The 267,695-nt window shown below is 37.7% G+C and overlaps 15 protein-coding genes, 2 long non-coding RNA genes and 1 other non-coding gene across 22 annotated transcripts; 6 read left to right on the top strand and 12 right to left on the bottom strand.

Annotated features, from left to right (window-relative positions):
• Positions 1–3,889: 3,889 nt before the first annotated feature.
• Positions 3,890–13,498, bottom strand: LOC101159002 (C-type lectin domain family 18 member A-like; the record flags this gene model as incomplete). Its single annotated transcript, XM_023951101.1, is given in 12 exon segments — positions 3,890–7,458; positions 7,461–7,486; positions 7,935–8,032; positions 8,158–8,229; positions 8,231–8,287; positions 8,410–8,429; positions 8,432–8,480; positions 8,483–8,523; positions 9,387–9,479; positions 9,554–9,661; positions 9,739–9,925; positions 13,295–13,498. Coding segments are annotated over 12 exon segments (1,089 nt in total), but the record flags the coding sequence as incomplete, so codon positions are not given.
• On the top strand, positions 13,498–27,118 carry LOC101169526 (fibulin-7). 2 transcript variants are annotated; one of them, XM_004067207.3, is made up of 8 exons: positions 13,498–16,202; positions 19,293–19,452; positions 19,526–19,696; positions 20,715–20,840; positions 23,860–24,039; positions 24,144–24,281; positions 26,276–26,411; positions 26,536–27,118. In XM_004067207.3, the coding sequence occupies exons 1-8, from the start codon at positions 16,134–16,136 to the stop codon at positions 26,897–26,899; spliced, it is 1,344 nt and encodes a 447-aa protein (XP_004067255.1). In that variant the 5' UTR covers positions 13,498–16,133; the 3' UTR covers positions 26,900–27,118. The 2 variants fall into 2 exon arrangements, with proteins under 2 accessions (XP_004067255.1, XP_011490005.1); XM_011491703.2 differs by lacking the exon at positions 20,715–20,840.
• On the bottom strand, positions 26,606–30,988 carry LOC110017690. Its single transcript, XR_002293171.1, has 3 exons — positions 30,904–30,988; positions 27,222–27,548; positions 26,606–26,798 (listed from the first exon to the last, which is right to left on the bottom strand). It is a non-coding gene; the product is annotated as an uncharacterized LOC110017690 (long non-coding RNA).
• kif7 (kinesin family member 7) lies at positions 30,968–42,609 on the top strand. Its single transcript, XM_004067339.4, has 20 exons — positions 30,968–31,042; positions 33,110–33,501; positions 33,583–33,780; positions 33,887–34,286; positions 34,374–34,721; positions 35,669–35,861; positions 35,948–36,103; positions 36,224–36,382; positions 37,425–37,561; positions 37,649–37,770; positions 37,888–38,028; positions 38,102–38,307; positions 38,511–38,708; positions 39,107–39,232; positions 39,410–39,586; positions 39,655–39,870; positions 39,960–40,166; positions 41,158–41,356; positions 41,477–41,638; positions 41,841–42,609. Exons 2-20 carry the CDS (start codon positions 33,171–33,173, stop codon positions 42,227–42,229), a joined length of 4,065 nt encoding a protein of 1,354 aa, XP_004067387.1. The 5' UTR covers positions 30,968–31,042; positions 33,110–33,170; the 3' UTR covers positions 42,230–42,609.
• Positions 42,610–45,799: 3,190 nt separating this feature from the next.
• On the top strand, positions 45,800–45,901 carry mir9a-2 (microRNA 9a-2). Its single transcript, NR_107085.1, has one exon. It is a non-coding gene; the product is annotated as a microRNA 9a-2 (primary transcript).
• Positions 45,902–64,461: 18,560 nt separating this feature from the next.
• rh50 (50 kD glycoprotein) lies at positions 64,462–67,791 on the bottom strand. The gene is given in 11 exon segments (NM_001122902.1): positions 64,462–64,495; positions 64,586–64,662; positions 64,746–64,819; positions 64,992–65,116; positions 65,372–65,508; positions 65,867–66,004; positions 66,085–66,251; positions 66,346–66,493; positions 66,597–66,747; positions 66,846–67,038; positions 67,569–67,791. Coding segments are annotated over 11 exon segments (1,467 nt in total).
• An 8,376-nt stretch (positions 67,792–76,167) lies between these two features.
• On the bottom strand, positions 76,168–97,787 carry fes (FES proto-oncogene, tyrosine kinase). The gene is made up of 18 exons (XM_023953501.1): positions 97,476–97,787; positions 96,244–96,417; positions 94,737–94,833; positions 94,428–94,611; positions 91,129–91,266; positions 90,916–91,035; positions 90,606–90,728; positions 88,634–88,823; positions 87,807–87,881; positions 87,035–87,241; positions 86,511–86,633; positions 86,185–86,238; positions 84,663–84,781; positions 84,485–84,579; positions 84,272–84,395; positions 77,530–77,687; positions 77,295–77,417; positions 76,168–77,228 (listed from the first exon to the last, which is right to left on the bottom strand). Exons 1-18 carry the CDS (start codon positions 97,692–97,694, stop codon positions 77,086–77,088), a joined length of 2,466 nt encoding a protein of 821 aa, XP_023809269.1. The 5' UTR covers positions 97,695–97,787; the 3' UTR covers positions 76,168–77,085.
• A 4,268-nt stretch (positions 97,788–102,055) lies between these two features.
• On the bottom strand, positions 102,056–163,001 carry LOC100049240 (furin-1). 3 transcript variants are annotated; one of them, XM_004067205.4, is made up of 16 exons: positions 162,784–163,001; positions 157,038–157,359; positions 134,998–135,096; positions 129,704–129,799; positions 128,234–128,362; positions 128,031–128,107; positions 121,801–121,889; positions 117,199–117,371; positions 115,924–116,136; positions 114,478–114,578; positions 113,449–113,552; positions 113,196–113,313; positions 108,339–108,518; positions 108,123–108,247; positions 107,232–107,354; positions 102,056–106,435 (listed from the first exon to the last, which is right to left on the bottom strand). In XM_004067205.4, exons 2-16 carry the CDS (start codon positions 157,245–157,247, stop codon positions 105,828–105,830), a joined length of 2,445 nt encoding a protein of 814 aa, XP_004067253.1. In that variant the 5' UTR covers positions 157,248–157,359; positions 162,784–163,001; the 3' UTR covers positions 102,056–105,827. The 3 variants fall into 3 exon arrangements, with proteins under 3 accessions (XP_004067253.1, XP_004067254.1, XP_020570162.1); XM_004067206.4 differs by lacking the exon at positions 162,784–163,001 and adding an exon at positions 162,284–162,645; XM_020714503.2 differs by lacking the exon at positions 162,784–163,001 and adding an exon at positions 159,510–159,570.
• A 2,577-nt stretch (positions 163,002–165,578) lies between these two features.
• Positions 165,579–177,974, bottom strand: strc (stereocilin). The gene is made up of 24 exons (XM_023953500.1): positions 177,849–177,974; positions 177,645–177,770; positions 176,956–177,122; positions 176,685–176,871; positions 176,140–176,255; positions 175,787–175,919; positions 175,523–175,705; positions 175,261–175,299; positions 175,009–175,185; positions 174,656–174,805; positions 173,634–173,692; positions 173,352–173,475; positions 173,153–173,235; positions 172,919–173,054; positions 172,284–172,486; positions 169,979–170,069; positions 169,721–169,892; positions 169,461–169,630; positions 168,899–169,054; positions 168,666–168,808; positions 168,144–168,292; positions 167,796–167,893; positions 165,878–166,025; positions 165,579–165,752 (listed from the first exon to the last, which is right to left on the bottom strand). Exons 1-24 carry the CDS (start codon positions 177,954–177,956, stop codon positions 165,664–165,666), a joined length of 3,207 nt encoding a protein of 1,068 aa, XP_023809268.1. The 5' UTR covers positions 177,957–177,974; the 3' UTR covers positions 165,579–165,663.
• Positions 177,975–183,519: 5,545 nt separating this feature from the next.
• Positions 183,520–190,611, bottom strand: LOC101168854 (growth arrest-specific protein 8). 2 transcript variants are annotated; one of them, XM_011491652.3, is made up of 11 exons: positions 190,522–190,611; positions 189,380–189,475; positions 188,744–188,941; positions 187,874–188,074; positions 185,578–185,629; positions 185,284–185,486; positions 185,080–185,178; positions 184,873–184,953; positions 184,562–184,771; positions 184,404–184,469; positions 183,520–184,319 (listed from the first exon to the last, which is right to left on the bottom strand). In XM_011491652.3, exons 2-11 carry the CDS (start codon positions 189,428–189,430, stop codon positions 184,260–184,262), a joined length of 1,221 nt encoding a protein of 406 aa, XP_011489954.1. In that variant the 5' UTR covers positions 189,431–189,475; positions 190,522–190,611; the 3' UTR covers positions 183,520–184,259. The 2 variants fall into 2 exon arrangements, with proteins under 2 accessions (XP_011489954.1, XP_004067252.1); XM_004067204.4 differs by lacking the exon at positions 190,522–190,611 and adding an exon at positions 189,651–189,872 and having other exon boundaries at positions 183,717–184,319.
• LOC111947149 (transcription factor E2F4-like) lies at positions 190,426–193,886 on the bottom strand. The gene is made up of 8 exons (XM_023953499.1): positions 193,661–193,886; positions 193,293–193,402; positions 193,003–193,158; positions 192,703–192,746; positions 191,583–191,647; positions 191,206–191,497; positions 190,819–190,866; positions 190,426–190,615 (listed from the first exon to the last, which is right to left on the bottom strand). The coding sequence occupies exons 1-8, from the start codon at positions 193,790–193,792 to the stop codon at positions 190,587–190,589; spliced, it is 876 nt and encodes a 291-aa protein (XP_023809267.1). The 5' UTR covers positions 193,793–193,886; the 3' UTR covers positions 190,426–190,586.
• Positions 193,887–194,504: 618 nt separating this feature from the next.
• Positions 194,505–198,960, top strand: LOC101168356 (lysosomal protective protein). The gene is made up of 11 exons (XM_004067202.4): positions 194,505–194,820; positions 195,374–195,485; positions 195,567–195,701; positions 195,785–195,943; positions 196,184–196,275; positions 196,950–197,034; positions 197,122–197,274; positions 197,361–197,506; positions 197,769–197,931; positions 198,330–198,419; positions 198,488–198,960. Exons 1-11 carry the CDS (start codon positions 194,660–194,662, stop codon positions 198,569–198,571), a joined length of 1,380 nt encoding a protein of 459 aa, XP_004067250.1. The 5' UTR covers positions 194,505–194,659; the 3' UTR covers positions 198,572–198,960.
• Positions 198,961–199,275: 315 nt separating this feature from the next.
• slc38a7 (solute carrier family 38 member 7) lies at positions 199,276–207,856 on the bottom strand. Its single transcript, XM_004067201.4, has 12 exons — positions 207,742–207,856; positions 206,753–207,016; positions 206,394–206,447; positions 205,735–205,879; positions 205,214–205,358; positions 204,997–205,095; positions 204,816–204,873; positions 204,599–204,713; positions 204,137–204,284; positions 202,891–203,090; positions 202,760–202,811; positions 199,276–201,012 (listed from the first exon to the last, which is right to left on the bottom strand). Exons 2-12 carry the CDS (start codon positions 207,002–207,004, stop codon positions 200,910–200,912), a joined length of 1,371 nt encoding a protein of 456 aa, XP_004067249.1. The 5' UTR covers positions 207,005–207,016; positions 207,742–207,856; the 3' UTR covers positions 199,276–200,909.
• Positions 207,857–208,737: 881 nt separating this feature from the next.
• On the bottom strand, positions 208,738–215,709 carry got2 (glutamic-oxaloacetic transaminase 2). The gene is made up of 10 exons (XM_004067200.4): positions 215,543–215,709; positions 212,880–213,036; positions 212,256–212,384; positions 212,108–212,167; positions 211,837–211,998; positions 210,921–211,025; positions 210,675–210,825; positions 210,199–210,364; positions 209,921–210,071; positions 208,738–209,763 (listed from the first exon to the last, which is right to left on the bottom strand). Exons 1-10 carry the CDS (start codon positions 215,623–215,625, stop codon positions 209,641–209,643), a joined length of 1,287 nt encoding a protein of 428 aa, XP_004067248.1. The 5' UTR covers positions 215,626–215,709; the 3' UTR covers positions 208,738–209,640.
• Positions 215,710–216,109: 400 nt separating this feature from the next.
• Positions 216,110–216,825, top strand: LOC105357155. The gene is made up of 2 exons (XR_911181.3): positions 216,110–216,266; positions 216,332–216,825. It is a non-coding gene; the product is annotated as an uncharacterized LOC105357155 (long non-coding RNA).
• A 6,449-nt stretch (positions 216,826–223,274) lies between these two features.
• Positions 223,275–236,871, bottom strand: LOC101167606 (calretinin). The gene is made up of 11 exons (XM_004067199.3): positions 236,704–236,871; positions 233,625–233,701; positions 228,498–228,587; positions 228,315–228,395; positions 227,285–227,341; positions 226,714–226,791; positions 225,892–225,947; positions 225,745–225,784; positions 224,691–224,744; positions 223,944–224,015; positions 223,275–223,830 (listed from the first exon to the last, which is right to left on the bottom strand). Exons 1-11 carry the CDS (start codon positions 236,795–236,797, stop codon positions 223,714–223,716), a joined length of 816 nt encoding a protein of 271 aa, XP_004067247.1. The 5' UTR covers positions 236,798–236,871; the 3' UTR covers positions 223,275–223,713.
• Positions 236,872–245,027: 8,156 nt separating this feature from the next.
• cmtr2 (cap methyltransferase 2) lies at positions 245,028–254,118 on the top strand. Its single transcript, XM_011491610.2, has 3 exons — positions 245,028–245,100; positions 248,794–250,053; positions 251,854–254,118. The coding sequence occupies exons 2-3, from the start codon at positions 248,803–248,805 to the stop codon at positions 253,009–253,011; spliced, it is 2,409 nt and encodes an 802-aa protein (XP_011489912.1). The 5' UTR covers positions 245,028–245,100; positions 248,794–248,802; the 3' UTR covers positions 253,012–254,118.
• A 5,913-nt stretch (positions 254,119–260,031) lies between these two features.
• Positions 260,032–265,707, bottom strand: LOC101167354 (putative sodium-coupled neutral amino acid transporter 8). The gene is made up of 10 exons (XM_004067198.4): positions 265,412–265,707; positions 264,233–264,431; positions 262,731–262,887; positions 262,548–262,652; positions 262,404–262,461; positions 261,511–261,625; positions 261,278–261,425; positions 261,002–261,204; positions 260,614–260,665; positions 260,032–260,290 (listed from the first exon to the last, which is right to left on the bottom strand). Exons 1-10 carry the CDS (start codon positions 265,598–265,600, stop codon positions 260,188–260,190), a joined length of 1,329 nt encoding a protein of 442 aa, XP_004067246.1. The 5' UTR covers positions 265,601–265,707; the 3' UTR covers positions 260,032–260,187.
• Between the last annotated feature and the right edge of the window lie 1,988 nt (positions 265,708–267,695).

The raw sequence follows: 267,695 nt of genomic DNA, 5'->3' as shown, positions 1-267,695 counted from the left end.
TTTCAAATGTGTTATTTTAGAGAAGTAATGAAGGAAGATTATTGTTTTATTAGGTTAATCTATAGTGTAAGACACTATATTGTGTTAAATTCAATTACACAGCATTATTTTAGTTTTTTTTAGAACATTAAACATTACAGTTTATGTAGGAATATATATCAAAAATCAAAAGGCTTCATGTTTTGAAAGATTACAGAAGTTTATAAAGACCCTCTCCAATGAAAATTGTGTTTTCTGTATTTTTAACATGCATTTTTCTGATGATGGAGGACATAAATAAATAAAAATGTTAGGTTAGGGTTGTGAGAGGCTGGAAGTCAGCCAGACATAATGTACACAAAGTGATGATGGGAATTTAGGACAGGCTCACTCTGCACCAACAGTTTTGCCCACAACTCAGAAGTGAATTTCTAATGAACTACTGTCACTCTGCAGAAACTATGTCCTAGAAAGCGGCACAGGTTTTTATTTTTTGTATTTTGGCTAAAACCTGCATAATCATAACTAAAAGACCACTGGGAACGCTTTTAAAACAGATCAAAAGATGATCAAAGTGGGATTTTTTAGAAACAGGACACTGTGTGTTTTAACAAGTTTTGTTTTAGGACATTTGTCAGCAAAGCATCAAATAATTATTGTTTCAATTGATTTATAAAATGTGATATCCTTCACATGCAAAGCCTTACAAAAGATGTTCTCTTTACGCAGAGCTCGGTAAAGCCAACTCTTTTGTTGTTTCACCCTCCAGCATGACTTCAAATCCATCCAAGGTAAAAAAGCAGAGGATACTATTTGAAACCATTAAAGCCACAGACAGGCCTGGAATACTTGTAGTTTAACACTAAACCTATTTTCAAACAGGTACCTTGTGTTCCTCTGTCTGCATGCAGACTATGCAAAATAAACCTTTACAGTTATTTGGTCCCAACTGCCCGTTATCTCATGGGATTCTGGTCAATTAGCCAAAAAAAGTTTAGAAAATGTATTGTATTTAGTCAAAAAAGAAATACATCAACTCTGGCGTTTAAATTTGTAAATGTTACTGATGGCTAATGTGTGTATTTAGAGACAGTCCAGGTCTAAAGAATAGCTCTATGCCGCTGCTCCCTCTTTAATTGGCTTCTGGCCTTTCAGCCCTACATGAATGGAGAGTCATTTAAGGACCTTTCACTCTCTTGGAGGATTGTCGGCTGCAGCTGAAGAAGAAATTGCATTCCTGTTTCCATACAATGGCTGCTTTTACTTGGAAGGGGCAAAAGTATCACTGTCATTATCATGACAATGGAAGCTAATTCCACTGCCACAAGCATCATTCTGAAACCCTCTGCAGGAGCAGCTTATCAGAGGGCACCATGAGACCAGCAGGAAGCTGCATATGAGGCAAAGACCAGCTCAGAGCGTGAACACTCAGACGCATGCACTTTCTCTTTTAGACGGGCGGATATTTGAACAAATCAGTACGTCAGCAAAAAGTTTATTATTGCAACAACATACGGTGGTCAGTATTATGTGTGTGCCTAAAAGAAGCTTTCATGTGTCCACAGGAAGGAATGGACACATACAGGATAAAAATCCACATTAACTATAAATTAAAAACCTTTTTTCATAACAGGACAGTGGTGCTGATATTTGGGTTTTCTGCAGAGATGCAATTCAATTCAATTAAATTTTATTTATACAGCCCAATATTACAACACAGTTGTTTCAACAGGCTTCACTAATTGTCCAAACAAAATAAACTAAACTAAACTAAACTAAACTAAACTAAACTAAACTGAACTAAACTAAACTAAACTAAACTAAACTAAACTAAACTAAACTAAACTAAACTAAACTAAACTAAACTAAACTAAACTAAACTAAACTAAACTAAAGATACATGGATGTCTTGACAGAGGACATGAAGTTGGCTAATGTTAGGGTAGAAGATGTTCATGATAGAGTGAGGTGGAAAAGGATGATTCGCTGTGGCGACCCCTGATGGGAAAAGCCGAAAGAGAAAGAAGAAGAAGAAACTAAACTAAACTAAACTAAATTGGGCATCCCTGCCCTTAGACCCTCCTTCTTGGTAAGGAAAAACTCCAAAAAAAAAGCAGAATCCTGAGACAAAAACGAAGAAACCTCAGGAATGTCCACATGAAAGAGAGGTCCTCTCCCAGGACGGACAAGCAATGTACCAGAACTCTTAGAGAAGAATTAGCTTATCTAATTCTACAACTACATGTTTGAATACCATAGCAGATAGGCTTCATCCAGATGGAACTGGGGGACAGCTGGGCGCAGGATGAGGTTGTTGCCATCACAAGGTCCACGGCCAAGGAAATAAAGATCACTTCCTTCCCTCCATCTTTTCCCAGTAGATAAAGAGAATTGATTTATCTTCTTTTTGTTACAACAGGTATCTATTGCAGATTCAAAGCTCTTGACAAGAATCTATTTTCAGAGCAAAGTCTAGACATCAAAATATCTGTAATACCAGCTTTAAGAAAATGGAAGATTAATGGAGTGTCAAACCGTTTTATAGTTTAAAGAAAGTGGGATGGAATATGGGAGAGATCTTTGCCTTCTCTCGTAAAGTTCACTCTCTAGTCTTGACTGCAGACAGAGCAGGATTCACACAAAAATGTTACCTCTTAACCAACTGGTTATTAAGAGGATCTAAAGGTCTATTTTTGGTTCAGACTGACCCATGAGCTGGAAGAAGGTGTCATTTATTGAAAAACACGTGTTTGAACTTTAAAGTTAGTTGAGAGCAAACATTTTTAAACATGTTTATGCAAGGGTGTAGAGAGACTTCATTTTTTTTAATGTAGAAGTAACTAGAACATCTCCTTTGCCTCAAATTGGACTTCTTTATAGACCCACTCTAATGAAAATTGTTTTTTTAGTGTTTTAAACATGTTCGTGTGGCACTTTTCTGATGATGGAGGACATAAGAATTTTATGAATTGGGATTTTATAACAAGAAGGAACAGAGCTATTTACACAAAAAGCTGACTTGCACGAAACAGCCTTGATTAGAAAAGTTACAAAGCCATTGAGCACGGTTACAGATTTGTATCACAAAATCCCTTAGTCATTATGAACAGAACCAAACAAAACAAAACCAAAAAAAAAAAAAAATGGTGGGAGGACTCAGACTGCGCTCCTCCTCATAGTCACTTCATTCATCTTTTGTTCGGTCTATGCAAAGGCACATCACTGACGTATCGCTCCAGACATAACATGCTCTCCAAAAAAAAGGCAACCCTTTTCCCTCCTCACCTACACAACATTTAAACACCAGTATTTTGTTACACAACACTGTTTTCTATCAAGGTTTGACCAAACCTTTGCACCTGTGCAGATTCTGACAGGAGCGAGTAACTTTATCTGCAGAGCGTGTCGTAAGCTACCGGTTAAGTTTGTGTTCATGTCGCAAGTCTGTTTCACACAGACACAGAAACTTACATAGATCCTGTACACATATATGTTTTGAGGAATATATGCATGTGGTAAACCACAGTGAAGTAATGAAACCATTTACCGGAACAGGAAAACTTATTTCTTTGATAAAGTTGGGATGTTTTTATATTGGAATGAGAAGAAGCTTCCTTGTGTGCTCAGCTAATGGTTACTTAGTGAGCTGACCTGGCTCCAATTATTTTTGTTTACAACAACCTAAAAGAGCTTTGTGTTGTTTATGGTTCGGTGGGTCTTCTGTACAATCAGAGAGAATGGTATAAAGGATATCACAAACAGGTGCTTAATAAAGTTTTCTAAATCAAAACACAGATATCCTTTAAACCTTTTAACGCAGCACCTTCAACCATTTTTAGTAACATTTCTTGTTATTATTTTACACCTGAGGTCTACCATCAGGACTGCAGCTGCTCTGTTTAAATGTACCTCTACACAGTCAAATATTTTTTTAATGACTAGTTATGTTTTTGTTCACCGCAGATTTTATGTTCTGTGGAATTTCAGTATATTCATACAGTGTGCTAAAGTCCTCACCTTCAAAGCGGACATTTGCAAAATGATCTATCAAAAACAAATAGCCATTTGCTGCTGTGTCGCTCATCCCACTCCTCCTGAAGACCCTGAGGGCTTTGGAGAATATGCCCTTGGAGGTCGTAACATACATATGGTCGAGTCTCGATTTCTGTAAAGTGAAAGATACTTGAATCTATTTTTGGAGCTAACTCTACAAAAAGCAAGGTCAGACAAGGTTCTGACACAACAAAGACCCCTACGTCTTTCTACTCTAATGTACAATATTTGAAAGGCCCTCTCAGCTAATAATTTTAGATGACTCTGAAAAAAGTATTTAGCTTTTTGTTCTTTTTAATCTTTTTTTCCTCTGGTCTTAACTTTAAGAGTTATAAAAATAGTAAAACTGGGATAGCCAAATATCTGCATTTGCCCAACCATTTATAACACAACTTGTACAAGTGAGGAAATGTGCAAAAATAAATGAGTGATAAATATGTAAATATATATATTTTTAATTATTATTTTATAATGGTTTATGCATATAAACCATTGTCTCATGCATATGAAGCTTTTTCAAATGATAAATGTGTACATTTCTGTCAAATAATAGACAAAGTGAATGAAATTAATTTTTCATCAACGTACATTGAAGTGACTTAAGAGAGTTGCTCAGAGCTAAATATTATATCTTAAATGCTTCATAAGGTTTTTTTCTCAGCACATTGAAAACAAGAGTATAAACAGATACACAGCACTATTTCACAAGAAATTAATTTTAAATAATCTCCATTCATCATGGTGCGCTTTTTGTTTTTTACTTATCAAGAGTATGCAGAAAGTCTGAGCTTGAATTATTTAGTTTCTCCGTCTATTTCTTTTTGTGTTGGATTTATTTGTTGTCGTCTAATCAAAAAGCGGATCCTCAAGCAGCCCCCTAACTCAGTCGGAAGTGGGTCATTCATTTTTTCTTGCTTTACTTTCGCTAGCTGCCTAAAATATCCTTTGATTCTGACAGACATAACAGATTTTTAGGTGCATGAGGAGACAGGCGACATAAGAAAAGTCCACTTAAACTGCCTTTTCAAAGTGCTCACGCAGAAGGATCAAAATAAACTATTTATTGATGAAATAATTTCATATACACTCGTAGTAAATACTTTAGTGATTGAAGTCGTGGGGCATCCGTCTGATCTCAGTTCATCAGACGTTCCCCCACAGGTCAATGTGCTCTGCAGCTGCATAAAAAACACAGAAAAGCACACATGCAGGTTATGGAAGCATGAGAACATAGGTGGCGCTCAGAATGCTGAACAGAAGTGCTCCAGCTTTACAGTGAGAAAAAAAAATGCATTGAGCTGTTTGGTTCAATAATCCCCAGTTATCTTGTGAGTCTACTCACAGATAAATGTGAAGAGACTGCTAATTAAACACTAAACTCCATTCAGATGGAAATACACATGACATGCAAAGCACCGTGTCTGTCTCAGTCTGTGTGATACCACTTATCATTTTATTACTAATTAACAAAAAAAAAGCGCAGACAGCTGGGAACCACTGAAGAGGTGCAGCACACATTTCTTACCCTTTATTGTTGAAATAAAATGCACTTTATTTTGAAAAAACAAACTAATTGGATGGATATGTTCACAAGGGTTTACCACTATTTATGACTTTGGCAGTGTGACACACAAATGTGGAGTAAGCCTCAAGTTTAGATAAAGATCTACCCAATCACAAACTGCGGAGGCAGACAATGGGGTCTTAGCAGCGCGGACCACAGTCGCAGCAGATTTATCTATGAATAATGAAACCAGATGACACTCCAGACCTGTCCAAAGAAACAGTCAAGAGGGCAAAACAAAACATCTTCCTCCGGCTCATTCCGCTCGATCAATACAAGAGCTACATGTGTCTAAACAGTGCCGGCCTCCGTGGTGCTGTATTGACGTTCAATGCTTCTTGATGGTGATTACCAAGTGCCATTGATTTGGACTGACAGACATGTGAAATGTGTAAACACGATCACCCGTAGATTTCACTGATGTTTCCACTTTGTTATTGAACACAGTAGATCTGCGGTTTACATCTACGCTGCCCTGCAGTGACTGATGGAGGCTTTGAGAAAAGTAACACTAAACATCTGAGTAATGTGGAGCACAGCAGGAGAAATTTGTCCTGCAAAAAAAGAAAAAAACAGCCAAAATGAGGCTCAAATAACGTATTTACAAAAAAAAAACAATTCTTTGTGAAATTCTGAGACGAAGGAATCTCTCTGTGACATCTCCAGAAATGAAACCAGGATGAGAAGTTTTCAGCATCAAAGCATTCTTTTCACCATCTTCTCAAATTTTCAACTTAGTATCAATTTCATTAAAGATGTTGGCACTGATTTGTTATTTTTCAGCGCTACGGCCATGAAGTCTGAGGAGAGAAATATCTGTTTCACCATTGAAAGCTGGAGCCTGCTGTTTTCTACTTTAAAGAAGCACAACACACAGCACAATGCATCATTCTAAGGGAAATATGAGAGAATGAGTGTTTCTCCTACAAAACAACTGTAGATGGGGTACTGACTGAAAACTCCTTAAATGGGCTACTGTGCCTCCTAGCTACAACGGTCACAAATGCAACTTTCCAAATAACCCTTTTGGTTCAGTATTCTGGAAACAAGCCCTGGCATTTGATAAAGGCAAACAAAACGTACTTGCCCTCACAAGCAAAGTAGTTGCATGTTTAGGTGGGTGCTAGATTTCATCATGGGGCCGCTTATCATAAGTTTCAGCCATGGACATGTCCAACATTGAAGTGATGACGAACAAACCTTCTTCAGGCAGAAACATGTTGATAAAGAGAGGAGAGGCTGACTGGTTCAACAGGCTACTGATCCTTAACATCTGAAACATTAAGGAAAAGGCATTTGCTGTTTCCCAACCTAAACACCATAATATATTTTAAAAAAAGACAGAAAGAAAATAGGGTCCAGAATTTCTCAAACATGTTATTATTCAAACCATTTTTGCTTCAGGTTGTTTTGAACATGTTTGTTGTGATGGCATCACCTTTAATCATCTTTGTTATTTTTTAATCAATGTTTTACTTGATATCTGAAATGGGTTTAATATATCTGTGTTTTGTGTTTTTTTTTACGATAGTATTTCATTATTTTTGAAATAAATCAAATTGTAATCAACATAAAAAAACATAATATGGGACATTTAAAATATTTAAAGGAACAGCAGATTACTTTCTGTTTCTGGAAGAAAAAGGTTGAGTCCTTGAGTCAGTAATTTTTCACAGAACACAACAATACAGTGACATTAGACGATCATTGACCCGCTGTATGAGATTTTTAGTTACTTCTGCCAAAGACACTTCCATCCCTCCATACACACTTTCTTCCAGTTTCCCCTGGACAAGTTTTACCATGCTGACAAATGTATCTGTTCTGTGTTTTGCAGCGTTGATCATTCCAGTTGAATGCACAGCTTGCAACTCTGCACAATTCCCAAAACTGAAGAAAAAAAAACTGAAATATGCAGCTTAAAGTACATTTAGACCTAAACTCCATAAAATAAGTATTTTTAAAATACTGTTAAGTTTTTATGTTATGAGTTAAAATGTTAACGTTTTTTAAGGACAAAAATGAAAAGTAGTATTTAATACAGGCAGTTTTGATTGTGACTGAATGGTTACTAAAGCCCTGGAAAGAAAAAATGAGGCCCCTGTGGGCCAATATAAAAATGACAAGTGCCACACTGATGTTTGTGATGCAGACATTTGATGCTTTCTCATTTTGCATTTGAAGCAGAAAAAAATCTGAAATTCTCACAGAGAAAGTTTATTTTTTTTTTCTTTTGAAAGATGATTATTGTTTAAACATCTACATCCAAATGCGTTTAGCTATCCCAATCATGATACATTCTGCAGAAGTCCATATAAGTTCCAAATATGCCTCATACCCTTGGCTGTCGGGCTGCCCAAAGGCAAAGCTGCTGAACTGCAGCATTTTTCCTGAGTCCCAGCGAAATGAGTCTTTAGGAGGTTTATATGTTAAACCCGTGAGATAAAAATATTTAGACATACACCATTTTTACTGCTATACTGATTTTTTTTCTGCCAAACTAAAATAAACATCTCAGTGCCATCCTGTATCTAATTTTAACCAAGGAAAAAGGTTCTACCAATCCAGAAGTTTCCAGTTTCAGAGTCTGTGTGGGTGACTTCATTGCTTTTCTCAAGCTCACTGAGATAAAAAAGCCAGGATGTCCTGAACCTTCTGACTGTGGATTTCTGCCAGAATTCCCCCAAGACTCTGTTCAGCACACAGTTGGAGCAAGAGAATCCTCTTTAATGGTCAAATCTACAATAGAGAATTCATTATTAAGTTATCGAATATGCCCCGCACTCTAACAGGATAACACACCTGTCTCTTACCTGACAGTGACTATGGGCTCCTGATAGGAGTCAGCCTCTGAAGAGATAGTGTAGCACGTTCCATCATCATCATCATTATCAAATCACAGCTGTGGAGGGGAAAAGACACCTTCTCTATCAATAAAACAAGCAAATAGATTATCCTGACGTTAAACTCATTTCAATGTATCCAATCTGATACGGATTCAAAGGTATAAAGTATAAAGCAGTCCTAAAATCATACTTTTGTTATTGTGATTCACATTCCTTGACTTGCAGTTGGTGTTTGCAGCAAATAAATTATACTATACAAGTTATTGAAAAAGCTGCTAAAAAATCCTTTTAAGAAATGGACAGACATACAAAAGCCTTTAAGCAAGGCCTGAAACCAGGTTTGTGTGAGAAATGAAGTTTGACTTTCAACAAAAAGTACAGGTACAGCCACTAATGAGCTTGAAAGCTAAATGTGTAGAAAAAAAGTTAAAAGGAATAAAACAGAAAAAAAACACAAAAGAATAACCAAAAAGTCCAAAAAAGAAAAAAATGCAAAAAAAACTCAAAACAATTAAAAGAAAATACAAATTGCCTAAACAAAAAACAGCAACAAGGAACCAATCAGTGAAACGTATCTGTTTAAAATTTATAAAAAGAAGAGCAACAAAATTATCAATGTCAGAGAAATAAACTACAAAAAATAAAAATAAAACAAAAATACAACTACAAAAAGATCAATGACTCAAATCTTACACAAAAAGCAACTACCAAGATAACCAAATGGTGACACCAACAGCCTGAAAACATCTGCTTGATCATCAAGCCTTGATGAAATGAGATGACCTCATAAATAGGAACTTGAGAGTTCTACATGTGCCTGCTGGAAAATTCTGGGCTTTTTAATTTTTCTGTCATTTTTTACAGTTAGATGGTCAGTAGAAATATCTGACATGCTGGGACTTCCCATTCAAAATCAAATAACTGTAGTGTAAAATTGCCCCCACCTGCACATTCTGCACCACCAAAGCCAACATGACATAAGCAGGAGCATTGCTCTTCTTTGAAACGGCCGTGAACACACTGCACACTGCATCGAACTGGAAGAAGCCAAATCCGTGAAAGCCTGTGTCAGCCTTTTCCTTTTGAATGGAGACAGTTTAATGAGCCATACCCTGACAGAAGCGTCCAGTGAACCCAGGATCACACTTGCACTTGCAGAACGAAACATTGAGATGACCGTGTTGACCACAGCTCATCCAAAATGGGTTCTTTGGAATCTCTAGTAAAATGATACGGGCATGTTCATTGCTAATTACACCACTTGATGTAGCAATAAAACAGAGAATGGATTCTTACCACATAATCCACCTACGTGGTCCCACAGTCTAAAGCAGCCAGACATGGAAGAGGTGCAGAGGGAGCAGGACAGACCCAGTTTTTAGGGCCTCACCAGTTTACCATTAACCTCCCAGTTCCCCCTGAAAACCACACACATGTTTTGCATAATAAAGGACGTGAAAAAGAAACTGTTTTCAAAGAAAAACATTCACTCGTATATTCAGCTTGTTTTCTTTTTTCCAAATTCTTGTAACGTATATAGAAAAAAAACATGTTCTTTTTACCCAGGGTAATATGCACAAACAAATATTTCCCAGATATCTCCATCTCTTAGACACAGCTGGCTGGCACAGCCAACGTGACTTGAAGTAGCCCAAACAAGCTGCATGACATAGGTGTTCACACCACATCAGCATTTTCAAAATAAAACCTATTGTGTCATGTGTAATTACAGCACAGCATCGGGCAGATAGGGCTGTATATTTTTAATAGGCACCTGAGTGTAGTGCTGACACGCTGCATTCTCTCTGCATTTCCCACTCAAGAAGAAAAAATCATTTCCTTCTTCAAACCAGGCATGAATGATATCTGAAAACGAGGCGATACGATGGGTGGAGAGATGCGTGTTCCAGCCAATGTGACGGGAAAATGGACCGTTTTGAGGGGACAGGTCTGCGCCGCACCGCATAGCCTGCTTCTCTGCAAGAATAGCCATCCTTCCATCCCACTCCTTAAGAAAAAGACACTATTTTCAGACATGTCACTTCATAAGCGTTGCAACACTGCAAAGCGTCTCACTTTTCCCTGTTTCAGAAGCTCACAAAAGGTTTAACAAGCAAAACAGTCAGAGAGGAGAAGATTTTACATACATATTTTACAGATATTTCCTATCAAACGTCTATACATTAGACTTTTAAGTGCTGATTGAAGCCATTTCATCTGTTTTTGTGCCATCAGTTTTACTCATGTTTCCCTCTGTGTGTGTTGTTATGCTTCTTGTTTACTTTGGTTCTCACCCACTCTGCTCCTAATCCTAATGATTACACAATTATTATTATAACTTATGGCTGCAGATGCTTCTTATTTATCGATTGGTCCTTGGTGAATGTTGTTCACATATTAATTGACTCATCACACTTTTCTACCACTCTATTTGTCATTTCGGTTCTGTTTGGTTATTCTAATTAAAGGTTTCGCCTTATTCAATAAATAGTAACATTTCTTTTACCATTCATCACACCTCCTCATAACCCTCTAAAGCCCACTACATCAGAGAATTAACAGAAAATTATTTTATTTAAAAAAAAATGTAAGCTCTGAAAAAATCCGAAAAAAAGTAATATCCTTTTTTTTATGAGATATACAACAGAAGGTATCAGTTATGATATGTTGGGTGATTTGGTAAGTTTTTGCTCACAAAATGTTAGTTTAAGAAGCAAAGGTATTGATGAGTTTTCAGGAAAGAAAAAGAGGACTGTCTCAAATTTGATCCACACATTTTTAACTGTATTATAAACAATGAATTCTAAACAAATTTTGCCTTGTTGACGGCACTGGTTAACTTAGAAATAACAGGTCATATTGAAGTTCTTACTTCCTTGTTGTGTAATTAGCTTTGGGAAGCTTTGACCTTTTGATGTTTTTCAGGTAGAGAAGTTCAAAGCAATCCCAGAAAGAGGGGACTGGGCTGAAAAAGACGAGTTCCTGAAGTGTTGGCATGTTATTGTATCCTACAGCAAAGCATTAATGAATGCACGATAATCACTTGAACACATTTTAATCATGCTCACTGGTTAATTCCTGAATGTGTGTGCGTGTGTGTGGGTCAGCCGAAGCCTTGAGCCTTTAACGTTTATCAGCAAAGCTCTTTAATAGGCCTCTTCAGCTCGGCAAATCTCACACTAAGGGTTTTCACAAGGAAATTACCTGTAATACCAGAGTTATGAATACAGGATGATTATCCACATCCTCTCTTTCTCATTACTGCCTTATCAGGCGAGAACAGTTCTCTGGGGCTAGAGAGCAGCTGAAAAAGGGGGCTCACAGTCTGGGTGGCAGTGAGAATGTAATTCTGACAAAGTGACAGTATGCCCCAACACAAATTTCACACGTGTTACGTGTTTAATGCCTTGTGAGTTTTACTGTCAGTCTCTAGTTCTTGGTTATTATCACATTAAATACAAGTTATAGCCTTCTCTTAGAGATAGGAAAGGTATTTATTGGTCATTTAACTGTGTTGACTTTGAGTATTTATTTTTACATCTAATTTTTTTGGGGCTATGTTGGCACATTTGTTTCACATTACTGAGACTGCCTATGTTTCAGTGGAAAACAACAAAACCTGAAACACTGTGCCAAGGTATTTCCTTCTTAAAAAAATAAATACATAAAAATACAAAATAAATCTACCATCCAAAACTATACTTAAGGGTTTATTTAATCTTGATGGTAAGGACAATATTTTCTAAACTAAGACAGATCCTAAATTATTTTGATTTAAGACAGAATTTTAAAATTACAGGAAGCCTACTAACCTTTACTTTTTTTCCACACTTGCCATGACCAGCAGCTGAGCAAACAGATGAGAGCTGAAGGCTTTTTGTGTTGGACAGATTTTACTGTTACAGTAGGGGGCTATGCATCTTCTGACACAGGAGGTGTATATTTGTATAAACCCGTTGTTTGAGGCTAAACAAAATTCATATTAATTATGTTTGCATACATTTATTGTTAGACTGGACAGAAAAGAGAAGGAGTGAGTGGGATGTTAAAGATGGGGGATAGGGGAATAAAAATAGGTTTAAGAAGTAGGCGGCTGATTGAAAAGCAGGAGGAGGTAGAATTACAGAACAGGTAACAAGTTGGTCGAGGTTTTTTATTACTGTCAAACATAGATGTTAGTCAAAAGGGCGGGGCCTGTCCACCGACATATTACAAACATACATACCTGCTGGCTCCAAAAACCTTCACATACATACATGTCAACACGTAGACAATAAAAATACAGCCAACTGGCAAGTACATATGCATACATAAAAACATGTGTCAATCATGTATCATTCCTGATGCATAGTATTTGTGCAAAGGCGGCGTGGCACTTGTGCTAGTTCCCACAACACTCCTGCTTATTTCTCTTAAAATAACATAGTTTTAAAGACTTTAGCCAAACACCATCATACAGTTCTGTGCTTTTGATCAGTGAAACTATCATATATTTGGCAGCACAATCTTAAGGCTGTAAACAGTGTGTAAATTGAACAGGGTAATCAGGTTCTGGTATCTCTCTCCCTTTGTTAATATAGAATAGCTCATGATTACACCGGTAAAGTTGAAGCGTAGCTGACACGTCTTATTTATTTTACTGTGTTTACCTTTTTTTATGGATTTAAGTCTTTAAGGCTTCTTGAACCTGTGAATGTTTCAAATGTGAAATTGCTTTTCCAAAAACTAGAGATCAGATTTGTAATTTTTAGGCAAATGAAACCCTGAGCCCTACTGGTAAAGTTTAGGACAATAATACTGAACCTCTCAGTTAGATGAAAAAACAAACACACTGTTCAAATGGACATCAGACACAAGAGTCACCACAAACCATCTTTTGCATGTTAGCTGCCATAGGTCTGACCCGGCTGCGCAGTCTATTGTGCAGAGCAACAATCACAGAGCGCTGCTTTATCCCAAGTTCTGAAAGAAAACACAATTGCTTATATCCAATACCTCTGCAGCTGTTGCCATGACAACAAAATGCAAATGTGCAGACGAGAGGTTTGAGTTCACATCAGATATAGAGACTTTAGAGCATAGCTGTATCAGTCAGCGTTTACTCATCTAGAGCCAAAACCCAATTGTAAATTACAAACACCCGATTTAGAAAAGAAATCCGTCTGGCAAAGGGGTCGCGACATAAACTTTTTGATTTTAAACATACATCTCTCACAAATATTGGCCTTCAATACAACAATTTGTTTTGCAGATAAAATGGTAAAGGTGACTTTGATCCCTCTGTCATTCATTTCAAGTCATTTACTAAGTTGAGTCTACCAATTACTTTTTGCAGATATGGATTTGAAAATATGGGAGGTGGTGTGACTCAGCCCATAAGTTGTAGGTTAATTTTTCTGCCATGTGTTTGTCAAAATGCCATCAACATGGAAATGAGTTCAGATAATGCCACATTTCAGCAGAACAGCAGGGAATCACGTTAGCATTGGTGCCGGATAAATCCAGTCCCCAACAGTCGGCATATGATTTTCACCTGCCTGCCAACACGAAGATAAAAGTTTGAAGCGCTCGAAAACCGTACTTAAGCAGACGAAAAGGAAAAAAACATATACACACACACATCAAAATTCTGCAAGAAGATAAATAAAAATAGATAAATAAAAGCTTGAATTAAAATACTGAGTGTGGATACCGGTGTCAGGAGGAGTTTGTGCGGCTGATGAATCTGTGGTGAAGAAGGCCGGGAGAAACAAAACAACAAACGAATCCAAACCCAGAAGAGCTGCTGCTGCAGTTGACCCCATTGTGAAGATCTGAAACAGCATGACCCCCTTGTTTCACTTAGTCTTATAACTTAACCCCTCCCCAAGTCACTCCACCCCTGCTGCTCTCCACCTACCTGTTCTGACCCACTCAGCTTAGGGTGACAGTAGGGGACTATGGTCTTGCTGTGAGTCTAAAAGAATGTATGTTTAAAACCCCCATTTGTTGCATTTTTCCCAGACAAATGTCCATTTGAAACATTATTTGTGAAGCCAATGGGTGAATCAAATTAATCTAATCCATAATTTCTATAGAAAATACAAAGAAATTTAACTTCATCAATAAATTTGCATTATTTTTATTAATAAAAATACATCTTTGCAGGATTTAAGCCCATTTGACGAGTTTTCAATTTTACCTGATTTGCTAAATGCGGCAAACCAAAATGAGAGAACATTCAAATTAATTGACCTCATTTTTAATTAAATGTTTTTAACAACTAATGTCAAGAAACAAATACCAGATGACATGGATGAATGTTGTTCAGCTTATGTCTTTTTTTAAAAGAAAAATAATTTATCCAACATTCCCATTTTTAACAAACCAACTACTAGATTATGTTTTAATTATTTTTCTAAGTACATATTGTCGTAATGATAAGTGTCACAAATTTGCACATGTTTTGAAAAAATCATGTTCATCACAATTGCATATTAATGGGAAAAATAGCACATCAGCATAATAGAAGCAACATTCACATGGCTTGATTAAGATGCACTTCGTTTCTTATTCCAACCAAATATGGAGTTTAGCTTAAAGTTTTCATTTAAAGCAACAGAAATGATGAAGATTGATGTTTTAGATCTTGAGGAAAGTAACGTGGCTTCATCTAAAAATGATCCAGAAGAATGCAGGCCAGTTTGAGAGCATTTGATGGACCTAAAAGTGTTTGTTAAAATGGAGACAAAGTTGTTTTTTCTTCTTTTCTTTGACTTTTTTATGGGAAGCCTGAATCATGACATGTCAACCATTTGATGATTCAGTGCCTGGGATGGCTGCAGGGTGTTGCAGCAGACTCATCTTTTCTCTGTGAGCTGTGTGTGTTTTTACAGGAACAATTTAGCCCCCCAGGCAGTGCTGCTCTTTTATCTCTTGATGGTTTTGTTGCATCAGTGCGTTCCTCTCTGACCCTGTTGGCCACACAGTCTGCTCTGAAGACACACCTTCACAGTAACAAGTTTATTTCAGTTAATCCAGAGAATAAATGTGGAGAATACACACGCATCTGCATGATTATTTGTGTAGTTGGATTTATTGAATAGAACTTAAATCTATTTGGTCATTTCTTTTTTAATCCACACAATTTTAAAAACATAAGGTTGATTGTATGAACTCATCTTCAGTTCATAACAGTCATCATTTTTATTTTTTCCTTTTATTCCAATGTTCTGAGCTTTGTTTAGGTCCTCCAATTAACGTGAAAACACAGTAACTGTTGCATTTTAAGTTAACTTGTGTCTTTAACTATATGAACTATCCTGTTCCTTTGGGTTAGTGTCAACTTAAGAGGAGCTCCAGTTGTTTCCGACAACAGAAACATGCCTTCAGTATGCATAAACACCTGCAGAGGGCACAGCTTCCCTATGGATTGTATCCTTATCAAGCTGCCTGAGAGGAAGTGCACTCCAAATAAAGTAAAGGGATAAAGTGTGGTGGTGATTTTCTTTTTTTTTTGCAGTCTCTTATCTGATTGGTTCCTGAAGTATAAACCCATGCATTCCACACCATTAAGCTGAAGCAGCTTTTTACTCCAGACTGTGGTGTTTTTCTCACCTGGAGTTGATGCTCGGTGTAAAGGCAGCCTCTCTGCTCGCAGCAGCCAATATCTGAAGACTGCTCATCCACACTACTCTCAAATCAGCGCAAACATGTTTATATGTGCAGTGAATGTAATCTTCCTGGTGTGTTTCTGTTCACTTCATCAAACATTTGGACAGGTAAGAATCAATGCAACTCAACATTGTTACTAAAAGAATGAGTGCGTTCATTTTAAAGTCCCAGCAAGAAGTCTTAGCTCATTTTAGTTTAATGATGTTTAATGATTTAAAATTAGATTTCAAATGTTTGTTATAATTAGCTACAAAATGTTGCATGAGTTAATAATCAGGTACCAATTATTTAATTGCAACAACTTTATTTTCTGAGAGTTAATCAGTGTTAACAGAGCAAACCTTCAGTCGGCAGTTCTTTGCATGCAATCCTCAGAAACATCTCACAAGCTTCAGTGACTGAATTTGCCCATTATGTCTATGGGCCATTTGCTGTTAGCTATTTCCAGGAAGCTGCTTGTGTCTCTGAATGACTCACTTCAAGCCTTTGCGTGCTGTTCTGAATCTGTGCATGTACAGAATTTGTTTGTATATTTGCCGAGATTTGGCCAACATGAAAGTGTGTTTGCCCTGAAGGGCGTCAGGACCACGTGCTGTGTGTGTCTCGCTTCTACACACTACATTCAGGTGCAATGTTGTTTTTTCAAGCCTGTTCCATGATTTAATGTGAGGCCACGATAAATGTTGTCAAGTCTGAGTAGAAGGAGGCCTTTGAAAGATACACTGTAAAAAAAAAAAAGAAACGGCCACCATACGACTGAACTTGTTCCAAACCACAGCCAAGGCTAAGTAGGAATGTGTCTTTGACAAATATTGACTTATCTTACATAACTGAAGCAAGAAGAAAACACTAATTGCTGATGTGAAAACATAAAAAGGGGACAGTTTGGTTGGAATAAGAAGCACATGAAAGAGTCATATTAATAAGGTATCACTGTATGACAAAAAGTGTCTGCTACTTAGACCCTTCAGCCAATGGTAAGAGAGGGTGTAGCTCAAGATGAAGGTGTTCTAACCCACTGCTTGACCCCGAACTGAGCAAAGACACTGCCCACAAAGCAAACAAACCACTCTGGCATTCAACACCACTTTCTAAAGATAGCATATTTTCATGTAGTCCAGCTTTTTAACTTCTGCAGAGGCTAACACCTGAAAACACATCAGCATGTCACACAGACTGTTTCTCAGTTTATGACTGCAGTGAAGTATCCAGGTATTTAACCAGGAGGTTTCAGATCCTTTTGCAATTACCACACAGTGAACTTCTGCCTCAGTCTAGCAAATTTTTACTATTTAGGGCATTTAGAGATTCATGCAGAAGTTTTAATGCAGTGGAGGAAATATACCTTTTAAGCATCTTTGCCTACCAGTTAGGAAGAAAAACAGATGTTTCTTTGAGTCCAGTGAAGGTCCAGATTTATGGATAGCATCTTAAAACGTAGAAGCTGCTATTTCTTTCTTGAAAATTTAAGTTAAAGAGCACTAAGTAAGATGACTTTCCCATTCAGACTGTTTCTTCTGCACCAGAGCTTGTTTTCCCACAAACTCTGCTTTGTTAACCTCAACTCTGATGTTGACCAACAAGGAGAACTTCAGTTCACCTGGAAAAAAGGATCTTGATTAAAAAAGAAAGAATAATGTTTTTTTTAAAGTGCATTTTCAAATAAAAAGTTTTACAAATATCTTGTCAGAAATCTGCTGGAGATATAGGTGCTAATTAATATTTAATTGTCCGAGGACTAAACTTACATTTAGTTTAACTTAAAAAATGTTTTTACCATTTTTGGCAATACACACCCTAGAAAAAAGCATGGTGTTGCATCTTCTAGGTCTAGCGCAATATTAAAACAAAACAGAACTTGCTTTCCAGGTATGAATTTCATTAAGCATCTTAAAACATCTGCAAGTTCACATTAATACATAATCATGTTCAGGACATTTGGAGCCTAATTAATGTAATCTAATTTGACTGCACATCGCTTTAAATGCATTTATGGTATACTATAATTTCAAACACATGATCCAGAATCTATTACATCAAAGAGAAATCAATCAAGATCTTTCTGCTATAATCACTGAGAAACATCAGGAAAAGAAGCTGTGGAACCTTACAAGTCTTCTTTATCTCAGAAACAGAACTCTAATCAAGATTCCAGTTGCCTGAAGGCCCCACATAGGTCCCACACAGCCACATAATTCCATACGAAGACAGATTCTCTGTTGCATCAATAAACATCCTTTAGTGTAAGACGTACAGAGGATCCCCAGATCAACATCTAAGTAATGATGTTTACTGAGAGTGGTGAGGCTTTAGTACAGACTGAACTGAAGGGCTGCACAGCAAAGAAGACACTGCTCTAAAATCATCACCAAAATCCACAATGTGGTTTGCAGCTGCTCACTTCTGGAGACATGTAACTAAGTTTAAACAGCTTGGGCATACAGTATTTATCATCATTATGGTTTAGGACAGGAAAAGCTGAAACACCGTAAAAAATATGAAACATGCTAGCAGGGACAAAAAATGACTACAGGAGGAACACATGTTAAGAAAATTATATGCATCAAAAATAAGTGAATTACACCAAAAACTACAATAATACAAGTAATCCTGAACAAGCCAGCAGAGGCATTTTGGTAAAACTTTATGATGAGTCTTTTTTTTTTAAGTTAAAAAATTGCTTTAGATTTGACTGTTGCTTCATGGCAGGTTTATTTCGTGGGACTTAGTATGGTTGATAGAAAACATGCAGGGGTCATTTAAGAAGGGAAATCTAAGATATTAAAAAGTCACTCTTTTTAATTGAGTTTATAAACACACTGACGCGTTAGAAGGACTTGCAATTATCATAATTAGGCGGGTTTATTGGCTTTCAGCCATGTGGTCTCAGTTTTGGAGAGTTTCTGTGCTCAAATAATTATGTTTAGCTTTCTATAGCCTGAGGGAAGCTACATTACTCTGTGCTCTGTAATTTTCCAACCCTGGACAGTTTAACAGAGGTCCTCAACATTTGGCAACAACTATCATAACTGCTGTATTTACAAACATCCTACAGATTTTGCTTTTATTATATATTTTGAAACTTTTTAGCGGAGTCGCTCTAGTGTGTCTGTTTTGATAGAACTTACGTTGATGTGGCAAATAAATGAGAAGAAATAGTCATATGTTACAATATTTTCATTTCTGTTTTACTCTAGGACTGTCCCAGCAGAAATGAAATACAAGGTTCTCTGAGGCAGGTCCAGAAGCTTCTGTCAGCTCATGAAGCGTCCTACATGCAAAGTCTACGGAACTTAAAGAAGAAAATTAGCGCGCTGCAGAGCAGTGCAGGGAAGCAGACTTCTAAAACCATAAACAGTAAGTGGATCACCTTAAAAGACTGTTTATTTCAAGGTGTCATTAACCTTGGGTTGTTTTTATTTTTGATCAGGTACATGCCCAAAGCTGGATGCACTCATCAATGGGAGAAAACTTGGCAAGTCCCATCTTGTTGGTCATGAGGTTTACTTTCTGTGCGACCCTGGTTATGAGCTTGTGGGATCAGAGACGAGAGTTTGTCAGGAAACCCTGACCTGGAGCGGCCAGCAGCCCATCTGCCAAGGTGAAAAGACCAGTCCTCATCCTGCTTCACACTTCTTCTGTGCAACCAAATGTTTCCCTCTTTTCCCTGAGTAACTTGTTAGTCTTTTCATTAAATATCACTCTTGCCACACTACTTGAAGACCCACTCCAATGAAAATTGTGCTTTTGGCATTTTTAACATGTTGTTGTAGGACTTTTCTCTTGATGGAGGAAATATATAAAGAAAATTAGAAATCAAAATGGTGTTTCTGATTATTTTTTATTTAAATCGTAGTAAATCAGGAGCAGTGGAAAAAATATCACTTGAAAAGCATGTAGGAAAATCACAGGCAGCAAGCTCCCTGCTATGCTCCATTTCAATGTATCCACTTGTGGACAAATAGATCCATGTACGTCTTCATTTACATCATCTGAGCTGGCATCTGGCTCAAAACTGTAAAGCTGGATGGCTGTGATATTACTCACCATTTTTGTTGCTCCCATTAAGTTATGTTAGGATTGTGAGGGGCTGTAAGCTAGCGGGAGAAAGTGTAAACAAAGGGATGACAGAAACTGAGCGCAGAACTGCGTTTCTGCCTACAATTCGGAGGAAGAATTTTCGATTAACTACTGTTGCTCAGCAGAAACTATGTCCTAGAAAATGACAGTTTTTTTTTTTTTTTAATTTTGGCTAAAAGCAGCATAATCATAAATAAAAGACAACTATGAATACTTCAAAAATAGATCAAAAGATGGTTGGAGTGGGTCTTAAAAACGTTAACCAAAATTCAAGTATATTCCAACGTTTGTGTACTTTAGCTGTAATCCAGAGATTTTTCTGGTTTCTTGATTTTATTCACCTAAGATAACAACTGAAGAGCTGTGTGACAAATGCACTCATCCCATTTTATTATTTACCAAATCACTTCTGTTAGAAATATGTTTTTTAGGACTTTATCAACTCAATGCTTTAAGCACCAAGTTCCTAGGTTGTGTAACACAGCAGATCTAAAGAAGTTCAAAGACGGTGCAAACTCTTCTCTGTCTGCTTCCTCCAGACATCAATGAGTGTGCGTCCTCTCCCTGCCTGAATGCTGGCACATGTGTGGATGAGGTAAACCAGTTTTCTTGTGTCTGTGCCAAAGGCTGGACTGGAGCTACCTGTCAAAGCCCCGTGCCAACCTGTGAGTAGAGCAAAGAGTATCAGATTCAGACCACAGCTTAGGCTGGATGTGGAATTTTACTAACAACAGTAACACTTTTGATACTTTGTTCTAAATTAAAATTTTAAAAAGTAAATAATTACAGCATCTATATAAAAAAAACAAGAGATTCAAACACTTTTTTTTATAGGCAGCTATCCAAATCCCTTCTGCCTGCTGAACGAGATTATAGTAGCCAATGCTTTAGTTTGCCAATACAGGCCAGTGATAAATACCACAGAATGGGTTTAAGCCTGAAGCTCCAGAAGGCGCCGGCTGAGTGACAGCAAACTACTCCCTGGTGTACGGTCGGGTTAATCTCTGGAGCTAACTTTTTGTTTTTTTCCCCATTAAGAACCTCAGTGAAATCCCAAACCTAAAAGGTTAGAAACCATTTCAGAGGGAAGCAAACAGTCAGGCTTTCATAGCATTAACATTTTTTTAAACATTTCACAATTATTTGCCTGTTTTAGAGCTTTATCTGCAGTAAGAAAAGGTTAAATGTTAAATCACATCAGTGTTTATCGTATGATTACAGTTTAAGGGGGAATGAAAGCAAATAAGTACTATCTGAATTTCTGTGCGCTCAGTGTACTCTGGGGTTTGGCTCTTTATAATATCTCATTATCTTCTTCTAACCTAAATGACATTTCGTTTCCTTTTTTCAACATCATTATGGGAACATTGTTTGGGCAAAAATTTGCATTTTTCGATGGTTTGCATAAGTTCAAGACACACAGATGAATGGAAACAGGTGAATAAAATGCCTTCAGCTGTAACTGTCATCAGCAGAGACAAAAAACATCCACATAAATTTAAATTAGCAAGCAAATGTTCCCAGCTTAAAACATAATAAATTCAACTTAAGCACATGTTTACTTAAAGTCCCACTCTAATTTTCTTTTGATCTATTATAAAAGCGTTTCCATTGGTCTTTTAAATATGTACGACGGAGTATTAGGGCCACCAAAAAAAAAAAAAAAGTAAAATTACGAGATTTTATCTCGTAAATTTAGGAGATAAAAACTCGTAAATTTAGGAGAAAAAATTCGTAAATTTACAAGATTTTAAGTCGTAAATTTATGAGAAAAAACTCGTAAATTTAAAAGATTTTAAGTTGTAAATTTATGAGAAAAAAATTCGTAAATTTACGATATTAAGTGGAAGTGAGCATGCAGAGCAGCAGGTGAACGCCGCGCAGCAACAGAGCAGACCGACTAAACAGTTGAACAGGTGATCTGAATGAGCTTGAACGTTCCAAATATCTGGATGCTCATTTGTTTGATTTACAATTTATTAAAGTTTTATTTATTGATGGTTGGTTTGGAGGATCCCTGCAGCCCGATGAAGCCATCGGTGTCCATGCAGCTTTCCACTTCAATCCTTTCTTCCTCCACCAAAAACAAGATCTCTACGTCTGTGTGACGCTTCCGTTTGAGGAGGAGGATCACTTTTTTTGGCATTTTCAATGTTCTAATGCTAATATAATAGACTATTTTCATTCATCTTTGTTGTTTAATGATATAACGGGACGTTAACTTCCGCATTGGTGTTCGGATCTGATGACATGTTCATGACGCAAGGTGACAGATGAACTTCAGGGTTTGTGAATGAAAAGGAGAATAAAGTCTGCAGCGATCCTCTGCACCAAAACATGTTTCTGAGCTCCTTATTTTACATATGAAAGTCCGCTTTACTGACACTGAACCCCGGAAAGCCGCCTCTACTGACAATAATCTGATTTTGAGTCGCCAAAGGTTCAGAATCTCTTTGTTTTAAACCTATAATAATCCGGAAATAAAGCTTCACAAAAGGCTCCACATATTTCATCTTCAAGCTAGGCTCCGATAAACGGACAACTTCGGTGTTTTCTCCTTATTAATCTACGACTCGTAAATTTACGAGATAAAATGTCGTAAATTTACTTTTTTTTTTTGGTGGCCCTAAAACTCCGTCGTAAATATGACACTGCCATTTTTAGCCAAAATCCATAAACCTGTGTCGTTTTTCCAGGACATAGTTTCTGCAGAGCAGCAGAAGTTCATCAGAAATTCCCCTCTGAATTGTGGGCAGGACTGTTGGCACAGAAGAAGTCTCCCCTCATTTCCCATCATTCTTTTGTTTACACTCTCAACTACTTTACAGACCTTCACAGCCCCAAGCTAGCATTAGCGGTGTAACAAAAATGTTGAACAATATTGGAGCTATCCAGACGTACAGTTTTGAGCCAGATGCCAGTTCAGACGTAGAAATTGAGGGCGTACTTGGATCTATTTGTCTGCCAGTGGATGCATTAGTATGGAGCGGAGCAGGGAGCTTGGGTCCAGCTGATTGTTTCACCTACGTCACTACTACAGGCTTTTTCAAATGGCATTTTTTTTTATCTCCTCCTGATTCAGAGTGATTTAACCCTTGTGCTATCCTAGGCACTTTAACATTGGAACTTGGGTCATCTAGACCCACTAGACAGTGCGCTAAACCTTTTTTCTTCAATGATATGTGATCTTCACTGGTGTCCATGGAGCACATGAAATCCTCTTCACCTTTATCCACCTGTCTCATGCTAGGGATAAACATGATAAACATGTCAATGTAAGGATCGGGTCATCTGGACCCCATAGGATAGCACAAGGGTTAAATAAAGAAACACTCAGAAACACAGCTTACACATCTAATTTTTTTTTTATATATACACATCTCATCCATCATGACAAAAGTGCTACAAGAACATGTTAAAAACACTCAAAACATGTTTTTTTTGGAGTGAGTCTTTTAGGAATTAAATATTTCTGCTTTCTAATATATTGTCTAAAGTAAGTGAAACTCAGAGCTGAAAAATTTTGTCTCAAACATTTCTTTAAGTCCTCTGTTAACCTTATAGAGACTCTTTAAGTGTTTGAACATAGCAACATTGGCTCAATCTTTCCTGCAGCACAGCAATGATAGGAACATTTCTCTCCTCTGACCAAGTCATTTTTTCTCTTGTGTATTTCTGATTCAGTTCTCATCACCATAACAAACACTTCAGCCACTGCTGCTGCTGCTGCTGCGACTACTTTTCCAGCTGCCACCACCGGACCCTTTGTTCGTCCTTCACGTTGCACGACTGTGCAGGGGACCACTCACTGCACCTGCGAGCCGGGATACACCATCTCTGGCAGAGACAGCTACACCTGTGCTGGTATTCCTTCAGCATTACACCAAACCAGCCCCTATGCACATGTGACGATTACTACAATGTTTCTGTATGGAATATGAACTCGTTGTTTGTGCCATGCGTTTCAGATATTGATGAATGCGAGCTGTTCCATAATGGACAAGCTGGGAGATTGTGTTTGCATGCGTGTGTTAACACGCCTGGAGGGTATCGCTGCTCCTGTCCTGCTGGCTATGATGTGACCCGTGACGGACGCAGCTGTAAAGGTCCGTTCATTATTTTTGCTTTCATAAAGCCTGGTAGCAAAACTACTCCATGAGTAGAGCGGGTTACTAAAAAAGGCATATCCAACCAATGACATCATTGATGCTTGATGAGGTCCTGCCATGGTTGTAAAAACAATAGAAATCTCTTTATTGTTGTTTATTCATAGATAAGCTGTTGCTTCTCTGCTGCACAACAAACAGTATTCTGCAGTAAATTGATACTCAGATGTCAACAGGGAAACGGTTAAGATCTAACAAAAACAGGAATTAAGAAATAAAAAGAACACTAATCAAAATCATATATATATATATATATATATATATATAACATTTTTTTTTTTTTATGTTTTTGCTAAATACAGTGATCCCTCGCTATAACGCGGTTTACTTTTCACGGTTTCGCTACTTCACGGATTTGCATCGTGCATTGTGTTCTGCATTTTGATTGGCTGAAAAGTCACTCTGCTTCTTCCTGTGCGTCAATAACGTTGCAGTTTAATATGTACATTACGTACGTGCAAATCATCTTGCAATTTGGAGTTTCTCTAAAACCCATAGAAAAAAGAGCGACAACAACTGTCAATCACTATGTTCTTGTCCTGAACAAACACAGCTGCACCGCGGGCTTCAAAAGAAGAAAACACTGCAGAGCGGAGTCATGATGCAGCGGCTTAGTCTGTAGAGCAGTAAATACAGCTGAGTCACTATTTGTCTAATTGTACTTTGTGTGTTTTTCATAATTGTTTTTTAAATTTTCTCCCGTTTAATCCAATACTCGGGTGGCGGTGGGCGGGGCTAATCTCCGCGATTTGAAGCCTTCATATTGATGATTCAAATTATTATTTGACAGTACAGAAGTTATTTGTTGAAAAAAACGTTTCTAAAGTACTTTTATTTGTGAAACAAATGCTTGAGCCTGTAAAATGGTTTGTTCTTTCTTTTCAATGTATAAAGAGTATTTAATAGGATTATTATTGTAAAAAAAAAAATAGAGGTTTCTACTTCACGGATTTTGCCTATCACGGGTTCTTTTTGGAACGCAACCCCCGCGAAAAACAAGGGATTACTGTATTTCAAGCTTTTGATAGTTTTGCTAAAATTGTTCAAATCTTCTTTTAGGAAACTTCTAGTTACATTTTTAAATGACTCCTTTAGTTATTTCAGTTCAATTTCTTTTTTAATCACATTTATGTTTTTGTTACAATGATACCAGAATCACAAATGTCATTTCACACAGTAAAGAATCTTTGAATCCTTTAACCCTTACTTCTGGCTTTGATGTTTTTGGTTTTGTTGAATTTGGGACAAAAACTGCTTTTTAATGCATATTTTAGATTATAGCTTTTTTTTAGCATTTTTGTAAGTATTTTAATAATGGACTTCTATTAAACATAATATTAAACATAAGTCTATCAACAGGCAGTGTGGTTCAACAAAAAAAGAAAGTAAAGTAAATGCATTATAAACTTTATGAAAATGTATTTATCTTCTATTTCTTTTTATATGTTTATTCTGCAAATCTGTTGTCAGTGCTGACGTTAAATTTAGAAAATGGAAATTATTTATAAACAGTTGCCCTTTTTGTCTAAAATGAGTTGTGAAATGGTCGTTTTAAATGTGTATTTTCATGAAACATGTTTATAACAACCTAGTCTGAAACTTTTTAGTGGTCATGACTTAAGAACTGTTAGTTTTTTTTCTAAATCTTTTCAAAAGGCTAATTATTTATTTAAAATAAAATCACACCAAGTTTTTGCTTTGTTTTGCTGGCTTTCACTGTGGACAACAAAGTACACAATGTACGTATAGAAACACTTGAACTAAAATGACTCAACAATTAATTAGAAATCATCCTTCAAAAGGTTTTTACTTATCAGAAATATATGCATCGCAGGAAAAAAAAGGTGGAAGGACCAGTGTTTAAAAAAAAACAACTCTTTTTTACTGTATGTACATGTCCCAGATTTTGTTGTTTATGCTTCATTTTCTCTCAGATATTGACGAGTGCGCCACCAGGCAAAACAACTGCTCAAAAGACCAGATGTGCATAAACACATTTGGCGGATTCCAGTGTGTTCGCGTGGACTGTCCCAAAATCCGTAATGCTACTTATGTCAAGACGTCACCAATGTGAGTGGTTCATTTAACAGATTTTTTCCACCTATACGTTTCAATTGATTTCCTGTTCAAGCAGTAAGAAAATAAGCAGAACATTTCAGAGTTCACTCTTACTTGATCTGGATTATCTTTTCAGGCGCTGTGAACGCAACCCCTGCCCTGTGGAGAACAAAGCTTGTTCTCAAACCCCTAACTCCTTCTCCTACCATTACATGGCTGTGGTGTCCAACCTGTCGGCGCCTCGAGTCATGTTCAGAGTCTCAGCACTGCGCCAAATAGGTGACACCCTCCGCTTCTCTTTGCTGGGCGGAAAGCAAGCCCGTCGCCACTTCACCGTCCAGCGCTCCGACCGACTCACAGGTCAGCTGATGCTGGTGACCCCGGTGCAGGGTCCTGCCACTGTGGAGGCAGAAGTGGAGATGAGTGAGCTCGAGAGACGAGTCCAGGTTGGGAGATACATAACTAAAGTCACCCTGTTTGTTTCTCAATATGATTTCTAGAAAAAAAATGTAGAAAACTAAAGGGCTAAGCAGTAAAACAATGTGAAGAAAGGACCTGTCATAAGCTGAATGAGACAAAAAGAGCATAATGTATATTTTTGAAGGGCAATGTAATGTGGAAATATCCTCATAGAAGTTATATTCTATTTACATTCTTGTGTCAGTACTAATAAATGTAAACTTATATTTCCCCAATAAATATCGAGTAAAACAGTACAAGTGCGTCTCAGAGTCCACTGTCTGCTTGTCCTACTATCCTGCAGGAACAGTCTGACACTATTAAAAAGTTGTGTACTGCATGTGAACAGTGGTGTGCAAATACCTTGGTTCCTGCAGTACAGTACAACGCTGTTCTGCAGGGAGAAAGCTAAACGAGGTTGATGAAAAGGGCCTCTGTGCAACCAAATCTCTCGCATAACGTTCACCTCAGAAAAAGCAAAACAAGGAAACGGGGAAATCCACAGGCTATGCACAGCTAAAGTAAATTTTGTGTGGTCATTTTCCTGTGAGAAGAAATGTGTTTTCTTTGTGATGCACCAACTGTGAACTCCTTGGTCTCACAGGAGTGAAAAAATGCGCCATGAGCCAGTGCCCATGTGAGAAAGGCTGCAGTCTCACAGTAAAACACGAGGTCCAAAAACCAGACTTTCTGCAGAAATAAAGAAATGGAAAGGAAGTCACTGATTAGTGCAGGACAGTTGTTGAGTCAGTAAAATGCAGGCTGACTTAAAAGCTCATGTCTTCTTTATTACCACAAAACCACTAATTTTAATTATTCCTTTTAACTCTTGATGGATAAGTAATCTAAGTTTGATTAATGAGGCAATTACATGAATTGACAAAAGAATGATAGTAAAGCTGACCAAAAATTATTGATTAAGTGAATTCCTTTTCTGTTGCTCCTATTCCAAACCACAAAGAAAAAAGCCCTGTTAGCCATCCAGAGCAGAGTCTGCTTTCCATCTGTGTGGCTCATGCTTGGTAACTTCTATACATTAACACCAGCCTTACAAAACTCACTCACAGTTTGCTTAAACTCAATGCAATCTATTCTTCTATACTAGTCTTCTTGGTAGTCTGGGTTTAAGTGAGAGCATGAATAAGCATAAGATATTTGTTTTCAAGTGTTTAATGGAAACTAAACATATAACAAACCGCAGTGATAGCCAAATTGTTTCCTATTGCTGTATTAATCAGAAAAAGTGTGTGGGGGGTGGGGGTCAATGACTCATAAAATAGCTAAATATGGTACAACAGTGACCCCTGCTGGTGTGTTGGAAATATTACATCACATTAACTTTACACTACTCTTAGATTATGAAATGTGCAGTACAATAAACGCATCCTGAAAACACTACTTAGACATTTTTTTCTATTTTAGTTCTTTTAATCTCATAAAAGGGTCGACATCTCTGTTTTTAACAGTTTAAATAAATCATTTTTACTTTAAGCTTTTATCTAACATTTTTTGTTAACCCTTTTCTTAATCCATGTGCAGACACTCAAAAAGTACTTCAAGTATTTCGATAAACTATACGACCGTTCATTCACATCCAGAAATATGTCTAGAGTAAATAACATAGTTGCTAGATGTTGTAGTCTACCTGTTAGTTTGATTATGTGTTTGTGTGTTGGCTTACACATTTAATCTATTAATCCAAGTGTGTAAAGCTCTCACTAATTTAGCATTTTAAGGAAAGTTCTGTTACACAAGAAAGTACTATAACGAAGATGAATAAAACCCAAGAGATGCAAGAGTTTTATGTTCAAAATGCGTGATTAAAAAACCCAATAGCACAGAAAGATTCTAGCAAGTTTTTACTAAAACAATAAAAGGTAACAAGTAATACGACCACAAAATAATAAAAAATATAGTTTGGACACATTTAAAATTATCTTAAGGCAAAGAAAAATCGTGAGCTGTATAAGGACCTATAGTACAAGAAAGATGAAATATTTCTGCAAGGACAAAGTCAGAGGAGTCTCTACAAATATTTGTAAAAGTAATATATAAAAAAACAAATAAATAAATGGGTTAGAGCAAAAGTTTCAACTTTAGTAAAGAAATACATACGAGTGCGAGAATGACGATAATGCATAATCGACGTAATCGATTTGTATTCCTACGATTCAGCAGGTCAATCTGTTAATAATCAAACTGACCTATACCAATATAAACTTGTTTCTAAATGCAATAAAACAGTTACAATTGATATTGGAAAAGATTATTTGGATTGAGGCAGAGTTGGTTTATACGGAGCCCGTGTCCTGACATTAAGATATAAAAATATTTCTTGTTCCCACAGATTAATATCTTGTTCCCACAGGTTATTATGTCGTTCGCACGAAATACTATTCCGTTCCCACAAGATACTATTCCGTTCCCACAAGATACTATTCCATTCCCTCGAAATGATTAACTCGTGCGAACGCAATAATTATGACGTTCGAACGCAATAATTAATCCGTTCGAACGCAGTAATTATTCACGTCATAAGTCATTCACGCGGATATGCTCTCTGTACGCCGGCAAAACTAAGCCGCTTTCAGCTGTAACTTCCGTGTCTCTGTGACCCATATTCGTTCAAAAGAGGAACATGAAAAACAAAAATGATTACTTTAATACTGTCTCAATGAATATAAGAAAAATATCAAAAGATTTATGATAACTAGGCTGCTTTGTCATTCGATAGCTCCTGCTAGGCTACTACTAGCGCCGCCGCAGAGCTCTTTGATGTATGCCGGCATTTGGGCAAATATTCATTGAGACAGTATTAAAGTGATCATTTTTGTTTTTCATGTTCCTTTTTTGAACGAATATGGGTCACAGAGACACGGAAGTTACCGCTGAAAGCGGCTTAGTTTTGCCGGCGTACAGAGAGCATATCCGCGTGAATGACATGACGTGAATAATTATTGCGTTCGAACGGATTAATTATTTCGTTCGAACGACATAATTATTGCGTTCGCACGAGTTAATCATTTCGAGGGAACGGAATAGTATTTTGAGGGAACGCAATAGTATCTTGTGGGAACGGAATAGTATTTCGTGCGAACGAGATATTAATCTGTGGGAACAAGATATATTTTTATATCTTAACGTCAGGACACGGGCTCCGTAGGTTTATTTGACTGTATGTAAAAATGATCGAGTGCCGTCACAAGGACACATGTGATGACAGCAAAAATTCCAGTCAAATGTGTGAGAAAAAAAACAGAATTGTCCAAGAGACATGTGACCATGTGTAGTAGAATGTTTTAACAATGTTCCCTTTGGATTATTTTTGATGTGGAAAAAACAACATAGGGCTGAACCTATCAAATCAAAATGTGAATGGATTTACCATTAATTTTAGTTTACTTGTTTGTTTGTACACAAATTTAATTCATACTTGAAATACAAGGACTGTGGAAAACTATGGGGTTCCGCTTCTGCCAAAAATATGTTTTTGTGTCCACTGTCTATGTCTTTTTTCCATTGTGTATGTCTACCGAAAACGTTTATTGAACATTGGTTCATGTCTATATATTACTAAGCAATATTTTCTGCAGAATGCATCTTTACCTTGTATTTGCTTTGTTATGTTTCATTTGCTTTACATTTAAAACTTTACATTTGTTCTTGTCGTTGATTGGTCTCGTCTCCCAACGCGAAGCAAGCTGAAACATCCCAAGGCAAATCCAGAGTAATCATCAAAGAAGCATGGGCACGCAGAGGATATTGCTTAGTACATAGACATTAACAACAATAAACTTGCTCAGAAGACATAGACAATGGACCAAAGTCATAGATAGTGAACACAAAAACATGTTTTTGGCACAAAACGGAACCTCATATAAAACAATCTGGTGAAACTGCAGAGAGGGTGACGCACCAGATGATTTCCATAACCTGTGGCGACTAATAAGGTCCTGTCAATCAAACAACTCTCAATTCGGTTTTTTATTTTCCTCTTCAATCATCAATGGATGCAGATAACATTTTAAAGCAGCGTGTTACTCACGTTTCTAACTATATAGACCACTCCAGCCCCCAGGAAACGGACTTTTCAAACTCCTCCCCCACATCCTATTCTCCAGTAAGAAGGAAAAAAAAGGAATACTTTCAACGCAGGGATCATGATTAACTTCACCCGCAGTCATGTAAGTCTTGTTAGAGGTCAGGAGAAGTCGCCAAATTGATGCACGCGGCGTACCGTTACTCTTCTTTACTAACATAAAAACACAAAAAACTAACTATTGTGAGTCCACCGTGTCTCATCCTCTTATATTGTTTTCAGACGCGGCTAACTTTAGCTTAGCTACAGTCCGAAGCACAAGTATCAATTAAAAAAAAGGGGATTCTGGGAAGTTGCTTTTACACGACAGGAAAAACTGTGCTTTCGCTGCTTAAAGAACCGTTTGCTCTCAAAGTTAGGTTTTCTCGCGTGAACTTAAAAAACCTTAACTCCAGCGAGCTAACACTGCCCCCGCTAAGTTTATCCAGCTCGAGCCCGAGTCTGCGCAGTCACCGCCCGCGGTTCCGATGATGAGGACTCGGTCCAATTCCACCCAGAAAGTAAATGTTTGACGTATTATGACAATTTTTGATGTACTCAACACCTTACGGAGTCCGGGCTTACCTGGAGCAAAACCCCACAGCATCCTGCCCGAACCGTTAACATGTGAAGCGCGTCTCTTTTGCTGTGTTGTATCCACATAATCATGACATATCAGTGTTTTGCTCCTCCAGTAAATCAGGATTTGGGTTTAATCAAGTTGCCTACTTGCAACTGATATTTAGAAAATATATTTTAATAAGTTCAGTTTTATTGCAATCATGTTTAAATTATATGATGTCAGATATTAATATTGGATAATAATGCATGGGGTCGTGAACCTTTAACGCTAAAAGAGCCATCTGGACCCGTCTCTCACTGACCCTAAAAAGCCTCACCTCAACGTTGAGATATTAGATAAATGCACTTTATTTGTGTTTTTGTGGTCATTTATTTACAAAACGTAGGTATAAAATATTTATAATTATTGAATTATAACAGTGGTAAGTTTATATATAGTTAATCATTTAACTTCCTTTACTTTTGACAGCAGCAAATACAATAAAAAAAAAAATACACGTTTGTGTCAAATGAGAAACTCCTGCTGAACTAAAAATGCAAGTGTGCCGAGTCAGTCTATCACTAGAACTTCATCCTTTTACTCTTTTTCACTATCGCTGATTTGACGATATGGTGAAGAATCCAAATGAAATAAAAACGTTATAAAAGTAATGCAGAAATGTTAAAAGAAACAACAATGAACCACAGAATTTTAACATTTTACTACAGTTGCCTGACATGTTAAAAATCTAAACATAAATGAGAAACCAAATTAACTAAAACAAAACAACCTAAACTAACCGTTTTTAATGTAAACCGTTTGCATTTTCTTCAAAACAAAAAACACAGTTGGAGGGTTAAAAGAGGCTTCCTGATCTATTGGTTTCTCATGCTTCAATTTATGAAAGTGAAAAAAATTAAATGAGGTCTTAAGTAACACACCTTAATCTGACAGCGTATTTTAAAACCTACTAAATTTCTAGACATCCACTTACAAATGATCTTCTTAGCCTATGAATCAAAACCTGAAACAACCAATATATTCTACTTTTTAAATGTAAAACTTTTATAACAACTTACTTTAGACTATAAACTAAGTTTAGAGTATGATATATGTTATAATTTTGCTGTGTTATTTAACTTGGGATAAATCAATCTTAGACATTGGTTTGCATACTGTCTAACTTTGAAAATGATTACTAATCTGAAAATATTAACAATTCATTTATCATGAAAAAAAATAGCTGTTTGAATTAAATACCAATCCTAGAACCGCTTCCATCACCCCCGCGAAGGGGGGTCTAAGGGCAGGGATGCCAGTTTAGTTAGTCTGTTTAGTTAAAGTTTTAGCATTATACTATTGAATTCTACGCATTTATGATCCTTTTTGATTGTATGTTTACCTTACAATTACCGGTATGAGGCCCATTGAGACGACTGTTGTTGTGAATTTGGGCTATATAAATAAAGTTGAATTGAATGTCTTTTAAACTGCCTTTGCTGAATAATATCCTTTATTTCTGTGTTCTTAAATTATTTTTTATCATTCGAGAACACAGTTTAAACTTGGAGACGCAATGAACTTCATTGAATTATCCTTTATTTCTTCTAGTGACCCACAGATGATCACCACATAACTGTGTTGCACAGAGAACCGGACCAGTGAACATAAAATGTCTCCTAAAGTGCCTGGCGGTCAAGGCAGGTTGGACTACTCTGCAGTCCAGGTGGCTGTTCGAGTGCGTCCCCTGCTGCCCAAAGAACTCCTGCACTGCCACGAGAGCTGCATCACCGTGGACCCTGACCTGCGGCGGGTCACTCTGGGCCACGACCGGCACTTTGTCTGTGACTTCTTGTTTGAAGAAACTGCCTGTCAGGAGGACGTTTATTCTGCGTCCGTCCAGCCGCTCATCGACGCCTTCTTCCAAGGCTTTAATGCCACCGTCTTTGCCTATGGACAGACTGGTTCTGGCAAGACGTACACCATTGGAGAAGCAAATATTAGTAAGTTATTTGGTTTCATTTTTAAGTTCAGAAGAAGCAAGAGAGCATCAATATTGTACTTCTTTAAAACTTTATATTTAGGTTCCTTCAGGGATGAGGAGCAAGGGATCATTCCCAGAGCTGTTGCAGATGTTTTTAAGCTGCTGGATGAAAACGACCTCACAGACTTCTCTGTGCGAGTCTCCTATTTGGAGATTTATAAAGAGGAATTTAAAGATTTACTGGAAATTGAGACTGCCAGTAAGGATATCCTCATCCGAGAAGATAAAGGCAACATTGGTATGGAAGAACGCATGCTGTCTTTAATGTGTAATGAGGCATATTTGTGCCATTTTATTCTGTCAATCATTTTGTGTGTTTGTCATTTTTTAAATTTGGACTTTAGTTCTGTGCGGTGTAAAGGAGTGTGAGGTGGAAGCTCTGGATGAGGTGCTTAGTTTTCTTGAGTCAGGAAACACAGCCAGACACACCGGAGCGACACAAATGAATCCCAACTCCAGCCGGTCACACACTATTTTCACGTTGTACTTGGATCAGCGCCGTGGAAGCTCGCGCCCTAATGGGACCACTGCAAGCTCTGGACCACAAATGTTATCTTCCAAGTTCCATTTTGTCGACTTAGCAGGGTCTGAGCGCATCTTAAGGACAGGTAACACTGGAGAGAGACTGAAGGAGAGCATTCAAATTAACAGTGGACTTCTGGCTTTGGGAAACGTTATCGGGGCACTGGGAGACCCAAAGAGGAAAGGTTCCCATATACCATACAGGGATTCTAAAATCACAAGGTGAGTACCTGTAAGGCAGTCACTTGTGCAGATTACAAATTTTTGTTTCCTTTCAATGAAAAACATCTTCCATCTTTGTTTTACTAGGATACTTAAAGACTCTTTGGGAGGAAACTCAAACACTCTAATGATCGCCTGCATCAGCCCGTCTTCCTCGGACTTCGATGAAAGTCTGAATACCCTAAATTATGCGATGAGGGCCAGGAACATTCAGAACCGAGTGACAGTCAACTGCAAGCGAGAGCTGGATCGCGTGGAGGGGCTTGAGCAGCAGATCAAGGCTCTTCGTAGAGCCCTGGAAAACCGTCAGCGCTCAGAGACCCGGATCATAGCTCACGCTGATCCAAACAAGAGACCTCGATTTGGAGAGGGGGAGATGAGCAGGCTGCAGGCGCAGAGCGCCCACTACAGGACATGCACTGACACCGCATACAGGTTGTGTTGTGCTCACTGACTTTGTTTAACAATATTTTTGAACAATAGCTGAAAGTACTGCATGTTTTCTTAATGCACTAGTGGTGCTGGTCTCTGTCTAAAGCATTGAAGGTCACATTTACTAATGAGCTCATGCTAGAAAAAGTGGTTTCCTCATAGTCTTTGCACAAGATGGGTACAGAAAAAACAAACTATGGTTTTAAATATTCCGTTTATTTTTATCAAAAGTAGATGTAAATGTTAGAAATGCCAAAAATAACTGTTGCTGATATTGCAGTTTTTCTAAAAATCCTCCATGATGCCAAAACTAGCAATGAAGTTACATTACTAATACAAGTAAAGTAAAATATTGTAGGGTTAAAGTCCCACTCCAATCACCTTTTGATCTATTTTAAAAGCATTTCCGGTGGTCTTTTAACTATGATTATACTGTTTTAGGCAAAAGCAAATAAATCATTGTTGTTTTTTTAGGACATAGTTTCTGCAAAGCAGCAGGAGTTCATTACAAATTTGCATCTTGATGTGTGGGCGGGACCATTGGCACAGAGCAACCCCGCCCCTTGCCCCTCCCCATTGCAGAGAAGAACAGGGAGCTTGTGGCCCACCCAGCGTATTTTCTACATCATAAATATGAACAGTATCTTTTCGTCTGCTTCTGATTCACAACGATTTGAATAAAGAAACACTCAGAAATTCAATTTTAAACATAATTTTCTTTATCCATGCCCTCCATCATAAGATAAATACCACAAGCATATTTGAAGAACAGCAGAAACACAAATTTCTTTGGAGTGGGTCTTTAAGCTCTTTGTTTCATGTCCTCTCTAATTACAGGCTTAACCTTTCTTCGTGAAGTATAAACACAGACAGAAATGATCGACACATTTAGTCGTTCTTGTGCCTATAGTGATAAAATGCCGCTTCAGTGGTTTTCTGTGCTGTTACAGGTTACTGCGGGAGTTACAGAGTGAAGGCGCTCTGACTGCAGAACAGAGTCTGAGAGTGAAGGAGTGGCTGTGCTCCGTAGAGGAGGAACGGAGCGGCCTCACCACAGCCTCTGGACCAGACAGCGGCATCGAGAACAGCTACACAGAGGAAAGTGTTGCTCTGCGGAGAAGCAGGCCTTCCATTAAGAATCAGGTTTGCCTCTGAGACATAAGCTTTAAGCATTCTGGTGAAGACTTGGTATCAACGTTTTGTTAACAAACTGTTGATTTCCGTCCAAGGACACGGAGGCTGTGGAGGGGAGGTTCACCCATCTGAATGAAAGTGAAAAAGAAGACACTCTTGCTCATCTTCAGACGGAAATTCAACGGCTGGAGAAAGAAAATACAGACTTTTTAGCAGCTCTGGAGGATGCAATGGAACAATACAAGCAGCAGGTTGCACATTTGTGTTGTCACCACAAAGTTAATTAAATCTATCTGCAGCTTTTTCATTTATGTAGATTCTTCACGGTAGTTGCTATCCCAGATTGCTGATGATGTAACTTTCTGTGTCAGAGTGACAAGCTGCAGGAGCAACAGGACCTGATAGCAGCTCTACAGTGTCAGCTCTCTTCTCTTGGACTGATGGGACTTGGCTTAAACTTGAGGCTGCGGCCACACACTGCGCCGATGGGCTCCATGCTGCATGGTCAGAATGGAGGCACGTATAGACAGGTAAGCACCCACCAGAGTATTTTAAAGACCCACTCCTATCCTTTTTTGATCCATTTAAAAGCATTTTAAATATTAATTATATTAATTATATTAATTCGCCTTTTGAGGTGTGGGCAGGAGCATTGGCGCGGAGCAACCCTGTCCCCCACTTTCTCTCCTTGTTGCAGAGCAGAGAAGTCCACCCATTTTTAAAAAAAAAATTCATCTGCTCCTGTTTCACAAAAATTTGAATAAAGACATATTCAATCCAATTTTTAGCTTAATTTTCTTTAAATATGCCCTTCAGTATGAGACAAATGTCACAGAACATGTTAGTAACCCCAAAAACATGATTTTCATCAGAGTGGATCTTTAAAATCCTTTTAATCTGATAGAAATTAGAAACATCTGTCTCAATGCCTCTGCTTCATTGGAAATGTTCCCTTCCAGATTTAGGATGAGGCTCCATCACACCGTCAGCAATGATCTTTGCAGAAACGTGTTGAGTTGGACGAGGGAGAGCATTTATAACAAAGCACTTTGAGATTTTTACCATTAACCCTTACACTTTTAGTCAAAAGAAGCTTTGAAAACAAGCCTGGTTGTAAAAAAAAAAAAAATTATATAAAATTTCAGCAAATCTCCACAGAAAATGTAGCTCATTTTTTTTTTCATTTTCTATTTTATCTCTGAATTCAGACTGAAAGCTTTGTTGCAGGAGGAAATCGCCTGTGATCCGTTTGTACTGAGAAAGGCTTAGAGGAAAGAGTAACATGCTTTTATCGTCTTCATCCTTTAAATTCCTTCATGAAACAACGCAGAATTGAACAACAGGGAAGCTCTGGGTTTAATGAGCCTGTCCGTCACCTCTGCATTGTCAGGATGGCACTGTAGGGATAGAAAATTGTAATATTTTTTTCACAGGCACCAAGAAAATGTGGGGCAAACACATTTCAAAAGAGGCTTGCTGCCAAATTTAAAGACACATTTAAAAAAGGTTTTATTGCACTGTGTGCTGCAAATTCTTTATCTGATGATTGATTCTTTGTTTGTGGGATAACAGGGCAGTCCAGTGGATCTCTCTGGGTATGCAACCTGTTCCAATGGAAAATATTTTGGGGACCAAGATGTCTCAGAAGTTGCAGAGATGATGCACTGTGCAGAAAAAGAGGGCAATCATTCTGACCATGATAGATGCAGGTATCTTGCAGAGAAGATTATAAGATCTCTACCCAATGCTTGCACATGCTCCATGCTGCAAACCGTTTGCATTTGGTGCCGTTTCAGACAGATGAACCTGACGTGGACTAAACGGGACATGCTGTCAGGAGGCAGCGTGGCTGTGGATAAAGGCCTAACATCTCAGCTGCCAGACCACGAAACACACCCATGTCTAACCAGAAAAGCCTGTAGGTCGCAGTTTCACTAGCTTTTTATTTAGAATGGAATTCATTTGAAAAATGATGGTGTGTTTCGCTTCAAAGCTCTGTCGCTGCCTAACTGTGCTGTTTCACATCTGTGTGTAGCCAACTCCAGTGCAGGGGACAGTCTGAAAAGTTTTGAAAGCATTTCCGAATGGGGACTTCTCCAGGCACAGCAGAAGATCAGGGAGCTGTCTGTCACCATCCGCATGAAGGAGGAACTCATCAAAGAGCTGATTAAAACCGGTAATGATAAAGAAGCAACACTTTTCCAGAAATACTATTGCTTATCTGTGAGTGACACTTGTCTTTTGTAAAGGAAAAGACGCTCAGGCCTTGAATAAGCAGTACAGCCATAAGATCACAGCTCTGGAGAGTGAAGCTGTCCAGGCCCGACAGGAGCTGCTGGAGGCGCAGAGGCAGCTGCAGGACCTGGAGAAACAAGAGAGAGAGATCAGTGCAACAGACAAAACCAGAGCGCAGGAGTGTCGCAGGAAGATCGCCGCAGCTCAAAGCAAAGTCCAGGTTTGATGTCACTATTCATTTTTATTCACAAAGCTGTTCAAATGAACAAACTTAGTCAAATTCAATGGCATGTTGATAAAATGGGGTGATTTTCTTTTTCTACCTAATCACCATAACCAGAACACGCTTTATGGTTTCTTTAATGTGGATCATAACTTTTTAGATTGTTTGCGTGAAAGACTGCATTTGGGGTCAAATATCAGGTTCTGAGTCAGCGTCAGAGGGATACTGCTCGTCTGGCTAACCTCCCTGTTCAAAGCGAGCGCCGCGTGCTGGAGCTGGAGAGGAGTGTGCAGTCCATGAAGCAGCAGCAGGAGCAGCTGCAGAAGCGATTGCGGGAGGAAAGTCAGCAGAAGAGACGTCTGGAGACAGAAATGCAAAGAAGAACTCACAGAGTCAAGGTAAGCTCAAACAACGTCTCTTTCAGTTTCTGCTTGCATCATGAAATGCTTTGCATCATAACTTTTTGGGCTCGCTGTTTGTTCAGGATCCTCCTTTTTTAACTAATATTCAGGCTTAAAAGTCTTTGAGTTGTGTTTAATCAATGCTGCAGAAACCTTTATGCACTTCAGTAACATGTTAACGTAAAGATTTGATAGACAAAAGTCAGAACATGGACAATTTAGGCAGCCAAAAATGTCTTTTTTTATCTTTGATGTGACCTTAAATATTTGTAATACTTTGACATTTTACATTAAAGAGCTAATCTCTGTAAAACTAATAAAAAAAGAAGATAAGATGCATTGCTTTGCTCTGAACCATAACCTGCGCTTATCTTCTCTCTATTTCACTCTTTAAGGAACTGGAGATAAAAAATGAGCAGCAGCAGAAGATCCTGAGGATAAAGACTGAGGAGATCGCTGCCTTCCAGAGGCAAAGGCGCAGTGGAAGCAATGGCTCTGTTATTTCATTAGAAGAGCAACAGGTTTGATGAGAACTGATCCTAAATACGTTTTTTATGATGCTCTTTATTCATGCACCTTGAGTTTGAGAAGTCACATTCAGTTTGACTATTTTTATTTTGTTTTTGCAAAAATCTTTACAGGCTAATCAGCATTGTATTTCACCTGATAAATGTCTGTGTCTTGACATTTGCTCTTAGAAAATTGAAGAGCAAAAACGCTGGCTGGATGAGGAAATGGAGCGCGTTCTCGAGCAGAGGAGAGGACTGGAAGATCTGGAAGGGGAGCTGACCAAACGAGAGGAGATCCTGGCCAAGAAGGAGGCTCTGCTGCAAGAACGCAGCGGGCTGGAGACCAAGAGGCTCCTCTCCAGTCAGGTAATAATCCATGCTAGCAAGTCAGTGAGCCACAAATCGGCAACAGTTGATCATTATTTATTGTCCAGGCTCTCAGTAAAGATCTGGTGACGCTTACTGGACGCATTGAGTCTCTCGAGCGAGAGCTGAGTGAGAGAAATGGCCTCCTTCGCAGTGGCAGCGCTCAAGACTCCCAACAGATTCGCCAAGAGATCTCCAACCTGCGTCAGGAGAAAGACTCGCTGCTTAAGCAAAGAGTTGAGCTGGACGATAAACTGCGGCAGGGTAACCTGCTCTCACCTGAGGTCAGAACGGTGATTTTGTTCAGTGACGTAGCTGAAAATATGGGATTTCAAATCATCTCGAGACATTTATTTCAATACGGTGTCCGCAGGAGGAGAGAACCCTTTTCCAGCTGGATGAAGCTATCGAGGCTCTCGACGCGGCGATTGAATACAAAAATGAAGCCATCACTCAGAGGCAGAGACAGCTGCGTGCTTCTGCCAGCATGCTCTCACAGTGGGAGATGAACCTGATGGCTAAGCTCAGCTACCTGTCTGCTTCTGAGACCAGAGCCCTGCTGTGCAAGTACTTTGACAAGGTGCTTTGTCTCTTTGAAACCTTATTGGATCTTGTTATCAGTGCTGTGTGGCGGTTCACATTGTGCTCTCGCAGCAGGGAAGTCCTGGGTCAGATCCTGGTTTGCATGGGATTCTTTTTTTCTGGGCACTTTGGCTTTCTCTCACAGCAGTGACATCACATGCACTGCAGTCCTAAACCATCATTTAAAGAGCTATTGTCCATTCAAAATAAAGCTGCTTGAGACAACAGCACAGATTCAAATACTGATCATCACAAAGCTTTCTATAGCCTTAACGGCTACATACAATGACACACATTGTTGCACATGTGCCAATAATCACTATAATACTGCTTGAAATTCTAACAAAGCTGACATTTTAATGGCGTGCCTTCAAAGTTTAAAAAAGGATTTTAGTTTGGAGAAAGGGGGTGTGAATACAAGACATTAATTGGCTTTAATTTCTAACATACTACTAAAACAAATTTTGATTGTTTACAACCTAAAATTTCCTCTTTATATGTAATAAAAATAGAAAAATTTACTCTGAAAAATGTTTTATTTACTGCTGCTACAACAGTTTGCTCGGAAAAGCTAGAAAGTTTAAGAAGTCTGAAATTTTGACAGAGAAGACTTGTTAAAAAACAGTTTAATTTTCTCTTTTATGGTCAGATTTAATATACTGTACAAACAAAAAGTACCTGTGAATCATGAATTAGTTAATATTTAAGTTTGTTTATTTATTTTTTGCTGGATTTGATTCCCTTTAATATGACATATCTGAGGGCGGATGTAGAGCCTTTAGGATTTTTGAAGTGCTGTGGTTTCCCAGATATAACTTTGCAAACTTCCGCTGTTGTTGCTTTTTTATAGGTCATATAATATCATTTCCGCTTTCACCGAGCCACACTTTTTTTCTGATTGCACTGTCATGAATTTGAGCATTTTACAGAGTCGGTGTCTGAGATTGATGTGAACATTTAGTAAATGTGCTGTGGTTGTGATCGTGGAGGTGGTGTCTCTGCGTGAGGAGGAGCGTAAGCTGCAGCTGGCCCTGGCTGAGCTGGAGATGCAGCTGGATGAGCAGCAGAGGTTGGTGCAGTGGCTGGAGAATGCTCTTGATCGTGCTCAGCTGGACACAGATCGGCGGCTCACACAGCAGCAGAAGGAGCATGAGAGGAGTGTCCAGCTCTTACTGCAGCAGTGTCGAGGTAAGAGGGCAGCCTTTTCCCAAAGTCACCTTTTTGGTTAATGTATTATGTGTCTCTCAATATGTTCGGAAAGGTATGTATCAGTATTGAAGCTGTTTGCATCTCCTGGTGTCCTGACAGAACAAATGGATGAGGGCTTGGCAGGACGACAGCGGCACTACGAGGGATGCATAAATAACATCAGCAAGGAGCTCAGTCAGTACAAAGCAGCCAATCTGGAACTGAGCTGCAAACTAAGAGAGCTCTGTGGATCAACCAGCCAGCCTAAAGAACACCATAAAGGTCAGGTTATTTTCCTAAGAGATTTATGTCCTTCATCTTAATGCCCTTAAGCAAAAAATAATATCAAAAAGGGATTTATCTACAGTGACACTGCTTGTTGTCTGACTAGTTTTATCTATTTATTTTTTGTTAGTATTTTTCAGGCTTGATGTCATGAATCTGTCAGTTAGAAGTAATGCATTCTGGCTTCTCTGTCTTGCAGTCTTGCTGTCTGATGGTAAACCCAATAATACTGGCAGCCTGGAAAAGTTAAGCCACCAGGACAGTCCTTCAGGCAGAGGGGCGGGGCAATCCGATCGACCTGTCCGGTCTCGGGATGAAATGAGGGAGCTGGTGAAGGCACCCCTTCCTTCCACATGGAGACGCTCCTCTCTCCCCACAGAGGAGCCTGCTGTCATGGAGGAGCTCCTACTGCAAGTGTCTGGGGAAGTTCCTGTAAATCGTGTAGTTCAGCCTGGTTTGGGTTCCTGGGGGGGGCCGCTGTCTCTCCCTGTGGTTAAACCTCGCCGGGAGTTTCGGCGTTCCAGCCTCAACATTGGACCTTTGACTTCAAGCAATGCATTCATTGATGTACGGAAGAACCCTGTCTGAATGTAATGCTTTCACAGAGGCTTTTATTTTGTAGTCCATCATTATTTTGTTGTTTTTTTGTTTGTTTCTAAAACCTACAGATTTTTCTGCCAAGCACTTTTCTCCTTGTTTTTGTAAAGAGAAGTATATGGTCTGTCTTATAAATCATTCCTGTTGCTTAAATCATGTACAGTTTTTTTTTTGTTGTTGTTTTTGATGTTAAATCCTTTTTAGGTTGTTTATTCACGTATGTTGAAGCTATTACTTCTTTCATTTGGTGCATATTTCTCAGTTTTTCTCCCACAACTTGTCCTCACAGATTGAAGTATTATAGAGTACTGTTTCCAAAAATAATACTTTTATTCATAGCTGATTAGTTAAATAAAATCATATTTATTCTGGTTTGGTATTTTTGTATTTTTTTAGACTAAAAAGCTACAAAACTAAATCCACTTGATTCTTTATGAGTAAACTCTTTTAAAAGTTTGAAGCAATTTCCGTGAGAAAATGTTGCAAAAACAGAAAAAAAGTCCAACTTAAGGGACAAAAGAGCCCCAAATGCTTAGATTGGACCCTAGGGGGCAGTAGTGTTCAACACGTACCAGCTTTACATGAATTTATCCTCAAATTTACCATTTAACAAATGGCTGTAAAAGAATTTAGACAAGACGATGCTTATATAGATGTGTTTTGTGCATTGAAACCCATTTCTTTGAAATGAAAATGTTTCCATTTTTCAAATATGTATGGACATGGTGGTATTTGGCAATTCTGCAAAAAAAAAATAACAATCCTCATGAATGTACTTAATGGCTCAAACTGGTGAATTAAATGCTGAACTTGTTACTGCAATGATGTATGATGTTGCTATAGAACAATAGATCTGCCCCTTTTATTTCAAAATTCTAAACCTATTACAAATGGATAAAAATGTCAGTAACTGCCGTCATTCAGAGGTTTATCACATTAAAAATAGAATGGGAGAAGAGAACAAGAACATTTTTATATGAGCCATTTCTTCAACTACATTTTTGGTTTTTAAACTACATTTTAACACATAAACCGATTAAAAGCTTTAGCGACTTGAAAAAGGTTCCTGCATTGTCTGTTGAGTTGTTAAAGCAGTTAAATACCAAAGGACGTTTATTCCGCATCTAATAGTCTCCGTCGCTGAAAGTTTGGATGAATAAAGTGGGGGGATTTTTTTCTGATTCAAAACCATAAAAATCAACGTTGCACTCATTAAACATAAAAAGTATGAGGTTATGAGATTCTTCCAATCAGACCTTTATTTTTTACAGCAAACAGCGATTTTTGTCTGACCCCTGCAAATGTGTCTTCTGTCATAGTATTTTAAATAATATCAATCTTTCTGACCATGTTTTCAACAACTAATGAAAAGCAAAAAACAAATAAATAATCTTATTTTCAAGGGTTAACCCTTGTGCTGTCTTAGATGACCCCACCCTTACATTGACGTGTTCTCCCTACCATGACAAAGGTGGATAAAGGTGGAAAGATTTCATGTAATCCATGGACACCAGTGAAGATTACAAATCATTGAAGAAAAAAGGTTCAGCGCACTGTCTAGTGGGTCTAGATGACCCAACTCCCAATGTTAAGGTGCCTAGGATAGCACGAGGGTGACGTTTTCAAGATGAGCCTTGAAAGGCCAGCTTTGTTGATTTCATTTACAGTTTTCCCTCATCAAAAATACACCCAATCTGCCCTGCTCAGTCACAGATCTGAGAGCTACTTTTTCACTACACCTACTTTAGTTTTCTCCAAAAACCAATATTAAGGATTTTTAGACGCTGGATTATTCTATTACCTCCATCAAAATTCCAAAATTGTTGAAAAATTATTATTGTTATTTATTCATTTTTTCTTTTGCAAAACAAAGACGCGAAAAATGCATTTATCAAAAACAAATTATAAAAAAGGAAGAAACACCATCCAGGTTTTATTTCTGTACCTTTCTACCGCTGAGTGGCGCCAAAACCAGACATTTTCCTGATGGGTTTACTGAGTGGGGGGCAGAATCCAAGATAATCCAGTGTCTGATCATTAAAAACAACAAAAACAACAAAGCAGCACATTTAGAATTGATTTTCAGACAATTAAATATCGTCTGCTTGTTCCTTGGATTTCTGATGTATTTGTTACTTCAAGAATGTTTGTTTGAAATGGTTAACTTCCATCGGCCTCTTCCAAACACGCACAGAGCAGGTTGTTTCCTATTGGTCCTCAGCGTTTTGATGGCTGCGTGACGTCACCAACGGGAGGTGGAAGCGTTGAGCTCATTGACTGTATAAGAGACTCTTATACAGTCAATGGTTGGGCAAAAGGAGGCAGCGAGGAGATGAGAAGAAATGACTTGGGGGGGGGGGGGGGGGGTCTGTCCGCGCGCGGCAGCCTCAGGACCGCGGGCTCTGGCGCGCGCGTTTTTTGGACGCGGTGCGGGGATAAGATCGCGTGCGTCGCAGAGCATCTTCTCTCCCAACGGAAGTCAGAAACCCTGGAACCTCCCGATCCATACCAGCCATGCTTCATCTTCAGACCGATGTGCTGCTGCTGCTGCTGCACGAACGCTGTACGGGAATATCAGCTGAATGCACGCGGCCGCTCACCTGTTCGCCACAAAACTTGCGCACACCTGGAGGACGCATGATGGCGCACATAGAGACCCGCGCCTTCACGCCTGGATGCTATGATCTCATGGGTGGAAGAACGCACCTATCACGATCAGAAGTGAGGATTTGGTCTTGGTTAGTTTTCACAACCTGCTTTTCATCCTCGGCCTGCAGCGTTGGGGATCCTCTCGTTAAGATGGTTTCTCTTATGATTGGTTGCTGAAAAAAAGCACTGATATTCAGTTTGCAATGGAGAAAGTCTTTGCTTTAAGCTTTGAAAGTGCCGAAAAGTGAATATTTTTGTGTCTTATTTGACAAAGGACCCATTAGGCCAGTTCTGCATTAAACCAAAAGTAAACACAAACCAATTTTTTCAGGATACCCGTTTGTTTATAATACAAATTACTCTTTGCAACAGGCTCTGCTTTAGGTTTGATATATTTCAACAAGCATTGGCTCAATGACGTTTGTCAGCGTTTCCATAAGAAATGTAGTTTCCCTGTCAGCGCGTCTGTTCCCTAATTAAACCAGTGACAAACGTCAAACACGCCGAATGAAGAAAGGCGTCAGGTCATCATCGCGAGATCATCCAAAATAAGCTGTTTTCATTTTTATTTAGCACATGTATAAATAACCGTAAACTGACTGACAGGTCATGATCATCTGAAAAAAGCATCATCATTTGGAGGCATGAACTTCTGCAGAAAACTACAATGACAGTATTATATTATTAATATTTTTTTAGGTTTGACAAAAAAAAATGTATGGCTTTGACTTTGAGATTGTATTTGCAGCCAGACCTAAAACAAATGTGCTTTTGAGTCATCAGCAATCATGTTGATTTAGTAAAATATGTCAATGAAGCTGACAATATTTCGTTTTTAAAAAACAAAGGTGCATCAAACATGTTACATGTGTTAAAACTGTCTTCTTTCCCCATAGCTTTACATGGAGAAAATCAGTGGAGCCTGTTCCTGTCTTTGGTTATCTAGCTGTATGAGTGTGATTTACCCATCATAAAGCTAGATAACCGAAAGTAGGAATGACCTCTGACACCTCAGCTTTCATCATGGATGAGGAGATGCAGGAGATAAAAATGAACAAAAAGAAGAGCACTTTGCTGTTCAGGTAGGTGACTGCCAACATTTCCTGAATTCATTTAACTGAAATATTTCATCTCTTTGACCTCCTTGTATGAAACTATTTTTTCCCACTTCAGTGTAAAGGTTCACCGAAGATTATGTTTAGATCTTTCTCACAAAATAACAGATCACAAGTTTTGTAAAGGGCCGTTGATATTTCCGTTTTTTAAAGTTGGAGCTATCAAACTCATTTGTTTTCTGATAATATCCTGCTGCCATCACCTGTATTCCACAAAAAATAAATTAGATTTGATTTAATAAACTTGAGCTTGTGCTGTTCTTCTTTCTCACAAACATTCTTATATGGCAAGATTTCCTTAACTCATATTAGAAATTTGATTCTTCAATTTCACCATCTAAATTTAACGGAGTTTTATTTTTTTATTTATTTTATTAAAAGTCTTAATCACAATATTATAACCCACATGTTGCACCACATACATCTGCTATATCAGCACTCATTGCAAAGCCTTTTGCTTGTAATCTTTAACAAAGACAAGATTGTTTCAGTTATTTGTTTACTGTCACCTTCACAGGATGTAGTTGATGTTACTGTTTTTATTGTGCTCAGTTTGTTTCTTTAGACACTTTGGTAGCGGTCCATTAGACTGAAATCAGCACTATAAATATAAATCCACTTAAAGTCACACACCAGTACTTCTGTGGTGATCTGATTTCAAAAGCTCTTCAAAAAATTATCCAACTTTTTGTAAATCAGTTATTGATCACCAAAATCTGTTATGAGGAAGCTAGAAAGCCACTTACTTGACATCTCTGCTGGCAGAAAATCTCTTTTAGGAAGTAAAAGTTTAAAAAGGGGCTTAAAAACAGATGTCTCATATAAGGAAAGAAAAACGAATAATATTGGAAGATTTATAACATTTTCTGACTAGATTATCAATTAGCCTGGACTTTTAGTTTAATGCAACTCACCATTTTCTATATTTTCTTTTTGTTAAAATGAAGCATAAAAAATATGTAAAAACACTCACTTCGAGAGCTTCACAAAATTTCAAATTAAACAAAAAAATCGAATAATTTTTACACTTTTTAAAAATGTTCATAGTCCTATAGGATTATATTATTTTTATAATAATAATAATAATATTAATAATAATAATGACTGTTTTTAGATGTAAAATTAGATAGGTAAAGGTAAAAAATACACAATTCGAGGAAAACAACCATTGAATTGTTTGTTGCAAATTGATCATGAAACGATTTTTTTCGTTCGTTCTTTTATTTTTTTACTTGTTACTTTTTACCTGTTTTCCATTTATCTGTGAAGTCTTTCGATTTGTGTTTGCAAACAGATAATTGGTCCTTGAACAGGCTGTGGGGTCAGAGAAAAACCTTCACCAGCTGTTACAGAAAACTGTCCTTTAGAAGCTACAGGGCCCGTCTGATCGTCTTTATTAAAGCATTCTCGCTCACATCCAGCACAAGCGGCATTTAATTAACTAAAAAAAAAAACACAAGACAACGATCGGCCGTGGAGTACAATACAGGAAGCGGGCGCGCGACTGCAAGCGGTTAGGAGAGGAAGGCACGTGAGCACACCTGCACAGAAGGTGGAAGCGGAGCGGAAGGCCTGCTTAAAGGAGCAGCAGACTTCTGATGAGACCTGCAGCTCCACATTCACTCTGACTCAAAATGAAAACAGAAAAACACATACAGACACATTTTTGTATGAAATAAAAAAAAAAAATCACATTTGGGTGGAAAACAGTTTTAGCAGGTGCAGAGATTTTATGATTCTGAAAGAGTCTCTTTCATAGAGGTTTTTTTTTAACGTCATACATTTTGAATGATGATTATAAAATTACTGTCATTCAAAAGAAAAAAAGAACAGTTGAAAAATTCAGTGAACGCCTAAATTGCCACTAAAAATTGCGTTAATTCTGTTCACGTGGACCAATAGGAGCAGAGTCACTACAAGCAACCCCAAAGCAGGAACTGTTCAGTTCTCATCAATGCAGGCTGTAATTAGCCCCACAGTCTGGGGGAAGCTTCAACCACCAAGCAGTCTGGGATCAACTCCGTTTTTCTAACAATATCATAATAATTAGCGTGACTGCTTAATTCAGCTCCAAGAGAATGGCGTGCTGTATTCAATCATCTACAGTGGAGCACATTGAACAAAGATGCTACAGCTTTCAGAAAGGCTGCAGGTTGGGTTTTGTGCTGTACAGCTGCAGGAGACCTGTTGGCCTGTTAGTAAACACTGCCCCACATTATCATTCTGATCCTGCTTCCTTTCTACAATGGCTGCTTTGTGAAAGGAACACTTGACAAAGGTCTGCCACTGCTCGTTCCCAACATTGGATGTGTGGGAGGCTGCTGCAGTAAATGTTGGGCAGTGAGGTGGGAACGACAGTCCAGACAGTGGCAGATGCCTCCATTAGTGGCTGCGAGAAGCGCTCCTCCTGAAAACGCCGTCCCTTTGTCTTCTTGCCTGTTCATGTCTGCCCCTGACTCACAATGAGTTTGAGGGAATGTGCTAATGTGCGGGTCTGTGCCAAGGGGAACGTTAATGACAGCAAATGTAAAGAAACTATAAATTTTCCGCCTCCTCATCAATTACTTTACTATTTTTACTGATGCATTGTTTTCACATTTTTTCAAATATCTGCATTGAAAAAAAAAACTATGACATTTCAGAAACAGATTTGCTTCTGCATCACTCATCATCATTATGAGCATCAATCCATTAAAAGGCTTTTTCTGACGACAATGAAAGCTAAAAATATCCCTGACACTTTAGCAGCTGAAGTGACAGAACCTTTTTATGAGTTGAAGCCACAAAGTTTGTATGAATTTAAACAAATACAATTGAAACACAAAGTGGCCTCTTTGAAATAGGTGTGACCCGGTCCATATAGAAAAACCACAACAATACAATGACGTTGGAGCTTAAATAATGTCTGTTTGCATTTGCTTGGGCATTTATTGGAAGGCTTTCCTGACTGCCAAGTTGAAGGATTTAGTAAAAAACAGTGTAGAAATATGTATATGCATGTAAATGTTTATTAAATACCTTAAAATCCTCTTGTTGGTATTTGCCCCAAACTGACCTGATCTTGTCATACATTCAAATGTATGACGGAGAACTTGCATGTGTCATTAGTTTAGTTGGGGTGTGCTTGATTTATCCAAAAGGGAATTCTGATGACAGCTGTCAGAGGGATGGTGCAGACCTCACTTTTATTTCTACACAAAAATGAATCTGTATCAAAACTAGATCTTTCTTTTAGTGGAACCTGTGATGATCCTACTGTTGGTTTTCCTGAGACCAGGACTATCCTTTTCTCCCCCATCCCTGTTCCCTCCAGCAAAGATTCGGCAGCTGCTATCCTGTCTTAATCTGGGGATAAACATGATTATCTTGCAATGGCTTGTTCTTGGCTTTGTACCAGTGACAGGGGACCTTTCACAGCTCCTTTTTTCCCATGGTCGAGTGGGTCTGAGCAGCTAAGACCCCTGATGTGGAGCGGCCACCATTCATCAGCTTTAGGCAAAAGCAAACAAGCACATCACACGAGCCCACGGCTGCAAAATAAGTTGAATCTCATGGCTGTGTATGTGTCTGACAGACTTGTCTCCCATGCTATCTTTTGTTTTTTATCTTGTTTTTTTGTGCATGCCAATAAAGTTTTTTATGTTTTCAGAAACCTTTTTCTGCAGCAATTTTTCAAGATTGACAAAAAAAATGTATCTAATGCACAACACATGAAGTGTTAATTGTTTCAGCTTTTACTTTGTTGACATTATTACTTATAGCATAGTCTTTAAAGATCCAACTGTGGGTATAAACCAAATATTAATATGCTGTTATTTTCTTCAATTTAACTGTTTGTCTGGTAAAGAATAAGCTTCCATAAAATACAATAGATTAGATAGAAATACAATAGATAGAAATAGATTTTGGTATGTTTCAAATACCTGGCCCCTCCGTGGCCGTCAATCCGTACATTTGTTTAAACCAAATATTTAAATCAAAAACATAAGAAGATGTTCATTTCATATCACAGAACAAACTCTCTCAGGGTTGATTTCCATCGCCGCTCGCCAGTCCCTCCGTCTGTCTGTCAAGTTCAAGTTCATGGGTGTGAAAGTGTCTGGACTCTTCATTCAACGCCTTCCCCTGCCCCTTTTTTGCATGGGGTTACCATGACAGAGTGGTTGTGGGGTTGTTATGGCAGCAAGCTGGATGGCCTGGCTATGTGCTGTGAAAAGGACAGCCTGTGAGGAAGACCATGAGACTCAGGGCCTCCCCTCTCTACAGCTGGGTACACCCCCTCACCTTACAGCCCAAGCTTTTCAGACATCTCTCAGGTCCTGGGAACAGCCATGATTTTTACATTTATGGTGCACATGTACCCTTGTCAGCACACTCCCACACTAAATTAACATCATCAGATTCATCTTCCATCCACTCCAACTTTAAACTCTGCAGCTTAAGTTTTTTCAAGGAAACATTAACTAAGTGATTTTTTTATACACCAAAGAAACTAATCAATGCTTTTGAAATGTCTAAAAAAATAAAGTTGAATTTATTGCGAATATTTCAAAAGTCAGTCATTCCATACGTGTCTGTTTGTGCATGCATGTAGGTTTTTTTATGTTGCAGAAAAAGGAACATATTGATAATATTTTGAGGTCTCATTCCATCTTGAGTATAAAAGGCAGATCATTTGCATAAACTGCATGCTGTTTGAAGGGTTTGGGGGAGGCAGTCGCCCTGAGAAAAGATTTAAGAGGGCATTAAAAAAGAAAGCACAGTCCTGCATTGTTTGACCCATAGAAGAAAGGGGAGTTTTGAATCAGAGAGAGGGTGAAAATTGGCGGAGAAAGGGCCCTACCATGTCTCCCAATGGGATTAAATTGTCCAGGAACTCCTTTATATATAGTTTGTGACAGTGTGGCTGCATGATTGCTGGGCTAGACTCAGACTGCTCACAGTCCCAGCTCCCACCGAACCTTTGTGAGACAAGGGAGTTAGAATATTATCATGCAGCCAATTAAAGAGGAGATTATAAGACCAAGGTGCTTAACTTTGAATTGAACTGAATCTACAAATAGCATGAACATGTGTTAAATTTACTTTGTTTGTTTTTTACTTCTTTTTAGTACTTTTTTATTAAGTTAATCTCTTTCATTCAAAGTCTACATTAAAACATAGAATAGTTTAAGAGACCGAACTTGAACTTTAACTAAAGTTCCCTAATTGTTTATATGTATACAGTGGTGGACAAAATTGTTGGTACCCCTCAGTTAAAGATGGAAAGTCCACAATGCTCACTGAAATGACTTGAAACGTTCAAAAGTAACAATAAATTAAAATTTATTGAAAATTAAATAATCAAAATCAGCTATTACTTTTGATTAACAGAATTATTTTTTTCAAAACTAATAAAATAGGGCTGGACAAAAATGATGGTACCCATAACTTAATATTTTGTTGCACAACCTTCTGAGGCAATCACAATTAAACGGTTTCTGTATTTGTCAATGAGCCTTCTGCACCTGTCCACAGGTATTTTGGCCCACTCCTCATGAGCAAACTGCTCCAGTTGTCTCAGGTTTGCTCCTTCCACAGATGTTCAATGGGATCCAGATCTGGGCTCATAGAAGGCCACTTAAGAATCGTCCAACGCTTTTCTCTTAGCCATTCTTGGGGTTTTTTTGGCAGTGTGTTTTGGATCGTTGTCCTGTTGGAAGACCCATGACCTGCCACTGAGACCAAGCTTTCTGACCCTAGGCAGCACATTTCTATCCAGAATGCCTTGATGATCTTGAGATTTCATTTTACCTTGTACAACTTCAAGACACCCTGTGCCAGATGCAGCAAAGCAGCCCAAGAACAGAACTGAGCCTCCTCCATGTTTCACAGTAGGGACAGTGTTCTTTTCCTTGTATGCTTCATTTTTGAGTCTATGAACATAGAGCTGATGTTTCTTACCAAAAAGCTCCAGGTCTGTCTCATCTGTCCAAATGACATTTTCCCAGAAGCTTTGTGGCTTGTCAACATGCATTTTTGCAAATTCCAGTCTGGCTTTTTAATGATTTCCTTTCAACAGTGGTGTCCTCCTTGGTCGTCTCCCATGAAGTCCACTCTGGCTCAAACAACGACGAATGGTGTGATCTGACACTGATGTACCTTGATCTAGGAGTTCACCTTTAATGTCTTTGGAGGTTTTTCTGGGCTCTTTGGATACAGTTCCAACTATCTGTCTCCTCAATTTGTCATCAATTTTCCTCTTCCGGTCACGTCCAGGGAGGTTGGCTGCTGTCCTGTGGGTCTTAAACTTCTGAATAATATGTGCCACTGTCTTCACAGGAACTTCAAGCTGCTTAGAGATGGTTTTATAGCCTTTACCTTTACGATGTTTGTCTATAATTTTGTTTCTAATGTCCTGGGACAATTCTCTCCTTCTCTTTCTGTTGTCCATGTTCAGTGTGGTTCACACCTTTTCACCAAACAGCAACGTGACTATTTGTCTCCCTTTAAATAGGCAGACTGACTGATTATGGGTTTGAAAACAGCTGTGATGTCAATGAAAGGACATACCTGAGTTCATCATGACCCCCTGGGCAATTAGTCTTTTATGGAGGTACCATCATTTTTGTCCAGCCCTATTTCATTAGTTTTGAAAAAAAATAATTCTGTTAATCAAAAACTCAAAAGTAATGGCTGATTTTGATTATTCAATTTTCAATAAATTTTAATTTATTGTTACTTTTGAACATTTCAAGTCATTTCAGTGAGCATTGTGGACTTTCCATCTTTAACTGAGGGCTACCAACAATTTTGTCCACCACTGTATGTTATCTTCTTCACAATGAATTATAAGCAGAAAAATGTTCAACTTTTATTGGCTAAAGAATGTTTATTTACTATTTAATTCCAAGTGCTTTTAGGTTAAAAGACAAGAATATATTTATGAATATATATATATATATATGAATCCATGTAAACTCTTTCAAAAAGCAGCTTGTTGTATGCGTGTGTGAACATTATTCGTATTGTGAACATGTTGACATGTGGACATTTTTTGGAGCCAACAGGTGTGTTATAACATCTGAGTGTATTACATCTGAACCTCACTGTAATGAGTATAACCATCCAGAAACTTGTTGCTTTATGCTGCTTCATGGTTTTACCCCCCTTCTATAATCACCCTCCTATCCCCTCCTCTCTAATATTCCTCTCTCTTCCTTCCTCCTTTCCTTTTCTGTCCGGTCCAACACAAAAGATTTTCAAATATGATTGAAATGAATAAAGTTTGACCTCGATTACAAAAGGGGTTTATTCAGACATTTGTCAGAAGATTCATGACCTCCTGTTGTTAAAATAAAATATGTCCAACACAAGAGACCTTCAGCTCTCATCTGTTTGCCCAGCTGTTGGACAGGACAAGTTAAAAAAAAAAAAAAGGCAGCTTGTTTGTTATTTTCACGTTTTCACGCAGCTTTGTCACAATTTACCTTCAGCTGAAAAGTTCATTCAGTGACTATAGTGTCTTCACTTTGCGGTTACAGTCTCCACAGTTACCTAACGGGCTTTTCTCCCCTTCCATAGCTCCACAGTATTTAACAACATATGTTTTACTCCCTCATATCTTCATATGTTATTGCTTGGATACTGAAACACCAGTTTTTTGTTGTGTATAATTCAATTATTAATTGTTTGCAAGAGAAAATAAGTATTTTATTATATTGCACATAAAATAAGAGGAAGTGCTTTACAGCAAGTAAAGGTTAACAAATAATCTAAGAAAGGAAAAATAAAACTTGCACAGAAAAAAAAACAACCTAAACAGCATAAATGTTTCAGTATATTTATTTTAGACAGAACAGCTGACTGTCCAGAGTTTTGTGAGCAGAAATAAAACCTAAACCTGTTTCACATCGGATCAAATCATAATTAGCTTAAAGTAAACAAAAAACTAGATTGCAAATTTGAAAAAATAAAATAAAATAAAAGTTGAGAACAGTCTTAAACTCAAAAGAACACAATGCAAACTTGAAGGAATCATTGAAATGCGAAAAGTAAAATAGTTAATTTGAAATAAAAAAATACATATTTTAAACTAAAAGAAATAAATGAAATAAAAAAAACAACAACTCATAAAATCAATACAAAATTCTAAACCATTTAATTTTTAGTATAATAAAAACCCCAAAATCTTTTTTCAATTTTCATTGCATTACAATACACGAGTTCTGTCAGCACCTTGGACAGAGGCAGTTGATTGATAAGAAACACAGCAAAACAACGTGACTGATACTTTTTGCTGAAAGGAGGTTGCAGACAAGCACTTGTTGCTGCAGGGCCCAAGGGTCATGACCTCTGACCCTCTCTGGACACAAATTGACCCGACACAAGTCGTTTTCTTCCCAACAGGTTTTGTGATCATCAACATCTTTACAATTTCCCTCCACTGGTGTGACACCTGACCCCAGATGAACTTAACACGCTCAATAATAATTTGTGAATGTGTTCACACAAACGACTGTCTCTTTTGGGATTTCCAAGTCAGGTCCCTTTTTTTTACCTTTCAGATTAAATCATAGCTCAAGTTTACAATTTACTTTAAAAAAAATAAAAGAGATTCAAGTTAATCATCTGCAGATTTAAGCATGATCTAATTGTTTTTTGTCCTCTTGAATGTAAGCTGTATGCTGCATATTCCATATTTTATCTGTGACTTACATGGGGATGCAAATGCACATTTCTTTAAGGAAATAGTTTAAGTTTGTGTTGCAGCTGTCTCAGAGCTGCCCTGTATTACAACACCCATTCCAAGCAGTGGTGAGCAAGAAGGGGTGAGACATTTTGAATGAACTCAGACGCGGCTCATGAATGAAGAGCAGGCTGCTGCAGAGCAGGCTTGTGTCTGTGGATGACTGTGGATGATGGTCTAGTCATTTATATCTTCCAATTCAGTGAGCTTTAGGTCTTGTTCTCTGCATTTGCATGAGAATGGGAACAGGTCCTGTGAACTTCCCCAACCTATTGACCCAGTTCGCCAGACATGAATAGCACTGCTTTAGGGCTCCCCAGTATCTCAAACAGGCTTTAACCATGCCTTAAGTACCAATCATGGTAATTTAATACATCTTAACCACCGGACAGTTTGCTGGAGCCCTAACTGCAGTTTGTTTTACGCACTGAGTGATTCTCATGTCATCAAGAAGAAATTTGCTTCAACCCCACAAGTTCTTTCTCAAGATTAAATAAACCACAGATTGATATAGTAATTTTATTAGGAAGCATTTTGGTCAAGAAAAGAAAAGAAATGATAAAGGCTTGATTTAGATAGATTCAGAAAAACTGTCTGCAAACTAATAGGTGAAGACATCCAAGTTTACTGTATCACAGCACAAAGAGGGAGTTTAAAGACGTTTCTTAGAGACAGCATTGAATTATATTTGCGTAACCCTTGTGCTATCCTAGGCACTTTAACATTGGGAGTTGGGTCATCTAGACCCACTAGACAGTGCTCTGAATCCTTTTTCTTCAATGATTTGTGATCTTCACTGGTGTCCATGGATTACATGAAATCTTTCCACCTTTATCCACCTTTGTTATGGTAGGGAAAAAATGTCAAAGTAAGGGTGGGGTCATCTAAGAAAGCACAAGGGTTAACCCTTGTGCTATCTTAGATGACATTCAAAATTAGCATTCAAAATTATAAAGAAAATACTTCCTTGTGAATCATGTGTTCAGCTAAGATTAATATAGAAAAAAGATGTAAAACTGGAAAAAAAGATAGTTTAAACAAATATTCAGTCAGTCAATTGTGATTTATTTATGAAAACAGTGGGAGGTTTATTAGTCTTACCATGTGTCTGTGTGTGGAGTGCACATGTGTGTTTGTGTGAATGGATGTGTAACAAAAGAAGTTTAAAATGAGCCAATTTAAAAATGAGCAAGCATAAACGGCTTAAACAAAGTGAAGGTCTTCACAATGTACCATTTATTCCAGGACTCCACTTAATTTAGCGAACAGAAAAAACACTGAACAGTATTATTGATATAATAAAGAGGTCAAAGCTAAGTGTTCTGTGACAGAATAAATTCTGTCCAGGGTGTGGCCTGCACTTTTAAGACAGAAGCAGCCTAAAAGTAGCACAAAATAATGTTTTTGGTTGAGTAATTAATAAAAACAAGAAAAACAAAGAACAACAACATCTGAATTTTATGGCCTTTTAAAAAAAAGAAAGGAAGTGTCTTAAAAAAATGAAACACTTCCTTCTGCAGTCTAATTATATGTAAGCATGCTTTGACACTACTTAAAAAAATTAATTCTAATAATAAAACCCAAAGGAGACTCTGTTTGAGCTTAAATTTCAGTTTCATTGAGAAAAATAATGAATTAAACATAAAAGGCTTTTGTAAAAATTAGTCGACAAATTAAGTGCTCAATTTTTATTGAATTTTAAAATAAGAAACTAATTCTTTCTTCTGTTCTTTTGGTTACCTGGAGTTTTTCATGAGTGGGATCAGTGAAACAAGGTTTAGCTAAAGTGAAAATTGCATCCATTTCTCCTTTTATTTCCTTTAAGTAAAATGTCGTGTATTTTGTTAAATGAGCCTTTAACTGTTTTATAATAAACTCAAATGTATTTAAATCAAGAAAAAATCAAACATATGTTTTAAAAAAACTTGTAAAGAATCAAACAGATTATTTTTTCCAATATGTATTCAAAAAAATAAAGAAAGAACAGTAGACATGTTTTAAAATAAATAAATCTCAAAGATAACTTGTTGGTTAATTTGACAGATATTTGCACAGAGGAACAGTGGTTTTCATTGTCGGAAGGTCATCATTGCGGTTTAGCTCCACCTGCTGGAAAAACTAAAACAGAAAAGTCTTCAGACAAACTGCCTTTAAGCACAAAATCAAACAGATTTAAACCTGGTTTGGTGTTGAGACTTACTTCTCATGTAGTTGCAAGTGTTTGCATTCAATCCATGATTTAAAAAAAAAAAACTTTGTAACCCTTAGCAAGAAGTAGTATAACTTCGTAAAAAACTAGTGATGATCCCTAAAACACAGATACAGAACCTCTTGTTATGTTTTTTATTCTATCCTCTTTGAACTTCTTTTATGTGTCCTGTTTTTCCGTTAAAATTAAAAAGGTTTTTTAAACCCGTTCTTCTAACTTTTCTCATGTCTCTGTTCATCTTTCGTGTTCTTGTTTCCTATACTTTTTCTTTCAAAATGAAAAATAAGATAATAAGACTCTGTACACACTGGCTGTGATGAAAATAAGCCCCTTTCTCAACATATGGGACACAAAAAGTTCCTCGCCAATGGAGATAATGTCCATATATGCATGATTTTCTAAGAGGAGATGTTTGAACAGGCAGGAAAAAGTCTGCTGTCCTCAAAACCCAAATCAATGCTTCCAATCAACGCCGTTTCTCTGTAGATAGAAGTGATCAAATTGTACCAATTATCTGAGAAAATGCTGACAAGGCCAAATCCCATGCATCAATTATGGTTTGCTGGACAATTATCTTTGGCCTCGCTGATTCAACAGTGTATGGCCTTGTGCGGCTCACGGTGCCAAAAATCTAAATGATCTTTAATGAAGCTCCATACAAAGCGGGTCCAAGAAAAAGGCACACAAACTCAGAACTCTCACATTCTCACGTAGGGTTTTGTTTCCATAAACTTTCTAAGATCTTTTGGCTTTCTGCATCTCTTACCCATCGTTTAGTCTTCCTTACCAGGTTACATCACAGAGGCTAAGACTGATCTCTGTTAGTTAGATTTTCAAATTTTACAAACAGTTTTAAATTAAGCTGGAATCAAGCCTGGAAAGTGAAGACAAATAAGTCCATGTGTGGTTAATCTTGAGCTTTGACAATACTTTGGTAAAATATTTAAATATGCAAATAATGTTTGTGAAAACAAGGTCCCAGAGTGCACAGGACTGATGGAGGGGAAGGATTTGGACAGCAAAGCACACAACTGCAAGGCAACAGTGTGCCTCTTTAGCCAGGCAAGCCAGTGTGTGCACATCAGGTTTTGTGAGGTTCTGACGAGATGTGACAACCCAGCTTTCACTGGAAGATCCCAGAATTTGGTCCATTTTCTGCCTTTTCCATTTACAATGCTTGAGTGGAGATTTCTTTATTTCGTAATGAACAATGGTCTCTTTCTTTCTCGAAGCCCACAACACATCCAAACACACACACACATGCACACGGCCTCGCTGCACATGCACGCACACTTGCTTGCTGTCATGCTCATTTTGATGGTAATTAATGACATCACCACTGCGTGCTGGAGCACGGTGGTGTGTGTGTACGCGTTTGTTGGTTGAGCAAACCGTGGGAACGGGGAGCTCTCCAGGGTGGCGAGTCAGGGCCCCCAACAATACATATGCTGTTGCTTTTCACCCAAACACCCTTCCTTCCCAAGAGAATCATTGGTCTCCCCATCTCCTGCCCCTTCTTTCCCTCCTTTTTTCAGTGACTTTCCCTCTTTGTTTGCATTTGTTACTTCATGTACTGTGAGATTGCTGCCCCCTCTCTGCCACTGTAGTCAGATTTATTTCTTAAATAAATAAATACAACCTCTCATTTTTTCTGCTATTTCTTTTCCATGCAGAACTTTCGGCAATTAAAATGTGGATCAGTGATAAAACCTTAGTGGAAAACATGCTTGGAAATGCATAGATTGATGTTTGCATGTTTTCATTCTACTTGCAGATCATTCATTTCCTGATCACCACACACACACAGAAAATAAGCACTCAATATTATTATTAATATTTACTCTTTCCAAAAGAAACATTTCTATTGTTGTCTAATATTTGTTATCAGAACGGTGCCTCAGTAGCCATATATAGGAGGTATAAATGTGGCCATATCAGGTTTTCATTCCAAAATTTTAGGCAACAATTTACCAATGCTTGAGTTCCATCAAATACCACTTGAGACTACAGTCAGAGGGAGCAATTCTCCATTGACTTCCTGGTCAAAAGGTTCATTGTAACACATCATACAACCCATTTGATTGGGTTAACCCAGGGGTCTGCAACCTTCAGCACTTCCAAAATAAATAAACAAATAAAAAAATAAACACTTAAAAAGCCATTTGGCTTTATTTCTCACCGAACACAGCACAAAGTCATACTTTACGCTTTAGAAAAATATTACACTGTTATATGTAACTGTTTATTACAAAAATAAAACAAAGAAAAAATAGAAAAATTTGAAAGGTTTTTACTTTTGTCAAATGTTTCACATGACTTCCTTTCAAATTAAAGGACACCCTGTGTCACATAGGAAATCTGTTAAATAGTTTTAGTTTAACTTGTGATACCGTCCTTCTACTGTTTATGAATATATTGAATAAAGTTTGAGTTAGTTTATTAAATCTTTTTATTTTTTCACTACTTACTTTTTTACTTTACAGTTACTTTTTAAAACTAAAGACTATTTTTTTTAAACCAGAGTCACAATAGAGTGGTAAAAGAGCCACATGTGCCCCTGAAGCTGCAGGTTGCAGGTCCAAGGGTCAACTAATGTGTGGACCTAATACCCCTTAACACTTTCCTTTTCCCCCACTTTCAGAACTTCATTGCAACACACTTTTGGGTCAATTTTTGTCCTGTACTTATAGCTATGGGTCAAATGAATATACTTTCATTGATCAAATGTTTTATTGTTATATGTTGTTTTAGTTTTATTGCTTTTAATTGACATTACATCACGCTGTTTTTGAGTCAAGTAAAAAGATAGATTTATCTTGGATATTTGAAGCCAATCTTGCTTGTTTACTTTAGTAGTGATATTGGGAGTATCATGACGCTCTCAAGGACGCCATTCTTTAAATACAATGAAATACGTCACATAAAAAGCTCTTTACAGAAGGAAAGATAAAGAAATTTCAGATCAAATTTTTACATCCAGTTGTTTAGTGAGTAAAAAGAGAAAACGCTATTGAACTTTTACTTCCCTCTTTCTGTTTGCAGATTGTATCCCTCATATGTATGACTTTCACCACTTTTGATCCAAGCAAAAAAAAAAAAGCTGTGTTCAAAGCTCAACCTTCTGCCCTGAACAGTGATTTCTCTGGTTGTCCTCCATTGTGACTAAAAAGGTCTGTCCCCCCAGAGACCTTCCCCTTTGACCTCAACAAATGGACTCTGTTGGAGTGAATAAAAAGTGGTGATTAGTCTTTAGAGATGCCTAGTGTTTGCAGACTTTTAATAGGAAATAACAACGACCGAAATGATCTGGCAGATAATGGTGGAGGTGAGCTCAGCGTGATACAGGAAAACACTAAGCTAATCAGCAAGGAGAGGCTCAGGAAAGAAGAATTGATTTTTTTTTTACTGTTTATAATAGGAAAATATTATGTAACGTCATCATAGAAGAGTTGTCACCACATAACAGCTTGTGAGTGATGTTCTTTTGAGTTAGACCTCAAAAACCAGCCATATTTTTGCTCTGCAGCCCGATGAGATGATTTTAAAATGTTTCACACCCAGAAGGACTCTGCACCCTGCTCCAATCAGGTCAGAAAGGTGATATAATTGCTCAGGCAAGAAGGCTCCTACAGATTGCACCTCCCTCCCTCATTGTCCCACTGCCCCTTCAACAGAGAAACCCCCTCTCATTCAGCTCCCGCCTTCCCTCCTGCTGTGTTATTTAGCCCTTCTGCACTTCAATGGCAGGTACTGATTAGAGAACTTCCACAAGCTCTTCGTTAGCCCTGACCCCCGCCCTCCCAGAAATCTTTAATGTGATTACAGGCTTTCTGCTGGTTTTCATGGGGGCCAGTGTAAGGAAGATAATGGAGACCAAACGGTTTCACAAACACACCCCTAAGGGGTCACAAGAGGAGGCGAGTTTACTCTCCTCTGACATCAGGTCCCTGACAGTGATGGAAAAGAAACCTCTTTGTCGGCAGAATTCTGCTTCTCAGATCCTGGAGAATGCCTTCCGAAAAAGATTTTACCCGACTTGAATTCAACCAAGGATCCCTTTGTTTTATGAAGCCATGAAAAAATTAGAGCAATCTTTCCAAAACTTTAAAATCTGGAATGACTCTTGTAAACAGATGTAAAGACTGTGGAAGGTTACGGAAAAGGAGAACTTCCCTGCAGAAGGTCATGCTATCATGTTGCATCAATTTTATCTCTGGTTGTATTACAGTTTAGCTGGTTGTTCGCTGATTGTTACAATCACATTCTGGCTCCACAAATTACATTTTTGTTTAGATTACTCATTTTTTAATTGTGTCTTTTTGCTTTATTTTTTGGGATGACCTGGTTTGTCAAAGACTTATTTTCCATGTAACATTCAATTGCATTAAAACTTGGTGCAAAATTAGATAAATTATGATCTGAAACTTGCACGTGAGGAGATAAATTACCTCGGTAAGCTTTACAGTTAAATAATTTGATCACTCTTGGGTTTAAACTGTGAATATTTCATAGTTTGCACAAATGTGTACTTTCGTTTTTTATGCTTCATTTTGTTATTACGCCAACAACACTGGATAGTTCTGCAGCTGATGGTTTTAACATTAATTTGAAACGCAGTCAAGGACGCTTGAATAAGTAAAACTGCACAACTGCGTGAGAGATGACACACACACAAATCAACACATTTGTGGACCGATGTGCTCATTTTTATTAACACGTAGCAGGTTTTTAATTGCTATGATCATGGAGCAGTGATGACAACGATATTTTCTATCGTGAATATAGTCATCCAATTTTTTTTATAATGGAACGGAGGGACCCCCTAAGAGACCCAAGACGCTCAACGACGAGAAGTAAAGTGGAACCATGCTCTCTTTAATATTTAACACAGCAAAAACATATAACGATTTTGTTTTAAATATAATATTTCTGGCGTTCTGTTGTTGACAGCATGTGCGCTTGAAACTGCGTCGCTGGCCCGATGGCGCACTGATCGCCCGGGTGGCGCGCTCCTTCACCCGTCCTGCCATGATGCTTTTTGTTTGGAGCGATTTTGATCGACAATGTTTCCCCAAAATGTGGCATTAATTGTTGTTCATGCTCACACACGCGCGCTCTGCAGAGATTTGGTTTTAAAACGTTTGAGCTGAGGCTCACAAAGAAATCTTCCTCAGTGTTTGAGCTGCGCGTCAACCCGGCAGTGTGCTGACACTGCACTTTTTCATCCTCTGCTGATGTGTCCATGATCTCTCTCCTGATTGGCTGACCAAAACTGATCATGAGCGTATGCATAGTTGTTCTTCATTAATATGGAGCCTCTATTGATCGGTGAGAGAGAGTTATAGAAGACAAACAACGCACGTGCATTTGCGCACAGCTGAGTACAACATGGTGTTTACAGAGACGCCTGTGTGAAAGCATTTGTATCTGAAGATGTCCTTGGACGTTTTCGGATTTGGGCCCCTTATATATGGAATTATGTAATTCGATACCCTTAGCAGTTATCTAAGCAGTTTGTGGGCCTCAGGCCCTTCACAGCTTCAGTCAGAAAGAAGCTTTTGGTTAATAGATTAACAACTGAAAAGTCAATCAAAGTAAAAGAAAAAAAATCTGTTGCATTAACCCAACACTTAGCACAAAATAGTATACCTGAAGATTGATTCTTTTATTTTTTATTAAGTATACTTGAGTATATGTAAAGCAAGTATACTAAAAACCGTGCATGTAGTGGATGAAGTACACCAACCAAATATTTATTAAGACTAAATTGGAACATTTTAAGTTTACAAAATATAGATAGTATATACAAAGTAAACTTCAAGTGCCTCTCTTTAAGTATAAACTGAGTATTCTTAAAGTACATTAAAATATACTACTTCTTGCTAAGGGTAATCATTCAAAATGCAACCGTGTAAAATCGGTTTTTCAATATATAATAGTTTTTTAATTATTGATTTTGGTAAATGTCTAAATTAAAAAGCCATAAATGTAACTCATAAACGTAATTAATATAACAGTAAAGATGTGATACATCAAAACATTCAGAAACTTGGTCAGCAGTTGCAGAATTAAGACTGGGAAGTGCTTCTTTGGCCTGATTTCTCTGATAAGTATTCGACTAATGTTCTTATTTTTATTTATTTATTTTGCTTGTCATCTTTTTGTTAAGTTCCTGGGTCAGTTGGGTACTTTACATGTGATTTTAGACAACATCAGTTTTGTTTTGTTACCGAAATGTACATTTGCTGTTTTACATTTCTATACTTGCTGGGAAAACATAATATTTCTGGGGGAAAAAAGGCCTTTGTGTTTTTTTAAACTATCTCCTAGTTCCATCTTGTTGGAGGGGAATGATTTGCTGTGGTGACCCCTAAAGGGAGCAACCAAAAGACAAAGAAGACCTCTAAGCTCAATCTTTGAATGAAAATGTAGATATTTTGTAAATATATTAAATGAGATAATACAGATTATCTTAATATTCTTCTTTCAAAGCATTGAGATTTAAATGGCATATGATAGCATTTCTGCACGAAAATGATAGGTGTAAAAAAGGAATAAATAAAGGCATGAAAACAGCTTTATTGTGAATATTTTTTAATTTTATTATTTAGCTTACATGTGACTGGAGTATGCCTATCATCAACAAAGAAGTGTATAGAACATGGACATCACACACAATCCAATGCATGCACTGCTCAGAGAAAGAGCATTACTGTTAAAAAATTCAATGTGTCAGATAACATGCAACAGATAGCTTGCTGTGTTTTTGTTTATAAAACTCTGAGGTAAACAGCTTAAGTGCTGAAAATAGCATTACAGCCATTAAAACAGTTATTTTATGGAACCTTCGCTCAGAGGCTGCACATGCTTTAATTACAAATTTTGATAAAGACTTTAAGTTTTATTCTGAAACCTTCCTTGATATGTTTACTGCAAAATGACGTGTAGTGCTTGATATGCCTTCTGAAGTGCAAGCAAAGATAACATTCAACTCTGCAGCGACAAAATAGTAGGAAGATGTATCGTGGTTTCTCAGAGCTTCAACTGAAAAAGAGTTATACTACTCTGGAGTGCACTAATTAACACCTATAACAACATATGCACACACAAACACACACATATGTACAGGTATGTCATTGCAGAAATACATCGTAAGTGTTACCATGGATTCTGGACTTTTTGTGATTTAAAAGAACACATTTTTAATCATGCCATTAGTTAAAGAGGTAAAATAAGGTTCTTTTATGCCTTTAAACAAGGATCAAAACCCACAGATGGAGACAAAAAACATCTAGGTAAAATATATGTATTTTTTTTCCTCATCTTATTTGCTTTGACCATTCATTTTCATGCAGTGTCACTGTTAGTTTTTTTAATAGATTAGCATTAACAAATATACAGTAGATGGCACAAAGAGTGACAGGATTCATTCTTGTAGAGCTGGAGTTCCTTCATAAATTAGCTTTGCTTCACAAATGAAGTCTAAAAAACCCTCAATGGATTTGGTCTCCCCAGTGCAGCTTTAGCTTTCTACCACAGAGAAGCTTGTCTCAGGTCTGTCAAAGAACAAAAAGGCAGGTATGGTGAGCGAGCGTTTCATGGAAGGTAGGACAAGCTGACGTGGAAAATAAAGTAAACTTGCTTACGTTTCCTGGTGCTTATGTTGTGTCATGTGATTGTTGTACTCCAAGACAGGAGGAATGGTCTCTTCCTCTTCAGGAAGCTGCAAGCACAAGATTGAAGAACGTTAGACAGGCAAGTAGCAGGGCAAGAGCACCATCTAGTGGTACAGCGTGTTCTTCTCACCTCCCAGTAGGCTTCATCATCAAAGCAGTAGTCATCAGCAGCATCGCCCCAGATTGGGAACTTCAGGATGAAACCTTTTTGCAGACATAAAGAATTAAAACCTTGAACTCATTTGTTCATATTATTGTCGTTTTTCTGTTGCACAGAAGTTACTTTAAACAGATTCTAAATAGAAAAATCCCTAATTGATTTCAAGAACCACACAGTTTTACTGTTGAAACTGCATTTTTTTAATAACAGACTCACCAACAATAGCTCCTCCAACAAGCCCAAATGCCATGGCCACGCACACTCCTGCAGCCTGAAAGCCTCCCTGCGTTCCCGGTGATCTGTTTTCGTACTTTCCAGTAAAACCAAATGTGTCGATCAGCCTACACATGACAAAGAAACAAACAAAAAGGCCATTAGATCCACTAATGTTCAAATCTAGAAAAGTTCTTGTACTTGTACTTGAAACAGAAACATAACGTCTGTGGTACATTTGTAAAAATTTTATAAAGGACAAAAGCAATTTAAAAAATGGGTGGGTTATGTTTTCATTCCAGAACATGTTTTTCACCAATGGGTGAGTCCATAAACATGTTGGATCAGTTTGCCTGAAGCTCAGGTTTACAATAATCACTCACCCCTGTTTGCTGTAGACCGATTCACTTGCTGTTGCTGCAACGATGGCACCTATGAAGCCACCGAGCATGCCTGGTACTGCATGCAGGTTATGGATGCCACATGTATCCTGCAGCTTCAATCGCTTCTCTAAGAAAGGCTGAAAAGGGAAACAGGAATTAGTGACCGCAACAGATATTTTAAGGAAATAATGTTTAAATAAGTTCATTTTCTCAGTTAAGTTTATGAAAAGTTGCATGTAAGAAAAATGGGTCTAATTACATAAAACGTTTGAAATGCGGTTGCAAGCCTCAGATGTGATTCACCATCAGACACTTCTAATAACTTCCTCTTACCCCTCTTTCATGTCGCTCTAGACTCTACCCATATTTTTTTGTGCCAAATGCAGTCAGAGGCTCAATTAAGAACATTTTCTTGGCATTTTCTAAAGACACAAAATCTCATAACTCTCATGAACTGTGACAGCTATGCAGGAAATAAACAGATGAAAAACTCACCGTGACGTACAAATAGCCAAAAGTAGAGATGATGCCGATGCAAAATCCCACAATGAGCGAACCGTAAGGAGTGATCATAAACTCTGCTGCTGTTCCCATGGCAACACCACCTGCCAGAGTGGCATTCTGGATATGTACCTGTCAACGAAAACATCGAATTAGCTTCCAAAAACTGACTGTAGAGTTTTCATTGGCCTTGTAGCTGTTTGTGACATTACCATGTCCAGTTTTCCTTCCTTCTTGGACATGCTTGAGAGGGCAACAGTAGTGAGCACAGAAGAAGCCAGAGCGATGTAGGTGTTCATTGCAGTCCTGTGCTGCCCATCGCCGTGGTTTGCGATGGCCGAATTGAAACTGGGCCAGAACATCCACAGGAACAATGTGCCTATGAGGCAAGAAAAAGTGATTAGGTTAAAAAGAATCCACATCTTTAACACACAGAGGCCTAAAAAATGATGTAAAATTCAAAAATCACTTACCAATCATTGCAAAAAGATCAGAGTGGTAAACGGATCCATTGAGTCGTTTACTTCTATGTAGATTTGGTCGGTAAAGCACCCAGGATATGGCCAAACCATAGTAGCCTCCAAAGCAGTGAATGACCATGGCGCCACCAGAATCTCTGCACTGTAGAGATACCAACATGCCTCAACTTGATGTTGGCATTAAAACCTATCAAACTACTTCCTCATTAAGGTTAAAAACAAATTTTTGTGGGTGGAGGACTTACATGAAGGAGATCTAGGATGATATACTCCTCCACAGCAAACAGAGTGACACCAAACAAGGTGACAACCATGAGCTGCACAGGGCTGACTTTACCCAGGATGGCTCCATAGGCGATCAGAGAGGCAGCACAGCAGAAGTCTGCATTTATCAAACTGCACAGAATAGGAAGAGTTTTAAAAAAATCAGGAACATTTTGAGACTAAAAATAGGGTTTCACTTCAACAAATTTCCAAAAATGGCAGAAACATACCTTTCAATTCCTATGTAGATTTTTCCAGTAGAGTAGTCGAAGTGGTGGAACCAGCCCTGCATAAGGAGAGCCCACTGCAGGCCAAAGGCAGCGATCAGGAAGTTAAAGCCCACAGCACTGAAGCTGTAACGTTTTAGGAACGTCATGAGGAAACCAAAGCCAACAAAGATCATGACGTGGACATCCTGGAAGCCTGAAGACATGATGATCAAACATTAGCTCAAGTGTTAACATGTGAAAGCAACATGTATGCCAAGCTGTCTTATACAAAAACAACAACATAATGCTTTCCCTAAGATATTCACAGTTCACAATTTACGAATATTTTTATTCAATTCTCAGCATTTTGTTTTCAGTTTAAATAATTTTGCTTCAACAGCTTGATTTACAATTTCAGAAGTTTGCAGCATCTCTGTTATTTAAAACAGGAGTTTTTACGAGTTTGGTTTCATAAAAGTTTGGTTTTAGCTACAAATATGATGACTAGAAAAAAAATTTTTTTTGGATCAATAAAAGAAAATTGCTGTATTTCAGCAATGAAATTACAAGTCACTAATAAGGAAAAATCCTGTCCAGGGTGAACCCCACCTTCGCCCAACAGTAGCCAGGATAGGCTCCATCAACCCCATGACCCCGTAAGGGATGTAGCAGGTTAAGATAAAGAATGGATGGATAATGAAGCAAATATGAAAGTCACATCCCAGTAGACTTTCTTTTACTTACTTGGATATCTGAAGTAGAATTCATTCTGGAGGTCTGTGAGGTTCTCAGTCTTTTTTAACTCTACCCAGTGAGCATCTGATTCCTCGTCGTACCTGATGAAGACCCCAAACAGCACAATCATAGCAATCTGCCAGACGAAGCAGACGGCAGGCAGGCTGACACGAACGTTTGTGTTCTTCTGGGGCCCAAAGAAGTTGGACGCGCTCTCACAGCAGTTGCCCATCTTGATGTTCTTTTGGTACGATGCTTGATCACTCCTGATGCTTGGTAACTGCTGTACATCAGCATCTATATATGCAAGCTGCAGCTTTGGGGTGTGACTAAGTCCACCATTCAGAAGAAAGGTGTGCACTCATCATACCTGTTGAGAAACAAACCACTCCCTCTCTACATTTTTTTACAGTCAGGTAAATGTCGATGCAAATCTAGAAGAGTCACAAGACAATCGAAGAATCTTTTGCAGTCTGAAATAGAAGTGTAACTGTCAGCTGAGTGTTCTCTGGGAGAGTTTAAGAGTTCAAAAGTGTTTGTCAGAAGTTTGGTGTGCACTTTGCACAATATAATTTCATTTTATTAGGTTTGAGGAAATGTTTTTGGACCCTTTCTAATTCATATTAACATGAAGCCATTTATAACATTTTAGGGACTCCAGACAAAATTCCCTTTTTTGAAATTATTTCTCTTTTTGATCCGTTCCCATGTAGCGAAGTGTTTTAGGAAAAAACAATTATTTATTTTTAGCTTGAAGCAAAAACTATTATTTATTCTTTGACCTAGGCGGCGAAACAGCAGGGCCAGCGGGCACGAACAGATAAGATCCAACACCATTGTTGGAACAACCACATCCACCAACTGGACAGGAAAGGGACAGGAAATAAATGTTCATTTTCATTCACCTTCTAAACACATTTTGTTTCTTTCGGGGTCACTTGTGGGCGAGGGCAGAGGACTTCCTGGACAGGTCGCCAGTCTATCACAGGGCCACAGATCACACAGCCATGCACACTCACATTTACACCTATGGACAATTTAAAGTAATCAATGAAGCATGTTTTTGGATGGTGAGAGGAAGCCGGAGTCACCGGAGAAAACCCACGCAAACACCCATTGGCGTTTTGTTTCAGGTTCCCCAGCTGGGACTTGAACCGGGGACCGTCGAAGGTAACAGTTTTGGGGGTAAAGTAAAGACTGCAGGACACTACAGATCAAGTTTACAGTAGTAAGGTTGTTTATTGATCCATGATTGAGTCACTGGCACGTCAAATCAGCTTTTCTGAATCACAAATTATATATAGTTGGTCATCCTTTTATTTATTTTTTTGCTGTAGCCTGAGTCATTGATTGCTGCAAAGACTCACACAAATCTTTAAGCCCTAAAAAAATTGGTGGAACACCTAAGCATTATTGCTTTTCATAACTGGCAATTAAACACCAGTCAAGATCAACCACCAGGGAGTTTCAGGTGAGGTCAATTTAAAAAGTCTGAATATCTTAACACCACAAAATCCTTGTGCCAACTAGAGTATTGATCAATAGAATAACAACATCGGTACAGCTGGTTAAAAACATGAGACAAGTCTCTTTTCTTTAACTTATTAGATATTAGAACTAATATTTAAGCCACTAAGATATTTTCTTTAAATAGGAAAAAAAACTAACTTGTTTGTGAAACACAAGTATTTTTCCAAACAGAATTAATTAAAATGAAATATTACAATTTAGTAAATAATAAAAGAAGCTCCACTTTGATAGCTTTGGTTACAGAAAAAAAGAACAAAAAAGCATCGGCAAAATAATTAATTTAATAATGAATTAATTTAATGCCCAAAATACTGTAAGCAGAAAAGTGTTTACATCTCGTTTCCACTCATGCTTGCCGTGCGCTCAGATACTTTTTGTCTTGTTCTAAATCTTCTGGATCAGTGTGTTGAAGAGATTCCAGTTAAGGATTTACCACATGATGCATTCAGACTTCTGAGTGACATGAAGAACATTCCAGCTGATATCAGTTTTCCTGCCTTGACTTTTTGACCCGAAGCTCTTTACATAATACTGAGAGATGTCCTTTAAGCGCTGGAACAATGCGCAATGTGAAGTCACATGATTAAATGTTTAACATTTTATTCAAACTCAAGAAGCCTCCTATAAGGAACATGGAATTAAATATTCTTTATTTTATGAGAAATGTCTTAAATCTTTTTAATTTTGTGTGTATTTTAATGAGATTCATTAAAAGTAGATCACATGACTAAATATTGTAAAAATGTAAAGCTTTGACATTTGACATTGAAGCAACAAAAAAAATCACATGCATGGATGGGTTGATTCTTTCTTTCCTTTTCATTTTTACCATTTATTTTTTTGCATCTTTGACAGTCTCCATATTCATGAATTCTAGCAACAACTTAATTTAATTTTTGCTTTTTCAAAAACGACTAAACAAAAGTCCTGTTTCTATTACAGTGTAAACTGCAGAGTCACAAAATTGCTTTCAAACTAAATATAATTAAAAAAGTTTAAAAACAGCCGGTTTAGTAATAATGATAATAATCATAGGTGTTCCCCTCTTTGACAGGCGGGAGCATGCCTTGAGAAGGAAGTGATGTAAAGACACAAGGTCTCATTGAAAACTCTCAAAAGAGGAGCATTTACGTACTTAGATCACATGCACGCCCTCCAGCAAAAGAGGCCCTGAAGCCTGAGACTAATTTGAAAACATTTTTTTTTCCTCTTAAAAACTATTTACTGGATTTTCTGCAGAGTGTCAGCGTCCAAGCAATCATTAGCAGCACTCATGCTGTCTATAAATTTCTTTATTTGTTTTGATTTACATGTAAAGAATTGGTGTAAAGGGGGGCATCACTCAACAGCTGAAGACCCCAAAACATTAGAAGATTTTTGAAGATTATTTCTTTGAGGCGGCCGTGGTGCAGAGGTAGAGCAATCGACATTTGATTGGAAGATTGCGGGTTTGGTTCCCACCTCGCCCGCCCATGTGACAAAGCGTCCTTGAGCAAGACACTAAATCCCACATTGCTCCTGGGAGTGACAGGTTTGTGCTGGTATCAGACAGCAGACGTTCAATGTGTGAATATGTGTGAGCATTGGTGAATAGGACCATGACTGTAAAGGGCTTAATGCCTCAAGGCAAAGTCGGAAAGCTCCAAATACAGTAGTATACTGCTATACGGCCTAAAAAGACCAGATGATGCACATTTGATGACCCCTGAAGTTCATTTTTGCAAACTCCTGTGAATTATGAATAATGTTTTCTGGTTGTCAAAGATAACTAAATAAGGTATTTAAAATGCACCAGAGAACATTTAGTGAATAGGAATGTGGGCAGTCAAAAGGATGGGGAAAAATCTTGCACAAAAAAAAAAATCTAACTTCCCTTTATTTCATTATAATCAAGTATTAGTTTTGTTAACCAAGACATTTTTTGCAGTAGAAATAAAAAAATCCTATTTGTGTTTATTTAGGCTCAATCCATATAGAGAATTCCAGGTATATACAACGGATTTGTAAAAAAAAAAATAAAGGCTCAAGGAGAAGCATAAGCAATAAGTCTATCTTGAAAATTAATCTTCTACTCAACTCAAAAATAACTACGACTGAGTTTTAGGGCCACCCAAAAAAAATAAATAAATAAACAAAATTACGAGATTTTAAGTCGTAAATTTACGCGAAAAAATCTCGTAATTTTACAAAATTAAAGTGGAAGTGAGCATACAGTGCAGCAGCAAGTGAACGCTGCGCAGCAGCAGAGCAGACCGACTAAACTCAATTGAACAGTTAAACTGAATGTTTATTGATAATATTCCAAATATTTGGAAGCTCATTTGTTTGATTTAGGATTTATTAAGGTTTTATTTATTGATGGGTGGCTTGCAGGATCTCTGCAGCCGTTGATGAAGTTCCGCGTAACCCTGCAGGTGTCCACTTCAATCCTTTCTTCCTCCACCAAAGACAAGATCTCTACGTCTGTGTGACGCCTCCGTCTGAGGAGGAGGAACACTTTTTGGCATTTTCAAAGTTCTTATGCTAATATAACAGACTATTTTCATTCATCTTTATTGTTTTATGTTGAAACGGGACGTTTCATCTGGAGGAGGGGGCGTATGTGTGTAACACTGTTTACTTCCGCATTGGTGTTGGGATGACAGGTTCTTAAACATTTTTTTAGTTTATAAGAGAAACATGCAGCTTCTGAATTTGCCTCATTAAAATTGGGCCACTTTGAACTTCTGGAGCTTAATGCCAAGCATTTAAGGCCCAAATTAATATTGCCCAAAAAATCATTCTTGCAGCCTAAATGTTCAACAATTTGTCTATTAAGGAACAACCTGTACAGCAATTAGGATCCATTGCGCTCTTACATAATTGTCTAGAATCGAAACAATGCAATCTTGAAATATTTGAGGTTATGCGTGCTCAAGCATGTGACGGTTTGCAGTTTGGCGGTTTCAGATCTTATCTGTTGAAAGCATTTTAGTTATGTATCAGTCACATGGTGTGTGCGTTGATCCTGACAGAACAGGAATGATGCCTAGCAGATATCAGAGCCTCCTGTCAATCTCCTCATGACTCAGACACTGATTAGTTCTCTGCGGTTGTCAAAGCAGACAAACAGTGAAGTATCTTTGTTCAACCAGTATCTCAGTATTACTGCAGGACTCTTGCAGCTGGCTTCAAACAGTGATTCTATCATCCGTCACAAAGCTCTGTGCACAAGCTGTTGATTCTTTTATTTTGTGTGTGAAAAATGTTTTTGAAACACAATTTCTACCTTTATTGTATTTTCCAATGCAGAAAAACTATTGTTTTCTTACTCTTTTTCTACTTGACAGCAAAAAAATGGTTTTAAAAAACGTCATGTACCTCCATTGGTTGTTGGTTTTACCTGCTGCTCAGTGACGAATCACAGAGGAATGTCTTAGAAGTCAGACAGACAGGCAGATGAGGTTGAGATGCGGGCGCACATGGTGGTCAGCTGTGTCACGGTGACAAAAGGCTGCATTCCTCACAGAGATGGCTCCCAGATAAGACACTTATGGTACACATGTGCACCACTTCACAATCAGGAGACACTCGCAGGTGTCACCCGAGCATGAAGTAGCAATGACACGTGTCTGAGAAGTGTTTAATGATGATAAGACAACTATAATGTGAGATTTTTATCATTTATTTATCAATTTTATAAACTGGACGATACTTGAAATCTGACTAAAGACTAATGTGAGTCTTCTGTAGCTTTGCATACAGCAGGTCTGAGAAATGTTTACATCAAGAAATGAAATGAGCTTAAACAGGACTGTAAACTGAAATGTGTTTTTTTTCCTTGATTTCTTTGGGACAACCACAGCAAATCATTACCAAACAGTATACTCTGCATCATCCTATCACCAACCATCCCATATTACCTGGAAACAGCATTGCATAAGACAAAATGCATAAGACAAAAGAACTAAGCTAAAGCACAAAAGAAAAGGAAAAATTAGGTTTATCTAAAAACAATTGGTACAAGTAAATAAAGCTATACCAAAACTATGTGGAAAATACACAGCAAACACACAGTGTCTTACAATGTAGAGTTTCATGAGTGATGGTTGTTTAAGAAAACTGAAATACCCGAAAAGATGGGTGTGCTGCTCCACTCCCAAATGAGGGAAAGCCTGATCCGGTTCTAAAGGATGGGAACAAAAACTAATAGCTACATGGCAAGCTGAGTGAAGGACTAAACATTAAAAAAAAACGCAACTGTGAAGTATGTGTGAAGAGTTTGGAGAAAAAAAATCTATTACTCGTGCTTTTATGTGTAAATTATGAGCAAAACAAACATAAGTAATAAACAAAACAGAATCTTAAAAACCTGTACTGCGCTAACATGTGCATTGCTCTTTTGTGGGCTGTTTTTTTGATTTAGCTCTCAGCAGATCCCCCACTAACACTTTCTCTCTCACACACACTTTTTCTGCTTTCACTGAATGCAGTCTTTTCCTCAGAGGGCGTTTTAGATCACATGACAGATGGAGGATGCCTTTTAACCTAGCCCCCAAAAAAATCCATTTCCTGTTCTAACACAAAGATTTGAAAGCTCACTCATGTTTATCAGTGCTTTGAGTTGTTTTTTTCCTTTGTTTTTGTTGTTTTTACCTTTTCTTTCAATACTAGTCTTGAATGTGTCTCCCTGTTACTAAATAAAGTCTGCTAGTTCAATGTTTAAAATAAGTCACAGGTTGAAAAGAATAAACATTTAGAGAAGCATGCCGTGGTCATCTCAGTACAGTTTCTGTGTCTGCAGGTGCTGCTACCTCCAGACCTCCAAACCGGTAAACAACTCTTAAATTGTAGGAGAGACTCTGAGTAGGTTAGGGGATTTTTCTTGTGTGGTATTGTGATGAACCCCACACTGTTGGTGCTGTACATCTCTTTCTGCTTGATGATAGCTGGCAAAAGTCGTAAGCGCCCTGCACCATGACACCAAACAAGCTAAAGTACCTTTAAAAATATGAGTAATGGATTTTTCTTTCATTTTTAATGCAGAACTTTAAAAAAATGTTCTTTCTTTTTGGAAACACATCGCAACAAGAATTATGTGACGCATGTACTGCATATCATGCAAAGATCAAATATTTACCAAAGCACAAAAAGGTATGGAGACACTTCAGCTCATTCTTCAGAACCCAACCAGTCAGAATAAAACAACCAATCGCCTTCTCCAGCAGTGGTATCATATTAACAAAGACAAACAACATCTTTGCATGCGAAGCAACTTCCTTTATGCACAAAGACTCATATTTCCATGAAACTATGGTGCTCTTCTGTTAATATATATGAATAACAAGTCATTTATGTGACAGCATAGCCCGTAGAACATGTTTGACTGGCTTAGTGTCAATTTCAAAACGGCAAGAGGCGGATGATGATTAATGGGTCACACCCACATTACTCCATGTAAGTCAGGTCTTTATGTTCTACAAAATGTACACTTCATTATACAGCAAAATACTAGAATTTATTTAGCTATACATCAATATATTTCCATATAACGGAAAAAAAAACTTGTACAGATAAATAGCAATGTGTCGGTGGACTACTTTTTCATTCACATATTTTAAAGTACATTTCTGCCAAAAGCTTAGTACACTCAGATTTTCTAAATTATGAAACTTGTCCAAACATGGACAGATCTAGAGCTCATTCTGTTCCTAATCTCAGATTAGCTCTAATGTCCAGCAGCCTCCCAAAGTGATGAATCAGAGAAGCATAAAGGGGATTATCCTTGTCAATGCGTGTAATCCATTCAAATACCTTTCATAAATAACAATGATGATTTACAGTAACCTTTCAGAGAAAGTCTAAGTCCTCAGCAGGACCAGACAGCCATGTTTGTTCGCCGCCACTACAGCAGTAACCTGTTGAATAACAGCCCACACCCATGCAGCTATTACTGGCAGGCACATGGGTGCCACTGAAATATGTCAGGTGCCTTGTCGTGACAAGACAGCGTGTTTAAAAACTGTATGGTGTGATCCTGCAAAGCAAAGGTCACGACACTTCTCTGTTTCTGCATAAGAGCAGCTTGAACAGGAGATGGTTAGAGAGCTGGAATCAAACCACTGCTACAATCCTTCAGTTTTGGACAAGTCTAAATGTTTGGACGGTGTATACGTCCAAACAGAAAAATTAAGTCAAAGAATATTTGAATTAAGAGTTTGCTGTGCTTGCACAAGTGTTAAGAAAACAGATTCTAGTTTCCCTGCATTGTATTTAAATGAACAAAACATCCTGGTTTTGTTCAAATAAAAAGATCTCTCACCACACTAGAACCTAACTGCTACTACTTCAAAATCACTTAGTATTTTTTAAATGTATTTTTATCTGGAGGCTATCCATTACAGGGTTGGCACATCAAAGCATTTCATGTGCAAATTTGGCAGAGGTACCAACCAGACTGTGACTGTGGCCCAAGTATTTGTTTTCTTTTGAATAAAATCTGAAAAGTTGGTCAGATTGAGCCCATTCTGTATTTTATTTTTCTACATTCGAACCTTTTCTTAAACTAAGACCTAGAATATTGAAGCAGATTGAATATATTTAGGAATTATTCTAGATATGATGAGATAATTACAGAAAAGATGGTTCCTGCTTTGTTTCTCTACACCTATACACCACTTGATGGAGGGGAGGAAGACTTTTCCCATCATGCATCCACAGCTATACTCCAACGGTGTTCTTGGTTTTGCTTTTCACCATTATTCATCATTATAAAAATTAAAAAATGGTACAAAAAACATGTAACACTAAAATATGAACATGGGACTAAACAATCAACGCAGCAACATCATGGGAACTTGTAAGTTTATACTGAAATTCTTTCTGATTTGGAGATGTGCTGCTTCTGTGACTCATGATCCTGAATTTAATATTTTATTATTTTTACTTTTATCATGCAATGATGCAATTTATAACTATTCTCTAGGACAGAAACAGCAGATGAAATCCCAAGAGGATACAAAATGTAAAAAAGTGCATTTTTTTCTGTAGTGGTAGGAAAAAAGAGAGCATAACATTGACAAAACAGCAAGTCTGTGACTAAAGCAGACATTAACATGGTCTTTATTTGGCAAAAGTTCTGTGAATTTGTGTAACATTAAATTTAGCTTGTTACATCTCTGCAGAAACTTCAACCACACAAACCAAATTAATTGCAGAAACTAGAAAAAATAAAAGCAGATTTCTTTTCAAGTAAAAAAAAACTATAAAAAAAAGTGTTTATTTGCACATTATTTTAAAAATTGTGTGGCCAGTGCTGAACGGACCCAGAGAGAGGGGTTAAGGTTAGGATTACGGTTGCGGTTGCCGAGCGCAGCTGTTTCTGCAGCTCACCGCTCCTCCAGGGAATTAATTGAATACAGAGAACACATTTCACACACCTAGGTGGCCAACAGATTATGGGACTTTAACTTTAAGTTTAACTTTAAATATATGCGGCCAACAACAAAACATCAATTTCTATCGCTTTTTGTGATGGTCGCACATAAATAACATCAGCCAAAAAACAAACAAAAAAAAGAAATACAACTAACAGTGCTTCAATTCAGGATGTTGTGTGTTTTAAAAACACCTTTACAGACATTTTAACTGCTTTTCTGATTAAAAAAAGAAGTTTTTTTAAATCTGTCACCATGTCAGAAAAGATGCATGTCTACAGGCTCAGAAATGAAAGAGTTGCATTATGCATTTTGCATAAAATACATTTGCAATCAGTTAAAAGCTGGTTTGACTTCATTACTTTTGTCTGACACATGGTCACGACACGGTCATTTACTTTCTTAGTTATGCTTTTTACTGAAAAGCCAGAATTGTGTGTCATGCAAAGCTTTCTTTCTCCACAATAGAAGGACACTAAACCATTACTTTTGGCATTAAAGGGTTTTTATTTGAAACTCATCTGCTGAGAAATTGGCTGATATGCAAATAGAAAAAAAAAGAGATCAAATTTAAGGTTTTATCACGTAATCTTTTTGTATATGACACTAAGATCAGCACGGAGTTTCTTGAAACATGGTCTGTTTTTGGGGTCATACTGCCAGCAGCTGCTCATCATCCTGGAAATTTCCACAGGGCAGTTATGCGGAGCAGACATCCGGTACCCTGAAACACAGGATTCACACTCAGGTTAGATGGCCAGGCTGACAAATGTTCTGCAGGAGTCGTCACCTTTCTCCACCTCCTCTCGTGTCTGTTGATTGCCCATGCTTGTGTAGGGCGTCATTCCCAAAGAAAAAGTCTCCCAAAGTAAAATTCCAAAACTCCAGACATCACTCTCTGTAGTGTAACGACCTGGTAACAGCAGGGGGCAGCATTGACAAAGGCACAGATTGATCATTGCACAGAGGAGATTTGGAAAATGTTTCTTGTTGTGACATCATATCAAAGGCAGTCAGTGTTTTACCATAGTTCAGGGCCTCAGGAGCTGTCCATTTGACAGGGATCTGTCTGAGGCCACCCTCTGTCGAATACACGCCGTCATCCCGCTGACGGGACATCCCAAAGTCACTGATCTTCACCACGTTGTTTTCTGCAACCAGACAATTCCTTGCTGCGAGATCCCTTGAAAACAAAAAAGAGAGGAGATGTAAACAAAATATGATCAAAAAAATAAGAAAGAAAAAAACAGGATGATGTGCTCAGACAGAAACAAAAACTCTGCAAGATGACTGACAGAACTGAGAGGGCCACAGAACAAGTGTTCTTGTCGTTTCTTTGGTGTGGAGTGTGGGTTTATTTTGACATGGAGCATTTCAGTCTGAGCAGCTACCGGGAGCTCCCTTGGATCTGTCCCCACCAAGAGAAAAGCTTGGTGTAATGATCCCCAGATCTCAGCCTTCTCTCTTCTACAAATCCTCACATCCGTCACTAATGGCTGACTCACAGGTTTTTAGACACAGATCCTTAATGGTAGAAAATCGTACGCTTTCATTGAAGGCTTTTTGTCACAGTTTCATGCAAAATACGTGTTTTATTTTCCACATTTGTGTAGAAATGTAACAGCAAAATCATATCTGTACATCTGACTCCTTTCTCACAGATCCAGAGTTTTTTGAGTCTGTGGTTCTGTTCTTAAAGCCTGGGTCAAAAAGTGAAAAAACATTTGAAAAAATCCTGTGCTGTAAAAGAAGTGCTCAAGCTGAAAAAAAGAACTTGGATAGAACTGTCTCAAGCTACTTTTTTTTTTTTTTACCAGAGCCAAATTGCAACAAAATAAGAAAACCCAGACATATTTTGCATATTTTTACATTTTGAGTTTTGGTTGCTTTTACAATAATGAAATGTGATTTCCGTCTTTCCTTTTTTTTATATTTGGTTGAATCTCATAAAGCATTCAGTCCTTTGGTTTCCTGTTTTTCTTTGTCTCTTGTAGTGTCTTTTGACACTTTTTGGCGCTTAACTCCTAAACTTTTTCAGCTATTTTAACCATTCAACTATTAAAATGTTCAGCTCTTTCAGCCTTTTCCAGTTATGACTTTTGGTCCTTGAACTTTTTAAGATATTCCTGGATTTTTGCCCATGATGCAGAAACTCGTTGGTTCGATACCCGGTGCTCGCATTTTTCACAAATTATTTTTTTGTTATTGTGCTGTTTTCACTTTATTTATGGTCAACTTTGATAATTTCTTTCTCTTTTTTTGCCAATTATTACCAATTAAGTTTCATTTTCATTCAGCAATAAAGCATTGCACCCTGCATTTTCTTCTGGAAATGCAGCTTCTTCTTGTTTTCACATAAATTGTGAAGTCAGAATTCTGTTTTCAAATCAGCACATGTTCTGAAGACAAAAATAAATAAATAAAAAACAATTTTTAAATGATAATTTCAGAAAATGACTGAACTTTCAAGTGTTTCCTGTGCTTTACCAATTCCATTAATTTTCGTATCAACACGCTTTTGTTATTTCCGTATGTGCAAACTGGCAGCCACGCCTCCGCCATCACCGAGTATACATGAGGAGAGAATGGATATTGAACACATTGCAAATGCTTTGAGCATCTGGAAAAGCGCAGGTAAATCTAATACATTTTTATTGTTATTTCAGATTGTAGCTTTTTTACTCAAAACAGAAGTTGGATTCTCTAAAATCTCATGGTTTTTTTTTTTTTAGATAAAATCTAATTTGAATTAGAATTAAAAAACATTCTGGTGTGTCCCTTATTACTAACAGTCTCATATTCATCTGCTGAAATGTAAACAGTTCTGACGGAAAAGTAAACCTTTTTTTTATATTAGTACATGTGGAAACCATGCTTGATAAGGATAAAAGAGGGAGTGTGAGGCTGTTTAGAGGAAGAAGGAGTGATAGATGGAAAAATAGAAGAGCTAAAATGAGAGTGGGGACTCAAAATAGGGACCATCACTGATTAATGAGAGATCTGACTGCCATAAGCTGAAAGTAGATTCATTCTGTATACAATAACAGGTGGAAAAGAATTGGAGAATAGGAGGATGGAGAACTAAATTTAAGATGAAGAACTGATTTTGAAACGTTTACTGGTGTCAAGTTATTGACCAGCTAGATGTAAGAAAGAAAAAAAAAGAAGGCGAGTTTCGGACAAAAACACATTTAATCTATAATGACGTAGCTTCAGATGCACAAAAACCGGAACATGAAAAAACAACAGATTTTATGAGAAAGCTGAAGAAAACGTCAAGCTAAATTGTATTTAATAAAAAAAAAACTGTCTGATTGACAAAGAGGCTGCAAGATGCTGCCAGCAGAGAGTGCAGCTGTGCAGCACCTTGGGTTTGTAGAATTCTGCAGGTTAACAAAAAGCGATTGAAGCCAAGTATCAGTTTTAGAGTGGAAGTTATAGAAGAAGCAGTGCTTTCCAGAGTTCAGGGACAAGTTGAAACAGAAAAGCTGGGGTCCCAGAAGACAGGGAAAGAACATTTAGAGCAATGAGGGGAAACAGCAAAGAGGAAATCTGCAGTAACCTCTGGAAAGAAGGACAGGGATGAAAGAAGATGAAAGAAGGAGACTTGGTGGAGGAAAGAGCAGGCACTGGAAAGCATTCAAAGGAAGAGGCTGACAGAAAAAACTAAAATATTGTTTAAAGAAAACAGAGAGGAGCACTGGACCAGTAGATATGCAGCAACAAGAAAGGAGAATAATAAAACAGAGATGTATGTTTGAAGGAAAAAAGAACAGAGACATATTTGTACCAAGGAGTCAGAAAAAGGTAGAATATATAAGCGGTGGTAGAGGGTAGAGAGGCAAGTCTATAGGCTTTTTGAAGGTATGCATTAAATACAATGTGACTGCTGCGTGAACTTTGATATTTCCGTTCCGTCTGCAGAATTTCTACTAAGGCTGAGAGAAAAAATGATGATTTGTATATTGTATTTGTATTCACAATATGAAAATACATCTGTGCAAAAGTTTGGATGTTGTTTGTTTTTGTGGGCGAAAGGCAGACAAGGTGCTGAGGCCGACTCTAGGATGACGTCATGACATGGGCGACACCCACAAGGAGTGAAAGGCGTAGCCTCAGAGATCGAGTCGTCTTACTTCTGGCTCAGAAAATAATTCAGAACGAAAACTAGTATTCAATTAAAAATGTGTTCTTTGGTGTGCCAAAGGTAATAGATCATCATAACATGGATATTGTTTACTATAAAAGGCTTGAGAATGGTATATGCCCCTATAATATCAGATGCAAAAATGCATTTGGAAAAACCCTGTAGGTGTGACATATAAGCAACAATCGGCAGGCCACAAGCTCCCTGTTCCGCTCCATCGTGATAAATCCACTTGTAGACGACTAGATCCACATACGTCTTACGGCTAAAACTAGACAACTGGATAGCTCCAATATTGCTCACCATTTTTGCTTTACCGCTAATATGTTTTGCAAGGGGGAGACCATATAAACAGAGGGATGATGGGAAACGGGGGGAGGCTTATTCTGCACAAACTGTTTCACCCACAACTCAAAGAAGCATTTTTAATGAATTACTGCTGCTCTGCAGAAACTATATCCTAGAAAACAACCCAGGTTTTTTTTTTTTTTTGCTAAAAACGGCATAATCATAATTAAAAGATCATTGAGAACAATTCACAATAAATTAAAACCTGATCGGAGTGGGACTTTAAGACAGAAGTGAAGGCAGTAATGACAAGAATAAAGAACAGAAAACTGTTTTATTCAGACGGTGTTATATGCAGCTTTGGTGACGAGGGAATTGAAGAGTTTTTGATCCAACCATTTGACCTGATTTTGAAGTGTGAGGAAAAATGTGGGTAAAATGTAACCTTTTCTTTTCAAACAAAGTTGATTTGTATAGATGTAATAGCCATAACAATTTCAGATGAATATCACTCATATAATGTAAGTGTGCAGCAGGGAGTGAGGAGAGCACAGCTTCATGTCAAGAGAGACGGCCACAGATGAAATCTTTGCTTTAGTGCTTTAACGCTGGCAAGGAGCAGAGAGGAAATTGTTAAAGACTAAAGATGTGAGGAATAGAGGCAGAGTAGGCGGATAAATGCCAGAGGTTAAGATTTCAAAGTAAGAGGTAAGGAAGAGTAGATAGACAGGAATGAAGCCATTCTTATGAAGAGTGGAAGAGGGAAGACTGAAAGTACAGAAGGGGAAAAAAGCTCAAAAATAACTATAAGCAAATCAGAATTGAGGATTGGATTAACATAATGTAGTTAATATGGATCAATATGAATGAATGAATGAAGAATGAATATACATCAGAAGGAAAAATCAGGGTGAAAAATGCGCGACCAAAGCAAAAAATTTCAACAAAGATTTTTTGTAAAAATTGGGGAAGACAATGATGAAACTAGAAGTTGGAAATATAGCAGAAAAAAAGAGGAATTCCACAGATGAACTTTATCAGCTGTAGTTAGATAAATGGAGGAAGCAGAAGTTAAATCAGATGTAATTATTTTTTAAAAATTAAAAACTGAACAGCATTAACCACCACCAGGAGCAGCTTTTACATTAAGACCCACTCCAATGAAAACTGGGTTTTTGGTGTTTTTTGTGTTCTTATGATGGAGGACTAATAAAAAAATTAAATTAAATAATTATTTCTTTATTCAAATCGTTGTGAATCAGTGGGAGAGATAGTAAAGAAAGGGATGATGATTTACTTTTGGGTTGTTAACAGAATTATTTAAAAAAAACTAATGAAATAGGGCTGGACAAAAAAGATGGTACCCATAAATTAATATTTTGTTGCACAACCTTTTGAGGCAATCACTGCAATTAAATGGTTTCTGTATTTGTCAATGAGCCTTCTGCACCTGTCCACAGGTCTCAGGTTTGACGGGTGTCTTCTCCAAATGGCATGTTTCAGCTCCTTCCACAGATGTTCAATGGGATTCAGATCTGGGCTCATAGAAGGCCACTTCAGAATCGTCCAACGCTTTTCTCTTAGCCATTCTTGGGGTTTTTTGGCTGTGTGTTTTGGATCGTTGTCCTGTTGGAATACCCCTGACCTGCGACTGAGACCAGGCTTTCTGACACTAGGCAGCACATTTCTATCCAGAATGCCTTGATGATCTTGAGATTTCATTTTACCTTGTACAACTTCAAGACACCCTGTGCCAGATGCAGCAAAGCAGCCCCAAAACAGAACTGAGCCTCCTCCATGTTTCACAGTAAGGACAGTGTTCTTTTGGTTGAATGATTCATTTTTGAGTCTACGAACATAGAGCTGATGTGCCTTACCAAAAAGCTCCAGTTTTGCATGTTTTTGCAATTTCCAGTCTGGCTTTTTTCTAATTTCCTTTCAACAGTGGTGTCCTCCTTGGTCGTCTCCCATGAAGTCCACTCTGGCTCAAACAACAACGAATGGTGTGATCTGACACTGATGTACCTTGATCTAGGAGTTCACCTTTAATGTCTTTGGAGGTTTTTCTGGGCTCTTTGGATACAGTTCCAACTATCCATCTCCTCAATTTGTCATCAATTTTCCTCTTCCGGTCACATCCAGGGAGGTTGGCTACTGTCCCGTGGGTCTTAACCTTTGAATAACATGTGCCACTGTCTTCACAGGAACTTCAAGCTGCTTAGAGATGGTTTTATAGCCTTTACCTTTATGATGTTTGTCTATAATTTTGTTTCTAATGTCCTGGGACAATTCTCTCCTCCTCTTTCTGTTGTCCATGTTCAGTGGGGTACACACCTTTTCACCAAATAGCAATGTGACTATTTGTCTCCCTTTAAATAGTCAGACTGACTGATTATGGGTTTGAAAACAGCTGTGATGTCAATGAAAGGACATACCTGAGTTCATCATGACCCCCTGGACAATTAGTTCTCAATCTTTTATGGAGTTACCATCATTTTTGTCCAGCCCTATTTAATTTTTTTTATATAATTCTGTTAATCAACAACTCAAAAGTAATGGCTCATTTTGATTATTTAATTTTCAATACATTTTAATTTATTGTTACTTTTGAACATTTCAAGTCATTTCAGTGAGCATTGTGGACTTTCTTTCTTTAAATGAGGGGTACCAACAATTTTGTCCAGCACTGTAAATTTTGGCATCACATCACATGATCGTATGAATCCGTGGAGTTCCTGTCAAAACAGGACTTTATAGCTTTGAACTTTGTGGTCATCCTCTTAAAATCCAGGGCTTAAAACCCCCTCAAATGCAGCAATGTTGAGTTTCTGCCTGCTACAACTGCAGCAAGAAAGCATCTGGAATATCCTTCTATAAGAAACCATACAAAGTAAGAGTTTGAGAAAGTTGAGTAAAGTTATCTCGAAAATAAAGTTTAAAAATATCTTGAAACAACACCAATTTTAGCAGTCATTACAGGAAAGGTATGATGTGTCTGTCCTAATGACCATAGTTATTTAGTCAGGCTGTACTAAATGTAATTTAAGAGGGGAAGCCAATAATAGTATTCTCCTAATCAAGTTATGCTATTTTTATTGAAACCTTTTCAAAAATGTTCTTTGCAGTCTGTCACAAGCTCAGTCAGATTCCAGCTGCACTTTAATGAAAGGTTAGAGGAATGCAGCAGACAAATGCAAAGCTGGAAAGATTTTACAGCAGCAGGACAGATTAGTGCGAGCTAATTAGACCCAATCAATTCATTAACTGAGCGTCACCACACTGAGTCAGGCTTTTTAACAGAGTAGACAAGAGCAACGTCCCCGTTGACCAACCTGTGGATACATTTCTTGCTCTCCAGATACTCCATGCCCGCTGCCACATTTTCTGTCATTTTGACCAGCACCTTTGTCGCCAGACTGTGGCCTTCATTCCGCAAAAAAGTCAGAAAATCTCCACCTTAAAATGTTCAGAGAAGTGACAACAGTAAACATTTGAGAAACTAACCACAGACGGTGTTTATTAAAGAGGCAGAGATGGCATCATACCTTGGATGAGCTCCATTATGATGTAGATGGGCTGCTTCTGTGTGCAAACTCCGATCAGCTTGACAATGTTTGGATGGTCATACTGCTTCAAGATCCTGCAGATCAAACAAGGAGATTCTGCACTTGATGTGTGTATGTAAGCGTTTGTAGAGGGGGGGCGCTGAGTTTGTGTACTGACCTGGCTTCCATCAGGAACTTGCTCTTGTGCTCCGGAGCCAAATTCTCCCTGCAGGTTTTCACAGCTACAAAAGTGTTTTCAGAACGCAGCTGACCTCTGTACACCTCTCCAAAGTTACCCTGCAGAGCCAACAAAACACTTTGGCTTGTTTTTAGTTCTTTGCTTTTCTAACAGAAGGGGAACATTTGTCAAACTAAGCAACGAATCACTCTTTATTTGCAGCCTTCACAGCTGAAACCTTTCCTTATGACTTTTTATTAAAGAGCCACTTTGTGCAGTTTTGCTAAACAGACTCTGTAAACTTGTTTAACATGAATGCTCCTAAATATAAGTGTTCTGACTAAAGGAACCATTTAAAAAGTAGAAAAGTATGGGGAAAAAAATCAACAACTGATAAGAAAGGAAGTGATTGTCTAATATCAGCCTCAAAAGAGAAAATAAACCAATGTTTTGAAGTGAAATTCTAAACTATCATGATGTGAGCCAATCGACAAAAGGCAGATTTAATTCTATGGCACATTTCATGTACAAAGACAATTCAAAGTGCTTTACATAAAACATAAAAAAACATTCAACAGAAATATTTAAGGAGTGATCATTCAAATAAAAATTTAAAGTATATTGAAATAACAACTGAATTTAAAGTAAGCTTAAAAGAAACAGTGTAGATCTAAACAAATAGAGAGAACCAACCCCGAAATGCTCGCCTGACCTAAAATTATACCAAAATCAAACCTGAAGGATCACCATGAAGTTCATAAAAGAATCTTTAAAAAAAAAAGATTTTTGGGCTTCACCAGCATTATCAATATCCAGTCAGGTAAAAATGACATGAAAGAGGTGGGACACAAATGACTTTTTTGGGAGAGTTCAAGGACAACAGCACTGCTGAGGAGCACATCTCATCTTTAAATCTACATTTCTGCAAAAACAAATATTCTAAAGATTGATGAGACATGAGAGCAAAATGTTTTAGACGGATTCATTTAGGGGCCAATTGTTTTTTTTTTTTTTAGAAAGCCCAGACATGTTTTCATAGCTATTCTCATTCCTCACACGTCATCACTAAGGGTGTAACAATACATTTTAACAACGATTTGATTCATATAAAAATTTTTGGTTGCTGATACGATTCATAGTTGATGTTGGTTCATTTTGAAAGATCCAATTCAATCCAATTCACAGACCTAAAATCCATCCAGGACATCTTTAACCAAAACTCAACCAGTGGGATTGTTCTCAATCCGGATTTATGACTTCTTTGATTAAAACAACTATGAGAATGCTGTTAAATACTGTTTTGGTGTCATAGAAGCCGTTTGCGTTTGGTTCTGTTATTGTTATATCTACCAGTTACGCAGTTTCTTTCATCTAAAAATGTCACATCACAAAGTTTGCCTTCAAATATTTTTAGGAGATGTTTCTGCAGCTAGCAATGGCCAACAATTAAAAAAGAAATATTATAACAGATTTTTTTACTTGCACAGTTTCTGCATTTCTGTAAAGAGATGGTTGAACCCACCCTTCCAATCAGAGGGCCCAAAATGATGTCATCATGCTCCAGAGCCCATTTATCCTATGTGAGTTTCATTAACAACAAAACAGATACAAACAGAGAACATAGAGAGGTTATGTCACAGGAAATGTTTTAGAATAAACATTCTTTTGTACATCCTTTATGCAGTAGCAGTAATACAGTGAAGCTTTAAACCACACAGAATGACAACATTCTGTACCAGTTACATGTGATTACATAAAAATGTTAGAGTGAGTGGACTTTTTCAATGTCTATGTAGCTGTGCTTGTGTGTGTTTTTGTGTATGTGTGTCAGGTGTTTCATAGCCTTACTTTCAGTATTGGTTTCTTCAAGACAACATCCGACCTCTTGGTGATGTGTTGCTGTGATGACATTAGGTGATGGATCAGCAGTGGGATGCTGGGGAAACCTTCACCATCCAGACGATACAAATTCTACTGACACACAGATACCATTAACAGAGGTGAATTATGTGGAAGAAATGGAAGAAAGTCGTGAAATACAGTGTATGTATATATATATATATGGATAATCTCCAAGGGGTTATTCTGGAAACATCTGTAATATATTTTTAATCTGTTTTACTTGTGAACATACAGAAAAAAGCCCTACCTTAAGGGCAGTCACATCAAAGCACATCTATCATTTCCTCACATGTACGAACACAGTAAAAGATATTACATCTATTTCAGTCTCATCAATCATGACAAACTTGTGTGCATTTGAAAAAAAAATGAAGAAGAAATATGGGCTTGGACGTGAATGATGTAAAAATATTGAAATGCAGGAGGTGCTTCTCTGAGGATCTTCTCTTGCATTCAGCGATTTTACTTACATCCGTGTCCTGAATGAGGAAATGTTTGCAGGATCCATCCCACTGCACAGAGAGAACATAACCTTGCTTCTCTTGACTCTTCCGCACAAGGAAGTCTCCATCATTTTTCAGCAGCTCCTGGACTTCTAGTCTGGGAATGGCTCCGTGGTACCAGTCCTGCTCATCCAAAGGTCGATTTACGTCCTGCTTGGGGTTGGTCGGTTGACCCTCAAGGCAAAAATAGAAGAAATCACAATGTTTACTAGACTCAACATAAAAGGCAAAATGAAAAACAATAATGTTGGATTTTAGAAAGGAAAGGATAAAAGCAAATATTTAAAACTCTCAAATAAATCCTCACACACATTTTTTTTTTTTTTTTTTTAGTTATTTGAAGGTTCAAAGAGTGACTTTGCAGGAGGGCTCGCAACGTTTTTCCCTCTAACAATCACTGAAATAGAAACCTGGTAGGGAGAACTAATTCAATGCAGGTATGACTTGAAAGCAGAATGTTAGCTGACAAAGGCCGACCTCAAAAAGTCACAGTGTGCCACGAGAAACCCCCAAAGGATGTCCCATTAAACTGTGTCACTTTCTGCACAACATGATTTATAGCTTCTGGAGCGAAAGGTCTGAGCGTCCAAAGCCTGACACTGTGGTGAAGTTACATTAAGGGAGGCATGGGAGAGGGGAGGGGCGGTGACCTTCAGCAGAAAGATTTGTTCCTCCTAAAATATTAATGCAGCTCAGAAGTTCTCTGCTCTTTTTTTTATATAACCGTCGTGAAACTTACCTCACGCCTGAACAAGCTGCTCAGGTTATTTATGATCCCATCCACGAGGAATTTACCAGAAGGGAGATTGTTTTCCTTATATGAACAAAAAAAAGTGACATGAAAAGGGACAAAATAGTCAGCGGAGATTCATCCTACAACAACCTTGAGGTTAAGAAACAACAACGATCAATTCTGTTAAGAACAAAAACTTTTTTGAGAATAAAACAGAATTCTGTCCAAAGGGATTTTAACTTGCAGCCTGAAGTAATGCTTTTTTATATCAAACTCAACCTGACAAAAGTATGATGTTTTATTCCTACTAATACTAAATGATAATATGTATTAAATAATAAAAAAAAGATTGTAATTTTAAAAGTATTTTCAAAAGCAATAAGAAAAACTACCTTTACATTAACTTTCGTTGTTTTTTCCAAAAAAGATTAGCAAGTTATTAAAAAAAGTTTTTTGAATACATGTTTTAACTAAAGTGGGTTTAATCTTCAGGTTCTTGACATTTGTTACTGCGTGCATCCAGCACCACATAACCACATTCACATCTTTAGCATTAAGACAGTTTGATGCTGCTTTGTTTGTTTCTATTAAAATCTGTTCCTTTAATGACAGATGTCATTTTCGGGTTTGTCCTTTTTTTGAACATTTCTGGTCATCGTCTGTTAATCAGTAAACTGCTTCAACAATTGTTGTGTTGGCCACAAAAATAAGATTAAACCAACATTATGTAGCATTTCAAACTCAAAGGTTTGCCTTTACCATAAAGCCTCTTCATAAACAGATGATTCAGACTTAAAAAATCTTTACAGATCAAAAAGAATTCCTGAACCCACATTGCTTGTGGTGGATGTCAGAGAAACAGAGTCCATGTCCAAAGCACTGGGAGGTTCTCTGGAGCCCAGCTGGTCTAGTTTCTCCTTCAGAAGAATCCTCTGAACCTCCAGCTTGGCTCTGATTCCCTGAGACAGAAGAACCTGCTGTCTGCACTCCTCCATTGCATGTCTTTTGCTGAACTGGTAGACCCTGAAAAATACAGTGAATATCTGAAACCCCAGAAAACAATTAGACTCTAAATGTTGTCACAAAACAACTGAATAATCCAAGTGACCCACATGAGTACAGATAACACAATGAAATAACAGTTGAAGAGTGCAGTCAAATAGAAAGCTTGTCTGTAATCAGCCTTGGAAACCTCATCACTTGGATCTGAGTGGCGCTGCTGAGAAGCAACTGCCTGTTGCAGCTGCTCTGGTTGTTAGTATCTTTATTTAAAAATAAAATAAAATAAAAAAGGGCGCTGCAACAACCGAATTTCCCAAGCTGGGATCAATAAGGTATCTTTATCTTATCTTATCTATAAGCTGCACAGCTGCATCTATTTATTAAGCTTTAAAGTGGCTGCCTTTGACCACCATGACCGGACCTTCTTGACCTGGATGTGCACCAACAACTCATAAGCAGAAGTGTTTTTTGGCTTTTGTATAGACCAAAAAAAGGAATGTGCACTAGCATCATTAGATCCCAAACATACAGTCGACTAAAAAGTAACATAACAAAAGGCAGAGAAGAAAAAACACAAGCAAGAATAAGGGATACGCTTAAAGGAAGGTTTTACAAAGACTGAAAGATTAAATTTGACTCCGCTTGGAAAGAAATGAACACATTACCTGCACTGTTTGTTGAAGAGTCTGCTGAAAAAACCCTGATAATGTCATAGTCAGTGTTTTTCATTTTGAATATCATGTAAGCTTTATGGAACAACAGTTTTTTGCCGTAATTGAGAGGTTTATGATTAAAACAGCACGATGTGGCATCTTTAGAGATGCAGAGGCCGGCAGTGAGAGTGAAGGGTGCGCTCCATCAGAAGGATAGCTTAAGGATAAAGGAAGACAAAGAGAGTGAGTTGGCTTGAGCTTTTAAGGATGGAGGAAGATGAAGACAATGGAGCTAGGAGGGGGAGTTTGACAAAAAAGATGCAGGGGGCGGTAACTGATCTACTGTAATGACATCCTAATGGCAGCAGCCGTAAGAGGAGGGGATTCCAGTCAGTGGCTGCAGGTAATTTCATTAAAAGAAACAATGAACTTACAGGCTATAATTATTGTTTATGGCAGCTATTTAAAGAATATTGACAGCTTTTAGACAGAAATGCCAAACTGCCTTGTTCCTGCTGCTTTTCTGGGTAAAGAAAGTGTTTCGGGGTCTTGTGATTCTTAGAAATCTGATGTGAGAAAGATTTTACATGAATAAAATAAAAGACCTCGTCCTGATCTCAGAGAAATTAATCTGGCAGCTGCATGAGGTCCAGACTTCATACTGCTTCCCCTGCTGCTTTTCACAATGCGTCTTCAAAATACACATCAAAGGGCAGCATAACCTTTACCCAACCAGACTTACACAACCATATGTGTTCCCCTGCTAACCTGAATAATCACCTTTTTGTGAATAAACACATTGTTCCCACTTTTTCTGCAGCAGCTTGCAATCACTCAATCACTCCCACCGGACTGCAAACCTCTTCCACCTCCAGACAGCCTCATCAACCAAGAAAAATGAGGGGATTGAGCTTCATAACTCCGAACATATCGCTGTGCTATTATTAATAAGGCACTCACTTCCCCCTGGGGGCCACACTGCTTATTAGCTTCTGTGCAGTTAACAGCACACTGAACTCTCCTAGTGGGAGGGACTGCCTGCAGGGGCGTAATTTTTTCAATTTGTCTTTGCAGGTGCAGAAACGTGCATTCTTTTTACTTTGGAGTCTCCTTTGCAAAGTTTACATCTGTAACCACCACCTCATCTCACCTCTGCCCTTTTTTGACTCCCCCCTGCTCCTCTTCTAACTCCAACTCCAGCTGCTCGACTGCACTTTGCTGAGAGCCCAGAGTCCGCGACAGCTCCAGCAGTTCCTCTTCTATTGCCGTCAGTCTGGGAGATGAAAGCAAATACATGATGTGAGGAGGGGAAGTTTGCTGTGTACAGAACAAATGGATGGAAACTGGGAGTTCCCAAATTAAGGGCAAAGAAGTAGTTGTGGAAACAGTAATATAGTAAACTGGAGTTGTGCAATCTAAATAAGATTGCTTGTATTTTTTTTTTTTTTGGGGTTTTTTACTTGTGCTGGATCCTCTCATATGTGAGATTGTTCAGCTCAATTTCTCGGGGCTTCAAATTCTCTGAATCCTCCAAAAGGCTACAGTCAAAATCAGCACACGCAGGAATCTCTCCCATGGACCTGCAGTCACAAAAACAGTAAGACTTCTGGTTAGGACTCATCATTTCATGATTGTTCTCCTATGCTTGAAGGGAAAGCAGTGCCTATGCGTACCTGTTCTGATGGACAAAGCTCTCATACTCTTTGCTCGGGTTGATCACAGTCAGGACATTTGACATCTCTCTGTGAATGCGCACTACATCATGATGGAGGAGGGTGGAGATGTCAAAATACTCCTGCAGGATCTCTTTTCTGGAACAGATGCAGACGCAGGAAGTCAAAAACTGACATTTGATCTGACAAAAGCAGTAAAATTCAAGCCCCTTTTATCATTAGTTTCATTATATCTTGGGGTCCTTTCCTTCAAATCAACAATGGAACAGAATAAAATAATGAAGGCAGCTTTTTGAGGGCGCCTTTAGATGTTTTTGAGGTAAACTTGTTAAAAATATCTCGAATCTTGATTTCGTTTTTGAGTTGATCAGAAACCTCACTGATGTTTTTCTCATGCATTTATGTGTTTGATCTTTCACAATGCAGCTCCTAATTTTACAGTTTGATAGCCTTCAACCCGCAAACCTGCAACCCTTGTACAGAAAAGGTGTAGAAATATGAAGGGAGGGGTCCGGCTTAGTGAAGATCAGAAAAGTCCCTGTTCAGGCCATGAACTTGGTTAAGCAGCATACAATTGTGAGAATGTGCTTTTTGTCAATAACTTGCCTCAGTTCCCTCTTTCTTTTCATCTTCTGTTTTTTTTGTCAGAGCTATTTCCAGACCACCAAAGGCATAGTACTCTAAAGCTGACACGTGGCACGTGCACTCATAGAGCCCTAAGGGTGCTGTTTTTTTTTAAATTAATACTAATGAATTCCTGTTAGACATATAAGACTAAAAAAAAACCTTGCTACATAATCCCACCGAAATTTTTCGTAACTATTTTTTTGTAATACAGGGTTTCTGAGCTGCTTTGTGGTTCCACTCGGAATCAGAGAGAAAGCGAGAGAGTGAGAGACATTGAGAGAAACTGTTGCTCCTACAGAGACCTGAAGAGACATGACAGTGAAACAGCTTGAACCTCTGAGTTCTGGTCTAACTACTCGCCATCCACTGATTCAACAACCTTAAATATGGTTATTATGGCAGAAAAATTCTCAAGGAGTCCATTTCTACTTTTTTTTTTTTTACTACAGATTAGAGCTGAAGGCTTTTTGTGTTGGACAGGTTTTACTATCACAAAAAGAGGTTATATAGCTTCAAGAAACTAGAGTGTAGATTTGTATAAACCCCTTTCTACTTTTGCCGGAGGTCTGAATACGGCACATCAACACAACACATAACAGGTCGTGCTGGGACAGGAAGTTGGGTACTGAGTTCAAAATAATACACCAGGTGAAGTTTCAAAATAAATGAATAACAGTCATAGCCACTTCATAACTTCCTCCCTACAAGTCTGACACTACGGTAAATGTATCGGTTAATATTTTCTGATTATCAGTCAGTTTCACAATCTTTTGTATTAAAATATTGCCAATAACAACAAAAGCCTGTGGGTCTGCAAACTGAGGCTCTGGAACCACATGCCGCTCTTTCATCCCTCAGTGGCTCTTTGGCTACAGCCAACAATGCTAAAGATTTGAAGAAAGAATGAGTTTGCAGTTTTGATTAATTTATCTTAGATAATTCAGCTTTGTGTTTACATTTTAAAAATGTCAGATTACTGATCAAAATGATGGTAAAAGGTTTAATCTACTGTCAGGGTGGTTTATTATTGCAGTTGTCTTACAGCACATATTCTGAGCATCTGCACAACCGTATCTAGTTGCTGTTCTGAGTCAAAGTTCTTAAAATGTAGAATTGCATCAACAGGTATAGATTGTTTTTTTTCAAATTATATTTTACACCACCGATGATTTGCACAGTTGGTTTGGCAGAGAGTTTTACGCCAGATGCCCTTCCTGACACAGCCCTGTATTTTACCCAGGCTCTGGACTGGCACGGGGGGACCCAGACTGGGGCCCCTTTGTGGCTACATAGCTAGGCAGTAGCGTGAAGGTTCTTGCCTAAGGATCCAGATGATAAAAGAAGAAAAAGGATGACTGCACACTAGTCGTCATGATGATAGAAAAGATCATGTTTCCTGCATTTTTATTTCAAGTAGCAGCAGGAGGATCTTAGTCGTCTCATGTGGTATTTTATTTTGAAAGGAACTTCTATGTGCTGCTGTTAAAAGTAAAATAAACAAGAAGTTAAAATTGTTAATATATAGAAAAAAAGCCCATTGTTTTTATTGATTTATTTTAAATATTATAAGTTTAATATTAAACTTTTTAAAAAAACAAATGGTTTAATGGCCATAAAAACATAAATGAAGTGTATTTTTTCTAGACAGGATTTTGTGGCTCTGGCTTTGTTCCAAATGGTTCGTACAGGGTTAAATGTTGCAGATCTCTGCACTAATCCATTTCCAGTAAGATCAGGGTTCAGGTATGCTTCAAAGCTTCATGTTCCTCTTGTTCTGGGCGCATGGCGATGTGAACTGATAAATGTCACTTTTGAATGAGTATGAAATGTTTTTCTGCTGTGTATTTGGATGTTATGCCGAGTCTTTGCCTCAAACTAAAATGTTAATTTTAGCCATCAAGTCATTAAGTCTCAGCATTGTTCACAAATGTTCCTACCCCCCCCCCCCCCCCCCACACACACACACACATACTGTGATTGCAAACAGCGGCGCTGTAAGAAAAAAACATTTGATGCAAAAATCACTGTTTCCATGATGAAGCACAGCCGCCAGCTTCATCATTTCTAAACCTCCAAAGATGGATATAAACATACAAATGGAAAATGCAAATTTTTTCAAGATTTTTTGCATTTTTTTTTAGCTCCTAACCTTGAGCAATGCTGCCAAGTGCACCTAAACCTGTATAAAAGCTGAAAAATATTGGGATCATTTTTACATTTTATTTATTTTAATATTTCAAAAATAGGAGGAACAATTTGATCTTAGATGCAAAAGTCTTAAAAAAGGGCATTTGTCAGCTATTTTTTAATGAAAACTTGTGTCACACATGCAGGATTATTGTCCGCCTCTGATCTTTTCTTGAATAGCCTGCAGCTCAAAGTGTAGCTATAAATGTCAAACACAACACAACAGTACTAGTGGTTACTACAGGAAGTGTCCTTCGTACAGCTTTGTCAAAATGTTCACAGCATCATTTCACCCTTTCTACAGGCCTGAGAGCAACTGTTTATATACATATACATATATATATATATATATACATATATATATATATATATATATATATATATATATATATATATATATATATATATATATATATATATATATATATATATATATATATATATATATATATGGCAGACACAGACAGATGGGGTGTGGATCTTACAGTATGAGCACCATCTCCTGCTGGAGATTCTGGATTGCGCTGAGCAGGGCAGGCTGGATCTGACTGTAGTGGTGCTGATGGTAAACCTGAGCAGCTCGCACAGACAACACATACTCGTTATGGAGCTCGTGGAGTTTGACTGAAGCCTTGATGTAACGCTCTCTGTTCTTGTCTCGATCCTTGTCTGCACACAGACAGAAAAAAGTTTCACTTAAAAAAGTAAATGTTAGGTTTGCACCAGAGAAAAAAAAATCTGTTGTCAATGTGAAACTGACTGTTAAGAGAAGTAATAAAAGCTGGAATTCCCACCTTTACTGGCATCCTGATGCTTCCTCTTTGCCTGAGCTACATCTTTCACTGCCTGCCTGTAACTGCTCTTGAGCCTCTCCAGCTCTGTGTTGGTCACCTGAAGCACACAATGCAAAAAAAGGACAACTAAATGTCATTTTGTTAAAGGCCCCATCATCAAGTTTATTTTATGGTAGGAGCTTTGAGTTTGACAGATCTGTTTCACTCTTTTCAAAGTAAAGTTGAATCCGGAGGAAAGAATTTATTTTGATGATGGTTTGTTCTTATACTGTGAGCCCATAGTAGAGCTTGAATCAGTAACAAAAAGAGTTCCTAATATGTTTACTTTAAGAACTTAGTTTAAATATTTCAACATGACTGTGTTAACTAAAAGAGCGGAAATGCAGAAGCACTGAGATCACAAAGAGGTTATGAATGGTGAGGGGGAGTGGGGAGTACAGACAGACTAGAAATGTACGCAGCAGATAACAGTACGTAGTTGGCAAACCTGTGACATTTCCCCTTAAGAACATAAAAAATAAGAAGCGGCGTCCAAGTAAACCAAATAAGCTTTTGCCGACTGCTAGGGTCCACATTGCAACACCTACCTCACTGTTGGTGGCTTAGTCATGCCAAACCACACAGTGACTCTCGCAAAGCTTTCAGAGCTTGGTGCACATGGCAGGGCAAGAACATTCAGATAAACAAAGTGCCTGACAAGCAGCCGTGCTGCAGCCCTGTATGGATCACTGAGAACGTACACATCATTTGCTTGATGTAATTGGGTAATAAAAACAGTGTCGGACAGCTACCCCACCATACATTTTGCATTCATTTAAGTCTATGAAATCCGGTTTGACTGGTTTATAAAGCTTTCACCACAAATCTTATCTTACAGGCAATTTAACATTTTGTTGTGTGTGAAAAGTGCTCTTTAAATCTACATGCAGTGTTTGATTTTGCAGGGGGAATCTGTGTTTGCTGTTCTCTGTTTATGTCCAAAAAGGAAATTCAGAACAACTCAGATATATTTTCACTTTCTAAAAAAAAAACACTTTAGAAAAAACAAACAACAAAGAAATGTCATATGCATCTATACTTTGGTGAATTTGTTTGTAAAACACAGTGAACATACGAGATTATTTAGTTACTAATCTATTGAAAATATTGACCATATTTCAGTTACGCAGTATTTATTTGCATAAATTAATTTTCTGATAGAATAATGTCAGATGTTAAAAGAGGAAATGAAAAATAAAGTCACACAGATAACATCTTTTTTTCTTCTGCAAAGTGCTTTATCTGATTTGGAGGTCACTCAAACTTTAAGGGTTAAAGTTAATTTGCAACTGTTTTTGAACAGAAATTCAGTTCTGAATAAACATTTTAGGTCTTCTGGAAACAAAAATGTCCCCTTCTGCTCAAATCTAAGCATCAGGTTTTCTGTAAGAAAGGAAAAAGGTCACAGAGATATGTTTTCTGAGGCAGCGGAAACTCTGTGCGGTTGTGTGTGTGTGTTTGGTTGCACCTTGTTGAGCTCCTGCCTCAGAAGTGTCCACTGTTCTGCGTAGTTTTTGCGGAGCTGCTGCTTGTCTCTGATGAGCAGAGTCAGCTTGCTGATGGGACCATTCAGCAGGTCCTCAGAGCGCATCTTCATCAACTGACTGAGAGACTCCGTTTGCAAGACCAGGACCTCCCATGACTGTCAGACACGAACAAAGGATAAGGGGTGATGGTCAAACACAGAAATCACCATTAACACAAGTCACAATCATAGATTGGTCTTTTAATTATGATTATGCCATTTTTAGCTGAAATAAAAAAACCTGTGTGGTTTTCTAGGACATAGTTTCTTAGCAGAAAATCACCAGCGAGTTGTCTGCGGTTTGTTGACGCAGAATGAGCCTGCGCCAATTTCCCATCATCCATTTGTTTGCACTCTCTCCCACTAGCTTACAGCCCCTCAAAACCCCAACCTAACTTTAGTGGCGCAACAAAAAAGATGAGCAATATCGGAGCTATGCAGCCGGACAGTTTTGAGCCAGATGCCAGCTCTGATGAGAAACATGGATCTTTTTGTCTGCACTTGGATGAATTGGGAAGAAGCGGAGCAGGGAGCTTTTGGCCCACAGATTGTCCTTTGTACATAACAAATACATGCTTTTTTAAACTACATTTTTCCATCTGCTCCTGATTCATTAGGATTTGAATAAAAAATAGTCAAAACATTGTTTTAATCTCTTCTATCATGTGAAAAATGCTACAAGAACTTGTTAAAACCACCAAAAACATGATTTTCATTGGAGTGGGTCTTTGAAAAGAGATGAAACCATTTCAGTACATTCTGACCAAAGTTTTTTCCACTACCAACATCTACTAGGGTGATTGTAAAGTTTGCAGCTCGCCAGGATGTCCAGTTAGCTTTTCTTATAACCCATTTCTACTTCTAAGATAGAAACATCCTGAATACCGCAGCTCTGTCCATCATAGACTCAGTTACATTTCACCTCCAAGTAGCCCCACAGAAATGGTTTTTTCCTAATCCCTTGGAATACTAAATAATTCACGTAGATGTGCTGATCAGCTACTCGGAGGAAAGCTCTGCAGATAAAAAATGCAAAGGAATGTGCAGCTGCAGAAACTCTTTTCTGGCCCTGAGTATCTTCAATAAGTTCAATAGTTTATCATTTTAAAAAAATGCTGTTCGATGTAGAGTATCTGGAATGCCATCAGCCAATTAAGGAGCAGAAAGGATCTCACCTTGTTCAGCTGACTGATGTAATCTTGTCCGTTCTGAGGTCGGTCCATCTTCTCCACCAAGGCAGTCATGCTGTGGAGCTGCACGGAAAACTCCCGCTCGCTCTTGGCTCGCTGACCCATCCACTTTTTCATGACCTCCATCAGGTGGAGTTCAGAGTCCAGCAGCCCCATGACGGCTGTGTGTGCCTGTGGACACCACAGGTCCTCCCCAAAACCCATCCTTTGTCAGCAGTAAACTGGTCCTCTGTCCTGAGAGGAGTTGAAACAAACTGCAGAGCTTAAGCAGCAGCTCCAGTGACTACAAGTGTCTATCTCTCTCTGTCCTTGGTGGGGTTTCACTTCCTCATCAGCAAAAAGCCAACAGTGGTTCACATAAGGCAGCACTTCCTCATCGTATGCGAGTTTGGTTTAACGTTCAAACTTTAGCAGGACTGCATTACAATGCCTGTTCAAACTTTCAATTTTTGTGTATATTATCACAATAAAACTGCACTTTTATTGCTAAAAAAATGTACGTTTTAAACAAATGCAAAGATAAAAGACGAAGATGCTAAATGCAAACGCATCAAAGCCTTGTTTGCTGTACAAACATCATAGTGTCACAAATGCTCAAACTTCTGTTTCCTTTTCTTTCTAGGCCACCAAAAGATGAAGGTCATCTTTCAAACCTACTTTTATGTTGCATGAAATAACGTGTAAAAACCAGGTTTAACAGGTTTAATAAAAAGTAAAACATGTTTAATTTTCTATATAGAACATTTGAGTTCTAGAAAATCTAGAAAGAAAACTTTGCTTTTTTAATCACAGATGACTTTAACATAAATAGATTACTGTGGTAAGTTACTGTACGAGTGCTTCTTTTTCCAACAGTAGCAGCTCATTCATGGACTGCAAATATGCTCCTATATTTTCCCTGAAAAGTCATATATACACGATGGCTTTAGTACGCACACACACACACACACACACACAGACAAGAACACAAACAGATGAATCACATCTATACATCTGAACAAACTCTTGCTGTTTGCTTTCATCTCCTGTCCTGTTGAGCTGTTTTAGATGATAATCTAATAATTTAAGTCTGGGTCTTAAAGGAGAACTACAATGTTATAAAAAAAAAAAATCCTATTTCTGTACTGGAGCTCATTATTTTTGTCTCTGAATTAACCCTGCTGAAAAAAGAAACACCGAACACAATCTTCAAAAAATACATATCTTAAAATAAAACAAAAAAATATTTTGAGCCGCATCAAGAAATTCAGTATAGAAGCCATTTCCGAAACATTTAACCCCTATAGTGACCTAAACTAATGCTTGTACAGTTGGACAAACGTGTTCTAAAGACATTTCAGTTCTTTGAAAGTCTTTTCTTTTTGTTCGGACTTGTGAAGAGATGTGCATCTCTGATTTTCTTTTCGTCCATGTTAGTGGAAAGTTGCTTCTGCCTTTGACCCAGCTGCTAGTGAGCTGATCTCAAAGGTCAAGGTTCATCGTATGCATCAAGTAAGTGGGGTAGAGGTCTCTGCTTCTCCCTCAAAGCATCTAAAGCACTTCTTTAATTTAAATTCAGCTCAGTGGCCTTGTGGTAGAGTGTCCCCCCTGTGACAGTTATGTTTTGAGTTCAAATCCAGGCAAAGTCATTCCAAAGACTCTACTAATGGGACCCAACATCTTAAACTTTTGAGCCATCTCAACAAAATCCCAGTTCAGGTATTTGCATGTGTGAAAGGCGTTTTTGCTCATTTCTCTCTCTTTGTTTTCTCCTCTGACAATCAGAGCCCATGTTGTAAGGTTTTGATGGTAGGTGGTATGTGTTCTTGTTGGTGCTGTGAGTATAATGGTAAGTGGGAAAATCTTTTAAACTAAAAATATGTTTCATGCGTGTGTGTGTGTGTGTGTATGTGTGTGTGTGTGTTTTTTGGTCCAATTAAAGCTTCTAGTATTTTTTCCAAAGGTGAACACATTAAAAAAAAAAGCGTTTCCTTCCAGGGTGAAAGTCTCTGTTAAAGTGGCGTCTGAGTGAGCCGATGATGCTGATGACGCATCTGTGTATTGTGTATTTTTAGTCCACACGTGCGTGTCGTGGCTTCTGCACAGTTGCATCAGTATCAGCTTTTTTTCTTCTAGACCTTTCTTTTTGTATAGATCTCTAGTTCCATTTGAGCTGTGATGATAATTACTGTGAATCAACTGGCAAATGGTGACATTAGTGCAAGGAGGTTAAACTGTCTTCTCCTGAGTGTTTGAAGGGGGAATTGAGAGACCACAAGAAGGGCTTCATCCTATGTTTTTCTTGAGTTTTAATCATGTTGCCAACAACAGTTGAGAGGTTGCTGCTGTGGAGAAACGCCAGATTGACTTAAGCAAAGACATTCTTCCCTGGGATGTGCCGGGAGCTCCACCGATCCTGGTCGTTTGGGATTTTTCACGTGTAAATGCTCTCAGTGAAGTTTCCGTTTGTAGTTGCAGAACTTGGAATTTCAGTTTCTGTGACAACTGGGCGCTTTTGATGAAGTCAGAGACTTCCTCATCAACTGATTTTGAAATTAAGTGTTGACAGTTTCTGTAAAATGGCACCAAAGAAGTTTGCTGATCTTCCATTCAGCTGTTGGTTTAGTTCATTTGGAGCAAATGTAGAATTTTTACGCTTTGGTTTTATATTTTTTGTGTTTTGAAAGGCGCTTTTTAATTTAAATGTACTATGTTTGTTATTTTTGTGAGCCCTGGCTTATGGGCTTTATTAGCAGAGGTGAGCTGCACGTTTTAAGTCAGAGAGAGTCTTTATTCTACTCCTAAAGTCCACAAGAACATGACGCCGCTGGTCATCCATGTCAACCAAGGAAAAGGTTGACTTAGGAGAGGGGATTTGCAGTTTGTCAAGCAGAGATGAAGAAGAGTGCTTTAGATAAAGCACAGCTTTTAAAGACAGCAGGATAATGCAAGCACCATTACTGTGACTATTTTACTATAAATAAATCTGTCACACTGTCAACACTTTCAGAACTTCAGACTTTGATGTGGTTAATTAGGTTTCTGCTAAACTTCCAGACTCAGAACATGACATTCATCTGAACGAACTGTTCCTCTGTGCGAAATAATTCAACGAATGTCAGCAAGAGATCAAGATGAAAATGGTAAAAGGCAGTACAAGTGAAAAGTTGTACACAGAGCAAATTAAGTTGTGTGCTGAACTGTACAAATCTTGCCCAACAGAGGGTTCTATTCTGCTTTGGCTTTGTGTTTTTATGTTTTTGCATCCAAACCAACCCAGCTGTACGAAGGTGTCCACACACAGATGACCTTAGATCCTGTTTGGATAGCTGATAATGCAAGACATAATGTTGCACAATGTATAAAAAATAAATAAATAAAAAGGACAAAATTCAATACTATCCCCAGATACTAGTGATCTTTAGTCCAAATTTACTGCAACAAGGACCAGCTAAAGTAACCCACCTTAAAAATAGTAAAAAAAACCTACACCCCCAGAAATCTTTACACTTCTAGAATTTTTTCAAAATCTTTTTTTTTTTTGCATGAGCCTTACATATAAAGACATGCTAGCAAACAGTGCGTTTCAAAAAGCACATATATGTTCCATAGGTAACAAAATCCATGTGCAGAAGGTGAGGATGCACTCATCATGCACTGCAAAAAAGCAAAGAGGTCAAAGCAGTCCAGTCCTAACGTCCAGTTTAGACAAGGAAGAAAATGAACCCAATAAACAGAACACACGAGAGAATGAAGGAACGCGGAAGCTGCAACGAGATGAGGAGATAAAAACTAGCTGCAGAGGGAGATGGATGCAAAGATATTCGGTCATTTGAAATGCAAAACACAGATTACACTTTGTGCACTGAGCTTACATTAACAAAACTGAAGAAAGGGATGATGGCAACAGGTCTGGAGCTAAGAGCCAATGAAAAGGAAGAAACTAAGGAACCAGAGACTAAGCTGTAGATAATACAAAGGCTTGATTCAACAGATCCACAGCATTTAGACTTTTATTTGGGCTCAGACTGAAATGACTGTATAAATCTAAAGTGGTACTGTAGGTAAGCCACATGGAAAAATATGATCAACAGCCAAAGGAGACTAGAAAACCTAATAGCAGTGCTTCAGTTGTGTATGTGGAACTGAACACCTTTTTAAGGCTTATAGTGAAGACAGAAAAAAGCAAATGCTGTAGACTGCACAGGAAACTGTAGCTCTGAGTCCATAAAAGGCTTTGTAGACCCCAAAATGACAAAGTACAGATGATGACAGTCATCTCACCTCAACACTGGTAAAGGTAGATGGGCTGAGATCAAAGACGTAGAATCTGGCCAAAACGTTTAGCAAAATTAACACCATAGAGTATATTTTAATGGGGGTGAAAGGTAAAGAACAGAAAACTAAATTAGTTTGTAGTTTTCACTTATTTTTTTGGACTCTTTTGAATGTCTTGCGTGGGCTGCAAAGCATCTGAACAAAAGTCTACCCACTTTGAACCGTGGAAATGTTCAAGTTACCATACTGTGGTTTTTTTGATCATTTTCTTGCACTGCGGTGTTGCAAAGTACAGAAGGACAACAACCTTTCAGAATTTGTCACTTTATTAAATCTTGGCATGACTGTTTTTCACACAAATGAATACAAACACTTTTAAATTTGCATAGATCTTTATTTTTTTAGTAGAATCTATAATTGACATCAATTAAATAAAAAGGAAAAACAAGAGAAAATATTTAAATTACAAGAAAATTACACTGCACCATTCATATAGTACAAAAATAGGCCTTATTTTAGAGTTATGTCCCATTTAAGATATTCATTTTTGTACATTAATCATAGTTCACAAATCTGTAAGGTACTTTGTGCAGCCACAGGTCAGGAGCCTCACCAAGAGGCCAGAAGAGATCACCAGAGCTGACTGAACCTGCTGGGCTGACAGGCCCTCCATCTCAAAGTGTTTCATTTCTACTTTAGCAAGCATGTGCACACCCAGATGCACACAGATCTGATTCAGCCCTTAAGGTAACGGTGATACATTCTACTCCCCCCACTCCCACACAGCAGACACTCAAAAAAAGGCAGAAATGACATAGGTTTCAATGGAACACTTTGAAGACGAGCAAAGGGAAACGATGGACTGAGGCGACCTGAAAGCAACATCCTCCATCACTAAACAGACAGCATTAAAATGATTGTCTTTGGTTATGCCAAAGATATTGCTGCAATCAACTACATCCAGCTTCAAGTTCATCACTTCAGATGGCGTTGGAAACAGGAGTCATATTGAGCTCCACATCACAGCGTCCCCTGCTCAGAAACTTGGAGAAAAAGCAGACCTTTGACAGGCGAGCTGCTTTCTGGCACAATTAGAGCACTTTTTTCTTCTTTGTGTGTGGACTCTATCAGGTGCTCGTAGTGTAAGGATGGAGCTAAAGGTTTGTGCAGCTTTGGAAGCACAAGCTACTTAATAAAGTCTACATTCAGGATTTAATTTAAAGTGAATGCAAAGAAGTTCATTTATTAACCTTGCAGTGAAAACGTCAAGAACTCATTTATGGGAGCATACGTGGAGCCAGAAACAGTAAAGGATGATGTGCTTGATGTTGACATGTTTGCTTCTCTTCAGAAGAAAATACATTTGGGGCGAGTTTGTTGCTGCATTAGCTCATTATCTTTTGTTTACACCAACCGCACTTAGCTATGAAGTCTGTAAGATTTTGTAGCTTAAGTTTTGAGACTGGAGTTAAATTAAAACTCTTCAAATTGAGACCAATCAACATTTCAATGGAAATGGGCACTAATGAGCGTGAGCAAACTCCTCCAGCAGACGATGATTGCAATAAAGTTGTTGCTCTTGAGGGCATCTCCTCCAAATCCTCATACAGGAATCGCTTTCTATTGCAGGAAATGCTGCTTCACCTGCCGTCGGTTTCTGCGGCTCACCGCTTCAACTGCATCTACAAGAATGGGTTTCCCTTCCTCTGAGGAGGGATTAATGAAGGTACTGCTTTGACAGTCATGAATCAGTTTTACTGTATTACACTTTGCCTTTTCTTTACATGCAGAATAGGTTGCAATTGACTATTCCATTTAATGCATATTTACGGATAAAGCCTTCGCAGCCGTCTTTCACAAAAGCAGCTCAATTACCAGCTAAATTCTATTTTTTTGTGCTCCTCTGCACCTTTTTGCTCTGAAGACAAGGAAATTGATTGTCTCTGACAAAAACACAAAGAGCAAGAAAGCCTCAACTCAATGAAGCAGCCTTAAGCTCCAGATTTAGAGCATAAGCATCTAACAATTATATGTAATCTTAGCAACTAGAATGATTGATTATTATTTGCTGAAAGGTCTATGGACGAGTCTTTCACCCACTAGCTGGTTTTGAAAGCCAGCTGTGACCTCATATTAATGCTGCTCCTAGTAGATCGCACATTTCAGAGATTTGGGGAACAGAACTCACACAGCAGCTTTCTGAACTGCAGCGGGTTGATTCTCCAAAATTTCCCAAGGAGCTATTTAACCCCAAACACAGCTTGACCTCGATAATCATTTAACATTTCCCCTACGATGAGTGAAAACTTGCTGTAAGAGAGGTAGATAAAAGGATGAGCAGCTGCAGTCTTCTATGCGCGTCATCACCATGACAACCTCTCTCAGCAAGCTCCGCCGTTTTTGTGCTCAAAATTAAAAGGAAAATCTCAGAAGAAGAAAAGAAATCCGTGAAAGAAAAGTGGCAGCAGTGGAAGAATATTTTAGATGATAACTAGCAGAGGAAGAGAGAGAACAATCTATTCCCTGCACATGTGATCAAAATCTTTTAGAAGAATTTGCAGCAGTGTCATTTGGGGTTTAATTGCCAAGTGTGCTGAGGAGATTATCTGGAGATTCAGCTGGAGGGTAAGTGAGGAGGCATTGAGAGCTGGGAAGCCTCAACATGGGATCTTTTAACTACGCTGGAGATCTGACAGGAGCAGAGCCTGGGATAAAAAACCTTCACACAGAAGGAAAAATAAACAAGCAAACTAACAAACCAATACACACAACCTGTGTCTGACTCATTAAGACACAAGGCAGGTTTCTAATGCTGATGTGCTGTGACAGAAAGAGAGCCTACATGTAACGTTACCACGTCCATTCTGTCAAGAAATCAGTCACAGCTCATTTAAAACACACACACGCCTGAATCTTAGCTGCTTCCCGTCTCAACCTCAGGATGTGAGAACATCAGACGCTGACATTAAACATCCCTGGAAGGCTTATGCCTCGGGGTTGACCAAGAAATGTGTATGCGAGTGTGATCGTTCAGTCCTTTGTCGTTCACTTTCAGATACATTTTCCTGTGTTGGTTCAGAAGTAATACGCACATGAGAATTTAGACCTCGATGAAACTAAAGGTTTGTTGGATTAAAGGTGAATTCCAACATGAAGAGGGGAGCTTTGAGTTTAATGTGCCCGAGCAGACTGCGTGCATGACAGAAAATGTACTGTCCCCACTTTTAAAACAAGACTGAGTTTAAATACTGTCCTGTTATAAAATGAAAAAAGACAGACGGCCAGATCCTAGTTTTGACTGGGGATGAAGTCGTCCATCTGTAGACTTTTAATTTGTGGATCTTTCATTTCTTTTAAAAAAACCTGATGAGAGTTACATCATGGTTTTCCATGCGGAATGCAGATTCCCTGGTTATTCATTTATAAATTGAGAAGAAATACTTTCTGTTGAACTGCATAAGCTCATTACAAATTTTATTTTGAAAGAACTTTGGGTTAAAACACTAAACCTTAGCTCTGCTGTAGAGGGCTCTAGATATTTCAATGGTCGTTGGGACTTGACGCCCGAGTATTTTTTTCTTCAAGCGATGGCATTTATTCTGATATGTACACAAAAATGCTCACACTCCAAATGCTCACATTCAACAATCTCATCTGGCTACTGCACAGAGACTAATGGAAGGAGGGTTAAAGTAGAAAAAAGAAATAATTTGCTTACTGACAAAAGAAACTGAATCTGGCAGGAAAATGGACTCTATGCAGACATGAGTGACTTGGGGCAAAGGGAAGTAAATAGCCACTTAATGTAAATAGAAATGCACCCTAGTGTGAACAAAGCAAAGCTCAAGCCATCCCTATCTCTGGCAGACAGCGGCTTCCCATTAGGTTTTCCGTAGCAAGGTTGAGGAGCAGATCCCCAAATGGGACACAGAGAAGATCTGATATAATAGGGGGGAAAAAAGATTTAAAAAAAAACAAAAAGTTACAAAAAGAGGACAGATTCCAAAGCCCTGAATCATCAGACAAATGAGGGTGAGAGGATTTTCAAAAGCAGGAGAGAGGGAGGGACGAAGGGAGGCATTAAAGAGCACTTTGTGTTCTGATAAAGGCAGTTCTCTCATTTTGGACATCAAACTCTTCGTTGTCAGAGTCAGTGTTCAACCCTTCATCCCCCCACACTGTCGGGATGCCGCGGTAAGACACTACCCTATTCCCTCCTAAGCTGAATTTGCCTCCAAAACCACCCCCAGCTTCAAGAGACGGCAGCTTAATGAGAGCGCCCGACCGCAGCTGCAGCAAGAGGAAGATGCCAGCAAAGGTGCCGATTATGGCCATGCAGCTGAACACAGCGATCGTGATGGGCAGCCCCGAGATCTGGCTGAGCTGCGACGTCGGGGTCCCCTGTCCGACTGTGAAGCTGCCGGGAGACTCGCGCATCGAGTGGCTGAGGTGCAGGCAGGTACCAGTGACGGGCTCTAAGGAGTTGTGAGGGGGGCAGGACAGGCAGACCTGAGGGTTGAGGCTGCTGCAGGTGAGGCAGGGCGGCGTGCAGGGCAGGCAGGCTGGGACGGAAACAGGTTTGATGAAGTTTTCCAGAGTGTAGTTGAGAGGCTGGGAGCCCATCGCAAAGCCTGCTGGACATTCTTTGACACAGCCCTGCTGATAGAGGTAGAACCCTGGATTGCACTCTGAAACACAGATGGAGACAAACCATCAGCAGCTGCTTTTCCTTTCATCATTTGATTCCTGTTAAACTGAAACCAGGGATCAAGCGCTCTAACCCAGACTCCCAAGGCTCAGACTGCAGATTTTAAATAATACTACTGTTTCCAAGATTGCTACTTATCTACTTTCTTTAAGGAAATTTGTTAAAATTTGATTAGATTTCAAGTTGTTGTTGCCTTCCATGTGTGATTGGTCAAGTGCTGATCAATGCTTTCATGTCAGCTTCAAAAATAACAGGTGGATGAAAACTACTGCCCTTTGTCACTCTGTAAAAACAGAAAACTGTAGATTTTGACCTTTAGTGTGAGCATACTGTGGATGTAATAACCATTAAATATACTGTATGATATAATAAAAAAATGACAGGCAGTTAACCGTCGGCGTGTAGGGACAGCTTCTGGCCTGTAGGGGTCCTGCTGTCACCGTCTTTGTCCAGATGTAAAAGGACTTCCCACTGCATTGCTGTTCACCTCTATCATTAGACCTTGCCTACTGATTTGTTTTGCATTAGGTAGCAGCAGCAAAGCTAAAGAAACTTCAAGACCGGCTTAATTTACTTCGAGGTGCCTTGAAGTAAACTCCTGCAGTTTTACAGATGCAGTTAAATCACAGCAAACAAATGGAAGATTTTACTTAAAAAAAAAATCAGAACTTTTGAGTTTATGTTGGTGTTCACAATGACCAGGTGCTTTAGCTTCTGGTCGATCTGCTGTGACGTATGTGAGGTGGAAGCTGCATAAAAGGGGACGGCAGTCTTACCGATGCATATCTGCCTCAAGTCCAAGGTCTTGCAGTTGTCATTGGTAGACTGTGGATCATGAGTAGAGCTGGTGGTTGGAGTGCCAGTGCCATACAGCACCAGGACAAACTGGGTCAGAGTGCCTTAATAGGGAAACAGAAAAATAAAGATTTATAGTAGTTCCCCTATCAACCACCTTTAACATCCTTTTAAAGAAACTGTGAGTCAACATCCACCGTTTCACTTCTTAAAAATAATTTAGAAAATGTCCCCATCCCTACTCTAAAATAATTTTTCATGACATGAGGCTAAAGTTTTATGTATGATGTCACATTAAGATCATGAGTCAATTTGACATTCCTGAGAAAATCATTCAAAGCTGGAACCCACTGGGATGTTGGGCTTTGATAAATGAGGCCTTAACCAAAGGGGGATTTGTGAGCAAATAATCTAGATTTGTTCACCGGATCTTTCTTGGCTGCATGTCATGTTGTGGGTGGAGAGGCCAAATCCAGACTGCTGCTAAATGACTGAAAGGTAAGCCTAAAGGATAGTAACCAGTGATTTATTGGTCTCATAATAAAATCAAGAAACTGTTTAAGTGTTTCTCAACTCTTTAATTTCTTAAAGCAGGAAAATGCATCAGCGCAGGGACATACCCTTAAAGAGTGTTCAAGGCACAGTTTATCATGTGCCCGAAGCGTAAGAAATACAAACACTGATGGCTGCCAATTGTAGAGGGTTTGACTCTAAAGACACTTTGGCTTCAACAGCCCCTTCATCACTAATCTCCTTACACTGAACCCTGGAGCTGGAGAGCAGACTCAACAGATTACATGTTAAATAACATCAAAGGAAGGTCTTTAAAGGCTTTCAGTCGGGCAGAAAAGGGAGCATGTTCAAAGCTTTACCGTAGTCACTTGCACCAACGACGTTTTCAATCTCCAGCCTCCACGTTCCTGTGGGGTTCTCGTCCCAGGAGTGGGTGGTCATGAAAGCCCAGTCATTAAAACCCTCTGATGAGTAATCATGAGGCCTGCAAGAAACCAAGCAAACCGGAGAGTAAAAGGGGTTGGATTGAAACTAGCTTGCTCCCTGTGAGTGTTTGCGCAGTTGTGGGTTTGCACCTGGGGTGGAGAAGGGTGGAGCGAGTGCCAGCAGGACTGATGAGATGAATGGCCAAGTTGCCCCTTCGGTTGTAGGACAGGGTGAGCCGGGCTTGGACATGCTCTAGCGAGGTCACGTAACTGTCTGATCCAATGCAAGCGTCCACACTCTTGTTAATATATAAATGGTTGCCAATGTTCCTGTAAAACAGGAGTCATAAAACATAAAGACAATATTTTAAATCGATGAAGAACCCACTAAGAAGCAGTGATTACACTTCACTCAGTTAGATTAAACCAAACTCCATAAATCTATAGCTGTGACATTCTGCTACTGCTCACTGTGAAAAGTTTAACTAGGTGAGGAGTTTATGGCCTTAAAAAGGATTAGTGTCTCACAACCTGTAGCGCCACTATTCTAAGAAGGAGTAAAACACCTTTCTCTTTTTGCTACACCTTAAATCGGCTTAAGAGATTACAGACTTTTCATTTCTGGGGAAGACGGCCGCATGGGGTTTCTGTGACAGGGATGTGACCAAATTACAAACAACTGAAGAAGTTCACTCTGCAACCATGGGAGGCTTTGAAACCTTTCCTTCCATTTCAGACAGAACCATTTTACCATTTCATGGATAAAAAAAAGTAAAACATTGGACTTCTATAAAAGAAAACATAGAATTTCTAAATATTTATTTTGTGCGAATCAAAAAAGAAAAAAGGAGCGACATATAAAAAATTTATTTTTACATGAACTTAAGCGTAGACTTCATACGAGACAATTTGGTACATTTTTGAGGCTGAGTCACAATTTAACTTCAATCCTCTAAAAAAAAAAAAACTTCTACTTATCAAAACAAATTAAACGTTTTTCAAAACTAAACGTTTTCAGTTTTTTTTTTTAGATAATTGAATTCAAATGAATTCATCAATGGAGATTTTCTGTCGCCCTCTTCTGGTAGAGAAATGTCACTGTTAAGGACGTGAACCCCCAACCTTTATGCAGCTTGACATTTTTCTAGATTGTCATGCTTTCCTCAAACATAACTTTTCATTTCATTTCATATTCTTTAATAATTCAATTTATTTAACATCTTTCCAAAAATGCCTAAAAAATAAACATTGAAAGAGAAAAAGCTAAAATATTTCCCTCAAAATTTACGGGTAAAAAAAGGTCATTTGAAATGTGTGTTTATCAGTGCAGCTGAAGCTATACTTTTGCACCAAATGTATATTTAATAAAAACAGTGCTCTTTTGGAGTTAGCTGCTAAAAATATCTTGATTGTTCATCACCAGAGGGTTCCGCATTTTTTCCCCCCTTTTTCCTCCTTTTTTAATTTCTCAGTTAATCTGGCAAACGATTTTTTTCTTTTTATTTAACACACATATCTAGTTAAAGATTGTGGAAAGTAAAAATACACCGGCACAAAAAAGCTCTCGTACCCCCAGTCTCATTTGAAATAATGGATCAATAATCTCTGCCCTCGGAGTTGTAATTAAATCTTCTGATGCCTTCAGTTTCTCACCTTTCATGAAAAATGTGTGTCCTAGAACATAAACCAACTTAAACAAAAACTACACAGGAGCTTTAGGGTGATTCCTTCATCTTAGGTTTTGGTGGAGATTGTGTGGTATAAACTGAAAATTAATATAGATGTCAAATGCTAAACACTTTTGATAAACACCAGAGACAACTGAAACGTTATCACAGAGAGAAAGATCACAAAACTGTAAAGTGTAACTAGTTTAGCAGCAAAAAGAAAAAGAAAATTCAGCAAAAATCTCATTAACATCAGGCTGCTTTCTCCCAATAAACAGCTGTTAAAAACAAACCATTAGGTAAATAAAAAATAATGTGTAAATGTCTGAAGAAGCAAAATAAATGTTAGTTTACAATCACTCCATCAGATATACTGCTTGGTTTCCCTTGGAAGTAATGACCTGGAGTCATTGAAAGGCTGCAAACCCCTTAAGCTCACTTATTGCAAGTCACTCTTTATAAGCCAGTCAAACTAAACAGCAAAAATGTAAATTGAATAAAGTGCCTTGACTGCAACTCCCAGATGCTCGAACCATCTGCTCTTTGCAGAAAGAGACAAACCTCGAACACACAAAGTTTCTGGAGGTGCATAACGAAAAAGGAGATGTGGGACCAACACCAGGAAAAGCACTTTGCTGAGGACGAATTCAGAGTTGGAGTAAAATAAAGATGAGAAACCTTCTTAAAAATACTTTTAAGCTGCCTACACTAACGCATTTCCATATTTCAACCCCCATTCCTCTGGGTTCATTCATTGACAAGATCTTAAAGCCATTCCTAATGCTAAACACAAACACATGCTCACAACAGGACCCCCACTACCTGCAGGCTAAATAAAATGAAGGCATGACGTGTCACTACACTGAACCATGGGGGCTCAACTCTGCCTGCACAGACACACTGCCTTACACTGATTTCATATCAGTTTCTCTTTTATGCATTTTCTCAGAAACACAAATCTAAGACGCCTGAGAGAACATCAACTATTAAGCCCATAACTGTCTGAAGCTTGAATGTGTTTACATGATATTCATGTGGTATTTCTGAAGGCAGAACTTTGCAGGTGTGTTGAAACCTTTCAAACGAGAGGAGCTCCAAGCTGGGACAAGAACAGCCATTTCTTCCCGTCACATTTCTTGTGTGAAGCATTTCAATGATTTTGAATACAATTACGAAACAGTGACAGCACAAGCGTATAAAGAAGCGAAGTGTTACATGTCCATTTGCAGACCTGATAAATTCTCAATTCCATAACGGTGCTGGGAGATCACAAAATGCCCTGTTCTTTGAGATAACTGCAGATTCTCTCCTGTACAGTTGTGAGACTTTATATTCATTTTCCATCTCAACAGCAGGCAAGATTCTCTGAGGGATTTTCTGAGATTTAAAAGGGTCAGGATTAAAGAACTTCAATATCCATTGCAGACAAACTGGGATTGGTGCAAACTTTCTCAAAAATCTTACTAGAAATTTAAAAAAATTCAACTTAAAACATCTTTTGTGTATCAAATTTAAAGGTGAACATTTCCATCACCAAGCACAAGCAGTCTGTGCCATTTAATAAACAAGTACAACAATTAGCACAAAAAAAAAAAAACAGTGAGAAAAAGTCGTGTAAAAACAATGCTGTGTGCTGGAAGAGACATTGGTCAAATCTTTCAATCTTTTTCTCCTCCAACAGTCTATTGAGACTAAATTCTGCTGCCTTGTAATCACAGATAGTTTACATTTGCTTCAATTCCCTTTTACACTTGTAAAAAGCAGAGATTTATTAAAATCTTTGTATTTGATTGACAGTTATTCTGTTCTTCTGAAGGACTTTTGAAGCTTTTTTTTAGGCATTTGCTTTTATTTCACAAATTCTGTTAAGATTTTGTTTCTGACCAGTTTCAAAGCATTTAAATTTGCTTTTTTGTTCAGGCACATCACTGGGTTATCACTGAAATTTGTTGCCAACAAAAAGTTAAACACAAAATAATAATAATAATAATAATAATAAACTTTATTTGTATAGCACCTTTCAAGATAAAAAAAAAGAAAAATCAAAAAGTGCTTCACAGTAAACACAAAATATAAAAACGAATTATGAAACAGCAATTTTAAAAAGATGGGTTTTTAGCTTTTTAAAAAGAAAACACTGAGTCTGCAGATCTGAGGCTCAGAGGAAGGGAGTTCCTGAGCAATGGAGCCACTGCTGCAAAAGGCCGTCTTTAACCGCGTTCTCTTAACAACCAGTAGACTCTGGTCACATGATCTCAGGGACCTGCTGGGAGTGTACAGCTGCAAAAAGTCTTTTATATAGACCGGTGCTTGGTAATTAAGAGCAGTGTATGTTAAACCCTAAAACCAGGATTTTAAAATGTATTCGGAAACGGATGAGGAGCCAGTGCAGCTGAATTAATAACGGGTTGATGTGCAAAAACTTGGGAGAATTGGCTAAAAGCCTTGCAGCAGCGTTCTGGACAACCTGGAGCCATTCTTAAGATTTTTTGCTTAAACATATGAAGATGGTGTTGCAGTAATCAAGATGAGAAGAAATAAAAGCGTGGATTAGCATCTCCATCTAAGAACGCGACACAATTGGACTCAGAAAGGTCAGATTCAAGTGGGTGGAATAAAAATAAAAGCTTTAAAAAGTGAAAATAAATCCCTCAAAAAGGGTGAACTGAAATTGAGCAACTTTAAACTTTTCTTAAAGATTTATTGCTGAAGATCTTTTTAAGAAAGTCTTGCACGTTGGGGGCAAAAGACAGTATAAGAATGAGAAGTACCTTTGCACAACTTATATACTATGTTGTGCATCAGCACCAGACTGTTTTAACAGTGATTAGCTCTTTTTTTTATCTTTAGGCACTGAAGTCTCTGCAAACTAGCAAGGATGTCCAGTTTATAAAAAAATATGAAGGCTGATAGATTTTTTTAAATCTTGTATGTAATTTCTTACAGCTTTTTTCTAAACGACTTAAATTAGAAATGTTTCCAACCAAAAAAGCTTGTTTTAAATTTTTGTTTCGTGTCGACTTAAAGCTTTAAATCAAATAAAGATGCAATTGATCTGGCAAATGAGGAGAATAAAATGCTGATTTAAGGTAGCATACCATCTATAAAACTACTACAGAGCTGCTGTGTAAAAAGAGTAAATGTATCATATGTTGGTCAATGACTGTCCTGACTGCCCTACGTTAGTTAATATAAATGAGGCAGTTATTTAGAGCTTGTGCAAAGGGATTTATTAGTTTTAATTAATCCTTGACAGCAACTGTTAATATGAATTAAAACATGTTGTCATGGAGATCAGATAGTCAGAGCAGGGTTATTTGTGAGGCTGCAGTGCACTAACCTTGGCTCACTAAGCATGGTGATCACGCATTTTCGCTGTGGCTTTACATTGGTCCAGTTCTTTGCAAGTGATACAATTGCACCAGCATCAAGAAGTCCATACCCATATGAATGGCTAACTGCAGAGACGATGGGGGAAAAAAGATGAGTGACACATGAATGTAAGTTTCCAAAATGTATCAACATGTTTGTTTGTTTTTTAAATGCATTAAAAATGTTAGACTTGTAGAAGGCATTTGATGCGTTTGCTGTACCTTTACGCCCGACACCATTGGTTCTCCAGTCATTAGCAAGCAGGTGAGCAGGATGAGACGTTTGCACAACCAGATGTTGCATGTCTCTCCAAGTCAGGTTTTGACTGCAATGTGCATGTATCGCACAGTTACAAACACGCATACACTCACAAGGTAACATATGGCAAGGCTTTGGCTTGAAAAAAAGCATTCAAGCTAATAAAATGGATCAAAGAAAGAGTCTGTGACAACACATTTCAGTGCTAAACTGCATGTGTTCAGCTAGCTAGCGTGCAGTCTATTCAAAATCCAACATTACATATCTATTACATGTATTTCATGTCTGTTTCTGAACTTTAACTTTAATTGAGAAAACCTCAAATAAGGTTTCACTCCAAAGCTCTTCCAGCAGCGCTGCAGGCTGGAATTGATCGGGTGCAAAAAGGAGTTAACCACATGGTCAAGGTTTGGCTCTCTGATGAGATTAATAAAGAAAACATTAATTTACAGTAACTTAGTTGTAGAAATCCTTGAGCATGTAAATTCTACACTGGATTTTAAGCATTTTCCCTCGCATCCTTTTCCTCTAACATCCTACTTATAGCAGATCATTACAACACTTAACACGTATTTAGGGAACTTTTTTTTTTTACATTTATGTGTGTCTTTCCATTACAAGTTTAGTTAAAATAAAGAGAAGAGACACTTTTAATTAGAGAACAGCACTGAAATAACTCTCACTTTTTTCAACAGAAGCCTCAGTCTGACAACACAAAAGTATTACATTTCAATGCAAAGTGATGGTATTTATACTCTTTAGAATTAAATATTTCTCAACAGTTTTCTCACAGAGCCAATCTACTTAAAATTGTGAATAATTTGGTGTAAATTCAGTTTATTCAGTTTTAAAGTTTCGTAAAACTAAAATTTTTTTTTGGAAAACTGTCAGATCAGATTCTTCATTTTAAAAGATACAAAAACAGATTAAAGTGTAATGTGTTGGAAAACAATATAAGGCCAAGCTCACATATGACAGCGGTGAGCACTTACTTGGCTTCAAGGGCGAGGGCAATGATCCCTGCAGCCAGAGGGGCGGATGCAGACGTGCCAGTGTGAGAGTCTGTGCACTTGGATTTTAGGTCTGTAGTCACCTAAAAATATTAAACCAAAAAGGAGTTCATCAGGAAAGTTTTCTCCAATATCATTTATCTCTTATGCTACAACTGAAATGGATTGGAGTGCTCCCAACCATCATTTATCAAAAGAAAAAAAAAGTCCCAGTATCATTTAATTTCTTGGTTTCATACTTCTGCATTCATATTGAAAAATTTCCCAATTTGTTTCACTCTGGTGAACTGATAAGCAATAAGTGGGCATTTTTCTCTTCATTTGCCATCACATTTATCCCTCACTGAATGCATTCAGGTGGGCAGAAACCATCAAGTGGATGAGGGAGCAAGAGTCGAAAAGCAAAAACACATCAGCATGAAATCAAACTGAAGAAATAATTCTCCTCAGCAAGACTGTTTACAGGAGATTTCCCCCTAAATGACCCACAGCAGGAGACTGCGGTTTTACAGAGCAGTTGACAGATGTGAGCATGTCCCCATGTATCAATACAAGGAGAAGTGGAGCAGCACCGGAGTGTTTGTCTTAAGAGAAACTAATATTTTAAAAGGATAAAAATGGATTTTGTGGTGAAAAAAAACAAGACACATTTTTTTTTACAACAAAAAAAGGGACAGAGCAAATAAACATTGTAAAAAAGGCCTGGAAAAAGAGGCACTTGGTATTACAGGTCTGCTGACTAGTACAGAACATTAAAAACGATCTTTTAAAGGACTACATGGACTGTGTGCAAATGTAACTTAGGTGGCAAAAAATGTGTTTGGATCCTCAGGGTGTCTAAGTGTCCTTGGATAAGACAGCTTTCACTGCCTCCATGCACTGATTGATGTGTTCTAATTTTCTAGATTTGATCATCCTAGATGATATCTCTATTGCTTTAAATTAAAAGGGAAGTGGGCAACACAAGACTAGGTAAAAAGAACATTAATGGACATGACGAGACCCTCTTTAGCATGACCTCAGGGGCTTCAGAAAACTTTTTTTCTCCAGGTTCTCATTCTCTGGATCATGAGTGACAGGACAATTAAATGAGTGTGCCACAGAAGCATTGAGGGAACAGGCATATGTCGTGGCGATACCATAAGCTGTCCATCCAGTTGCTCTGCCTGCTAGACACAAATGAAATGTGTTTTATGGCTGCATGCAAGTCTGTGTACGCCTGAGACAAATGCTGTGTGCTAAATAGCAGCAGATGCAAAATAAAGTTTGTCTATTTTCACATCAATTTTGATTACGTAAATGCCAAGAAAGAATAAGATATTAGAACAGCCTTGTTGTGACTCAAATGTTAAAAGTTCTTCCTGTGAGGGAATAGTTTGGTTTGTTATATCTGATGAAATGGACCAATACAAGACAGCCACAACTTACTATCTGTTTCTCATTGATGTTGCCTGAGCTGTAAGTGGTTGCGAGGGTGGAGGAGCAGGCCTCGCTGTACCAGGGGACATTGCCATTCTGTGTGGAGCTGCTGATGGAGAGGGTGTAGATGCTGTTGGTGTAGCCATCACAGTTGCAGCTGTCCTTCTCCCGTCCTCCGTTCCCTGATGCCCAAACAAAGATGGAGCCCAAACCGCCACGACCCTGGAAAAAAATTTACTACCTTCAGACACTTGTGAAAGGCGAGCAGACATCCCTTCGTTCAATTATTCTGCAGGCCACCATTACACAGAAACGAACAAAGTCTCATTCAATCTTTAATAGGAATCCCAATTATAAGAGAGCAAAATCATTTCCAGGGCTCCTTTCAAAAACGGCCCATTAAAAGCCAGCACACAGCGCAGGGCCAGGGTGGTCCCTCAGAGAATTTCAAAGAGCTAAATATTGCATGACAGCAACGCAATTCAAAAAGGCTGAAAATGACAACAGCTCATTGTAATAAATCATCCAACCTCTCAGCCCTTGAAGTGCAATCATTTTCATCTGAGAGCTGCTTTATTGTATTGAGTGGCACTGTCTCACTCCACATTGATCAATTACAGCTACGCACCACCCACACCACCATCTGACAGTGCTGTCATTGGGCCAGTTCTCCAAATTGTCACTGTCAGCAGTTCCAATCAGCTATATGGCGCATGCTCTGAATGCTACAGCCCCTCAGCAGGAGTCATTGTAAGGTTGGCCATCCTTTTTTCCTTATGGAGGGCACCTCTGACAGCTCAGAATGTCCTCTTTAGCTGCGAGACTGGCTTAACTCGTTTGTTTCTCACTAATGACAGTTTAATATTGACAAAGGCTTTTAAACAGATGTGAATATTAGCATTGCTTGTGCAAGTGTGGTTCCTGGAATATTTTAAAATGTTTAGAGGCAGGGCAGTTTCCGATGGCTAAAACCATGTAGGTATGTGTGATATAAAGAAAGCAAGATTAGCGTAAAAAGCAGCAAAGACAAAAAAAAAAGAGATAAAAACTGCCAAAAGTTAAAAAGCTAAAAATATAACTTTCATCAGTCGTAATTCACTTCAATATCCTACATTGTTGTACTCAATGAATTTTAGATATTCCAACCCCCATTTATAATTTTCACTGTCAAAAGCTGCTTTGTTCTTCCAGCTTCTGTCCCTTCCAGTTGAAACATCAATTACATTCCTGCTTAAAGAAGGGAAAGAAATAATTGTCCAGCACATCAATCAACTGAACACTGACCTCTGTGACTCCACGCAAAAAGGCTTCTTTGGCAAGTTTGGCAGGCCCATCAACCGTTTTGCCATCGTCCTCCGGGCCCCAGCTTGCACTGTAGATGTGGATGTGCTGAGGATTTAGACTGAGAGACTGGGCTTCCACCATGTCCGTCACTTCGCCATCCAGCATACGCACACCTTCAGCCACCACATGAAAAAACAGAAGGAACAGCTGACGCACTTCCTAACAATTTCTAATAATTAATCCCATTGGACCAGTTAAAAAGTGATGATCACCAAAGAAAAGCCATCTACACATTATAAACAATATTTGCATAAAGTAAAAGTTTTTTTTATTAAATTATATATTTTTTAAAAAGTTTACTTTTCCTTGTGAAACTTCATGGCTACTTTAAAAGTGCAATATTTTCTGGAGCCTTGCAATAAACAGGATCAAGTTTCTGGCTAGATCAATGATTCAATTCCTCCATCTTTCAGTTAGAGAACTAAAGTATTGAGCTGCTTTTAAATTCCGGGCATCGAGATGGAGAACCACCAACCATTTTTACACTTTAAAGTCTTCTTGCCAGTTTTTGTTAGTGTCTTAGAAAAAGAAAACTGTAAAGTTTTAATGTGGTTTCAGTGAAGGGAAAGAATCTGACCAGCACTGCACGTTTTTCTCCTAAAGTTTTTACCAGAGCAGACTGTCTTAACCACCCCTGTTTATTGCACCTGAACCTCAGCATTTAAAGAGCAAAATGTCGAGAAAAAATGCAAAACAGTATGACGTCAGTAAGAACACTTCACCTAAATAACTGCAGAAACACTATAATTTATGTTTTCTAAAACTGAATCAAGATCTTTTTAGGTACCATCAGTCCTTGTGACCTGCAGCTAAGCACATGTATAGTTACAGAGCTAGGGCATTTCACAGGCACATCGTTTGCCCTGCTTCACCACAGTGCTGTTCCTGTGGATTAGAAAAGCTCATTCAGGGGTGTATAAAATACTGCTGGCACTCATTTACTGTGCATCGACTGTGATATTATTATTGTCCAAACCATGTAGATCAAACAGTATTTGTATTGATTTTCCTTCAGTGTTTGAGCTGGCTGCAGGAGGGAGAGAGGGAAGGGGGATCTGCTGCATGATGAGTGAACCATCTCCTTAAGTGTAAAGTACTCCTTTGAGGCCCAAAATCTATCTGGGAGATGAAAGAAAACACTAGCTGACTTCCTCTAGATGAAATTAGTGCATCTCTCACAGAGTAAATTGGATAAGATTTGGTCTTATTTTTAGAAATGTGAACAGTTCAGCCAGTGCCAAACCACAGATGTCATCTAAAAGTCATTTATAGTTGTTTTTGAGCCAATTTTTCCTTCTTTGAGTTCAGATGTGTGTATGGTCTTGGTAGGTTTCACCCACAGATTCAGTGGTTAGAATAAAGAATAAAAAAACTTTAAAATAAAAACTTCTAATTGCAGCCTAACAGGCTAGTAAATTACAATGTTTCTGTCTAAGTAGAACAGTGGAGGATCTTTGAAGATCCTAAAAGCATCTAAAAAAAAAACAGTGAGCCGCTTTTGTTTCCACAGCAACCTGCACCGTAGTGACTGAAATGTGTAATATGCAGAACACAAATCCAAAATATCAAGCATTTTACACATGCAAGAAGCTAAAAAATATCACCTGAGATTAGCATGTATTGCATATAAATAAATGAGTGAGATTAAGTCATGAGGTGTTCAGACAAAAACACGTTTTAAATGTCACTCCAATCAAACAACAAATCATTTTCTAAATTCTGTGATAATGCAGGTAACAGTCATGTTGATTTATATGTTGTTTGGTAATCAAGGATTATATTGTACTTCTATTTTATAGCCCCTTAGTTGCCGCTGCCTTTTCTCAAGGTAATTTGAATTTTTTTATTTGACTTTTTACACATGTAAGCTTTGATGAAGACTGCTGGAAGGCTGGTTAAAAAAAAGACAGCTGTGGTCTGACTGAAGGCATCAAAACGAAACAAACAACTCTTTGAAAAGCTTATTAATCAACACATTTCTTATGCAATCAATACCGAACAAGTGGGTGTAAAAACAACTAGGCGGTTGAAGCTCTGGTTCCATATTTAATGATCCAATATGAAAGCTATATTGATCTTCAAGACTAACTTTATACATTAAAGTGAATAAACATGTTTACCAAAATGATGAAGGTCTTTTTAATACAAGACTGGGAGGTGATGGAGTCCGAGGAAAAAATAAATAAAAACAAGGATATAATTTCTTGGTGGAAATAATATCATAAAGTTTAGGAGGAGAATAATCAGATTCTCCTTTGTGTTGGACAGTACCAGTAGTTGTTAGTGGGAAAAACTGCTAAAGGGCAACCAATTGTCAGTGGGAAAATAACAAATATTTGATAATATTAATGTTTAAAAAAAAAAACTCACATCTAAGTCGCTCCTGAGAATCAGTTGCAGCCCAGTCAGACTAACAGATACTAACAGTATCTGTCCAATTTTTCAGTTTTCGACTGAACAGGAAAACCAAAATTAAGAACTGAAGGAAAAATCCATTAAATAGATTTAAACTACCAACAAAGTGCAGACAGGTGAATTACATCACACTGATACTCTCATTTCTAGTAAGCCGTGGGAAGTGGCACTTATGCAAATACGGTATTGACAGATGACAATGAAGCTACACGGTAATGAATATATAAACGTGGCCCGCTGCTCTTTTTTTGTGTGCTTCTAAATGTTTATGCGGTAGAAAATAAAAACATTTGTCAGGCTTTCTGCGGTTCAATGATTTTACTTGATGTATGCAGTCCGTCCTCTCTCTGTATACATCAGTCCACTGCTCGGGGACTATATGCCATTGCTGCACTTCTTCCAAATGTTTTATAATTGAACACACAGCAGCTGTACTTGAAGTGCAAATGATGGGTAATATATCACAGAAACTGGATTTCTTTTACCGTGTTGGTAAAACCGTATTTTTGGGTTCATTTAGTAATTTCCGAGTTAAAGTTATAATATTCGGATCTACAGATCAAAGACATCCCTGAGTTACAGATACTTTTTCTCTTTGCGTAGACTAATCCAACTTCTGCTCCATTAAATCCACCAAACACTTATCTTATTCACAATTGCCATCTGGAACCATATTAAGTTTTATATCAAGTTCTGCATTCTTGTCTGGCAATAGTCAATAGTCAAAAGTCAAGGTTCAGTGTATATCATATATAAAGAGGGAGAAGAGTACTGTTATAAACAGAGAGACAGTGAAAGGATGCATTTGGCTTCCTTAAGAACTCGTTCTGCTGCATCCTAATGTCAGCAAAACGCAATCAGACTCACAAATAAGCAATATAGGCTGCCTGTGTGGAAATGGTTGCAGTTTTCTCCTGAATCCCCTAAATGCAAGCAGGGTTAAATCAGAAAACTTTAGAAAAACAACCAAATGAAAGAAAGATGTTAAGTTTAGTTTATACAGGACGGCTACTAATTTAAATCTGAAAGAATAAAATTAAGTTTTTAAAAACAAATCTCCATTGTCAACCTACAAAAGTTATTAGCAATTACATGTAAACTTTATTTTGCAAAATATAAAAATGTAACTTCTTAGTTTGTCCCATCATTTCATGGATAATTAGAAAAAACTTAAAATTCAAGCATTAAAAAACACAAAACTAACTACATTGCACCTTCAAGGCTACATAAAGGTTTTTAAAAAAATACAAAAAGGAAATTTGAGCAACCACAAACAAAAAAACTAAAATAAAATGGAACAACATTCAAAAGGAGCTTGGTTGAGTATTGCAACACCACAGGCACCAACACTGAAGTGTGATGAAATTTCACCGTGTGGGTTGTCACAGTCTACCCAGCATGTTTAATGCATGCAAGACTTGTTAAAGTGACAGTTGCAGCCCCTCAGAACACCAGGGACACAGTTCTGTGTCAATTCCAGTAACAACCTAACTGATATCTGTGATGGAAATGTCATTTTGCAGCTTTTCCAAAATGGCTAATCTCTAATCGTACAACCCTTGAATCAATTGTTTTTAGCAGTTTATAGTTTTTAGTCCAATACAATGGCTCAGAAAAACCCACAGTCCTCATATAGTTTGTGCTATTGAGTTTTTGGAGAAACAAACTCAGAGATATGAGTCAAACCAAAGTGTAGGTGGGTGTTTGCTTGTGTTGGTTTTGTGCAGAAAGGTGTTTGAATTTTTGTGCACCTCTTACATGGCAGGGGAAGCATAAGAAAAGCTTTACACCAGTCATTTCTGGTGAGAGTATTCCCAAACTGATAACATACATTTTGACACAAAATCAATCCAGATTAAATCAAAGCTACAGTAACACGTCTTTTCAAGCCTCTGACACCGTACTCGACAAGATGGGTGCTTTTGTTTTGTACGGACACTCGCAAAAGCACAGCACAAGCACAACGATTGGGGAACAGTAATTAATACAACAACTACAGCGGCGTTAAACAATTTAAAATGTAGGTTGCGAAAAAATATAGACAGAAAACGACACAGATGTTCCGAGAATAGATTTTGTTTTGTTGTGGCAGTACACAAAAACGCACACAACTTAAATAAATCTTACCTCCAATCTTTGCATTGTAGGCCACCCCAACCCCACAGATGCCATTACTGGCCGCTGCTGCCACTTCTCCTGCACATCGTGTTCCATGCCTGCAGAAACCAGAGGACAAAGCATAAAGGCTGTCATTAATCCTTGTGTTATTCTGTTTATAAAACAGCATTTTATGGTGATTCAAACATTCATACAGTAAATGCACAGAGATACATGGCATTATTTACCTCCAGATGAGATTTAACAAATAGTTTCATCTTTCATATTACAAAGCTAAAGCTTTCAGTTAAACCAAGCGTAACTCTCAATGGCAGTTGCTCAGCTCTGGCTCCTTTAAAACAAGCTTATTTATTTATGAGATCATTAGCCACTGTATCTGCTGTGGCCTTTATGAACCTTGGAACAATTAAAGCTGAAAATTAAACTGAAACATGATCTAGCGTGGATGTGTTACAATAACACAAGGAGGAACTTGTGAACTACTAATAAAAGACGTAGCTTCAAGCACAAGAACCTAACTATATTGTTACAGGAAGTGCATTTAAAACCTTAAAAATAAAAAAAGGTAAAAAAAAAAAAAAAGCCTCAAGAATATTGAACCATAAATGATGCTTCAAACTAAAATAAACTCTTGGCATTCTGGACACTATAAATGTAAAGTATAACTATATTAAGAGAAAGCTGTTGCATAGTGTCTGGGACTTTTTATTCATTTAAAAAGAGTTTTCCTAACAAATTAACTAACAAGGGAAAGGTTAATGTCCCTGCCAAAGGCAAAAGCAGCACTTTGTCTCCAAATGAAGTATAAATTGAAGGATCTCAATAGGTTAGCAGCAGCGCATTAAAAGTATTTTGTCTTTAGGCATCTGTACTTGTGATTCCATTGATAGGCGGGCTAGGTATCTGCAATGAGATCCCAGGCATGCCCGGGCCGATGCCTTCATGCTCTGTTAAAACCCCCTTATTTCCATCATTTCTCCTGAGAAATTCATGATACTCACCTACCTGTTTACCCGATTTATGAGATACAGCACCACCACAGAACCTGCCTATGGAAGTATTTGTTGAATTACAACGTTCAGAGAATAATTTTCCTGTGAGCGATAACATCGAAGAACTCACTCATTCGTGCAAGAAGCTTTCTCGACAAATTTTATTTATCAGGGCTACTTGATACAAATGCATTTTTATTTATTTTTTTATTTATTTTATTTGTATTTTTTTAAATATTAGTTTAAAAAAAGTTTTCCCTAATTTGGTAATAACTAAGTTACACTTAAGGTCCGCATTGATCAAATCTTAGTTTTCTGGCACTGGAGCACTTTTCCCCCACAAAAACAGAGGGCTTAGCGTAACACAAACCCTGCAGGAGCACCGTTTGAACACTGAGCTGATCACAGGCGTTGGCAGGGAAAACCAACAGTTTAAAAACCTTGGGGAAAAAACTAAACGTTTGTAATGACAATATTTATCAGAAAAAAAACACTCAGGTTATTTAGCAAAGAATGCATTTAGTTTTCCAACATGCAATCACTGTAGGTGGGCCCTAATCACTGAATATTTTTGCTAATGGTCTGCAGTCTTCGAGCCCCAGCAGATAAAGTAGAAGCAAACATGTTTTTACTGACTGTTGCATTATAATGTGTGTAAATGTTTAAGGAAAAACACTAACTGATAAAATGTTTAAATGAAGAGATGCTACACAAACTTTAAATCAAATATTCATGAGATGTTGCTAAAATGCAGCTCTAATATTGTTCAAAGTTTTTTACATTTGTGTATTTTATGCTTGAAGATTTCTGTATAGGTTTAACAAAAGCTGCAAAGGAAAATCCTTGTGTTTGGCTCCCTTTTTTAACATCCCATACTATAATGTTAAATAAAAAGAAAAAATAAGATTTTTAACTATTAACCTATAAGAACTCATGGTGACCATTCAGTGTAACAGAAAAATATCAGAAAGGGATTCAGTGGTCCACTTGGTTTGTGATAAATTACGCAATTTTATTTTTAAGAAAAAATTGGTCTGGGTTCTTGTGGGTTAATTATACGTATTGATAAAGGGGAAAAAAACAGAAATAGAATTTAGTATATTTCTAGGTAAGAGTATTTGCTCTACAGATGAAAGAGTCTACAGTCGTTTAGTTTTTATACAGACAACACTGTTGACTATTTAAATTAATAAAAAAAATGACTATTAGATTAAAGGGGTTTATTAAGAACAATTGTGTAAGTGAACAGAAACGCCAGATCCATAAAATAAGTTTTTTCTCCCCTTTCAATGCATCTGTAACTTATCTAGAAGATGAGAAGACTTTCACATTTTATATACACTTTTCTAAACTAGCCAGGAAGGCAGATGATTCTGGCTGAAGGAAAAAATACTTATCCGAAAGATAAATCAAAGACAAGACTAAAAAAAAGGAAAATGACCATTTTTATTATAACTGTTTGTGTCCTGACGAGGGATTTCATCATCAAACCAGATCTCGATTTGGCCCGAGGCCTGGAATCTAGAAATGAGGCTACAGAAAGAAGTGACAGCATAGTGGAGAAGATCACAAGAGAAGTGCCCCAGAAAAACACAAAAAAAGAGATCTCCATCACTAGAAGTGCAACTGTGTTCATTTAGTGGTTGAGTTATCCAAAACTCATTTTATTTCTCTTTAATAAAAAAATGAATTTAAAATTAAATACTTGATGCAGTAAATTCTACGTTAATGATTCTTCCTAACTATTATAACTTTAAGTAAAATTAATTGCTACTTTTTAAAAAGCAAAACAAGATACATGACAAATCATAAAACATAAAATTCATGAGTGCTTTCTGCCATCTTTTTACGTTTTGTTTATTGTGGCAGGAGTTTTATTGGTATTAATAGATGTTTTCGAGATATTCAGAACATTCTGCAGTAGCACAAAGGAAATTCAGCCATTTTTATGCTACAACAAAAAATGTGGATTAAAATAAACTGTCCCACTAAAGCTGCTTTTTAAGGTTTTATAATTGTTGTAGCAAAACCTAATGTCGCAAAATTCTGCAGCTGTTACATTTAGAGAAGCTGCTAAGTAAAAAAAAAAAAATTGCGTCCTTTTTTTTTTTGTGTGTGGGTGTCTGAGTGTACTTTTTAAGATGCAAGGTTTCGGTAGGTACTTGGTTAAATCTGGTTCCAGATGGATTTTCACATGAAGTGCCGTTCTGTCAAAAATGCGTTTGTGTTCTCACACCTTTGCTTTTCACAGTACAAATGCTAAATCATTTCCTATAAAACAGTAAGGGAAAGTAACACCTCAAAACCACAAATTGTTTCATAGAAACTGTTAAAAAAAAAATCGAATGCGTTTTCATCACACCAAAAGATTTTAACTGGAAAGGGAAAACTATTAACATTCTCAAAAACCTCAATTGCCTTTTTGAGGTCAGGACAGAGATGTGATGATCTCATACAAATGAGTGCAAACTGTATATTTACAGGAACTATCAAACACATTTAAAGTCACATCTATCACTTCTGTAAATCCTTCCTTACCCTAACCGTTTTTTAAATCACAGAGGTTCTCTCAGGGCTGAGCCATTTTCACTTTTCTAGTTTCTTGGTTTCACTGAAACTCAGAGGTAAATCTGCACAACACTTCATTTTAAAAGGTCAAAATGTGTATGAAGTAAAAAAGCTGTTTAAAAAGCAAGATAAAATGAATTTAGCTTGGGGTAAATTAGACTTTACCACCCCAGTGCTTGCAGCAATGTGAAAATGAATCATTAATTTATTACTGCATGATCAATAACTAAAACTTGATAAATAAGTGGACTATTGTGTCCTTTGTCCTCTTTGAGGTTAATCTTTTTTCTTTGGTTTCATTCAGTGTGAGTATTGAGATTTGTGAAAAGAATAAATTGGGATTTTCACAGTTCAAGTTACAAGTGCCAAATCAGAAGAAATTAAACATGGCAAAAGTAGAAAATGTCTCTCAATAGATTTATTTTAAAAAAGGCTCTCTTGGAAACCACCCTAAAAGGGAGCCTGGGAAAATCTTGGAAAGATGAGCATAGATCACAAGTTGCTTTAGATAAACAGGAGGATTGAAGGTTTTAACTACTGACTGTATGTTGGGAAAGAAAGATCCCCTTTGTGAAAAGACTAGCTTTTTAGGAGATCAAATGCTTACAGTCTAAACACAACCTTTCTGCCATTATATGCCTACCTCAGAGCGGTTTGTCCCATGCATCGTCAGTAAGCACACTACAGCACGAAAAAAAAAAAGACTTGCATAGCCTAAAGCTTTCTAAAATTAAAATTGTGACTTTTTAAGTTTTTATATTGGTTACAGACAGGGTTAGATCATCAAACTAAAGTACTGATCAAAAAGGAAACCATGATTCTATTAACTACTTGAGATTCAAAGGGTATTTTTTCGAATTTAAATGAGAAATTTAGTTTTCCTTCAGATATTCTTGTGACAATAAAAATACATACCGGTACACTGTTGTGAAAGTGTAAACCACAAATTTCTTAAATTCCTTCCTTTGCAAAATCACCAAAATTTCATCTCCTTTAATCATTTTAAAGACTTTAAATACAAAGCTATTTTTTTTAATTATTTTTTTTACTTTACAAAAGCTGGAAGGACGGCATTTGGTAAGTTTTAAATATTGAAAGTTTATCAAAATATTTGAATTGACGGCATTGTTTCTTTAGAGCACAAATTCGGTCCTGGCCACCATTGTGTCACCTCCATACAATTACAAAACAAACATTAATGAGTCTGGAGATTCTTCAATCAGATGCAATCTTTGTGAATGGAGTTGTTGTAAATTACAGGGGAAAAAAACAGTAAAACAAACAGTGAAATAGGTTAAATCCACAAAAAAAAAATCAACTTAATAAAAAAGGGAGTTTAAAGTTAATATAGTATAGTATAGTAACATTTTCACACGTCAGGTTGTATTAAATTGTTTCTTCCAATGTTGGATACACAATTAAACAAAACGGTAGGCAATTTTGGAAAAAAGACAATTTAAGACCTGTCACTTTAAATGTTAGACTTTTTAAAATCCTGCAGGAACCATGTGTAGAGTAGAAAAAAAAAGTATTTGCAGTCCCTGACTGCAAGTATGATGAACATAACAGACCTCATCTTTTCAACTTGAAGAATCGTCTGACTAAAAAATTCCTTGAGAATATTTCTAATGCTTGAGAAGGAACAGTGGTCTCTTGGAGACAGGAATAATGCATTCTGAATTCTGCTTCCCTGTTTTAAAATTTTGACACTGGTGTGGCTCTACCTTCAACTGGCAAAAGCTATTTTTAGCACGAATACATTAACAGAGTATTTACTGCTTTTCCTTCCAATGCATGCAAAGTTATGAAAATAGCAGTATGTTTAGGCCATCCTGTTTCTGTATGCACAAACAAGCTTCCATTATTGGTGGAAGAGTTTGTTTTCTGCATGACAAACGACAACTTTCTCTACCGATCATCCCTAATCAGGTTAGACCTCCTTTCATGTGACAGCAGCCCATAAGCAGCAGACTACAGTAAACAGGAAAGGGTAGTGAGGATGGAGGCAGGCTGTGAGGGTAAGAGAAGGTCAGCAAAATCCTTCCTGATCCAAGAGAGTTTCAGTTTCATCAATGCTGATCAACTTAATTCTATCCAGTTCTCTGGAAGACATTACAGTGCTGATGAAATGTACTTAATTCTGTAAGAAGATGGTGCAAGGGTAAAGCTGTTTTCCTCAATTAATAACTTAATCTCAGAGTAGATTTACTTGAACTAAAGAATTCCCTCAGTGGCACCTCTGAGTTTCTGAAAATCAAATCAAATCCAACAAATGTGATCTGACATGGACAAACTACGAGCAAAAAAGAATTAACATATTTTGGGGAAAATAAGAAGCTACATCCCTAAACTTTCTCTGTAGTGAATAAATCCTTTGAGGGTTTTTTTTGTTTAGCTCTCAGAAAGAAAATCTAAACAGATTGAAAACATACAATTGTTCCTTGGTGTGTTCACACTAAAACATTCATTCATCTTCTAAACCCGTTTTGTCCCTTTCGGGGTCACGGGGCTGCCGGAGCCTATCCCGGCATCTCGTGGGCGAAAGCAGGGGACATCCTGGACAGGTCGCCAGTCTGTCGCAGGGTCACATTAAAACAGTTTTTGGGAAAAAAATGAGAGGCAGCATCAGTGAATACTGGGTTGAGTGGATACGTGAGTGTTCTCTTAGTAAAGCTGTACCTGTTGTCATTGAGCTGTGTGTATCGAGGCTGAGGATCTGGATCACCATCATTCACGTCATAGCTAGCATCCGGGTCCTTTCAAGAGAGACAAAATTAATGTTAGATCTATGAAAGTGGTGGTAATTATTATCTGTAAAAACAATTGAGAAATATATTTTTAAATAAAATCAATTCTCAAGTACATTTAGTGGCAATACTCACATAGTTCTGCATCAAGTCAGGATGGTTTTTCTCGATTCCATCATCCAGAATGGACACCACCACACCTTTGCCTGTGTAGCCCTGCTGCCAAGCAGCCTTGGCATTCAAGTCCCGGTGGTTGCTGTTGGACTAAAGGAGAGGAAAGCAAATAAACTATGTTGAAGAAACGATTCATCAAAATCAAATGGATTTTTACTTAAAGAAATAATTTTTTAAAAAAATCATCAAATCTATGAACTGATTATTTTTTCAACATAATTTTGGGGAACAAAGAAAAAACAGCTTTGATTTAGTTTGATGGTTAAAAAAAAAAGTTCCATTTAGTTTCATTATCAGTTTATATCAATATCTTTATAGAGTTTATACCCAAAACTATTTTAAATTTAAATTTTTAAAAATAAATGGATGTTTAAAGTAAAAATAGCAATTTGTTCCACATTCTGATTAAAAAAACACAGTTTGTAGCAAAGAATACCTCTATTTTGTAAATGTTGGCATAAATCCTTTGCCTCATACACTATGTTGTTAACCATCAACTGAAGCAAATAGAAAAGGATGGAAAACAGTTTTAACTCTGTAAGCTTTAAGATAAGCTTTTTAAAGGTCATGGTTGCTTTCAAATGGTTAAAAGAACTTTTTTTCCATGTTAATTCAAATGTTGTGTTTCTCGTAAATAAGTGAGAGAGATTTCAGATTTCAGAACTTTGTTGGCTTTTATCTGAGTGTCTGCCTAAAACCCTACATTTAAAATGTGAAAACAACTCAAAATGCTGAGCTTATAAAGAAACATTGATTCGTCTAACCAACCATGGATTGTGAAAAAAAAATACTTTTTTCACAAAGAGTCATGGTATGTCCAGTCCCACATTTATAGCAGTTTTATAATATATGACAAACAATTTTTTTCCACATAACTAGTTTGACCCTAAAGTATTTATATCGCTGCCAAAAACAGGGTTTAAAACAAATTTCAATTTTTTTGGTTTTGAAACCCCTTAAACACAAATTTAATCTACTAAAATACAGCTATTTAGAGGGAACTCACAAGGCAAGTCTGTTTAGCATCTGCATGAGTGGCTTTCTGCCTGAAGCAACTTCACAGCTGAACAGTGAAAGAAGGATGGAGCTGAGCAAAAGCTCTCAGGAGCTGGAACTGCTACTTTCAATAGACCAACATATAACTTGCATTCCTTAAATTAAATGGGAAAATAAATCTAAGTAGAAAAATAGAGCTTTAAAATAAATGACCACTGTCTTGTGCTTTTTCGAAATGTTCATCCACTATGGAATTCTGAGTCATTTGTTTCCTTTTAAGAAATACTTTCCTTAATAAAGAAATACTAAGTGCACATCCCATCAGTGGCTACAAGCTCTTTAAACATTGAACCAATACTATAGTCTGTTCAACTTGGTAGAAATATCAAACCTAAGAAATTATTATAATTTCAGTAGTAAAGTGTAAATGCTTACAAGGTACCACTGGTCTTTGAACTTGGGATCTAAAGGTTCATTAAAGAGATCCCTTTTAATTCTTCGTTTGACAACCTGCTGCTCTGCCCAAGAAACCTGAAAAACAAGAGAAGAAACACATGAGAAAGGGAAGTATTGCACATAAGAGCATGTGGGAATCTGAGTAAACAAATGAACAACCAAAGAAATCAGTTTAAACATACATTTGCAGACCAAACCTCCAGATGGGAAGAGACACCATAAAATGAAGACTCAGACAAAATATTTGCTGTAAATTCTACTGACTAAAAGTGCAAAGCTTTAGTTGGATAGCTTCCTTTATTTAACCTGAGGAAACTTTTGTCCTAGTACAGCACTCCATGCTGTATATAGCCGACCTACTATTAGGAAAAAAAGAAAAAAACAATTCCTGTGATTGTGTTGTGCACTTATCACCAAACATCTCCACCTCAGTCTTTTATAGAGGAAACTGTTCCAAATAGTTTGCGGATTGTTGAATGCAACATTGCAAATGCTAGTCATATTAAAAAATTTATGGAATGGCAAAAAGCCCAGCTATTGGAAAATTATCAAAGAACTTTTATTTTAAATTTTATTAGGATTCCTTTAAGCATAGTGAATTAGGTCATTATATTCCATGATAAAGCCCCTTACCTCCCTTCTCTCCTTCCTAGTTTCTCTAACCATTCTAAGATGTGACAATGACCTTAATGTAAAATATACTCCAAGGAAAACTGAAGTCTTGACAGTTATCTATCAAATAATATGCTTTGTCAATGTGTAATTTATTTTGTACGATGAGCATACTCTGTTCATTTTAGCTTTACTGTTGTAAAATAATATAAAAAATAAATGCTGGAACATAAAACTTTTTTCATGCACTTGAGGCCGTTTTTGTCACAAAAAACTCCCCAATAGAAAAAAGATTTTATTTTTTAATTAAAAACCCTGACATGCCTAATCTTAGAATAAATCCTTGGGTTTTTTTTCCATGAGTGTCACCATGTCATTTAAATTAACAGAGATCCTAATTATCGACAGCCAACAACGTGAGATTGCAGCCACAAGGGGCAATGTGCACTCCACACTAATGAGATAAGCACAGGAACTGCAGAGCAGGTCAAGATAAAAATACAGTTTTTAATGGCATATTTAAAAACAGGAACCCCGTGTGGAACTTGATACAAAAGGTGCAATTTCAACACACTTAACTCAGCAGTGACATTCAGGACTGCATTTTACTAGACATAAATTTCACTTGCCTACTTTCCCAGAAGTCTATCCTAGTAAAGTGCCATTAGGTGCAATTTGAGGAAACGTTTGACTTAGGTTAAGCAACTCTCCTGTAGGTTATAAGGAGCAAAAGTTATTGCAGAAAGTATTTGTTAAAGAACTATTCTTGTAACTTCTTGCTTTCTGTACAATGAGGCACCTGACTCAAGAAGCTGCAAACAATAGGAAGAATCACTGAGGGAAGATGAAACAGTATGCCGGAAGGACAGATTCTCTGATTTGAAGGGCAACTAAATCCCAAATTTCCTTCCTCTCTCCTTCTTTCTTTCATTCCTTCCATTTCTGCAAATCATTAAAGACATGAGTGACAGAGTAAAGAAGCAATGGAGGTCATATTGGCTGCTAAACTGAAGCAATGCCAGCTCAGTATTCAAAATAAACTGGCAGGAAATGTCATAATGCAACAATTTCGCTTCAAAGGACTCAAAGTTTGTGATTTCAATCAGTCTAAGTGGAGGAGATGTTTTCATCAGATTCTTTCTGCCAAGATCAGCGCAACCCTGGGAGGTGTCACGGCAGCAGTTCCCACTTCAAACGAGAAGGCTGTCTGTTCTCACGGAACATGTGCAATTAGGGGAGCTAGGCAGTCAATAGAATTGACAAATTAAGCTACAGAACTTTTGCTGAGATAAACAAATAAGTACTCACCATTCCCTAAAGCTTTCGGTTTCTTCAAATACAACTGCGTGAAGTTTTAAATTTGGAGAAAACATTTAGCTGTTTTTCTTTTTTTTTTGTTAATTTGAAAAAATAGAAATCTATTGTTTAATTATTTCAGAGATGGAGGGAAAATATTTTTAATTCTGTCAATTTCAGAAACTTTTTTGTTATGTTTGACAAATGGAAAATTAATTTCACACAATCATAATACAATATAAAATTCTAAAAAAAAAAAAATTAAAAACTGCTGAGTGAAAACTGTTAGATGGTCTTTAAGAAAATAGAAATAACGTTTACTTTTACAAGAGCAAACACTCAGAAAAAAAACTGTGAAATGGATGTGGAGAGTTTTTCCAAAAACAGCTTTTTTACCATTTATAACAGTCAAAATGTTGAGGTCTGAAAGCACTAACCAACCAACTGATTTAAAACATCTGCTGATGGTTTCTGTGGGCCAAACAATCATAGAGACAGTGTGGACTTGACAGTTATCCTGAAGGCAGATATAGACATCCAGCATAAAGAAGGGAAAACAAGAAGTCATTCCTGAAGAAGCTGGTTGCTGGCAGACTGCTGGGTTCATGCACAATAATGAAAAGTTTATGAAAAAAGGATTTTTTTCGAGGATTTGCAGTCGACATTACGTGTTATCAGCTTAATCAAACTTTAAATTGAGCCAAATTCTTTAGTTTAGGAATGGTTTCTCTGCTTTGTACATCTGTTTTAAGAATTTAACACAGATCATAATAATATTTAGAGAAAGAGTAAAGCAGTTAGGTTAAAAAGGTTAAAGAAGATTAAAGACAAAAACCTGTCTAATATTTGCTTTTAAAACTTAAAAGAAAAAAAAAACTTGCCAGTGTTAGTTTTAGAAATACATAAAATCACATATACATTAAGTGTAATACATTTTAGGAATTGACTGAATTCTATATTTTTTTTCCAGATAAATAATCAAATATATTCATCTGGGGCATGACACAAAGTTTTTACTTTTTCCCAGACTGTCTTAATCCTTTCCTGTCATCCAATTTAGACTTCTATGATAAATCTCCATGCTGACAAAACAAGGAAGGATGTTGAAATGTTGCTCCTACAAAAGAAGTTTTGCTAAATAAAAAACACAAATTGTAGCAAATTTTAAGTTTCAAAGAAATGTAGAATTTATTTACTTTTTAAAAAGTTATTTCCTGTTAGCGTGCAGCTAGGCCATGATTAAAAAGAATTAGGACGTGCGTGCAATGTTGAGAAGATGTATGCAGCAGTTGGATTCTTTGTTGTTTTTTTTACACAATATAACTGTGCTAAGATTTGAATGTGCTTCGGTTGGCTAACTAACCATAAGCAACTCAACTTGTACGCTTTGCTTTCTACAGTCGTGTTTAACAGATAGCAAGAGTCAATCTATTAATAATTAAAACACCAAGTTCACACTGTTAAGGGAGGTTTTGTTTCAATGAACTGCTGTGCCCCTCATGATTTCACGGAATATCCTTTTCATCAAAGAAGCAGTAACCCCATTCAGCATACTTATTTTGACCAACTGCTTCTTTGTCTTCTAAAATATGAGGAAAGCATCGTCCCACTGGGACCAACTAAGCCTTAAATTCCTGCTTCAGCTTGTTAAATGTTTCAAGTGCTGCTATCTCGTTGCAGTGAATGGTTAAGTCCTGTGTTTCTACTGTGAAAACTTGCTATGTTGTTCCTTCATTGCAATTTAACAAGCATAAAGAAAAAACTAAAAAAGAATTATATGGCAACAAACACAAAAGAATAAAACAGCAAAAATAAAGAAAATCGTAAAGGCATATATTATAACAGAAGTCGAAACCAAACCAGAATGTTCTGCTGTCTGTCTATAAGATTTGGCGGTAGTCCAGATGCTTTTAAGAGTAATTAAGACAGCTTTCAAAGAGTTTATTTAGCATTTTGTTCAGACTTCATCTCAACCAGTTTAAGGGCTTTGGATATCCTCTCAAAAATCCATAATTTATCTCATTTAAGACTCAATCATATTTGTTTTCTTTATGAAGATTATTGTGGACAATAAAGCGGAAAAGCAAAATCTGCAAGTAAAAAAAAGAAAAGAAATTGAGCTACACTTTCCTGCAACGCACTTAAAATGAAATGGGAATGTTCTTCCAGAAATAAAGGGGAATGGATTTGTAAACTTGCTTTTAACATGTTAAGTCCAAACAACAGCATAAAACAAAAAAATGCACTGCTCAACTATTCTGACTCCCAATTTGACAGGAAGACATAGAACTAACAATGAATATTCCTTTAGGCAATGTAAGAAAAAAGAAAAAAAACAGGAAATGAAGTAGCAGTGTTGCAGGAAATCCCAGATAAGGAAATGAACCCTTTCTAATGCCTGCACAACAAACACTGTAAACTTTTGTTTTTTTCCAGTGGTTCTGAGGCAAGAGTTTATTCATACATAGTTTTCCCAAGATTGTATTACTTTCTGAGGGCATTAAAATAATAAAAAACATGCTTTTATTATTTTAAATTGGACATTATAAAGTCAATTCTCCTTTAACCTCATTTTGTTTGGGTTATTATTATGTGGTATCCTGCTTTCAAAGAAGCTAATTATTAGGATTCTTGCCTAAAATAATTTTTAGACCCTCCTTGTTTCAGCTCAGAAAGCAGAATTACCAACAATATGAACTCCTTTTAACAGCATATAAAGAAAAGAAAAATATATATTTTCTCAACATATGTTAAAAAACAAAACAAGCAAAAAAACAACTTTTTTTTCTAACTGCAGAGCTGGATCTTTACTTAAACATGAATATCACAAATCTGTCAAAAAAAATCTATCCTTCTCATGTTTATGAAATAAGACGCCCCAGAAAAACAAATTATTTTTGACAGAAAAAATGCAGATCGCTGAATTTGTCCATACTAATTTGTTTTCACCAAGGGCGAGGCTCACTGCTTTTCCTCCTGAATTTCTTATCGCATGATATAGATTACAAAGTCAAGGGTCAGTGGTAGAAATATACAGCTTCTGAGCAGTCTCCAGCCAGCAGAAGGAGCAACCTTTAAACGTAGAATGTGGTTACAACAAAAGAAAATGTGCCTTAAATTAATGTGATTAAAATTAAAACAGTTTTGAAATGCAATGCTTTCCTTTAATCATGTGCAATGAGAAACCTTTCAAATGAAATGCACAAGGTTCCCACCAACCTCCCACACAGTTTCACACAGCCCACTCAAAAAGAAAAAAGGAAGAAAGAAAAAAAACAAAGGGGAGCGGGGATGTCATGCAACAACAAACGAAACTGAAATATCACCTAAAGACACCTCAAAAACCCCTGAAATAATTTCCTTACCATGGGATCTCTTAGTAGACGAACTTTTGTCCCCCGGTGATCTGACAAGGATCTCTTTGCCACTGTGCGATGACGGAAATGGTAATAATCACTGAACACCTGCATAGAAGGAGAGATAAAGTCAGTTGTATTGTGTTTTTCAGTTTAGCCTCAATTTCATTTAATGCCATCTAAACACACCATGATGGATCTAGAGCTCTGTGACGAGATGATGAAAAAATAAATTGTATTACCACATTTACACAGACCAGAGACATAACAGGCATATAGCAGGTGGGGAACTGAATTTCAGTTATCATTGGTTGTCATTGGTTCACTTAAATTTCTGCACGTCTCGTGTATAAACTAAGCTAGGGATCTAAGCATATTTTTAAAAAAGCTCCACATTGAACTATAGAAGATTTTAGACAAACTCCTACACATGATCCACAGTGCTTTGATAAGTCAGTGAAGAAACATGTGATTACACTTTGTATTTCTTAGCTGTTAAAGGTTTTGACTTTTGCTACATTCATTTCAAAACTACAACTAACAGAAAATATGGTTTCAAAATTCAATCATTTCAGTAAAATGCCAATCACGTAAAAATATATTTCTTTTTCCAGTGTTTTCAATCCGTTCTGATTGCAACAGGGATGTTTCCCTGCCTAAAGACACTGAAGATAAGTAGACTGGCAGTAGACAAAAAGTAAATATTAGTACACATATGCAGTACTAAACAATGATTAGGTATCATTTCTAAATGCACATTGTGAAAAAGTTGATCAATGTGCCCTAAAACTGCTGAAGGTAGAAAACATAGACTTAGTCTAAAACAATATTCTGATAAGTAAGAAACACACACACAGGCACACTTGATTTACCTTAGAACCAGCTCAACTATAACAAATGTATGCACACGCACAACCAGAAACCTTGTAACAAGTCTGTTAATGTCCCGCCAAATGTGTGCCCTGTAGGTTAATCAACATCTACAATCAGCTACAATGCATGGGAGCTTGTCTTTTTGACAATTAAATCTCGAGGCCTTGTTGTTTTTGCCAGGTTTAACTGTTTTCCACTGGGGAAAAAAAGGCATTCTGACACACTTAGCTGGAAAAATGATGTGGAGACAGATCAAGTATTGTAAGTGGTCATTACTGATGTGATAAGCTGGGCAATGTTAGAACATAACAAAATGCCCCCTGACTGAATTGATACCATAGTGAATCATTAATCCATCAGCTTCATTAAAATGCACAGGGACAGACGGCAGAAAAATGGCTGCAGGCTGCCTTGTTTGCATGTTTGGTCCCTTACAGAGTGGCAAATTTACCTTGTGGGAAAGCGCCTTTCAAAAGGTCTGATATCTCAATTCCAGTGACTGCAGACTCTGTTTTGTTTTATTAAAAACCAAACATTCTGGAGACAGGCTGCAACTGTCTGATACTGCAATAAACCTGTAATGAACTCAGATCTAACTTTAAATTCCTTGCAGAATTGGCAGTATTTTGTATAAACAACCATGATGTAAAATATAGCTTTTTTTTTAATCACCAACATACATTTAACTACAGAAAGTTATTTAGAAAATTCTTAAAATAGTTTCTTATGAAACTGGAATTTTATTACTCATTTTGGAATATGTCACAGACAGATGCACTTATTATAGTAGCAGCTGGACATAAAAATAAGCTGATTTTAAATCATGGCACAGCTGCCTAAGCTGCAGCCATATACCTGAAAAAGTGTTTCCACATATGGTAAATCTTTTTGCCAATCTACGCTTACTTAGTACGCCCCCCTGTTGATTGATTTCCCCTTAATCGTTTGTCCTTTAGCACTCTATTTGTCTTTCCCAGCTTCATTTCAGACCAGCATCTAGGTTTACGTGTAACTTCTAAAAGAATTTAAGCTAAATAAACTTTTTTACTTTTTTACCTACCGTAATTACAAACGGGCCCAACTCAAATTGCAACACATATGGGTTTGCAACTGAATGAAATGGTAAACAGAATAAGGAATACACATTTACATGAGACGTAGCTCAATCCTTTTAGTGTTTAGAAGGCAAAATCAGTTAAAGTTTACCATTAGATTCCTCTCAAGAGAAAATACATTTAATTGTATCAACTTAAACAAGTCAATAAAACAATGCTAAATGCTGAACATAGGAAAAACCAAAGTCTTTGGGATTTACAATGACCTTGAATCCAAATGCACTTAAGAGTAACTCCTTAACTAAACTTTGAAGTAAAAAGGAAATAATTTAATCTGTCATAATAAACATTCTTAACTGTTGTTTTGCCAATTAGTAAGTAATCAAGTAAACAAGCTGATTTCATAAAAGCCCAAATTTTTTGCTTACAGAACTGAACTGCATCAACTGGAGCCATATATTGATTTAATGGGCAAGATAGTTTATAATGGAGGCAAAATATTGTATAATAAATGAGGGTGAGAGGTGCCAGAGTCTTACAATAACTCTGTGATTATGTCTTCCATATTTATGACATTTATGTTTTATTTATAATGCTGTACTATAAGAAAGTCATCTGATATTTTAACATTTATTTTGACAATCTAACATTTAAAACAACTCTGACCTCTAACAAGCAGTCTTTGTATTTTGCAAATGAACAGCGCTTTTGTAAATTGCTGACCACTCTGAACACCTTTACAATACGAGTTACATTCAATGCAGTCACAGAGTGCAGAGCTGTTCTCTGGCATATACACTCACACACCAGTGAACATACGGGGTCAGCTTGGGGTTGAGCATCTTGCCCAAGGACAGTCATCCCATGAAAACTAGAAACAGGATTTTTTTTCATCGATCGTCCTGCTTCATTGCTCTTCTTGCTTGTGCTTTAGTTCCTGGGGTATGTATATATTGTTAATGAAACACCACAGAAGAGGCATGCTCCACCAAACACATACTTTCATACCATACTACTACTCTACTAAACTCTGTGAATTTATAATATATAAAAAAAGAAGAAGAAAAGAGACCAGCAAATATACTTAATTTAGCATTTATATTGATTCTTAAAGTTAACAAGGCTCATAAACACCTTTCTAAGAATTATTATTAAACGGCAACAATGAAATTCCAAGTCCACTCATCCAACCAAGCCTGAGTGATTAAACACATCCAAGCCAGCGGTGAAAAAAATATACGTTTTCCATGGCGTAACCCAACTCAAAGTCAACCTGATTAAGTTTCAATTTCTGTCTCCAGTCGTTTTCTTTAACAAGTTCAGGTTTATGTCCTCACACTCAGGCCTGCTTACCTGCAGCCTTGCTCACTTTACCCAAACACCTTAACAGAGATTTAAATCTTTATAGACCCAAAAAGCACAATAATTACATTATCTGAATTAAAAACTATGTTTAATTCAAAACCAGAAATAGCAACAATCATTTAGCTGATTTTTATCTCCATTTTAATAATACATTAACAAACAATTATATATTTTCATTTAATCTCAAGGAACGGTAGAATAATCTGATGCAAAATAAAACATAATCAATATATAGCTCTTAATTTTCCATAAATTATTAACATTTGGGCTAGGTATGGAGGATACAGTACCAAAAGAAATCTCAGGGGTTGTGAAGCTTTAAAAGTAATTATGTAAAGGCAATACAAAATAATTTTGTAAAATAGTCCTGGAAAAGAACATGCATAGAAAAAAATACATACTGTAGTCTTATTTCCAACAAATTGGATTTTTTCCACTTCTTTTCTTCCTCATTGACTCACAAAACGCCATCCAGTCTGCACAATGAAAGCCAGCAAAGGTGACTGCTAGTGGGACAAAAGTTAATAAGATTGAAATCTACTAACCAATTCCAACAGCCTCTTTAAAACTCAAGGCAAAGATAGAGCACTCTGCAGAAAGAAACACCAAATGGGTTTCTCCTGTTCCACAGAGAGACCACTAGGGTCAATTCCAAAAAATTGCCCTAATTTCATTTCTTGCCAAAATTAGATTTCAACATTTACCTCACTGTCCACTCTATTCACAAAGGACAAGACATTTTTGTCTCATCGCTCAGCACACTACCTCAGGTATAGTCTCCATCTACACTTCAACTTAATGGACTGTCAGTAGGATGTCCCAAAAGGGCACAGTGGCACTACTTTGACAGTGACTTCAAAGAACACACAAAGAGAATCTTTAGCTTCCATTTTTTTCTTCCAATGACCTTTAAATAACACACATGCACACACTTTTCTATTAATCTAGCAGTATCTGGAAGAGTCTATGCCATAAGAGTATATACTGGTGATTTTCTCAAAAAAAAAGGTAGTTAAAAAAAACAGCTGTACTGTATTTTTGTTTTATAAGTAAAACAAAGTGCCACAAAGATAAAATACCTACAAACATTGTCACTAACATGGTAAAGAAAAGGAAACAAATGGTTTACGTTATCGAGTACAATACAATGAATCATCAAATCATAAAACTTTCCCTGTACCAAATCTTTTGAGTGTTTTTGTGGTTCACCTTTATGAATCAGTTGAGCAAAAGACAGAACTGTCAAATGAACTCAGATTTAAACTTATGACAGAACTCCTGCTTCTAGTCTCCAATCCATTCACATTCTGTAAAGTATGGCAGTGAACCCAACCACATAAAAGTAAATGTTCCACTAAAGCTTACACCCACGGAAGCTGCTGTAAGCATTTGAAAAGACAAAGTGACTCTTTCCACTGCTGCTATTGATTTGCATGTTTTTCAGCCCTTCTTTTTTTACAGTTGCCCATCCTGTCAATGCTTTGGGATTGGACAGCAAGCATTTTCATTATGACTCTTACTTTCATAGACCTTTTGAATCACACACATGGATTAAAGTGTTGGTCTTCTTTTATCTAAAGAAGAACCCACAACAGTCAGTAATGAACTGGACTGTCAAAAGTAAAAATCCAGTTTTTAATTGTTACAGAAAATTGTCTCCACTGACATTAATTACCTACAACTTACTTTAACAGAAGACGAGGTTTCTGAATATACTTAAAAATTACAAACACTTTTGGATGCTCTTGCCCTTTTAAAAACTACATATTTCACCCATTCCTCTCCAAGGTACACTCCTTATATGCATCACCCTAAACCCTTTCACCCATTCTTCTTAATGGTCCACTTCTCATCTTTGTCTCCTTAAAACTAAACATCGTCCCCTAGAGGGTCTCTATCGGAGAACTGGCAGTGATGCTCATAAATACATGCATTTGAATTACACCATTTTCTACAAGGAAGCAATTTCCATTTCTACATCAGCTTACCTTCTAACTCTGTTTGGATCTAGTATGGTCAACAACTGTGTCATTTTTCAGCCGCTGTCGGATAATTTCAGCCCCTGGACACAATTCCGACATGCTTGTACTTGACAGAATTCTGTACAAATATAAGTCTTTCTTTAATACAAAAGTGGAAAACATTCATCAACAATTTAATGTCAGCATCTATGCAGTCTGTTTTTTCAAGATGCTCTTACTTCGGTGCAGGTAAAATGCAAACACTGTTAAAGTAGTATAGTAAATTGTTATTTGTACTCTCTGCCCACACATGCGCTAAGGAAATTAGATTGTGAACTTACTGGTAACTTGCATTTGACACCAGTGACTTGATCAATAAACTCTAAAGAGAACAACAATTACACTAAGGGATTGCACTCCTTTAGTTAAGAGCATTTCAAAAGGTAAATTTAACATACATGAGAAAAACTGAAAATGGTAATTCATTAATTTCAGTGAATTCCAAACTGTAGATACTGTTCACAAAATAGATTATTCAGAAAGTTAAATGTACCCTATCTAAGCTGCTGTGATTATCATACTGATGAGCTGCTTAGCCTAATTTACTATGCAATTTAGCACGTTATTGCATTCACTCCTGATAAATGCTTTGGTAAACAACATTAAAGGTTTTCAATATTTTGGAATGTAGCCAAAAAATTATTACTTTTCTTCTCTTTAAAGTGGTACTTAATGTATTGATAAGTTTCAGTTCAGTGACTCACAGGATGGCCTGATGGGGGGAAAAATTGGCTGTTCCCATAGTTTGTGTTACAGAAAATCAAATTACCATCAGTTTTCTAGTGGTTTGGTTTAATAGATATTTCAATCACCTTCTACAAAGGTAAGGATTGAGAAGTGATGCCCGAAGCTCCTCTTGGAAGAGGTTTATGACACATAATTTAAAGATTAGAGGAAAACAAAGTTTCATGGTTATTGTTTTACTTAAATATAACACATTTAAAATGTCAGCTCATCCGCAGTTTATAAATACAACCAGACTCATCTTAGACTATCAGGTTAAAATTAGTGTCATCATTGTCCTGTGAATGAATTGCAATCCAAAAAGTGATGAGTAAAAGGAAAAAGGCATGGACCATTTCTAAAAGTTTAAAATATTTATCTGATCAAAGAAGTAAAAGGACTTCCTGTAAGTCAAAGGAATCATTTCCCCAATAAATCTGTTAGATTTTACTGGAAATTGTGCAACACCCTGATGTTATGTATGTGACAACTGATGTCTGCCTGATTAGATATTTTTGGAGAAACTATTTTCAATTCAAAAGGAAATTAATGATTAAAGTCAGTTTTATTGGTTTCAATTTTTTTAATTCATGCTGTAGGTGACCCACACTTGAGATCTCTTAAAAGTTGAGATCTATGTTTTCTGACTGACCAGAATTCACTTCGTCTGTAAACAAACTTGAGGCAAAAGACTGTGGTGTGGATCAAACATACCAGTGTTAAAGAACAGCTTTTTTGCACACTAAGTTTGCATTTATTTTTAGGAGCAGATTTTTGCCCCCATCAATACAATATCACCCAATCCTGTCCTAAAAACTCTGACGGGCAGTTTTATAAGGAGGGTCTCAACTGAATGAGAATGTGTAACAGTTCTCGATCAGAAAAAGCTGGTCTAACCTCTGAGTAGATGGAGAGCTTTTTCTCTGAATTTACACAAACGTTCAATATTTATAGTACCATATATCAAAAGACAGCAAAAGGTTTATAATTCACTTTAAGTATTATCAAGAATCAGCAAATATTCTCTTTGTAACAAAAGTAAATATATTATTAATATTATAATGTGTTTATAACCATTTAAAAGCATATCAAACTAAGTAAAAGTAATCTACCTGTACTTCCAAGTATGTTGTTCACAACAAAAGTAAACATTAAATAACAAAACATGTTTAACTCTGTAGTCTAAATTATATCAATCAAATTTATAATTTCTGACAGCCAGTCTGGTTTACATCTGTACTTTTTTTTCTTTAAAAGTAAACAAAACAATTGGAGATGTTCTTGCAGCTCTTACTCTCAGACTGTTATTCTGTAAGTAATGCTTATACTGTTACCTTAAAAAAAAGCCAACTTTTTATTTGGCTGCTCTGGGCTCGCCATTTCTGCAGTTTCTTCCACGCGTGTGACATTTGTGTGCATGATAAGGCCAAGTGCCCTGCCTTGTGTGTAGACAACATTAGCTCTGAATTGCCACAACAAGACATACCACTGCCTTAGCATGTCATAAAGCTAAGGATAACCTGGCCAGAGTTGTCAGCACCTTCCAGTGGTGTGTTTGCTTGGCAAAATTTAGTACATTAATTCATAGTAACTCGTATCCTTGGAAGACCAAGGATAAGCTGGAGGGTCTCTCAGCTGGCCTGGGAAAACCTTGGGGGTTTCCTCAGTGGAATTGGGAACATTTTTGTGGTGAGGGAGGTCTGCCCATCTCTGCTTGGACACCAGCTCTCTCGACCTGGCTCAGAAAGAGCAGTAGAAGATGGGTGGATTTCAATTAGTACTGTTTTGGAAGTTTCCCGCAATCTCCTTTGAGTGAGCAAATCGTTGAAAGAAAGCCTTCAAGTGAAATCTTTTAGAAAGTGCTGTGAGATGAAACCAAACAAACAAAACAAACAAAAGGTACAATAACAAAATAGAAAAATGGAGCGTCATCAGCAGAAATACCTGACAACGTATAACTTTAAGTCAACCAAGTTTTCTATGATGGTGTGTTAAGAGGATTAATCCTGGCATTAACTTTATCATGGTACCAATTTCTATTGTGGATTCTTAAACTAGCACAGTATGATTAAAATAACAAATATTATTAAAAAAAATAAGAAAACATGTGAAATTGAGATCAGTATCAACAGATCAACTCATTTGTTGATCGTGAATCCACACTAAATTACAAAAAGTACAGTACTCCTTTCTGGATTTTAAACGATTCTGTTTAAACAATAAGAATGGAAGACACAGTATGTGATGGAGTAAAGGCAGCTTTTGCAATTCTTTGCCAGGGAAGTGTAACAGCATAACAGATTCCACACACATAGCCACTGCAGGAAACACAGCAGGCTATGTTGCAGTTGCCAGACTCATCTGTAAACATATAATTATTCTAACCATTTGCTCTATGTTGGCTCAAACTATTTATCCTGATAAAGGCAAAAAGAAGCCACCACCTATGTTTTCTGCCTACCCTACCATTAAATGTCAAAGACAGTAAAATATTTCTGAAATTACAAAAAAATAGAATCGTAAACAGAAGTAAATTCCAAGCTTAAGAATTCCTACAAGTATTAAACTAGCAGTGGTCTAAAAGTCCACAAATGAAGGACAAAGACTGTTCTTCCAATGATGAAATATATTTTTCCTTAGTAACAACGAAATGCCTTTTTTGTTATCCAATACCATGTCCTTTTGCAATGATGACTTCATTAGTTGTCATAATGGTCCTGGTTCATTGGGCAGCTCCCTAAAGATATAAGTCATGTAGGGGGCCACATTTCTTGTGATCACAGAAAGACTTTAAATAACTTGTAACAAGCAGGTTTCACCATTCTTATTCCAGAGCTTCTTTCAATAGTTCAAAGACATTCATCTTCATTTCATCTTGTTATAGGTTTGTTGCAGTTAAAACTAGCATGGTTTGCTTGTGTGCAACTCTATTCTGCTTGGGATGAAACGTAATTATCATTTCTTGTATTCACTGTTCTTTTGAACATCTATATTCGTGAAAACTTAACTACTCAGTATTGTTGTAATGCGTACAAATGTATTTTGGCCTTTTCATTCAGAATCCACAGCTTAATGCAGTTCAGTTTAAGGGTTGAGGAAAAATGTTTCATTGGACTGAGTTGGTTTCCTTAAAGTCCCGAGGTTTAAAATATTTATAGAACTCCAAAATATTTTCACTTACTATATGTTATTATATTCAATAAAACGTTTATTGAATATCGATATCTTTTTCTAAGCAAACTACCGGTACTTGAAACGAAAAAGCTGCCTCTACTCTGGAAGAATTAAAAAGGGTTAAGATAATAATAATTGAATAATCAACCTTAAGTGTAAGATAAAAACAGTAAACTGCTTGGACTGTAATATTTTTCAACATGGCATGATTTGATTGTCATTTTTGAGATAACAGTTCAGTATAAATAGATTGCAATGGATTTGACTTATTAAGAGATAGCACTAATTGCTTGAAACAAATTAGAATTTAGGTAAACAACTCCTGCATGTATGTATGCCCAATTCAAACCCAAACGGTCCATACTTCACAAGTCCTCAACTGAGCTTTGCTCTGAAGCACAAGATAAGATTGCTCCTCCTTTAATTGGAATGTTGATTAACATCATTCTTTTAAAGTATCACATGATGCAGCAAGACTCAAACATATTCAGGTCATGGACATTCATATCCAACATTACTAAAAAATTCTGTTGTGAACATTTGAAAGAGTACTGTGGTTCATTACAGTCAGAGATTCTGAATTGACCAACTATGTCAATGGGGACCTGGTCACAACAGTGAGACATCATTAACTGGAAACAGAAATTCTACAACTTTTCAGAATTGTGGCAGCTTTTAATTCAAACTCTTTCATGTGAATTAACAGTTTAGTGCTTAATATGAGCATAAGACGGGGCAAAAAGGGTAATAGTTTTATTCGTTTCGAAAAGGATATTGGCAAAAGTGTTCAAATTTGTAAAACTGGTACACAGGAGCTTAAACTCCAGTGGTTACATTTCTTCTCAACCCTAACTTTTCAAACCGTAACTTTTCAACCCTCAACGCAATCAGATGAAAGTGGCTTTGTCCCAGTATCTAATACTTTATGCGCCTATCAGGGAAAAGCCGCTTTGAATTGACGTGAATTTCCGGTTCCGGCTAATGATGTCAGGGTGCCAGGTCCTTTTGACTGTGTCTGGCAGCCACAACTGTTTCCTGTGAGTTGAGCAAGTTTTGCTTATCGGCTGTTCCAATAACAGGAAAAGCTTCAAATACCATTAGGTTTTACATCGTTACATTAATCCCTCTGCTTTTTTATGTATAATTACACATTGGGTGATTTTTTTAAACCTCTTGATGTTGAATCTACAAGTTCATTACACAGAGAATTGGTGTATCATTCATTTTAGGAAGATCTTACCCTCCATCCGTCTTCCCATTTGTGATTGATAATAAATGAAATGGAATCATCAAAGTCTGGTATTAATGTGAGGCGGGCAAAAAAAGAAAAGAACAAACAATCCTAAAAAAAAAAAAGCAGATGAGTCAACTTTACAACTGACTGGACTTAATGAAAGACTTAAAGCTGTGCTGTATATGTATCCATGTTAATAGAAGAGTTTTAATAGTAATTATTATAGGTCTGTAGCTGTGGGAAGTGGAGTAAACGGTGAACCCACTTGTTAAGGAAAACTCCCCAAGAGCCCAGTTCAGCACAAGACTCTGCTAAATGCAATGCACCGTAATTGTAGCCCTCCTGGTTTACATTGTGCACTGGTGAGATGGGCGATGGTAGCAGTAAGGAAGCTTGGAAAATGGAGTTTCACCACACAAACCAAAGTGAATAAGAACTAAATTAGCCTGGACCACTGCCCTGAAAATGACAGTGAGCCACTAAAGCTCAGCAGCTGTAGCCTCACCACAGTATCCTGTCCAAAAATATTGGTTGATTTCCCTGAACTGAAACAGCCTTCACAGGAACAGATCCAAACATGAGGATACTTATACTCACAAAACAACCTCTCAGTATTTCCTCTGCAGTTAGTTTCCTGCACACTGCAGTAGAGACAACCGCTCTTTATGTCAATGTATTGGAGTTGAAGTGCAAATGTAAATTAGCTGAGTAAAAGGAACCTCTTCAAACAGCAACCAACGTCCAAGTGACTACACTTATGTTTACCTTTCAGTAAACATGGTAATGGAGGCAAATTTCCAAGCTGAATATGCAAAAATGTGAACGTACACTATTTCCTTTTCATATGGAGATTAAAAGAAGAATTATGCAGTTTAATTAGCCATCAAACCTTTACAAATTACAGCCCTTTTGACACATTGTTTGCATCAAATTTACCAGGAAAGAGCACCATAAGATAATGTTCTAGAAAATCTTTTATTTTGCTCTACTTTTCCCCTTTGATTCTGCAACTCAGAGGGACACTGAAGGGTTTGTCTAGACTTTATATTCTTAGAAACTCAAGAACAAAATTTAGAAGTAACTAGTGCACTTCAACTCTGCTTGTGTACAAGTCTCTCCATGGCCACGCACCAAAGTACATCTCTGACATGTTAGTGCCATATGAACCATCTCGTACTCTGAGGACCTCAGGGACCGGCCTCCTGTTGATTCCCAGAGTCAGAACTACAAAAGGGGAATCAGCGTTTCAATATTCTGCAGCTAAACTCTGGAACAGCCTCCCTGAAGTCGTAAGACAGGCCTCTTCTGTGTTCATGTTCAAATCTAGACTTAAAACATTTCTGTTTAGCCGTGTATATGACTGAAAGGTCCTATCTGCACTTTTCTTTCCTTTCCTTCCTTTATTTTTAAATCAATTTTCAATTTTTTTCTTTTCCTTCAAAGTAAATTTTACGTTGATTATTTCTATGATGTATTGTGATTTTAATGCATTTTTCTGTTTTGTGAAGCACCTTGAATTACTTTGTGTACGAATTGTGCTATACAAATAAACTTGCCTTGCCTTCAACTGCAGGATTTACTTTAAGGCAATTATTAAAAAAATTTTTTTTAAATCTATTACCTAGTTTTAATGCCAAATATAGATAATTCTGCTTAAAAAATAAAATTTCTTTTGCTCTAAATAATACAAAACAATAACACATTTTTACTTTTATTCCCAGCAGCTAAGACCCAGATATGCACATAAAAGTTATTTCCAATCCAGCCAACGAGCCGCAGTCTAACGTGATTTAAACGACACAAACTTATGAAATTCATTTATATACACACACAAACACACACACAATCATCTCATTTTGTCTGAACGGCTACCGTCAGCAAAACCATCACAGACAATAAAAAAAGATAGCAAGCATCCAGGGATTCAATTTCACAAACATCTGATATAAGAGAGAGACTGAAGAGGGCTTTAACTCACTCATGCAAAGCTTACACCAGTAATCAAATATTCATGAACACTTGAACACCCACAAAAACAAATTGTGCTTTACTCAGATGTGATAAATTTGACTTCCTTTGCGCACCATGGATAGGTGACCTAGAAAAAATGAAAGGTGTTTTGGAGCTTGTCTCACTTCATTCCTCAGATTTAAAGCAACTTCTAAAGTAGATCCAAGACAATCGTCTGACCATGTTAAAACAAAGAAGTAGAACTGAAACCTTACTGACGTTTTCTTTTCGAAGCAGATCCAAACTGATCTTAGCAGCATTTCTCCAAAGTTGGCAGAACATTTAAGTCTTCCTGGAAACACTCCAGAAAAAAAAACACACACAAGTGCTTACATGCAGTACAATATAGTGTAAGAGGAGCCGTCTTTGAAAGATTCAAAATTGTGAAAAACAAGTTTAGAGGGCAAAAGAACAAACGCATCTCAGCGAATTTCTAGACAAACAGAACAGGTGTTTCTTAAAAAAATCAAATGTACTGAGAAAAATAAAAGTGTGCATTTCAAACTATGAAGGAGGCTTAAATCTCTACTTCCCACAGTTTTCTGGAGCAACATTAACCCATCAATGAAATTAACACCTGACCTGAAATCTAAATCCAGCATATCTTGTGACTGGAGACTGGCCAAAACACTTCAAACTGTTGCAACTTTGCTGGAGTCTAGTTGCAAAGAACAAAAACACAAGCAAACCTGTTGCTATAAAGCTCCACCCAAAAGCGGAGTCTCTTTCCACATTGTGGTCTCATTATAACAGGCTTTTTAACATTGCAAGCTTATCAGATGTTTGCCTTTAGCTTTTAAATTGCATCACAGATGACTGAACCAACCTCCTAGGTCAGCCTGTATGTGAATGCCAAAACTATAAAGAGAGAGGTTGGGTTGTTTTCTGCATTGTTTGTGAAATGCAGCCTGACCTTGTCAGGAGCTCCATGACATGAGATATCAGCCAAAACCAATTACATCTACGAATAGATCAGTTACCCCTTCCATAGTCTTGTACAACAGGCTTACTTGAGCTGCCAGAACCCTACTTTAATTTTATTGGGCTGTGTACTGGAAAATTGTGAGAATCTGATGCTGTGTTTTTTGGTTAACCCTTTGTGCATCTTGCAGAAAGTTTTCCAAGCCTCCTGTTTTTAGCAGTAAATATGATCACACCAGGGACATGTTCTAAATTTACAGTCTTATCTTGGAGCCCCAGAGGCAAAAATGTGTTCATGCTTTTTATATATATATATTTACAGCTCCATAAAGAGTCTTCCCTTTCACCAGAATGGTAGATTCATTTCCAAAGTATTTATTTTCTTCACAGATTTACCTTTTAAAGGATAAAATGTGTAGGTTTTCTTTTCTAAAAAGTCCCATACTTTAGCAAGGTGCTTTATGTTTTAAAGCTGCTAGGAATTCATTTTTTTATCTTAAAGTAATGCTCTTTAGAGTCTTTTTTTTTTAGTACCGTCGTTTTAGCCATTTCTATCAGGGCATTCCTTAAATACCTCCTTTCCCAGTGTGTTTGCACATATCCCCACACAAAAATACTCATACTTAAAAAGGTACAGAGGCTCCTGTCCAAGAATTTTCATGTCCCTGGTGCACATCTGGCTCTTGTTAAAGCCCCTCTCTGACCTACGTCTGGTGGTGTTCCATCCCAGCCCCCACTGCTGCACTGTGGGAGAGCAGAATAATGACCAAGTGCTGCTGAGTCTTTGTTGCTGCAGTTTTCATGCTCCCTGATAATGTGGACAGTCTGCTTTTTTTGGCTCTTTATCACCATTTTGTGATTTTTCTTTTCATCTGGTCACAGTGTGAGTATACAGGATAGCATGTGCATTATATGCCTTCACAAACAATTATTGTGAAGTTTTGATTCCTGAAAATAAAAAAACACAGGTGGTCTGGTATGCCACACCACTGTGCATAACAAGTTGGGTAGTGTAAAGTTTGACGGAAATCTATAGAAAATATATATTTTCATCAAAATTTAAAAACTGCAGTCAAATAAAGCTATCAAATTTAAATATAAACAAACTTCTATGGTAAGAAAGTAAATATAAAACAAAAAAAACATCAACATTTTCTGATTACAATAGTTGTTTAAAACAAGTTACATTTTTGAGCTACAAGCATGATACAATTGCTCTAAATAGAAACTATGCCCTTTTTTTTATTTAGTTTTAATTCTATTAAGCGCCAAGTTGGCTTTTTTTTTTTTCTTACCTGCATAACATCCGATTTTTTTCCAGTACGTATACTGTGTCACTTCAGTAATTGGGGACAGCGGAGAAAACAACCAGCAGTTCACACATTCAATCAAATGTACAGTCACAGTCCAGTTGTGTCAGGAAGAGCAGCTCAGGCCAGTCTGTGTGTAAACCATGCAGGTTTGTTTAGCTTAAGGAAACATCAGTTGACTGTTTAATATTTCTGAATTCTATTAATATAACTTGGCGTTCCATCCAATTATTAAAGTTGTGCGAGGAACCCTGAGCTTTTGCTGGAGGACAAACCCCAAGTGTTAAAGGTCACAGAACACCTTTAAAAGCAAAAAGCTCTTGTAAATATTAAATAATACAAATACCTGCTACAAGGTCACAATCATTAGCGTGCAGCAACCATTATCTGTTACTTAAAAAAACTAAAAAGTGTTCAGAAGTGAGATTGTAATAAACAAAGCTTCTTATATAAAAAAAACTTGTTCTCCACGCACTGCTTTTTTTAAATGTACAGCTTGAAGAGGTTACTGACCTGCAACAATCCCTGCCTCATTTCCCAACAAGCTGGTGCAGGAATGCTCAACTTCAGGGCAAATGTTACAAAGTCTAAACACTGCAGAAAATATTTTCACATTTGAAAAAATAAATAAAAAAATCATAATAATAAAGAAAAAAAATGAATGCTCTGAGGAGTCAAAGGAGTATGTGCTCACATGACAGAAATTTTGTTTTATTTGAATTTGTGAATCAATTATCCAGAAATGTTCCTCATGGTTACAGTTCATAATTTAAGTTCAGGTATGCACATTAAAAAGAGGATAAGTCTGTCTCTGCAGTTTATTCCCTTTCAAAGAGAAGCAGCTACACTGAAATGAAGTTAGATCTGGGACTGTTGGGGGAGAAAAATAGATTCTGAAGCAGTAAATAACAAAAAAAAAGTCCCTTTGTTGACAAGAACACAACAGCCTTCAAGAGAGGGAGGCCCATGAGAGAACCAGCATCCCTATAATAAAAATGTATACTGGTATCTACAAATAAAAGCACTTCTTTAACAGGATTCATTACCAACCTCTTCAGGACACACTATATCAAACACGCAATGTTGCACACTCCATTGGACTCGTAAGCTTCTGTTGACTGAAATAGGACAGAACCACAGTAAACAAAGTGGCATGTTAAAGATTAATGAGAATATAGCACAGACAAACCAGCTTGCACAACGTGCTTAAGCTTGATAAAATATTTAGAGGTGGCAATCTATACAGTACCGTACGTTTGGTAGAATCAAGATTCCTAGACAGGCTTCGTAATGCTTGAAAATATCTGATGTCCCTCACCTTGCGAAAATTCTAGTATACAACGTCACGAAGAAAACATGAACGGTTTTGTTTGTGTTTTACACCAATGGCCAGCTAAGTAGATGTTCACATCTAAATACACTTTAAATGGTTAGGATCGAAATGGTTAACAATACCCCTTTTACTTTGCAGCAACGTGGAAGAAAAATTCAAATGTTCCTAGTTAAAAACCTTCCTCGTTGCAAGTATAAAACCATTTCCTGGAATAATTGGTGAAAGGCTGTTTCCCTTTTTCATGTGCTTTCTATCCTTATATCTGCATTTGTTGGGAGGACCACAGGAGCCGCTTCTGGAAAAACCATGTTTAAATACTGTAATGCAAGAATTTTTAAGTTTGCCAACATACATGTAAATTTCACAAGTTTGATAAAGTATTTTTACGAATTTAAAATAAAATTTTTCTTTTAATGATCTTGCATTTTCCTTTGTAATTTCTAGTGTCGATGAATGATATATTCAACAACAATAAACAAACAATTTGACTCATTTATACAATTTGGTAGTCAACTGATTGCAGCTTTCAAGGTTTTGCAATTGTCAAAATTCACATGAGTTCAGGCAATGCTGAATTCGCAACAAAATGAGGACATTTCTCTGGAACTTCTGTTTTTCAGGCAGACCACCCTACAGCACAACGAGTGTCAGCCCAAGTTCCTATCAACTCAGATTATATGCCTTTTAGTTTTGCACAAAGACTGCTTGTTCAGACGTCTATTTCTGGTGCTGGGTCTCAGTTTGGCCAACAGAGCTATATTGTGGGCTCCCCCTACCACAGCTCCCCAGTAAGAAGAAACTGTATGTTCAGGACTCTCTATGTTAAGACTCTATGTCTTCCAATAATCCAAGATCAATGTAAATAAATACAACTTTCAGAGAAACTGCATAGATTTTAGGACATCTAGAAAAATAAGATGTGTTAAAGATATGAATACAAAAACCTCTTAAAATAAAAAAAATTAAAAAACATCTAATGTTTAATGTCAAAATAAAAATTCAAGGATACCCAGGTTATAAAAGATTGTCTGTGGCATCAGAGTACGCTTGTATAGAAACAAACAGTTCTGAGTTGATTAAAAAAATGTTCTGTGTGCCCGTGAGGCCAGTGCCGTGTCATGAGATAAAGGCATCCCATCTACTTCATATGTGATCCATCTCCTCTGCTCTTCCTTTTATCTTATAAAACAGAAAAATTACTAATCTTCAAAAAAGGAGGAAGAAGTTACCACACTAAAAGCAGAAATAGGCCATGATGGAAACATGCAGCACAGAATCATGATCAATTTCCTTTTCTAGGAAAGGGCCTTAAATAGATTAGCCTTTATGTAGTTCAACTTTATGAATAAAAGGCATTATATCCAGTAAACGGATCAGATGTCACTGTTCCCATGAAGAAAATCCAAAAGGTACTGAGAATTACATTTCTGCTTTGCTTTGTAAAACATAAATTTAACTCCTCTGTAATGAAAAAAAGGTTTAATTTGTATTCTCAAACACTAACATACTAAATGCATCTCTGTGTTGTGTGCATTTTTTTTTTACCAAGAGCACCTGATTCACATTCTGTGAAAAGAAGGAAGTCAAGAAGAAAGAAAACAAGTTGTTCGAATAATGCCCCTTTTAGCAGGCATTACATACAACGATCCCACATGATAGCAACTATTGTGTTATAGTTTCTTCAGTCTAACGAAATGTTATAGCAGATTTTTTTTAATAAAAAAAGGGCAGCTCTCCACAAAGCAAAAGCATAGTTGATCTGCCGCACAGCAAAGAAAATGTTATTACACTGGTTAAATAAAATATATTGCATATCTTAGTTTATACATTGCATCCTTCTATGCAGCATTGGTCTAAAATTGCATTGAAACAATGCCCAGTATCATTTTACTGTGCTCCGGCTCAAGTGGGCAACAATGTCTATTCACTTCATTCACTTGAGTCAGAGCACATCAATGAACCCCTTTTCACCAATACACACAGTCCGGTTTGACAACTATTTCAATACCTGCTCAACAGTAGTCCAGTTGGGATGGGCACAGCAACAAAACCTCAGGCATTTTTTAAATGTGGGCTACTGTGAGACTTTTATATGCAAAGCACCGATCAGCAAATGCAAAAAGGCTGTTTGTATCAATTTGCGATTCAAGCAAGTCAGCATTTTTTACAGTGAAAAATGTATTTTTTCTTTAGCTCCCCAAGTATCTTCAAAGACCCAATTTCTGCTTTAAACCAACTAGCCTCTGCTTTAATCAGAGTTTCTCTCAACCCGAGGAACTAACCACTAGTCCAGTTTCAGTGAGTGCAGGTCTTTGCAAGGTTTAGGCAGTTTCATCTAAAAGCTGAAAAGTACTGATTTCCTGAGCAAACCATACTACTTTTATGAAAACTGGTGGTAAAAAAAAAAAATACATTTTATAGAAATGTTACACTCTGTTTAAAACAAATTAATTTTTTTATGATGCATAGAAACTGGTATTGATGCATAAACCCAGTTAGTGCAGAAGGTGATTAAAAAATGGGCGAACTAACGATCTTAAAACCAAAAATAGGTCAAGAGAAAACTTTCTGGTAGAAAGTTTGTGCTATGTTTATCAACTTAGTGTCATACACTCAGCTTGCAATAAAGTAATAACGCCTTAATCTCAGTTTTAGAAGTACCAGTAACCTAATTAAGAGTTCCCTGTTCAGAATGATATAGTTGATTGATCCCTGTGTGATTACTATTTAGTAAACAAATCCACATATGAACCAGCAACTAAAATATACCTGCCAATATGCATTTGGCAGAAATGGAGTCATAAAGTAGTAAAGTGTTGTATAAGGCAAAAAAGCAGGACAATTATCTTTTCAACTTTAACCTAAAGTGCAATCAAACTATTTGGTTCAATTTATTATTCTTAAACTATTTGTGCGTTAATTTACAGTAATCTCGAATTTAACATGTCTCATAAGTCTCAAAGAAAGATAATTAAAAACATGTAAAGATGACAGATCACACGATGCAAAGAAAATGTAAACAAAAAGAAAAAAAAAACATTTCTAGCTCTTTAAACCTTTTTTAGCGGTCATGTTTGAAGTTAAACAAAAACACAAACCTTAAAAAACATCATGCCTGACGGCACACAAATCCCAGCAGCCATTGGCGGAAAGCCTCACCAGATTTGTTTGCTTCCATTTTCAAAATGACAGCCTCATTCAATCACTGAATACAGAGAGCCGCACAAAGCATTGGTGCATCTTAGTCTTGTGGCTAAAGCTCATCTTTCAAAGTTAATAAATGGAGGGTAAATGTACGAGTCTTAATGTAAATATAATATGTGTAATTGTCCAACTCTATTTATTCAAAATATTATCAATGACAGCATAGAGTTGGCAGTGACTGCAGCTCCACCCAAAAGCAGCTAGCATATAGTGCAAACAAAACCAGGAGGATTTTTCACATCAACTAACAGCTGGGACATACAAATGAAAACAAAGATTACATTAGTCACACACTGCCTTTTTTTTGTTTTTCGTAAGTGAAACCAACACTCGTCTATGTCTAATAACTGATACCCTAATGTTCAGGTTAACACTTTTTTCATTTGTTTCAACTAAACTAATTTATTTAAGTATAACTGTACAAAAATGTCTGAGTTTTATCCAGGAATCTATGAGAAAACACTACCACGTATTCTACCATGCACAATAACTGATAAAGCTTGAGATGTGTAAATCAATACAAATTTCAGAAATCTCTCTGAATTTATTTAAAAAGAAATAGTAAATATTATATACACGTATAAGAAATGTTATACCTAAATTTAGCTCTTTACAGTCACAATCCCACTCACACAGACATTGACACACTGATGGTGATGACGCTGCCTTCATTGTACCACCCTGTAACCATTGAGGTCAATGTAGGGCTCAGTGTCAGGCCCAAGGACACTTCAACACAGGTAAAGTAAATACTCAACCAGCAGAATGTACAAAAAAAAAGTACCACAGCTGCCCACAAGGATGATTTGTTTATGTTTGGAGTGATTTATTTGTTTTTAATAACACCGAGTCAGAATAAAGAACTTGCTGAACATTTAATATAGTCCAAACTGTGATGTTAGAAGTTGAAGTTTGTCAAAAACGTTTTTAAAGTCTGAACGCTGGCGGGCGATCTGAACCTTAATGGGTCACCTCCTCCATTTCCCTCCCTCTACATTTGAGGGATTCAGAGAGTGACTAAACACTCAAGCACAAGAAAAATGCTTCGATTTTCATTTGATTTGCTTGCTGTTTCTTATCAAATTAAATCCAACTCCAGCGGCAGCTAACAAGACAAGAACATCAACTTCCAATCTGTGCAAAAATTCTGAAAGCCGACTTTGCCAAATGGGGATATTTAGCTCTTCAATGAACAGTTTTCACATTATATGATGATACAACAGGGGTACCTTGATAACCAACAGAATAATAGCCTTGAACAAAAAAAAAAAAAAAGAAAACGCCTGTTTTTATTACTTTGGTCTTGTAGATCTCCAGAGTTTCTTTAGCATCTTCCAAGGTAATTTAATTAGAGCTGCTTTGCAATACGAGCAACATGTACTAAGCCCCCCCACCCATGTCCTCCATGCTGTGTCAAGACTAGCTCATCATTCTGGCCTTAGTAATTCATTATATTCTCTTCTAAGAATAAAAATGATTGTTTCAAAAGTTGCTGAGGCAGGGGAAACAACACTGCAGTTTTGCCTCTAAGGTGCAGTTGTGAGAGCACATGGGTGTAATTGTCCTTTTCTGAATTCCTCATCGTCCACAGCAGATATATAGTTAGAGGATTTAAGTGTAACTACGCAGGCTTATGCAGCCTCCACACACACGATGATTCAGAGAACACTCACAGTGAAGACCAGTAAACCTTTGCATGCAGAGCAGAGGAATGTTTCCTGGAAAAACTAGCAAGGAAATCAGAAGTTTTCTGTTTGCTGAGCAGACAAATCACTGAGGGCTACCTGTGCTAAGCTTTAATGTGACACAAGTCTTGTGCTCTCAGTAATTAAAGCAGCCGGTACAAAATTTTAAACATTTCCTCTCAATACTAGCTTATTTAGTGACGATGGTTCATAAGCATTTCATTATTTGTGGTTTTGTGACAATAAAAGGGGTCACAAATGGCATTACAAAACGTTTAACATTAGAATAATAAACCAGTTCAAAACTATGAAGCAAAAGTCTAAGCGCCCCCACACTTCCCCTTATTTTTAGTCTCTCCGTTAAAGGGGCAAAGGATGACTTGGCTGATCAGCTTCTAAACGAGTCAAATGGGATGTTAGAAAAGAGGAAGACTTCATTGAAGAACAACAGAAATGTTTGCCAAAAAAACTCTGCTCAACTGGAAAAACTACAGCCCAAGCTTTCTAAAACAAAACAAGGAAGTTTTAGGAGAAAAAACTAAGATTTCCAGAACGTTTCTTCCTCTGCACGCTTTCAAAAAGAGTCAACCACTTTACAAAACTCCAATGTGTGACCAAGTACAAGTCATAAGACCAGAACCTCACTTTACACTTATTTTGGTTTTCTGTACTAATAGTTTCCAAACTGCTGAAATGTTACACAAACACTAACATTTTTCAGAGCTGGTCCTAGATCTAAAAGTTAGAGCAGGTCTTAGTTTGGTCTAACTGCCACAACAGGTTTACCAAAGCATTCTTAAACAAAAACACTAAAGTATGCAAGTCAGGAGAAAACAAAACATCTTGCAACTTGCAGGCCTTAGAAAAAAAGATTGCTCTTAGCAAACCAACCAAATATGAAGGACACACCTGTGAAAGCATTTACATTGCAGGAGATTCTTGGCACAAAAGCTTAACATTGTTCCACTTTCACACATAAAATAATGAATAGAGGAAAAAAAAGGTTTATTCTAAGGGTCTGGGTAAAATATGAATCTATTCTGACTGAGTAACTGAAAAGGTATGGCCCTTTTCTGCTATGGCCTGATAACCGTTTCTGGACATCAGTCACACCAGAATGAGCGCTACAAAGGCCACTTACATGTCCGTAATTGATGAAGCCATGTTTTTCAGCAACACGGTCTGCTTCCTCCTGACCTCCAGGTATGTGCACAGCCCATGTGTTGGTGTATATGTTCTGACAAAACGTTGGCCCAATACCGGACACCAGCATCAGCAGCACAGCCCCAGTTACAAACTCCAACAGCCTGAGCCTGCAGCCTAAGAGGGGAGTCGGCAGGCCGGAAGCCATGGGTTCCTGCAGTGCAGCACAGTGACCGAGCACAGCACCTCTCCAACGGGTCGGGACTGCTCACAGTACATGCAGGTGCACAGTGAGACAAAGAGGGAGAGTCGCAGCTCACCTGAAAGAATGCAAAAGGAGAAAGAACATTTGTTTTTAAAGCCAACAGAACACAAAGAGCCACAAAAGTACAGGTGATTGCAGTCCTACAATTTCTTTAGTCTTTAATGAAATAACAAACCAGGGAGATAAGAAAATGCTGAACATTTTTATATTTCTTAAGACTTAAAGTTACTGCACGTTCCATTCAAGATAAAAGCAACACAATTAAATTCTTGCATTTAAAAGACAATGTGGACAGCTAATCTCTCCACACAGCAGGTATGTCAGGTGCTGAGTAACAAAATAAAGACGATTTATAATCTATGAAGCTTGCAAAATAAAGATGCTTAGCCATACTGAGTTGGCAGTAGAGGTGAAGACGTGTGGTTAAACAGGCAGGCAGACCACACCCTGGGTGCTGAGAGAAAGACTTGGTCATAACCTTTTAAAAGTTGACTGCAAAGCCCCAAAGGCAACAGCTTCACCAAGTCACCAAGGTTTCTTCTATAGCCAAGGACAGAGCATATAAATATGCTGAACAAACCCTCTGACAGTATGATTATTATATTCTTGAAAATATGTTTTATCAGCCGCTCCACAAGTACGCATCTCGACACAATTACATGGATGGAGATGCTGGAGTTCATCACATTTAGCTTTGGAAGCCACATTGTTCCAGACCCTACCACTTTGCATGTTTAATTGTTTGTTGACACATTTTTGCCTCTAAGCTTTTGTTCTGACCCAGAGGGCTCAAGTGTCTGTGGACACAATTATCCAAAGTGCCAGCTCTGCTGTGAGACCAGACAGATTTATGTGCTGAATATTGTGTTTTTAGTCCGTTTCTTCCTTTATGCAGTTGATAATAGCAGAAATGATGCAAGTAAAAAGGCAAAAAAGAAAATAAACTGTTCAAAATGTAATGCAAATAAAAAAAGTGTTTCATTATCAGAGCTACAAAAAGAAAAAGTTCCAGTTTCAGTCAGATACGCTTACTTCTCAAACTGTAAAAAACAATTTGGATTTCTTTCACATTTAGAGTTTTTAGAAAATGTAATTTATCGGAAAGTCTTGTAAAACAAAAAGAACAAAATTTGCGTTTATTTTTAGATTAAAGCTGACAAAGATTTAATTGAACAAATGCTAATTTTTTATGACTATAGAGAGACGATTCATTAAAGCAAATTGTCAACTTTCTTCCAGGAGCAGGTAAGAAAAATGGAAATAACTAAGAACATAATAATAATACATCTCTTTCCATATAATCTTTTAAGCAGATGAATCAAGGAAGTCATTTTAAAATACACATTTCTACCAACATAGCTTACAACATCAGATGTACTCCCAAAATATAATGTTACAACAGAATACCTGATTTATGGTAATAACAGATTAAACACATACACTGGCTGCCACTTACTTTAGCAACCCTGTTAATGTTTCACATTCTGATGCAAAAGCTGTGCAAATTTTTGCAATGTTGGCATAAGAGCAGCCCTGTTTTTAATCCAATTCAAGAAAAAACTATTTACTTGAAATGACCAGAATCGATGGATAAGTCAACAGATCTTTTAACCCTATCCTGAATAGTTTTATAGTATAGAATAATCCAGACATTTCTATCAAAAATCTTCTTGGGTGATTTGTGATGCTACAGGTAACTGGCAGTAGCATCAAGCAACAAAACAGGTCAGCCAGGCTGTGAGCTTGGATGACGAACTGCTAATCCATGCAAGGCATCTCAGCTGTCGACATTCATCTCAAATACCTTCACGAGGAAAACAACAGCATAGAAAACGAGCCCTGGCACTTTAAACCAAGCAGAACGGAAAACCGAGTTGTTTGTCCACATCAAAAACACTTGTTTGTTGTTCCTGTTCAGCTCATCCTACGACAAACAAACAGAGGTCGGCTTTTGCTCGGGTACCAGACTGCATCAATTACAGGTTGACTTTTGCCCATGTTGACACGGTCTGGATTTGGAAATATTTCAAATGTCAGGTCAACTCCCACACCGCAAACAACTGTTTTGTAAAGTATTTATCAGGTCTCAAATTAAAACAAATGGAAATTACAGCTCTATAAGGAAAAAAAGACGCAAACTCACGAAAAAAAGAGAAAAAACTCGAAAGCGTAAGAAGATAGAGAAAATGAATTTCTACAACTCACTCAACTTTGTCCTCTATTTTTGATGCAACAAGTAAACAGAGTGAAAATGTTCCACAGGCTTTGTTTGACTTTGATGCAAAGGTTGACTTTTAAGTCCAGAGGCTTTGTGACGTCTTATGGGTGTCAAACCAGTCAGTTTCTTCAACGTCAGCACAAAAACCGCTCACCACAAAACGCCTCACAATCTTCTACTTTACCAGACAGACAGTAAGCCAACCAGTCTGCACATGGTCTTTGGTGTTAGTAAAAAAAATGAAACCATATGTTTGACTGGGCAGTAAGGCTTCAACATAAAAAAAAGTACCAGACAACCTATTTAGTCAACCATCATAAAAAAAGCCAGCAGCAGCTTTTAAACAAACTTTGCAGGAAATTACAAAATAAAACCATCAATTCACAGTCGTTAATGATTTTATTACTACCAAATAAAAAGGGACGCCATTGTATTTAGTCAACTAGATATTTCTTAAAAGTTATATTTGGCGTGAGTAATTATGGCCGAGTCATACACTGACACACTTTTCCTTAATTTTCTAAGGTTAAATGTCCGAGAGTTTTTAGGATGATAACCTCTGTGCAAAGCTGAAAGATGAAATGGTAAAATTGATATTATTTAGTTAATTTACGAGTATACCGTGGACTTTATTGGGCTTACATTAGTCGGTTCAGGTAAATATTATGAGATAAGTGCTGTTCCATTGATCGGGTGATAAAAATAAGGAGTCTTTTTCATTTCCTTGTGGCAGATCAGGAGTAAAAACCTTCTGACATCATAAGCTAAGTATTACGTCTGCAAGAAGGCACATCTGACTGTAAACCTCCTCCCTGTTTGACTTCCTTTCAGTCAACATGATTAAATAGGATTTTAGCAGTAATTTATGGTGCAACGCGCACCTTTCAAGCTCAACTATTTACAAGTGAGATGCAAAAATCTGCTCTTATCTGCACGCAATTACAGAACATTTTGTGAATATGAATAAATGAATTCTAATCTGAACACCTACAACAAGAAGCTGTTAAGATTAGAGCCAGTCAAATGTTTTAAACTGGGTTTTCTTCTAATACTCTGCAAAAGAAAACATTTAAGACAGGGGATAAGAGGCACTTTGGTATTAGCCTGGTAACTCAAAATTCAAATGAATTCCAAAAAAAAAAGCAGTTTGTTCAAGCAGGTGGGCATACTGAATCCTTGTTTATACTGAAGTGAGCGTGCGAAGGACGTGAAACTTTCGCTGCAGGAGCCGTGACATTTCACAGAAAGAAAAACAGCACCATTCATTTTTACTGGCAAACTGTGGTTACTAATTGGACCTTGATAAAGCTTCCTTCAGAATAGATTTGTCCTGCTCATATGTGGCACAGTGAGAGCTCTAGGACCTCAGTTTTCAGTACACATATTACAACAGAGTGAACAGAAGGCAACAAAGGTGAAAGAAGTGAAAACTACAACCCTTTTTTTATTTAAATTTGACAACAAGAAATAAAAAGATTTTACTTAAACTTGCAAAGGAAATTTGACTTCACTGAAGTTTCGTTTCCCCATTTTTAGGTGGTAGCTAATTTGAAAGTCCCACTTCAATCGTCTTTTGATCCCTTTCAAAACATTCCCAGGGGTCTTTAAATTATGATTATGCCGTTTTTAGCCAAAATCTAAAAACCTGTGTTGTTTTCAAGGACATAGATTCTGCAGTGGCAGTAACTCATCAGAAATTTGCCACCAAGTTTTGGGCAGGACTGTTGACGCGGAAGTAAGCCCTCCCCCATCGTCCTTTTGTTTACGTGCTGTCCCACTAGTTTACAGCCCCTCACCAGTGCAACAGAAATGGCGAGCAATATCAGAGCTAAGCAGCTGAACAGCTTTGAGCCATTTGTCAGCTCGAAAGAGGAAAGCGAATACGTACACAGATCTATTTATCTGCAAGTGGATGCATCGGAAATGAGCGGAGCAGGGAGTTGGTGATTTGCCATTGTAGGTCCTACTTCACACCTACAAGCTGTTTCTTGGCTGATCCTGCTTCACATTGATTTCAATAAAGAAATACTCAGAAAAAAAACAAAAACACAATTTTTATTGGAGTGGGTCTTTAAATATTGGTAGTTTTGTTATTTAAAGAAAAAGCATATATATCAAAAATAGGTTGATAGACCAGCTTTTACAATACAAATGCTCACGAGTAAAACGCAAAAATTTAAAATTAACACTTTTTTTTACATATATTTCACTTCTTTCATTATGTCAACACTGTCAACTTTTTCTTTTACCACACACAAAAAAAGAACAACTGTTATTATAGGATATAGAATCAAATGTATGGGCACCTCATGTATTTAAGGTTCTACTAAAATGAGTACAGGAATGTTTGGCTGATGAAGGGTGGGGAAGCAGAAGCTTTGTTTCTTTATGTTACTTAGTGTAGTTTAACAACAAGCTATCATTATTCTTATCTTTTTTTAAATAAAAATAAAAAAACAATGCAATTCCTCTGTACATTCCAGAAGGAGGACTTCCAACAATAAAGTTTACAGACAGAAGTCTCCGCAGTCACTCCTCATATTTGCCAGTCAAAACCCAGAGAATTACCATGCGCTCCATCCATGTGGTTTCGGGCAGCAGAAAGTGTAGAAAAGTACGAAAAAACGGCTGAACAAACCGGGATGGAGGGGATTTCTTCTTCTGACACACGTCGGTGTTTGCGAGCTTAAGTCACAGATTAAAGTTATCAGGCATCAGCTGATGGCGGTGCTGTCGCTGAGTAGGTAGTTGGCGGACTCACCTCACTCGCTCGGTCAGTCGGTACGTGACACCACCGCGTAGCTGTAACGTAGCCGAGAGCTGCGGCTGTTGTTGCTGCTGCTGACGACTCCTCCGCCTGACTATATGTCTTAAAGTGTAACGCGGTGTTATGAACGCCAACTTGACGCCGTAGTGTGTGACCTGCCTGCTCCTTTCTGCTAAGGTGCCTCCCCTTTTCCTTTTATCCACCCCCGACGGTAATGCCATAGCTTCCCTCGCTGCCTCGCGTCCTGCTCCTATCACGCATTTTCAGTAGAAACACTGCGAACCGCGGCGTTTCTCCACTCCACAGCAGAAAGCACAACCGTCACCTCGGTGAGTAAGTGTTTACGCGGGGGTACCCTGTCCGAAAAAAACTACATATTATTACAAAAACCATAATCTCGTGTCAGAGCAACGCAAGAGTAGAAGACGGTTTGGGAAACTGGGGAGATCCAAAACAAGTAAGCATTTACGAGCTAAAGCGGACGAAAAACTTACCAACGGCTCAACTTCCCCGAATCTTTTTACATCCTGGACGAGCAGGCCTGTTGTCTTCCGTCACCGTGGTGTTAGAAACAACCACGACACGGCGAATCGACCAAAGAATTAATAACGGAGGATTTCTGGTTGGAAACACTCATGATAACCCTCCGCTGTACCGCTGAGTACAAGCCCCAGGAAATACGTCACCGCCGCGGACAAAGTGGTTACAGCAAGACTCGGCGAGCAAAAGCGCTATACCGCCACCTGCTGGCCACAAATACAACAGCACCGTTCGACTGGGATGCATCTATTACAGAAAAAGAAAATAAATGTGGCAAAGAAAACAACCACGACTACAAGATTACAGGTGAGCTTATTAGACGCACTAAAGGGAGGAGTCTCTGGGATAAAGATTTATTTTAATAGAAAATAATAATTACAGACAAGGAAATGTAACTCACATAATCCAGACAAAATGCTTAAAGAAAGCATAGTCAAAATAGAAATAGGAAGCTCAAAATGACAAACAATATAGTAATAGATTTTCTATTGAGGGGGCATATTAAATACATAGAAAAAGAGAGATGATGCACTTGTACAAATCATTTTAAACCAAAAGCCAATATCAATAAATAAATCCCACTATTCCCTAGCTTCCAAAGTAAGGATTTGATCATGCTTAATAGAGGTTAATAAACATGGAAAAATAAAAAAGTCCATTTAATGTTACTTTTTCCTATCTTTCATATCAGGTGATTAGCATGTCCCTGTAATCTATTTTTCTCTTTTTATTCAGTAATGACACATTATGGTAGAAATGAGTTTTTGAGTTTATGTTTGCTTTGTTGTATTTAGCACCCTGTACTTGAAGGCGGTGTGTTTGGAAATCATTTGCTATTCTTCGATAATGGTATATCTTCAGACATGTCCTGTGGGGCAGAGAAGGCACACCCATTATTTTCCAATCCCTTTTTAGGTCAACCGTTAATCTTTGACCTGAGTTTCAAAAATAAATTCCATCACCATGTAGGAACACTGTACTTAATGACAGACTGTTCAGATCCTAAGGGGAGCATAATGGTTTTGTCCACACATGGACTCGCAGCCGTCTTAAAAATGGGCTGACCTTCATCCAAAGTGGGTCCCTATGTGAGGTCCCCAAAAAAAGGGAGTCAAAAAGTAGTCCCAAATCCTTATTCAACATGTTCTGCTTAACGTTCTGCTCCTAAACTCAAATGGTACTGTGGTTTCCAGAAAATCTAAGATGTGTCTGTAAGGACAAACAAAAACTGAAATAAAACGGGAAGTTGAGTGGAGCATAAAGTGGCAAACATGCCCCATAAGCAACTATATGATCGTCGAGGGACGCAGTGCAGCGTTGTAAAACGTGGAATGTGAGTGTGGAATGGCAGATATATACATCTGTTCCTGATGGTGTTTTCTTTTAGAACAAACAACAGACAAGAATATTTTCTTTTTTTTTTGCAGATTTCTTTATCTGAGAACTGCTAATGATAATAACAGAAAAAAAGAGCACATCCAGGTAATCCTCATTATTTGCACACAGAGAAGTGTCCCCTGCTGGTTGTGGTATGGATGACATCTGCCATACATCCTCGCTTTGCATATTGTAAAGTTTTTCTATCGTTCGATTAAATCTGTCTTAAATGTCCACCATGTGGCCAGCCCTGACTTCCAGTGTGTCTAATTCCCTATAACAATGCCACCTGTGTTGCAACTAAATCATTCATTTCTATTTACTATTTACTTTTCATCGCTTTTAGACAGATCACAGGAGAAGAGCCAAAATTCCTAATAATGTGTGTTAGAGCTTTTAACAGCTGAAATAAGCTCGGGAGAGAATTTGTCACATAGAAATGTTGGAGGTTTCGGGCTTTCTCCTTCGTTTATTGATAAGAAAACACGTACTGGTAGTTCTTTTCTTTACCTCTATTTCATCCGAGAAGATGTGTCACACTTTACAGGGCCTCTCGTGAAAGTCTGATTCTGACACTTATTTACATTTTTTGTCCTTTCTTTTTTGAGGTTGAAACTTTTTTATTCAATAAAAAATGTGTTTCATGGATTGCTGGCTGTTTTGCTGCCTAAAGTTACAAATCAAGACATCCAGCTCAGCAATGCCATAAAAATTAGAGATGCACTCAGTGGGAAATGCCAGCTGCTGTGTGGATGAGCCAATCAACAGTCAGCTGATTTGTTGCCAGTCCTGCAAAACAGGAAACCAGATGAGAGACAACAATTCAAAGTCTGCAACTGCAGGTTTATGGATGTAGTTCTGAAAGTCATTCTTATATTTTATAATTTAACAAGTCCTCTTGAAGAATCACATTTGAATACATCACACGGTTGGTTTTGCTGTTTTTAACTCAGACATCAATTGTTGAGGAACACACTTCATATCCTTACTTAGCTGAAGAGTGTCTGCAGAGAAAATAAGCAAACTAGGTGCTATTAAGGAAAGAGTTTACCACTATGGTCAGATTAGTGAGGCAACATCTTTTATTATTTGCACTCGCAGAGTTATCTTATTGGTCCTTATATTATGGTTTGGCAGCAGAATAATAATGCAACAATATCTTGGGCCAATAGTTTACCTGTAAAATGACAAGAAATCCCTTTCTCCTGTCAAGTAAGCACAAGCCACCACCCATCTCTTGATGTAGTTCTAAGAGGAAAAGAGGGCTACAGAAACGCATGATGATTTGTACTCTGCCAAGCTAATAGCACTCATAAAAGGAAAGCATGAGCAGCCAAGCCCCAACCATAAATCAGCAGCCCATTCACAGAGAAGCAGAAGAGTTAAAAATATTTATTTTAAGTACAAATAACATCTTAAGAGAAGGCAATGGGACAACCACACAATGTTCCACCATTTTAAACAAGTTGCCGTAACAAAAAGCACAGAGCCAGTAAGTGTAAAGTAAGGCTATCTGTGTGTAGCGGTCCTGGAGCCAGGTTTCTCCCTGTAAAAGAGGAGGAAGAATGAATTTGTATTTATGCCCCTGCAGAAACAAGTATCACCATAACTGATAAATATAGACCTGTAATAAAAATTAAAAAAAGTTTTGTGTTTTCCCCACACACACACCTCGGAGCTCAAGTAAGACATCCCCCTCATAGCGAGCAAGTGTGAGAGCATGTCTCTGTTCAGTGTCCAGCTCTGCCCACTGCTCCTGTGTGACAGCCCACGCCTGCTCCACACTCAGCCACGACAACTGGACGGCGCTGAACACCACCTGCCAGAAACACAACCCCAAGAAAAATTTGGGAAGCTTTCCTGCTGTTTTTTTTTTTTTTTAAATAGAAAATCCCCTGGTTCTTCTGCAGTTTCATCAAGTTTAAATGTTTGAATAAAGTTGGAAAATAATGGGACACAAAGGATTTTAGAATTGATACAAGGGTAGCCTGATCTGATCTGACACAGCAACACAGTAATGCTTGGACAATTTTGGTATAAATTGGCAGTTTGGGGATGTCAGAGGAGGAGAAATAGAATGAAAACACAGATCGTACCACTTAACAAATCTCTCATTTATCTGCTTCCCTTTTATTGGTTGTGTTGCTCATCAAATTACTTTGGTTCATTAAATCAAATCTTTTTCCCTAGATATTGCTTACAGAAATACCTTGTGTTTTTTTCCCCTTTCTCAGTTTTGCGTTTTTTGCTGATCTATTTATCTTCCAAGTCCAGAGTACTCATTCCTTAAAGACTACAAAGAGGGTTTAATTTTTTAGTGTGAATAATAGTTGTCCTTTTCATGGATTGAAATGTCTTTGTCATCTTCACAACTTTTGTAATATGTCTTAGTTAAATCTGTTGCGACTTTGTGCACTGCCAAAGAATCTGTCATGGAAGAGACTTTGTAAATAACCAGATGGAGAATCTCCTTATTTAGGGGACCTGGCTCTTTGCAGTTTTTGTAACAAGCTGTCAGCAAAGAAATTTGGAGATTTTTCTTTTTTGTGACTTGAAATGTCATAAAAAGAACAATTTCTTGTTTGCCTTTTTAAGATGTTTTCGTCAACAATAGAACAACAAATAAAATAAAAAGTTTAAATGTATTTTCCAGCATCCATTTTACTGAACCCGCTGACTGACTGACTCCCTTTCAGAGTCAAGGGGTTGCTGGAGCCTATCGCCGCAAATGTTGTGCAAAAGTGAGACGTCTGTCGCAGGGCCACAAACACACACAGTCAAAACACACATTCACAGAGACAAGTTTTATCTTCAAGCAGTTTTAGATCTTCAATAAAAGATTTTTAAATAAATGTAGGTACCTTCCCAAAGAGGGTTTCACTATTTAAACAAAAAAAAGTCACATTTTAAGAATGAAACCAACCAAAAATACAAATGTACCATTAGCTGTCACGCTATATTTGTGAAATGTCTTCGGAGTTACTGGCGCATATGCAAATACATGTGCACGCAGAACTGGGCTGTGGTCATAGTACAGATATGCCCTTGTTGCTGCACACAGATTGCTTTCTAAACTGGCTCAAAGCTCTCATCCCCGAGGAGCACGAAGACGTTTGATCCAGTAACTGAGTAAAGTAATCAATTACTTTATAGAAGTAATTTACCCAACACTGGTGGTTTAACCCCCCTAATCCAGCCCTTCATGCTGAGTGTCAAGCAGGTAGGCTCCAATTTTTAGAGTTTTCTGACTTGGCCTGGATTTTGAACTAAAGACCTTCCAGTCACAGGGCGGACACTCTACCACAAGACCACTGAGATGTTCAATGTTGTTGTAAATTTTACAACTGGATTCATTCCAGGACATCCATAATAGAACACTTTTAAAGATAGACTGAATTAGAGCCTTAAGAACTGAAATGTAATAACTTAAACACAAAGAATGTTCTTCTTTTCTTAAGATGCAGGTGTTCAATATTTAATTTCATAGCTGAACAGTTGAGCTAAACTGCTTCCTGTGGGCGACAGAGGTTATCCGTCCCCTCCAAAACTGAGGGTTGGTTTGAACAAACAAGCATCAAATGGAACTCACTGCCATCTTTTTGGGAGACATCATTGCAATAGCCTCAGGGGTGATTCCTTCCACTTGTTCCTGAAGGAGGGCTGACAGCACAATATCAGGCAATCCCGCTGAAAACAGAGACAAACACTGAACCAAGGTAATTAATGTTTCTCATTACAAATCACAGCAAGAGGGTAGAAAAACATTCCTGTCTCTTTCTACAGCCGTAAAGCCTCTGGGAAACATTTAATTGCACCTATCCATCCAAGAGCTGTCAATCTGAATTTTCTCCATTCTCACTCTTCAAAAATACTATTTTAAGTTGATGCACACGGAAAAAAAAAAGTTTATTCACAGATATATTTCACCCTATTGTACCTGCCAATGTCCCAATTTCAGTGAATATCTCAGGTCCCCAAGCACTGACTGGACCAAAGGCCTCCGGTCTGAACAAAGAGCTAGTCAGCGCCTCCATCTGCTGCTCCGTGCACGGCAGGGACATCTCCCGCAAGAACATAACAGCTACACTGCAGGCAGAGGTGAAAAGATCAAGGACCTCATCCTCCCCTGAGGGCATGCAGAATGTTTCAGAAAGGCTCCTCCTGCCAAGAAATATTCATCAGCCACCTGCTTGTTGGCATGTTTTCAGGTTTTCCATACACATTTTTTGCTGCACTCATTGTTTATTGCGGTAGGGGTGGCTTTCACGACAGTTGTTTTAATTATACTTTATTGTACCTCATTTGTCCAAGCAGATAAAATGTCTGTTTTTAGGAAAAGTTCCTTTTTTTGTGCTGTTCTCTTGCAGTTTGTTTAATAATTTAGTTTCTAGGGGCTTTGAAAGCAAGTCTGAAACAGATTTAGATTGTTGATGCTTGTAAATCTAAAAAACGGACTTACCTGAGGTTATAGGAGTTGAGTCTTTTCATCTCTGAGGGGTAAAGACCACAGATCAGATGGCCAAATGTTGCTAGATCGACATCTGTTAACTGCTCCACTTTCAGCCTTCGTTTTCGCATCACATTTAAAACCACTGCTCTCATCTGAGCAGCCAGTCAGAAACAAACAGAGTAAGGGAACACCACGGGACTCAACATCACTTTTTTTGTATCAGCTTTAGGTACAAAGTTCACCTTTCGTGGATTCCAGTCTGTCAATGTGCCAAGATGTGCCAGTACAGTCATGTCAGTGAGGCCGCTGTCCTGCAGCTCCCTGTCCCCCATCTCTGTCACCAGTGAGCCCAGCGCCAGCACCTGATCTGTTCTCAGCTCCCTCCCGGGGTTGAAGAGCTGGATTTAATGACAAGACATGGTTCGTCCACAGATTTACTTCAAAATCAAATCATAGCAGCAGCGTGGACCTGTCTCACTGTGTTGTATTTTTTGTCAGGAGTAACAAGTCATTGCTATTTTCAAAAGTGGACTAAAAAGCAGTGTTAGAAAATCAAGAAGAATGTTCTTTTACTTAGAAAAGTGTTTTACAATTTTAGGACGAGGTGTTATGAGGCGAACCAAGCTGCTGGAGCTCATCTCAGCCCCTGGGGAGCTCTGAGATGATGAGGTCCTATTATTCCTGACTGACCCACTCTGCACAATCCATCGGGGAGAACAAGCTGTTCTACTAGTGTCAGGGGAGACAATGCGTGTGGAGGCTTTGAGGCTGAAAATAATCTTTAGTAGGAGGAGTTTTGCTGACCTGCCTCAGTCTGATCCACAGTGCCCGCCGCTGCACTGAGCTCAGTGATGAATCCTGACCAAAGACTTCCACACATTCCCTTAGCTCCTTCTCTGACATCCGGCTGAGCTGAGTGGACATCCAAGCAGAAGGAAACGTCCCTCTAATGTCTGCACAGCTTGGGGTTGGCACTGCTTGGAAAAAAATTAACCCAGGAGTTTAGTGAGTGTGGATTTTTGACTAAAATGCAATAGCTACAAAGCACTGGAAGTGTACTGAACTTTTTGCCCGACGATTTTGTGCTTTGACAATCCACTGAATGAGGCTCTGAGTCTGTTGCCTGTATTGATGCTCGTCCACACACTGGATGACACAAACTCTGCCAACCTCACTGTCCTTCCAACGCTTTTGACCCACCAGGATCTGCTCGACTATGTCCTTATTCAGCACAGTCTGTTTAACAGAAATGTCCTTTTGGCTAGGTTATGAGTTCCTACAAATGTCAAATACACTTCTCGGGTTGTGATCAGGGTGCTTACCTTTGGAATGGAGTTAATCTGCTTTGTTGAGAGAGCAAACATTAGCCTGCCCAAATGTTCCACATCGCCAACGTGCCATTTGGATGGATCACTAGAAAGAAAGCAGAGGCTTTATCATCAGCGCTGCACTAATGTGTGAGTTAAAATTAAGCATCACAGATCATTACATTTAAAGGGCATCTATGGCGTAACAGGATATCATCCACTGATCGGCACAAAAACTGTTCAGTTCTCTGACTGCGCATGCAGATGTTCATCAGCGTGTGACAGATGAACCATGTCATGAAGAAGACCTGGGCCAGATGGCACTACTTTTGATGAAGGACATAAGGAAAGGAGTACATTCATCACATAATTTCATATTTAAATAATATGAGCATCATTTAATAAAAAAAACAAAACAAACTTGTACTCTGTTTAACAGCCTTTGCATGAGCAGGTGTGTGTGAAAAAACTATTTTCTTTTGTTGGACTCTAGTGCTACTACACTACTGCCAGAATCACAACTGTTTTTTTAAACTTCATGATAAAATAACAACAATAATAATACATATTAATACCATGTTCATAAATGTTGTTTATATAGTCTTTTTATAGTATTTTTTCTCATTAAGTGGCATTTGTAAATTTGCCAAATCTCTTTTAATTATCCTTCCTATGTTCAATGCTGGACACTTGCTTTTTAACATTGATTGCCCCATTTCAAAACTAATAAATCATGTGAGCAGGATATTTGAAATCACAAAAATAAAGAAAAGGGGATTTCTGTCTTTATCTAAAATGAGAAAAAAAATCTAACTTTCCACAAAAACCTCCATTAACCAGCTGCTGAATTGAACTGCCTAAGGCTATGAAAGTATATCTGTGAAAGAGACCAGTCAACCTTTTAAATTCCGTTTATCATTTAAAATAAAGACACTGACTTTAAGTCCTTATATGAATATTATAGAAAGTTTCAAGTGTAAGGGATATTATTTTTCATTTTTGGTGCCACAAACCAATAAAGTTACCTACCTCTCAACACCTTTTCATTTATGTCTTGTGTGTAAATCTTTGTGACAAGATAAAGAGGGGGACCATTTTTGTGTCACATTTTTAAAGTAGACCCTCCTTAAATGCCTCCTAAAAGCCATGTACCAAACAATGCTGTTCAATTTTCAAAGAAGCACAGCATCAGTGGATGTCAAAACAAATGGGTGAAAGCAGCATAAAGTGCTGCTTTCACTGCTTTCAGCTTTCAGTGCCAAGTACCACATATAAACCCACCTAGTGGTCTAAATGTAGTCAGGTCACAATTTATGACTTGAACTGCATTGTTATTTCATAATCCTAAAAGAGAACCTTCACCAGCATCATTCTACAATGAAGCTTGCCCACATTTTCTGTTATTTACCTTTTTTGGTGAATAGTTTGACAGTATTTACCAAAGTATGGCAACAATATGAACAAAACACATGTGGTGATTCAGTAGAATATTTCTATAATACATTTTATATATATATATATATATATATATATATGTTACATATATGTTCATTTCAGATCATTATGGTATTTGCATTTTTGAGACCCCCATCTCCTTAGCCTTATCACAACTTTTTCTTAATCCTTATATTATGTTCGGGTCAAAGGGGTCAATTTTCACCAGAACAAAATATATGGGGAAAAAACCATTGCATATAATTTTGTTAATTTTGTCTATATTTTCTGCCCTGTAGTTCATCATCATTCCACTAGGGGCAGTAGAAGGGCTTTACTTGCTCATTTCAACATGGATGCTTCCTTGAAACTTTTGGAAGGAAAAGCTTTGTTAATTTTCAAAACTTTACGGTGAGAATAACTCATCCATTCCTATTCTTATTTTTTAAATGACTACTTGCTGTATTGAAAAAAATTGAAAAATTTGATGATCATAAATTCTATATAATAGGGTAACCATGTTAAAAATGTGTGGATCAAATCTGAGACACTGTGCTTTTAGAGTGTTTTGTCCTGAATATTTAAGTGATTTCTTTCTTTCTTTTTGTATCTTAAACTAACATGTTTCTGACCAAAACTTACCAAATCACCCAGCGTGGAATAATTAATACTATCTATATTACATAAAAAATTATAATGCAAAAGTTTTTTGTGGATTTCATCAAAGGGTTAAAAAAACATCTTGATAAAAAAAATGTTCTGTCCATTACTTGATTTTTAGCTTAATCTCTGCAGCTAGTAAGTTTTGTGTTTTTCTTTTTCTTCCCATTGTTGTTTTGCGAGTAAACATTTTTTAAAGAAATACAATTTTTAGCAAGTATTTTACCCGAACAAGTCCTTCTGAGTTAGCATGTTGCTAATATCTCTCAGAGCTTCTTTAGGAAAGCAGAAGCTTCTCATATCTTCCATCCGCAGAGCCAGGGCTTCTCTATCCACCAGAGCCAGGCTGTCTCTGTCCAAGAACGGCAACAAAGGCCCCAAGATGTCCAAAACGGGGCCACTTATTTGTGGCTCTGCCAGAGAAGAGCCCTGCAAGCAAGTGGAAACAGAAAGTGCTTATAATATAATATGGCGGCTCTCTTTTTTCACTTTACTATTTAAAAAAAGAAAAGAAAGAATGAGTCAGGTAATCTCCTTCTGTGTATGTTTTTCCAACATCTCTGCTGCTTGTTTAAGAACTTATCAAGTGCATTATGTTCTTTCCATTAAATGATGTGTGTATTAACACATTTATGAGTCACTGTCAGTGACGCAAGTTCACCAAAAATAGCATCTCTTTGCTTCTAAATTGTAATGGGGTGTTTTGTTCATTTAATTGATTTCATAGGATTCTTAATTAAGCTTAACAGACTTTATATTTATATATTTTTTAAGAATGTCCTCCTGGTGCATCTTGCTTGGTTGAGATGTGCAATAAATACAGCAGCAGCATGTGTGGAATGGGTAATGCAGGTGATTTACCAGCTCAGTTATGGCTCTCTCAGCTAAATAGGTTTGTTTATAGTGTGGCAGTTTCAGGAAATCAATAAAATTTGTCTTAATGTAGTCCAGAATGGCTCTGACAGATGCATTGGAGAGGTCCTCCATCATCGTTACTCTAGAAAACAGCAAATAACAGGTACATGAAGGTGATCCCAGTTTGGAACTTTGAAAAACGTTTGTTCTACATCGCCATCTGAGTGAGTCAGCACTTACGGTAGTGTCGCAGCAAAACCAGCGCTCAAATTATTGAGGTCAATGGCATGTTGTTTCCTCAGTTCTTCCACTATGCATTTTCTCTGGTAACAATAGCAAAGCATGTCAGGACTTTTTAGTGCAAGTTCAACTTTAATCTGCACGCCACCTTGTTAAAAGTAATACAAGAAGTTTCCAAAGTTTGAAGTGAGTTCCTCACCAGAGAAAGTCTCGTGCCTCCAGGTTGTTCACTTACAAACTGCAGGAGCTCTGGGAGATCTGTGTCATTCTTCCAAAGCCTCAAGAGACTACAACTCATTCCACCAGTAATCTGACCCAGATCCCTAAAAGCAAAAGGCAGATGATCAAATATCTGACCTCAAAAACGACTTTATGTTTACTTTAGTTTTATGATGATATGATGAATACATATTAAATCAACATATATATATATATATATATATATATATATATATATATATACACACAGAGTTTAACATACCTCAATGATTTGATGGTAAGATTTTTGAATTCATGGATTTTGCGAAACAGAAACTGAGCCTGTTTGAAGAAAAGGAAAATCTGGATCAGAATTTTGACAACTAGTTTTTATTTAAACTAAAAAATTGACACAATGTAAGAATTAGCTATGCTGTTCTGTTTCAATTTACAGCATTTCCTGAATATCATTTTTTGGATCACATCAAATCACTTTAAAGCATGTGCATTTTTCTTCTTCAATACATAAAATAACATAAATGTTTTGTTATTTTTATTACATTTGTTGTGTTTTTTAGTAAAAATTATGCCTCAGAGATCTGCAGATAGTTTAAAATGAACTGTTTTTTAATTAATATTATTCATTGAATTCTCATTGTGTAAAAGGAATCTGCTGCTTTGATTCTTTAAGGCAAACAAACCCCTTTTCCCCATGGAGGGTTTGGCCAATGAATTTTGAATGTTCTAACAACCAGATCAATACAAACCAGTTGTACGATGGACCTTTTATCAGGTAAAGAAGGTGAAGACACATTTTGTTGTAAATAACTGAGTACTTGCTCTGTGAGGCAGTGGATGTTTCAGGGTTAACTGAAAACTCTTACTGCACTGAACAATGAAACAGTTCTATTCTTAAACATATTTTATCCTATTCCCTGTCTCTGTAGTCTATATTTTCATGTAAATGAAATTGTTGGCCTTGATTAATTTTACTTGGGTCTTGTTAGGCTGAAAGCAGTTGGTGAAAGCACTCTTGGCTGCAATAAAAATGCTTTAAGGTAGCCATTATTAATTTATGCTACACTCCTGCACACCACTGAACTATATCCAAACTAATTAGCTTGATGGCAGCTGATGTGAATGGAGTATTATTATCCTGAAAGGCTCATATCAAGCATATCCAATGACTTGCAGATTAATGGGGGCCGGAAACATTTTCCTCCTATGTAAAAGAATTGCCCTTTATAGTTGACATATCAATAAAATGACTTCACAAAAACTAGATTATAAGAGAATAATAAGCACCTGCTGCAGGGACCATGGAGTGTCTCTGTAGGCGTTGATGCTTTTCCAAATGCTCTCACCACTCATGGTCTGTATCAGCTTCCTCAGAGGGGTAAAAGGAAGCAAACAGTGTACCTGCTGTGTGATGTTACTCCAGTGTCTGTGTAGAGCCTGTCAACAACCAAGCAATAAAGAAAGTTTAATACATGCCTCAGTTGTGAGTCAGAAGTACGTCTTAGTCAATTTGGACTTGAACAAAATTACTTGATTTAGTGGTGTGATATACAGAATTAAAAGCAAGTAAGAAGGAATGTTAAAGGTGGAAATGTTTAGGGGAGATAAGTGATGCACCAAATTAAAAAAAGAGCTATGACCTCCTGCATTGCACTGTAGAGCATGGCTCTTTGTCCAGGTTTGAGATCTGTTAGCAGCGCCCTCCAGCATGAACAGTTAGCAGCTTCACTGATCTCAGACCAATGGAGGCCTCTGAACACAGCAGGAGAGAGGCCGGGGTGTAAAGGTTTTAGGCTGCACAGTTGTTCTGTTGTGAGCTGGAAAATACAGGCAAATGCAACCATTAGGGCAAAATCGGCTAAAATGTAAGATATTTTGAAAAGGTTACTTACATTTGCCTCCTTTGACATTTTGGATAAGATCTGAAAAGCCTGAAGGCAACGTACATTTAAAAAAAAACGTTGAAGAGTTCCCATTTAAAAACAAAAACATGACACATAATGGACAATGTTATTTGTCACAAATTGAAAAACAAAACTGTATGTAATAAAGGTTTTAGGCAAGATGGATGTGTGAAACAAAAATAACATTTATACAGCAACAGAGCTGCAGATGTCAAGAGTTCTAAGGAAAGAAGAGGAGAATTCATCAGACCTGAGCTGGTGAGTATTTGTGCAAGGCTGGTTTTGACAGGATTTCCAAGACTTGCTGAGTGGGAAGAGACAGCAGGAAGGGAGCCCCTAAATGGGGCAGCAAACCACTGAGAGCAGACAGCTGTGGAGAAGCCATGGTGCTGATGTTCAGAGTCTGAACTGCTGGTATCAACCAAGATGATAGCTGAATAAAACATAGACCCACAAAGTTAGTCAGGATTTTTCTGGGGAAGAAGAATGAAAGCTTAAGGTTTGGATTGCTCACTCTGCCACTGGAACTGATTAGCCCTTCGGACATGCACTGAGAAAGCTGCTGCCACAAGGCAAAGGACACCTCTGAGTCCTGGAGATATGGACCCAGGTCCGCTGGATCCAGGTAGCATGCAAGAACTCCTAACCTGTGTTGGGCAAATTCACCATTTATAAAATGTAAAAAAAAAAAATCAGAAGCTGACGATTAACTGAAAAAAGAAACAAAACAAAAAACACAAATATGCCATAATATTTCAAACTTAGAAAACGATTCATTTTCATAAATTGATGCAGGGAGTGTATAATATTAACATCCAACAATCTAATCGAGTGTGAAAATGCAATAATGCAGCATCTTGCTCCCACCTCGCTATGTCATCGCCAGTCAGATTCTTCCTCTTGCTGAAAAGGGTCCGAAGCACATGGCGCCCCCTCACAATATCCAGACTGCTGTTGCCTAGCAACTCTACCACAGGACTGAGCTGAGAAATAATTAAAGTTTCAAAAACAAACAGCATGTAGTATTGTGTTTGGAGCTTTTCTCAGCGGCACTGATATAAAAACAAGTTGCTGCAATGTCTTACAAATATACTTAGTCAATTTTGAAACATTTGCTGGATTGATATGATTTATCAGTTCCAGAAACACAGACTCTGGATGCCTCCAGGAAAGGAAAATATCTGTTGCTGCTTCACAAGTTTATGGAGAGAAACAAAGAACAACAAAAGAAAGAAAACTAATAAGAAAAAAAATGACTCAAAAACAGAATTTTATCATTGTGGTCTTTAGACACAAATACAGATTTTCCAGTTTTTTCATTACCGTAGTTTTAAAAGAAAAAATCATTATTGTCCATATGATGCGTGTGAGTTCAACAGTTACCGCATTTATTTAAAGAGCCTTGCACTAACCTGTTGTGGTGTCAGCTGTTGAAAATGGCTGACCGGAAGGTACGGCAGAAGAGGGAGAATGGAACTAAGAAAGTACGGTGGCCATGTTGGGACATCTCCCACCGCTTGAGACTGCAGCAGTCGTTTCACAAAGGCCTTTTTCTGAGGCAGCTTCATCTCTGAGCTGTGGTCTCGAATGGCTGTCAACCTGCCAGATAGTGCAGAGGCTGTAAGCTTTGGAGAAGAGAGGGCGCTACCATGAAATTTTATAAATCTTCTGTCAGTAACTCACACGCTGTCATTGACAATAAGGGAGGCTGGGAAACTCATTATGTCTGAGACTGACATGAATGGTATGAACTGAGAAAGGTCCACAAACAGCTCTGGGGTCACTCTAGGGAACTTGTGAATAAATGCAGCTGTCATAGTTTCCATAGCTTGTTGCTCTTTTTGAGAGACCTGACAGAGGACACAAAACAGGACAAGAATGATGTGTACAGTTGGCCCCTCTTTAACAATGCATGGGCCATGACATGCATTCAAACTCTTCTTTACAAAAGCCTCCTGTCCCAGAAACTGCACATGCTAAAAACATGACAGTCCCCCGTCCCTTTTTGTAATATTTGATATTAAAAAAGAATCACAATTCGTTTTCCACACGTTTTATCCTGTTTTCAGTCATAGGCGAGTGTTTAGATCTTCCAATGTCATCTGGTATGACATCAGGTAGAGATGAGACACTCTGTCAGATCACCAGTTCATGACAGGGTCATATAAAGGCTATTATTCATACATGTCATGTGCTTTGGTCATTTGAGAAGTAACCACCAATGTGTGTTTTTGGGCCTCTAGAAAGGGCCTCTAGAAAGGGTCAGTCTGTAGGAGGACATCCAACCTTTTCCTTAAAGAACACAACTTGGACTCAGTTATCCTGATGTTTGTTGTTGTATAGAAAATGGTCTTAAGAAGCTGAATTCAAACCTGGCTGGTTTCAACTTGCAGCTGATCCCAGCTTTGATGCATGTGGGAGATGAATCTCTTTACAGCATCTTTCTCAGCAGACATCACCAGAGTTCGAATGCTGTCTCTTGGCATCTGCAGGTACTCCTTGGGAGACAGATTGCCGGACGTTCATGTCCAGTGGACGGCTAATCATTAGGATGTGCAAAGAAATTGATCTGTTACCTGCAGCAGAACCCTGAGAGCAGAAGAGTTGTCGTCCTGCTGAATGAGGTCCCAAAGAACTGGCTGAATTTGTGGCATAAACAGTTTATTCACTGACAGTGTAACCATGAGAAAGAGGAGTCTGAATGTGTCAATCAGCTGCTGTTTCTTACACTAAAGCAACTGAGCAGGTCTTCTTTCAGAGTGGCATTCTGCTCTCTTCGTAGGAAGACTCCCACAGTGTGAAGGACACTCATGGAGGCTTCAGGCTGCAGGGAAGCCCAGGATGAGTTCTCAAGCAGGCTGGACAGGAGGATTGCCTGCCCAAGACCTTGTCTTGCTTCTCCTTCCCCTTCGTCCAGCCCTGAAGAAAGCCCCACCATGAAGTCCAACACTCGCAGCACGTATCCCAGAACCACTAAAAAGCTCTGCTGCTTCCCTCCCTCCACTTCACACACACTCAGTTTGTGTAAAAGGTTTGTCAGCAGTGGGGCTGGATCCACACAGAGCTGTGACGTGTCAAAGTCATATGGCGCTGGGAGCATGTCAAAAACTCTTTGCAGAAAGCATTTCTTGCTCTCCTGCTCTGCGTGCAAATCTGCACAGAAATCTGCAAACTGAATCTTTAACTTTAAGAGATCCTGGTATAACGTAGTATTCAAACAAATGTACTCTTTCAGTCCTTCCTTTTGTGTGCACAGCTCCTGAAGTGTAGAGTTGATGAAATGTTGTACTGTCCACTTCTTGTACTGACAAGTCTCCATGATGGTGTCATCATGAGAGAAGTTGTGCGTCTTAGAGCAATAGGCTGATGCCCAACTGTCCTGTAGCTGCTGGGAATCAAAGTAATCTTTGCTGCACAGAGAGGAGATCAGGACCGAGATGTTCGGCAGAAAACAGTGTCTGAAAATCTCTGCGCTAAGAGGACTGCTGCCCAACTGATCGAGACAGTTCCCGCTAAGACCTGAACTCACTGCTGTTTCACTTGAAAGCTGCACACACAATTCAGCTATACTGGTTTGGTTAAAAAAAGGATATTCCTTTGACAATGGAGCCTGAAAACAAAACAAATTTCAATTATTTCCTTTCCAAATAATAAAATGCCACATATAAAAACTTTTAGTGCATTGCAAATTTGACAAAACAAACTGCAAGTCATTTTTTCTAACCTAAATGGCACAAAGAATTACCTGATGAGCTCTTTGCAGCCAGAAGGATGAGTTGGCACAGACTGTATTGTTGAATTCGTAAGCAAAGAACTCACTGCAGACATGGACCCAAAAGAAGTCCTCCTCAGCAGCAGACAGGTACCAAGCTGCATTGGTACATGCAGCGTGCAGGTCAAGCCCCATGTGAGCCATGTCAGGGTTGACCGACCCATTTTCACCATCAAACAGTTTGCAGTAGAGGAATACAGTGAAGTTTGAGACACCTGTTAGGCCTGGTATGGATTCATTACATGCAGCCTCCAGGATTTCTGCTGAGGCTGAGTGTTCCATCTCTGTCTGCTTAATGCTGCCGTCTCTGAACTTGCTGCGAGGTGCAGCAGGAAGTTTAAGAAGGCGTTTGGATTTCTGAAAAGAAGCAGCATGTGTGGGTGACCGGGCTTGTGCCGGCTGTGATTGATGCTCCTCTTCAGAGGTAGAAGGGCAGGACAGAAATGGGAGTGAACCTGGACGACTCTGGGAGGTGATACCCAAAGCCTGAGTGTTCCACATCACATTGTGTCTTATGCCCCTGAAAATTCATGGAGAGAGCAACGATTAAACCGGTTTTACTTGCAACTTGCCGTAAAGTCATTACCGAAATATCTTACCATAAGATCAAATGTCTCAGGTCACCTTAAGGAAAGACAAATGACATGCATTATTTGAAAATCAAAGTAAACAGGCGATGAAAAGAGGCAGGTGGAGGCTGAACACCTGATATAACACAGGCGCTCAATCAACAATGCACAAGATATAACATTACTGACATCAATGAGAGGATAAAGGGGATTAGCTGGGCCAACAACAGACGCTTTCACTGCGCAGGGAAATTATAACGATTTTAAAGCAGTGTCAGTCACAGTCACCCGGGCAGCTCAGGGGAGAACTTTTGTCAGACTGATGAGACATTTAGAACATGCTTACTGTTTTCTTCACATTTAGACTCTCACCCAAAGTGTCGTCGTATTCTGTTTTACTCACCAACAGAGCATCTCCCATGTGTGTTCTGCTGCTTTCCATCCACCAGGCTGCTGACATCATCAAGGAGCACCATGGTAACTTGTGACACTTTCTTTCTCAAGTTACCATAGACGGAGCTCCCTACCCTGTGCAAAAGACCCCGCCTCAGCCCATCCAAACTCCTCACAAGAGCTAGGTTTCTTTTTGCCAGATGACCTCCGCGCTCTCCTCCACCAGAACGAGACAGAACCTGCAGAAGGAGGCTTTGCATGAAGTCTGCTTCATCCTCAGTGACCATCATTTCGTCCACAGATGTATTTCCGGACAACAGATCCTGTCTCAGGGCTTCAGGGGGTAAGCTGAAGGGCCTAAAGCGGCCAATTGTGCCCAAGCCCTTGGTGTTTCCAGAAGCTTCCCTTGAAGGGTGTAAGCTGACCACGGGTTTCCAGTTCCGCGTCTCCAGGAATTGCAGCAGCTCCTGAAGCCAGCTCACACTGAATTCACAATCATTTTGACCCTTCAAAGCGCAGATAAAGCCCTGGAGGCCTGCACTAGCCTGACCATACGTCCCACTGACCAGAGCCTGAAGCACAGTTTCCAACACAGCGCTAATTGTTCTCCAGTTCTGAGACAAGAAAGTCAAGATGGACTTCTGAGGTAGACGCTCTGATAAGGTAATGACACTTTGCAGGAGCCCCAGCAGCCAGTCCCAGTGTGGGCTTCCCCTCAGAGACAAAAACCAGTCCTGTAGTCTGATGCTGGGCCGAGGGGGAACTCTCCCGTTCCACTGGTTCAGTGCAGCACTTCCTTCAGACTGCAGGAAAAAGTGCAACACCTTCTCCCACAACTGCACCTCATCTTCTTCTCCAGGAGCCTCCTCCAGCTCTGCCCCCATCTCCTGGAGGTACAAAGAGATATTGTAGAGGAACCCAGAGAGACGGTGCCTGTCAATTGGCTTGTTTAATGACGGCCTGTTCTTGCTGGGAAAAAGTGTTTTTAAACTTCCCACTATGTTCCTCATCCAGGTTGGCATGGACTGGCCCCTGTTTGGGTCTGAGTCCTTATTCAGAGGAGATCTGTTTGGACTCAAACCATTTCCTTTACTCAGTTTTGAAATGATCTCCTTCAGAATGGCATCTCCTCTGTCCACTTTATCACCTCCTAAAAAGAGAATAGATATAGAAAGTGGCAACCGCCATTGAAATATTGAAACAATAAAGTAATATTTTATGTAGGCAAGTGGTTTCAGTGCACTCACCTGTCTTCTCAGGGGCTCCTTCTCCAAGTAAAACAACACAAAATAGGATACTTATAAATGTGAGAGTGGCCATCCCTGACCCAGTCTTCACAATCTCCACCTCTTTCCAGGATGCACAAAAACAAATGCTCTCACATTTTTCTCATGAATCCAGTTGTCCTGTGGGTTATAGGTGAAAACAAAGAAATAGCGTTTCTTCATTAAGTGATAGGATGCAGGTAAGTATCAGTGCCAGCAGAGGATATTAAACCTTAATGATTGTACAGCTTACGCTGCATGGTTTGTTAAGCAAAAAATGCAGGTCTTTTTAAACTGAAAGCCTGAACGTTCCATGATAAGTCTATAGGTGATGCTGGGTCGCTAGAGAGGGCATAACAAAAAAAATTTTTAACGATGAGCTGACCATTTCAAAAATAAAAGTTTTACAGCGTTCCAATTCTCACAGGATCCTGTTCTGAACATCAAAATAGATCTAATTTAGTTGAGACAACTATACAGCTATACCTTCAGCGATGGAACCTAAAAGATGAGAAATAAGATTCTCAGAACTCACCAAGTGTTATAATCCATCGTCTTTAAGTGGCTGGCAGCATCTCCTTCAGCTTTTTGTTGTGCTGACCTCCACCTGAGTGGGACTCTATTTCACCATCGCTCTGACTTTCTCTACTTTTTCCTCTCCCCCATCCCCCTCCTCCCTCCAGCGTCCACCTGTGCAGGTGTTTTAAGTGCCTTTTCTCAGGCTCTTTGCTTCAGGTTAGTTTGCAGCTTCACACTTGAAAATCTTTCCGGCATTATGTGTGTTTCTTTTTGTGTACCATCACACAAAGTGTTCTTTTAAATCTCTCCTGTATTTGGATATTTTCTGACTTTTTTCCTGCTTTTGAGGAATGAAAAAGGTGTTAAAAAGAAGTGAAAATCTGCATTATTTTAATCACACCCGGAATAACTGCCCCACTCTCGATCTGTCGCCCATTGACTAATTCTTTATTGAGGGGGGATTTATCTCTTGTAACACTGGGTGTGTTGGGGGTGTAGTCTTACCAAGCGGGTCAGACCAGAAGAACTTTGTATGCTGTCACTGTTTAGATACATTTATCCCTTGTCTGGACAGACCCACAATTGAGCCCTGTGCAAAGGGCACAGGAGCCGTCTCTCCAGAGTCAGACCGCTGTCTGCATGCCCTGTAATCTGAGAGCTCTCAGTGAAAGAACCACCTTCTCCTTCCTTTTGCTTCAGCTGCAAGATACTGCAGCCTGCACAGGGACAATAACTTCCTCCTGTATTATTGATGCCGCAGGGAACAGCGATCACTCAGTGCAGCAGGGCTCGATTCACCATGGGAATAGTCAATGAGAAACTGGATCTGCCCCCCCCCGCTGGAAACAGCAAATCGGCCAGGTAATATAGCTGTTGTGATTGAAATACACAGCTGGAGCTAACTATTACACTAACTTCTCAGTTGATAGATATACCAAGAATAAATCAATATAGTATAAATTCTGCACTTAAGTAAATTATGATTCAAAAATAATATTTTTTAGGTTACTCTGTTTCAATGTTTCCTTTTTAGCACTTTAAAAGGCTGGAATGACAGATATTTCTAGGTTTTTTTTTTTTTTTTTCAGTCTTGTCCTATGTGTCCTTTTAAAGTAAATGTCCAAAAAATACAATCATCATCATCATCATCATCATCACCAACCCTTAGCAATGACTATTATGCAGATACACACAGATTTTGTTCATCCTGGCTCATTCTAAACAAAAAGGCAAGACTTTTAATTTTTCAAATGGAGATTTTAACATACGTTTTTCATAAAATAACCATGCTGAAATCAAATATGCTTGTTTAAAATAATTGAATATTAGATCTTGGTGAAGGCAGCAGTTATAAGAAATTATTTTATCAAACATTAGTACTAGTAATGCCAGAACTCCTAAGTACACTCAGAACAAAGGAATAGCAAACATCTTTGAGGAGAAAAAAAAAATGTAGGGAGATTATTCTCTTTCTAAAAACAATGCTGCTCCATCTTAATAAAAAACTAAATACCCACAAAAGGTTGCCTCTTCATAACTGTACTCGCCCTCAATGTGTACTGACTCAGTTCCATTATAATGTTCTAAATTTTCAGACAGGGGAAGAAAAACCTTCAACGTATTTGAAAGATAAAACCAGCCTTTACAGAAAAAAGTACACAGAAAAAAACATGTCAACTGCTACAATAAAATAAATTATTAGTTAATTAATACAACAACAGGGAACAAATAACAGGCCCAAATTCTTGTTTTTCTTTTAGTTTTCAATGAATCAAATTGTTCTGGTTATTTTCTCCATCCTTTTTGCACAACAGTGTGCCAAAGCAGATGCTAAACATCTGTAACATGGTATTAAATACAATTACGGTAATCACAATGTAGCTTCAGCGGTGCAGATATGTCAACAAAACTTCAATTCTATACAGATAATGATTAATAAAACATTTATTTTGAAGCATTTTTTTTCTTTGCTACAGAGAAAATGTTAACTATAAATGAAACTATGAATTATTTTGAAGTAAAAGTAATTAATTTAAAAGAAAAGGGCAAAATCAAGACCCTTGAAAGATTTATTTTTAAGTTCAAGAGGTTCCTGATTCACATCGGTTTTAAAACATGGATACAACCATTAGTTTGTTTTTTTAATCTTTAAATTTGAGATTTTGATTTTACTTTAAAGGCTTGAAGCTGAGCGGTTGCAGTTATTGTACGTAGCCTGTAGAGGACAGTAAAGCCACAAAGATAAACTTACATGTGTTGTCTGTTTTAATGGATCATTACTTTAGATTTAAATTGCAGCAAATCCATTCTTATACTATAATTTGTTATGAAGCAAACTTATATTTTTTATGAGTCCACTCTGTAAAATCATAAAGACATTACAATTTTCTTTTAATTCAGACGTGAGATTTGTCATTTCACTTCCAGAAATCCAGGTTCTGCTTTCCAAATAAGAGATCTAACAGAATCTTATCTATGAGACTTAAACATCGGGTTTTCTTCACCGGTCAGCAGCAGATGACTTCGGGCCTGCGGGATACACATTTGCATTACATACACAGTCTTTTCATTACAAAATAAATAAATAAATAATGAGGTAAAAGAATGACTAACCTTCAAGATCTCATTCTTTTTGTATGCAATGTTCCTAATGGCAGATTTTCTTCTGTCCAAATTTTCCTACAGACAAAACTTTTTGTCAGTTATCCTTTTTCTAAAGATATGGCAAAAGTGAGTTTTAAAGCAGAGAACACAGGAGTGTGAAACATTACCTCACTTTTGTTTGCAATTTCACTGAGAACATTGTGGTCCATGTTTGGGTCTGAGAGAACAGTGAAGAGCTGAGTCTGTGACCTTGCCAGACTGTCCGTCAGGTCCTGCAGCTTCCTCCTGAGCTGTGCGCTCCTCAAACCCACTTTTTCACGGGTTCTCTCAATATTTGGAGTCACTGAATTGTACAACTTTGCCTTTTCCAGTTGAAGCTGTGTGAATCAACATGGGATTAAGAAAAAACAAATAGAATATTAATATTTTCTCGACTTCAAAACAATGAATCGTGTGAAGTGGGATTTTTATCTTTCACCCCGTTGAATTTTTGTTCTAGTGCTTCATTTTCTAATTTCAGGTCCTCAACGGTCTTTGTTTCAGGAATTTTGATAGATTGCTGTGAAGAAAAGTAATAAAGTGACACATTACACTTTTTATTTGAGTTTTTATGTACATTAATTTGAATACACTTCAATAAGTCACACTGATATTTAAAAAACAGAAGTATCAACATAACAATAACCTTATTTTTCAAGTGGAAATCTGCTTTCTTCTTAATGTTGGTCTTCTGAACTTTGGGGATATCATAAACTTGAATTTCCTTCTCTTGTAAAATTTTGTTCTAGGAGGTGCAAAGAAAACATGCAGTGATTACTAAAGTATAAAACTATTTCATTTTTGTCCTGAACACATTTGTTTTATATATCTATTTTAAAATAAAACCTACCTGGATTTCATTTATTATCTCTCTATTCTGCTCCATTAAAATATTGACTTCCTGAATGCTGTTGAAGACTTCCCTCATTTCCTCTTGGAAAGCCACAATGTGGGTGTCTCGTTCCAGTTCACAATTCATGACCAAACTTGTTTCAGTATTTTCCAACTCTTCTTGGAACAGCTTAAGACATTCTTCATATTTTGCAGCGGTTTCTGCACAGATAATGTCAAAAATGGGACTTTTGAGTTCATTTCTAAAAAACACAATTGTCTTAAATTCAGCTAAGAGTTTAGTTTCATTTACCTGTGACTTGCTGCTCCCAGTTGCTCCTTGTTTTAGTAACCTCATCCTGTAACTGAAGATAAAAATTAATCACAAATTTGTGTAAAACGCCTCTTAGAGGTATTCTGGGAGTCCCTTGTGTGTAGTATGTAATGCTCATCATTTCCTGACAAAATGTTCGTGTCAAATACCGTATGTGGGTGTTGTTTTGAATGGTGCTGCCAACATGTAAAGTAAAACAGCTTGACAGTTAGAAGAACTCTAAATAGAGTTAATAGGTCTGTTTTATAGGACTAGATGTTACAGTGGTGGACAAAATTGTTGGTACCGCTCAGTTAAAGAAAGAAAGTCCACAATGCTCACTGAAATGACTTGAAACGTTCAAAAGTAATAATAAATTAAAATTTCTTGAAAATTTATTTCATATTTTGTTGCACAACCTTTTGAGGCAATCACTGCAATTAAACGGTTTCTGTATTTGTCAATGAGCCTTCTGAACCTGTCCACAGGTATTTTGGCCCACTCCTCATGAGCAAACTGCTCCAGTTGTCTCAGGTTTGATGGGTGTCTTCTCCAAATGGCATGTTTCAGCTCCTTCCACAGATGTTCAATGGGATCCAGACCTGGGCTCATAGAAGGCCACTTCAGAATCGTCCAACGCTTTTCTCTTAGCCATTCTTGGGTGTTTTTGGCTGTGTGTTTTGGATCGTTGTCCTGTTGGAAGACCCATGACCTGCGGCTGAGACCAGGCTTTCTGACCCTAGGCAGCACATTTCTATCCAGAATGCCTTGATGATCTTGAGATTTCATTTTACCTTGTACAACTTCAAGACACCCTGTGCCAGATGCAGCAAAGCAGCCCAAGAACAGAACTGAGCCTCCTCCATGTTTCACAGTAGGGACAGTGTTCTTTTGGTTGTTTGGTTCATTTTTGAGTCTACGAACATAGAGCTGATGTTTCTTACCAAAAAGCTCCAGTTTTGTCTCATATGTCCAAAGGACATCATTTCAGAAGCTTTGTGGCCTGTCAACATGCATTTTTGCAAATTCCAGTCTGGCTTTTTTATGATTTCCTTTCAACAGTGGTGTCCTCCTTGATCGTCTCCCACGAAGTCCACTCTGGCTCAAACAACGACGAATGGTGTGATCTGACACTGATGTACCTTGATCTAGGAGTTCACCTTTAATGTCTTTGGAGGTTGTTCTGGGCTCTTTGGATACAGTTCCAACTATCCGTCTCCTCAATTTGTCATCAATTTTCCTCTTCGGTCACGTCCAGGGAGGTTGGCTACTGTCCCGTGGGTCTTAAACTTCTGAATAATATGTGCCACTGTCTTCACTGGAAATTCCAGCTGCTTAGAGATGGTTTTATAGCCTTTACCTTTACGATGTTTGTCTATAATTTTGTTTCTAATGTCCTGGGACAATTCTCTCCTTTCTCCTTTCATTCAATTAAAGGACATACCTGAGTTCATCATGACCCCCTGGACAATTAGTTCTCAGTCTTTTATGGAGGTACCATCATTTTTGTCAAGTCCTATTTCATTAGTTTGTATTTTTAAATAATTCTGTTAATCAACAACTCAAAAGTAATGGCTGATTTTGATTATTTAATTTTCGATAAATTTTAATTTATTGTTACTTTTTAACGTTTCAAGTCATTTCAGTGTCCACAGGAACATATATAATATATATAATCACGTATAATACAGCACTGAGCAATTACCATTTTATGAGAAAATAATAATTTAAAATTGGGATGTTTTTCTACCTGAATAAAACATGTTTAAAATTAAATATATAAAGAGCCAAATTTTGCACTGAAGACATTAAAAAACGTCATGAGAATAGGCTATACGTGAGACATTATGACCCAGCTAGGGTTTTACTTTTGAGGTCAAAAAGTTTGCATTAAAAGACACAAAAAATACAATATTCTTTTGCTTTTTATTTGTCTGAAACTGGGATCGCGACCCGGTCCCGGATAAGCGGAGGAAGATGGATGGATGGATTGTCTGAAACTAAACTGAACTTCTTTGGATCAATGAAGAAGTCTCTAAATGTTAACATTTTTGATGGTCTACGGGTTTATAAACCTGAAGGGTCTAAAAAGTTGACACAACAAATACCCTCAAAGAAATCTGGCCGTACCACAGGTTTTTTATGACTGATGTCAGTAGTTGCGGAACTTCTGTTGGATATTTGACATTTAAAATAGTTTAAAACTGTTTATTAGAAAGCCACACTAAGCAACTCCCATCAAGTTGTACAGATAGACGCCTATTATTGTATAAAAACATTTGTGTGCGTTACAAACCAGTAGCCGTTGTCTTTCAAAGTCGTCATTGTTGAGCTCCTGTATGTCTACCATACCAGCTTTGATTTTCTTATGAAACTCCATCTCCAGCTGATCCAGCTCTTTCTGAAGCTTCTTGATGGAGACCAAACCCTCCTCCTTCAGCTCGGAGATTGTGCTTTGATGTTCACAGAGGAGATGCTTTATTTTCTGCTTGTACACCTGAATAAGAAAAAGAACATAATAAATGTTTCATCAGTCTAACAATATTCCATGCTCATACACCCAGAATCTGAAAGAATGAAGGTTTTGAATTCCACTGAGTTTGCTTCCTAAATATCCAAACCTCCCAGCAAACACTTAAATGTAATGAAGGTCATTAGTAGAAGGCAGAGAAATCCTTTCTGGTTAGTTTGAACTATGTAACCCTTTGTGGTTAGGGGTCTGACTGAGGTTGAGGGTATAATGAGGCAACCATAGCTGGGCTATGAAGCCAGGGTGAGTAAATAAACCACAAACAACAGAAAAGTGGCAAACATATTATAGTAATATCAGGACTTTAGGTCAGCATTATTTACGAAAAAAGAAAAACAACATATTCACTTATCAGACAAGAAGACCAGCTTAAATAAACACAGGCAATTAATACAAAAAAACACCCCCACAATTCCTTTCATTCATTCATTCATTCATTCATTCATTCATTCATTCATTTACTAAGCCGTTTTGTCCCTTTCGGGGTCACATGGCTACTGGAGCCTATCCCAGCCACTTGTGGGAGAAGGCAAGGAGGCAGGGGACTTCCTGGACAGGTTGCCAGTCAGGGCCACAAATCACACACCCAACAATTCCATTTCAACAGTTAACTTACAGTCCACAAACTGAACTTACTTTGATCTCTATGAGGTGGTGCTCCTCGTCCTCCTCCAACCCCTTCTCCAGGATTTTCTCCTCAGCCAACACCTCCTCCAGTTTTTTGGCAGTGATTTTCCCAAACGTGTGAACTTGATCCCTCTCCAGCTGAAAGTAGTTTCTCTCTTCCATCTCCCTGTCCAGCTCTTCCTGAAGGTGAGCAATGTACTCTTCTATCTAAAACCCAGAAATACGGGTAATCGTTACCAAACTTTTCCACCAAAGGACGCTACTTCGTTAACCAAGCTAATATGGCTGTAGGTAAATTTATGAGAAAGTCAACAAATATTAGAGAATTATTATGTTAGAGGGTTAATGCTTATGAGCATTTAAGATCGAAATGCAGCACAACAATGCTGACTGGATGATGTTTGGACACCACTGACCACAAATGAGGGTACCTTATGGTGCTCCAGGTGGTACTTCTGACTTTTGGAAATATATCTTAAATGTTTTGATTTCTGTTATTTTATTTTATTTTTTCAATTATGCTTCTCAACAAAGTCCAATAAATGCTTTCAAAGGGTTTTCTGGTATTGGTTAGAGGGAAACATTACATGACTGAAAAACATTTTCCTGTTGAAATGACTCGATATGTTTTAGTAGAGCTCATACCTGCTCCTTGGTGGTTTCTTCCTTGGTGCGTCCATTGATCAGAGTTTGCATGTTTGGCTTTCCTGACTTTTTGCTAGTACTTTTCCTTTTGGGTGGCTGAAAAAAACAAGTTCAACAAACGTTTAGTTTTGTGATTGTTTGTTTGTTTTTTCCTTAGAGAAGTTTGTTTGCATACATCGTAGCATAGAGGCTACAAAAGCTAATAGGTTGAATGTCACTCTAGATTTATAGAAACAACCATACTTTTTGTCATTTATAGAGGTACATTTACCATTGTTTACGCAGCTCAGATAACGCAGAAAGTCGGGTGGCGTTTACGTGTTTTAGGAAGGCAGCAATCATAGCCCAACAACAAGCATTGTTAAACATTCGTTCCCATAGCAACAACCGGAAGCTCGAAAGGTGGCGAAGTTTGGAACCGGATGTAGTTTTATTTTGAACTTTATTGTTCAAACGATTGAACAATTTGCAGCATGTATGACAGCTTTAGAGAACCTAGAGGTCATTATTACAATATATTGAGATGCTCTTTTTTAAGTTATACGAATAAATATTTCAAAGTCAAAATATCGTAATATTTTTGTGTTTTTTTAATTTACTTGAGACTACAATTCTACAATTTTTAAGACAATTCTTTTAAGACTAAACAGAAAATTGAATGTAATTTTTTACAAACAATTTCATTTAAAGCATATTTCTTCAAAATAACCTCAGGTTAACTGAACTCTAAATACTTTTTAGCAAAATGATTCCTCATACAGTAAAATAAAGTGTATTTTAATAAAATAAACTATTTTCAGAGCAGCACAAATCAATTCTTAATTTTTTAATTTCTATGCCACAGAAAATAGGGCTTCCCCAGCAAAAGTTCAACAGATATCAGAAATGTTGAACGTGATATGAAAAACGTTGTTTATTTCTCATCCAGTTTGTTTTTATTGACATCACAAGAAAAGTGTGATGTTTTTCTGAGCCAGGTACTAAAATTTGAAAAAGAATTGCCACAGAATCCTAGCTTTAAAGTGTTGATTAAGATGGGTGCAACATTTGAAATCTTGTTTTTTTATTTTTTAAACCAACTTATAACAAAATATGAAAAAACACATCAGCAAAAACATCAGAGTATTTAAAGAAACAGATACAGTGTATCATGAAGAATCCCTGTAACGTCCTCCTGGTTACAAACATGGTCGTGTTCAGGTGGGGGTCAAGCTAGATGGCCAAGGGGTGACAAAACTGTAGGAGAAACAAATTTGTCGTGAATAAAGCAGGACGGTTTGTCACGAATGAATTAGATCCTTAAAGGCACGCGCCTTCAAAAGTTATAAACTGAGTGATCCGATTACGACTATCACAAATTTGAGAAGCAGCATGTTAAATCACCATTTTCAAACATAAAGTTTATTATGGTGCATTGCATTAGTAAGTAAGTAAAATACCTCTGGGTGCCCTAATCAGGTCCTGCTGTTCCTTTGATAAATCTATAACTGTAAAAAAGAAATATATTCATTTAAAAATTAATAATTATATAGTTAATGAATACAAACAGCGAGCAATAATATAAATATTTGTTATGCGACAAGTTTACATGGAGAAAACAGACGAACAAGAGGACAATAAGTGTTAATGAAAGTTAACTGTTATCAACCAATAAAATAAGCCATATTTATGTAGCTCTAAAACAAAATTATTCCAAAGGGGGTTTTTAGCATTCAAGGAAAACTCCTAAATATACATTTTGAATAACTAAGCATATCATTAAGCTTTTGTAATGAAGTTCTACATCTCTCTTACAACACAATATCAACAAAAAAGGAAAAACTCACATGGAGATCTATCGCTTGTTTTGCTTTCAGCATTAAAAAATGATAACATGCATTGAGGCACCCATTTTTCTCCATACTGGACAATAGCTGACGGCTGTTTGGGTTCAATTATGTTTTCTTTCTCATCAGGAGGTGACATAGCTGACTTGGCACATTGTAGAACTTCTTCAGATGGTGGGACTGGCAAAACAAGAGGAACCGAGCTGGCAGAACATTTGTTAAAAAGTATAACATCAATTGGTCCTTTGAGACTTTTTAGATAAATCTGGTATTTTGCTGGACAGTTTGGGACCTGAAAGAAAAAATTATTAAAAAAAAACAACTTATCAGGTTATGAGCCGCAAAAGTATGAGAAGTGTGATTGAGCTCAAACGTACAGCTTTTGGAATGGGAACATCAAGTGTTGTGTCCTGGGGTGCTCTTACTGTCAAAACAGTTCGACCTGAAGGAAAACGGTAGAAGAACTTATATTTTTTAGAATAAAACACACTTATAGAAAAAAAATAATACAATTATTTGCCTATATGTGTTAGTAAAAATGACAGGCTTTTTGGCATTAAACTCTTAGAATAACCAGTATTACAGATTCAGTGTCAAGAAAAATTCACAGTATTTAAATATTTGTCTTTACACTGTAAATGCATTCATCTACAAATTTTTTGAGTATATCTATTTAAAATTTTAGCAAGACGTTATGAGAAATGTATGTTTGCCTATAGGCTCTTGAAGAGCCTATAGTGACTTTATAAACACGATATATAATAAGTTAAAGAGTATGTCATTAAATGTGAGTTGTTCAAGTGTGAAAGGTAATTTGACCCTGTAGTAACTAAGAAATCAGATGATTGCTTCACTATTCATCTGGCTCAACCTTTAGCACCAGCTAGGAGGCTCACACTCTAAGATCTATGCATCTCTCATCAGTTTTCCATCATGTCTCTATAGTTAAGAAATGTAAGGCATAAACCTGTAATGGTGATTTGGAAAGAAACCAGAATGAATTAAGACCCTTGGTTTACTTTGTGTTACCATGGAAATAATTAAAAAGCTGAACAGTAAGCCAGATGCTACAACTGGTTGAATGTCTTTCTTCCTCTGTTGACAGGAAAGAAGGATGACTTCCAGCACAGCCTGATATGCACCTCTTTCTACAACAACTGTCTGAAGTGAAGCATATGTCCTTTGGGGTTTGCCCTGCCTAACACAAAAGGAAAATCTGATTGTTTCACTGCAGAAAACAGTTGGTGTAGCTAATTGGAAGTTTGAAAACAGTATGTTAAGAATTCTATTTGAGGTTTATGCAATGTTCAGGTTTAAACAACAGTTTGCTCCTTTCCATGCATTAGCACTGCACAGTACATGAGGCCTTGTGTGTTGTTCATTGCATTATTTCACTGTGGGGTAAAGTTGCAGAGTAGCAATACAACAAAAGCCTTTAGTAAAGCATGCCAAAAACACACAAAACAAGTTGCAAACAAAAACAGAAGAGATATTTACCACAGAAGGAGTTGCAGATGTCGTCATGAGTCACATAAACTGAAGTTAAATTAAGTTAAAAAAAAATCACCAAGAAGACATCAATGGTTGCTAAACAATAATAAATATTAATATGGAAAATAAATTTGTCAGTATATAATGTATTCTCTAACACGTAAAATTGTTAAAATTTGAAATAAAAGAATGGAAATGTATGAATTTTAGTCTAATTTCTGAAAAAACGTGTACACCGTCCTCATAAATGTTGTGAAATAATGTGTTACATTTTAAGTAGATCATTGAAATCAATAAAAAGGATATTCTCTGTCGTTTTCGGTTATTTCCTTGATGTTTTGTTCAATACAAAGTTTCTGCTGGTCCAGAAAATGTTCCCTGCACTCCAAGTGAGACACCTCAGCCTTCAGCTTCATAAGAATTCTTCCTGCACTAGTTACATTTCTTCTTGGATTCGTCTCCCTTTAACAACAACAACAAACATGCAAAGTGTGTTAAGATGTGCAGTTCAAGCTAAGTAAATTATATTATAAAAACAATGTCATACTCAAGAATTTACACAAAGCACAATTAGTGCAGGAAGAGTGACGACTTACTGCCACTTTACATGGTTCTTAGATAATTTTCTGATAAGACCAATGCCCTCCAACACATTTGTGATGTCGTAGATTCTTCTCTTTTGTCCAACAGCCAGAGCACTGAAAGCCTGAAAAGAGGACAGGCAATTAAAATAAAACTGATTTATGTTTCCACTGACTGTGATCATTGGGGAATGAGCTAACTAACAGATTTTTAAAATCTGTCTATGTATTCAACATATTTAATACAGTTAATGTAAATGGAGAGTCGTTTTTCTGAATATATCATGTTGCTCATTTTTGTTTAACTTTGCCACCACAATATACTGCAAAAAATTGCCTTTTTTTTGTATCAAAATCATGTGGCAACCTTGCAGTTTACGTACGTGTCTGAGGTCCAGCTCTCCGTTTTCAGCTTCTTCTAGTAACTGGACAAACTTCGTCGTGAGCAAATGAAGACTTTTCATCTTCCTATCATATGCAGGAGTTTCCTCGTCTAAACAGTCGTCGGGATCCATGTAACTAGTAGCAAAACAAACAAATTAGACCTAGAACTTTTGAACGCTTTTGAACTAGCTTTACTGCCACTTTATTTCGCTAACTTCCTTTTTCCTTCAAAATAAAATTTTATATGTGTTTCAACAAACGTACTCCACAAACAAATGTCCGATTTACTCAAAGAACCGTGTAAAATATAGTGCATCTGGATGTTCTAAATGTGTCTTATACGTCCCTCCTATTTCATTGTTAATTTCACCCTCATTGATTGTAGAAAAATGTTTTTTGCTCTCCCTGAAAATGAATCGTTGTTGTCGTGGTGCTCATTTTATTGTGATACCTTCTCCCCGGAAGCAGTCTACTTTGGGGAAAGTTTTTATTTTCGGAATTTTTTATTCATTAAATTTTAGGTTTTGACTGCTTTATTTACAACTTTTTAAGAATTAAACAACTAGGCCTTTTATGTTTTATCAGACGTTACTGTAGATAATTCTTAATATCGTTATATATTAGATCAAGTTAAATTCTTTCTTTACTTTTTTTGTAAACATGACATTTATTAGATAGTACCACTTTTACTTTTGCTCTGGATCGTTAGTCTATGTTCATTTCTTAACAGATTCAAAAACAGTCAAGCACTTTTTAAAAATCAGGTCGCAGCTTTTTCTTGATGCTTTTTTTAGGAGCGGCGTTCAAGGTTCTTCTGTAAAAGTCAGGAGCACGTGACTGCGCTGCGCAGCAGTCATATGACTGATTTGGTTTGGAAGCTGCATGGGCTGATGTTTTAGCGACTGCCGCGGATGACGGTGGAGGAAGTCAAAGTCTTCCGTATTCCTCGTGGTTGTGAAGTTTGTGGATGTTTTGTTGTACTATTGTGAGCCTCCGAGATGCATATCGTGTTGTGTTTGCTGGCCGCTTTTGGGCTCGGTTCGCACGCTCAGTATGCTCCTGATGAGGTGACGGAACTACCCGGTATGACGTTCAAACCGAACTATCGTCAATGGTCCGGATACCTCCAAGCTGGACCCGGGAGGTTCCTGCATTACTGGTGAGAGGAAGCATCGATAGTTGGCAATAATGGTGTAATTATTTGTCATTTTATTCTGCTCTTACAGAGATTTTGTTCCTTTTTTCAGAGTTTGTTTTGCATTTTTGCTCACATGTCTCTCTAGTTCACAATATGCGAATATTTCTGTAACTTACTTTTCAACAAATGAGAAATTCTTAGTGGCTTTTTTGTTTTATTTTTTTCTTTGGGGTGGTGTATCCTCACTTTGACCATGTGTTTCTGATAATGTCACGTGACCCGCTATCTATGCAACTCCAATGTAACTTCAATCATTTTTGATGATCTCCTACTGCTATACTATTTTATGAAGATGACATTTTGAACAGAAAAATTAGTCTAAAATAAACATAAACAAACTCCAGAGATTTAGAGATGTTTGGACCAGAGCCATGAAGTGGGAAATAAACTCTGTACGAATTTTACTTTAGTTTTTATACATTATGTTTATGGTGCACAGCTAATCCAGACAGACAATTCTTTGAAAATTCAGATAATAAGTTATGAAAATAACTCCAAATTTACATCACGGTAGGTTTGTGACTTCTCAAGAAGACCCCGCCACCGACCCTGTGGTCCTCTGGCTGAACGGAGGCCCCGGCTGCAGCTCCCTGGATGGATTCCTGTCAGAGAATGGACCGTTTCACGTCAGCCTCACTCTCTGTGTTCCTAGCTTGATGAAGGGTTTGATGGGGCTTATGGCTGACAGGATTGCTCGTGTTTTTCAGGTAAACGATGATGGAACCACTCTCTATGAGAACCTATACAGCTGGAATAAGATTGCAAATATGCTGTATCTTGAATCCCCTGCAGGAGTGGGATACTCCTACTCCGATCAGCCTTACCCAATTGATGACAACCAGGTGAGCTATATAAAACGATACACTTTGGGGAGAAAAGTTTAGAGATGGCATAAAAAAATAAGGAACCACCATCTTTGTTTTAGGTTGCTGAAGATAATTACAAAGCCCTGCAGAGCTTCTTTAAAAAGTTCCCAAACTTCACCCAGAACGAGTTTTTCATCTTTGGAGAGAGTTACGGTGGAATTTATGCACCAACGCTCAGCCTCCATGTGGCCACAGGAGAGGCTAAAATCAATTTTAAGGTGAGTTGCTTCCTTTTAAAACGTGACGCCTTTTTCACTTCCGCAATGCGCTTTCAAATGAACAAATTTGCAAATTTGTACCAAACCACTTCAGGTACAAACTTACCTTGATATAGCATCTACTTGACAGCAAATACATACGTTTTTTTTTTTCATAGCTGGAAATAAATTCAGGCGTCAAGGGGTTAAATCTCATGTTAAGCTTCAAATATATGTTTTGAAATCTTGATGTCTTTGAAGGGCTTTGCAGTTGGAAACGGTCTCAGCAGCTTCGCTCTGAATGACCAATCCTTGATATACTTTGGTTATTATCATGGCCTCTTTGGAGAAGAGTAAGTGTCTTTTTGTACATCCTGTGTGCTGAGGAATTCTGTACAAAACATATCTATTTGTTTTAATTTTCATTAAAGTATGTAAAGTGTAATTATCTACAGAAAACAGAAATGATTTAAAGGTTTTACATTCACAAAAAGTATTTTAAAAATATTGGAAATTGTTGAATCTGTTAACTTTTTGCACTTATTTTTGTAATGTTTGAGTTTCTGTCTCTTTAAGGTCCATTTTATTCTGACTGATTGGAAAGATTTTAGGAAAAGACATACTTAAAAAAGAAATTATTTTTGTGTTATGACTAATTTTCTTAGATTTTATCATAGCTGTCTGCCTGTAGTATTCTGCGATCATTTTCTTGGGTTGAATTTTCAAATTCTGAGATGCTGACCTGCCCTACAGGATCGCATAAGATGATGTGAATTTACAGATTGGCAGACCTAATACACACTTGAAGAACACCATCACCCTGAATTCACTTAACAGTCAACTTACACCATACCATCTAAAATCCAGAAAAAATGTAAAAAATTAAAATAAAAAAAGAGACAAGCCCTTTTCTTTCCCTCCAAAAGCTTAATGTAAAATAAACTTAACGATTCAATTCTGTCATATCACATTTAAATGAAGGCTTTAAATATTTCATGCAGTGACTGTTGGTCTGTTTTCCATGCAGTTTGTGGCGCGATCTCAACATAAATTGCTGTAATAAGTCAAACTGTAACTTTTATAACAGCAGTTCAGAGACCTGTCAGACAATGGTAAGTATGCACTCTGTGAACACCATCAGCTTCCTGATTTTTTTGCAAGATTGGCCCCTGAGAGTCCATTTTCATTTCTCTTTGCAGGTAAATGTGGCCTTTAATATTGTGTATGAAACTGGTCTCAATGAGTATGCCTTGTACTTGGACTGTGAGGGCGGCCAAAGGTTCCACAGAGGATATGAGTTTGCCATGAGACATCTGTTTAAGATGTTCAAGAAACAACTGCACACTTACAAGGTGCCCTAGCAAAAGGCTATTCGCTTGTGTTTTTTTGTTTTATTTTGCTGCCTCACATTTTTTTTAATCAAAATCTTTTACTGAAGCTTCCAGGTACTAGAACTCCCACTCCGTCTCTTGGCGGAGTCCCTCCCTGCATAAACAGCACGGCTCAGACAAACTGGCTGAACAGAGGCGACGTGAGGAAAGCTTTGCACATTCCAGATGTTCTTCCCCTGTGGGATATCTGCAGGTACACACAGAAATCAGGAATGTTAGGAAATTCTGACACGGTCAGTCAAGGATAAGTGCATGTTGCGGATTTTCATTTCATTTGATTTTTATTCATAACAATGAGGCGTTTTCTTTAATTGCCTGCATCCCTTTGGTTGAAGAACTCTAATGCAGTGAAACTCTAAACTAAATTCAGTATGACAGTTAAAAACTGAAAAGAAAAAAATCAGCAGTATTTGATTCATTTGTAACAATGCTATGACTTGTTGTTATTCCTCCAGTGACGCTGTAGGAGAAAAGTACAAGACTCTGTACTCCACAGTGAAGGACGTTTATCAGAAGCTGCTGTCTCTGGGCCTGAGGTCTCTCGTCTACAACGGAGACACAGACATGGCCTGTAACTTCCTTGGAGACCAGTGGTTCGTAGAGGACCTCGGCATCAAGGTATGTGAGTCCTAGGGTTGGAGAATACTCTTTAAAATGAAAAAACCTGCACCAGGGCATTTGTGGAGATTAAAATTTCCTGATGTTAGGAGGTTTGCCCTTTTTCATTATCTCCAAAAAGCCTTTGAGCTGCTTGGATTTAGACTGTAGTGATGCATTTGAAGTATCTGCATTAAGTGATATCTTGATTAAATGCTTTAAATTATACCCCAACTTCTGCAAAGTCCCCAACTTCTCCAAACCGTCACTGATGCCTTACATTAAGCTCCTGTACACAATCATTATTAGATGATACCTTATGGTGTTTTGCCATACAACTTCTTACTTTGAAGGTTTTTCTACATCTTTTATCCATTGTTAAAATACTACTTAGGTATACATTTTTTGTTTGTTTCTAGCCCACCACCAGATATCAGACATGGCTTTATGAAGACCAGGTTGCTGGTTTCTACCAACAGTTTGCAAACATCACTTTCCTGACAGTTAAGGTAAGTTTTGTGCAGCTGTCCTGCTGCAGGTTAGAACCGACTTGTCATAAGTGTCATCTGTGTTTCAGGGTGCAGGTCACATGGTTCCACAGTGGGCTCCAGGTCCAGCTCTTCAAATGTTCCGGTCCTTTATAACAAACACCTCCTACTAAGATCTAATCAGGGCTGCATTCTGCACACATCAGCTGCTGTTTATTTTTAAGGGAAAAAAAATCAGTAAAATGGGAAAAGGGACAAGGTTTAGGCCATTTAACTGTGTAAGAATTGTAAACTTCCTCATGTGGGCTGGAAATTTTTACAGCTCTTGGATAATTTTAAATATTTGCAAATGATTTCTCTCAGCCCAAAAACTGTTCTTTTCTAAATCTTTGCAGTGCCTTATTGTCATTGTTAAATGTGCATGTAATGTTAAATTTTCTTTCCTTATCGGTGAAAACCAAAAGCTGGTCCCTCAATGGAGTTACAAAGTCAACTCATTGGTGATTCTAAAAACAATCGGGGGTAAAACTAGTTTTTCTAATAAAAACCAAACGATGATGTATTTTGTGAGTTCTTTCTGAGTCTTTTCAGGTATTTGATTAAAAGGTGATATTTTAGTCTGAGAAGTGCTTCGTCAAAACATCCTCGCTCCTCTGGTGATGGTGTGTGAATCTGCTCCATGCAAAATTTTTTAGAAGTAGATATTTAAAAAAAAAAAAAAAAAAAAAAAAGACATACTCCACACCCCAACATATGGGCTTTTCTGCACAGGCATTTTTTTCTTTAGTTTGTTTTGTTTACATTTGAATATTAAAAAAATCCATCCAGAACAGCAACCACAAATAAACTTAATTAAAATAAGTCCACTTCAGCTCCGTCCATCATTGCACATATCCTACTTTGTTTATGGACATGCATTTTCATCAGTTTAATGTACAGAACTCAAAACCATATGACACAATGTGACTTGACGAGAGCAAAAGCATCGAAATCTGATGATGGGTGAGTCTTTGATTTTCCCTGATCTTTCCAGCCAACCAAAAGAGGGAAAATGTTGATTGGAATATGGCGGTGTGCAATATTTAGATTCAAAAAGTGAAGTGCTCTTGCCACAAAATAGTTTAGCACCACAACACTGAAATTTTCAGATAAATACTGCCTGAAGCTTTAACACAGGGCTGACCAACCCTGGTCCTTGAGATCTACCACCCTGTCCATTTTCTAACTGTCCTTACCTGGATCAGATGTGTTCGAATTAGAAAGAGGAAACACTTAAGGTATAAAGTCAACAGGAAGTAGTGTAGAGAGAACGACAACACACCCAGAGAGGCAGACTTTAAGGAAAAAAGTTGGCCAGCCCTGCTGTAATGCTTTCTTTCCCTTTGAAAAAAACAAATCAAGTCTATCAGCGTGAAGAAAAAAAATCTGAACTCAAAAACTTTAGACATTGAAGTCCAGATTCTCCATTAGAGTTGCTACAAAATGCCTATATAGGACTATCGGTATCATTTTTGCACAGATAAATGTGCTGCTAGTCTGCCAGTTCTTAGGTTTCCTTTTGCAGCTTCACTAATTACAAATTAGGAAATAAAATGATTTATATTTACAACCATCTATGTACAGCAATCAGCAGAGACTTGGCATGATGAGAATTTAACTTAAAGCTTAAACTTTGGTTTCAAAAGTATATTATTTTTGTCATGAAGCTGATGTCAAAAGTGTAATTTGTTCATTTGACTAACTATTGATTCCACATTCTCTAACCAGAAAGCTAACACTTGTATTAGGGACTGGTTCTCGTTATAAAAGCATGCAGGTTGTCCACTTAGTCTAAACAGTCCTACCAGCTAGTTAGGCTGTGAGCTTCAATAAACAGCTCTGCATTTTTAGTGCAAGTCAAAGTCAAACATAATTAAGTATCTTTCCAAAAGGAAAAATAAAACAACTTAAAGTCCACAGTTGAAAACAATTGAGGTATTCTGCCCTAAACTTACTTTAACTAGTTATGTAACTTGTTAAATATTTAAAACATGCTGTCTTGTCATGTTCAACATAATGCTTAAACCTGTTTTGCGGTGAAAAAGACAAAGTTTCGGTATGAGATGATTGTGGATCAGAACACACATCTGCTTTCTATAAGCAACATTAACATGCAAGTGAAAAGTCATAAATTGGTACAATTTCATCCGTAAAATCAATTTGATTGTAAGACCTTTCTACGCAGAGTCCTTCATTTCCTATGAACAGTAATAAATCATCAATAAAGTGTCAACAGATGAAAAGGGCGGTCCGTCTCCCTCTGGAATGACAGAGTGAAGTCTGGATTTTTGTGGTCACTCTTTGCTGCAGCCAAATGTTGCAGATCTTGGCAGTTTGTGTTGGAACAGATGATGATGATCAGGATCTTTGAACATGAGTTGCTTCATCTCATTCAGCTGTTCATGGTACCAGCAGAGGTCCGAGCTGTCCCATCTTGGAGGAACACTCTGGTTCTGAAAACAACCAGCCCCTCTAGTTGACGACATCTTGATAGATGGAGTTTGAGGTTGTGAGGCCAAAGATGAACGCACCAAGGGTAACCATGGCAACACCAAAGCCTACCAAAGCATGCCAGCTGTGAAGAAGGTAGCCAAAAAAATATTAGTATCAAAGAAAATAAAGTTTGATAAAACAATTTTATTTTTAGTTGTGTTTTTAATGATGTTTCTATTAAAAATAAGTACCATGTTTATTTTACCACGTTGTCTATATATTGAACCATCTTTTAGAGAAATAAAAAGTCTAACTGTATGTAGAATAGCCAAAAATATTAACTTTACAAATATATTTTTAATCCATATAACATTTCCTAGTGCTGAAAAATATACCATTTACAATTTTGGGCTTCTATCACCGCAGCTTTTCAAAATAAAAGCTTTTTAAAGAGGGAGCCTTTATCGTTGTTATGCAACTGCTGCTTAATATCAGAAAAAAGTTGATGTTTTATTAGGGACCTAAAATGCAAATTTGGTGTTATTTATTAACTTAAAGTTTTTCTCAGTCGCTTTAGTACAATTCTCAGATCAGAAAGAAATTCCCCAAACTATTTGTTCAGTCTTCACATCATGATGTCACTTGTGCACATCATATAAGCAGTTTCTCACTTCTTTGAACAAGTTGCAATTGCTTTGGTACATCCATGCAAATGATTATGTACAATTCTCTGCTCTTTGCTACATTATCAATTGTTTATGTCATGTTGATCAAAATGTATTATATAGTTCACTGTGCAATAGTCTTACTCCTCAAAACTCCTAGTCATTATTTCATCGTATAAGTAATTAACTGCAAAATGGTTGACCAAGTTGTCATAATGTGACAAACATATTTCGCTGCATTTCAAGAGAGGATATTCGCTGTGATGAGGATGAGAATTTGTGGCCTAACATACAGGAACAACAAGAGGTGTAGGAAGACCACACCACTTCCTACTGCACTGCCTGTACTGTCGTACAGAGTATTTTCCTATCTTTTTTTTCCCTTTGTGATACTGTTTGCAGTGGGTTTTTTCTATGTTGGTATGACATGGTCTGTCAACAAATTACAATATGAACAATAAAAGTGTAAATGTGAATCTTGTCCAGTCTCTTGCAATCAAACAGAAAAGGTGTAACTTACATTTTACAATAATTGTCATCAAAACTTTAGCCATAGTTTACATCAGAACCTCCCTTAAAAGTACACAGTTATATTGACAACATGACTAAGTAATTTGACTGTCTTGTTCGTAGACAATGACACAAGGACTTGACATTCTGATGGCACTGAGATGTTCAATGACATAAAGACTTAGTTTTGAGAGATGAACTAAAGATTTTGAGCAAGTTACAGGCTTTTGCAAGAAATCCATAGTGTTTTGCTGTTTGTACAAATTGTTTGGAGAAATGCACACACGTATTTGCAAAGTTCAATACTGATCTGAGAATTGTACTAAAGTGACTGAGAAAAACTGTAAACAGAAATGCAGGCAACTCATGATTTATTAGCCCAGTTTACATGGGAATAAAAACATCCAATGTTTATAAAAAAACAAAATTGTAGCAAAAGATTACAAAACATGGTTTGAGTATGCCGTTTTTCCAAGTAGTACCAATATAAAAAGTTGACTTAATGTGTCAAAGGCACTTGTAATCTAAGCTTTGGCCTTTTTCAGCCAAATACGTCTAATTTGGACTTTATAAAAGCCTACAGACACTGTGGAAATCTCACTTAATGTCTCAAGACACAGTAACAGAGCTTTACATGCAGTTCATCTAATGCAAGCTTCAATCACACTTAAAGAAATATTCCACAAAAGCAGAAAAAAAAATAGAGCATCTCACCTCAAAGATCGGCTCTCTGTCTCTGACATTTTTGCTTGCATCAAACACAAACCTGTTAGTAAAAGAGCAGACAAACATTGCAGTGTGTCATGGATAGGGACAGTGTATTTAGAAGAGAGCACAGGACGCACCTGGAAACACAAAGATGAAACAGGCCGCCAGCCCTCCTATAAGTGAGATGACACGGCCGATGTCTGGGATGAAGAGGGCGAGGACCAGGGTGACAACAAACCACACCAGTGTCTGCAGGATCCTCCTCCTCTGCTCGCGGCGCACGCATACCTCCACCTGTTCACCTTGAAAACGCAGCCAAAGTCCTTCTACGACTGCCCTGCAGGGACACCCCATTACAGCAGACTGCAGTGAGGAAATGCTCCACAAATTTGGCATTATGAAAGATGAGAAGTTTATTGAATAAAAATTATGTTAGCCATACTCAGTGTATCAGCTGAAAAGGATAATCAATAACATTAATTCAATTCAATTTTCTGTATATAGCCCAAAATCACAGCAACAGTCGTTTCAATGGGCTTCATACCGGTAATTGTAAAGTACACATAAAATCAAAAGGATTGTGAATACATAAAATTCATTAAGGAAATTCTAAACTGAACCAACTAGACAGACTAAACTAAATTAATGAACAAGTGAAAGAAAGGACTCCTTTAAATATTCACACAGCTTAGTGGAAATTTTGCATCGACTTACAAAGTAGACAATGGCAGAGTAAAACTGATTAAATGATTCATCAACTGATTGATTGACAGCTCTGCTTTGTTTCAGCTTCAGTTTTTTTTTTGTTGATCAAGACTGCATTTATATGACCTTCTTAACACAAAAAGGAACCACTTTTATTTTTTTGTATTAAAATGATCAAATGAATCTTTGTTGTCTGAACCATCAGAGAGTCTTTCAACCTCTTTCTAATCATAGCAGACTGCTGTTGATACCCTTGATGTTTTCACAAACGTCCAGTGCTATTGTCTCAAAGCAAAAGTAAAGTTGTAATTGAAAAAAGATCATTTATCTTTGAGCTATTTGTAGAAAAATAATGAGAGTATAATGGGGTAGTTAAAAAAACTATAAATTAAAGACCCACTCCAATGAAAATGGAGTTTTTTTATGTTTTTGTAACTTTTTTATGATAAAGGCAAATAATATTAAAATTGCATTTCTGAGTATTTCTTTCTTCAAATCGTTGTGAATCAGGAGCAGATGAAAAAATGCAGCTTGAAAAAGCTTGTGGTTTTTACATACAAACTATCAGTTGTTATGTATGAAGGTTTATCTCAGAGGGTGGTGTCCAATATTTCTCTTTATTAAAATGTTCTATTTTGACAGAAACTAGAAGGAAAGAGAAGTTGTTGTTTTTTTTACCTGCCACAGAAGTGTAAAATGGGGTAGGAGGTGATCACACAGATGACGATGAATGCTCTTGCAAAAGCCACGGCGATGTCATCTGAAGGGTACGACATCAGCACATCCTGATTCACGCTGGAGCCAAAGGTCAAGTAGCCACAAACGCCTGCCACACAAAAGTCTTCATTCAACAAAGTATTTTTAACAAGATTACAACATAAGCATCTTTTTTTTTTTCAAACTTGCTTTTTTCTATATAAAAATTGTTTTCTAAGGATGTACGCTGCTGTCCATCATGTTTTGCACCCTTTTCAATTTTCTTTAGATGAATGTGCTTTGGATGATTGAATGCCGTCTGCAGCACCGAGGAGACTTTCTTTATCAGCTTGTTTATTTTTGAGTGACTGGCTGGGATGCAGCTCTACTCAAAAGATATGCCGCATCCTATTGAGTGTGCATTGCTAATACACGATGACATACCTGTTCCTGTGTAAACAAAAAGGCAAATGATCATGCTGAGGGTCACGACAAATCCCCAGGGTTTAATCTCCTTCTTTCTCATGCTGTTGAACACTGGCACACAGCTGACGTGACACTGCAGGGGGGATGAGAGGAGAACACTTCAGCAAAAACTAAAAAATAAAAACCTCCCGGACACATCATGTTAGAACGTCAATCACAACAAATGAGGAAATACCTGGAAACCGAAGCATATTGTGGGCATTGCATTAAAAACTGCCGTCCAGGAAGCAGAACTGTCACAAAAACAAAAAGAGCAATTTATTCCAAAGAAGCCGGGATGAAAATATGAAGATGACTTCAGCCAAATTATCTGTAAAAACGTTTTTTAAAAAGAAGTGTCATAAAAATGGATTTACCTGGTGGGAATATAAGCTGGAGTCACCTTTTTGTCTGGCCAGATGTACCTCAAAATGACCACAATTGTGACGTACCAGGTTCCAATTACACTCAAGGTACTACAGAAGAAAACACGAGATGATCCTCATGCAGAATGACCAAACCCAACCTTCTCTAAAAAGATTTAATTCTCCATGTAAGGAGAAGCTTCAAATAACTGTAAAAGGTTAGGATTACCTTGCATACTTCTGAAAGCCGATCTCTTTGGGGATGGAGAGAGGAAGAATGACCAGGATCGCAGTAATGACGGTGGTAAACTTGCGGTCAGTATACCAGTGGTTACTGACTTTTCCATCTATTTTATCCTCTACAGCAGCAATCACTGCAGCAACAATCAATGATTACAGAAAGTTTTCACGTAGAAATTGTAGATGTGAAAATAACTGTGCAGGAAATAAAATGTAAACATCTGAACAAACAGCAGATATGAAGCGTTTCCACTGAGTCAGCTCCTCAGCTCAAGGATATGTGAAGGTTTGTCACATGAGAGACGCACTCACCGAGCAAAAAAGCTGACTGGATTAAACCAAGATACTCTTTGCCCTCGTCAATCCCTGCACTAGCTTTACTTTATACCACCACTAAACTAAATAGAGAAAAACCAAACCTAACCACCACTGTTGAAAACAGCACAGTGCTTCACAATTTAAGATTACTTGGAGGTGAGTGGAGGATTGCCCACTCCTGAATGCACTTACAGCGATCCAGCTGGTCCCCGATGACAATGAAGAAAGCGATGCAGGTACCAAAAGTGTAGATAGCGATGGCTACCTCACATAAGACTCCGGTGACTTTTCCACACGTGGCTCGGACAACCTCTTGGTAGGTGGCTTCATTACTGACCTGGAAAAAAAACAGATAAATACAAATATAAAACATGCATGAGCACTTTTGGTAAAGTGTTTCTCCCCAGGTATTCACACATAAATTTGACTTTATATCCATTTCCTTTTTTTATAGTTTCTAACCAGCCAAACAGACTAAGCTCAATGTAACAGACCTGCTCCACCATAAGATTAGTCCTTGAAAGAAGCTATTCTAAGAACTTTTCTAAAAATCTATTAACACACTATAACTTTTTCAAATGTACACATTTAGGAAAATAGATAAATGCTGCTGATTTGACACTTTATCACTACGCATATTTAGCACATGAGCTTATGTCTGAGCTATTAAGGAAGTGAAAGTCCAGCTTTTCGCTGAAGCTTCAAGAAGAACCTCACAATTTGCAAAAGCATTCTGTTTTCAATACGTTTTCTTAAAATGACCAAGAATTGGAGAAAAACAATAAGACCAAAAGCTGCACACGATGTCAGGTGGAACAAAACACAACATGAATGTAAAATAAAGCACATACGAGGGAGCAGTAGCCCAGGATGACAAGCCCACTGATGATGAAGATCAGCATAAACTGTAAAGCAGAAGCAGGAAACAAAGGGTTAACATAATGCAGAAAATGAATGCAATTTGTCACCTTTGAATATAAAGAACAGAGGCCTTTTAAATTGCTTTACGATCCAAAGCTATAAGGCATTTAGATTTTTTGTTTGTCTCCGTTTGTCTTCTCCAGAGGCTAGAAAATCCACTCAAGTACATCTGATTAGATCCAAAATCAACAAATCTGAAGCTGTTTGTTTAGCTTTTAGCACAACATGTGATTGTGAGGGAGACCGGGGGAGAAAACACTTATCAAGGATAGTACACCATTCTCCTTACCATCTGAAGCACCACTCCTGCAGTGACTCCTCCCGCCATGTTGAAAGCAGCTGGAAAATTGAGTAGACCTGCGCCCAGAGCTGCATTCACAACAATGAACACGGCTCCCAGGGTTGAAACGCCCCTGCTCCTCTCAGCCATCTCCGGGTGCTGGACAGAGTCCACACTGGGGCTCTGCAGGAGCCATGCCCTTTCTCCAGCATCATTGCTGCCGGTACCACCCCAGTCTTCCACATCAGTGTTAATCGCCATCAGAAAGTTAGCCTTCAGAGTCAAACATAGACAGAATTTGTTACTGTCAACATTCATCATGAAAAAGATGTATTATTTATCAATGAGCAACAAAAACCATAACAGCAGCACACCAGTGTTAACCTTTAATTTTTCTGACTTTTTTTTTTATAAATAAGACAACGTGTTCTGTTATTAATACCCAAAAGTACTCCTAAACACATTTTATTTAAACATTTTCAGTACAAACCAATAGATTCTTATGCAAACCTACTGAAATAAAAGTCTTAATCAAAAGCAGGCTGGCTTGTGCAGTCTACAAACACAAAATATGCGCTACAATCACTTATGTACTGTACTTCTAAACAGGAGGAAACCTTAACTCATTGAATTCATGCTTTTGTTTTGAAAGTCCATTTATTTATGTTCAAATTAAAATGACTATTTTTTCTTCCTTCATTAGGAGGACATTGCCCTTGTATGACATGTACTAACGTCGAATCTGAAAGCAAAATTACTAAAGGAAAAAAAAAAAGATTTAAAAAAAGAAAGCCCCACCAATAACCGTGAATGAAATCCCGGTTTCTGTTTTAAAAAATGAGCTAACAATTTAATTACACTGGGAATCAATGGCCAAGGCAGCTTTGTTCTTTGTCTTTGTTTCGTAAAAGCTAATTAACAAAAGCTGCAAGCAAATGACAAAACCAACACAAACAACTGTTTTTAGCGTCACGTTTGAATCAGTCTTTAACACTTACATTCGGTTTGGTCCCGTCGTGATTTCCTTATGTTTAGCAATGGTCACAGACTGTAGTGTTTTGGCCGCTCGTAGAAGCGGAGGAGCACGTGACAGTCATGTGACCGGAAATTCACCTTCTGTTGAATTGTGGGAGTTGTAGCTAAATGTGTCAAACCATTTCAACTTTACGGACTTTATGTAGTTTATTACACATTTCCCTAGTCATTTAATTTATGTTTTTCACGTTTTTATTTTATAAATATTAAACAAAAAAATTTGTTTTATCGTATCAATATTAAGATAAGTGTCAGATAAACTATCACAAAGTTAAAAATAATGAAAACTAGGGGTGTAAAAAATAAGCGCTAAATGGATTAATCAATTTCTATACCTACGATCCAACCAGATCAATCTGTCTGAGACAAGTTGTTATTCGAATCCAACTGGATCGACCTAAACCCTTAAAATTGTTTCTAAATTAGATCAATGATCGGTATTGGACAGTACCATTTGAATTGAGACATGGGTTCATGTTACTATAACGTAAAAACGATCAAGCAAAAAATCGATCAGGCCATCATTACAGTCCAATGTGTGGAAACACAGAATTTTGTAAAGACGTGATGATGTGGTAGAAGGTTTTTTATGTTTCATTTGGATTATTTCTAGGTAGAAAAAAACAGTGGGCTGAACTTTATGAATCTAAAATGTGAATGGATTTACCATGAATTCTTGTTTGTTGGTACATATTTACACTTAAAATACAAGGAATCTGGAAAACATCACCTGTAATGTTCAGTACCTGAGTCACACTGATATTTTGGCTAAAGATGTCCTGGATCGATTTCAGGTCAGTGAATTCGATTGTTCAAAATGATCCAAAATTGACTGTGAATCAGATCGGCAACAACAAAATATGTGAATCGAATCATTAAAACAAATCGCTTCATACCTAACAAAAACAGGTTTTAAAGCTGCAAAAACACATAATTAAAATAATCAGCACACACTTAAATACTCATTCCATTACAGTTTATTGTTCTTTTTCGGGTTTATGACAAATGACCATTTATAAGCAGACAATGGAGGTGAACTTCAGCAATAGGTTAATATTTTGTTTAAATCCCACTGTTAACCCCCCAAAAAGGGAACTCCAATCATCAATATTACAGGTTTGAGCTTTCACTGTCAACATGTGAAAAGGTGGCAATATATGCCAACTTTGATAAAAAAAAAAAATATATCCACACAGAATTTGAATCTATTCTTTACACTTAACTCTTTCCTGTTTGAATGGGGAGCTTAAACAGATAGACAGAAAAAAAGGAACATGCGAGGTTTTCCTTACATGGAGCCAGAAACTACCGAAGGGCTGATGAAATTAAAGCAAACTGATAACCTGATGAATGCCTGTTTAGACAGCCAAGCCCAGTGACAAGATCAAATAGTGCCATAAAACATAAAGTGCTGCACCACCACCATTTCAACAAAAAAAGAAGAAAAAAGAATCCTACAGGATTTGACAGAGTAACAGGCATTTTTCCTGACACATAAAGCCAGCAAGCCTTTGCCCAGTGATTTTATTTCTGGGTGTTACATGATGACAGGGCTCACAGCAGAGAAGGTAACAATCAGAAAAACCAAATGGTACGACAATTAATCCCAATTAATAAATAAATGTGACATCTACTCCAGAAAGAAATATGTCATTGCTAAGCAGGGGAGAATGTTGACAGGAAAGTTCTGAACAGGTAATTGGAAAAACAGCAACCGTTCCACGATGAAATCATGAAATCCATACGAGAATGTATTACTAAACAATGAGCTCTTCTCTAAAGGTGGGCTGGAGAAGTGATGCATAAAAGCTCCTCTTCAACTCTGCAGCTTTGATTCTGTCGCTCTCCAAACAGAAAACAGTCTACTTGGTGACTGCGTGGATTGCCTCTGCGAGGTATCCCACATTCCCAGAGGTCACGCCTGCCATGGAAATTCTACCGTCCTTGGTCATGTACACAGAAAACTCCTTAGTCAGCCTCTCAACCTGCAAGCACAGAACAACATGCATCAAGTCAAATTTTTAAAACACCCACTTCCTTTAGGTTTTCTACAAAAACCGGCAACATTGTTTTACTATTTCATCTTGGTGAGACAAGGAAACCTATAAGTGTACTGTAATTTGACCCAAAATGTTAAAGTACCTGCTCAGGCTTTAGGCCTGTGAAGCAGAACATCCCAATCTGGTCGATGACGTGCTGCCAATTGTGAGAAGATCCGTGTTTTTTCAAACCTTCCACCAGCTGCTCCCTCATTGTAATGATGCGTTTGGCCATAGAATCCACCTCCTTCAGCCTACAGTCCACACAAAACAAAGAATGCTGTTAAAAGAAAAAGCTGGAAAATTATTCATTTGAAGTTTATGAGGGATCAACTTTTTTGAAGAAGAAGAAGAAGAAGTGACTGCATTTTATGTTTGTACCAGACTGAGTAAAGTTCTGGAGTGTTCAAAATCGTGGAAGCGATTCTGGCCCCATTCACTGGTGGGTTGGAGTAAATGGGTCTGATGAGAATCTTGATTTGGGACTCCACCCTCTTTGCTTCTTCTGCGTCGCTGCAGACTACAGTGAAGCCTCCCACGCGCTCACCTGTGGGTGCACGTCAGAACATTGAGCCAGATTACTCAATGAGAGTCAAACACTTTGCAAAGATTAAAAAATTAACAGCACAACTTCAGCTACAAGAGTAGCTGCTGCATAAGGATCCACAATGGTGCTACTAACTAGTTTTGGATTGACATGTAGATTTTTTTTCAATGATTTTTTTTTTTAAAAGTCATATGCATATTTGCCCACTAGATGGCAGCAAAACATGATAGCATTTTTCTTTAGTGCTACAACCCCATAGTGATCCTTCAAATCTCAATGGTCTTAAAGGTCTTAATCTTAGTGGACTGACCATAGAGTCCCATGTTCTTGGCAAAGGACTGTGACAGGACGATGTTGTGTCCCTGTTCGATGAAGTACCGCACAGCCCAGGCGTCGCGATCAATGTCGCCACTTGCAAAGCCCTGGTAGGCCATGTCGAAGAATGGCAGCAGGTTTCTCTTCTGCAAGAGTCACATCACAACAGGGACATACAGTGAAAACAACTTGTTGACACAAAAAAAAACCACCTTTAACACAATATACCACAATTAGGTACCTTCACAACTTGCGCAATCTCCTTCCACTGCTCAGGCCTGGGGTCCACGCCGGTGGGGTTATGGGCGCATGCGTGCAACAGAATCACACTCTTCTCTGGGATTTTCTATCACATAAAAGGTTAAAGTTTGTCAACCTAAACAGTAAAATACTAGAGACTCGTGATTAAACTTGTTACTGAACATTTTATCTTAAAATGTTTTTATAAGAACTTGTTAAACACTGATCCCTCGTTTATTGTGGCGGTTACGTTCAAAAAAATAACCGGCAATATGTAACATCTGCAAAGTTGAATTAGAGATGTTTTAAAGCTGTAAAATAAAAAACCTCACTACACAGTATACACTTCTCAGAAAAACATGAACATTTTTACACTTTTTTTTCGTTGTTTAAACTCTTAAAGTTCAAACCTTCATAGAAAAATAAGTCTAATATTAAAGAATATTATGAGGCAACGCTGTACACACAATGGCAGATTGTGTTAAAGTAGAGGCAACACCGTGATGAAAACTAGAATCAAAATGATTCTGACTAATGTCGTGCTAAAGAGGGGAAAAAAAAGGCATAGTAATTTTTCCTAGGGGACTTAATTCTTAAACCCAATCTTCATTTTCATGAGAATCTGAATCCAGTGCATTTTTTGAAGAGGTATTCAAGACGTTTCTTTGCATCTTGTCAAAAACTGTAATACTGCAGTAAAATCTTTGATTTCTGTTGATATCTTACATCCTGCCCCTAAACTGTTCAAAACAAATCTAGAACCAAGTTGTCAGACTGATCACAAGACCATAAGGAGGGGGGAGGTTAAAAGGGGCTTTATATATCTATATAGATATAGATAGATATATTTTTTTAAAAACCATTACGATGATAATGATCTCTAATGCAATCTATCTGGACCCAATCAGTTGCCTTACAGAAATATCCCCAAGAGCTCCGTTGAAGTCAAAGCCACAGGTGGAAGGGTCATAGTAGCGGTATGCTTTGAGTTGCATGCCAGCATCTCTGAAGATGGGTGTATGGTTTCCCCAGGATGGCTTTGGCAGATACACGTCATGTGGACCTGCGTGGAATCTAGCCTGAAAATAAGAAGGATAAAAAAAAATGATGACAAAAGCAGCAAACCCTGAAAGCAGTAAATGTACGTCAGTTTATTTTGTCTGGGGTGGTGGTGCTGTTGAAACTCACCAAAAAGTTGCCTCCTATGCGCAAAGATCCTGTGCCTGAGATGGTTTGAACAGTGATGCTCTGTTGGGGCACGCATATGGAAGCACTTATGAGGATACAAAATATTTGATTTATTCTCAAGTTGGATCAACAGACTTCTCCAACTTACCCTGCCGCTTTTTAAAACCTCACTGTCTGCTCCAAGAGCCAGCTGGGCACAGGCTTTGGTGAATTCACCCAGACCCCCAATGGCAAGGTACTCCTTATCCAGCTGTTTGGCTGCAATCAAAGATTCGGCCTTCGAAGAAAATGAAATCCCTTACAGTTGGTCTTAAAAAAGGAAAAAAAAAAAAACACTTGACATTTAATTTTACTATTTAAAACTCTTGAAATGCCAAAACTGACCTCTTTATTTAGATCATTTCTGCTGACATCTACACATTGTAAAAATAACTATAAGAACTTTAAGTGTTTCTCAATTTATCCCACAAAGCTGTTATGGTTACGTACAGAACACTTTATCAGGAACAACAATGAGTTCAATGTCGTGAACCAGAAGACTTGACCTGCCCAGGCCAGGAGGCCTTTCTATTGGCTCACAACTACCAATCAGAAGCTTGCCTGAGCTCCAACCTCTCTACAGTTAAAACCCAATGAAACTGTAAACCTCCCCACTCGATTACAGACTGTTTAGCAATCCACAGTAAAGCAGGGGTGGAAAAAGTGCCACGGGCGGTAAAAGAGACAAAACATGTCAAAGGGGCAAAGTCGTTGGTTGCATTGACTGTTGTACCTTGCGAACACAGCTGAGCACAAAGGGCTTTCCCTGGTCATCCCTGTAGGCTCCTACTCCAAGGTTCATCTTCTTCGGGTTGGTGTCCCTCTTGAAGGCTTCTGTCACCCCGAGAATGGGATCAGGGGGCCCCATCTGCACTCCACCCCACCATGAGCTACAATTTAAAAAAAATGATGATGGTATGAGAACACTGAAATCATCCGCACGTACATTGTGATAGGCAGCAGTCTTACTCGTGCATGAAAACATTCCTGAACCTTTGTGTGGTTAAACTACCACCACCCTGCTTCTGTTAGCAGCTGTAGATTTCATTTTCAAATCTAGCCCCCTCACTTCATGTGACCCAATGACACTGCTGAGTGGGACCAGCAAACATAATCCAATCTGGAGTCTCAAAGTCCAAAAACAAGATCAGCCGCAAACCTGAGCTTAACAAGAACAACCTTGTTAAAATCCCCTCCACATCGACTCCTTTACTCCTGCCATGAAGACAATCAGCAGGAAACTGTGTTGCTGCGGCGATTGCTGGGAAGATTAGATTAGGACCACTGGCCTTTGAGAGCAAGGTAGTTCTGAGGTGATTCTAAAGTTCCAACTAAAGTGCTGCTGATGATCTTTGGAGTTCTAAAAGGTTGAAGAGCTGCGGTCGGAGAGGAAGGTGGAAGCAGGTCCATCTTTGAGGAAGCATTTCGTCCATTTGATGTTTTATTGTAGTTTTTTTTGTTTTGTTTTATTAGTTAATAACTTGACAAAAGAAAATGCACGTCAAATCTTAATACATCAAATGTTAGAATGTCATGAAGTCAGACCTGTTGACCCCCACCTGGGAATCTGCAGATAAATATGCACATGATGGTGCTGCTAAGGTCACATCAAGCCTTTTCACTGCAACTTGGGTGAGCAGTTTCTCTCTGAGATTCTAAATACTGGTGACTGCCAAGATCCAGTTTACACAAACTAAAAAAAATTAGGCCCACAGAGGCTGGGTAAAGTAAAACGGGTCAGAATTACAAACGTTTGTGCAAATAAAGGCTGTTTTACACTCAGCTGTGCTCTTGCCCAACATGTCATTGTCTCAGGTTTCCACTACTTTGTTAACCACCAAACTTTGCAGCTAAATTTAGGGCAGGCCTTTTGCAAAGGGCAAGACGCTGCAATCTGCTACTTTACATGACTTGCATTTAATCAAACTACAACATAATTTGTAGCTGCAGGTAAGTTTGATGCAAAGATATTTGTTTTTACAATAAATGTAAAAAAAAAAAAAAAAGAAATCCAGAAAAAATTAAGGAAACGTGAAGGTCATAAAATTCATTTTATGAATTGTAAGACCATTCTCACAAAAACACACTTGCATGAAAAGAAAAATCTCACAGCAAACATAATGAATGCAGCCCATTTGGGGGATTCCTGCAAAGACAGACAAATAAATAGTTTTCTACAATACTTAAACCTTTACTAATCCAATTAAAATCACACCGAAAAGATGACTGGAGGGCCTCACAGCTTCTGAGTGACGCAGTTTGTCTGCACACAGAACCTTTGAACGGCTTAACTTTACAGTTAACTGGTAGCTCAGTGTGAACAAACATATATAACGTGGAACATGTCTCTTCTCATGTTATACCATAACATATTAAGTTTAGTTGTTGGATCTGAAGTTGAGCTACAATCTTGTAGCTCAACAACTCTAAACATCTAAACTCAAAAACACGTAAGAACAAGAACTTAAAGAATACAGAAGAGTAAACTTGACGTTTTAATACAGACATCTAATGTTTCCGGTCGGAATAAATTAGACGTGCCAGATATGAACCATTTTCATACTGAAAACAGGAGCAGCGTGGGACCTGGAAGGGTTTGCCCTCCAAACACGCCCTCAAAGGACACATCGGTGTCTCAGTTTGGCCGCTTGAAACCAGCCAATCATATATAAGGGATGAATTCGATACCCAATCATATGCCATACGAAGAACAAGATAACCAATCAGATCGCTCGACTTCGTTAACTACGGTAAGCCGCACGGCTCAAACGACACACAGCAGCGTAATTGTATATGGGTTGAAACTAAACATGTAGCCTTCATTTAAACTAAGCCGGAAAGCTAGAGGTCTAAGGAAGTGTGTTAGCGTTTTAAGTAATAAACAACTTGTTGTAGATATAACAGTTGGACCTGAAAAATAAATTTCACCCACTTCCAGGTAAAACAGGTTCTAAAGTTTGTGCTAACGCGAAACCAGTAAATCATAAGTGTCGCTAAATAATGCAAACTTGACCTCAGGTTTCAGACCATAGAACTTTAAAAAAAACTATTACAACAATATATGATATTGTTATTAAATAAAAATAAAATAAAACAAAAAATATATACACTATTTAGCGGGGATATGTGGTTATTAATGTTAACGTGGCCTGCTGCATCCATTCGACCCCTATACTTAGTATCTGTTAGCTAGCTAACCATCATGGAGTATATAATGCGGACGGAGCAACACGAACCCCAAAATAAAAAGTACGATTTAAATTATCGCTTTATTTTAAAATAGAGATTCGCCGTATGTTTAAATTGGTAAAGTGACAGACAAAATGCTGCTGCTAGCTCAATGATCATGTATTTGAAAGTTAACGGACACCCGTGAGGATGCTTAGAGCAATTTACCTATTGCGAGTAGACAACACTCCCAGAGATGGAGAAATATTCCCCAGGCAGAAGATAACCTTGTTAGACTTCAGCAGAGCCATGATTGCAGTGCCTAGGAGTTGGAGCCTCACAGGATATGGACGAACGTGAAGGGCAGACGCGGCCACAATGCTGTGCGGTGGTACGTGCTGACGTCAGAGGGGCGTCGCTGTCGCCACCACGCTGCCAGAAGCTATAAACGTCGTGCCAAGACAAATACACTACAGCAGTGTTTTTCAACCTTTTCTGAGCCACGGCACACTTTAACCTTAAAAAAAATCCCGCGGCACACCAGCATCCAAAAATTAAAAAAAAAGGAGAAACACATAGTCTGTATTGATCTACAGCCCCTGCACAATCTCACATGCATTTTTGAGATAATTGTTACAGAAAAAGCTGGAAACTGCAGCTGTTTTTTTTTTTCTAAAAGATGCAATAAAAGTTAAGTTAGATGATTTAAAAACAGTTTGTGTGTTCGTTAGTTTCAAGACGTTTAACGACAGATCTCCTTTTGCGCTGTCACTCTCACAACCCAATTGTGGCAGGCAGAGGGCCACTTGATTGAGATCATCTGGCACACCAGCTGCTTCATTAGCAGAGGGCTGATAAAAGCCTGTCAGTAGAGCTTCAGGCAGAGACCTGCTGCTTCCAGGTGGAAGGTGCAGCAGCCTTTGGCTGTGTGTAGGGCCCTAACCATAGCCGGGTAGGTTTGTGCTTTGTTCACCTCCAAGTTGCTGCCGCACCATTCTTATTGTTATCACTGTGTAGATCGCAGGCAGTGTTTGGCCGCTCATGCAACTCCTGTGCAGAGTCCTCTTGAGCTGCGGGAGCAGGTGCCGCTGTTTTGGTTTCCATTGTTTGTTTCATCCCTGCTCTGCCCAACCTGGTGCACTGTGGTCCAAGAGCGGTGCCACGGCCGGCATTTTTGGGGATCGTGTGTGCTCCATACAGAGTGTCAGTGACTGCTGTCCATCCACGCACTGGCGAGCGGTGTGACACAGCAGGATTAACAGCTATTGGAGCGAGTCCCCCCTTCTGGCCTTCCATCGCCCCAGGCACCACCAGGCCCAGTGTCCCACCACCTAGGACTGGCGTCGGCTACGGCCACTGGATGTAAGGAATGTGGCATTGAGCCGGGTGCACTGCAACAGAGCGCACAGCTGGGTGCAGCTGACTTGTGGGCTGGTTTAGTGACTCTTTTGGGTATCTTTTAGAATAGGAATTTTAACAATTTCAAATAAAGGTTGTCTTTTTCTTTAAAAGCACAGTCTCGGTTTCCTGTGTCGGAGAGTCCTGCGCTTTTGGTTTTAGATTTCTGCTGGCGGCATTCACCGGGGAAACCATAATGCCACACAATGCATCATGGGAAATGCAGTGCATAAAACGGCCGAAGATCGGTTTTCGGAGCTTCATAGTTTTGTTCTCTTGTTCCACGGTCTGATACCGGATTCTGTGGAAAGCTACACCGCTAAAGACGAGCTTTAGCTGGTATTTCTGTTAGAACTGAGCGACTTTACGAGCTAAATCGGGACAAGGAAGTGAAGACTTTAAGCACTTCTGATTGGTCAGACCGATGACATGTGATTAACCCCCCCCAACACGGGACTTTTCCAAAATACAGCCGAAGGTGCAGCTGAATCGCGGTACCTTATCAAAATGTCTTTAATAAAATAAAATAAACGCAAAGAAAAGGTATTTTACGATCTTTTATATTCCTAACTCCTCAGTGTTTTATCAGGGCCTGTTTGGATGAACAGAGAGCTAAAATCCTGGAGATGGGAAATGTTTTTAGATCAGTTAATGAGGGCAATTTCCCACGGCACACTTGGCCATCTCCCACGGCACACTAGTGTGCCGCGGCACACTGGTTGAAAAACACTGCACTACAGCAATTAAACATTGAAGACCAGATTACCTCTGATCCCAAAATTCTTGCAAATTATGTTAGCCTGTTCTACAGTAAACTGTGTGCCTTTGAACCCAGTGAAGATCCTGATCACTATAATATACAGCAAATACAGGCCTCTGAACGGGATCTTTGTGATTCTCCTCTTTCAGAAAATGAAATACTTTTCTCTATTAACCACCTTAAGAATAACAAATCTCCTGGATCAGATGGCTTAACGGGAGAATTTTATAAACAATTTAGTGATATAATTACCCCCTTTCTAACACAGGTATTTGTTGAGAGCATAGAAAAAGGCATCCTTCCTCCAACATTAAATCGAGGTGTACTTACTCTGATACCCAAACACAAAAAAGATGTACTTCTCATTGACAACTGGTGTCCCATATGTTTATTAAATAATGACTACAAGATGCGTTGCATCTGTCTTTGCAAAAAGACTTAAATCTGTTTTAAACTCAGTTATTGCAGATACACAATCGGGATTCATGCAAAACAGACACATCTCCAATAACATTCGTCTTGTTCTTGATATTTTAGATTACTCACACCTGATCTCTGATGACAGTTTTATTCTCTTTTTAGACTTTTTTGACTCTGTTAATCATCATTTTATCTTCAGTTGTCTTCATAAATTTGGTTTTGGCCCTTTCTTCTGTAATACAGTTAAAACTCTGTATAATAATGCTAATTGTTTTGTCAAACTAAAAAATGGCACCTCCCCTAGATCTAATCTTAATAGAGGAATCAGACAGGGGTGTCCTATTTCACCGTATCTTTTTCTTTTAGTTACTCAAACTCTTGCTGATTATATCAATATTGATAAATTAAAAGGCATCTCAGTTCTTAATAAAGAAATTTTAATCATTCAACTAGTTGATGACACTACTCTTTTCTTAAGAGACAGCTGTCAGGTTCTCTGTGCTCTGAACCTTATTCAGTCTTTCTCTGATGTCTCAGGTCTACATCTCAATCTAAACAAATGTGAACTTCTTCCTGTTAAAGATTGTGCTTTAGAATCCATCTGCAACATTCCTGTAAAAGAAACTGTAACATATTTAGGCATTATTATTTCCAAAAGTAATTTAAAAAGATGCTCTTTAAATTTCACTCCCCTAATTGATAAAGACAAACGTTTTCACCAATGGCTTCAGAGACCTGAGTCTGAGAGGAAGGATTTTACTCTCCAAAGCAGAAGGGATTTCTAGACTAACTTACTCTGCTCTGCCTCTGCATCTGGACAATCAGACTCTTAAATCTATTGACCAAATGTTGTTAAACTTCATCTGGAAAAACCGTATTCATTATTTTAAAAAATCTGTATTAATGAACTCTTATGAAAAAGGAGGCCTAAATTTTCTTGATTTTACTACTTTAAATAATACTTTTAAAATAAACTAGATTAAGTCATATTTAAAAAATCCACGCTCCATTTGGAATATTTTCCCTCATCACATGTTTGCTAAAGTAGGTGGTCTCCATTTTCTTCTGCTTTGTAACTATAATATCGACAAAATCCCAGTGAAACTCTGCTTTTCATAGACAAATTCTTCTTTCATGGGTACTTATTTATAAACACAACTTTTCCCCTCATAAGTTTTTTATTTGGAATAACAGATATATCCTTCACAAGAACAAATCTTTATTTTACAATAATTGGTTTGACAATAATATCCTACTGGTGGGTCAGCTCTTTAAACACAATGATCAATTACTTAGATATGAGGAATTTAACCTTAAATACAACCTTGCTGTTCCTCCAAAAGAGTACGCCATTGTTTTTGATGCTGTTACTACTGAAATCTGTGAACTCTTTAAAAATACTGTACTTGATGCAAATATTTCCTTCATATCTCTAAGTGACCCCACTATTGGAAAATCTTGTTTCAACTGTGCCCGAATAAAGAACAAGATCATACATGCCCTGTTTCAGCAAAAAAAAAATTCTGTTCCCTCTGCTGTTTTTTATTGGAGAAAATTTATTCCTGACTTGCCCTGGAAAAATGTTTGGACCCTGCATCAGAAATTATTAATCAATAACAAGATGAGAGACGTCTCCTACAAACTCCTACATAGAATCTATCCCACTAATCAATACATGCTCAGATATAAGAAGACTATTGACCCCAACTTTACCTTTTGTAAAGAACACCCAGAAACAATCATTCACCTATTCTGGAATTGTAATATTACTAAAAAATTTTGGAAAGATTGTGCACGTTTTATAAATTACAAATTAGATTCACAATATCAGATGAAATTTGAACATATCATATTTGGCCTACACGAAAAAAATTTAAGATCAAACGTAAAATTGGCAATTAATCTAATTATAATATTTGGTAAATTTCATATTCACAAATCAAAGTTTTCCTTATCACAACTTTTTTTCCCTGTAATAATTAAAGAATTAGAATCTTATTTACATACTATCTCTAATAGCTTAAACAAAAAGGCCATACATTTTTATGAAAACTGTCTGTCTTTGAATATTTTCAATGCATAGCAATCTGTTTCTGTAATTTTCTTTTGTAATACATGTACCATCCCCTGACATTCTCGTTGTTATGACTATTGTTCCTGTCATACATATTTATTCTATTTGTTTTGAACAATAAGGTTTGAAATAAAAAAAAAAGGCTGCCAGAAGCTCTCAGAGAGACCTGAGCCTAAAAAGCAGAGTACTGCTGTCAAAAGCAGAGGGAATTTCTCAACTCCATTACTCTGCATTATCTCTGTACGTGGAGAATCAAACACCAAAATCTGTTTAACTTTATCTGGAAAAAACGTATACATTATTTAAAAAAAAAATCTGTTTTAATGAACTAGTACGACTACGAGAATGGAGGACTAAACTTTCTTGATTTTACCACCCTAAATAACACATTTAAAATAAACCTCTATTTTCCCCCCCGTGTTAATAGGACAAATTGAAATACATATCAGTAACATCTCCAAAAGTCTTAATCAGAAAACTGTATGTTTATATGAAAGTTGTAGAAACCTGAATGTTTTTATGTAAAATGCATGTAATATGTAGTATGGCATATCTGAAGTTTAAGTTTTGTAGTTCTGAAGTTTCTGAAGTTTCTGAAGTTTTGTAAAATTGTGTTTTTGTATTGTACTTCCGTTTTGTAAAATAAATTTTATTTAAAAAAAAACTGCTGCCAGAAGCCCCACTTTACTTGATTCCTAACCCACTATTTACCTATTAACAATGATGGGGGGGGGGGGGGGGCACAGATATTCGTTCATATTAATTTTCTTTTCTTTTTTTAAATTAAGTAATTTTAAACAATTATCATTTAGACCTGTTAAGGTTAGACAAGCAAATTCGACCTATTGTTTCTGAAGTCTTTCAAAAATATTTTGGAAATTAATGTCTATTAAAACGGTCTTTACAAACGCTTGACCTCATGTTAACAATTGTATTTGACTGTGTCTTTGTCATTGCACATTAGTTACCGTAGTGTCGAGGCTTATTGCAGTTACTACTTTGTCCACTAGGTGACAGTATTATTCCATGAACGGAACCAGTGACTTCTGCTTCTCTTTCAGTTTGTTTTATATTATCCAGACATTATTGTTTAAAATTAACTCTGATTATATCCCTTTTTTTTAAAGCAAATAAATCAAATAACGGAATTTGAGTTGCTTGGCAAAAATCATAATACTACTAATGTCAATGGCAGCATACCATTTATGATAAATAAACAGTTAATTTTCAGAAAAACATCTGTTTAACAAACATAAAGAAACATTGTTGAATGGAGACTCAATAAGTGTTCCAGCCTTTTGACAGACAGCAGTTTCTAGGAACACTAACACAGTCATTAAATGACTGGCAAACCAATAGAACTAAATATGTGTTTAATAAACATGGACACATTAAATAAACTCATATTTTGGCATTAAAAAAAAGGAAGTATAAGGTTTTTCTTTTAAAAATAAATTTTATTAATTAGCAATGTTGCACTTTTTAGTGAATGTAGTTTTGACATGTATTACAAATGTTAATTAAATCTTTTAGACCACAAAGATGATCTCAAACCAACCAATTTTCCTGGGATCAATGAATCTGCAGGTGAGATTTTAAACTGGAGGGATATTATTAGTGTTGGAGAGTGAGGTTTTACTATTTACACACATCAAATCTCTATTGGCTTTTTGTTGATAAATTCAAAATGCACTCCAGTCTCTTTGGTTGATTCCCAACTCCTTTCACTTCAGAGCTTTAAGTTATAGGCTATTAGGTTGTGTAACAACAAACTGGAATGATGTAAAGATACACTGGAAACCAGTGCCTTTTTATTTCTAATAATAATTACACAAATGATACTTGGCACAAATTGGACAAATGCTGCGTTTAATGGTGTGTCATGTTTGTTATTTTGTACTTTTTGTTCAACAGAATTTATCCTATTAAGGACGTTTAATTTATTTACATTGTTTTCATTCTTGTTTATTAAAACTGTATTATTGTAAATATAATCTTCATGTCACCTTTTCATTTCCAACCATTTGATCCCAGCATTAAAAGATAAAAGTACATTTTTTGTTTTAGGTTCTAAGAATACTTATAGTTTTGGGGTTCCATATGGCTTCCTGTCATTGGGCCTCCATACTCATGTTTTAATCAGTCTGTTGCACCTGGATCCTGATTTATTTGTTAATAAAAAGGAATTATGTTTGGAATGAAAACATGTTTACCCAGATTTTGAGGCAAGCATAAAATGAGCTAAGGATGAAACTAGAAGGGTCAGGATGTAAGTGTGTGACGTGACATCTTCAGTCGTGTTTAAAAAACACTGGGTTCCTTATGAGTTGACAGAAGTGCAGACACTTAACTGCATGCAGGTTTGGTGACATAAGTTATGACTAATATGTCTTACATAAACAGCTTGCAGAGCATCATGTCCAGGGTACTCACTGTAACAAAAACTGTTTCTAGTTTGAAGTTTTTGACTGTTGTATCAAGATTAAATGAAACCGTGTCCTCTGCACTGTAATGTGTGTGTGCAGCTGTTCAGAGAGGAAGCTCGTCTGTTCGCCTCATTCCTCTCACAGAGTGGGACTGATGGGTGTGAAGGAATCAGAGCGGATATAACTCTCTTTTCCCTTGTTGTCAGCAGTTAACGACTTGGTCGACCTCATAGTGTTTCACTTTGTCCGTTTGTGTGCTTCTGTGGTTGTGTGTTTGCATGAGTGTAAAAACGAAACATTTGCTGTTGTGATCGAGCGTGAGTGCCATTGCATATATGGCGTGCATGCTGCAGTGTGTTTTATAGTGAGTTTAATTAAAGATGAAAGTGGTGATTATTAATTGATGGAAGTTAGACTGTTCCATAATCTTCACTCATGGAGATGGGGGGGGGGGGGGGTGAGTGTAGGGGGAGTAGAAGAAACAGATGGACAACATCTCTTAAGACTTATCTGTTTCCATCAGGGGTACCTGCTTCAACTTTTGATGAGTTTAAATGCTTGTTTGCATTTTCTTAGTTGTTTTTTGCTGTCAGAGATGAGTGAACATCAAGCTCTTTCTTTTTTTCTTTATCTCTTCTCTGGCTCCATCTTACTCACTTCCTCCTACAGTGGTTCTAAGAGAGTCTCACAGTGTGTTGAGACTGTGAAAAATGGAGCAGGACCAGCCTCCCTTCCCATTTCATCTGCAGTCTAGAAAGCAGGAGAGGGGGACGCTGGTATTGTGGTCATCTGTTTTGGGATACAAGCTCCACATTCCTCAGAAAAGTGTGTGTTTGGCTGGGCTTTCTCTGCCCTTGAGAGGAAATAAATAATCACACAAACTGTCACAGCATCTGCACTTTATTAAATACTTTTGGGTCTTTTTGATGCGAATGGATCAATGGGGGTAAAAGCTCTTATTTTTATTCATTCTCTCACATTCTTTGAACAGAAAAAAACAACAATAAATATAAAGTAAATATGCCAAAAAGTAAAAGCGTTTATCTTCAACCCAACGACAGGAACACAAATGAAAAATTCAAAAATACAAATGCATTTTAAAAGCAGGAAACCAAAAGAATCCTACCTGTGGCAGTCAAACTGCCTGTTACCAAAAATAAAGAAAAGATTAAATAAGGTAAAGAGCCTTCAACCAGCAGAACACTTTGTGCTTTCATGAACACATCTACATGGTGTGGCAAGGTCAGGGCTAACATGCAGCAGGTAACGTCAGGAGGTTGGGAGGTGGCGTTAGAAGAATACCGGTCCACAGATGGGGAGGTCACAGCATGGAGTCCCTGCAGAGGACGATCTCCATTTCAGTGCGGTACAGTTTCCCTCCATCAGACAGAGCCATGATGCTCTTCTTGTAATCCACCAAGCCGGTGGCGTCCACATCCTACCAGAAACAGCATGGACTCACACCGTCAGTGGAAGGTGTTCAGGACAGCACACCTGCTATTTATGGAAAGTAACCCGAACAGATCAATCAATAAATAAACGATTCATTACCATTTTGTTCTTGTCACAGAGGTCCTTCAGCAGGGCATCCAGCTCCTGCTCATCAATGTAGCCGTTGCCATCCTGATAAACGAGAACACATGTGAGGCTGATGGGTGGCCTTTTCTAAAAGTTTCCACCTCTATTAGCAGCTGTTCAAATTATTCTCTGACAGGCTCTTCTGGTTGGAGGAGTACGTATTCAATAAGTCTTGAGATATTTCAAGCAAACCACCAAACGTCAAATTTGTGGCAAAACATTTTGTTAGGATTTACCATTCAGGATTTAGGATCATAAAAAGAGTGTTATCTCTTAGACATAATGTCTCTGTTGTATGGCTTAGAATAAATGGAAAAAAAGTATTTACGTGTAAGAGTGTTATTTATTGTAAACAATAATTCTCATGTTGTTAATGTGAAATTGACCATTGAGAGGATTTATTTAAAGGGCGACTGATCTCAGTATCCATTAGAAAGATTGCCATGATTGTTTTCCCCTGAGAATGAATCCAAATGATGTGATCCACTCATTCCACGGATTCCACTACCCCCATCCCCCCGGTAAGAGCGCCATGTGTGGTTGTGGGTCAAACACAGTGGCATTTTCTCTTTTGCAAAGCAGCACAGATCATCTTAATCTAGCATGGCTGCAGATATTTTATTAGGAAGAAAAAACAATCAGTTATAGTTTATTTTAATTGCAGACCCACATAACTAAGGGTATAGATAAACAAACGCACACAAAATATGTTTGCTTTACCTTATCATAGAAAGTGAAAAGGGAATCGAACTCCTTAACGGTAAGTCTGATGCCCTGCATGAGAGACAGAGAACAGTCAAATTTACTAGAAACTGATGAATATTTCTAGAAAGCACTAAAAGCCCCAGATTCACAATTGATACTAATCCATGCAGATTATAATAACTGGGAATAGAGTTGAGTTAATCCACATAATACAGCCTAATCCTCTGTTCAGAGGAATTGTTGATGTGTTCTCACGAGTCAGCACATGCACACGTAAACATGCTTGTCAGGATAAAGATTGATGCAGAATATCATTGGAACAATTTTACAAACGCTGACCTTGAAATCGTGAACCTTACTGCATTCTTGTTTAAAATTGACCCATCGTAACCCTTTTTTCCCCTTTTTTTTCCAGGAATGGGCTTTTTTTGTGGCAAACAGAGAGCAAACGCAATTATCTGCACAGAAATATATCTGATTCTACTCCTTTTCAGGTGCAGAGAAGCTACAAAACCTTTTGCAATCTAGGTTGTCAGTGCAGCCCACTAAGTGTCAGAGAGAACCGACACAGCCTGTCCAAAATTATGACTGTCAGCATTATGTAGGAGTTTCATAATGTCAATCATGCAAGCATAGAAAATATTGATATGCCGGTACTGAGGTCTGACATTTTGATTGCATCAAGGCTGATTTTAGATGTTTTGCATGAATGAACTTTCGACTTGAAGAAATTCTAACTGAAAATGTTAAAATGTCAGACCTCAGTTCTGTCAAGTGTAATGATTTCTCCTGCTCAAGATGAAAACATTGGGTGGGCGAGAACAACAAAGAACCTGCTCAGAATAAAACAAATTACAGCTTTTGAAGTTTATATTTACATGGACCAGAAAATCCAAGCCCGTCTCTGAGATGTTACAATATTAGAATTGCGTTACATGACTATATCTAATCCCAGAGGGATTTAGTGAGTACACAGTTGTGTCAAGGCACTTTTACTACACTTCAAAATCTGCCCATAGTAGTAATTCTATATGATGGGGCCCTTTTTTTTTTGCTTTTATTTTCTTACCTGAAATTTGAGCAGGAAATTCTCCTGAACTGGCAAAAGCCTGTGGTGACACAAAGAGGCTCATTAGTTGTTCATCTTGCAGGCATACTTAAGGCAGAACTTTATTTAAGAAGCTAAGCAGATGAATAAAACAGAAATAGCTTTCACCTCGCCATTTCAGAAAGGCCCAGCTTTCCGTCACCATTAAGATCAAACATCCTCAGCTACACAGAAAAAAAAAAACAAGAAATGGATCAGGTAAACTAAAAAAAAAAATTCTACAAGAGCATTTCTAAAAAACATTTTTTTCAACTGAGATTAAACAGTCGTTACAGGCCATTGAATGTTGACAGGACAAATTGAATTTCACTACCGTGACCACCACAGCAAAGTTTAATTTTATGATATATTATTGTTTTTCTTTAAATGTTAACTGAACTTCTGTGATTGCAGTGTTATTAAAAAAAGATCCCATTGAGACTTTAAAGAGGAAATCTTTTCTATCCTTAAAGCAAATTCAACAGCAAGTTCATCTTTTCAAATATAAGAGAGGAAGAATTTAAACTAATGTCTTAAACAATTCACTTGTATCATCACTGTCAAATGTATATTGTAAAAGTCTTTCACAGAAATATACAGATCCAGTCAGGAATGGATCATACAGTGACCTGCAGTGCATCGTGGTTAAAAATCTTGACTATTGTCTTTATTACTGCTGAGGACAAACGATACTTAAAGAATTAACTAGATACCATCAAACAAGGAAATGGAGTAAAAAAGTATATATATTATGGTCCAAAATAAATTTGAAGAATGAGATTTCAAATAACTAAATCTAAGAAAATAAAATGTGCGAGATCTACTTTGAAATCAACATCTGTAAAATTTAGGGAAGTATCCACATTTCCTTCATTTATGCAAACGATTTATGTCTTTGTAAATTTGTGATTGCGATTAGTCATTTGAATATATAAAAGATGTCATATTCACAATGGTTTGTGTATATTCAGTGAGTCTTTTGTCATCGTAGATCCTGTTGGCCTTCTTCAGCAGGTCGGACAGAAAGCCCTGAGGATGGAAACCAATTGGACAAATGAATCACCTAATCCATGAATGAACAACAGTATATGATCATGGGAAAAAATTAAGATTTTAAAGTGCTTTCTTCAATGTGTAATAGCACAGTAGTTGAGTCATTGATTATTTTAGTCCCAATTTCCTCAAAAACATAAAAAAATGAACCACCTCCTTAGTTTGTCTTAATTTTACAATGGGTTTATGGAAAAACATTCTATTAACAATGTTATTGGTTAAACATTATTTGACAAATTATATAACTAAAATAGATCGTATAAAAATCATAAAGAAACACAGAAGTTAAACATTGTTCACAATTTTTCAATTCCAGTTATTTTAACCATCGCATAGGTCAGAATGAATTACCATAATTCATATTTAAGTTTTTTTGTTTTTTTAAGTCTGCGGTCAAAATATGCCATAAAACATGTTCAAAGGAGAAAAAATATAATATTGAAGCATTACTGACAGCTTGCAGTGTTACCTTTAGTTCATTTGACTCGATATATCCACTGCGGTCAGTGTCATATTTTCTCCAGGCCTGCATTGAAGAGTATTTTTAGAAGACATCTCATTTAATTTTGTCCCACAGTAACAGCAAAGGCATAGACATCTGGACTGCGGTGTGATCTGACTATGTTCAATCTCTTTCCAAAAATGGACACCCAAATTTCTCTGGTTCAACAGCAGGATGGCTCCATTCATAATGAATGCCTTTCTCAGAATCTCAGAATATCTTCGATGCACAAAAGAGCCTGAATGCACCACCACAAACTATTCTTGTAGGGTAGGAAAGCAAGAATGCATGTCATTGTGTGACACCCCGTTTCACTCAAACTAGAGCTAAATGACTCTTTGCTTTCTTTGTTTCACAGTTTGCAAACAGATACAGTTTTATAGTTTGCAGATTGGCAAATGCAGACTCCATAAATGCAGACCCCATAAAAGACAAACAAGTAACATAACTCTTTTCCAACAAAGAAATTACAGATTATCATTAAAAAATAATGCTAAACACACAGACAAGATCATTTTTGCACTAAAGAAAAACATAATTGATTTAATATCAAATGATCAATACTAAAAGTAAACTAACGTTTGTCACTTTTACAACGTTACTGTGTTCTGAGCATTATAAACAAGCAGATGTTTGTATGTGAAAGTCAGAAATAAAGGATTGACATTTCAGGCAAATCTAAAGAAAATGTGAACCACACCAAGACATTTTGTGTCACTTGAACAAACAGAACAGACTGTAAAGACATGCTGGCTGGAGGCACAGCTAGATTTTTTTTACAGCTCAGTAAGGTTTACCAGAGCATCCTCCCCTCAACAAATACAGTACTCCAGCGATGACACAAAGTAGCCGAGGCTTTACAGTCATTAAACTGGACAGCTTTGGATTTGCATAAAAGCTTGACTGAGCAGATCTAACTTAAGGAGTTATATAAGAATTCTCACAGTCCATCGATGAACAAGGTGAGAGCTACAGATGTAAAAAACCACAAACTTACATTCATGAATTCAGCACTGGATCCAACAAACTCCCTGAAACACAGCAGGAAGTTTTCTTCTGTGGGCAGAATCTGAGCCAGCTACAGAAAGAGAGGGCTCTGATTTCCAGTTTGAATACATACATCCTTTTTCAGGCTTTACTTATTTAGGTCATATTAACTTGATTTTAACTGATTCCTCACCTCTGACATTTCAATCCTTCCATCGGAGTTCTTATCAAAGTTGGCCATGAACTCCCTCATCTTCTCCTTGAAGGATGCATGTGAAGGATCCTGCAACCAGATGAGAGGATAGAAAATCTCCAACTGCACCACTGACAGCACAGTTATATAAACTTGATCAATCAAGAGAACACCATCTAAAAACATGTCGTTCATTATCAACATTAGAAATATACTTTGTAAGCAAAAACAGACCCACAAATTTCTGCCTTAGAAAATTAGAGACTTCATACTCTGGGTGACCTAAATACATTAAAAACAGACTCAGATGAAAATTGTGTTTTTAACATGATCTTGTGGTATTTTTCTTGTGATGAAATGTGTTTCTTTAGTGTTTCTTTATTCAAATTGCTCAGCAGATGAAAGAATGCAGCTTGTAGGTTGAGACAGCCTATAAGTTACTACGGCAGGCAACAAGGTCCCTGCTCCGATCCATCTGATGTATCCACTTGGAGACAAATAGATCCATGTAAGTCTTTCTTTTCCTCATCTGACATGGCATCTGGCTCAAATCTGTACATCTGATAGCTCCAATATTGCTCACTAGTTTTGTTGCACCACCAATGGTTGGGGTTGTGAGGAGTTGTAAGCTAGCAGGAGAGCGCGCAAACAGATGGATCAAACTCACAACTTCATTTTCACAAATATTCCAATGGAATGGACTTGACTACTTAAGGTAAGACCCTGTTAATGGGCCATATCTCATATTTTCATGACTTTCTATGTCCAACCAGTGAAGTTTTTCTACACTGGATCAAGATGAATTTGGAGTCAGAACTCCAACTGAGCTTGTCTGAGACCTTCATGGAAGAAATATAAGGGCCGTTATCTCCCAGTCGAGTTGTTTTAGAATAACACTTCAAAGTTTTTTAATAGAGTACAAAAAGGGTCAAAATTTTATCCAAATAAATTTGATGACACAAGCAGTAGATGGTCACAGACCCCATGCAACCTTACCCTTGTGTTCTGGACTTGCCTTGGGTCATTTGAATTTTGGCAATAAAATAAATTTAACCCCCAACTCCTTATTTGGCTATAATGGCAAACCTTCAGACAGTCATCACACCACAACCATCCAAACCAACGTTACTGCCTTCACCTCTCTTATTACCTGTAATAGAATTCTATTGCTACAGAGATCACCCCAACCACTGTGAGTTTACGTTTGGTTACAATATATTTTATAATTGAAGAAGAACACGTTCTCACTTGGAGGTTCTTCTAAAAGATTACTCACTGGAAATAATTACTCAAATATCTAGATGAGCTACCAGCCCGGGAAGTTTCTCTGTTTAAATCCATTGCATGGTCAAAGGCAAACTTCCTGTAAGGATGTTGTCTTTTTTTCTGTTTGTTTGATTTCAGTTATGTTATCTTTTCTGTTCTTGTCATCTTCTGTTTTCAGGTTTTGGGAACTGTATTCTCCCTGTCACAGTTACACCAGATTAAAGTTGCTAAATATCCACAGTGGTCTTGATTGAAGTTAATGATTTTCTATGTGTTTAAGTGTTCTGGTTTTCAGGTCATCTGCATTTTTTATTCTCCCATTGGTTTATAGGTTTGTCATGCTTTGAATCAATCCATTAAACTTCCCACCACCAAACCCAGTCTCCTGCATTTTGGGTCCTAAACCACCAATCCCTGAAATGTATTAGTCTGTGGGGGAACTCCAAAGAAATGGAGGGGTAAATGAAAAGAAGGTGGGGGGGACAAGAGGAGCTGATGGTCACTAATGTTAGGATTTGCTTTAGATGGATTGGCACTGGCTCCTTATTTTTGCATTTTTAATAAAATAATTTCTGGTAGTTACACTTGCTTACACTTGCTTATTTAATGTTTCACTGTATATTATTATATTTACCGGTATATATTTCACTGTATATTATTATCGTATCTCTTGTTTCTTACTGAGGTGTTACTCAGTAACTGCTGATCCTTGACATGTTTGATTGCAAATTATCAAAAGAAGGAAGGAGGGTTGGTGCAGTGGGAGGTAAGTCATTTAAGTTTACTTAACATTATGTAAAAAGAAAAAAGAAAACACTGATGCATCCACTTGAGACAAACAGACCCATGCACTTCTTTGTCTTTCTCATCTGAGCTGACATCTGGCTCAAAACTGTACGTCTGGATGGCTACAATGTTGCTCGCCATTTTTGCTGTGCTGCTAATGTTAGGTTCAGGTTGTGAAAGCTAGAGGGAGTAAAAGAGATGGATGATGAGAAGTAGGGGTGGGCTTAGTCTGTGTCAATAGCCCACAACTCAGAGGTGGATTTCTAATGAACTGCTGTCACTCTGCAGAAACTATGTCTTAGAAAAGTACAAATTTTTGGATTTTGGCCAAAGATTAGAAGACCACTGGGAACCCTTTCACAACAGATCAAAAGATGATCGGAGTGGGTCTTAAAAGATAATCACCCAGAACTTCTGGTACTATGTGCTTATTATCCCTTCACCAAAGGCATTCTCAGGCCAAACTCATTTTACACCTGGTTCTGTTGAAACCATCAGTGTTTCAAATGAGCATCTCTTTGGTCAATCGCCACATCAAGATGCAGCTTCTCTGACGACCTCTTACTTCTGTTCCTCAGTCTTACTTACATTTTTCTTCTCTCATATCTATAGTTGAGTTTTTCAGTTCTATAATTTCTCAATGAGAGTCTCCAACACCGCTTTCCTGTGCATGATTTTATATCCCCCTTTGTCAGACGCTTTTAAATTAAGCAGCTGTCAAATGATTAAGCAAAAGTATTTCAATATAGATATTAAATGTTTTTCTGTAATTCCAAACCCTCACCGTGATTTGTCATTTAAGGATTATGTTGAAGAAGTCACCGTGTATGCATTTACTCACCTCTGGAACATTTTCAATAAATTCAGCAATCTCTAATCCTAATGCGCATGCATTTGTCATTTTAAGACTACATTATTATAATGGTTTATTTTCTGCTCTTCTTTGTTCCAGTGTAATGATCCTGCAAATGATTCAGGATGCTGGTGACAGAAGAATAATAAACACTGAAAGACTCACATCACAGCAGTGAAAATCTCTCCATTAGCTACCAGTTCATGCTGGATCAGTTTCAACAGTGTTTGCTTGTGTTATGTTTTATTAAACAGTGGTGCTTCTTGCAAACCTTTTAGTTTAGTCTTATTTGCTATTCTTTGTTTATGTACTTTTATTAGGCAACATGGAATATCTGTAAAATTTTGGGGTGGCATAATTCAATAAAAAGAGAGTTAATAAATCTAATTACACTGTTTAATTGTAACTGATAAATGCCCTAACTTAAAACTCACACATTAGAATTTCTTAGATTTTAAAACCACTGTGCTTTGTAATATGTCTCTGTCAGTGGAATAATATTTATGAAACAGTATAGTTTTGAAGCTACAATAAATAAAAACCTTCTATAAGACCAGGTTTGCCAGATATTTCTCAAAATGACAAGAGAATTGCCTTCAGTGGTCGAGACTGGCTCTGGCAACCCTGTGACCCCGAAAGGGATATAATTTGTTAAGAAAACGGAAGGATGGATGGATGGACATTAAAAAAAAATCGCTAGGCACTTTGCAAAACTCCTAAATATAGAAGTTGGAAGAAAGTGGTTGCATTTTAAAGTGTTATAAGTTGCTTCATTTTAAGCATAAAAGCTTATCTGTTCTCTGATGGAGGCCAAACAAGCAACCCTTTACCTCCCTAAAGCCAAAGATCTAAGTTTTCTTGGAAGAAGCATCAAAGAAGTATTTCATTGTTGGTGTAATAAGGGATGAATGCAAAATTATGATAGTGAAAGAATAACTGTGACTAGCCAGTTCTTTATGGAGAGAAATTAGACTCAGTCATAGTTCTTGCTCATCAAAGTAGGATTTTTTATTACCCCAGTCAGAACTTTTTAATGCACCCAAAGCACCAATCTGCTACCATACAGCACACAGATGGAACGATTAACTCAGAAGTACCCCAACTCTTTACATGTTTAAAAACATACGCCTGAACTCTCACAGTTTTGTTTAACTTACTTTGGTATTGAATATTTTCATTTTCCTTTTCCTGTACGCTGCCAAATATTTTGCATTTCTTAAAAAAATTTGTGATTGCTTACATGTATGAAAGGTGTTATACCAATAAAATGGCCTTCTCTACTGTAGATGTGTTTTTTGAAACATGGTTTGGTCCGCTTCATTCTTTGGTTAATGCTCAAGTCTGTAATAAATTAAAAACAACCTAAAGCCTTTTGAAATCTTTCAGATTGCCCTTGCCAATTAAGCAGTTTGTTGTGCTATCCTACTTTTAGTCAAATGAGATTTGTCGGTGTTGTGCTGTGCTGTGTCTGAGAATAAAAATATACAGGTAGCTAATTGTGAAGAAAGTTCCACTTGACTGACATTTACAGGCAACACTACACTATACTATACTTTATACTGCCACCAGTATGAATGTTTTCAGCGCCAGTCTGTCTTTTACCAGACACATCTGCTTCGTTAATCCCAGAGATTGGGAATTGAAATGGTTCCCCAGTAACTGGTGCACATCTGTTCCTCACAGGATTCAAATTTTGAAAACATATTTTTTAAACTCCAGTGATTACAAATCTACAATTAAATTTAGGGACATGTAAAAATGTTCTGTTGTTGTTACCTTAAAGATATCAATGTCATGTCAGATCTAACAAACTTCAAATTTCTACTATGTTTTTGTTTGTGAGTCAACACAAAATTCCCACTATTGTGTTCTCAGTGGTTGTTTTACCACAGTACCACTTTGAAAGTCAGTAACACCAGAATAATGATGTAAACAATAAAATGTAAGACTTTTCTGATGGACTGATCTGTTCAAGGTGTATACCGTCTTTATCCAGAAGTAGCTGGGATGTACTCCAGCAACCCCATGAGAAGGACCAAGACGGTACGAAGGCTTCACCGATGGATGGACTTAAGTCTTGATGCTTGACTTAAACTTGTATAAAAGATACCTGTCATAACAGCTATACAAACTAGAGTCATTTGAATTCCCAGATTCAAAATAGATTCTATTTGTTGTTGTTTTAAACCTTTGGAATGAAACTTTTACAGGCACGAACTCACCACACCGGCTCCTCGTCTTGCAGACTCCAGCTGTGTGAAGAAATTCTCCAGCTCTTTCCCTTCAATGTAGCCATTCCCTGTGCAGTAAAGAAACAGAATAAGTTTGACACAATTAGGGTTTTAAAGCTTCAAGGCAATTTCAAGCTCTGTCAATTGTCCAAAATGTGACTCCAGTTCAAGAAATATTGATTCCTGACCTGCTCAAGTTTACTCCATCAAAGCCTTGGTAGTATGTGATATTTGGTTTGTTTAAGGGTTAAATAAATGCATATAATTTATACTGTACAATAATGTGTTGTTTCACATCTACAAAATTATTCCAAATCCTTCCATTCTACAAAGGGTCTAGAAAGTGAAAATAAGCGTATTTCACAGCTTTCCTTATGTTCCGGTGCTGTGTGCTGCAGCAAAGCACGCACACACACACACACACACACACACACACACACCCACACACACAAACACACACACACATCCCATGGCTGAAGTGGCACTGAAGTGTGAGTAGCACAGTGAATGTCTTCTTGCTTGACAGGATGAAAGCGTGCAATCAGATTGATGCTTATTGGGGCATTCGGTCATTCTTTCTGCATTTGCACTACTTAAAGCACAGAGAATGATTTAATGCTATAATTTACTGCACTGGGCTACGTGTAAATCACAGGGTATATAAGGCACTCCATGTGCCCTTTTCACTCATAAAACTGACTCCCATCTGTCACGAGTCCAAGCAGGGATTGTTGGGTCGTGTGCCGACTAACGTAGAAAAGAGGCATATATAAAATTGTTATTTCAATTCAGAATAAACACAGATGCACTCAGTAAAATGCAGAGATTCATCCCAGTGCTTTCTTCATCTTTTAATCTCTTATCCTTTCATCCCGCCTTTTTTTATATCATTTTCTCCCTTACCTCCCCCATTGCTCCCATCCCCCACCCATCCATATGTATGCACTGTACTTCAGAGGTGCTTCCATCCGTGTTCAGAATTAGATGACATTTCTTGTCAGCCTGCATTTTTTATTCAGTTCTGATCAATTTTGCTTTGTCAAATGAATTCAATGCAACTTTTATTTTTAGAAAAATTTGATAAAAACACACCTTTGCATTAATTTTTTAAGCAGCAATCATCTGAAAGACTTTGCATCTCTTGCTACACATGCTGACACACAATAATGCATTCTTGAGCATCAGCTCTTTTATCTGTTTATTTAAAAAATTTATAAAATGCAGCCAGCAATGGTTCTCAGCAATGACATGACTTCCAGCCACTTCAAGTTAGCATTTTCTCTCTTTCAAATGGTCTAAACAGGGGGACAACACATTAAAAACAAATTATCTATTGAGATTTCTCACATATTTCCATTTCAAACGTTTCAAATGAGTGAAAACTAAAAGCATCACAATATCCCTTTTTTAGTGTCCACTCACTACATATAAATTGCACATGCTCACACCAAATAAAGCCTGCAGACAACTTCTCACCACAACTAATTAGTGAGTAAGTCATCAATTATGCATAAGAAAACTGACAGGGTTTTGAAGCTTCCTATATCCTCATTTTTGCAGGTATTGCAGGAAAAATACTGAAATGTCTCATTGTCTTTTACCTATGTCTTTTCTTAAAGAAAGAGTGCTTTAATCCGGTATCTTAAAAAATGTCCACAGTTACGTGTTTTTGTCTTGATCATTGCCAGAGTCAAGGTCAGATCCAAAACTCAGCTGTCACAAGAACAGCACTGCACTAAGCAGATGCCCTGCCATCCACCAAGGTATTTTTTTAGACAAGGTTCAAGTGCTGGTTGCTCAATGGCACATTAAAACACAACCCAACTGTTTCACACATGATGACCCATTAAGGCTCGTGGCATTAAACTGTTAAATCCCTGCAGTGTTGCTCTTCAGCTGCTGCACTTCTTTTAAATCAATAGCAGTGATGATGTAATGAAAATGTTGGCGTGAAACTTAGGATGGCAGTGTTTTCTGCAGTGATGGGTTGTCCCTGTTGCAGCAGAAAAAGGTTTGGTCTGTCACTGCTGCTCTGCAGCTGCGCACAAAAAAACAGGCTTCTGATGACACCGCAGACACATCTGATAAGACCTCAGGGTGAGTTATGGAGTTACGAACTGTTAGCAGATCATCACGGCTCAATCCACTCGAGTGAGAACAGTTCATTTCTGTAACAACTGAGCAGTTTACAGTCTAAACGGGACCAACAAGCTACCTTGCATCTTTCTGCAAGCAAACAGGACACTGCAGACATTAAAATTCTCAAAAAGGACAGCTGTAATTCATTGAAAGCTGAGGATCAAGTCATTTAAACTATTGAAATCCCTTCCATTGCAGCATATTGACCCCTCTGACACTATATTGAAAATCAAAGCTTACTCTTGTCTTGCATTACAGACATTAAAAAAGTTTTAGTCATCTTCTGAAAGGCATGTGGTCAGTCAGGATCTACAGGCTCAAGAAGAAATACCTCAGTGTTTATGAATTAAATTCTCTCCACCAGCTGTGCTACGTTTTGGGGTCCCCAACACTTAATTCCTGCCTTTTCTTCACCAGCAAGTTTTAAAAAAAAGACTCAGAAGATCTACTTTCCTTGCAGAGGATAAAAAACGACCCCCACTGTCATTCACCTGACATCCCAACACAATGATCTCTTCTCCTTTTCCTCTCCCTCTCATCTTTTCCTCCTTGAGTTCATCTCACAAGTCTTCCTACATATTTCCCATCTCCTCCTTACTTTTTCTCACTTTTTACACCTCAACATTTCTCTCTAAGGATTATTCCTTAAACATATCAACATCTTTTCATAACAAAAAGTAAGAAATATTAACAACAGTTTCAATAGGAAATTAATGTAGTGGTCCAGGCAATTAGGACTAATTAAAGAAACTGCACAGAGGATTGCATTCTGTCTTTTAATTATTTTTTCATATTGTTTAAAACTAATTTAAAAACAATTAATCTGATAAGTGTTTGTCATTCCCTGTCAGAGGTGACATCCAGCCATGTTCCTATCGTCTGTAATGTTGGTCATTGCGCGCGCGCTGATCGGATGGAGGAGCGCACTGACCGTCCGTATCAAAGTGCTTCCAGATGTCGATGAACTGCGCCGCGGTGAGCTCCGCTAGCTGCAGCAGGGGCAGCTGCTCCGCCTGGGTTGCCATCTCTGAGGTTTTTCCGTCCTTTTGCTCGATTCTAAGAGTAGGGGATAAACTTTTCCTGGCGCAGAGCTCTTCACTTCTACAAGCAGCGCCTCCTTGGCCGGCGCTTTTAAACCACCCGCGGCGCGCGCGCTTCCTCTGCCCACCGTGAGGAGGCGTCACCACCGCGCACTGGAACTATGAGCAGCAGGAGGTGTTTGCATGTGTGTGTGTGTCCTTAGAGCATTAAGGAGCTTCATACATCAACCAGCTGAGATATCTGAAAGACGGTGGAGGGTTTTGGGGGGAAGGAAGATCTGACAACTTCTCTGCAGGCACCATTAGATGTCAAGTAAAGCATAAATGAATTATTAGCTCCTGCAGATTAACAAAAAAAAAAACCCTCATTTTACTTTCAACCCCTTCTGCACCCTTCCCTCCTCTCCATCATCCCTCCCTGCTGGCAGGTCAAAGGAGCATAAGCTCCTTGGCAAATTGCATGGTACTCGGAGTGGAACCCACCAGCAGCTGTTGATACATTGCTAACAAATCTGTGATGCTTTTTTATTTTTTACTGCTACCTTTCCTGAATGCACTTTTCATTTTCTTCTGCTGTGCTGCAGCTTCCTCCCCGGTTCTTCACAAGGTGAAGTGATGGATGAGTTTTGGGTTGGAAAGGATTATGTTTGGGGAGGATGCACATTTTTCTCCCCTCCCTGCAGAGTTGCAGGCTAATATTCACTGAGAGACAGAAGAAAGTAAACAACATTTTATATGAAAATACTGAGGGATGGGTAGGAAGCAAATAATATGTGGAGTATTGCTGTTTGTGGATCTTTGAGCCCGTAATTGTGCTGGGATGTGTGAATGATGGTCATTGTAGGACAATCACTTCTGTTGTGACATCAAACACAAAAGGAAACACATGCATGAAGCACAATATAAATTCAAATCTGCATGGCTGGGTTATCACACTTTTCTTAGGGTACAGATTGTGCATATGCATTAAATTCTGTTAATACTCTGTTAATATTGTGCTGTACAATGCAGATTTTTTTAACCTAGAATGTGAAATCAGATTGATAAAACGTTGCAGCCATCCAGGTGTTTAAGAGGCTTTCCATTACACTTGGGTTTAATTTTCTGAGAGACAATCACCACGTGGGATTTATGACAGATCAAGAGTCCAAATCCAGCTTGAGGTTATGCATTAAAGAGCAGATTACTTCCAAAATTATTAAATGAAAACCTATGCAAGCTTATGGCTTTAAATATTCACTTAATCTCATTGCTTGCAATGACAGGAAATACCAGCTTTTTTTTCTGTCCTACTCATGTTTGCCATTTTATCACAGCTTTAAGTGTACAATCCTGAATGAAAGTGAATATAAATGTGCAACGAATGAACAAGTCTTATTTGCAGATCCACGCAATGAGTCAAAGCAACGGACAAAGGAAGCACAAAATCAACACAGTTAACGGCAGTAAGAGCTCATTTTACTTTCCCCAATCAATATGTGAGGTCTACATGATGAGACAGATGTGTCTAGGAAGAAAATGTGGAAGGAAAGATGTTTTATTAAATGTTTGAATAAACTCATTCAATGCAGCTGCAGAGCTGCCTTAATTGCATTAGCACAGCCTCTTCTGTGTTTGTCCGACCAACGGACCAGTTCTCTGCTTAAATGATGAGAGACTGGAGTCAACACTGAATGTACAAAGAAATGTCACCATGATGACATTGAGTTCTTAACTATGATATCTATGTATATAAAAAAAACACCAAAGAAAGTGCCAAATATGTGAGCGATGAGGATTATACCATATAAATGTTGCTATGATGCAAAAACACTGAACAAATTGATTTATTTTTTCAGATAAAAGATATCCCAAATTTCTTCCTCAGATCTACAGCTTTTTCTTGCGAATACCTCTTTCCCTTTATAATGGGAAAGATGCAGTAAATCATTAATAATTTATTTTCTTTAGCAATCTCTAAAAGGAGGAATCACACTTTTCCACCTGATGGTAGAGTCTGGGTTTGCAAGTTGCCACAAGAATGGCATAATTCTGACTGCAATATGCCGAATGTAAAGTTTGGTGGAGGGGTTATTTTATTTGTTTGTTTTTTCAGGAGCTGGTTTTGGCCCCTTATGGTTGGTATAATGAACTGTGTTTCAGAGATTTTGCACAATTTCATGCTCCCTAATTAGTGGGTTAAATTGACAAGACTGCGCACAAAGACACAAAAGAAAGTCTTTAAAGACATTGATGAGGAGTCTGTGTGGGAGAACTTGGCTGACCCACACAGAATCCTGACATAATCCCAGTAGAACATTTTTAGGATGAATTAGTCAAGACTTCTTATCCAACACGTGTCTGAACTGAGAGACGCACTTCTGAAAAGATGGCCAAACACTCATGATATGAGCACAAGCCCAAAACAATAGAATAAGAGTTAAAGCTGGTGCAGTGATATCACATTAAACCCAATAGATTATGGGATTTCACTTAAGTACATATGAGTGTAAAGGCAGTTCATAAAGGCCTGTGTGTTTAAAAAAATGAAACACAGATTTTCTGGCTTTGATAGTCTTTGTGTAAATGTATTACATATTTCAAAGAATAATTCAATAAGTTAAATGTAATACAAAGTTCGGCCTGACAACAAAGTAGCAGAACTATGTATATTTTGATTAAATAAAGCTGTGTGATATAAAGCTTCATGGAAAAGAACAGTCTCCAAATGAGATGAAAATTATTTAATGAATTTACTCAAAGAAAGACGTTGATTTAATGTGGAATGATCACCTCAATATATTTTCAACGTCGACCACAATATTCCATAAATAAAACAACCATCTACTGTGATGCTTGAAAATTAAGGCGAGGCAGAAAAACTAATTCTGTGAAATGAGTGTGTTGCTGTTTGTTGCACCACACAGTGAGAGGAAGAAAAACAAGCTGACAGCGATGGGCAGGAAGATGAAGCAGCCCATCCAGCTCATGCTGCGACAATATATGGGCAGGAATGCAACTGTCTATCAAACACTGGTATGGTTTACTCTTTTTACAACACAGGAACTAAAAACACACAAACTGCATGCAGGTCCTGATTCTTCAATGTTGCATTTTGAACTTCACACAGTCACATGAGTTGCACTACCTGTCATGATCCCTGCATGTTCACACTGGACTTTGCTCACTTTCTGTCCCTTCATTTAGTGAATTGCTGATATCATCCAAGGACTGAAGTTCTGTCCAACTGATGTTCCTGCTACCATTCGAGCAATAGACTTATTAGACTTTCTGTTCACCAGCCCTCAGTCATTGGAAATTTTGGAGTCCTACAACTCATTTAGCTGAATCCTGACGTAACAAGCTTTAAATCCCAAAGCTGAGCAATTTCAGCAGAAATGCATCCTAATCATTTGAAGCAAAGTCTTCCTCTGAAGTGCAGTCTGTGTTTAAAGCTGCCCATCTGCATGCTCCAAAAAGCAATAAACACCCAAGTGCATAATGTTAGAATGAATGTAACAGTGATTCATGTAGATGTGTGAATTTATGGCAAATTAGACTCTCTGAGTTTCTCTACAAGACATCTTTTCTCCCCGTGTTAATATGGCACAGACGCGGTCAGAACAGGAGTGTACTGTTTGTAAGTTGGAGTGACATGCTGCATTATTGCAGTAATCACCCATTTAAATCAGCTGTACGCTGTGAATTTCAATAGGCTATGGTAACAGCCACAGATGAAAACAATCCTCCAGTCAAATGCTGAAATCTGTTTGTTGAAAAACAATTAAGTTTCAGTCCATTTGGGAAATCTCACTGGGATTTTTATATAGTCAACTTTGCCTGAGAATAAAAACTGCTTCATTTCGAGTATTGTTGGCAAACTAGCAGTGAATCTACAGCTTATCATCCAGCGAGAGACAAGAGTCCAATTTAGGGGAGGCTGTTTTTGATTAGCAGTACTCAATGTTTTGAGTCATACACAAAACCATTTCATCTAACTTTGCAGAAATACAAAAAACTGTGGACAGCCTTAAAACAACTCAGAAAATTTAAATTAAAAATGAAAGCTTTGAAAGATATCAACAAGATTTAAAAATTACTTCTTTGCGGAGGTTCCTGGTTCAAATCCACAGAGACCATTTCTTCCTTCCTTGATACTCAGCAACATCATTTGGTTAAATATATTTCCAGTGCAATAGATGATGAGAGGTAGGTGTGTTTTTAGACTTAAAGAATGTTTTTGGTACAATTAATCACAGCATATCAATAGCTAAACTGGAGAAGTTAGCGTTAGAAGACCAACGCATACATGGCTAAAAAGTTGTCATGAAAACAAGCACCAGTATTTTCATTTACAAAAATGTAAAGAATCTGGAATAATGACGGCTACATGTGGCCTTCAGTGTATTGGCCCTAAATTGTTTATTTTGTTGTAAAATGGTGTTTGTAAAATGTCTGATTTGTTAAAAAAAAATGTTCGTTTGCAGATAATACCACGCTGTGCTGTTCGGGGGAAAAACCGGACCAGCTTCTCAACAACATAGACTAAAAAATGGTTTGATACCCAAAATCTAAACAATCGTATTTAGTAATCGACAAATAAAAGCATTGTTTAATTTCTTGGAGTAAATGTTGATTTTAAATTGTCCCAGAAATCTCATTACAATGTTTCCAATAAAAAGATCAATTACCATTTTTGTACTACATAAAACCAATTTCCTTTTAAATTAAAAACACTCTGTACAAAATAAACACTTTCACAATAAACCTGGACTAGGCCTACTTAGATTTTCTGCAAAAAGAGTTGATGTGTTCAAAGCACATACAAGTAGGAGAAAAAGGTTATCGATTGTGTTGATTTTCAGTTGTGCTAGTCTGAGGGACAGAATAATGCTACAGTTTCTGACAACAGAGAGACATATTTTTATGCAGAGCTGCCTGCATTGTGTAAAATGACAGGAGTCCTATTACTGCAAACACCCTTTATGAATTTAATTTCAACCAATTCATTTTACCAAATTCAGGCTACAAAACAAAATAAATAATCCATGTAGTTATATTCTTCTAGAGGTGGATTCGTGCTTTTTTTGTTGATCTTCTTTAAGCTGGTAAGGTGCATTTTTTTGTACGTGCCTGTTTAGAATCATGCACAAAACACATATCAATGACAGTGCATTAACTTAAATTGAACTTTCACATTAATTAGGTCAGCTGATTCTTTCTCAGTGTTCACACCCACAAGTCATAATTGAATAAAAGCCTCATGTCACAGCCTCCCCTATCTTCCAGTCTGAAACCATCACCTTAGCGGTTTTGGGAGTGCTAGTATGAATCTGTGCAGACAGGCATGCAGGGCGGAAAGGCCAGTGGGTGAAATGATGTGATGATTTACTGTGTGATGACAGGCATTTTTTACAGGAATGCACCCGCACACAAGCTCCTCTGTGGGCACAGATAAAGTGCAGTGGACATACCAGAGCAAACATATCTTCAGATGGATGTGTGCTGCATGTATGTGTGGATGTGTGGTACTTGCACAAATTGGATGCGTACAAGTGTCCATATGGTCTGATTTGTGCCCTCTGTGCCCCACTTCTGTTCAGTCAATCCTTTTTATCACGTCAATTCAATTTCGTGGCTAAATTGAGGTTAAGTGATGTGCCTTCAAGCAAAAAGCTCTGGAATTATTTGGGTGGTAAAAAATTGCTGAACTAAGCGAAATTGGGGTATGGGGCAGAAATGGGGCATAATCAGGCTGCCAAACTGTTTGAACACGTGTGTGGCTCCACAAACTGCACACTCTCGCTTCTTTGGCAGTCACACGTTTGGGGCTTTGGCTCCACTTTGCTTAACTTTTACACAAACAAAGACATTTGAGCTCAAAGTGCAAGCTGCTGTCTGGAAAAGGAGTCCAGAAGATTTTCACATTTACTAGTTTGTTATGTAACACATGACATGTGCATGTATTCATTGTCATAAAAAGTTACAACGTGAAATTAAGTTGTGATTCAACCCCCATTTAAATTACCAACCATTTTTGCTGAGGATTTTGTATATAAATTTTTTTTTGGAGGATCTCTCCACAGACACATGCTCTTTGGTTCTCCTTTCAGACAATTTGTAGGTTATTCACAATTCAATACAACCTCATCAGGAATTGTGGTAGGAGACCAACCAACACAACAAATGAGAACTAAACCATTAATATTTTCAACACATTTTTTTTGACAATTGTTGACAAAAACTTTACTAAAAAAACACGTTTGACAAACCCAAAATCCAAGACACAATAGGCAATTAAATGTAATATAAAACACTCATCTTCAGAAAAGTATAATTATGCCATTTATCTTTGTTGTAAGGGGCATGAAACTGGAAGCATTTTTACTTTTTAGTTCTTTTTTTATTCACTCTGTTCTATTAACAGAGTGACAGAAAGATGATTAAACTACTGACTAAACCTTTAGTTTAGATGCATTAAGCTACGTATAAGTATTAAAAAAATTGAGTATGATTTGTTTAACAAAACAAATACTAACCTTGAAAAACAAAATAGGATTTCTAGATTACTTGATTAAGTATGTGTGTCATTCTCACTTAGTTCTGCACTATTTCACCGTTTATGTTCAACAGTACTAATGTAAAGGCTGCCAAAATCCCTATTGTCACAGAAAATGTCAAACAAACAACGAAAATTTAAAAAAGATTTATTTTAGTTTTGTTGCGCAACAATATATGCAAAAAGTACTATATTTCAACAGAAAAAAGGCGTAAACCAGACAATTTTGTCTTGAAAAAAATAAAAGCATTGCACATGATTTACATAATCAGTATAAAGGAGAAAATGCATGCAACTGAAAAAGCAGCATTTCAAGGCTAAACTGAGATTGACGCTTAGTTGTTGGCATATTTCCAAAGGTTAATTGACTGTGATTTTTGTTGAATGGAAAACATCTGTCACTCACAAAGATTTCTCAAAGCACATTCCTTAATTTCTCCTTTCTCAATTAAAGATATTCCCTTTCAGCCATTTACATGATGCTGACACTTATGTAGGATTAAAATCTTAAACATAAATGACAAAAGAATTAATTAACTTTTCTTGTACATTGCCAAACTGCACATCCTCTTCAAATTTGGGCTTCAAAGATTAATTTAATAGTCTACAGTGATTTATACGGTGGCCCTGAAGATTTAATGTCTAAAAGCACCAGACATTTAAAATGAATTTTATGCTTTTACACAAATGCAGCTGACATTTTACAAGACGTTAATGCATCAGAGAGTTTTGAAGTTGCGTTTCCACTGTTATTTTTCCCAAGTAAAAAATAGAACTTTTATTATTTTTTTCTATAATTGAAAACAGACTTGTGCCAAGCTTTTTTTCCCCATGATTGTGTATTTAAAATGCCTTTTATCTTGGATAGAAATCCACAGGCTTCATGTTTAGGCTATTTTCCTCAAATTATCACAAAATTGTATGTTGTTTTTGCAACTGTCTGCACTGTAAAGTGCTGCCCCATCCAATACACCAATTTTGGTGTTTCTCACAGCCATTTCACAGACTGATCTCAGTTCTCTGTTTCCATCTTTCTTCAGTAAGACTGACAGGGGGATTATTGTCAGACAGCAGCTGTAGGAAACGAAGAAAATGCTTGTTCGCATCAGTGCAGTGTTGCTGTGACAGAGACCAGATGTTCACAGTGACTGCTTGATGCAATTGATTTTTGCTCACTTAGCTGAAAAATAAAACAGAACTGACAACATAAAATTTCATTCTACCACTATAGAAAAAAACCTGAGACTAAGCTGTATTTCCTATTCATGCTAAACCCAATCTACTGCACTTTTTACTACATTTTTATGTAGATATACATGTAAATTTTATTTTGTTTATTTCATTCATTAAAATCAATTCTAACAGTTAAACATTCAGTTTAAATTTAATGAATGCAAACGAGCAAAATAAGTATCATTTTGTTTATGAACCTCCAAAATTTGCAACTATAAAAAATAATGTCTACTCAAATTTGTCACAGTTTCACTTGGTGTCAAACATTTTCTCTTTTTTAAATCTAAAAAAGAACAAATAATTATTTGTCATTGTTAAAAATGGTTGTGGTGTTTTTATTATAACGGGTAGATACCGTGCTCATAAGTTCTGTAAAAAGGATTTTTATGAGGCAAGATGCTTCAGATTAAAATGTGACCTGTTCCTTTAAGACACAGTGCCCAATCTACTTTGCGCATGCGCTTTTTTTTTGGTCACGTGGGATCCTGTTCCGGTTGCTGAGGATATTCAGATCCAGGTCTGTTGGCCTTTTTGCCTTTTTTAGGAATTGCTTTGTTCGTCACCGAATGACACATTTTTCTGTGATGTTAAAAACTTGTTAGTTTTCCAAATTGTTGCTCTCAGAAATACATTATGAGCTTCGAAGCTTAAAGAATGCAGGTCGAGAAGCACTCTGTCCACAAACCAGTTTGTTTTGTTTACCTCACACATTTTGGACTGTCTCATACAACACCTTTTATTTCTGCCTTTGAAAGTTCAAAATTCAAGAAGGTTTAATAAAAGTCTATGTACTGTCTGTTTACATTAATGTAATGTGCAATCACCAAATTCGAAAATTGATTTTCTGTATTCTTGAGTCTATTCTTTATAGCTTTTAATGTTAGCTACTAGTGTAAGAATAACTATGAAAAATCCACTGCTCATTTTAAATGAGTAATTGTGTAGTTTGGTTTTAAAATGGAATATATATAAATGTATACAGAGAGGGGAGTTGTGCAGGAGCGGTGACAGCAGGGAAGGAGAAAGAGCTAGAGAGGTGGAGGTTTGCTCAAAAAAAGTAGAAAAGCTACAGTCAGAGAGTGTGAGGAGAAAGGCATGTGTAAGCAGGCTGGAACAGGTGGAAGAAGGTTTCAGGTGTGATGTGTGACTCAAGAGTGTCAGCGAGGAAAAGGACTGCGTTAAGAGCAGCTATGTTGTTGGTTTAGAGACAGTGACTGAGACAGAGACAGGAAGGAGAGCTGAAGATTAGCTACTCCTTTGTTCCCTGGGCAATTTGTTTGGGATGATTGTTATGCTGGAAAATTCAGTTCTATTCATCCTAAATGCTCCCACTGATCAAAATCTAATCATACATGACTTCATTCATCCTTTCCGTAAAACAAATCAGTCATCCTTTCCCTTTTGTAGAAAAACATCCCCAAATCATGATGTTTCCACTCCCATGCTTCACAGTGTGTATGGTATTTTGGGAATGCAATTCACCATTCTTTCCCCTCCAAACATGTTGAGTGGCGTTTAAACCAAATAATTCCATTTGATCTCATCTGATCACATAAGATTCTCCCAATCCTCCTCTGGATCATCCAGATGGTCTCTGGTAAACTTTAGACTGGTCTGGACATGTGCTGGTTTAAGCAGAGGGACCTTTAGATTTGAATCCATGATGATGTAATGTGTTACTATAGTAAACTTTGTTACTATGGTCCGAGTTCTCTTCAGGTCATTTACCTGACCAAAAAAGAAGTAACAGGTCAAATATCTTGTTTGTTGGAGATAAATTCTTATTTTCTGCACCATTATAAAAAATAAACTCTTTACAGACCTCTGTCGTCTTTTTTAGTGGGACAACTTGCAAAACCTGTGACTTTGTTTTGCCCCAATGTGTAGGAACTGCTCAGTGTCATCAAGTTTTCCAATTATTTATGATGTTAATGAAAATCAATCTTTTTAAAAATCTGCTCTTGTCATACAGAGCAAAGCAGACAAAATACAATGTTCATGTTACAGTAACCTAGCAAACCATAAACAGGAATGATGTTCACCCTTCAGCATATCCCTTCAGGGGTCCAAGAATATTGGTGTATTTCCAAAGCCTTTTTTGTTTTCTCCTCTTTAAGATCACTGTGCAACTGCAGAGTGCTCAGAAAGTGTTGATCATCAAAACTTTAATTATTCCTTGATGGATGAAAAGATGAGTCAACAGAACCGGTTTATGTTTCCATCTGTTGTGTGTTAGAAGAAGACACCGAACAGAGGACCCCCCCCCCCCCCCCCCCAGTCCCTGTTGTTTCAAAGTACTGAACACGGTGAGCTTTTTGGCGGCAGTATTCATAAATGTAAAGTATACAGCGCGCTGCCATTTATCTCTGAGTCACTGCATACCAATAAGACTTGACCCACAAATGCCTCTTCCTGCCTCTCTCAGCATCTTGTGCACATAAGCAGAAAATTAGCTCCAGTAATCTCACTCTGGCTGTAAATTAGAAATAGTTGGACACTAATCTGGATTTTGAGAAGAAATTTCTCACACTTTGATGTTTTTTTTCTTCTTTACTTTAGTAAAATTCCTGCATCTCAAAAAAATTTAACCTATTTAAAAGCAGCATTTCTTGGTAAAGCTAAAGGTTTATGTGAAGTTGTCATTTGGTGCATTAAACATGAATGACCAACATGTGAATATTGAGAATTTCAGGATTCTAAAAAGAACCTTAAAGTGGATAGAAGAATATGAGGAAAACTTGCAATGTGCAACGTTAGTTACCAATATTGCAATGATGATATGACTTGTGATCCAAGAATAACTTGCAAAACTACTAATATATACGGTAATGTCCTTTTTTTCTGCAAAACTTTTATTTAAATAAAATAACATACCGGTAAATAATATTGTACGGTAAGTTATTTCAATGGAAGACTGGTAAAAACATAAGTGTCAGGGATACACCAAAGAACAATTATTTATACCTCTCTGGTGGTACTAGACAAGACTGATATGGACAACAGTTCAAAACAATGTAGGTAGTGCGCGCTTGGGCTTTTTTAAAGACATAATGCTTTTTCTCTGTCTGCAAATGTGTGTCAACATTTGAGGTAACCATTTATATGTGTCTTTTGCGATACATATCTTGCACTAGCTGATATCATAATGATGATATGTTTTTTTATTTATCGTGCTGGCCTCAGAGACATCTCCTGTCTAATAGCTCAATCAGTGCAGAGAGCAGAAAAGCTGTTCTCTGACCTTAAATAATGAAGATGAGTAATGTTGGACTTTGGTTCACAGCTGGACACTTTTGAAGAAATTGACATTACTCATGACAGGTAGCTTAAAAAAACCTTTTGGCGGAGTCTCATTTCATGTTTTATTGCAGTTTTAGATTTCTTGCATGGTGTCTATCTGCATGAGGCTAGTATGAAGTCTGACAGCTGAACATCAGTGACTCAGTCCTTCATCATCTAAAACATGTGACCATTTAAAGACCCACTCTGATGAAAATTGTGTTTTGATGTTTCAGATGTGTTCTTCTGGCTTTTTTCTGATGATGGAGAGCATTTATAAAGAAAATTAAGCTTAAAATTTCATTTTTAAGTATATCTTTATTCAAATTGTTGTTAGTAAGGAGCAGATCAAGATACCTTTTAAAAAAATCTTAAAGCAGTGACGAAGAACTCAAGATCTCTGCTCCACTCCATTCTAATGCATCCACTCGCAGACAAAAAGATTCATGTACGTCTTTGTTTTCATCATCTGAGCTGGAATCTGGCTCAAAACCGTCCGACTGGATAGCTCCAATATTGCTCGCCATTTTCCATGCACCCGTAATGTTAGGTTGGGGTTGTGAGGGGCTGTAAGCTGGCAGTAGAGAGTGTAAACAGATGGATGATGGGAAGAGGGGGGTAGGATAAATCCATGCCAACTGGACCACCCACAACTCAAAGGGTGAATTACTAATGAACTCCAGCCACCCAGCAGAAACTACGTCCTTGAAAACTTGTTTATTTTGGATAAAAGCGTGGTAAATATAATAAAAAGACCACTGCTTTTGCAATAAATCCAAAGATGATCGGTGTGGGATTTAGAGGGGTTTTAAAAAATGTGGGCTTAAAAGTGGCCCAAGTGTTTCATGAGAAGGCTTAACTTGCTAATAAACTGGATGGTCTTTCTTTGAAATCACTCTGTCCAACTCTGTATTCTCTGGCCCCTGAACAGGTGAGGAGGATGAGTTCAAGTAATGGAGCCAGGAGGAAAGCCAACAAACTGCCACAGTCCAACAACGATGAAGCACCCCATCTAGACACACCGGCAGAGATACAAAGTCTTTTTGGTAAAGTCAGGGCCTATGTGAAGCCGTCCGGTGGGGAGTGGGTCATCCCCAACATGAGCGATGCTCTCACACATCAGGCAGAGGAGCACCAGCGTCTGCAGGAGCTGAAGGCATCTTTGAATGCTGTGAAGAACCAGCTCAGTGATAAGGACATGCAGGTGTGGCATCAGCACACAAACCTAACTAACCGGGCGGGGAAGGTGATTGCTGCCGTGCGCTCCACCGCCAACGCAGAGATCTGCACTCAGGCCTGGTGCAAGTTCTATGAGATACTCGGGAGCTTTAACCTTCTTCCAGAGAAGGCTCTTTGGAACGGAGAGCTCAACACGGTTCATCTGTGTGAAGCTCCTGGAGCTTTTATAACCGCTCTGAATCACCACATCAAAACCAGTGAGGCGACACGGTACTGCGACTGGTGTTGGGTGGCCAACACCCTCAATCCGTACCATGAAGCCAATGGAGGGGGGAAAACCATCGCTGACGACCGATTAATTGCCAACACGCTGCCCTGGTGGTTCTTTGGCTCAGACAACACAGGCGACATCATGGTGCAGAAATATTTGTTGGATTTGCATAAGTTTGTGTCAAACATGCACTTTGTTGATTTGGTGACAGCAGATGGAAGTTTTGACTGTCAGGAGAATCCAGATGAGCAGGAGGCGCTGGTGGCGTCCCTCCACTACTGCGAGGCCACAGCTGCACTGCTGCTGCTGAGCCCCGGAGGCTCCTTTGTCCTAAAAATGTTCACTCTCTACGAACACTCCTCAGTCTGCCTACTCTACCTGCTCAACTGCTGCTTCCACTCAGTCAACGTCTTCAAACCTGCAACCAGCAAAGCGGGAAACTCTGAGGTTTACGTCGTGTGCCTGAACTATAACGGCAAGGAGGCTCTAAGGCCCCTCCTCTCCAAACTGATTCGCCACTATGGGGCAGATCTGTCTGACAGAGAAGCTCTTTTCCCCATTTCCCTCCTCCCGGAGTCGTTTCTGGAGCAACATGAAGAGGTGTGCTTCTATTTTCACACGCTGCAGGTAAAGACAATCACAGAAAATCTGCAACTGTTCCAGAAGATGAGTGCAGAGCAGAGGCAGCAGCTGGAGCACGTGCGGGACTGTGTGGCTCAGGAGTACCTGCAGCGGTTCCAGGTAAGAAGTTTTTTACCAGACAAACCAGTTATCCAATCACTGGGTGTAATTTGGTGACTGTTATAATCATACCTGACTTGTTTACATGCACTACAAAAATGGGATACATAAAAATCCTGGTTTACATGTTTGAGTTTGTGATCACATTTCTCTCAAAGTTTGTGCAAATTTTAAACTTTATTAATGATCAAACTAGATAAATTAAATACCAGCAGGAAGTTATAAGATCTCTGAAGAGAATTCATGTTATTCATATTTATACTCTTTTTATGCTCTGTTTTTCCTCCCTTGCATTTATCCCTTTACTTTTTTGATTGTGTGTTCGTTTATGTGTTTGTTTTTGTTATTCGTTCTCGTTATTAACTTTCTTTAACTAGGTAAACTACTTCTAATTCAGTGGTTAAACCCTAAATCCTGCTAATATTGCAGGCTTGTCATCTCCTGACTACCTGCTGTAAATCTGTGCTGGAACAGATAAAAGCTAGGCTTTGAGCTAGTTTCTATATACTTTTCTGTTGCACTGTTTCTAATTATGCACTGCCTTTAATGTAATAAGTATATTCCAAAAACATTTGGTCAGATTTGAAAGTGCCATAGTCAGTGATTACCTGAATAGTCTGATAACTCATCTGATAAATCCTATCTGCAGGGCAGGCTGTCTAATGCTGCTCAGATGTTTGGAAAGTAATGGAATAAAAAATGTGCTGATCTGAGCAGAAAAAAAAAAATTAGACCTCTTTATTGCTGAAACAGTAGAAGATATCCTCTTCTTGCACCAGATATGATTCTTTTGTTTTTTTTGTTTTGCTAATATAAAAAAATATTGTTTTATGTCCCTGGAAAGCAGCATGAAGAGCAGCTGCAGCATTTCCATATTCATTTAGTAATTATGTACATAACTCAGGAAGATTCAGGATGCTTTATTTACTCAGGTGTTCGCTTTTAATCATCTGTCCTGAAGACAAGAAAAAGAGGATTTTACCAATCAGAGTCTCAAACATTCTCTCTGTGTGAGAAACTTGGGCGTACTTTTTAAACTCTGAGCTGAACTTTATCCCACACATTAGAAGTGTCGTTAAGACAGGATTTTCTTCCATCTCAAAAGTATTGCCAGAGTCGGCCCTTTCCTCTTTTATATCATTGTAATGCCCTGCTCTCTGGTTTACCTAAGAAATCTTTGGTAGGGCTATAATTATTCCAGAACTCTGCAGCATGAGTTCTGAAGCGGACAGGGAGGCGTAAACACATTACACTGGTTGAAAAATTTCTGCATTGGCTTCTTGTGCGTTTCAGGGCTTAATTCAAGATTCTTTTAATGGTTTGTATATGTCTTATTGGTCTTGGGTCTTCCTATCCCAATGAAAGTATGAACCCTCGTGAATCCTGAGGTGCTCCAGTACTGACCTTTTAGATGTTCCTAAAGTGAGGGCCAAGACTTACCGTGAGGTTTCGTTCTGTCACTATGGTCCTTGCCTCTGGAACAGGCTGCCGGGGAGCCTCAGAGCTGCAGAGACCATAAAGGTTTTTAGTGTGTTTGTTTGTTTTTCCTGTAAAGCGCTTTGAGCTGCTGAAAGCCTGAAGAGCACTTTTTTTTTATAAATAAAGTTTGATTTATTTGATTTTATTCTCAAATGCCCTAATCGTGTGAAAATAGATTAATAGCTTCATTTGGAAACTGCACGATCAAAATTATATAAGCAACTCAAGTAACCATATAACTTGTCTAATAGTTCAGTGTTTTACATGTTTATTTGTTGTATTTCAGCAGCTTTGTTTCATGTTTTCTTGATTTCTGGGCAGGTGAGCTTTCTTCCACGACGTCAGTGGGTTTCTCGTGGCTCAGTGAGGCCTGCGTGCAGCATGGTGTCAGCAGGCCGACCTACGGGACAGAGAAGGCAGACTGGATCCTTCAATGAACGGAGGGAGTTACAGACTCTGAGCTGGAGGGAGCGAGTTAAGAGGAGCTGCCATGCTGCCTGGATGCAGACCCACTGCACAGAGGATAGAGAGACGGGATGCATACTGGAGGGACCTCTGTCGAGCTGTAGTGTGGATTCGTGGTATGTCGTTATCGGGGCTGCCCTGCTGGCTGTCAGGAACTCTCCATTCTGTGAAGGAGAGCTGCTAAACCACTTAAATGAAGCCCTCACAGACACAGCCGTCGACTGGACCTGTCTTCCTCGCTGTGACTCCTGCCATGTAACTTCCACAGCCTCCGTCTTATCTGAGGCTGCAGGCTTATGTGCCCTCCAAGCTGGCTCTGTGGAGAAAGCAGGGAAGAAACAGTGTGTGGTGTTTGGCAGCAACTCCGTGTGGAGTGCTTGTCAGAGCCAAGATGGGGATTTAGTCTTAACATTGCGCGCTGAACCTTCATTTCCGCAGAGAAGCTGCAACTCACTGCATGATGGGGCGCCGCTGTACCAGCAGCAGCTCTTAGACTGTGTCATAGACTCCCTGCAGATGCTGAGCTCGGGGGATGCCCTGCTGCTGCCTGTTCTTTCCGCCCTCACGCGAGTCACTGCGGCAGTCGTGTTCTGCCTGCATGTGTGCTTCTGCTCCGTGTCATTTAAGTGTCCACGCCCCTCCGGCGTGGTCGGAGCACTGCTCGTGTGTGTTGGCTTCTGTCCCAAAGCGGCTGCCCGAATGCTCCCATTTCTGACCGATGTGCAGCGAAGCATGAGTGAGACGTTAAAACAAGATGAGGCCTTGAGTAAAAGTCGGCTTGGTGGAAGTGGACAGGTGCTGCAATTTGTTCCCATGGAGGAGATGCTGAATGGAGGGCTGATGGAGTTCCTGTGGACCATGAACTCTGAAATCATCCATCAGAAGCTGCATCTAGTCATGGAGCCACAGCTCCAGCACAGTGAGCCCTCTGTTTTTACAAAAACAAGCCAGAAGAGGTGCTATAATTTAGCCATTTCTTCAGACAGAACCCACAGGTCAATGAGTCATTTCTGAGTGCTAAAATCAAGAGTATTCCGATCAACAAGTGTAGACGTATTTTTACATAAACATATGAAAAGACAGTCCTCATTAAATCCTGAAACAACTTCTGCAGCACTGACTCCCCCACAAACTCCACTAAAGGTTTGTATAACTGATAGTACCTTAGTTCTGTTGCCTTTATATAAAACATGTAAATTTGCAAGCGGTTTACAACTAAGTCTAAAACACAATTTACATTTCTGGTTAATTCATTTTGACCAAGACCATTAATGAAAAATCAGTCTGTACTCAAAATAAGGAAAATATAAACAAAGTAAATTGATAGAGCGCCGCTGTTACGATTGTACACTATTATTAAATGATAACAACGGTTTAATTAAAACCACTGCAGCACAAGACAAAGCGAATTTGCAGGTACCATTCTGAATTAATGCGTACTAAAATAGAAGCAGGCTTTGGTTTATTAAAAAAGTGTCTATAAACAAAGAGAATCTATAAAGATTACTTTAGATTAATTACTCCTCGCTCTAGTTTGCATTCAGACCGAGGAAATCTGCTTTTCTCAGTTTATCATATGTTTTAAAAAAGGCAGAAAGATAAAACCAGAATCTAAATCTGTGTTTATGAAAAATGGTTAAAGCAAATATCTATAGCAATATGTGCATATAGAAGATGCACATTTGGGATTTACTTCAATAAGAAGACAGAATATTTCATATTGGGTGTTTTTGTAACTAAAGTTTTCAGTATAATCTGCGCTGTTGCTCTTTTAGCAGCTTGTGATAACAAACCTTTTTACTGTTGCATTTTGTGTTCAGTTCACCACCTTTGACCACCTATAAGCAGGAGGTATAGTAATGGGACAAACCTAAAATGCACATTTCTTTAGGGTTCAGCAGAAGTCATTTGGATCTCAACCGGATCTCTACACCAATTGAAGTTGAATCTTTATTTTGTGTTTTTAAAAGATTGTGTTTCCTTTTATGTTGCATGAAAGTGTGAGGATGCACTGAAAAAAAGACACTGGTTTACTAAAGTTTTTATCCATTCAGTTTTTTCTGTCATAACTTATTCTTTTACCAAAGCAATAAAAATATAAATCATATCCTTTTATCGAGACTGCTTGTGTGTAAATGTATTTTCTTATGGTGACAGAATGAGAAAACTATTTTCCAGCTCAAAGGAGTAAAGGAGTGTCCGTCTGAGTCTGAAAGTCGGCTTTTTCTTCCTCCACAGACGGGTAGGTGGTGGCGCTCGCTGCACAGGCTTCTCTGAAATGTGTTTGTTAATGATGCAGCTCTTGAATTTATTTTCCTATCACCTTTTTGCAAAGGTGAGAGGATAAGGACACAATGTCGTGAACAAAAGAACAGCTTTCATTTCTGGGTTGTTATGTATTACGACATAATAAAAATGTTCAGATATCTGCGTTTCATGGCTTAGGCTAAAAACCTTGTAAAAATTCAGATAAATGGCAGCACATGGCAAATTACAGTGCTATTATAAAAAATAGTTACAAATGAAAGCAGATGATTATATTCTAGCTGCTTAAAAGGAATTAAGAGTAAATGAAACATCAAGATTTAGCAGTTTGAATACATTTGACAAACTAATCGCCGGTGAGGATGAGCTCTTCCATAAAACATTTTCTGGCACTTTCCAGGTGCAGTTTTCTATTAACACACCAGCCCAGATTATGCTAATTCCAGGCCTGCAGCGGAATTATTTTTAGGTTTCCTGAAATTTCTTATCATCCAACGTGTTGATTTACTTTTTCCACCCAAAGTCACATCTTGGGTTTTGTCTGTTGGCCTCAAAATAAAACTTTTGAACCTTAAAGTGCCTTTACAATCATCTTTGAAGCTCTTGTCAAAGCATTCCCAGTGGTCTTTTAATTATTATGGCATTTTTAGCCAAAATAAAAAATCTTGTTGTTTTCTAGGACATAGTTTCTGCAGAGCTGCAGGAGTTCATCAGAAATTTGCCTCTGGGTAGTGGGTGGGGCTGTTGCCTTGGAGCAACCCCACCCTCCTTTCTGTTGTTGAGAGCTATCGGTTTAAGCGTTTTTCTCCCACTAGCTTGCAACCCTTCACACCCCAAAGCTAGCATTCCTGATGCAACAGAAATGGAGAGCAATATTGGAGCTATCCAGTCGCACAGTTTTAAGACAGATACCTGCTCAGACGAGGAAAACAAAGATGTACATGGATCAAATTGTCTACAAGTACAAGTACAAGGTGCTTGTGGCCTGCCCATCATATTTTCTACGTAGCGAACACACTCTTTTCATACCGCATTTCTTGTCCGTCCTGATTCACAATGATTTGAATAAAAAAAGAAAACTCAGAAATTCATTGTAATTTTTATTTTTTAACTTGTCCTGTCCACCAGCTGAGCAGACGGATGGAAGCTGAAGGCCTCTTGTGTTGGACATATTTTACTGTTACAATAAGGAGATCTTCTGAAACAAGGTGTGTATTTGTATAAACCCCTTTTGTAATTTAGGCTAAACTTAATTTATACTGATTACATTTGTTTCTTTTTTGGAATGGACGGAAAAGATCCCATTTTAATCTTAATTTTCTTTTTAAATGTCCTCCATTATCAGAAAACTGCCACAAGAACATAATTAAAACACCTACAACACAGGTTTTCTTAGTGTCTCTACACATTGGTGTCAACCAATCAGAGACTCCACTGATTGAAAGTCCCTCAGACCTCATCACTGTTTACAGTAATATTTTCTCCTCTTCCACTGACAACTTAGCTCCCAGAAAAACCTTAACAGAATCCATTATTGCTGTAGTGGACCGCAGAATTTCACAAAGTGGAGCGTCAGCTTGAAAGACAACAGCTTTTGAATTTATCCTCCAAGCTTATATAGACTCTCTTAAGCCAATCCATTAAATATTCTGCAGCTCTACAAACTCTAAATCTCTGTTTTCTAGCATAAACAAACTCCTGAAACCCAGAGACATCTCCACACCCTACAGAATCTTGCTAAGATCCTGAGAATTTAGCAAATCTCCAAAGCTCCGCTTTCTGTCTTAAACTGTAGGTCAGCTCATAGGCCGTCTGAAGCATTCAATCAAGAAACAGCTCCTCAAAGCAACACACATGATCTCTCTCTTTTCTCAGACTATCTCATCTTATATTCTCATCTTCCTGAATCTGGCAGCATTTGACATCATCAGTCACTCCATGCTTGTTTTCCCGCCTCAAATCCTCACCCTTAATCTTTGCATTTCTGTGGATTAAAATCTTCAAGTAACACATCAATCAAATAACCCAAATAGCTTTTTTCATCATTAATGCCTTGCCAAACTCCTCCTATTCCTCTTGATTTCGTTATTGCATTAGTGTTCTCCGTGCTGCACCTTCCAAGTTCTTAAATAACTTGTTCAGGTGCAAGTGGGGGGGACCTGAAACAGAACATCAATGGGGGGACCTGTGTGGAGTTTGCATGTTCTCCCCGTGCATGAGTGGGTTTTCTCTGGGGCCTCTGGCTTCCTCCCACTGTCCAAAAACTTGCTTCATAGGTTAATTGGTCACTCCAAATTGTCCATAGGTGTGAATGTGAGTATGCATGGGTGTGTGATATGTGTGACCCTGCAACAGACTGGCGAATATGCTTTCTGAAATAAATTCATGCCAAAAACAATGTTTATGAAGACATTTGACCAGGCTTTCCATAATTTGTTTTGGTCAGCATGATGGCTGTCTTCTTCATTTCTAACACATAACATATGTCCCTGCAAAGATAACTGCATCATCAGTGGATAGATTGTGTCCACCTGCAAAGAGGACACTCACACAGGAAATTCTCATTCATAAATGACAGGCTTTTGGGATGTTATGGTGCAACTTGGATGTCCTAAGATGGTTGATGTAAATGTTTTGTAATGCAGTCTTCCTTTTAAGCAGCCGAAAATCCCAAAGTCTAACTCTAAAGGCAGCCTAAACATGTGTCTGATGCAGTAAGAGGATAATATAAAAGGTTTAAAGAGGCAAGAGGGAAATTAATGGCAACAAAAGAATGGAATCAAATAAAAGAAATTATATCCAAAATTCTTTTGAAGAAAAAGTTTCTTCTGAAACTTTACCATGATTTAAAAAAAATAAAACATCCAATCAAAACAAATGCAAGTCGTAAAACTTTATTGCTGTCATTCGAGCTATACATTTTTACTGTATGTCTCCCCATCTTTTCAGTTTGAAAGTAAGGGTTTAAGTTTCATCTAGTCTGGAGGGATGAATTTACAGGGTTTTACTTGAACTCTTGGTTGCAGCATAATAAGGGAAATAAAGCTCAAGGTAAAGAAATACTTGTAAAATTACTGTTATGTCCTTTTATCTTCAAGGGCACACTTCAGCTCAAGAGTATACTTTGTTGTGTTACACAAAAGGGTCAAATGTCCTAAAAATCTGAACGGTTTAAAGATATTTAAGGTTATTCATGTCATATGTTAAAAATGAAGGAAAAAATTGTAAGAAAATCCACATATTCTCCAGTTTTCTCATGGATTAATTTATCCTACTACATAAATGCGTTCAGCCTCATTTTTCCTCAAACCATACTGTGTAGAAAGCAGTTAAAAACTAGTTTGTAGCACTGCTTCAGATTTGCAACATCTGACATGCTGCACAAACAGCAGTGTGTGGACACAGCAGGTCATGCATTATCGATGCTTGCATGCAGTCCAGACCTTTTCTAAAGTTGTTCTGGAAAAGACTGAATCGAAGATCAGTCAGGAAATCGACAAAAGTTAACTTGACAATTGAAAGTAAAGATTTCAGTTATATCATTGACATTACAGTATATAAATGAACAGATCTGTATTACCGGCATTTTGTTTTGCTCAAATGTTTAAATAGGTAAAGGCTCTGAAGTTTTGTTTCCTTCATAAGATGACTCTTTATCATTACATGGTTATAAACAAGCAGTTTGATTATTTTCTTAAGAAACAAAGCTGACGATCACAATCTATTTTGGGGTAAAATTATCCCACAGTTGTCACTTCTGTGATGAAAACAAAGTCCAGATTCTGTTAAAAAAAACATTTCTTTTTCAGCACATTGGGTTATAACTAAGGTAGTGAAGCAGCTTTTTTTATGATGTTAGGTCTAAAAACAAGCAGAAATATGAATCACAGTTAAGGTATAAAATGTTGCATTTTAATATTACAAATGGAAGATATTATCATATTGATTTGCTGCACACAAATAATTCTTTACCTGAACTTTATGCCATCGCATCTCTGAGTATAGACCAGGGATTTAATACCTGCTGTCATCGTTTCAGTAGACAATGACAGATGCATGATGGGAGCAGGTCATAACCTTAATGCAGAGAAATTGAGGGCAGGCACATGCATGGGCACAAGAAGCACATACATGCAGCACCGCATCTGCAGCAAATTCCTGTCCTTATTTAGAGACAAAAAGTCGCCATATATTCAACACTTATCTGTGTAGAAAAAAAAATCTAATTTTCATTCACTGAAAGCACAAAAGGCCCAGAGATTTCAATCAGTGTGACAGGCACACGTGACTAACATTCAATTTCACTCCCGCATCCTGCTGGGGCTCTTATCAGAAACAATTAAACCTATAAAGGGACGTCATCACAAATTATCAAATTAATTAGTTTGCACTCCAAGAAGCCAGAATTACACGAAGGCAGCTTTGCAGACAGAGAAATAATGAGGCCTGGAAATTATTTTTCAGAGGCTGTGATAGTGTAAAGCAGAAAATAATGGATCATTTCAGCCTTCGCAGTGTTGGAAGCTAAGTCCACCATGCCAGCTGGGTTTGTTTTTGAGTCTTCAGTATGTGCAGTGCAGAAGGCAGTGTAACTATGGCAGTATGAAGTAGTCAACTAATGAATCCTTTTGTTAACAACAAAGCACTCCATCCATGCAAGACAGATTCACAACTCGTGACAGCAGACTGAGAGATTTTAGATTTGCTGGAAATCTATTTGAATCCATGAAAGTTTATAATAAATTCTAAGAGATCCCTTGTTTGCAAATGATAAAGATTGGTGTAATCCTGCACATGGAATGTTGGCATGGTTTGAAAAACTGTGCAGCAGCGCCATCTTGTTGGGGTTGCTGTAAAATCATCAACATGTGCCGCTGAAGGGGTTTGCCTTCATCAGTAAATCAACTAAAACAAGAGAAACAGTTAAAAAATTAAAAGAAGAGAAAAAGGTAGGGAAGCTAGAAGAGTAAAAAGGGGGAAAGACAGCAACTTCACAAAAAATGTAAAAATGCGGCTCCGAGGGATGTTAAGCACTAAAAAGACCAAACCTGGAAATGCATTGGAAACAGATGCTTGTTATATTTGAGTGTAAGTTTAGAAAATGATCACCTTTACTTTATTGAAGGGTAAATAGAATGTAGTTAGTTTAGTAAAGGACATGAAATTATACTTTTCTTCTGAAAAAGCTTTACAGTTCATAAGGACACAGACTGAGGTGAAAACACACCATGAAGCCATGAGAACACTGGCCCACATTTGCTTTTGAGAAGTTTGTGAGTATTGCTATGAAATCTATGCATTTCAAAAATACTAAACCTATTTGGAAATAACTTTAAGTGTCTTGTTTGTCACATACACTAACACACATGAACTCTGCTCATGCAGCAGTGCAAACAATGGCACAAGCAGAGGCTGAAGGACCATGGTGCATTCAGTGGAGCTCAGGGATTTGTAAAGGTTTCCATAGAGATGGAGGCTGGCACAAAATATAATGAACAACATGTGGCTGCATCTTATGGGCTGAACAAAAAAATAGTTTTCTTTAAAAAACAAAATGAGCAAAATGAACTAATAAAATAAAAGGATAATAGATTGGTTTGTATTAAGTTCCTTTGGGAGACAGGGAACTATAATTAATTTGTAATTGTAGCTTGAAGTACTTTGCACAATATTTTTTGATGACTAAAAACTAAAAATTAGTTTCTCAAGCCTAAAACGAATAATACTTGAGTCCTTTTTACCTTTTTTAGAAAGTAAAAAAAATCTGAATATCTGTTTACCTTTTATTTACAATACATCTTTAACACAGAAATATCATGTAACAGTTCAAATGTTGTGTGACTTGTTTTTTTAATCGGCTAAAGTTTAACAAAAAGGCAAAATGGAGACACAACGTCATTCAACTGCTGCTGCAGTTAAAAGCATTCAGAATTTGTGGATGATTTCCATCACAGCAATCGTGGTGCTCTGTCCAAAGATAAAGACACCAACTACGATGGTCATGACTCCCCAAACTGTTAAACTCCTCCTACAATGAGATAGAAACAAAAATTAATGAGAACAGCAAGAAGGTTAATTAAAAAAATAACTGTGTTTTGGGGTTGCTGTTGCACCTAAAACCAATTTTTCTGTTGAACATTTTCAACAGAAAAACTCCCAATGAATGAAATGTTTGAATTATATCAAATCTTTTTGTGTCAGTTTGAACTTTGTTACGATAAGCTGTCATATTCTCTGTGAGTTCAGTCTGTTCCTTATTTACATTTATGAAAATTATTTAAAGCAAAGCTTAGTCTGCAAACTCTGTTTAGTCTCATGGTTTGTCTTTGGATTTTAAATAGAAGCACTCACCTAACTCTTAAAGAGACATCTTCCGTTTGCATTGTAAAGATTAAGCAAAGGCCTGTAAAACACAAAAACACAACAAACTGATGCCCTTGCACATATTGCGGACTTTAAACAGAAATCATTAAAACTAAAATTTAAATTTTTTTAAACAATTTTTACAACTGATTATTTTTTTTACAATGTTTGGTTTTAAAGTTATAAATATTTTGTTTCTGAATTCTTTTTAAATTGTCTTAAAGGAATAACAGAATTTCTGATTGTTCAACTAGGGTCGTTTTAAACCAATGTGTGGATGTAATCTAATTTCAAAAATGGCTTTTTCAGATATTTAAATCTAGTAAATGTCAACTCAGATCAGTTCAAACAGGGACAGAGTTAAGTTTGCTCATACCAGGAAAGATAAAAATGAAGAAGGCGCTGATTCCTCCAATGACGCTGATGACGTCAGCCATGTCAGGGACAAACATGGCAATGAGCAGAGTGGATGTGATCCAGGCCACAGTCAGAACAACTCTGCAGCGACTCTCAAAGGAGTGTGTGACAAGCCCTCTTCTACTTCTCTGAGCTCGCAACATCAGGTTAAGGATCACAGATCTGCTCCCACAGAGCCACAAGATGTCACTCACAAGACACACAAGGATCACACAGACAAATGAAGCACACATACCTCCCAAGAAGAAGGATGATGGGATAGATGGTGACTATTGATATTCCAAAAAGAAGTCTGGAAATGATCATCACCACATCGTTGCCTTGATATGACATCAGAATGTCAGAAGCGACTGCTTGCCCAAATGTCATGTAGCCGTAAACACCTGTCAATAGGAAAAATCGATCCATTCAGCAGCCATCAGACCAACACATCACTCAGCAGATCTTTATTTCTTTTTAGACCTTTACCTGTGAGAGTGTAGATGAGCAGACAGAAGAGCATGGAGAGCACAGAAATAACCACCCAGTGACAGAGCTTCTGGTTTTCCATGCTGCTATAGATTGCTATACACGCTTCGTGACACTGTAAGAACACACAGCATTAGAACCATCTATTTACAGAATAATTTTATGAAGCATATTAAACACATTTTGAATTTTTTTACTTGTTTTAGTATAGACAAATAACTTTTACATAAGTACTCTTAAAGAATTCTTGCGTGTCAGCTTAACACAACCAATTTTTCAGTTTGAGTATCTTCAATCCTGCTTTGTTGACATGATAAGTTGAGTTGTTTTGCTTGGATCAGTTTGTGAAACAGTCCCCAATTCAAGGCAGAAAAACTGTCACCAGAGTGTATTTTACTACTGAAAAATCTCCTTTTGGTTTGTGTGTAATAACACACGACACAAAGAGGAATTTTGTTTTGACTTTCCTTTATTGGAATATAACCATTGAGTACTCCTGATAAAAAAAAAACTTCAGGCAAAAAGAAAACATGTTAAAGTGTTGATCAGCATTGGTATTTTTGTGTTTTTTAGTCTCTGACGGCCCCAGCTCCCCCCAAGTTGTAAAAGTAATACATGTGGGGTTTTTTTCCTAAGAAAACCTATTTTTTGTGTTTTTTTTTCAAAACAAAATGGCAGTTTATGAGACTGGAAGGTAAAAGGGGATTACAGTCATTTTTCTTTAGTAAATCTAAACCATCTATTAAGGGGATAACTAATTCCATTGTTATTTGCAAAAACCAGCTGCTATAAAATAGTGCTGGTAGTATTTATCCTTTGTAACTTAGGTTCTGAATTAACCAGCCTAGAAATGTAACATGTTTCGCTTTCAGTGAAGCCGGAATTGATCTTACCTGGAAACCAAAGCAAATAGTTGGCACAACACTGAACATGGATGCCCATGAACTCACACTGCAAGACACACACATGCATTTTAAGCGGTGAGCCTGATGCAACAAAAGCACACAAACATCCATCTGAGCCCAAGAGTAACTCACCCCTGGATGTGTTCTGGAGTTATTATAGCTGCATGAGTGTCCATCAAGTAATACTTGACAATAACTGCCACACACAGATAGGTCGCAGCCAGGGTCCCCAATACACTGTGAGATTGAGAGAAACACTTCAGATTATCACAGTAAGCTGTCAGCAGAGGGACGGAGCCCAGAAAAAGCTGTCACCTTGTGTATTTCTGAATGCCAATTTCTTTAGGAATGGACAATGGCAAGATGATGAGTAGGCACATGATGAAAAGGGCGAAACGCTGGTCAGTGTACCAGTGATGAGGTACTTCAGACTCACTCAACCCAGTCACCGTCTCATATAAAGAAACACACACTGAAATGTAAAGACAAGCAACAAGAGAAATCAGTTGATAAACAGAAACACAAAGCAGCAGCCACCAAATCTCGTCTCAAGGCTAATTGCTGGAAAAGATTACAGGGAGGATGGGAAGTTTAACCTTAAAACAGAGCAAATCTAAGAAAGAAAGTTTGTGTTTTGTGTCGTTCAATTGTATAGACATAAGTGTTGTTTGGCAGGTTGCTTGGCAGCTTTTACAAAAGTATGACAGTGTAACAGGTTTGGTAGCCATTAGTTTAGTTCTCTGTTTGGTTTCATTTATGTTTTCTTTAGTTACGACGAGAGCATGTTCTGTTTTGTGCTTTTCTGGTGTTTGCAGATGATTAACAAATATATAACTGTTTTTATATTTACTAAAGTGTATTTTGATTTTTTTATTGAACTCTTTTAAATATTAAAAATGACTAAATACATTTAATATTTTGCATTACTTAACGATTTTAATCAATGGATTACGCAACACACGAGTAAAATGCTAGAATACGTATCCTCGTGGGATTCCGTAGCTCGTACCACATAAGTATGCTTTAAAACAATTACTCAATGTGGTTGCGTGCAACCGCTTGACGCAAGGTTTTTAAGTAAATCCTACATATTAAGAGTCGGAATTACAAACAGAGGAACTACAACCATAGCTATAGGTCCTGAGTTTGTCCTCTTTTAAGGGTCTCCTTTCTCTCTCATTTTTTATTCATATCTAAGTTTAGTTTAAGTTTTGTGACAGAATAAAATGATGAATATTTTTTTGTTTGTCCTGTCCAGCAGCTAAACAAACAGGTGAGAGCTCAAGGCCTCTTGCGTTGGTCAGATATTACTCATACAACAGGGAATGTGTGGCTTCAGACACACGAGGTGTACATTTACGTAAAAAAAAAATCATATTTAAAGCTACCTTGTTTTTTATCAAGATTAGTGGGTATTTCTTTTCAGACTAAACAGAGTAAAGAGGTGGGGTGGGGTGGGTAAGGTAGCGGGAATGGATATAAATGAATAAAATGGGGGTTAAAAACAAATGATGTAGATAATAAAGGAAGATTTCTGTCCTGTTTGTGCAAAGGTGACCAAGTCTGTGCTTAGGTGGTTGTGTGTTTGCTAGTTTGGTTAATAATGTCACAGAATGTAGAAGGCTTTTTGGCAGTAAAGCGCTATACAAGTGTACGCTACAATATTTAAGGTAAAACAAAAGCACACCAGGGCCTGTACAAGGGTCCATCACCGCCCAGGACTCTTGGGCATCCCTGAACACACACAACAACCAAGGCCGCCCAGATACGGCCACATAATAATCCAGGCAACCACCTACCCAACTCAAAGTACTCACACTTCTCCAGCTGGTCCTGCACCACCACAAGAAAGGCAACACTTATCATGAAGAGGTTGAAGCAGAAACAGACTTCACAGAGCTGCCCCACGGCTCGTCCGCACACCTCCCTCACAACATCCTGATACGTCTTTTGTCTGCTGACAGACGATGCGTAGCCAAGGATGACCAGACCACTGATGAGGAACACTAGAGACACCTGGAGAGGAGTGTGAAGATGGCACTAATTCCATCACAGATTACAGTGACACTGACACAAACCAGAGGGAGCCAATGCAAGCAAAAGGCTCTGTTCTGTTCATTCCTTATAACAGAAAACAGTAAGTTTGCCTCAGTTTTTTACAATATTAGGAAGTTATAACTCAGCTATTAACATTTTAAGTTCATATAATAAAAAAGTTACTTAATTGTTTGCCAAAACCATTATGACAGTGAGTTTATAGTTAGTTAGTTTGTATGACTGCTGGATCAGGTTGAATTGGCAGATTTCCCCTTTGGTGCTCTTTTTGTCATTCTGTGAAGTGCTCGTTTTGGGTAATAATACCACCCCCCAAAAAAGCTAATGTAACTGCATTACCTTTCCAGGTGGTTTGGTTCACTTCAGTGTGAAAACAAATTGAGATGTGAAATGTCTGGGCCTTTCTGCAGGACTATTCTAATGGGACCGTCCCCTCAGGTTTCATGTGAGATGACTTTCATTTTGCATACTGTGGGTTCACACAGCAATCAGACCAAACCACCTGGAAAAAACAATAACACTATTTTTTTACCCAAACGTTCAGGGGAGCTTTTACACCTACCAAACTGAACAAGATCATACTATGCCAGAGTTTGAGGAAATGCACCATGGTGCTGACCAAACAGGCTCTAAGACCTTCACTTCCGTCACCTCCTTCTTGATTCTTGGAAATCCTGTTATCTACCCATGAAACTCGGTGACACTCCCTTTTAGCGTCTAGATGTCAGCCAGTGACGATTTGAGCCCTAACCTAACCCAAACTAAACGCTTCATTAGAGCTCACCTGTGAAAAAATGTGACCCCCCCCCCCTTCTCACTACAGAAAGACAGTGAGTGGTCTTTGTAGTGTGTATGCATGATGCACAGCAACACCTGAACACATGTTTCTGAGAATTGTCCGTCCAGAACATCTGATGCTTCATCTTTTATGAAGAACTCACCAGCTCCACACTGATGGCCGTGGTCACCCCCCCTGCCTTCTCAAAGGCCCAGGGAAAGTTGAGAAGTCCGGCTCCCAGTGCAGACTTCAGCATGATGAACACAGCTCCGTACGAACCGAGCCGTGGAGGATCTGCGTGGGATGCAGAGCGGGCCAGCAGGCTGATGCTCTCCCGGGCTAGTTCCTCCATGACTCTGGGACTGCTCCTGCTGCAGGGCCCACAGATGCTGAGATCAAAGGCAGGGTTTGCAAAGAGTTGACAAGAGACCTACCCTTGTAAACGTGGAGAAGCGCAGAATATATAGAGCTGCGCACCCGCACACATGGCCTTAATTTGTCTATCAAGCATTTCTCACCGAGGCGACACATGTGACACTAACGTGGGTATGTTTGCTTGAATGCTCTGCTGCTCTGTCCTTGAGGTATTATTCAAAACAGGCAAACTCTGCTTAGTAGAAGGCCTTGTTTAACATCACGTAAAGACACTCTGTATCCAAGAAATATGCAAAATATGAAATGTATTTCTGTTGCCAAGATCAATATCAATAATCCTGACCTTTCCTGTGCTCTCACACAGTTCCTAGTTGAAAGAGACATCGCTGAGGCTTTATTCAATTCCAGGGCAAAATGAAACAAATACAGCTATTATTAAACCCAAACTAAGAGTAAACTGACAATTAAAAAAAGGATGTCCTGGAAAAACTGACAACCTGAGAAACTATGCAGTGAATTAAGGAAGAAGTGAGAGTTTAGAAACTCCCACCAAAAACAAAATCAATATTCTAACTAACTGTGAGGTGATTACACACTTTGACACAGCTAAGAAGAGCTCAATTAATGGAAAATACCTTTTTTTTAGGAGCATAGATGTATTAGACATTGTTTTTTATTACCTTTAATTTGATGGCCTGGCTTCTTGTTGATTCATGTCAATCATGCTTCAAGGCTTGTGACATGTTTCTGAATGACATTAATTCCAAACCTGTTTAGCTCGACTTTGTGAACTGAACATTCTTTAAACGTTTTTTTCTAAATTTATCATAACTCTACTCTCTGGGTATAGAGCATTTGACGTTAAAGGATTTTAGTCCCACAAATTAACATTTTCAACATTAGGGTCAAGCTGTTTGGTCAACAGCAACATCTACCTGTTCAAGCCTTTTCCCATTGACTTATTTCAGTCACAATTTAATAATTTCTGAATACTTAAACATTAATAACAAATCTTGATATCCAAATTTTACTGACATTGTGAATTTCATGTCCCAAAGATACGTTGTGTTAGGATGACTGACAAAATATGGATTTTCATCTTAAATTTTCCATGTTTTGTGAAAAGCTTTACCTCTATATTTGTGGGCTGTGTGAAGATGGGATCAAATTTTAGAAAGGTTTGATACAGCACAGGACAGTTTAGTAAGTGTGCCCGTTTTGCTTTCAGACCAGACAACACACAAATACATCCCAAACTCCCAGACTACAGGAAAGCTGTTGTTGTCTGAGATGTACATGAGTTTGTTGACAGAAAGAGTCATCTGATGTTTCACTGGACTGATTTTGGATTCTGCTCACAACATTCCTTTTTTGTTCCATAGGTTTTATTGCACACTGAATCTGGTCCTTTCCCTTGGCTAAGAAACTCTTAAAAAAGAAACATTAATTTAAAAAGTAATAAAGTTTTAACCCCAGAAAACCCAAGAACAATTTTCTCCTTAGCTTTTAAAGTTAATTTGACCTTTTGTGTTTGATGATAGGTTCATTTTGGGTTGCAGGAATTAACAGCAGTCACAAAATAAAAAAGAAAAAGAAAAAAACAAATACATTACTTTTAAAAATAGATAAATGAAAAGAGAGGGGAAAGGGGGGGAAATTTGGCCTTATGGTTTCAACAGGGTTAAAAAAAGACAATGATTCACCCAACAACTTTTTTAAATTACTTAAGTCTACATATGCAACAAATTACTGATTAAAAGTCACTTTGAATAATTTAACCATTTTCAATCAAAGGATACAAAATAAGGGGGTCGATTATTGAGATATATAAGAACTTTTAATACAGCATTGAATTTTTTTTCTGATCCTGACCAGTATAAATATGTCAAAGTACACAAACATGCATCAAACCTATTCTCAAAAAATCTAAACCAGTCATTGTGAACATAGCTGTGAGTGTTTATGTAATGACAAGAAAGGTCAAGTGACAGCTTATTACACTACATTATATTAGACTGATGTACATTTTTAAGAGTAGCCTCCTATGTATATGGAAGTAAAATTCACTGTGT

This window comes from Oryzias latipes, chromosome 3 (genome assembly GCF_002234675.1).
Source record: "Oryzias latipes chromosome 3, ASM223467v1".
In the NCBI taxonomy this organism is placed as follows: domain Eukaryota; kingdom Metazoa; phylum Chordata; class Actinopteri; order Beloniformes; family Adrianichthyidae; genus Oryzias; species Oryzias latipes.
This window is presented reverse-complemented; position numbering and strand designations above follow the sequence as displayed.

Bases quoted from the DNA above. Each gene is read 5' to 3' on its own strand.
- LOC101168356 (XM_004067202.4), top strand. From the start codon at position 194,660: ATGCATATCGTGTTGTGTTTGCTGGCCGCTTTTGGGCTCGGTTCGCAC. The intron at 197,035-197,121 runs GTAAGTATGCAC...TTCTCTTTGCAG, and splicing joins CAGAGACCTGTCAGACAATG to GTAAATGTGGCCTTTAATAT. The intron at 197,932-198,329 runs GTATGTGAGTCC...GTTTGTTTCTAG, and splicing joins TAGAGGACCTCGGCATCAAG to CCCACCACCAGATATCAGAC.
- LOC101168854 (XM_004067204.4), bottom strand. The intron at 185,179-185,283 runs GTAGGTTTTATT...TGCACCTCCTAG, and splicing joins AGATAATAAATGAAATCCAG to AACAAAATTTTACAAGAGAA. The intron at 184,320-184,403 runs GTTAGTCATTCT...TGTATCCCGCAG, and splicing joins AAAAGAATGAGATCTTGAAG to GCCCGAAGTCATCTGCTGCT.
- got2 (XM_004067200.4), bottom strand. From the start codon at position 215,625: ATGGCTCTGCTGAAGTCTAACAAGGTTATCTTCTGCCTGGGGAATATT. The intron at 212,168-212,255 runs GTAAGTTGGAGA...GTGCCCCAACAG, and splicing joins AGGTTTTAAAAAGCGGCAGG to AGCATCACTGTTCAAACCAT. The intron at 210,365-210,674 runs GTCAGTCCACTA...GTGCACCCACAG, and splicing joins CAAGAACATGGGACTCTATG to GTGAGCGCGTGGGAGGCTTC.
- LOC101167606 (XM_004067199.3), bottom strand. From the start codon at position 236,797: ATGGCAACCCAGGCGGAGCAGCTGCCCCTGCTGCAGCTAGCGGAGCTC. The intron at 233,702-236,703 runs GTCAGTGCGCTC...TTTACTGCACAG, and splicing joins GAAGCACTTTGATACGGACG to GGAATGGCTACATTGAAGGG. The intron at 223,831-223,943 runs GTAATGAATCGT...TGTTTCTGGTAG, and splicing joins TCTGTGACAAGAACAAAATG to GATGTGGACGCCACCGGCTT.
- LOC111947149 (XM_023953499.1), bottom strand. From the start codon at position 193,792: ATGGATCCCGACGACTGTTTAGACGAGGAAACTCCTGCATATGATAGG. The intron at 193,403-193,660 runs GTACGTAAACTG...TCCTCTTTTCAG, and splicing joins GAGAGCTGGACCTCAGACAC to GCTTTCAGTGCTCTGGCTGT. The intron at 190,867-191,205 runs GTGAGTTTTTCC...TCTTTTTTACAG, and splicing joins AACAAGCGATAGATCTCCAT to TTATAGATTTATCAAAGGAA.
- LOC100049240 (XM_004067205.4), bottom strand. From the start codon at position 157,247: ATGGCTTCCGGCCTGCCGACTCCCCTCTTAGGCTGCAGGCTCAGGCTG. The intron at 114,579-115,923 runs GTAAGTTGTGGC...TAATATTTTTAG, and splicing joins ACATCAATGAGAAACAGATA to GTGACTACAGACCTAAAATC. The intron at 107,355-108,122 runs GTAAAGCTTTGA...TTCCCTATTAAG, and splicing joins CGTTGGTGCAAGTGACTACG to GCACTCTGACCCAGTTTGTC.
- strc (XM_023953500.1), bottom strand. From the start codon at position 177,956: ATGGTTACACTGTCAGTGAATAAACTGTTTATGCCACAAATTCAGCCA. The intron at 177,771-177,848 runs GTAACAGATCAA...CTGTCTCCCAAG, and splicing joins CTCTCAGGGTTCTGCTGCAG to GAGTACCTGCAGATGCCAAG. The intron at 173,236-173,351 runs GTGAGGAACTCA...TATTGTTACCAG, and splicing joins GAGGCACGAGACTTTCTCTG to AGAAAATGCATAGTGGAAGA.
- LOC101167354 (XM_004067198.4), bottom strand. From the start codon at position 265,600: ATGGAGGAACTAGCCCGGGAGAGCATCAGCCTGCTGGCCCGCTCTGCA. The intron at 262,462-262,547 runs GTGAGTTACTCT...TGTGTCTTGCAG, and splicing joins ACTCCAGAACACATCCAGGG to TGTGAGTTCATGGGCATCCA. The intron at 261,426-261,510 runs GTAAAGGTCTAA...TCCTATTGACAG, and splicing joins GCTCATCTACACTCTCACAG to GTGTTTACGGCTACATGACA.
- kif7 (XM_004067339.4), top strand. From the start codon at position 33,171: ATGTCTCCTAAAGTGCCTGGCGGTCAAGGCAGGTTGGACTACTCTGCA. The intron at 36,104-36,223 runs GTTGCACATTTG...TTTCTGTGTCAG, and splicing joins TGGAACAATACAAGCAGCAG to AGTGACAAGCTGCAGGAGCA. The intron at 38,709-39,106 runs GTAAGCTCAAAC...TCACTCTTTAAG, and splicing joins GAAGAACTCACAGAGTCAAG to GAACTGGAGATAAAAAATGA.
- cmtr2 (XM_011491610.2), top strand. From the start codon at position 248,803: ATGAGTTCAAGTAATGGAGCCAGGAGGAAAGCCAACAAACTGCCACAG. The intron at 250,054-251,853 runs GTAAGAAGTTTT...ATTTCTGGGCAG, and splicing joins AGTACCTGCAGCGGTTCCAG to GTGAGCTTTCTTCCACGACG.
- slc38a7 (XM_004067201.4), bottom strand. From the start codon at position 207,004: ATGGCGATTAACACTGATGTGGAAGACTGGGGTGGTACCGGCAGCAAT. The intron at 203,091-204,136 runs GTAAAAAAAACA...GTGTCCCTGCAG, and splicing joins ATTTTACACTTCTGTGGCAG to GGCAGTCGTAGAAGGACTTT. The intron at 202,812-202,890 runs GTGCGTCCTGTG...TTTTACTAACAG, and splicing joins TTTCATCTTTGTGTTTCCAG to GTTTGTGTTTGATGCAAGCA.
- LOC101169526 (XM_004067207.3), top strand. From the start codon at position 16,134: ATGTTTATATGTGCAGTGAATGTAATCTTCCTGGTGTGTTTCTGTTCA. The intron at 20,841-23,859 runs GTGAGTAGAGCA...TTTCTGATTCAG, and splicing joins TCAAAGCCCCGTGCCAACCT to TTCTCATCACCATAACAAAC. The intron at 24,040-24,143 runs GTATTCCTTCAG...CATGCGTTTCAG, and splicing joins AGACAGCTACACCTGTGCTG to ATATTGATGAATGCGAGCTG.
- fes (XM_023953501.1), bottom strand. From the start codon at position 97,694: ATGGGTTTTGGGGAGGACCTGTGGTGTCCACAGGCACACACAGCCGTC. The intron at 94,834-96,243 runs GTGCAACCAAAC...TGTGTGCTTCAG, and splicing joins TGAGGCAGGAGCTCAACAAG to GTGACCAACACAGAGCTGGA. The intron at 84,580-84,662 runs GTCAGTACACAA...TTTGATCTGCAG, and splicing joins AAGTTCCTGATGGAAGCCAG to GATCTTGAAGCAGTATGACC.